At 37.1% G+C, this 249,592-nt stretch overlaps 9 protein-coding genes and 45 non-coding genes across 59 annotated transcripts; 7 read left to right on the top strand and 47 right to left on the bottom strand.

The window, feature by feature from the left end:
- Window positions 1–64,072: 64,072 nt before the first annotated feature.
- gdf10b (growth differentiation factor 10b) lies at window positions 64,073–70,947 on the top strand. The gene is made up of 3 exons (XM_028476284.1): window positions 64,073–64,504; window positions 66,040–66,932; window positions 70,071–70,947. The coding sequence occupies exons 1-3, from the start codon at window positions 64,252–64,254 to the stop codon at window positions 70,260–70,262; spliced, it is 1,338 nt and encodes a 445-aa protein (XP_028332085.1). The 5' UTR covers window positions 64,073–64,251; the 3' UTR covers window positions 70,263–70,947.
- A 2,724-nt stretch (window positions 70,948–73,671) lies between these two features.
- On the top strand, window positions 73,672–76,735 carry gdf2 (growth differentiation factor 2). The gene is made up of 2 exons (XM_028476894.1): window positions 73,672–74,020; window positions 75,828–76,735. Exons 1-2 carry the CDS (start codon window positions 73,672–73,674, stop codon window positions 76,733–76,735), a joined length of 1,257 nt encoding a protein of 418 aa, XP_028332695.1.
- Window positions 76,736–80,887: 4,152 nt separating this feature from the next.
- Window positions 80,888–85,072, top strand: rbp3 (retinol binding protein 3). The gene is made up of 4 exons (XM_028476479.1): window positions 80,888–82,167; window positions 82,288–82,478; window positions 82,755–82,897; window positions 84,444–85,072. The coding sequence occupies exons 1-4, from the start codon at window positions 80,974–80,976 to the stop codon at window positions 84,767–84,769; spliced, it is 1,854 nt and encodes a 617-aa protein (XP_028332280.1). The 5' UTR covers window positions 80,888–80,973; the 3' UTR covers window positions 84,770–85,072.
- A 1,984-nt stretch (window positions 85,073–87,056) lies between these two features.
- antxr1c (ANTXR cell adhesion molecule 1c) lies at window positions 87,057–135,748 on the top strand. The gene is made up of 18 exons (XM_028476009.1): window positions 87,057–87,549; window positions 108,478–108,549; window positions 110,474–110,545; window positions 111,491–111,572; window positions 112,116–112,146; window positions 112,263–112,336; window positions 113,124–113,192; window positions 114,385–114,465; window positions 115,898–115,958; window positions 116,190–116,288; window positions 117,740–117,809; window positions 122,636–122,714; window positions 125,600–125,695; window positions 125,819–125,857; window positions 126,664–126,762; window positions 126,849–127,016; window positions 127,314–127,394; window positions 134,134–135,748. Exons 1-18 carry the CDS (start codon window positions 87,395–87,397, stop codon window positions 134,362–134,364), a joined length of 1,659 nt encoding a protein of 552 aa, XP_028331810.1. The 5' UTR covers window positions 87,057–87,394; the 3' UTR covers window positions 134,365–135,748.
- A 9,558-nt stretch (window positions 135,749–145,306) lies between these two features.
- trnar-ucg (transfer RNA arginine (anticodon UCG)) lies at window positions 145,307–145,379 on the bottom strand. Its single transcript has one exon. It is a non-coding gene; the product is annotated as a tRNA-Arg (tRNA).
- Window positions 145,380–146,088: 709 nt separating this feature from the next.
- trnar-ucg (transfer RNA arginine (anticodon UCG)) lies at window positions 146,089–146,161 on the bottom strand. Its single transcript has one exon. It is a non-coding gene; the product is annotated as a tRNA-Arg (tRNA).
- Window positions 146,162–147,519: 1,358 nt separating this feature from the next.
- trnar-ucg (transfer RNA arginine (anticodon UCG)) lies at window positions 147,520–147,592 on the bottom strand. The gene has a single exon. It is a non-coding gene; the product is annotated as a tRNA-Arg (tRNA).
- A 408-nt stretch (window positions 147,593–148,000) lies between these two features.
- Window positions 148,001–148,073, bottom strand: trnaq-uug (transfer RNA glutamine (anticodon UUG)). The gene has a single exon. It is a non-coding gene; the product is annotated as a tRNA-Gln (tRNA).
- A 155-nt stretch (window positions 148,074–148,228) lies between these two features.
- On the bottom strand, window positions 148,229–148,301 carry trnar-ucg (transfer RNA arginine (anticodon UCG)). The gene has a single exon. It is a non-coding gene; the product is annotated as a tRNA-Arg (tRNA).
- Window positions 148,302–148,561: 260 nt separating this feature from the next.
- Window positions 148,562–148,634, bottom strand: trnar-ucg (transfer RNA arginine (anticodon UCG)). The gene has a single exon. It is a non-coding gene; the product is annotated as a tRNA-Arg (tRNA).
- Window positions 148,635–148,901: 267 nt separating this feature from the next.
- Window positions 148,902–148,974, bottom strand: trnar-ucg (transfer RNA arginine (anticodon UCG)). The gene has a single exon. It is a non-coding gene; the product is annotated as a tRNA-Arg (tRNA).
- Window positions 148,975–149,129: 155 nt separating this feature from the next.
- On the bottom strand, window positions 149,130–149,202 carry trnar-ucg (transfer RNA arginine (anticodon UCG)). Its single transcript has one exon. It is a non-coding gene; the product is annotated as a tRNA-Arg (tRNA).
- A 221-nt stretch (window positions 149,203–149,423) lies between these two features.
- trnar-ucg (transfer RNA arginine (anticodon UCG)) lies at window positions 149,424–149,496 on the bottom strand. The gene has a single exon. It is a non-coding gene; the product is annotated as a tRNA-Arg (tRNA).
- Window positions 149,497–149,757: 261 nt separating this feature from the next.
- Window positions 149,758–149,830, bottom strand: trnar-ucg (transfer RNA arginine (anticodon UCG)). The gene has a single exon. It is a non-coding gene; the product is annotated as a tRNA-Arg (tRNA).
- Window positions 149,831–150,099: 269 nt separating this feature from the next.
- trnar-ucg (transfer RNA arginine (anticodon UCG)) lies at window positions 150,100–150,172 on the bottom strand. The gene has a single exon. It is a non-coding gene; the product is annotated as a tRNA-Arg (tRNA).
- Window positions 150,173–150,327: 155 nt separating this feature from the next.
- trnar-ucg (transfer RNA arginine (anticodon UCG)) lies at window positions 150,328–150,400 on the bottom strand. The gene has a single exon. It is a non-coding gene; the product is annotated as a tRNA-Arg (tRNA).
- Window positions 150,401–150,661: 261 nt separating this feature from the next.
- trnaq-uug (transfer RNA glutamine (anticodon UUG)) lies at window positions 150,662–150,734 on the bottom strand. Its single transcript has one exon. It is a non-coding gene; the product is annotated as a tRNA-Gln (tRNA).
- A 193-nt stretch (window positions 150,735–150,927) lies between these two features.
- trnastop-uca (transfer RNA opal suppressor (anticodon UCA)) lies at window positions 150,928–151,000 on the bottom strand. The gene has a single exon. It is a non-coding gene; the product is annotated as a tRNA-Sec (tRNA).
- A 556-nt stretch (window positions 151,001–151,556) lies between these two features.
- trnar-ucg (transfer RNA arginine (anticodon UCG)) lies at window positions 151,557–151,629 on the bottom strand. Its single transcript has one exon. It is a non-coding gene; the product is annotated as a tRNA-Arg (tRNA).
- Window positions 151,630–152,124: 495 nt separating this feature from the next.
- trnar-ucg (transfer RNA arginine (anticodon UCG)) lies at window positions 152,125–152,197 on the bottom strand. The gene has a single exon. It is a non-coding gene; the product is annotated as a tRNA-Arg (tRNA).
- A 261-nt stretch (window positions 152,198–152,458) lies between these two features.
- On the bottom strand, window positions 152,459–152,531 carry trnar-ucg (transfer RNA arginine (anticodon UCG)). Its single transcript has one exon. It is a non-coding gene; the product is annotated as a tRNA-Arg (tRNA).
- Window positions 152,532–152,724: 193 nt separating this feature from the next.
- trnastop-uca (transfer RNA opal suppressor (anticodon UCA)) lies at window positions 152,725–152,797 on the bottom strand. The gene has a single exon. It is a non-coding gene; the product is annotated as a tRNA-Sec (tRNA).
- Window positions 152,798–153,065: 268 nt separating this feature from the next.
- Window positions 153,066–153,138, bottom strand: trnar-ucg (transfer RNA arginine (anticodon UCG)). The gene has a single exon. It is a non-coding gene; the product is annotated as a tRNA-Arg (tRNA).
- A 226-nt stretch (window positions 153,139–153,364) lies between these two features.
- trnaq-uug (transfer RNA glutamine (anticodon UUG)) lies at window positions 153,365–153,437 on the bottom strand. Its single transcript has one exon. It is a non-coding gene; the product is annotated as a tRNA-Gln (tRNA).
- A 261-nt stretch (window positions 153,438–153,698) lies between these two features.
- On the bottom strand, window positions 153,699–153,771 carry trnar-ucg (transfer RNA arginine (anticodon UCG)). The gene has a single exon. It is a non-coding gene; the product is annotated as a tRNA-Arg (tRNA).
- Window positions 153,772–154,038: 267 nt separating this feature from the next.
- Window positions 154,039–154,111, bottom strand: trnar-ucg (transfer RNA arginine (anticodon UCG)). The gene has a single exon. It is a non-coding gene; the product is annotated as a tRNA-Arg (tRNA).
- A 155-nt stretch (window positions 154,112–154,266) lies between these two features.
- trnar-ucg (transfer RNA arginine (anticodon UCG)) lies at window positions 154,267–154,339 on the bottom strand. The gene has a single exon. It is a non-coding gene; the product is annotated as a tRNA-Arg (tRNA).
- Window positions 154,340–154,600: 261 nt separating this feature from the next.
- trnar-ucg (transfer RNA arginine (anticodon UCG)) lies at window positions 154,601–154,673 on the bottom strand. The gene has a single exon. It is a non-coding gene; the product is annotated as a tRNA-Arg (tRNA).
- Window positions 154,674–154,866: 193 nt separating this feature from the next.
- trnastop-uca (transfer RNA opal suppressor (anticodon UCA)) lies at window positions 154,867–154,939 on the bottom strand. The gene has a single exon. It is a non-coding gene; the product is annotated as a tRNA-Sec (tRNA).
- A 267-nt stretch (window positions 154,940–155,206) lies between these two features.
- trnar-ucg (transfer RNA arginine (anticodon UCG)) lies at window positions 155,207–155,279 on the bottom strand. The gene has a single exon. It is a non-coding gene; the product is annotated as a tRNA-Arg (tRNA).
- A 226-nt stretch (window positions 155,280–155,505) lies between these two features.
- trnaq-uug (transfer RNA glutamine (anticodon UUG)) lies at window positions 155,506–155,578 on the bottom strand. Its single transcript has one exon. It is a non-coding gene; the product is annotated as a tRNA-Gln (tRNA).
- A 193-nt stretch (window positions 155,579–155,771) lies between these two features.
- trnar-ucg (transfer RNA arginine (anticodon UCG)) lies at window positions 155,772–155,844 on the bottom strand. The gene has a single exon. It is a non-coding gene; the product is annotated as a tRNA-Arg (tRNA).
- Window positions 155,845–156,065: 221 nt separating this feature from the next.
- On the bottom strand, window positions 156,066–156,138 carry trnar-ucg (transfer RNA arginine (anticodon UCG)). Its single transcript has one exon. It is a non-coding gene; the product is annotated as a tRNA-Arg (tRNA).
- A 260-nt stretch (window positions 156,139–156,398) lies between these two features.
- trnar-ucg (transfer RNA arginine (anticodon UCG)) lies at window positions 156,399–156,471 on the bottom strand. Its single transcript has one exon. It is a non-coding gene; the product is annotated as a tRNA-Arg (tRNA).
- Window positions 156,472–156,738: 267 nt separating this feature from the next.
- trnar-ucg (transfer RNA arginine (anticodon UCG)) lies at window positions 156,739–156,811 on the bottom strand. Its single transcript has one exon. It is a non-coding gene; the product is annotated as a tRNA-Arg (tRNA).
- Window positions 156,812–156,965: 154 nt separating this feature from the next.
- Window positions 156,966–157,038, bottom strand: trnar-ucg (transfer RNA arginine (anticodon UCG)). The gene has a single exon. It is a non-coding gene; the product is annotated as a tRNA-Arg (tRNA).
- A 256-nt stretch (window positions 157,039–157,294) lies between these two features.
- On the bottom strand, window positions 157,295–157,367 carry trnaq-uug (transfer RNA glutamine (anticodon UUG)). Its single transcript has one exon. It is a non-coding gene; the product is annotated as a tRNA-Gln (tRNA).
- A 193-nt stretch (window positions 157,368–157,560) lies between these two features.
- Window positions 157,561–157,633, bottom strand: trnastop-uca (transfer RNA opal suppressor (anticodon UCA)). The gene has a single exon. It is a non-coding gene; the product is annotated as a tRNA-Sec (tRNA).
- A 555-nt stretch (window positions 157,634–158,188) lies between these two features.
- Window positions 158,189–158,261, bottom strand: trnar-ucg (transfer RNA arginine (anticodon UCG)). Its single transcript has one exon. It is a non-coding gene; the product is annotated as a tRNA-Arg (tRNA).
- A 267-nt stretch (window positions 158,262–158,528) lies between these two features.
- Window positions 158,529–158,601, bottom strand: trnar-ucg (transfer RNA arginine (anticodon UCG)). The gene has a single exon. It is a non-coding gene; the product is annotated as a tRNA-Arg (tRNA).
- Window positions 158,602–158,756: 155 nt separating this feature from the next.
- On the bottom strand, window positions 158,757–158,829 carry trnar-ucg (transfer RNA arginine (anticodon UCG)). Its single transcript has one exon. It is a non-coding gene; the product is annotated as a tRNA-Arg (tRNA).
- A 261-nt stretch (window positions 158,830–159,090) lies between these two features.
- trnaq-uug (transfer RNA glutamine (anticodon UUG)) lies at window positions 159,091–159,163 on the bottom strand. The gene has a single exon. It is a non-coding gene; the product is annotated as a tRNA-Gln (tRNA).
- A 198-nt stretch (window positions 159,164–159,361) lies between these two features.
- Window positions 159,362–159,434, bottom strand: trnastop-uca (transfer RNA opal suppressor (anticodon UCA)). Its single transcript has one exon. It is a non-coding gene; the product is annotated as a tRNA-Sec (tRNA).
- A 561-nt stretch (window positions 159,435–159,995) lies between these two features.
- trnar-ucg (transfer RNA arginine (anticodon UCG)) lies at window positions 159,996–160,068 on the bottom strand. Its single transcript has one exon. It is a non-coding gene; the product is annotated as a tRNA-Arg (tRNA).
- Window positions 160,069–160,555: 487 nt separating this feature from the next.
- trnar-ucg (transfer RNA arginine (anticodon UCG)) lies at window positions 160,556–160,628 on the bottom strand. Its single transcript has one exon. It is a non-coding gene; the product is annotated as a tRNA-Arg (tRNA).
- Window positions 160,629–160,889: 261 nt separating this feature from the next.
- Window positions 160,890–160,962, bottom strand: trnar-ucg (transfer RNA arginine (anticodon UCG)). Its single transcript has one exon. It is a non-coding gene; the product is annotated as a tRNA-Arg (tRNA).
- A 193-nt stretch (window positions 160,963–161,155) lies between these two features.
- trnastop-uca (transfer RNA opal suppressor (anticodon UCA)) lies at window positions 161,156–161,228 on the bottom strand. The gene has a single exon. It is a non-coding gene; the product is annotated as a tRNA-Sec (tRNA).
- Window positions 161,229–161,496: 268 nt separating this feature from the next.
- trnar-ucg (transfer RNA arginine (anticodon UCG)) lies at window positions 161,497–161,569 on the bottom strand. Its single transcript has one exon. It is a non-coding gene; the product is annotated as a tRNA-Arg (tRNA).
- Window positions 161,570–162,128: 559 nt separating this feature from the next.
- Window positions 162,129–162,201, bottom strand: trnaq-uug (transfer RNA glutamine (anticodon UUG)). Its single transcript has one exon. It is a non-coding gene; the product is annotated as a tRNA-Gln (tRNA).
- A 7,936-nt stretch (window positions 162,202–170,137) lies between these two features.
- Window positions 170,138–181,138, bottom strand: ubtd1b (ubiquitin domain containing 1b). The gene is made up of 4 exons (XM_028477092.1): window positions 180,520–181,138; window positions 174,584–174,811; window positions 174,359–174,516; window positions 170,138–172,782 (listed from the first exon to the last, which is right to left on the bottom strand). Exons 1-4 carry the CDS (start codon window positions 180,599–180,601, stop codon window positions 172,525–172,527), a joined length of 726 nt encoding a protein of 241 aa, XP_028332893.1. The 5' UTR covers window positions 180,602–181,138; the 3' UTR covers window positions 170,138–172,524.
- A 1,340-nt stretch (window positions 181,139–182,478) lies between these two features.
- On the top strand, window positions 182,479–205,906 carry mms19 (MMS19 homolog, cytosolic iron-sulfur assembly component). Its single transcript, XM_028476959.1, has 31 exons — window positions 182,479–182,587; window positions 183,036–183,084; window positions 185,216–185,316; window positions 187,192–187,277; window positions 187,468–187,542; window positions 188,551–188,620; window positions 188,802–188,930; window positions 189,044–189,105; window positions 190,963–191,049; window positions 191,662–191,736; window positions 191,856–191,933; window positions 192,824–192,962; window positions 194,438–194,592; window positions 194,670–194,748; window positions 195,644–195,769; window positions 195,844–195,925; window positions 196,027–196,124; window positions 196,263–196,418; window positions 197,471–197,626; window positions 198,178–198,259; window positions 198,417–198,519; window positions 199,357–199,440; window positions 199,519–199,645; window positions 199,739–199,845; window positions 201,132–201,188; window positions 202,235–202,421; window positions 203,696–203,778; window positions 203,855–204,019; window positions 204,108–204,167; window positions 205,350–205,450; window positions 205,527–205,906. Exons 1-31 carry the CDS (start codon window positions 182,500–182,502, stop codon window positions 205,555–205,557), a joined length of 3,078 nt encoding a protein of 1,025 aa, XP_028332760.1. The 5' UTR covers window positions 182,479–182,499; the 3' UTR covers window positions 205,558–205,906.
- An 895-nt stretch (window positions 205,907–206,801) lies between these two features.
- Window positions 206,802–218,193, bottom strand: zdhhc16b (zDHHC palmitoyltransferase 16b). Of its 4 annotated transcripts, none has more exons than XM_028476025.1 (11): window positions 217,961–218,193; window positions 217,827–217,893; window positions 214,687–214,942; window positions 213,639–213,833; window positions 211,988–212,076; window positions 211,881–211,909; window positions 211,660–211,793; window positions 210,528–210,613; window positions 210,319–210,442; window positions 209,048–209,118; window positions 206,802–207,603 (listed from the first exon to the last, which is right to left on the bottom strand). In XM_028476025.1, exons 2-11 carry the CDS (start codon window positions 217,865–217,867, stop codon window positions 207,501–207,503), a joined length of 1,128 nt encoding a protein of 375 aa, XP_028331826.1. In that variant the 5' UTR covers window positions 217,868–217,893; window positions 217,961–218,193; the 3' UTR covers window positions 206,802–207,500. The 4 variants fall into 4 exon arrangements, with proteins under 4 accessions (XP_028331826.1, XP_028331827.1, XP_028331829.1 ...); XM_028476026.1 differs by having other exon boundaries at window positions 217,982–218,193; XM_028476028.1 differs by lacking the exon at window positions 217,827–217,893 and having other exon boundaries at window positions 217,982–218,191.
- A 253-nt stretch (window positions 218,194–218,446) lies between these two features.
- Window positions 218,447–235,995, top strand: vps35l (VPS35 endosomal protein sorting factor like). 3 transcript variants are annotated; one of them, XM_028476493.1, is made up of 30 exons: window positions 218,448–218,592; window positions 219,041–219,140; window positions 220,382–220,561; window positions 220,654–220,773; window positions 220,886–220,910; window positions 220,983–221,062; window positions 221,148–221,276; window positions 221,886–221,970; window positions 222,866–222,922; window positions 223,011–223,107; window positions 224,026–224,073; window positions 224,164–224,254; window positions 224,347–224,547; window positions 224,655–224,701; window positions 225,745–225,856; window positions 225,943–226,059; window positions 226,136–226,189; window positions 226,487–226,567; window positions 226,648–226,710; window positions 226,815–226,900; window positions 227,640–227,720; window positions 230,244–230,307; window positions 230,597–230,695; window positions 230,769–230,846; window positions 230,921–231,035; window positions 232,675–232,814; window positions 232,909–233,074; window positions 234,487–234,605; window positions 234,754–234,903; window positions 235,643–235,995. In XM_028476493.1, exons 1-30 carry the CDS (start codon window positions 218,576–218,578, stop codon window positions 235,739–235,741), a joined length of 2,901 nt encoding a protein of 966 aa, XP_028332294.1. In that variant the 5' UTR covers window positions 218,448–218,575; the 3' UTR covers window positions 235,742–235,995. The 3 variants fall into 3 exon arrangements, with proteins under 3 accessions (XP_028332295.1, XP_028332294.1, XP_028332293.1); XM_028476492.1 differs by having other exon boundaries at window positions 218,449–218,592; window positions 224,161–224,254; XM_028476494.1 differs by lacking the exon at window positions 235,643–235,995 and having other exon boundaries at window positions 218,447–218,592; window positions 224,161–224,254; window positions 232,909–232,998; window positions 234,754–234,894.
- A 597-nt stretch (window positions 235,996–236,592) lies between these two features.
- get4 (guided entry of tail-anchored proteins factor 4) lies at window positions 236,593–248,476 on the top strand. The gene is made up of 9 exons (XM_028477202.1): window positions 236,593–236,789; window positions 238,225–238,303; window positions 240,087–240,168; window positions 243,224–243,373; window positions 243,525–243,663; window positions 243,867–244,007; window positions 244,128–244,203; window positions 245,954–246,026; window positions 246,293–248,476. Exons 1-9 carry the CDS (start codon window positions 236,650–236,652, stop codon window positions 246,382–246,384), a joined length of 972 nt encoding a protein of 323 aa, XP_028333003.1. The 5' UTR covers window positions 236,593–236,649; the 3' UTR covers window positions 246,385–248,476.
- Window positions 248,477–249,592: the final 1,116 nt, after the last annotated feature.

The raw sequence follows: 249,592 nt of genomic DNA, 5'->3' as shown, positions 1-249,592 counted from the left end.
TTTAGGGTACCGAGGGATTTCCTCCACAAAGTACTCGGAGCACACATCACTTTAAGGATTTCACACGCTCTAATGGGATGTGAGCTAAAGATATGATCTCATATACTCCTAAATACATTCCTAAAATAGAAAAGTTTACAAAGAAGTGTTGCCTATGTGATAACTGAAACAAACATGTTTAAAAAACATTTTTATGTTACGTTTGGCCAGATTTACAGCAATATTTGTGAAATTTGTGTTGTTTTTTTTCTTGTAAAAATATAGTGTCAAAGTAAATTGTAAATAATAAATCTAAATGTTAAATGTAAATGTTATTTTGATTTAGATTTAACATTTCGATTTAACATTTGAGTTAACGTTTAGATTTAACATTTGAGTTAACGTTTAGATTTAACATTTTGATTTAGATTTAACATTTTGATTAAACATTTCAGTTAACGTTTAGATTTAACATTTTGATTTAACATTTCAGTTAATGTTTAGATTTAACATTTTGATTTAGATTTAACATTTCGATTTAAGATTTGATTTAACGTTTAGATTTAACATTTTGATTTAGATTTAACATTTCGATTTAACATTTTGGTTTAGATTGAACATTTTGATTTAGATTCATCATTTAAGATTTACATTTAACATTTCGATTTACATGTATTATTCAACATTTAGATTTAGAAATGAACAAAAAATCACATACGTTTTTTAAATGTGGTTTGTTGCTAAATGTTGCAAAAAGTTGCTGTTTATTTCAGCATGCGCAACTTTCCAATCGTCGCCCCATATACGTTTAATTCAGTCCAAGTGGGCAGACAATACTGTCCTCTGTGTGCTAAAGCTGCAGTGCAAATTTTATAGTTTGAACTTACACAGGCCTTTTACCCCCCACAGAGAAACATGACCTCATACATGAGAGCAAAGACACAGAGAATGCAAAACAGAGCACACGGTCCGTGCACATGCAAGCGCTATTCCCAAAGTTATGTGTGAGGAGATGAATTCCTTGGCTAGTGATAGTTTGACATTGGCAAAAAAAAAAAAAAAAAAACAATTGCATCTGCCAACAGATGTTTTAAAGCCCAGTAAACTAAAGATCCATGACTTTGAATCGGGATGTTCGGTATCAGCTTTCCTAATTTCAGATCACATTATATATCTGGAAAAAAACAGGTTAAGCTACTTTAAATGTGATACCCCACTGGATATTGTCAATAAATAAACATCACCGGTGAATAATAAGAAAACTTCATCACCTTTAGTTATGAAAAATGACCATATTTGTTTGTATTATGTTGTCTCAAACAACAGCACATGGTTTTTCAATATTGTTGGAAAAAACTATACCAATGTCAATTGATATCACATTTCATCGCAAATATCGACCAATAATAAGGTTCACCACAGGCCACTTGTGTCACTTTTAGTTGTAAATCTTAATTTATGTTGGCATTGCCCCAAACACCCATCATTAGAAAAAATATTCTTAATATAATGTATGTAATATACAGATATTTAGGTAGCATAAAACACAGAAGCACAGTGACTGAACAAAATATATATAAATTAATTTGTTGTTGTTTTTTGATGCTCGAGTCATGTGACCATTGTCTTTCCTTCAAGGCTACAGTGAAACTATGTTGAATTGTTTTTGAGAAATATTATTTTTAAAATATAAAATAGTTTTCTGCTGCTTTGATTCTAACATACTAGTTTCATGTCACAGATGTTAGTTCTACCTCAGGGTGTGCGTACTATAAGTTTTCAGTGAAATGGTCCCAAACTTTTGAGACTTTAGGTTGGTTCTTCCACTAACTAAGCCTAATTTTACCCACTGGAGGAAGAGGCTTACACTTTTTTGCCAGTTCAGTCAGACGGGTTTTATTTATGAAAAAACTTGATATTTTTCAATAGCCCAATCTGTTGTAAGTACGTTGTTTTGCCCTTTGGTTGTTTCGCCTTTTAACTTTGTCTATAATCTGTATTAATGTGAAAAGGTGCCTTTTTGTTTCTATCTATACTTTAGATATAAGGATGGTTCTTCTTCTGTTGGGCAATTCTTCTTCATAATGTAAATGGTGAGGTGACACTGCCTCCAGCAGTTCATGTATGGTACTGCAGCAAAAATGAAGCAGGAAGCGGCCGCCGGCCTGATTTTATCATTAATTTACAACATTAATAATTATTGTCAACATAATCCATTATGATACTGATCATTTTTGTATTATTGTATATGTTACACACATTGCAGTTGGTGCGAATCTTAAGATGGTCTGAATATTTAATTCGATTTTTTTTATTTTTGCCCCCCCCAGCAAGAATCTCAAACTCCGCCTATGCAGTTAAGTCCTCGTGGGAGACCCTGGAAAAACTTGTGTTTACCTCACACTTGATCTTTAACACATAAATCTATAAATATCTGTTTCTCTTGAGGAGTCAGACCCTCAAGACACAAAAACACCCCCCAGATAAAAAGTTAGATGCAGTTTGTTAGTCCTGAAGGAGCTTTTTTTCCACATAACGGCGCTGTTTGCTATGTTCACTCTTTCCATCACAGCCATTGTTTAGCACAGCTTGGTCCAGGCCCCAGTGGATGCTGGAGGAGTGCATGCGTTGGGCCCTTTGCTTGGCGCATGATGTCACCTCTTGCTCAGCTATTTCCTCAATTAGAATTGATTGTGATAATGCGCAGGCCGCCACGATTAAAGGTATGATGTGTTGTTCTTGAAAAGGGCCCCTAATTGATCGCCATGGGCTGCAGTGACGACGAGCACTTAGCGACACAAACTGTGAGTTCAGAATAACAACCGTGAAAGCACCACATGAAAGTAGACCCTGAAAAGTGGAGAAGGATATCCTGGTTATGAATTGATCCAAAATGAAATGGGTCAAACATTTTTAACAAAATGAAAACAATGATGATTGCACATTTAAATAGAGCAGATGGCCTAAAAGTCCCACTATGAGTCTAAGGGAGTCAAAAGTGCAGCTAAGATGACAAAACCAATAGAGGGAATGAAAAGAAAAGACAGCATTTAAAAGAGAAAGAGGTCAATGCACGAAATAGATCAGAGATGGCATAATATATCAACATTTATTTGAGCATTTAAGAATAAAATCCAATCTGAAGCGAAGGGTTTTAAATTCATTTTGTCTATTTTCTCTTATATTTTACATTTTTGTTGCCTTTTCGTGTCATCATGTGTGTTTTTGTTATATTTTTTGTGTCATTGTTGTTATTTTGTGTATTTTTCTGTTCATTTTGTGCCATTTCATTGGCCTTTTGTACGTCTCTGAAGTCCTTCTGTGTACGTTTTTGTTTGTTTTCTTTGTTCCTGGAGTTTTGTTTGTTATATTGGGCATCAGGCAGGGGTGGACTGGGTCAAAAATTCAGCCCTGGCATTTTCTGTCCAGACCAGCCACTTCATTATCTGAAAACACCACTTTAGAAGCCGCTATTAAGCAGTAATGCTTAATAATGTTCCCTGTCCTTTTTTTTTTGTTTGTTTCAAAAACAAACTTTTGTTCAATAAATAACACTTGTTTCCTTTTTCCCTACATTTTGCCTCTTTATCACTATTGTTTGCAACATTTTGCCCATTAAAGCTACTCTTTTTCATTACATATCACCTGGTTCCTCATTAGTTGTCCATTTTTTGGCCACCCTTGACTGCTTTTGGACCGTTTTAGTCACTTTACACTCTTTTCTTACCACATTTTTGCCACTTTTGGACAGTTTATGGCCACCTGTTACCATGTTTGCCTCCACTCGCTCGTCAGAAAAACAACAAAAAAACAATGAACTTTATATTTTGTTAAGCGCATTGAGATGACTTTGTTGTAATTTGTGCTATATAAATAAAGTTGAATTGCAATGAATTGAACGTAGCGTACCGAATCGGCCCACTTCGGATCAACGGCCCACTGGGAAGATGCGTGGTATGCCAGATGGCCAGTCCACCCCTGGCTTCATGTAACTTTCAAACTCATTAATTACAATTTTGTTTTGGGGGCCTGCACAAAACTAGCCTGAGGGCCGCATGTGGCCCCCATGCCGCCAGCTGCCTATGTCTGAAGTAGATGAATAGTAGTTGGTGAGAGAATAAGTATGTGTTCTCAGATGTGCTCACGCATGTGCATGTGCGCAGAATCAAAGGAAATATGAGGGCTGCTCAGCTAGTGCACGGAACGTCTCCATTGAGTGAGGAAGAGTTCCTGAGGGGAACGCCGCCCAACACACCAGGGAGAAATCCAACAGCTCTTTCAACGGAAATCCTCATCATACGTCTGTGCTGCTTTAGGAAATCAAAACAACCCGAGTTGAGGGCCGAGCTGCGGTTGCTGCTGCCAACGAGGCGGAAAAGGTCGTGAAAGATTTACTTATTTTAACACTGAGAAGCTGATATTTTACACGTTGAAATTGGGGGGGGGGGGAGAAGAAATACACTCTACAAACAATATAAAAGTGTTAGTTTGTCATGTGATTATTATCCCCAGGTGTAGAATCACTACTTCCTGCTGCCACCTGATAAGGGATGTGACTGAGAGCTGTGGAGGAACAATCACTGAGATTTAGAGCACTTTGATTTTTCTTTCCCACCTTGTGAAAAGAGGGATTAACACCATGAATGGTTACACCCATTCACACCAGTGCTAGAGTTAAAGTGAATGTGACTGTATCTTGTTATCTCGCAAAGGACTTGTGCTGTGCACACTTAACGCTCCTAGAATAGTGTTTATTGAACACCAAATTAAGTTTAAGTGAGATTTTCAGTCAACAGATGATAAAGCTCAGTCAAGCAAAGCAAAACGTGTGTAGTAGCCTCAGCATTTACTTAGTGGTAGTTTTCTGACTGTTTACACATAATATATGCACTTACTTTTGTTTTTCCAATGTCCCCACAGTACATTATCTTATAAATACACATAATAAAAGTAAATACGTTATAATAACAGCTTTTTTTTGTGAAAGGAAAGAAAGTAGTTCTTAACATTATTGTGTATATCATAATTTTCACTTACCACATGTGCCAGATAGATAATATGAAAGCAAAAATCAAACAAAGGGCTGTATTTGATGCTATTTAATTGACGCTATGCTAATTTTCCCAAAGGCCTTGACTTTGGTAGGTGTGCGTTTAGAGTGTGAAAAACATCAGGTTTTCTTTCACAAGCTCTTATTTTGAAAAAGTTGCTTGCCTCCTGATTATAAACACAAATAGTAGGTACCTTATTTCTTTTTGTTATATTTGGAATTATCTCGTGTCAATTTATTTTTTATTTTTTGAACAGCCGGACATTTGTTAAAGGGGCAGTATTGTGAAAAAATCACATTATAATGGTTTTGCTACAGTGATATACATCCCTTTAGCCTCATTCAAAGGGCCAATGTTGAAAAAGTTCTGTTTCCTAGATCCCATGTTATTCCATATTTTGTAAAAAGTCAGCTTGAAATTAGAAAGTCTGATGTCAGCGAGCAGAAGCAGTTCCATTTTTACTACCCGTTATATCGCCTTGTATTGCCTTTGACTTGATCTGACGTGTTTGTGACCCAATGTGACGCAGCGGTTGGACAAAACAAACAGTTATCACCTTAAATTGATTATTCCTGTGGTTAGGAGAGGAGAGGAGGAGAAAAAAGCAACGTAGCAGCTCTGGTGAGTGATTCTGAAAACAGCTGATACCTCCATTGCTGCTGCTGCTGCCGCATACACACAATGAAAGTGTTTGTCTGACTCACAATCACAATAGCCGCTTAAATAGCCATGTGTTTTACTGTAATGTGCAGTTTTTTTGGCTGAAAACAATAACAACAGTGTGTGGATAGCAAAAGAATAATAACTTTGGTGATTACTGATCTCCCTCACAGGAACAAGGCATGAACTAAGCGTCTACAGACACGCCTACTCGTGAATATGCATAAGTAGGCCCCAAAACAGCCCGTTTTTAGAACTGCTCAGAAAGTGACGTTTCAGAGGGCTAAAATGCTGGAAAACAGGCAAGCTTGGGAAAATAAACCTCAAATACTATGTTGTTGGGGTTCTTAGAACAAATGGAGATGGATGAAAAATAGCACGATACCGCACCTTAACAAATCGGCAATTGAATAAATATGAAACGATTTCAACCAAAGAGAATGCTCGTAGCATTTCACTATTGTTTTCAGCATATATGGAAGGTGTTTAACAAAAGATCAGGAGTCTTCAGTGTTAGAAATAGACAAAAGTGTAAAAAAATTTTTAGACAAGATGGTAAATAAAGTGGTTAATTATCTGCTATATCCAAAATTTACCAAACCCTTAAAGATTCAGAGACTCATTTTTACAAATAATGTCTAAATTGATTTTAACAATTGAAAGAAAATAGTTTTGCTGCTTCTGCAAACCACATTTGAAAATTCAAATCACTTAAAAAGCCCTGCACTCATTTTTTATGCGGTTTATTTCAGGTCAGGCGTAATATGGCTTGGATGTAATCAGAGCCGTTTGCTATAATGCTGTTAGCTGCTCTTGGAAGGACCAAATGAACGGTGGATATTCCTGGGCTCGTTGGATGCCGTAAACCAGGCTCCTCAGCTCTCACTCAGCACCTTCACCCAGAGGAAAACCATCTGTGCAAAGGATCAAACAGCCAAAAAATGAAAGAAGCTTGGTATCATTTACTGCAAAAGGCTGGGCCTGGGTCTGATGTTCTGCATACTTGGAGGCCAGAAATTCTCCTTATGAACCCTAGAAGGAGGGAGGAACGACTCCCATGGAGGAGGTGAAGTGATGGGACTCTACTTGAACCTCTTTACTGTGATGATAAGATCAGAAGGAAGAAGTATCGTGTTACAAATTAACTCACTTTTCCAGAAACCTTAATGAAGCTCAATAACATGGGAAGGAAATAAAAACTTGCCAAACAACCAAATCATCTGTGAAGTGGCGACTTTTTTAAATAATGGTGGAAGGAAATAAACACAGCAATTTATGATAAAGTAGTAAAAGTCTAGCCACTTTTTTTTTTATACCAACAGATTCCAATTTTCTTTATGTCAAGCCCATTGACACTTGTAATCTCTTTTCCAGAGCAAGGTTGTGTTTGACTGGTTGAAATATTCCAGACAAAACCATAAATAATTCCCCAGTTGCTAAACACAGGCTATACGGCTAAAGATCAAACAATGCTAAAGAGCAAAGTCAGAAATTAAAGTCATTTAGGTTAGACCATTAGAACAACACATGATCTGATCTGTCAACGTATGGGGAATGAAAAAAGGCAGAACCAGCTTTAGGATGTGTGAATGTCTTGCCTGTAACGTGCTGTTAAATATGGCACACTTCACTGCGTCGTTGTGGTTGAATGGTTCAGGAAATGAGTCTGGGGAATAAATAAGCACAAGCACTGTTGGTGTATGCTAGACATGTAGGTTTAAATCACTCTCAAACATCCTTTTACAGTATTTCTTGAAACTTTGTGTCAGGTAAGATAAATGGAGATGTCATGACTCAGGGATAACTATAACTTTAATTCAACAGCATTCAGCACCGCTTTTGCAATCAGTACGAGCATACTCGTAGATAAACTCAATGACTGCCAAAAACGTCTAAAGACGTCTTTTGATTTAGTAACGTTGACTGCCAAAGACAATTGTGTTTTTTGGCTGGGGTTGCTAGGAGACAGCGTGACTAAGCTCTCCTGTGAATGTCGAACTTGTATCATGATGTAGTGACCAACTGGTGCCATGTAGGTGGCAGCAGCGCACCTTTGGATGAGAGATCACCTGTGATGGGCAGAGCTCAGAGGAAGAGGAAAGGAGGTTGCAAGACAGAAAATGGCGCCAAGAGAGTTGATGCTGAAGTTCCCAGCAGCTCACAGCAGCGCACACTTGACCACAGCATGAGTGGAACTAAGAAGACTATTGAGATTGTGGCGATGGTGAGAGAAAACAATAAAAAAAACGGGGCAAGCGGTGACGCTTGGCATGTCTGGGAGGAGGAGGAAGTTGCGTGTGTAGAGAATGACGGGGGGAGAGACTTGGAGGATGGCTAAAATAGAGTAAGCAAAATAATAACAATGTTGCCATGAAAAGCCCGGTCTCAGTGTTGTTTTTGTAGTTTTATAAAAGGAAATTAATGTTGAGGTGTCCCTAAAGCAAAAAAAAAATTGCTTCAAAGTTACTAATAGATTTTTTCAGAAAAAGCCATTTTTCTCAGCTTTTTGTCACACACTGGCGATTTGTGTGAAACTTGCCTCTATTCAACTGCTGATTACAGAAGAACGAAACAAGCTAGAAACAAAATATTTTTTTCTGATGAAAATAGAGAGTCTAGTCTTTCAGAATCTTCATATTTTAGATTGTCATAGTACAAAATATTCTGTGGGTTTTAAAAAATCAGTGAAAATCATCTAAAATGCCTGGCAATATGTGGTTGGCTGCTCTGAAAATGGCTGGCAGTGAATGAATATCCAACCTTTTAAAGGTGTTTAACCACATAACTAACACATTTTAATGTCACTGAATGTCATTCAAAAGTTGTTAGCATGGTTACACCAGTGTTGGGCGGTAACTTTTGTCCATGTGCAGTGTTAATAATATCAAGCCTAACATTACAGAACAAAATGAACATATAATGAAGTAAAACCAGGTGTGTTGGACTTGTGTTTGAACAAAAAAAAAAAAAAAAAAACTCTTATTGTGAAGGAGCTGTTGCTTCCTAACAGTCACATCCATCTGCAGTCAGATCCTGGATCATCCACAACAATCCCCCTCCTTTCAGGCCCCCTACTACCTTCCTGTCCAGGAAAAACACACCGAGCCTGGGACCCTCCACCTCGCCTCAGCAGTTAACGTCAGTCTCCATGAAACAGTGAGACCGCACCAACCCCAGACAACTTTTACAAGGCCTTCGCTCTCAACCCTGGCCTCCATCAGCACCACCCTTCAACCCCCCCTAAAGGCTCTGTATCCTTGTTGGGTCACTCCCACAGGCCCTATTAGCATTCACAGCTTGAGGTTTTACTCAAAGATGAATTCCTCTTCACTGAGCAGAAACGCTCTCAGTGGGCAGTAGCCAACGACTGGCAATGTTTTGAATTTACTAAGGTTAAGCTGTAGAAGGAACTTTGGTCTGTTGGTGACCACATCATAAATTTGAGGTGCCTGGTTTTGATTTAGCACTCCCAGAGCATTAAAGCTGGAGAAAAAAACCCTTTCTGGAAAGATGCTGTGGAAATGCACTAAAATATAATGTGGTTGTACAACGGAGTGGTGTAGAAAGCAGAATTCATCAGAAAATGAGACACCGCAGAGCATCTTTAACAAAGGGTGGAATAATCCAGTCCAACTTTCACAAAAAAAGAACATCGAAGTTCATTTTTTATGTTTCCACAAGAGCGAATAAAAACCAACACAGAACTGCTCAGAGTTTGGATGCTCACTCAGTCCCTCTGCTCTCATTATTAAAGCACTTTAGACAAATAAATCTTTCCTCTTGTTTTGGAAGATTAGAGTGATTGACGGCAATGCGTCAATCACTCTAACCTTCTAAACAAAGACAATAATGATTACGAAGCAAGTGGGCAATAGAAAACCGGATTCATTATTACTGTGCATCTTCAGAATAACTGGCATGTGCAAGCAAAATACACAGATTAACGCAAAATTTACATATTTGATATGATTGCAGTTTTTGGATGTATTTCAGAATGAAGACAATGAAATGTAGAGACTGAAAAAAGAAAACAAGATTGGTTCGGTTGTTCGGTCAAGCAACAAAAAGCATTTAGGGCTCTGCTCTCCCATGCGCGTAAGTCCAAAAAGTCGTGCAGTGACACAGTTTTTGGCTGCGCGCTATTTTCTCCCTGTACTTAAGTCAGTCGTTGCGCGCCTTCATCCCAGTTACGCACTGTGGGTGGAGCAGCACTGAAATGTGGGTGTTCTCATTGAAATCTGGCTTTACGCGCATTCTCCGGTGTGCGTAAGTCCTTTTCCTCTTACGCGCTTCTAACCCTGGAATAAGTGCAGCGCCCCGATAAGGTGAAACATTACATTGCACTAGAAAGATGGAGTTAGTTATATTTGAAGCCACAAGGACTCGTGCGTCGATTAATTAAAACTCTGACAGACGCAGACTTCTGTCCACGTTGGTCACAGTGATTCAACTATTTTCATACTATGTCCAACGTAAAGTCACAGTTTGATCCACTACAGAGTGAAACAAGCTGTCATATGCAGATGAGGATGGATCAGAAACTGTTCCCACATATTTTATTTTAAAACTGCGTATTATGGAAGCCAATAGTTCTGTTTCACTGCAAACATCCCTCTGTATTAAAGCAGGACGCTCTGCGGCCGAGTTAATTCCTCATAAGGTTTTTTTTTGTCATTCACCATTTTAAAAAATCTATATATTCTTTACTTTTCATTCAACATAAAGCCATGTAAGAGTTAAAGTAAAAAACACAAAAAAAACATTGCGATCAAGTCGTTGGATCCATGCCCAATACATTCACCTTAAAAAAGACTTCACTTTTCAGAAAAGCTTTTGGTTAATGGATTTTTTATTTTTGTAATCCATTTTATGTTGATGCTCCTGTTGTTTTAAATCACCTATGTTTTGTACAGCACTTTGTGATTGTTATCTGTGAAAAGCGCTTTAGAAATAAAAACGTACTCACTTACTTACTTACCTTCTCTAAGAGGTGTTTCACTATCTACCACCAAAATAACTGTTGTCATCACCCAAAAGAGCATCGGTCAAGAACGGAATTAAACAAGGAAAAGCCATCTATCTGAAGCTCTTCTTATGTCTCTAGCAGGTCATCAAGACCTCAACTTGCCTTAACATCAACAGCGAACTATTGACTATTGACCACTCTGACAAAGATCGGTGCCAGAAGCTCCAAAGAAGGCTTCTTTATGAACTGGATTTAAAAAATAAGTATGGATTCCAAACATTCAACAAAGAGCCAAATAATGGTAAGAGATGATGGAATAGAGGACTTGGCAGAATGTGCCGACCTTGGACAAGAAGTGAATATACATTAAGACATGGAAGTGGAGATCACATAGAGAAACTCTATCAAATATGTACTCAAAATAAATCACTATAGGACCATGTGCTCCAAACTCTTGGCATGGTCTTGCTTTCAAATGTATACATGTGTAAAACCTAGGTAGGAGAGAGTAGCAGAGGCTGGTAACTGCATAAAGAGCTATGGAAAGCTCAATGGTGGGAGGGTTATGGAGAAAGGTGAGCAAAGTCTGGCGTGGGAGACTTTATCATCAAATACAGAAAGGCAGAAGTTTCGATGGATTCACACGTTGCCTGGTTCAATGACAATCAATAGAGTTGTGCAGTTATTGAGAGGTATTTGTGTGAGATGGGTCAAAAAGGCTCCAAGACGGTGGATTGACGAAATCCGACGAGTGTTTAGAGAAACGTGTAATGGGTGAGAAAACCACGTTTGTTGGCCAAGGTCTTCGAGGTCATATACAACCAATGTTCTGTCACACAGAAATGACTAAGCACAAGTTCTACAAACACCAACAAATACACGTCCAGTCCTCCTGCTCTTTCGTTCCCTTATTTTTTTGCTTCTTTTTTGCTCATATTCTCCAGTTTAAGCCACATTTTCACAAATTTCAATAAACTTCTCCCTGAGAATGTAAACTATAGAAACTAAATATTTAGTTTAAAACCCTATAGATCACCTTTAGTTACAAGATTTTGAATACGAATTATCCAGATGTTGCTGAAACCTATTGTGTCACCAAAGCAATAAAATACCCATATAGTCCACTCTGCTTGTTGGATAATGAGACAGTTAAATGTAATGCTGGTATAAAACATTTAAATACATGTATAGTGTTTTTTATGTAATAATAGATGATCACATTAATATCGTACGGGAAAGATCTCATCCAGATATGTAGACATTCTTCCAATCACATAAAGGTTAAATTGTTTTTCTATTCACCTTTCGCCTCTTTTTTTACTCACGCTCTCTCTTTTTCCTCATGGATCCTGCTATATGAGCAAACCCACACCAGAGCAATCAAACTCAGGCCACTATGTGTCCATCACTTTTATTAAAAGTCTCATTCATCACAGTAAAAAAAAAAAAAAAAAAAGCTTACTTCTAAAGCAAAGGTAGTGGCAACGTTTCTGCCACTGAATCTGAAAACAATCTCGTACAGTATGTTTCGTGTCCATCTTGTTTAAATCTTTCCTGTGTAATGATGATTAGGCAGCAGGATGAACAGATTGTTTCAATGTGACCCAAACTAGAGGATGGACGTGCATGTAGATGCATGGCAGAAGACGTCAAATCAATAATGCATCTGGACCTTTGGGGCTAATATTTTCTCCACCCAGTCCTGTTTTTAGACCCTCGCACAACATTTGGAGATGAGGTCCAAATTAGAGCTACAAATAGTGACTTTAAATAACATGAAATCCAGAAGGTGGCAGCGAAGAGCCTTAGCCGCTGCAGAGATCCTGGAGTTTGGAGCCAATGTGGTAATTAAGAATAAGTGATCTGCTCCACTGCCCTTTAGTCAGACTATGTCTGCATTTGCATCAATATTACTCGAGCTGACAGGGCATCAGATTGCATAAATAGACTATTAATGTCTATGTTTGTTTTTGTCTGAATGTCGGCTTATAGATGTATGTAATTGCTCTACATTCCTTTGCTATGCTATTAATTATGCAGATATTAGACTCCTGTGTCCTCTGATAACCCTTGTAAGACATTAATAACATGTCCTGCACTCTGAATCCTTGCATTTTTGGCCATAGCGGCCCACCACCATACAACATGCGAAAGCACACAACATACGAGAGGACATATCTGCACATTGTATTGTTTCAAATTTTTAAATAAGGTGTAGCAGCCTACATGGAAGAGAGAAACCAGTTAAAAGGTAAATATGTTCGTTCAATAAGATGCGTATTTGTACACTTTAGCCTAAAATTTCCCAAAATATTAATAAGGGAAGATGTGTCTCTAATAATCTTTAATAATAATGCAATTGTATTCATTCAAACAGTTTACTAACTTTTTGTTTATGTTTTCTGTTTTAATGCATCATTATTATTACTATTATTGTTATTATTATTATTAGTATTACAAACATCCCAAGTCATTTTTCTGGGGTCACCTGGATTTCAAATGGGGTCCCCTGAAATGTCTAATAATTTAGATGTTTTTCAAATGTTTAATGTATTATTATTTTTCAAATTATGACATCACATACACAAAACAAAACCATCTTAAACAACTGTATTCTATACTTTCACTTTTTCAAACGCAAATAAATAATAACATGCAGTATATGGAAATATCTGAGCTGGCACTTCTCGTCACTTTGTGCTCTAATCCTGGCAACAACAAAAATGATCAAAAGCTAATTCTCGAAAGAAAAATGTGATATTAAAATGGGGTCACGACAAACCACGAATGTAATGTCATGTGCAATGTAGCTCTACAGTGAAATTTGTCTCTGAATTTTACAATATATAATATTAATACAAAAATATATATAATAATCTGTAACCATGGTTAGTCTTACATTAGCTAATGTGCATTATTGTATATTTTAGTTATTATGGTAATAAATTGTTGTTCGAAAAAAATAAATAATGTGTAATGTGTGGCTTTCCATGAAGGTTGATCGTTTTATTTTCTAGTTTCCAATTTTTTCAATTTATTTATGTACCCCCATGACAATTTGCGTACCCCACTTTGGGAACCAAGGCTCTAGACAGTCTACACAGCTAAACTGATCTCAACACTATGGCAGTAACTCCAATTGTTGTTCCACTGAGTAACTGGATGTTAACCACTGTGTCCAAATTTCACATACACGTCAAAAACCATTCCCTGGCAGACTTGAAAATGTGGGAAACAGAAGAAGTGTGTTGGCTGAGGGTCTTCGCCCACAAAGACTTGGGCACAGCCAATGAAATTAGTCTGAGATCAGCTTTAAGCCTTTATTTCACAAACACAAATCAAGCCACTAGTGACGACAGGCATTGTAGGACAAAGCCTGGATTTGTCACGTGCATGAGTACAGATGTATGAGTATGAGTACATGTGTTTGTGAGGGAGAAGCATTGCAGTGAGTGCTCAATATGCCATTACGTCACTGTCATTTTAACAACAATATTCTCATAAACTGTGTGTGTCTGTATGTGACTGGTGAAGGCCAACATTTTACTCAAGCGTTGGGCTTATGCTGATTCTTTTTTGGGAATTTTTCTTAATTCTGCATGATGTCAGGAAACTGACATACAACTGAAAAAAACATTCATTTATTGTTTAAAATTATTCAATTTAAACATAAAATCAATTTAATCCAATGCACCAACAAACACTCCTTAAATAGTGACTGAAAGCAATTGGGAGATGAGGCACACCTGAGTGGAAACTAAACACTCTCTCAGCACATAAGCACAATGACAAAACCGGGTGTGTGAAAACAAACAGGAATCCACTACTCATATTAACTAATCAAACTATAATTAAAATAAATGTAAAGATGTTTGTCGTGCCAAAAAAGCTTTTTTGAATAAAATTGAAAATTGAGACACAGACAGAGTGGATCACCATAATAATCGCACTCCCACTCATCGATGACACTTAGACCTGTGGTCAGACGCTTGAAGAAACCCACCATAGACACAAGACCTTAACCAACTGAGCTGAGGAGAAAGAGACAGAAAGAGACACTTTCCCCCTTTCTTCTTCTGCTTTTTGTGATAATGATTACCACAATTTCTTCTGGTTTACTTTTTTCTCTCACGCCACTCCTCCCCTGAAGAATTCTGGCACCCCCGTAGCAGAGGCACAACCCACACTTTGAAAACCCCTGTTCTAGAGCATAAATACATGGTATGAAACACAATCATTTTTACCGGCACCACACAGGCCTTTGAACGCGGCCAGTTGGAAGGAGTCACCTCATGCCTCGATGGGCGCGGCAAGTGCGAGGGCCTGATATTACTGCTTGGGGATTTAATTCATTATTATTATTTAGTTTTTTTTATTATATAATTAACATTTTAGCCACTAATATATACTTTAAATATCAGTATGCTCTGTGTTAATTTTGCATTCTGTGTATTTTATTTATCTACTTTTAATTTATTTTGTAAATTTATTTTATTCATATGTGTATACTTATATATAGGCTATCTATGGGTTTGTGGGTGTCTATATACTCTATATTTATATATATGCATACTTTCTAACTTTGTGAGACCTTTTCTTTTACCTTCCTTTTAATGTCATGGATATCCCCAATATCTATTGCTCTATTTGACTATTTGTTTAACACTATTGTTGCTATTCTTCCTACTATTACTTTCATTTCTACTGTTATTGACTTTTTTGGTTTATTCTTAATCCTGTTGTTTTTTGTTTTCTTTTCAATACACGTAATCACTATACCAAATATGGAAATTTATATATATATATATATATATATATATATATATATATATATATATATATATATATATATATTTTTTTTTTTTTTTTTTTTTTTTAAATAATTGGAAGAAAATACTTTAACACAATATATTCAAATAGAAGTATCACCTTCGTAGTTAAGTAAGGTAATCAGAAACTAAACAAGCTAATTGTGATATATTGTAGTAAGAGAGTGTAAAGCTTGGTTAGAACCATGGAAATGAATGTGTTAGGATGGGTGTGATTTACCTTATATTTTTCACTTGCACTGCGGGATCTCTATAACATCTGAGCCAGCACATGAATTCAAAAGACCTGATAGCATTAGCAGGCCTGTTATGAAGAACCTGAGGAAGCGTGATGTTCCATAAAATTCATAAAGTTATATGGTTTCGAAGGATTTGTTTCCTGCAGAGCTTCTGTTGTCCTCATTGGTTCCGCGAGTGATTGACAGCTAATAGCCATCGCGTTGTCATGCATTACAGACAACGAAAACACGACTCAGCAAAGTTTAGGCATACTGTATTTATGCTGGCTGCGATGGATCACCATGTGGTTATGTTATGGCTTTAATGAAAATGTCGTGACTCCTACATGAATGCAACAATTATCAATGAATGTAGTGGTTCTCAATTTTTTTTTCAGCCCGCGACCCCCAAAATAAATGTGCCAGAGACCGGGGACCCCCAACTGGAAGTGGTTGAACACAGACATGAACATGGAAGAACAATCATGTGGAGGCAAGGCTTATTTGGGGCCTATCGTTAAAGTCAGCAAAATGATGGTCCATTGTTCTATGAATCTGTGATAACCACATTTATTTATTTATTTATTTATTTATTTATTTATCTATTTTTTATTTATCTATTTATTTATTTATTTATTTATTTATCTATTTATTTATTTATTTATTTATTTATTTATTTTTTATTTATCTATTTATCTATTTATCTATTTATCTATTTATCTATTTATTTATTTATTTATCTACTTATTTATCTATTTATTTATTCATTTATTCATTTATTCATTTATTCATTTATTTATTTATTTATTTATTTATTTATTTATTTATTTATATCACTGTTATCCAGGACGTTTATTATTATTTGGGCTATAGTATATAGTAATCTTCAAGATGGAAATCCTTGTTTTAATCAGAAATAAAAAAAGAGTTAAAAGTGACCAAAACTGTTGGAAAAGGTGGTGAAATGGGATTTTAAAAACCACAGAAATTGGTTAAAAGTCGCAAATCAGAGTGGTCAAAAATGGACAGAAAAAGTATTTTAAAAAAGTGTCAATATTGGCTTAAAAGTAGTAACAATTAGTTTAAACTGGCAAATAATGGGCGTGACAAACCGTTAATGTGTTTAAATTGGCAAAAAAATAAGCATGAAATATGATGAAAAGAGGATAAAAGTGACTATGATGGGTCAACATATGCAATATTGGGTGAGAAAAAATGGTGGAAACGGTTTATAAGTGCAGAAAATGTATTGAAATTTGATGGAGAAGTGGAAAAAATGGGAGTAATGTAGCAAAAATCCATTAAAAGGAGAAAAAATATGGCAAGAAACAGTGTTAAAAAAATAGGTTCAAATAAGCAAAAATAGTCTCAAGTTGTTCAAAAAATATTTTTAGCTTCTTAAAGGCATCTGGCGACACCCCAAATGGGGTCTCACAAATTTGAGAACCCCTGGATTAATGAAATATTTGATTAAATAATAACTGCTTGCGTATTATTGCTGCATAACAACTTTGCAATATCAATAACCAACGTTACTGTTCTGCAGGCTGAGCTGTGGTTTCTGATTCATGCATGTTCATGCACGGAGTATTCACAATCCCAGAGAGATCGCTCCGGTCCAGATGGCATTCCCCTTAAACCATTTGAACGATGGGCTAGAACAGAACAAATTTCCGCGCAATATCCCCTCCACTGGGCCTGCTTCCCGAAAAACCTGACCTGCTCCAGTTTTGAAAAAGTTCAAGTCATCCCTCGGACCAATCCGGGTCTTATCAGGGCGTAAAAAAACATCTACCAGCGTTAGAGTTCAAGGCTTGGTCAACACAAAGCCTCTCTGTGGATCAAACCAGGCTTTATTCACATCTACGCCACGTTTTTTACATTTAATTCTGTTTATATGTTCGCCGCGGATTTGATTGGAATGCATATTTTCTCTAAGTCTCTGAGGCTAGAACTGAGGTAGCTGTTCAAGTTTTCGTAGTAACTGGAGTTTATTTATTTCTACAGCCCGTCACACAGTCCTGTCTGGAATTAAGTTAATCAGCATTCACTTATGGAACACCAGTGCAGCTTGATGAGAGGATAAAGTCAGAACAAGCTCCACTTTAAAGGAAAGTCCACCTGGCACGGCATTTATTTATCCTGCATCTTTTATGTGCATAAACCCAATGCTGTTAGCTCGATAGATTCCGCCTCTGCCTTGTCACTGTTTGCTGATTTTGGGTTGGTTTTTTTATTCCAATGCAAAACTAACTTGTGTATTTGTTCAGTTCTACAAATGCAAATGTGGCTTGCAAAGAAAATCTCAGTTCAGAAACACTCACTTCTCTTTAAAATTGCAATGTCTTTATAATTCCCTGGATATTACAACTGGATACACAGATTGCATTTGGTTGGAGTGCTTGTAAAATATGACTTATTTGAATTTTCTTCGTAAAACGTTTTACTCAACATGTGACGCGCCAAGGTTTGAGGCCTGGAGGAAACAAGACCACAACTTTGGCAAAAATGCAGATTTGCAGCATTGTGTTTGGTTTAATGGTTACACAAGATATATATATATATATATATATATATATATATATACATTCCAAACTTTTAGATTTAAAGAAACAATAGTTGATTGATTTATGTCTTTATTTTTAACACGTCAAATGATAACAGAACAGTAGTTTAAAAAAATAAATAAATAAAAAGAATGAATTACAACAGTAGATATAAACCATTGATTTGACCTTGAATCGCTTAGACCTCTTAACTTGTGCTAAAAGGAGTAGGAGGAAGTGTAAATCTATTTAATCCTACCCTTTTATTTACTACCGATGTTTCTTTTTTTAATAAAACTAACAATACAAATAATGAACCTAGTATCAGCATATAAACAATCTACATATTCACAAATAAACCATAGCTAATCAGTATTACTCAAAACAGAAGAAAAAACAACAACAAAAACCAACAACTGGTGATTAGTAATTATTTATATTGATTATTCTGTAAAGTTCTAACTACATGTAACGTCAAAACTAACACAATAAAAGTAGCAGTAGCGCTAAATATTGATGAGAAAAAATATTACAAATTTTAAATGTTTTTTTCTTCTTTTTTTAAAAAAAAATGAAATAAATAAATAAAAAGATAAAAGATTGAAAAATAATGGCTAATGGAATTAATGAATTGGCTAAATAGACAATAAACAACAACAAAAAAAATAAGGTAAGATTTATCGCATACGTATACAAACAAAAACAAATAAATAATTGAATAAATATTATTCATCCTGCACAAAGTGCTTTTATTGTGAAAGGCAGTGGTGCAACACCTAACAATTCTATTTAACCTAACTATGAACTAAAGTTTGAGGTTTTAGTAGATGATTTTTAAACATAAATCTATATATTTTCATGTGCAACATGCATTTCACAGCATGCCTGTCAAAAAAAAGTTTCTTTCAAAATAAAAGACAAGTCCAACATGAGAGACATTACGTGTTTATTTATTTTTGACCAGATGTCCGTGACCCACCCAGTACTGGTCCTCGACCCACCAGTTGTGAATCACTGATATAATATATATATACATTGTTTTGTTTGTTCTTGATGCTTTTATTATGTACAACTGCATTTTTTTTTTCATGTACTGTATGAAAAGTGCCGTATAAATAACGTTTTTAGTCGACTGATTGATTTAACTGTGCATATGGCACTCAGTATACAAATTATTGGCTAGTTAACAGAGTTTTTCAACGTGGATTTGTTTATGATTTCAATTAAAATTTGAGTAAGAAATTTTTTTTTTAAAAAAAGGCAAGCAATTGGTATTGGTAAGGGTCATGTACAAGCACAATGAGGGTTTTCTTTCTCTGAAAATGTTTCTAATCCTAGTCAAGTTTTCTACTCATTCATTGTAAGTAACATTTTGCTGGGCTTTAGACTGAACTGTCTAAACAGTGTAGATACATGAATGCAGACCGTTGCACAATAGCAGCTACTGTGTGTTTGTATTTCCAAAGCAGACCCATTAAATGGCTACTAACTCAGAAACTCAGCAGGGCTCTGATGGGTTTTGTCTCGCTGTTAATTCAAGCTGTGACTCCGAGAATCCACCATCATCATGGGTGGCCACGTAAATGTACTACGGTACATGCTAATGAGCCAAAATACACTTTAATGAGGAAAATGTTGGTTGATATTGTGCAAATATTTTCATAGCAAATACAACAACATGAGTTCTCCCTCACACGCACATTGTTTGACGTTGGGTGAGCATGCCAATGTGAGTGCAATATGTAAAATGAGCACACACACACAAGCATACACCCATAAGAACTTCAAACTCCAACCCCGCCCCCACTGGGCGGTGAAAAATATGGCACATGTCTTCCGATTAAACACCCCACATTCCAGGAAACTGTGTTCATCCTGCCCAGCAACACATGACATATTGACGGTCGGACATCTTTTATGAAGGAAGCTTTAAGGCTTCTGCCAGTTCCATATAAATGACTCTAAGTCCAATGTTAACTAGAATGAGAGCCTTTACACTGCCTGATTTGATGCCAGTTTCCTGGGAGCTCCTTAGAGTCAAAAAAGATGAACAACAGCAAAAGTGGCAGTGATTAAAGGAGAAATAGGGTCAGAACATTACAAAAAGTTGCGTTAAGTTGATGTTGCTCAACGCAAAGTGTCATCTGAACACATTTCTGAAACAAGCCTGCGTGTAAATCACAATCAACCAGTAGGGGTCGATAAAGAGGCTTTGGCTGCTTCCCTCCTATCTCCTTTCCTATCCACTGTTCCTTCCACCGGAAGTGTTTAAGTGGGGGCCTTGAATAAAGAGTGTCCGAGTTCTCTTTAAGATCAGGAAAAGAGGCTCAATGTTTCCTTTATAACTGACGCATCCTTTACCAAAGGAGGCGAGAAAACGCTGACCCACAATTCCTTGCGGCGACAACATTTAAAGGGGAACGCTCACGGAAACTCACGATGACCGTACCAATGAAATAATATGCCTTGAACAAATTTAGATAAATAATCTAAAGCCCATATCTTACTATTTGTAAGGTATTATCAGATTATAACTGACATAAAAGAGACATTGTGGTTCAAACATTATGTTTTATTCAACATAATTCATATTAGTGAGTGGAAGGTGAGTGGGAGCAACCATTCTCAATGTGACGTCGTAGCCTGGTAGCCTCACTTCCTTTGATTTACATTCAAACCGTGTGATATTTGAGATTATATCATAGGAAAGTGTTATAATTGAGCTTTTAGTCCATTTTCGGAAATTTGTAGTTTTTTCACCACGGCAGACGTCGCTAACCTTCGTGGCCGTCTGATGGCCGTTTCCTAACTCCTCTCCTAACATCTTTCCTTAACCCTGTAACGTCACCCAGGGGATTACGGAAAAGTAGCTAGGAGGGACTAGTTGACGTAGCATGGATACTGTCACATGTGCCCACAGGTGTGTGCCATTAGCACGCCTCTTAAACATCAAAGTGTTACAAATAGCTCACATTAGCACTGCCAATGAGATGAAACTGACATCCAGCCATATAATTATACTTGATATGTAACTGGAAATGTAACCACATTGTTTCAACATGAATGGCCATCATTTCTAAAGCCGTATTCACAGCTGTGGAAAAATGATGTTGACAAGTGACTCCTCTTCAAAGACTTCAAACATGACGGGAGAAGTCATTCAAGCTCTAAATAAAAGTTACACTAAAACGCGATTGAAATTTGATCCCTCGCTTGTGCTCTGACTTGAAGTTCATTGTTGTCTATCCGGCACAGACGGAGTCGTAAACTTGTAGATGGAGACACATTCAGGCAGTGAGTGCAGATATAGTTACAGCAACTTGTGCTTACTGGGAGGTCAGACGCTGTAATGTACAGACTGAAAAGCTTTCATATCCTCCAGTGGCACATTCTATCTATCGGAGGATGCAGACAGGATGCTTTCTGTCCATGTCTGAGACGGAGGCTGAGGAAAGCAAAACAGCCTGGTCAATGTCAGGATAAAGCCTAGGGCCTCTGCTACGAAGCTGGATTTCCTCTTATCGCGCTAACGTCTGGGATTTAATTGGTGTGTCCTGTGGAGGATGACAGTGGATAAATTCTTACCGGGCTAAATCAGCATGGTAACTTAGGCTGAACACCTAACCTGGTCAGGACCAGGTTATGAAGTGGATAAGATCTGAGCGAGAACAAAAGCCCAGCCTGCTGACCAATCAGTTCTCATAGAAAACGACCTCCCCAATAAAAGGTGGATCATTGTGTGAATGTGTCACTGCGTGGATCTGATGTGACGCTGACAGGAGAGGGAGAATATTTAGATATCAATGCAATCCTTTCATTTACCCAACGACATTCTATAGGAAACATGTTGATTTGTATCTGATGGACTGAACTACATTAGTCGCTGATGAAGCCTGCATGCATTGGGCGCTTTCAGACTGTTAAATTAATTAATTAATTCATTCATTCAGGTTTTCTGTGGTGACGTAGAGAACCTCAGTCCTGTAAGATGATATAGGCTGTATAAAACAGATATTGTCCACCAAGCCCGCTATTGGAGATAAAGCCAGGATATAATTATCAAGCTTTGTAGTACAAGCCCCAAAGGTCTATGAGAAGAGAAAAACTACGAAGGGGACTTGATTTTTAATTTGATATTAGTAGTTTTTAGTTTTCTTTAGGTCTCTTGTTAACTCATTCACTGCTAGCCATTTTCAGAGCAGCCAATCGATGATTTTCACTGACTTTTAAAGACCCACAAAATATTTTGTACTATGACAATCAGAAATCTCAAACCATTCTGAAAGACTAGACTCTCTACTTTCATCAGAAAGTGTTTTTTTGTTTATAGCTTGTTTAGTTGTTCCGTAATCAGCAGTTGAACAGAGGCAAGTTTCACACAAATAGCCAGTTTATGAGCAAAAAGCTGAGAAAAAAGCCTTTTTTTGAAAAATTCTGTCAGTGACATTGAAGCAATTTTTGTATTGCTTTAGGGACACCTCAATTCTGACCCAGATTTTGTTTTCTGGGTCAGAATTGAATGGTTTGTTTACTGTATTTTGGCCGTCCTCCAACTCTCTCCCCCATCATTCTCCCCACACGCAACTCCATGCCGAGTATCACAGCTTGCCCCGTTTTTTGGTCATTTTCTCTCACCATCGTGACACTCAATAGTCCACTTAGTGCTACACATGCTCTGTGTGCTGCTGTGCACTTCTGGGAACTTCAGCATCAATCTCTCCTCCAAAGGTGCACTGCTGCCACCTATATGTCACCAGTTGGTCACTACATCATAGTACAAGCCTGATATTCATGGGAGAGCTTTGTCACACTGTCTCCAAGCAACCCCAGCCGAAAAACACAACTGATGTCTTTAGACGTCTTTGGCAGACAACCTTACTAAACCAATGACGTCTAGACGTCTTAGACGTCATTGGCAGTCAATGAGTTAACATCCATTATACGCAGCAAGAATATGAAGAAGAGCAATCATCTTGGAAGGTGTGGTCATTTCAAATGGTCCTTAGCATTATGAGTGCTGCTGTTTCACCTCTGAGTTTGAATCCTAGCCAGTTAGAATTGATCCCGGATATTTTAAGTCTTGCTCTGTTTTGTGCTTCACACCATTGGCCCTGTCGTCCACATCAGTGCCGTTGGTCTTGATCATTAAGGTGCAGTCTGCAATCTTGGAGAGTTTAGCAAGATTCGAAAGTTGTGCCTCCTCTAAGCTCCACCCCCTTCTCGTCTTTCCATCCGTGCTCCGTTCAAAGCCACGCCCCAATGCTTGAAGGCATCCAACAGAAAGACACCAACCTCTGCATCACTTCCAGGCCCTTCAGATGCCTCAAGGCAGGACAAGACAAATTGGACCGAATGGCAGGTATTGGTCAGAGTTGTTACATGATTGCACTTCAATTCAATGACTCTGAATTTGATTTCGCCCTTTCCTACATTTTCCACGTTGAACACTTTACACGTGAAAATGCTCCTTTAAAGAATTTCAGTAAGTAAGGAAATAACACCTCCAAAGTATTTAAGTATGCACGCAATCAATTTTAGAACCTTTATCTGAGATATTTTTATATCAGCCCTTAAATGTTAATGTTTACATTTCGCACAACAACCTAAACCCATGGACTATAGGCACAGCAGGGAAGGAATAAACACACATTGCCTTTGCAATACAAAAACCTGATTTATTACAAAGAATGAGGTCTTCTATAAATCAGCCTATAATGTTTTGTAATCCCTGTTGGTCAATTACACCAACAAAAAAAAACAGTTTAAAAATCTAAGAAAGTCTATGGTTAGGTACTCTTTCCATGGGATACACAGCAGACGGCAATAACAGTGATTTATAGCTTAAAACATTCTAACAGAAAAAGCAGGGATAAACATGTTTTGACCGTAAATCAAGACAAATGAGATTTGAATTTTAAAAGCAACTAATAGCCCAAAGTCCAAAGCTTTCATCTTAAAACCAGCTAGTTTGTACCTTTATTGTTAATTGTGGTTGCAGAAGCTGTGGTAAGTCACTAATTCCAACAACAAAAAGCTTCTCAAATCTTAGACTTTATATTCAACCATGCAAATGTGAGCTATACAAAGGGACAAATAGACTGAGGTTAACAAGGCAGACAGCATCTGCTAAAAGTAAATCTTTACAAGGTCCAGACACACAGAGTGGGGAAAGAAAGACGTGTTATATATAGATAGGAAGAGGATGGCTTTATGGGACAGCTGTGTAACCCAAAAGTGCAGATGGAAGTGCTAAAAGATGCTACTCAGGCGTGTTGACTTCCACCATCTTTCTTCTATTTATGTTGCGGTTTAAAGGACGTGCAATCAGTCACTCTTTCTGATTTTATCCAAGATTTTCTGGATAACTTTTGCAGCAAAGAAAACCAACAAAAAAAAAACCTTACAGATGTGAGTATGTTTGTGAAGTAGATGGCCAGATGAGGCTATTGGTAGTTTTCTAAAGGAAACTAGTGCTTAATACAAGCCCATGATTTGAAGTAAGTGCTTCCCACTCTCTGTGCAGCTTGTAAAAATATCACTGCTGCAGAGCTAAACAGCCGTTAAAGCTGTGTGTTTCTGTCAGGGTTTGTGTAATTTGTGTAAAGACTCACATAGCATCAGCACAGATTTATAAAATATAGCAGGTCTACAGGATACAGAGCCTCTAACCACAACGACGCCTGTACGGTTCCACGATTGAGTTTTTAAACACAGCACACATGGAAGAAATGCAGTTATTCCTAACGTAGTCCTCTAAGCCTTTAACGCAGACGTTCCCAATATTCCCGAGTCAAAGCCTTAATCACAGGAAAGCAGATCCTTATAAAATCTGTGCTGTGTTATCCTAACACCTAATCTAGTGCATCAACAGTTGCTGATTGGTTTGATTTGACAATTCTTGCACTGCCTCAGATGATTGAACCAGAGTTTGGTTTGTTTTTTGGTTAGGCAGTTTTGCAACTTGTCCCTGAACACACCACCATCCCCCACAAGTCTTTATCACATACACAGAGTTTGTGGGGGGCAGGGGGACCTAGTTTGTTAAAAGTTCCTTTTTTAGTTTATACATGAGATGTTTACTGTATGCAAGAGAACCACGGTAAGACTTAATTCCAGCAAGTTTGTTTTGTCTTCTTTTTTTAAACAATATATTAAGGTTTCATTTATTCAGACAACTTTTTTCAGGAAATTTACTTTGAAATTTAGCTTGACCTCCTGTCATATTTCGACTGCCAACTATCAGTCTTCCTCAGAGGCATCTGATTGCTTTGATTACGCGTTTGTGGCAAGATGTACTACCAAAAATGAACTTCGGGGGGTGAAACTTTTACTTTGAGAACTATTTAATTGAGCTACTTCTTACTTGTACTTGAGTATTTTATGGAGTATTAACTTTTAATTGTACTCGAGTACAATTTCAATCAAGTAACAGTAACAGTAGGATATCAGTTCCCTTTACACCTCTGTCTTACTTACTGTTTACTTTGAAAGTATTTTATGCTTTTTAATATGACTGCTTGTATCATAACGATTACAGGATTTTTTTTTGTTCAGTAATAAGATCATTCAGTCAAAGTCTCTTTTATTTAACACTGTAATTTTCCTGAACGCTATATGACCTTTGGAGCATTTCTTTTGGGCTTTTTCTTACAATAAAGTTCCTTTGTGTTCAGTGCTGTCATGTCTTTAGTTAAATACTGGTGAAAAGTTTGCACGTCTGCAGCTGTTTTCTCACCTGGACTGTAGTAGACGATACGGCACGGAATAACTATCCCAGATCTAAGCCATGCATCAAGATTTTTTAAAGCAGCCTATACGATACGTCGCCCAAATGGCAGCGGATTCATGGGCTTTATGACTTGAGATCTTAATAAGGTGTCTGAAAGATTTTCCAGAGATTTCATTTTAGCATGAGTGTCTGTAGTTGAGGAGTCTTGAAGAGCTTTGCAGGTTTCTGCCTCAACAACTCGGATTTTTCCAGTATAATTCCTCCCTGTCAATCTCCTCATCCTGTGGCTTAGTACGTGGGACTCCGACCAGCATTCAAAGCTGTTAGTATGGACTGTGCCCACATTCTGAGGGGCAAAAGATTCATTTAAATAGTAAGTTAGTAAGTAAATGCTAAAATTCACAAAGTGCTGAACAAACATTTCAGTTCCATCCCGTCCAAAGAAATATGAGAAGACAATCACATATAACATGGGAGGACAAGAACGGGGGAACAGTGGGTCGCCATGGGCAACAACAAGGGAGAGGTGAGGGGGGAAAAGCAGGTTTTAAACTGACTTTCCTATTGGGGAGGAAAGTATGAAACTAAGAAAATCGTCCTCGGCATACGTGCACCAAAAGCAGAACACAGTTCCAAAACTCAAGAACAGCACATGGGCTGAACTTGAGCAGCTGTTACGTTATGTCACGAAAAAGGAATGTTTCGATTTTCGTGTGTGACAACACCATTTTTTTCGTGCTGCAAGACACGACTTGTGTGTTTCGAGTGGAAGTACTTTTGTGCAATCACAAGTAACGTATGAGAACATTTCATTCATGGTTTGGGTTATGGTTAAGTTGATAAATCCCATTGACAAACACCAGTTTCCAATTCATTCCCACCAGCTCCATACAAATTTGTGCCAAGCGGCACAAATAAAGTTGTTACCTGCAGCACGAATAATCGTGACAGTGACACAAACTCCGTGAAACTGGGCCAAAACAACACAACCTAATCACATGGATCATCAACGGGGTAATACTCTCACCAGCGTTTATTTGTTTCTTTGACTGTTAGTAGGATTTTGACATTTACCCATAGACTAGGGCTGCAAGGTTTATCGATATCGAATCGCAATCGAGGCTTTGACGACTGCAAAAACGTAACATCAAGAGGCTGAGGTTTATTCTTCTGTCTCTGGTGTTTGAGTGATGTTCACCAATCAGAATGGTGGAGCCTTGTGGTCTGAGTTTCCATAAAGCAGATCCTAAAGTGTTTAGACAGACTCTGTGGTTCCTCCAGAAGAGGGCGCTGTCCGAATAAAATCAAATTATTTTTTTTAAAATAGAATAATGTGTTTTGTTCTAATGTGGAGCAAGAATATGTTGTTTGACAATCTACAAGTAGCATGACTATGCAAATCGAATCGCAATCGCAATATTGGTCAAAAAAATCTCAATTAGGTTTTTAGTCAAAATCGTGCAGCCCTACCATAGACCTTACACAACTGAAGATTCCACTATATTTTGGTGGGGATACAGATCAATATACTGATTCTGGATCAGTTTTAAAAATTAAAACATCCCTATCTCTCATTATTGGGGAAATTTCAAAAATTAATATCTCAATTTGTAATTGTCTGATCTTTAAGAAATTTGACACAGTTATGTTGCGTTGGTTCCTCCACTATCACAACCAAGTTTCTACCGGATTGGATTCGGATTTTGCATTTTATCGTGATTTTTTGGAAAAATGTAGGTGTCCATACATTTGGACTTACTGTACTGTGTTGTTACATTTCCTCTAAGCCAGGGGTGTCAAACTCATGTTAGTTCAGAGGCCACACACGAACCAGTTTGATCTCAAGTGGGACACAGATTTTAGCAGGAAAAAGAGTCATTTCAACAATAAAGGTGCAGTCTGCAATTCTTATAAAAGTGACTTTTTGTCATATTTGCTAAAGCTGTCACTATGTAAGAACAGCTTTACATCAAACTAGTAGTTTGCGTGAAAAAAAACAGGCTCATTGAGTCCCCCCTGCTGCTCCTGCAGCCTTTGGTAGATTTCCAGAATGCAAAGCGACCGAGCAAAAAGAACCAATCAGAGCTAGGATTGTGTTTGATGGACTGTCTGACAGCTGTTGCTCACAGTCCCCGCCCTTTTCCCAAGGCTGGAGCGCCGTCTTTTTTACAGTGTATGGTCTGGAGGAGTAGAAGATGGAATTAGCTACTTTTCTGCTCGAAAGGTAATTACTGCTGCTTGATTTACAATGTGTTTGATTTGTAATTGTTACACTAGAACTCTGTGGTGCACGTGTTGTTCATGTGCGCGCAGCAGCCTCCATGTGGGTGCTGTAAGTGACACTGTGTTGTTGCTGCTGCTGAGGTGTGTGCACATTGAGAGAGAGAAGCGCTGCAGTAATATGCTTTTAACAGAGCTTATTATATTACTGTGATGTTGCTGTCAGACTAACATTAGCTTGTTAGCTCCTCTGAGGGATGGACTTTGGAAAGTTTGGAGGCAGGGCAAGAGAGCAGCGGGGAGGGAGGGATCTGAAAGTCTCAGATTGCACCTTTAATGTGCCTAGTTTGTACTTCCAAGTATATGAGACCGACAATATCTAAGCATTAAGTGACCTTAAACTTAAATTCACTTACATTTTGTTGATTTTAGAAACAATTTTTATTTAATTTAGTAGAATAATTTGAGGACATTTGCAGGATTTTGTTTGAGTTTAAAAAACGACTGCCATCATGTGATATAAGTATGGGAAATGTGTGCATTTGTATCCATGTCTATTTAGAGGGGCTGAGATATCTACAACTGAATTTATTTTGTAATTTACACACTGATACACGCTTTTTCTGTCATTTTTACTTTCTCCTGCAGGCCAGATAAGATGCTCAAAAGGGCCAGATTTGGCCACCGGGCCTTGAGTTTGATAAGTGTTCTAAGCTGCATTAATTGTTGTTTATTTTTGGCAATTTATGTGTTATGTAATGTATCTGCTAAACAAGTTGCCTTTCAAAAAGAGACATTGTGGCGTGAATAAAGATTATGAATAAGTACTTTTATTAATGTTTATGTCAGCTTTAGCTGGTGTTTGTTTCCTCTCTGTGAGACTGATTTATTGTATGTATAAAGCACACGTGGCTAAGTTTTGACTTGCTAATCAGTTTTTACAAGGATGATGCTTTGCCATGTTGAAACATTCACACATTTTTCTTATAATTGCTCCACTTAGAGATTATAAGCTCTTGAAGCGCCAAAGAAAATTTTTTGGACCAATAAAACTGAACACAGCTCTGTGGTTTCCAACAGGAGCAAAATAAAGACATTATATCTGGTTGGACCAGATTTTATGATTTACTTGATGGGAAAAATGCAGTAAAAAAAATAAAAGAAAGAAAGAAAAACAGTTTGAAAAAATGAATGTGAGACAGGTTTGAATTTTCATTCCACAGTTAATGAGTGAAATAGCTTTACTTTCTGCAGTGGGCAAACCAGAAAAATCCAAGGATTTGTTCAGTAAGAAATTTGGATTAAAACAAGTGTATATTATAATATTATTTTAACAGTTTTGTGGCATAATCTGAATTATTTTGTTTGCAAATGACTATAATTAGGAACTTGCAATAGTTCATGTATTCCCTGCACTATTCAGTTCAACCTACATCGTCCCTAGGATTCTTTCATCGGCCGAATTTGGCACACAGGCCTTAGGTTTGACACCATAATGAAAGTGGGTTGATTTGAGATCTGCAGTTAGTTTCTTTTCTAAATGTTTGAATTCAGGGCCATCAAATGAATGAAAAACTTTTTCATAATTTTGTATAGCCACAAGAGTAAACGCACAAGATGACTCCTAAAATACACAAAATGACTCATAAAATGCAAAGAATTACTCCTAAAACACACAAAATTACTCCTAAAACACACAAAATTACTCCGAAAATGCACAAAATTACTCCGAAAATGCACAAAATTACTCCTAAAATGCACAAAATTACTCCGAAAATGCACAAAATTACTCCTAAAACACACAAAATTACTCCTAAAATGCACAAAATTACTCCGAAAATGCACAAAATTACTCCTAAAACGCACAAAATTACTCCTAAAACACACAAAATTACTCCTAAAATGCACAAAATTACTCCTAAAACGCACAAAATTACTCCTAAAACACACAAAATTACTCCTAAAACACACAAAGTTACTCCTAAAACACACAAAATTACACCTAAAATGCACAAAATTACTCCGAAAATTCACAAAATTACTCCTAATACACACAAAGTTACTCCTAAAACACACAAAATTACTCCTAAAATGCACAAAATTACTCCTAAAACGCACAAAATTATTCCTAAAACGCACAAAATTACTCCTAAAACACACAAGATGTCTCGTAAAACGCACAAAATTACTCCTAAAACACACCAAATGATGTGAAAAAAAAACACAAAAACACACATCAATATAAAAATAATAGAAAAAATATACAAAAGAGCAAAATAAATACACAATATCATGACGGAAACACACAAAAATTACTAATAACACAATAAACACCAACCAAAATACACATAATGGCCGAAGAATATACAAAACAAAAAACGCACAAAAACACTCCTAAAATATACTCACATTTTCGTGGCCCCTGCCGTGATAACAGTCATTGATTTCTGGCCTTTTACAGTGATCCTCAGATACATTTATCTGCTTAGTGGATCATATTTACTTATATTGTCTTTACAAACTCCAGAAATGGCAAATAAATGGAGCTGATGTCTGCTCTGTACATTAAGGTGGGCAGTAAGATGACAATAAATGCAATATACATTTACAGAAATAACTTGTGTGTTTATTTTCTCACTGTCAAGAGACAAAGTTTTTATAGTGCACCAAAAACCTTTGATGTTTTTGTCTTTTATAGACGATCCCAGTCCTGATTTATGATAACCCCAAAGCTCTCATAAAACAAACCACGTTATGTAAATTACAGAGCAGACATTCCTGCTTGTTGACAGACTTCGATCTAAATCTGCTGCAGTATTTAGAGTCAGTTGAATGTATAATTATGCCCTGGTATTTGTCCTTTGAAACGCTGACACCACAAGTTACTGCGTTAAATATAAACGCCAAAAATACTAATTAAAGCAAACAAACAATACAACAAAAATGGCTGAAATCCACAGTTTGATGCAGCTTTTTTCTTTGAATTTTCTTCTAATGCCAAAAGCAGATTTTTCAGATGAGCACATGACATTTGTTAGATATTTTAATAGTACACATTTGAATATGTGACGGTTTTGTGATGTTTTTAATAGTTAATAAAAAAAACACGCTGCACGCATGCATTGAAGGAATCTGAAAGGATCTGGTCCGTAAAAGGATTGGGCACTGACAGCTAGGTTAGTGCTAATGCTAGGCTAATGCTATTGCTAGGTTAGTGTTATTGCTAGGCTGATGCTATTGCTAGGTTAATGCTAGGTTAGTTTTAATGGTAGGCTAATGTTAATGTTACGCTAATACTATTGTTAGGCTAATGCAAACATTAGGCTAATGCTATTGCTAGGTTAGTGCTATTGCTAGGCTAATGCTATTGATAGGTTAATACTAGGTTAGTGTTAATGGTAGGCTAATGTTAATGTTACGCTAATACTATTTTTAGGCTAATGCAAACTCTAGGCTAATGCTATTGCTAGGTTAGTGTTATTGCTAGGCTGATGCTATTGCTAGGTTAATACTAGGTTAGTGTTAATGGGAGGCTAATGTTAATGTTACGCTAATACTATTTTTAGGCTAATGCAAACATTAGGCTGATGCTATTGCTAGGTTAGTGCTAATGCTAGGCTAATGCTAGTGCTAGGTTAGTGTTATTGCTAGGCTGATGCTATTGCTAGGTTAATACTAGGTTAGTGTTAATGGTAGGCTAATGTTAATGTTACACTAATACTATTGTTAGGCTAATGCAAACATTAGGCTAATGCTATTGCTAGGTTAGTGTTAATGGTAGGCTAATGTTAATGTTACGCTAATACTATTGTTAGGCTAATGCAAACATTAGGCTAATGCTATTGCTAGGTTAGTGTTATTGCTAGGCTAATGCTATTGCTAGGTTAATGTTAATGTTAGGCTAATATTAATCTTAGGTTAATGCTAACGTTAGGCTAACGCTAAAGCTATGTTAATGCTAAAGCTAGGTTAATGCTATATTAATGCTAGTGGATGCTAGGTTAGCGCTAATGCTAGAATACTGCTAGCAAAGGCTAATGTTAATGTCAATGCTAGCTAATGTTACCTAATGTTAATGCTAACTTGTGCTAATGCTATGTTATGCTAATGCTAGCTAATGCAGTGCGACGCAGGCCAGAACCAGCATCCTCACTTGCTTTTTCTTCAGGAAATGCAAATATTGTCATTTTATTTGGTTATGATTATTTTTCCCAGTTTAGTTTACTTGGAATAAATTGTTACCATTGTGTCCCTGTGCTGAAGGTGATCAATGGATTAAGTGCGATAAGCAACAAGCCATGTTTACACGATTCCTGGGAAACCGTGAGTGGCGCAAGCAGCTTAGTTAAGTGTTTAATTCACACGTTTAAACAGCCCACGCTGTTCACCAACCCACAAACACATGCCTTCACTCTCCAACCATTCTCTGGCACCCATTGAAGCACGGTGTGAGAGACACCCCTCATTAACTTTGTGTGTGTGTGCATGTGTGAACTCTGACAGGCCTGTCTCAGTGCTTATTAAGCTTTCATAGGAGATCTACAGTTCTGAAGTGTGAGTTCACTCAGATTGTGTGTGTGTGTGTGTTTGCGGGTGTGTGTGTGTGTGTTTCTACACGGCTTGTGTTACAGTGACTGCAAAAGGCGAACATTTCTGTGTAAACAAAGAACTACTGTTCAAAAACATATTACAAAAAGGCAGTTGTATTTTTATTCTCAATTTAGTCCATAATCGTGGGTGGAGTTTGATTTTCTTGCCGGGGGGGGCAAAAGAAAAAACAGAATTAAATATATAGAGACCATCTTGAGAACATATACTATAATGCAAAAATGATTAGTAACATAACGTTAATGTTGACTTCAAAAATTTGCTTTCATGCATCCTTTAATGTTGTAAATTAATGATAAAAATTTGCTCTCTGCTTCATTTTTGCTGCAGTACCATAAATGAACTGCTGGGTGCAGTGTGGCATCACCATTTACATTGTGAAGAAAATTTGCGCAACAGAAGAACCAACCTAAAGTCTGAAATATTTTGGGACAATTTAAGTGAAGAACAACAAATGGATTTATATATATTTTGTACAGTCACTGTGTTTTATGGCACTTAAAGTATTTGTATATTATGCTACATGATATTGAGAATTGTATTTTTTCGAATAAATTTGGGAAAACTGTAATGAAAACTTTTGACCAATAGGGGGGAAATGCTGCTACAAGTCACCCCCCCAAACTCTGTATATTAGCATAATGTATCTTTTGCCAATGCACAAAAAAAAATTCTATTATTCTATTTTATTAAATACCTTTAAAGCTTTAAATGAGCTTTAATCTCATTATTTGGGCGAGTTTATGCATTTTTAATGCATTAAAATAATCTTGCAAGAAAGCAAACATATTGGTCCATCATAAGTTTCTGCCATGCTCTTTGGTGTTACTTCTTCTCTCTTTACCAGCTTTCCAAGTACCAGTATCTTGTTTATTTATTCTGTCTGGTGCAGTTTTAAACAGTAAAGGTTTGATTTAGTTTGCTTTATGTTTGTTTATATTTGACATTACCATCTTCTCTGACTGGCCGAGGCAACTTGGTCCTCCCACACACCATCACCACATCTCTGGCTCTGATGTGGTTCATGCTATTTCTCTGTACCGGGGGGTTGTGGGATACCATTCAGGACAGGAAATACGACTGATTACAATAGCACATTGGGTGGTTTTGATTGAGGTTCAGTCATATTTCATGTACAGTTTTAACTTATATCTTAATATCTTCACGTCGGCAAGTCAGACGTGGAGATTTACAGCTTTAACAGTTTTTGTTTTACTTATCATTTAATAATAATGCATTGGACTTTATGTAGACACTCAAAGCACTTTACATTGACGTGCATTATTCTTTTACTCCACACACAGTGGTGGTAAGCTACTATTGGAGCCACAGCTGCCCTGAGGCAGACTGACAAAAGCGAGGCAGCCATAGTGAACCATCGGTCCCTCCGAGCAACACCACCACCACCACCACCACTCACTCACACACGACTCCAACCCCTCGGTTATTGGATGACCCATTCTACCACTGAGCCATGGTCACCCATGGGTGCTCAGGTAAGAAACAATGTACAAAGTACAAGTAGTTTTTAAATTTCCATTTTTTCCATCCGTTTACCACAATCACGGAAAATCAACTGAAATACACAAAATTACTCTCTAAAATATACACAAAATGAACATAGAAGACAACTATATATACAGTAAAAGTACAACAAAATGTAATAACGCTTGCCCTGAGGACCCTGAAAAAGTTGAGTTGTATGGTTTTTTGTTTTTATTATTAATTTAAAACCAGAAACAGGAAAACAGAAAAACCAAAAACCCGTTTTTCTCTTTTTAAATTAAATGTGGTTCTGTGTGTGTGATATTTGGATATTTAAGGGAAGCTAGGACGAGAGCTTCACGTTTTAATCTCACACAGAACGACCGACAGAAGGACTTTTTTGATAAAAAAATGATCTTGTATCATGTTGTCAGAGGCAGAGGTGTAATTTGTGTGTCGATGACGTTTCGTTAAAGAGTTATTGATGCTGGAAGTCCAAATCTGTGAATATTTGCTAACTTTACCAAACAGTGTTACAGTCCAAATAGTATCCAGATAAACTGGTGACTGGGCGGACTTTTGCTCCTGGTCCAGACATAAAAAGAGGCAACGCATATGTCACATTACTGGTGAATTGAAACGTTATTAATACATAAATAAATCAAAACCAAAAAATGGATGTTACGTAAAACATGCACATGACGTGAAACCAGAGGTGGTGTAATGAATCTACTGGTGCTACTCGTTTCTTGTGATCAACATACGTGTGTGTTGACGGCTGCCGTTAGCGGTCTTTCAGTCACCAGTTTATTTGGATACTATTTGGACCGTAACACCGCGAAACGAAACATAAACTTGAGCAGCTTTTTACGAGCTAAAACATCCACAGTCTGCATGAAAACAGGACCAAAAAACTGCTGAAATAAATCCTAAACAGTCCTATTGTGTGTGGGGGCCTGGTTTAGGACCTGGGGAGGGAGGTGCAGCGGACTTCAGTTCTCGCTCTAATTTCCCCGTAAATATTCAACTATCACGCAAACGGAACAAGTTAAAAAAAAACAAAACAAAAATAAAAACACAAAAAACAGAAAAATGCTGCTTATCTGGTTTTTGGTTTTTTCTGTACCACACATTTGAGTTTAAAACGGAATAACCAAAGAACGAAAGGGTACACGGATTAAGTTAAATGTATGGATCAAGTTAGAAATGGAATACATTAGGTCATGTCATTTTTCTACGTTATAAGATCTTCTCTCCATCACTCCTAAACGGTGACTATTCCAGTCATTCAAAGTGTTGAGAAACGCCTGGCTGGCAATGTGCCGCTTACCTGTGAATTTATTCATTAGTCTAACAACATAGTGGAACAAAAGTTGACATGGCTGAAGTGTTTCCCAGCAGCGTCATAGAGGTTGGATCTCTTAAATCTTTTCTCCAGGGAGTTAATCTTCTATTCCAACACTTTGTGCCAAAAAATCATTTTATTCCATGAAGTTATTCAGCTCTCACAACGCCTGCCCCCTCGCTCGCCTTACCTGGCCGACTCCTCGCACAGAACTACTTGTAAAATCAACTCCTTGCTTTTTATAATCAACCTCAGATTTGTTTTATTCATTGAGTGCAGCTCGTTTAATGAAAAGCAGGTTGGAAGAAAAAAAAACCCTCTGATTTATGATGATGGCGCTGAAATGCAGCAGTTAGAATTCTAGTGTTGGGTTACGGTGACGAGGTCGTTCAATCCCAGGCAACGCTTGATGCTCCAACTATGTTAAATGTTTGAATGCCGAGTCAGCGTTAATGCAACTGAAGTCCACTCTCTGAATTTCTGATCCTGATTTAAACAGTTTCAAAAATTTTGAATTTGGCATTTGATATGTGTTAAAGTGTTAAAGCATGTTTTTCCTTTGTTAATAAATAATCATCAGGGTTTTTTTTTTTTTTTTTTTTTTTTTTGTTTGGGCAATTTCTTAAATGTTTTTGATATTTGTGTGATATTTTACTTTATTTCAAACTCATAATGAAAAGAAGCAAGAGAACAATATGTCTGTTTTTTTTTTATTTTTTTATTTTTATTTTTTAAGCATCACAGAATAAAAAACGTTGAAATTAAAATGACATCTGAAAACCAAATGTATTGGGAGTTATTTTACAATTACAGTTACTATTTTAAAGCGCCAAATGTTATATTAACCTACAAAAGAATTAATTATTACTAAAATATATGAAAAATATATTGATACAAATTACGTTTTGAAAATTAGATTTATTTAAATGAAATGAAATAATTTCATACACAAGACAAATACAAAATATGTAATGGGTTAAAAAAAAAAACATTAAAATCAGCCTTAAAAACATTTAAAATCAGCAACAATATGATTCAAAATCTCGAAAAATAAAGTTTCTATTTTGGTGTGTGCGAACACGATTTTTGTGCCGCTGAACACGACTTTTAAAGTTATTTCCTGCAATTATTTACATCTTATGAGAACATTATTTCATTTGGGTTTTGTGTTATGATGAAGATGATGTTCAGTCTTTGTGACACATGTGTGAAACTTAGTAAATCACCACAGAGTTCATTTCCAGATAGCGTAAACTAATGGCTATACACTTTAGGTAGTTGTAATTAGGGCTGAACGATTTTGGAAAATCATCTAATTTTTCAATGAACACAAGCAATAAATCAATCTGTTTCATGATAAACAATTTCAGATTTATTTAAACTTTAAATACATATTAAATATACATTTTAAATCACATGTGGACTGCACTTCGTAACATTCTCTGAACTTAAACTATGAATTAAAATAAAAATTGCAGCCTTTGTGATAGAAAAATCACGCTTTATGATATCGTGATAATATTGCAAATACAATTAATCGTTCAGCCTTAGTTGTAGGTTATGTATTTAGATGAGTTTACTTGTGGAAGTGTTCATTTAAGGCATGTTAATGTTTGAATTGCACTTTTATTATTTTCCATTTAAAGAATTTCGGGGGGTTTTTTTCTGGTTCATTTTTCTTTTAACTAAATTGAATTGTACAACCCATTCTGTTACATTTTCAACATTCATGAAATATTGCATTCATAGAGATAGAACGATTTAAAAATATCATATTCTCGGGTTACTTTGAGAATTTCCACGGTAAAAAATGTGACATTTAATCCCATTTAAAGCTAGGTAAACACGCGTCTCCTTCCAATCGCTGTCCAAGTCTCTCGTCTACTTCTTCGTGTCTATAGATCTGTATCAAAGCATCTGGATCTGAACAGTTGTGTTCTGTATTTCCACAGGGTACAAACTGTGAGTCATATAAACACGATCAGTCGTCAAAGCCTGTAGTCTTTGTTTTCTCATAAAGACTAATTATTTCACAAAGGAAGGGTTGTTCATACACACAAGACTGATAAATCACTTAAATAATCAACACAAAATGGTTTGGAATATGAAAAAATAACTAAATATTGCAGTAGTAAAATATTGTGTGGATGAAAGATGAACACTAGCCATGTAGTGAGAGACATAAGCATTAACGGTTGTTGAAAACATTACAAACTGAAGCCATGGATGAACATTTATTGAAAGTGTGGCACTATTTAAGTTAAAAACTCTTTTTTTTTCTTCTTAATTTGTCCGACCCACATACAGTTTGTTATCAGTTCAGAGCAGGAAGAGGAGGTCAGCGAGGAGACGTGTCAGTCAGGGACGTTGTCACCCAAATGATGACAAATTGACTGTCCTTTCACTAGCCTCACAATCAAGTCCAGACCAGCTTTCAGGCGAGAGCACGCTTCCCGTAAATGGAGATCGATGGCACTCGGGTGAAGCTGGGTTAAGTCACGAGAAGTCGGTGCTCTGTCACTGCCACGTCGGCTTAATAGTTGCTTAGCGTCGGAAAATATCTGGGTTTCTCTCAAACGCGGAAAACTTTTCACCCTCTGAGTGCTTTTGACGTGAAAATTGTCATTTTCGACGATATTAAACACAATTACAGTTGGCGTCAATCGTCTTTTAATGGGGGGAAAGATGAAGGTCGTGAATCTGTGCATCGCCTGTTTCTGATCTCAGACGCTAACCCTGCCGCCTCTGCTTTGGGCCCGTTTCCAAAGACGTAACCCAACACTAGTAAGTCTTGCAATAACATTGTCTTTATTGTCAGAAATTGATGGAATTTTCTCATTTCTCCAAACTGAAAGAAAATGCAGGAATGCTTTCCCTTCTGTAAAATATGTTCTTCTTTCTCTCACTTTTCTGGGATAATATTGTCTATTTTTCATCATTTCTGAGGACTGTGTGCAAATGGGGCCCTTCACACGCAGTTCACATGTCATACTTGCATCATAAGCCCTCTTTGCACGTGAATAGTTTTACCTAGGGACCACATGTAGTAAATAAATGACCCCCCCAACGTCTGCTTTTTATGTGGCGCAACCGAAGCCTGAGATTTCGCTGAATTTTACCGACATCTGAAAACGTGAAACAGTGTGTGAGTTGATGATAAAACAACTTTGCAGGCTTTTGGCCACAGCTCAGTGCTGTGTTACTGCTAGCGCTACTCAGCTGTATTTAATAGAAGGCTACAAACAAAAACAAAAAAAAAAGATTCTTACCACACAGTACAAAGCAGGATGTGATCTACCATTTCTGATATTGCTCCTCCTCTTTTTGTCGCCGTACGTTACGGGCCGATAAGGTTTTTCTGGCCCGGGACCCAAACACACTCCAATGCAGCCTCCGTTCATCACCTAAAGTAAATAAACATGCGTCCTCGTACTGAGATCGATTATGAGCATATATGCGCATACCGGAAAATTAATTTGCGAAGAAAAAAAAAACCTGTTTTATTAGTTATTAGGATTAGGTTAAGGTTAAGGTTAGGGTTAGAGTTAGGACTGCATGCGCATATATGCTCATATTCGATCTCAGTATGAGGTAAACTCAGACCGTGACACCGGAAGCAAAACAACGCTTAATCATCATCAGATCCTGCCCATTTTTGTCTAAATCACAGAGTGGTATTTTTGATTTATTACTCTTATTCTGACAGTTCAAGTTGCAATAAAACCCTAACATTATTTGTGGTTGCGGCACAATTATTACATAAGTTAACAGTACATAATAACCTACCATATTTGTTTACCTCAATCATTTTAATCAGAAAAATTGTCCTAAGCTTTGATTCAAATTCTTCAATTCTTATAGGAGCTGATTTACCTCGATTTTTACTGTTCTTTTAACATTTTAACATTTATTTGATGTCTACAATGACAATGTAAATTAGATAGGCATAAAAGTAATTTAAATCTATGTTTAAAAAGTGCAAGTTAAAATAAGCAAAGATAATTCGCTTCAAACGAATGTTGCAAAAAGAAACAAATGAGTTGTAGAATCTGACACAAAATGAACAATTTTCTCTATATTATGTCTAATTGTAGATATTAAAACAATTTTTTTTTTTAATAGCCATTGTTGTGATTCTTAATCCAGTTGAGAAAGTTATTGAAAAAAGAATAGAATAGAATAGAAAAGAATACCCATTTTTTCAGCAAAATAATAATAAAAGAGCAGAAAAAAAATCTAGTCACAGAGAAAAGAAATACGTTAGAAAATGTAGTTTCAACGCTTTCATCGCCTCAGCTTTCTCTCTAAATCGTCTTTGTTATTTTAACTGCTGTGAAATCTTTGGGGAGCCTTAAAGCTTAATGTACTGTCACTTTACCAATGCTAACCTTTACTGTACGTCTTCACCTTAGACACATTAGAGCTTGAAGCGTAAATGTGCTGATTTATTCTGTTTGCTTGAGAGAACAAATGATCTGGAGGACAAATACAGGCAAATGTTTCTACAAAAGAAAAACAAATCCCTAATGAAGCAGTTCCTCTGATTTATTATCATAAATTTGCTCGTTTTCAATAGGTGAAAAAGTCAAGTGTGCGTGTGCGTGAGCGTGTGCGTGCGCGTGTACAATGCAGAGACCTCCATTGGCTAATGACTCATTGTATAACATTAGCTTCTCCAGGAGGGACGTCCGCCAAGTTCAATTTAATGTTGATCTAGAAACAACAGAAGCCCATTGTATTGCAGGGCTTTTTTATTTTATTATTATTTCTTTTAACCATGGAGTCACTTGGCTCAGGATATTATTATATTTCCATGCATAAAACTTTCATGGTCAAATAAAGCAGAGGGGGCACTATTGTGGCGACTTCATCAGCACTTGGCTGCCATTAGCCTTTCAGTCTAATGGGACATTAAGGTAGAATCCCATCAGACCTGGTGTTCGATGTGTCCGATTCCAATCTTTGCTTCCTGTAAAAACCCTTTTTCTTGTTTGGGTTTCCACCGTCCGCTTTATTGAAACTGTTTTTACTGGCAGTACAGCGAATAATTGATCATGCAGACACACACTCATGTGTTCACAGGTCACTCTAATGCTGGTATCTGGGGTTTCTCCTTGTCGCCTGATGAGAAAGTGAGTTTGGCTAATTTCCACACGGATGTTGTTTTTATTCTGCACATCGTCGCTTTTCTCGAAATATAAGATATTCAATATCTGTCATATCTGGTGTTTTTCTAAGTCCATTTGCCCTGTCGTCATTGAAAGGGATACATTAGACTTAATCGGGCTGAGGCAGACAGCAATGACACGATTGTTATTTGACAAAATATGGGTTTGTAATGGAAAATTATTTATTTTTACACAATATAGTGGGAAAACTGAAATTATGTCCCTATGGTAAATAAAGAAAATATCACTAAGTAACAAATCCAAGTATATATATATATATATATATATATATATATATATATATATATATATATATATATAAATATATTATTATTATTATATGATTATTTTATTTAGTTTTAGTGTTTTGACTAAAATGCAACTTAGTTTGAGTCCAAATTTAGTCATTAGTACTATTTCAGTTATAGTCTAGTTTTAGTCAACTAAATCTGTTATAGATGTAGTCAATGAAAATATAAAGCATAAAAGGATAACACGATATTTGAAGGCGTATACAGTACGTAAGGCTGACAATATACTGTACTGTCATCATTATGAATTATTTATCCATCAGACTGCTGTCTATTAAGACGAAAACCTTCATATTCCAGGAAAACACTGCGTGATTTTTTCAATCGTTGTACTCAGCTCCAGCTCAAACTGTGCGAGTCAAGTGCAAAGCCCGAATGCATATTCTCACACTATACGGTCCGACACTCTGACACGTCCATACGCGACACGTCAGGGTCTTGTTTCAGTAAATGCAACGTACAAATTAGAAGAAGAAGAAGAAGAAGTCTGAAGCGTTGTCGTTAAAACAGACAAAAAAGTGGAGAGACACTCGCAAATCTCAGCAAAAAGAGGTTTAAAAAAGAAAAAACGGCGATGCGATGAACCAGGCGCTAGCTGGACAGACGTGGGCAGTACAGTCCGTCAATTTTGTTTGTGCATGCGCAGTGTGAGAGTTTAAGGTAAGCCGTTCCGTGGCACTGCTTCAACAGTGTGATACCCTCACGAGGAGCAACTGGATTTCAAACATGTTTGATTGACTTACGACCATACGGTTGCTGATTGCTAGCTGGTCGTCAAGTGTTATCCGCTTCTCGTGACCCCATGTATACTGCACGACACACGATCTAGCAGAGACTGTATGCCTGCCTTTACCTCCTGATTCAATTGATTATTTCAATTTTTTTTATTAACTCAATCTCATCATTATGTTTTTGTAATGCTGCGTTTGATTGCCACAACTTCCTAAAGTTTTACACAAGTTTGGAAACAAGTGTGTAACTGTAATATGTCGGTCAAATTGATTCCAGTCATTATTAGTCTTATGTTTGACCACTAGGTGTTGCAATTTGGCCTGAAATAAAGCATGTAAAAGTTGTCACATGACACATGGCTAAAAATACAACACATTTTCATGCATTTGTCATGAACAAGAACACGAACAACACTGACTACCGGTACAAAACAGCAGCCTATGTCCTGATGTTTCTGATCAGAGCCCCTTGGCAGTACATTCACATCTAGGTATAGACTTTCATCTTCACATCTGCACAGTGTGGTCCAATAAATCATGTGGTATTTCCTTTTTTTAAAGATTGAAAAGTTTTCCTGCTTGCTGAATAATATATAGTTGCCTGCTGGGCACCACTTCTGAATGGAAGAATGGTAATATTGTAAGAATCTGCACCGGAAAGCCGAAAATATTTCCTGTGCAAAAATGCTAACATCTATAAAGCAGAACAGAAATAGAAGAACAGGGTCGGGTTAGCTAATTGAGACCTTGGCCTTTCCGAAAGGAGTTTACTACTTCTTCTCGGGCATTTTGTGGATTATTTTCTACTACTCTGGTTTCCTCAACAATTCCAGGATTGTGTCTGATGGTTTTTGCTCTTTAGAAGGACTGTAGGGGAGAATATGTGTTAGCTCTGTTTGCGCTGTAATGTGCAAGAATAGTGACTAGTTTATAGTTTAAAAAGGTTTAATGCTGTACCACACTATCAAAGACAAATACTTGCTTAAACCAGAATGCACCGAGACCAAAAGAAGACTTTTGGAAGTCGAGACCGAGTCAAGGCCAAGACTGAGACAAGCCAACACCAAGAACATAATAAATCATAATCATAATACATTTTAAAAAGAAATAGCTAAAATTCTTTCTCGCTTTAATTTTATTTTTAAATACATTTGACAGGCAAAAACAAGGTCTCTCCAACTCCTTCAAAGCACAACATGAAAAAACGAAATTCTTGCATGAAATAAAACAACGTTTGTTTGTCAGGTGAACGAGGCCTAGAGTAAGTGTTCAAGGATGTTTCTGACAAAAAAATAAAGTTCAACTAAAGTCCAAGGTAAGAAACTCGAAAACACTCCAAGTAGGCAGAACAATCAGTGAGCTAACGCTTACGGTTTTTAGCCAAATTACAACATGAATAACTCAGGAACAGTTCCAAGTGCTTCTTCTTGTTATCACATAAATTAATCTGAATAATAGCAAATCATTACTGGTCTAAATTGGTCTTGACAGAAAGTCCTGAGTCCAGCCAGTACAAGACAAGACTGAGTAAAAATTATCTGTAAACCAAGACGAGACCAAGACCACCAAAGTTTGGTCTCCAGACCAAGACGAGTCTTGAGCGCTACATCAATAAAACATTACGGTATACAGGCAGAAAACTATAGAAGAGTTTCTAATGTAATTGCTTTGAAATCATTTATTTCTGAAATGTGGGGTTACTTAACATAAACTTTTACCAGTAACAGTCATTAAACATTAAATCAAAACCCAACAATGTTGAGTAACCATTCAGTCATACTTTTATAGTGACTGACAATAGCTATTTGTTTGATTGTGCTTTGTTTGGCACTATGCATGTTTTTTGTTAATATGAATGATTCAGTTGTGTCTGATGTTCATGTTGTATTAAATCGAAATGGACCATTTCAATCCAATCCAAACAAGCTACAGCATTTTAGCCATTAATTGATATGATGTCATTTCCTCACTCGTCAACCCCATACACCATGTAATGAGTCAGTAGGCCGAAGCTACATGTGGCTTCCACAATGATATAAAGTAGCAATATAAAATGTCAACGTTTGTGGCGTTTGGCGAAAAAACAACGTCTGAGCTCACTTCTAAACGCACATAAGACACAGAAACAGATCGACTGACAGGAAGTGTGAAAGGAGTCGGAGAGAGAGAGACAGAGAGAGAGAGACAGGTTTAGAGGCGGAGGAAGTTCTCTGTCAGGGCCCCATCTCGCTGATTTTTCTGTATCTGATGTCCAACGTTCAATGCGAGGTCATGTGATCAACGATGGCAACCTGAGCGAGTGTGCAGCAGAAGTCTGTGATTATGGAAGCAGATCAACCAGAACCAGAGACACGTATATATAAGAGATATAACTCATCTAGATCCAGACAAGAGAATGTGTGTTCCTGCTCTTTCATAATCCATGTGATTTGCTGTAATATACTTATTAACCTGTTTTTATTAAAAACAACTCATGATTAGGGTTTTACATTAGGGTCAAAAGTACATTGATTATCCAGAAGATTGAGACCACCAGTTGAATAATGTTCAGGTCCTTGTTTGGCACTGAGTTCGACCTGGGAATGTGTGCCGACTGCTGAACCGCCAACATTTTTTGTTTGCGATTTTGTACGTGCTGTAATACGGGTCCTCATAATTTGTTTTCTCCAGAACATCCCACAGATGCCTGAACAGAAAGTGTTCCAGACGGCCAAGCCAAAAAATTAGATGTTCCTAAAACCATTCAGTCTCGGACCGTATGAAAAAATACAGCCTTCTTCCGACCTGGCACTCACTATGATCACAAAAGAGAAACGGTACACTAAATCAGGGGTGTCAAACTCATATTGCAGATTGTAGGTGGAGGAAAAAATAGCGATTTTAACATTATTGTGCTTTAGGTTTCAATACCAGTCCCCGCCGCAGGATCTTCACTTAAAACAATATTGATTTTATAACCTTTTTTTGTGGAATTTTGTAAAATTATTTGTGAGAAATTGCAAGAATTGTTGAAAAAATTAAGATTTAGTTAAAAAATGACTCCATCTGTGTGATATAAACATGGGAGCCCATCAAAATACTGTCGAGTTTCATTGAATTTGTAAAGTTGAGATTTCTACCACTGGATTATTTGGTCATTTACAGAATAATTCATGTTTTCTCTATCATTTCTTAATGTCTTCTGCTGGCTGAATTGGATGCTCCAAAGGGCCATATTTGGCCCCCGGGCCCTGACTTTGACACGTGTGATTCATCTACGCCAGACATGGCCAACCAGTGGGGGCCACAAAATGACTCAAATCACACACAAGACAAAAGTACTCCATAAACACAAAAAATACACAAATTGATTCCTATAAACATACAAAATGACAACTAAAACACCAATTTGCAACAAAAAACACCCAAAACAACAAAAAAATAAATCAAGAAATAACTGGAAACCCCAAAACAATTGACCATATCTATTTTTCTAACCTGTATTAATGCTCAGTTAGGTTTTTATTCTAAATGCTGACATGAATGTTGATAATGTGGCCCTCGGATTAGACATTTTTGGGGCCCCCACTGTGATAAAAGTTGCCCATTTTTTATCTAGATGCAAAAAGGAAACCCTAGCTTACAATAATCTGAAAACAATACAGTGAATATGTCATATTGATGACAAGAACCAACATCTAAAGCAGGGGTTTCAAACTCATTTTAGTTTAGGGGCCCAAATACGAAGTAGTTTGATCTTAAGTGGGTCACAGATTTTAGGCATTAATGTTTGCACTTTGACGTATAAATGATACATGAAGTATGTAAGGCACCCACAATATCAGTGACAAATATCAGTTTCCGCAGTGGTTTCTCTTTTAAATTTTATCAACTTTGTGAGCAATTTTTTTTTTTTTAATTTGGGGATTGTTGCATTTGTGTATTTAGAAGGACTTGGAGATCTACAACTGAATAATTTGGTAATATACACAATAATTCATGTTTTTTCTCTCTTTTTTTACTTTTTTCTGTGGGCCGAATAGGATGGTGTTAAGGGCAGGATTTGGCCCCCGGGCCTTGAGTTTGACACAAGTGATCTAAAGATTAAAAAATAAAAAATAAATAAATGCCACTAAAAACCATAAACTTGGAAATACTTATCACTACATTTTTGTAATTATCTACCTGTAAATTTAGGGGAATAAAATCATGCTATTGGAACCAACAAAACAAGAGAAACTGCTAAAGACGTGAACTTGAGGGCTTAGTTTGTGTAAAGATAACAGCGGTAAGGAAATGTATTCTTGCGTGTGTGTGTGATGGAAAGGAAGAGTAACATAATATCACCTCTGACTTTTGGGGCCAAACGAACGAGAAGCTGCAGAAAACCACAAAAACCACCACATCTCCAAAAGATGGTCAACTTACCATTAAAAGACCAAAATGTTGTTGATGTTTGGATGAAGGGTTTCAGTTCCATGAGAGCGGACGTTTTCACTTGGAGCCGCCCCAGCAGGAATCTGACCGTAAAACAGATTAGGTTAAGTTTCCCCGGAGGAACGGCAGCAACCGACAGTGAAAGGCCCACGTTTGAGGCAGTGTCCCAAGAAAGAAGAAAAAGCATCACTCAGAGATATAAACATTAATGTGTAGGGTTACATAATCCTAAACTTACTGAAATACCTTGTAACAATACACTTGTATAGTCGACTATTTTTTCCTTTTCAAGTGTAGTTAGACTAAACTAGAGCTAGAGTCATAGAATGGTTGGTCTCTCCTGTATCTGACAGAGGTGAAAGTAATAGATTACAAGTAGTCACGTTACTGTAATTGAGTAGCTTTTATACTTTTTTGAGTATATTTCTAAATCAGTAATTAGGACCCGAGCACAAGCCCCTCTTGTTCCTGTAAAAAAATTTCTTATTATTATTATTATTATTATTATTTTGGCCCAAGCATCAGAAGTGGTGAGACACCGTATTCATGCTAATGACAGTTGTCATGATATAATCATGACAGCGTATTGTCAGCCTTTATGTATGAAACTTAAAGTAAAGTGTTACCCAATATAGAAAATGACAAGAAATACACAAGGGATAGAAAAATACACTAAATGATACCAGGAGCACACAACATAAACACACAATAAGAGAGAAAAACAAACAAAATGACAGTAAAAACCACACAATCTACAATAATGTCAATGTTGAGCTTGGTTCTAAATACTGATGTGAATTCTCATGTGTTCCACAGATCAGACGATCATATTTTTGTTGCCCCCGCTGCGATTAAAGTTGCCCATCTCTGGTTTAAGCGCTGGAGGAGAAAGACCATCACACGACAATAGATCCAGAACAATGACTTACCTAATGAAACCTAGTACTATACCCAATATTTTGATCAATTTTACACTGAGTGTGAAGTACTGAAGAGTACTGATACATTCTACTCAAGTAGAAATACTGTTATTTGACTGAAATTGTACTCAAGTACAAGTAAGTCATATATAAAATACTCAAGTACAAGTAAAAAGTAGCTCATTTCAATAGTACTCAAAGTAAAAGTTACTAGTTACTTTCACCCCAATGTTTATTTTTGGTAATAAATCTTGCCAGGGTTCCCTTGCATACAGTAAACATCTCATGTATAAACTTAAAAAGTAAGAGACCAAATCTTGCACAATTGGAAGTTAATTTATTTTTCACAAAGGTATCTGAATAAAATAAAAGGTTTGTCAAAATGTATGATTATTTTTTTAAATATTGTATAGTTTTGGCGCTGTGCGTTACGTTTTAATCTCGTTGGGTGGCTATGATGTGATGCATTTGATTGTTGTCTGGCCATTTCATTTTGTGTAGTTTCACAAAGTCCGTTGATCATTTAAAAACAAAAAATAATAATTTATTCAATAACGGTTAGGTGTAGAATTGTAATGAATTACTTTACTTCTTTTAAAACGTACTTAAGTACAAGTAAAATTACTGATTTAGAAATAGGCTCAAAACAGTACGAGTACCCATAAAAACAACTCAATTACAGTAACGTGAGCACTGCATCATAACCTGGTTTGGAAACTGTACAGTCTCAGACCAGAAGTTCCTGCAGAGATTGTAAGGACAGCTGAAAAGGTCATAGGTGTCATCTGCTTTCCATCATTGACATCCACACAACACGCTGTCTTCAGAGTGCCACCAACATCACAGCTGACCCCACCCACCATCTTTTTGCACTGCTACCATCTGGGAAGAGGTTTGGAAGCATCTGGGTCGGATCTGCTAGACTGTGCAACAGTTTCTTCCCCCAAGCAATCAGGGCCACTGGACACTATTTTGCTATTTTCCCTCTCAATGGACAATCAAACACTGGGCACTTTAAATAAAGGCAGTTGCTATCCGTACGGTTGCCATATCAATACACCGACATTCTATCCGTACGCAGCGCCCCTATTTGACCAGTTTAGGTTACGTGATACGTCAGTCATTGGTCAGTTTAAGACTAAACCTTACCCTAACCCTAACCGTAACCCTAAAAATTGTTGCGATATTGGGTTATAACCTAACCCTAAACCTAAGACGCTACATACTTGTACTTCGGTAACCGTACCAATAACACAGGGGGTTGTGTCCGTACAAACAGACACTTTCTTAAATAAAACACAGGCACTTTACTGCTTATGTTGGCTCACTATTTTATGATTTTATAATGTTACGATTTATTATACTGATGTATTTATTATCAGCTGTCATGTACACAAACATGATCTGGTTGATACAGGTTTTTAACGTTGTCTGTCTGTACACTGTACAATAATGTGCCAGGTCACACCCGGTGTCATGTACGGAGTTCACATCGTACTCAGATTGTATATGCGCACGCGCGCACATGCGCACGCGCGCACTACCGGAAAATTCATTTTTGCTAAAAAATAATTCGTTTTTGTTGATTTTTGTTTTCAAAGTGAACGGACACGTGTTTTATTTGTTTATTGGATTAGGTTATGGTTAGGGTTATAATCTCAGTACGGAGGTAAACTCAGTACGTGACACCTGACCTAATGGCTGGGAGGAACACTGTTTCACTTTTTTGTATGGAAATACACTGAAATGACAAATAAAGAACCTTAACTTAAGTTGTAATCCATTACTTTCACCTCTGATTTTTACAATTAAAGTAAAAATAATAAATTAATAATAAATTAATTAATAATAATAATAAATAATAAATTAATTAATAATAATAATAAATAATAAATTAATAATAAATTAAGGTGCCCTTTAACCAACAGAATGTCCGTACGGACCCAAAGTCTTTACTCTTACTTGAATTTTTGTATAATTTATGTAATTTGTGTTTTATTCTCTTCATTTTCTTTTCATGTAGTCTTCATGTATTCCTTTTTGAATATGGAAGTCAACTCTCAGTATAATCTCAAAAGTCTCCAATAGTCATCCAAAACAATCATTTGGCAAATAAATCCTAATCATCCCATCATAAATAGAGACAGATTGTAGATTGAGTCGGTCTTTATACGTTCCTGAAAAGAAAAGCCACACTTTTGGATCTGGAGAAACCACAGAGGACAAAAATGATGAATGTCAGGAGAATGTTTTAATACTTATTAAATGGAAACCTTAACAGTTGGTGTATCTGTGTCAAAGTCAACAATCAGGGGATGATTTAAACAGACCACATAGTTTAAACCCTTGTAAGCTTCAAAATATGGAGTTTTTTTAAAGAAAATTAAAACAGATTAAAATGACTGTACAATAGTTCAGGCACTTCCTTTGGTTATTGATAGATGTGACAAAGAGCGTATTGGAGTAGAAATGAAAACATGTATAAAAAGAAGGGCAAGCCGGCCACTTCATCAGTGGAGATATGGTAACAATGGGAACAATGGACCTTTCTCTTATATGATGATTTGACTATGAAAAATGAAGGAAAATGAACACTGAAGTGCTTCAGGCAATATGAGCTGCTTAGAATATTTGGGTTGACAATGATGATGTGCCATAGGAAGTTAAAAAATAAATAATTATCTATTACTGGTCCTTGAGAGCCACTGTCCTGCACTTTCTATATGTTTACCTACTCAGAAAACAACTGTATGGACATTCTGAACTTTATTCACTTTATCTTAGTTTTAGTCATTTAAAACTGAATGTGGACATTTAAAAATAAATAAATAAAGCTCAAACTTGGTACCTTTGAATCAAAAGCAGTTTTGTTGAATGTTTTTTCATATTCATTTAAAAAAATAAATAAATAAACACATACTTATTTAAAGCATGTAGTTCAATATCAAGCCGTCTCTCAATGTTTAATTTTTTTTATTTTTAATTACAACTTACATACAAATACGCATGAGTACATCTTGACATGGTCTCAATGTTTGCTCTCATGGTAAGAAAACAAACACGCTCGATGGAGATAGATAATATAAATTAAAAAAATTACCTCAATGTAAAATGAAAATCCTCTCAGGAGTGCATCATATACATCTTCTAAGATTCTTTATTTCATCATTTTCGTCAGGAGTGAACAAAAGTTTGAGCTTCTGTCTATTGGTTCTCAGTCTTTTTCACTCCCAGATCCTCCAGACAGGCTTGAGATTAACACGTGTTCTAACTTACAGTTTGCCATATTTACTGTATCAATTGTTGAAATTTTCTTATTATGATTAACGGTGATATTCTTAATAAGCAAAGAGCTGCAAATAATTCACCTGGCAAGAGCCAGATTGATGTGTAGCCCCTCCCTCTAACTCGAGTTCTCCACGTCGATCTGGGTCTGTGTCTGGTGAATCCTTTTGGAAACAGGGAGGGACATGAGCAGAATACTTGAAGCTGATTGGGCGAAGTGCCTATACACCATGATTTGTTTTAGCCAATCACACGGTAACAAATGATGATGTCATCATCGGCATACACCACAGAGACGCTGCTACAACAACAACAAGGCTCCTCTGGTGAAAACTTTCTTTTGGGATAGTAATGCTGCGGTCATTATGTCGTTGAGTGACTTTTGGCGTTTTCGCAACACGAATACTGTATGCGAGCTAAGGGCACGTTAACCATCCTCCTGCGTCGACATCTTTCTATTTTGATTCGGAGCTATGCTAATAGCGGTAGCCCAGCTTGTTCCTCTCCCCGCAACTGCACCACGCGGCAGTTTTGCTTCGACGCTTCTGCCTTCGTCACACTTGGATATCCTGCCCTAAACTACAACACTGCCTCATGATTGGTTCGAACCGTTTCGGTTCGGATTCAAAAGGCAAAGGCAGGAACAGCACAAGATGGATTCTGGTGTTTGTGAACACCAAGAGAATTCATCTTGCAGGCAAGGTTAGCAAATGATATTCAAATTCCAAACTTACTGAGGTAAATTTGCACACGAAGATGCACAGAAACGGTAAAACTTGCTACAAATGCTTACAATGAGGCAATTCCATTATGTGGGCCATACTATAATGAAAACTGTTCGTCCCTGCTCTACAGGTTTAAAGCTACAAAAAGAACATTTATATATAAGTCAGACAAAGGGTAAAATAATTTGAGAAAATGCTCGACTGCACCTAGAACATGAAATATCCTCCAAATGAAATGAATGTTTTTAGCGTGAAACTTGTCTGGCTCGTATCTGTGCTGCTCTCTTTCTCTCATCAGCTCTCAGAGAAAGGAAACTATTCACTAACCCTCTCCTCACGACTCCAGTCGTTGCCGTCTCCAGCCCTTTGGCAAGCCTTTTCTGATAAATACCATGACAACTCGTACGCTGCCAGCCTGCCATAGCACATTAGCCTGAATATGATGGAGTGTGCGAATGCAGTGCACAAATCTCAGGCCCCTGACAGAGTTTAGCGCGGTATCCTCCTGAATGCCTTCAAAAAGCAGAGACACTCCCTCAGGTATTCAGGAAAAAAGGCCTAATTCAACAGACTTTTACTGCCTCGGCCAAAGAAAACAATGTGCCTGGCCAGAAAGCCTAAGTGTGCAATGCACCAACTCCATTCCATTCCCTCGCATGACAGGAGAATTAAATGTTTGGAGGGGTGCTTGAAAAGAGCGGCACTGACATACAAAGAGCACAAAGCCTCGGGTACATCACTGTGATATGACAAGTGATTTATGGATGAGAGTCGGCGCGACCGAAGCAGGCTGGGAAAGACTAACGTACATACAGAGATAACGGAGTAAAAGGAGGGAGCTGCAGTGTGCTTGGTGCCAGTCGTCAGTCCATTTGGTCCATTAATGTGGAGAGGAACAGCCTCACTGACTGAGGGATGATGGGGAAATGGCCCCTTGCTGTAGGGCAGCTCTTGAAGTGATGTATACTATCGAGGACAGAGCTAAACGCTCCATCTTCCTCAGCTCATCACATGCATAAACAACTGAGCGCCTTTCTGCAATTTTCTAATGCACAGCCAAAGCAAACATGAGGGAAGATCAGCATCGTTTCAGCCTAACGCATGAATTTTTAGTTTCCATGGAAACGTCTTCATCTGAGCGCGCTTGGTTCAATAATTGTGCATTTTTGATAAATAATGAAATATTTTGCATCCTTTTGTGGAATAAAGTTGTTGCACAAATCAGCTTCACTTACTGTGTGCAGACGATGTAAATAAGATGAAAAGACATGGTTTTTGCCAAAAGTTCTTTAAGAGAAACTTAGGAAAAGGTGTGTTGCAGCAAACCAATCTATTGTTAAGCTTAAAGCTGATATCTGGAGTTTCTGAGAAACGTCTCGATGTCCCGCCCTAAACAGCTCCACTTCCTCCCACTGCCTCTGCCAATCTACCAGAAGCCACGCCTCTATTTTTCTGCACGCGCATTGCGGAACATAACAAGGTCGCATTGGGTCGCATTGATGTAGGTCCATGGGTCAGGTAAGAGCCAAAATCATATTTATCTGTTCACGGCCTTGTTTCTGTGCACAGTTCTGCATTCACTTTGATTGACAGTCTCAAAAACAGGAAGTCGAAGCCTATTGGCTGGGAAGACTCGGCGATCGTTTCCATTTGTATTGGAGTCTATAGGACGAAGGAGGGATTTATAGCTAATTTCTTTCAGAAATGCTTGATTGTTTTACCGGCAGGAAATAAAAATAAATACATAAATAAATATATATATATATATATATATATATTTTTTTTTTTTTTTTTTTTTTTTTTTAAAGCTTAAACCTTTAGTAAATGTTTCAAATCAAAAGCCCCAGCCTCTGTTATTAAAATAATAAAGTAATTCATCAGGCTTACAGTGATAGCTCTCAAATTCCTGGATTTTTTCCCCACTGAAAATGTCTTGCTGTCTTTTATAAAGAAGTTATTTTAGAACAGAGTCAGCCATTCCTGTCTGGAGTTGACTTGTTCTCCTTTAATGTGATGGGGAGTTTCTGTGGGAACCCTGGGGCTATATACGCACTTCAAACACACATTAAGCTAAAGGAACTCTGCACTTCTGAATGTCTTTTTCTGTGTGTAACGTTTTTATCTGAACTTTATAAACATAGAGGTGTGTTTTACAGGAAGCGTGTAAACGTGGTGTAGATGTGCTTAACAAGCTGAGGTCAACGAGGGAATGAACTCCACTGGTGGCGTGAAGAGCTCTCACTGTGTAATCAACGCTTGCCTGTAAAACACAGCTGATCTGGAAGCCTGGGATGTAAATAATGGCTGCAATTTCAGCTTGTTGTCAATTTTTCAAACAACTGACAAACACTCCATGAATGATGGCTCTCAGGTGGCGAGACTTACCAACACGACTCTGCTTGGAGAAAAATACAGGCATGACATTTGAAGAGATTCACACAGTCAGACTGACAGTGGGCTGAGTTTGTAAAGGTTTGGGCTTTAGTGGGAAAGACTCCTGGAGAGCTTATGATTAGTGGGAACCCAGGGAATCCCTCAAAGAACTTGGTGGAAATGTTCTGTTGGAGACAACAGCGGAGCAGTTAGTCAAAAGGGTTTGTTGAACTTTCTGCAAATATTCCAACTCATTTTCCTGAGTCTGACTTTGGTTTTCAGGTACAGAGTCCAGGGATTCCCTTGATTGGTTTTATCTAAACACAATGAAGCTACATTTCTTTAAAGTCAATCCATCTTGTGGCCTCTAGTGCAATGTGTCGAGCAGAAGATGACACAGTCACACACAAGAACTCAAGTTTGGAAAAGAACAAAACAGCCGACAAAGTCTTTTCCTAATTGGCCCTCTGGAGGAAAAGCTGTCACGGTTGAAATCCATCACACTGATTGCTGGCCTTGTCTCAGTGCAGCCACTTGGGGGCGGAACCATGTGGAGTTTGTTGGGGTTCCTGCGGTTTTGGATCGTGCGCACATGCAAGATGGATCTCCTGAGGGAAGTCCTCGTGCAGCACAGAGGAGCTCATTACCTCCGTTAGTCACAGAACCCATTGTCTACAGCAGGATGATGAACGAGCAGGTCCTCATGTGTGGCTCTGACAGCCCAAAGGGTCAAGCCAACATACACTATATCTATATATAAGGTTGTAGGATGACACAACTAAACTTCAGAGAACTTAAGAAAGCTTTCTGAGAAGTTAAACATACCCTCAGAGTCAGGCTTGGTCACTTTCTGTGACTCGTATCCATTTGGGAATAAATTATCAAGCTAAGAGTTAATTATTCAGGATCAAGATGAGGTTTTGGTTGAATCCACAGCTGCTGTGACCAATACTTTTAACTTCTTCTCAATACCAATATGTAGGGATATGTGATGTCACCAGTAATGCATCACTTCTAAAAAACATATAGGCTACGATTTCCATTTCCAAATTGCTTTTCAGAGTCTAGTCCACATGCGTCGAGGCCAGGGGGACAAATCAGGCCCTTCAGAACATCCGATTTGGCCCGCAGGATAAAGTGAAAATACCAGAGAAAACATGAATCATTGTGTAAAAATACCAAATAATTCAGTTCTGTAATGAATTTTCTCAATTTTTCCTACAGTTTTTTTTTTGTGATCAAAACTTTTATTGAATTATTGGGGATGGGGGGAGGGGGGGTACAGACATATCCAGAAAAGTACATATTGACAGGATTCCGTTGGCACAAAACATAAAGCAGGCAGGTAAATGAATCAGATAAAGTTCAGTGATAGCCTTATCATTGTCTCTGGTCCAAGAGATGAACTTGGATGAAAAAGAGTTCCATGCTTGAACAGTCGCTGGTCGAGCCTTGTTAAGACGTGCAGTCGTATGTTCGAGGTTGATGATATTGATCAGGCTTTTAAAGCACATACCTGGAGTAAACCAATGTTTTAATATAGTTTTTTTTTTTTTTTTTATTACAGTTTAAGGACAAAAATATCAGGCGTTACACTGTAAATTGCAGTCTAATCAATTACCATTTTACTTAATAAATTAGACCATATTTTCAGTCTTTGCTCTATGAATTCGGGCGGCAGAGAGCTTTCTCTCTTTTTAAAAGTTATCTGTTAAACTGTTGAGATTTTTTGAGGCCTCTGACAGTGGTGGACACGCCCCTTCAGTTTGGCACCACTGCAGCGACTTACATTAGGCTTGGGAAAACCGGATATCTCCCAGAAAGCGACCCTGAGGGCAGTTTGTCCGTGTGTGCCGACCTGTCATTTTGTTTGGCTGAAGCTGATGGGAGCTGAAGTGGCACGACTGTGGCTCTCTACGAGGGAGGTATGGCAAGGACTTCAGCCTGGTTGTGTGTGTTTGGTCGGCTTTGGATGGCATGGGAGACACGAGGGGGGGGGGGGGTCTTTAAACACAAACATTCATATCCAACATCCACGAGCATGAATGGCTATTTAGCAGCAGCCAGCAGTTTGAAGACAAGTGAAAAGAAGGAAAATACAGAGGAAGGCTGATGGATGGAGTCTAAGGCCAAAGGAAACACTGTGGGCTCGTCTGTTCTCCTTCTGTCCTCATGGCACGGCAGGCAAACGTCTGAACAAGGAGGGCACATTTAGGGGGCTGCACTTTTAATTTCTCCAAGTTGTAAAAATGTGGGAAACATAACGAGAATCTCTACTAACAATAGAATAATACATTTGGCTAGCTGGTACGTCTGGTAGCTCTCTTCTACCACAATCTAAGGCTTACGTTACCAAAACACAAGTTTACACTTACGTCTTATTTTAGCACCAAAAAAACAAACAGTGAGTCCTCTTTGTATGCTGTGAGCAACCCAAACACCATTGTTCACGTTAGCACGTCCTTCTAGCAAGAACGTTATTGGTTCAACTGCTATTGGAGAAGAGACGTTTCCATGTGGAGTTTGCACGTTTCCTCTTTTTTTTCCCCAGTCAGTCCTAAAAAAAAGTGATTCTCTAAAGCTGCTAGATACAAAAAACATTTGAGCAGATAAAGACAAGTTGTAGGCCTCTTAGATCAATAAATCAAAAATCATTTGATGAGAAAAAAACGGTTGAAATTGCCGCTCGAAAGTTTGTTCAGATCGCCCCTGTAAAATGTCTCTTATTGGTATTTTGTCGGAAAAGTTTCACGCATTGCACTGTGGGATGTGGAGTCCTGTAGACGGATGCCTAAAAGTGTTTTTACTCCATTCATATTTGGATTTCTTGTGTTTCTTCACCAGACAAAGAGGACAGTGATTGGCATGACTCCCATTTTTGTTCGTGTTTGTTCCTGGTATTCCGCGTGAATTCACATCACTCCACGAGACATTTTAATTTCGGCCGGATTCGGATTGTTCCATCTAAGCCACAAAATAAACATCTGCCATTGTTTTGCCACAATTTTCAGTCAATGAAAACACCAGAACTGTGTTGGGAAGTCATTCTGGCAGAGTTTTTGGGTGCAAACACAATAAATCACAGTAAAAATGAAGTAAAAACACTTACGCATCCAAGATTCCACAACCTACAAGGCAATGCGCAGAACTTCTCTGACAATGTCAATACATTGCAGTGGAGATCAAAACAAACTCACGAGTGGAAATTTCAACCTTTCACATGTTTTTTTTTTTGAGTAAATCATCTTTGATTGATCTGAAGAAGAAAAATATTAATCTCTTGCAGCTTTATAACGCTTCAGTGATGAATGGGCGTACAGATGTGATAACCTACCACTGTGTATGATAGACTATTGACAAGTGGGAATAGAAAATGAATGATTGCACTAAACTCACATAAAAGTCACATAGATATAACAGACTCAACAGGAACATGGCATTAGTGATGTGGGTTATGATATATAAAGGAAAATATCAACGGTTCCCTGACTACAATATATGCAATAAAACATTGATCACATCGTGCATATTTTCGGTTCGACTTTGTCATTATTCAATATTTAACCCATTTTATCCACCTTCCTGGAGGTGTCTATCAATGCTGTCCCAATACAACTTTTTCACTTCCAATACGATGCCAACATTGCCGTTTTAAGTATTAATCAATATCAGGACGAATCATACATACATTAAGTACTTATTTTGGATGTGTGTTTTACAAAAGGCTTGAACAAGTGATATTACTCAGAGAACAATAGTCAATCACAGTAGGAATTAAAAAAACTGACCCATTTATTACTAACCAATGGGTTACAGACATTGTAATCTCAAAACTGAATTTTTTTTTTTTACAATTGAGTAAAATAAATAAATAAATAATGTGGAAGAACCTGAATAAAAACCTCTTTCAAAACAATGCATATTATTATTATTATTATTATTATTATTATTATTATTATTATTATTATTATTATTATTATTATTATTATTCTTTAGAAATGCAAAAAAACTACCTAACTAGTCTTTTATTATGGTCTACTGTCGGTGCTCATTCATATACTTGAATCCCTCCTTCGTCCTACAGACCCCTATACAAATGGAACCGATCACAGAGTGCGCCCAGCCAATAGGCTTTGACTTCCTGTTTTTGAGACTGTCAATCAAAGTGAATGTGGAACTGTGCACGGAAACAAGGCCACGTGTCACAACAGCAAACAGGTAAATATGATTTTGACTCTTACCTGACCCATAGACATATCAATGTGACCTTGTTATGTTCCGCGAGCAGAAAAATAGAGGCGTGGCTTCTGGTAAATTGCAGAGGCAGTGGGAGGAAGTGAGGCTGTTTAGGGCGGGACATTGACACGTTTCTCAGAAACTCCCGATATCAGCTTTAATATCTATGTGAACCAAATTCTGTCTGATAAGAAGACATCAGGGTTGGTAATGACTTACATCGTAACACAGGCAGTTCTTTTCTCAAACAACTCATTCATTGGTCACCATTGTATTTTATAACAAACGAGTTATTTTTATATACATTTCTGCATCCGGGAACTCTATTCGTTTGTTTTGTCTCTCGTGATTTTCTAATAAAAGCTCCTATTCATAAACTTGAGTAAAAAGGGAGTCATTGGTATCACCCTTTACCCATGGGTAAAAAAAAAAAAAACTTTTTACCTAATCTTAACCCCAATCGAACAGCTAATGATGCTGCTTCTGTCTACATAACCCACTTTATTCAGTAGTGAGCAGGTTGATGTGAAGGTGAGGTATACATAAATTAAAAGTAAGTACATTTTAGGCAAATGATCTTATAACCCCAAATGTAATCAAATGTTTGTTGTAAAGTATGTGGATCAAATATACAGGGTTTGATTTGAATATTTTCCAAGTCCGACAGGAATCCTTGAAACGAATGGAAGTCGTAGGGATACATCAAAGCAATCACTAGATGCCTCTGAGGAAGACTGGCAGTTGGCAGTTGAAACATGTCAGGAGATCTAATTTTCAGGAAAGAAATTGTCTGAATAAATGAAACCTTACATATTATTTCAAAAAAGAAGACAAAATGAACTTCTCCTGACTCCTCTCTTGTGAAACCATCTCAGGAAACCAAAAGCCAAAAGTTTTAAGGTGAGCAAAGACATTTCTTCCAGGTGACCCTGAACTATGTCTATTGTTGCTCTGCTTTAGGTTTAGGCAGCTGGTGGTGCAGGGAAACTCTCACACGGCACCTTCCTGCAGGTAGCTCTGGTTTCAGAGGTTTCGGAAAGGTCCTGACCTTAGGTTTCTGGTCCTAGCAGCTGCACAAGTGTTAATTATTGTTGATCTTTACACATTTCCTTTAGTAGCTGCTAATCCCAAGTGTGTGAAACAGGTGGCTGCCACCTCGGAGTCTGAATGTTTGTCCTGGTAGAAGGATTCCAGACCATCACACAATTCATCAAGAAATGTCTTTGGATATGGTGTTTCAATATGTAGTGGGCCTTACCTCACAATACAATGAGGGGAAATGCTGAATTAAATTATGTTGTAATGTACCTTTGTCGGTTTGTCATTGCAAGACAACAGATTTTTCTTGTTAAAAACATGTCATTTGACATAATTAAACAAGTACTTTCTGATCTTTCACCAGGTTCCGTTCCCTTTAACCATCCGAGTCCGTTTTGTCCAATTGAGTAATAGATGGTGGTTGTTAATAAAAGGGATTGATGAAAGGGATTAGTAGTGCCCTCTGTGCCCCCCATTCATCATCCCTGACCTCTTCCCTCTGAAGCTTTGTGCCACTATAACAACATCAAGCTTCTTTCAAGGCTCCAAATCCCACAGGGCCGATTGATAATCCAGTCCCAGATACTTTTTACTCCAGAGAAAGACGAGACTTTGTTCACCCAGTCACAAAACGTTACTTGTTAGCGCAACGTTGGCTGATTAAGGTGTTTGATCAAAGAATCAATGGTTTAGTTTTTCTTCCAGGTCGCACAGAAACACAACACAAGTTAAAAGACAACTCACGAGTGTCACATTAGTTTTTCCAAACCCCATTAAAACCAATTAGACAACCCCCCGCTGAGTGATAACAGCTCCTGATTACTCCCTAGGAGGAGACTGATGCTATCTGCCTCTTGCGCTGAAGCAGGACGACCTTTTTAAACACATCAGTGTGTTACTCAAGATGATCCCAGTCCCATCAGGCTGCTTTATCTCTGATGTAGGACACAGTGGTGTCAAAGAGCGCCTTGTGATTCCTCTGAGGACTCGCAGGAGGTATTTTAATGGTCGTCTGACCCGTGGTGGCAAAAGCCCTCTGCTATGTCCCCTCACAGGGCCACCATTGTGCTTTAAATCAAAGGCAGTCACTTCTTTTTCTCATGTGGGATGTTAAGGGTAATCCAAAATAGACTCCAGAATGGGTGATACCATAGTTTCCTTCCCAATGCTTTGGCAGGAACTGATCCAGTTCAAATAACTCGTTTTTAAGTTGTGTTATTCCAACATGTTTGAATATTTGAGATATCTTAAGGCTTAACAACTTTTACACATTCTTTCTAAGGTCTCTATGAAACCACGTCATTGTTTCTTCAAGCATCCTGTCAGGATATTGCAAAACTTCGAAGGAGGGATAAAGTCCGAAATGAAGGAGATCAAAACTACAAACAAGTGATTGGGAAACACCAAGTCTGAGTACTTCGATAGAGATGATCAACTCTGGGATGATAGTGAGGAATCTCATCAAGCACCTCAGTGTGATTTGTGTAAAATAAGCAGGAGGCATTCATGTTGCAGAATATTTTCATTTTTGTCTCAGCTACGTGTTAGTATTTATTCTACAAAATCTTGAAGAAAAGTCTTGACGCAAGCCGTTTGACTTGAACTATTGAAGGAGGGGAGGTTGTTTTAGGCATAAGTTTTTATACCCTTTACTTTAACATTACCAGTAATAATTTCACGAATGTTTATTTATGTGTTCGTTGGTCTGTAAGAAGGATTATGTCAAAGGTACCTGGTGGATTTTGACAAAATCTTAACCAAAGCTACCACCTTACGCCATGGAAGATTCCATTACATTTTGAGGATATCAGGACTAATGTACTGATGTTGGATAGGTTTCAAAAAGCGAAAATCCCTATCTCTCCTTATTGGCTTAATTTGAAAAATATACTATCTTTGTTCATAATTGGGGCACACGGTGGCTTAGTGGTTAGCACTCACACAGCCTCACAGCAAGAAGGTCCTGGTTTCAAGCCCTGGGGTGGACACTTGGGTCCTATATGTGTGGAGTTTGCATGTTCTCCCCGTGCTGCGTGGGTTTAAACTGGGTACTTCGGCTTCCTCCCACAATCCAAAAACATGACCGATAGGTTGATTGGAGTCTCTAAATTGCCACTATGAGTGCACGAGAACGTGAGTGGTTGTCTGTTGCCCTGCAAAAGACTGGCACCCTGCCCAGGGTGTATCCCCACCCTGCGCCCAGTGTGAGCCGGAGATAGGCATCCGTGCGGTAGTATGGATGGATGGATGGATGTTCATAATTAAAAGATCTTTATGAAACTTGACTCAGTTATGTCAATTACTCCACAGAGTTTCATCTGCAAATATCCGATAAAGAGGATATCTAGAACTTCATTTAGGATGTATTTTCCTTTTGTTTTTTTATTCAATGATCTGATTTAGTTTCACAATCAATCATCAATTTTGACAGACACTATGTTTTTAAAATCAAGGAATTATGCCTCTGTTTCACAGCCGAATTACTTCCATGGAGAAGTTCAGGAATCGAGGAACAGTAATGGAGTGGGTCACTTTTCAAGCCAGAGGTTAGTGGTTAGATTCCTGTCCATCTATGAAAACCCTCGATTCTTCATTCTCTTGGCAGCCTGGGTATTTAGCTGAGCACTTATTATTAATAATTCTCTACGGCTTTTATTTTATATGATTCCTTAGTGAAACAGGAAAAAAAGGTTACAGATCCAAGATTTTGCTCTTGTGGAGTAATTCTATTCATCATAGATTTTGTCACATGGCAAAAACATGTCTTGTAAAAAATCAATTGCTTGATAAAACATTTTTTAAAGACTAAGATTATTTAGAAGTACATTTATTCAAACAGTGGCTAATTTTTTTGTTGAGGCAACTTTGAGTGAGGGGGCGGGACATGATGTTAAATGAGCTAATCGGAAGTCTTCTCTCTGGAGGAAAGTAAAACCTAACCTTCTTAGACATTGAAAACACTTTATACTGTTATCACAGTGGGAGCCACACAAATGTAACTGTCCGATTCAAGGGCCATATATATTATCAATATTGTCAGCATTTAGGATAACTAGTACAGTGCCCGTCGGAAGTATGTATTCATTAGTGGTGTAACGATACACAAAAATCACGGTTCGGTTTCGAGGTCACGGTTCGGTACAGTATGGAACAAAATGCTAAACATACATTTGCTTGTTGTTTATTCAAAACTTTAGTTAACCAACAATGTATTTAACATTATACAGAATATGAAAATAAAGTTTAAAAAAACACAATACTTGTAAAGTGCTGCCTGGTTATTATAATCTCAAACAAAAAATACATTAAATATTATAGAAATAAGCTCACAGCTTGTTAACAGCTGAACGATGTCGGCACACTGCCCTAGTTGTTTCTCCGTTGCAGTATTTTACCCGGAAGTCGAAGTGTTCCCAAGCAGGAGACTTTAGCAACAGGGGAGGGTCGTCCAGCTCTGGTTTCTCACTAGCGTTAGCCATGACGTACACGGGATAGAACATGCAGCTACAGGTGGAAGTAAACACACGCAACTTCCTCACCCGTGCACAACCCTGTACCCGAACCGAACGTCCTGTACCGAAACGGTTCAATACAAATACATGACCCTAACCCTAACTTTATTGTTACACCCTTAGTATTCATATAGTGGGAGCTTAAGTAGAGTTGTCAGTTACGACCAAATAAGTATGTATTTGAAGGTTGGATGTACAAAGAGGTGTACATATTTGCAGGTCAATTCTATGGGACATGCGCATGATAAATGTGTTTTTTTACTCATTTTTATTTCTTTATTTATTTTTCGTTCGGTGTATTTTTCTGTAATGTATGTTTTTTGGAGTCATTGTGTATTTTTTTATCTTTCTGTTGTCTTTTTGTGCATTTTTTTTTTTTTTTTTTGGTATAATTATAGATTTTGTTGCAATTGCAATGTGATTCTGGAGTCATTTTGTGCATTTTTGTATCTTTTTTAGTGTCGTTTCATGCATCTTTTAAAAAAGGGTCGATTAGACACGGCGTCAGACGGTCCTGTTAGATAGATAATAATAAACGAAAGAACAAAGGTTTTTATGTTTTTTGTACTTATGTATATTTTTCTCTCATTCTGTAAGTATTTCTAGTCATCTTCTATGTTTATGGAGTCATTTTGTTTATTTTTGTTTTCCTTTTTTATATCACTGGCCTTTTGTGCAATTCCTTGTCATTTTGTATATTTTTTAGTCATTTTGTATATTTTTGTGTACTTAAATGTATGTGTATTTGGGGTCATTTTGTGTGTTTTATTTGGGAGCTGCATAAAAGTAGCCTGAGGTAATGTGATATCTCATTATCCTTACATGCATCTTAATATACCTAAACTGAATGACAAACATCACTTTGAATTTAGTTCATTAAAATACAATAAAACTGAAAATACATTAATGACGACTGGAAGACTAAAATATTTTTTAGCAATATTTACAATCGGGCACCGATTGTAAACAGCAACTGTTTGCAACAAGTTGCTTTTGACCAGATTTACAGCAATATTTGAGAAATTTGTGATATTTATATTTCACGTAAAAACAAAATGTCAATGTCAAATGTAAATGTTAAACCTAAATGCTAAATGTTAAATCTAAATCTAAGTGTTAAATGTTGAATTTAAATTTAAATGTTAAATCGAATTATTAAATGATGAATCTAAATGTCCTGGATGAAACTAAATATTTAGCTAATATTAGCTATATTAGCTACATGTTTTGTTTCACTTAGATTTAACATTTAGATTTAGCATTATATTTTTAGGAGAAAAAATACCTCAAATTTCACAAATGGTGCTGTTAATCTGTTCAAAAATATGGAAGCTCATTCCCGCCAGTAAAAAAAAAACACCTTGAAAGTATAAAAAAAAAAACTTTTTTAAAAAATAACTATGAAAAGTAAAATAATAATAATGAAAAAAATCTTGAACGTTTGTTTGTTTTGGTTTTGGGTTTTTTTTTTACTGGTGTGAATGGGCTTCCATACATAAAAAAAATAACATACGTTTTCTAAATGTGGTTTGTTGCTAAATGTTGCAAAAAGTTGCTGTTTATTTCAGCATGCGCCCCATGCCATAAAAATAATGAATTTACCACTGACCCAAACAGGGTCCTCAATCCCACTTTGAGACCCGCTTATGGAAGTGATTGTAAAGTCGCCCACACAGAGCGGATTGTGTGTTTTCATCATATGTGCTTGTTTCACAAATCCCTGAACAGTGCGTGGATCTCGTTGGCTGTGCGCACTGAGGCGTCACCATGTGTCGGATCTCCTCCCATTGAACAAACAGCTGTGGAGCGTGAAGTGCGCGTCTGACAAGGATTACCTGGATACCGGCGTGGAAAAGAGCCTTTGTTTGACACAGTACCCACCGAAGTGGGTGACCACTGAATGGATTTATTATCCAGATCACCCTCCACCATGAGCCAGGCTGTTTCCATCCTGTGTTTGTGGGTGATTTTGGAGAGCAGCTGGGCTCATCTTGGAGCGGTTGGTCACGGAGAGGAACCGCGCGTCTTTACGCAGGACAGCTCCAGCCTGGACATGGTCTCCATCAGTATGTTCAAAGTGTACGACAAGTACAGCAAAGACCGGCAAAGCCATCAGGAAGGAAACACCGTGAGGAGCTTCAAAGCAGTGCCGAGTAAGTGACCAACTAAACCAGTAAATCCATGGTTAAAGTCGCCTCATGGTTTGGTTTTTCTCTAACTTTAAATCAGTCATTTTATAACGGAATATATACTTTGGATGTCTTTAAATGACAGCAAGAATTTGCAAATATATTTATCTTCTTTAGAAAAACTTTTGATTATGTTTTTAATAAATAAAAAAGGCAAAAATCATTTTTGCATCTATTTTAATTATCTCTGCTATTTAATTTAATGCTATATTTTTATTTAATTTTTGTTGTTTTTTTTTTTTTTTTTTTGCAAACGCTAAAATGGACTCTTGACTGTGATTACTAGAGCAAAGTTTGTTTGAGGACATGAGTTTGGTCAACAGTGCTGACAGCATTATCACATTTGTGTGGAAAAAACATAATTTGTGACTAAACGTACACTGATAAATATATATTGTATTGTAGCCTACTAAATAAATAAAAACGACAGTGAAATAATAGACTCAACATCTCGTATTGGGCATGGGATTATTGGTTCACAAACTGGAGTCTGTGTGCTTTACAGGTTTATAGGGTCAGCAAAATTATTTCTTAAATGGTATATAGAAGTGGAGGTTTATTGTAAAGAACTAACAGAACAAAACAACTACATGTTTGAATAAAATAAACAAAGTCAGAAGCAGCATGTTTACTAGACTTAGTCTTTAAAAATTCTGACATAAATAGTAGTTGCATAAATCTTTGAGAAATGGCGTGTGTTCTACAAAGTAACTGGAGATTATTACATTGTGTAATGAAAATTGCAATTTTAAACTTAAATTGTATCAATTGTATTAAAAAGCTTCACTTTTTTTAACAACATAATCAAAAATTATATACATGTCTTTTAAAGCGATGTTAATGATTTGATAATTTTGAACTTCCTGAGGTGCAGGTGTCTCGTCAATAACTCAGCGACGCCCCCTGTTCCCCTTTAAGCTTAATGTCTTCACCTCCCTGCTCCAGCAGTGTTATGATTTACTGAACCGAGCGACTGGAAGTCTCAAACGCGGCTCGATCTCCAGTAGCTAAAACAGCCAAGGTGTTAGACAAGAGCCTATTATCACAACCAGACACGGCTGCACCACCAAAAACCCTCAAAGGAGCTCTCCCTTCTTTAAGCGTTTCCATATGCTCCACGACAAACCAACTGGACCGACCCCGTGTTTGTCTTTCAGGCTGTGGTGGAAGTGCAGGAGACGAGGGTGAACTTCAAGAGTATAGCTCTTGAGGATGCGGGTTTTTGGTCATGCAGGACGCAGGCACTTAACCGTGCCACAATTAATATTTTCCATGCTGCAGCAGCTTGAGTTGGTCAGATGTGTTGGAGCACTTCACACAATGCCTCAGATGTTTATCATTTCAGTTAAATATGGCACAGTGAGATGGTGTTAAAGGGGGAGACATTAATTATCATGGTTTTGTTGCCATTGCATCGGAAGTGCTTCTTCGATCACTTTTCTTAGACAGTTTTTCTTGATCTCTTCCTTATCTTCTGGTTTCTTTCTTTATTTCCCCAGGGGTCTCAAATGGCAAAGATGTGTTCCAGTTCAACCTGTCTTCTATCCAGACATCCGAAGGCATCCTTTTTGCCTCTTTTAACTTCCTCTATAAGCGACCACGTCATCACTACAGGCCGTGGCGTTTCCGAAAACCTCGACACCCCGAGAGCGGCCCCCAGCATCCCTATCCTCCCTCCTCTCATCTCCTCTTCCGTGGATCGTCCCAAAACTCGACTTTTGCTTGGCCCTTGGGAAACATAACTCTGACTCCATTCAAGAAAGGTTCTTGGCAAACTAGGGATATAACTGCGGTGGTGAAACAGGCCAGGGATGCCAAAGAGTTTGTGGTCACGGTAGAGTTTGATATGGCGTCTCTTGGGCCACACTGGAGCCATCAAGTCCAGGAGCAGCTTTCTGCAGCCAACCTGCCGTACATCCTGGTGTACGCTGACGACAGAGCCATTGATGAGCCCAACAGCGTGGCCATGTCACTTCAGAGATACGGCCCTTTTCCCGTAGGGGAAGACAAATCTCCCTCAACCGCAAGAATCCGGAGAGAACTCAATCTCCAGATTCAAACCAATGACATACCAGAGGTTCAGTACAACACCTTGAAGAATCATGAACTCTGGCAGAACACGTATTTCCCAGGAAAAACCAAAGCGTCTGTGAAATCGGGGAGGAAACAAGGCTCGACCAGCAGTGAAGCCGTGGGGAAGCCCCAGGTTCTGAGCTTTGATGAGCGGACGATGAAGAAGGCGAGGAGGCGACAGTGGAGTGAGCCTCGGGTCTGTTCCAGGCGATACCTCAGAGTGGACTTTGCTGACATCGGGTGGAGCGAGTGGGTTCTGGCACCCAAGTCTTTTGATGCCTACTACTGTGCCGGGACCTGCGGATTCCCCATACCTAAAGTAAGCTGGACGGAAACTTTATGTTACCAGAGGTTTTTCAGATTCACCTTCCACCAGATTAGACGGTTAAAAACTCTCTGTATCCTTAGAATGAATAGAAACAAGAGATTTATTGCAGGGTTTCAATGGCGCCCTCTGCAGGTTGTAAAATGTAAAAGTGCCTCATTGTTGTCATTGCAAAACCATTGAAACCACAAATTTGCAGTTTAGAGCAGGGATTCTCAACTGGTTTCACCCTGCGTCCCACATTTTGTCGTGGTCATTAAATCGCGACCCACTTTTTTTTTTAGAATTCAACCAACCAAATTGAGTTTTTCAAAAATAGCTGTTGAAAACACACACATATACTCTTTTTTAAAAACATAAATCTACATATTTTCCTCACAGTAAATAAAAGACAAGCATGAGAGACATTAAGTATTTATTTATTTTTGACCAGCTGTCCACGACCCACCCACTACAGGTCCGTGACCCACTTTTGAGTCCTGACCCACCAGTTGAGAATCGCTGGCTTGGAGTGACAGTTGCAATTGTACGCAGTGCAGTCTACCCTATACGCCCTGAGCCATCTGGGATAGGCTCTGTAAAATATTACAATATTATTACCATTAATATTAATAAATTAATATGACAAAATTATTTTCTTTCCTTTTTTCAAAGGGGGATAACCAAACCCTCACAGAGTTTGCAGGTAAAACTCTGGCACTCAAGTAAAAAATGTAGACCCTTGATTTACTGGAACATGAGATTCAATTCATATTTGCACATGCACATTAATGGACGTAACAATACATTACTATGTCATATTTAGCACTATTTTCCATCTGTATTCCCCACAGAGTTCAAACATAAGAAACCATGAAATCAAGTCAACACATTGTAACTTGGACACTACCAAGTTACGATAAAAACAAAAACAGTCAATAATATATAGAGAAATCTGCACACAGCAGTACTTGTGTACATACAGCCTACAATATGAAGCGCTTAAAAATTAGCAGTGTGAGTAAAGCAGCAGCAAACAGAGTAAAATACTTACAACCATGTCACACATTGGCATTAAATGTAAAGTGCATTATTGAGTGGCTGCAGACAACTACACGTATACGTTTATATTTCATGGCGTTTAGGTTTCTCTGGCCTAAAAATTGTTGTCTTCTCACTGACATTTTCCAGCTTTAACAACAGCACGGTATAAACCAGTGTTTCTCAAATGAGGGTATGTGTACCTCTAGGGGTACGTGATGGCACTACAGGGGGTACTAGAGAGAGAGAGAGAGAGAGAGGAAAATGTCAGTCTTGGTTCCATACCAGGCGTGAGACGACAGGAAATGATAAAAACTATAGAAAAAAAATCTACTCGGGAGCCACTATATCAGTGTTTTTCAACCTTGGGGTTGAGATCTCATGTGGTGTCGCCTGGAGTTTAAATGGGGTCACTTGAAATTTCATAAAAATGAAAACAGATTTTAGAATTTTTTTAATTCAGATATTTTTTTTATTAAAACAACACAATCTTAAACAACTGTATTTCTATACTTTGTTACTTTTAGAAAGTTACTTTCTATAACTTTGTGAATCTAGTTGAACTAAAATGCAATAAATATATATACATTTTTTGAACTTGGATATATATATATATATATATATATATATATACATATATCCGAGTTCAAAAAATGTCTTTGCGGTGGCCTGAAACTCTTGATATCAAAAAGGTTGGAAACCACTGCACTAAATAGTGTTTCTTTCCACTTCTTTACAAAATGTGATTCTTTAAAATGTGTTATCTTTCATTCCATCATTATGCTCTATAGTTGTTTTTAAATAGTAGTAATTCAGAAATAAGGGGAGCAAAACAGTTGAAGAACCACTGGTATATACAAGCCCTACATTTGTTGTGGTTTACTTGTCAATGATATTTAAATGAAATTATTGACTTTGTCAAACGTTCCTCACCACTAAATGTAAACCCTTGCTTTTTTTTGTAAACACTTTTTTCAGCAAAGGTCTGGTAACATCAATCATATCTAAAATGAGTTCAACTAATAACTAGAATATTTGCATTTCCTGAAGAAAATGCAAGTGAGGATGCAGTTGCTGGCACGCGTCACACTGCAATAGCTTAGCATTAGCACCAGCTGGTACTAGCATATAATTATCATTAACATAGCATTAGCTAGCATTAGCATCAACCTAACATCAGCATAGCATTAGCTAGTAATAGCATATAATTATCATTAACATAGCATAACACAGCATTAGCGAGCATCAGCATTAACCTAACATTAGCATAGCATTAGCTAGGACTACCATATAATTATTAACTTAGCATTAACCTAACATTAGTATAGCATTAGCTTGTACTAGCATATAATTATCATTAACATAGCATTAGCATAGCATGACATAGCATTAGCTTGTATTAGTATTAACCTAATATGAGCATAGCATTAGTTAGTACTAGCATATAATTATCATTAACATAGCATCAACCTAACATTAGCATAGCATTAGCTAGTACTAGCATTAACATAACATTAGCATAGCATTAACTAGTACTACCATATAATTATTAACTTAGCATTAACCTAATATTAGTATAGCATTAGCTAGTACTACCATATACTTACCATTAGCATAGCATAACATAGCATGCATTAGTCTTAACCTAATATTAGCATAGCATTAGCTAGTACTCGCATATAAGTATCATTAGCATAGCATAGCATTAGCTAGTACTAGCATATAATTATCATTAGCATAGCATAGCACAGCATTAACACTAACTTAGCATTAGCTTAGCATATTTGCCTAGAAATAGCATTTACCTAGTACTATCATTAGCACTAACCTAGCATTAGCACAAACTTAGCATTAACCAAGCAATAGCTTAACATTAGCAAAAAGGTTGAAAAGTTTGAAACAGGGTGAATGTATTAGCTGAACATGTTAAAGGTTAAATGGTTTGTAATTTGTTTGCAAAGATTTGAAGGTACAAGCCTTAATCTTTCTGAACGTTTTAATAGCTTATTTGTCCAAATCGGACAAACGGTGTAGGAGGAGTTACAGTAACTACTGACGGAAGAAAAAAAAACATAACAAGTCATTAAGTTTCTCTACTTCTATGTTCCTCAGGTGGCTCGTCCCTCCAATCACGCCACCATCCAGAGCATCGTGAGGGCCGTGGGAATCATCCCTGGTATCCCTGAGCCGTGCTGCGTCCCAGACAAGATGAGCCCCCTCACTGTTCTTTTCCTGGACCCCGACAGGAACATAGTGCTGAAGGTTTACCCCGGAATGTCAGTGGATACCTGCTCCTGTCGGTAGGAACGGAATCACATCAGGAGCTGGAGAAGTGATGGACAGCGAGGACGATGTGAGGGTTTTTCGGGAAGGCAAGGGCAGCCAATCAGGACACAGGACAGGAGACAGGACCTCTTAGGCTCACATGGACCTTACTTTGAAATTCAGTGCTAAGATCACTGGATGCTGAGAGGTTTTGGTAATTTTTTTCTACATGTAAATCATTCTGGTAGGTTGAACTTTATTGGACACCTACTGTCCTCCTTCTTCTTCTCCTGTTTTTACAATGGAAAGAGCTTCTGTTGGACCTAATCTTCTCTGGATCTACATGGACCTCACTGGGATTGTGGCTTTATGCTTGAAAATTATGACAATATTTGTTTGTTTCTTCAAAAATGAAGTTAAATCAGGTTTATTTGCAGGGTATATCTTAAAAAAAAAAAATCTCAATTAGTGGAAATAACCTCATCTGAAAGCTACAAACTGTTAATCATGCATGAAATGTCATATTGTCCCTCACAGTTACTTGTTCATGCTAAGTGTAATATTGATTGTATTTTTAATGATTCAGAGCAGTTGGGCTGGGCGATACGGATATCAATATTTTTTCTCATATACGATATAAGTCTTACCAGAAAAACAATTCAAGGTTCAATTTGCTGATACAAAATGCCACACAGGCACATTTATTAACAAACAGCTGCACAATATGTGCCAATTTTGGCTTTTTCTCCTCTAAAGGACAGCACGTGCGAGTGAGTTCTGTAGTGTGGCTTGTTTAGGGGAAGGTCTGGGTTAGGATGCACGCGATATATGAAAAATGAAATATATATCTTGAATCTGAATATATCGCCCAGGCTCTACAGAGCAGTAATATAGATGGACGTTGATGCATCACAGGGGGGGGAGAAACAGTGCAGTGCTGCCCCCTGGTGGTCATTCTTTCTAAAGGTTGGAGAAACTCATCAGTCAACAGCTTTGGATAGTCACTAATTTCTTTCACTAAAGATATACACAATTCATCTCTGAAATCAAACAGGCGGATTGTAATATGTACAGAAATAATTAGATATTTACACTGTAACTACATCTAATATCTGTCATTGTATCTGTGTAATTAAAATATAAAATGTATGATTGCTTTGGAAATAAATATAATTGTAAATAGAGACAATTGTGATTGTTTTATTCCAATAATATTAATGGGTAACTTGATACAGGTGACGTGTTCTCTTCAGTGTAACACTAGTTAAGATAGCAAAAAGAAAAATGTGTTATTTGATGTTTAGTTTAACTAAAGCTGGTTCTAACAGAGAGTTTAAACACAACACAGACCAGACACTGGTGACTTTTATCACCGTGGGGGGGGGACAAAAATGTGATGTGTCTGATCTGAGGCAATTTGTGTGTATTTTCTGTTGTCGTTATGTGTTTTCCTGTAAATGTGTATATTTTTGGGGTAATTTTGTATATTTTTCTGTATCATTGTTGTGCTTGTGCATATTTTTGTTGTCCTTTTGAGTATTTTTGTTGTCTCTTGTATTTTTGTTGTCCATTTGTGTATTTTTGTTGTACATTCGGGTATTTTTGTGTATTTTGTTGTCCTTTCAAGTATTTTTGTTGTACATTTGGGTATTTTTGTTGTACATTCGGGTATTTTTGTGTATTTTGTTGTCCTTTCGAGTATTTTTGTTGTCCTTTCAAGTATTTTTGTTGTACATTTGGGTATTTTTGTGTATTTTGTTGTCCTTTTGTGTATTTTTGTTGTCCTTTCGAGTATTTTTTGTTGTCCTTTTGTGTATTTTTGTTGTACATTTGGGTATTTTTGTTGTACATTCGGGTATTTTTGTTGTCCATTTGTGTATCTTTGTTGTCCTTTTGTGTATTTTTGTTGTCCTTTTGTGTATTTTTGTTGTCCTTTTGAGTATTTTTGTTGTCCTTTTGTGTATCTTTGTTGTCCTTTTGTGTATCTTTGTTGTCCTTTTGAGTATTTTTGTTGTTCTTTTGTGTATTTTTGTTGTACTTTTGTGTATTTTTTGTTGTCCTTTCGAGTATTTTTTTTGAACATAATTTTATATGATTTTGTAGTCGCTTTTTGTATATTTTTGCTGTTGTTTTGTGTATCTTTATTCTTCATTTGTGTATTTACCTTGGGAGCCGTACATGTGGCCCCCGTGCTGCCATAGTTCAATGTTAACATCAAAGTCATATTTTTAAGCATTATTAAGCAATAAATAACAGTTTAGTAATATGTGATTAATCATTATAATGTTTTACCTAAAATAAATTAACATATCAGTTATAATAAGGGTCCAAAAAGCAATTACTCGGACGTGTTAGCCACTAAGCCAACGTGCATAATGCATACATAAGCATGTTGTTAATAATTGTTCATGTTTTAATTATTAATAATGCTTATTAATGCATTAACTGATACAATTTGTTAATTTATGTTACATAAAACACTATTTAGTGGGATGAGGGGTTTTCAGAATGACAATATTAATTATTATTAATATTACATATCCAGAATTGAGTTATAGTGTCCTGGATCACTTAAAGAGTTATTAATACCTTGACATTCTGGGTGTGAATTCTTGTCAAACTGTAAACTCTTCAATAGCAAGCAATATACATGAACCAGAGACAAGTAGTTCAGTTTGAACATGTATTAATCAAACAAGTTAAATCTATTGCTTATTAATGCATTAACTGGTATGTTAATTCATGTTAGGTGATTAATAATATTTTACTAAACTGTTCATTAATGCTTAATAACACATTCATGTTTCAACATAATCTTTTTCATTACTTTTTCCAAATAAAAATCTAAATGTGGATAATACTGAGCACAGTGACGATTTCCAATCAACATTTCTCAAATGTTTTGAATTTTTCTTTGGTGATAAACATTTTTAAAAAAAAAATGCACACAAACTGTAAAACCCAGAGCAATATTTTAGGCTAACTATTTTTGCTGTGTTGTATTGATATTAATCAGAGGTTAATATTGGTACACTATAGGAAGTCAACCTCTGCAGCTTCCCTAACGCTGCTAAACAATCAACCATGTGGAGAATTTAATTTGAGATGTTTTACTCTATATAGCTGAGGAAATGGTCCGTCTGCCTGTCAGTAACCTCACATTTTCCAGCGCCCCCCTCATTATCAACACCGAGTGTTTACAGTATCTTCATTAGCAGCCAGCCTCCTAATGATAGCAGGACTTTAAAGAAAGCAGCAATGACAGTGATAAGCATGGTAAAGCTTGTATTTTGGTTGACACAAGTCCCACTGTTTGTTTACTCTGGGAGCATGGGAGCGGCCATCGGGACTGCATCGGGGTACTTTACTACCACAAAGTCCAATTCCAAGAGCAGAAGAGGCTAATGTTTGTGTCCGTCCTGTAGCTTACATAAAACCCAGTGCGAAAATGCACATTCACACAAACTTTCTGTGGCAGACATTTTGGGCTCTAGTGTTTTTTACCTTCTCTTTCCATGGTAAACCTTTACCGAACAACAATGAAAGCCAGGACTGGGCGCGACTTGTTTCTCAGGTGACAGACGACCTGATGGAAGAGGAGAACTCAAAGATGAGGATGGAGAACCTGCTCGGAACCATGAAGGAAAGTTTTCTAAGGCAACTCAACCTGTCAGATGTGCCTGAGGAACACAGCAAGATCTCTCCACCTCAGTTCATGATGGAGCTTTACCAGAAGTACGCCTCAGACAACTCTGCAGTCCCTCAGTCTGATGTCATACGAAGCTTCACCATTCAAGGTACGAGAACGGGTGTTTGACCAGAGAACAGGACATGGTAGATATTATGTCTCTAACTTGAAGACGTTTTCCAATGTAATACCAACAGACGAGAAAAGATCACTTTTGAAAGTTCTTAGATCTCCCAACCAACTGTATTCCAACGCAAATGTCCTATAACCTTGTATAAAGTTCAGATTGTTGAGCTAAAGCTCCCCATCATTGGGTTCTAGATTAGATTCTTATTATAAAAATAATGCTGTAATGATTTAAACGATTTCCGTTCTTCGTAAAGACAATCATTTAGATTGACAGTTTTTTATTGGATAACGCTTTAAGTCAGGGGTGTCAAACGCCTTTTAGTTCAGGGGCAAAATACGTATGGGGGTGCATGCTTGCGGTTGATGTGCGTGAGTGTGTGTGAGAGAGATGCGTGTGGGTACCTATGGGTAAAGTTCCACAGGCGACCGGGACAGGTAGCGAGCTTATGTTTATAGTGCAGCCAGATAATAAAGTGTATCTCTAGAACAACAACAAAATGGCCTGTTCTTCCAATGCGTTACCGCATCTTTAACAAGTAAGAAGTATATACTGTAAGGCACCAACAATATCTAAGTAACAGGTGACAGGTAGTGACAATATTTATTCAATTTAGGGGAATCGAGTCCAATAATTTGAGGATTTAGCAGGATTTTGGAAAAACTAGATTTTTGAGATTATAAATGACTTCCACTGTATTATATAAGCATTAAGAAACCCCTGAAAACATTGTAGAGTTTAATTGAATTTGTGACAAATTCGACTGTAAAGTGGATATGATACAGTGATTTAACATTTTTTTCTAATATTGCCAAAATTTCTGAGCTTAAGTTCCCGTGGTAATTTGCCAGATATTTTACGCCCCTTCACAACCCTACTGAGATATGCACAACTACATTATTTGGTCATTTACACAATGATTCCTGTTTTCTCAGTCATTTTTACTTTCCCCTGCAGGCCGGTTTGGAAAAAAACCCTCCCTCCCCACTGCTCTCTTGCCCTGCCTCCAAACTTTCCAAAGTCCCTCCCTCAGAGGAGCTAACAAGCTAATGTTAGCCCACCAGCAACATCACAGTAATATAACATGCTCTGTTAAAAGTATATTACTGCAGCGCTTCTCTCTCTCTCTCTCTCAATGTGCACACACCTCAGCAGCAGCAGCAACAACACAGTGTCACTTACAGCAGCCCACACGGAGGCTGCTGCGCACACATGAACAAACACATGCACCACAGAGTTCTAGTGTAACAATTACAAATCAAACATAATGTAAATCAAGCGTCAGTAATTACCTTTCAAGCAGAAAAGTCACCATTTTCTACTCCTCCAGACCATACACTGTAAAAAAGATGGCGCTCTAGCTCTGGGAAAGGGGCGGGGACTGTGAACAACAGCTGTCAGACAGTCCATCAAACACAATCCTAGCTCTGGTTCTTTTTGCTCGGTCGCGGTGCATTCTGGCAATCTGCCAAATGCTTTAGGAGCAGCAGGGAGGACTCAATGAGTCTGTTTTTCTACTACTAAAGCTCTCCTTACATAGTGACAGCTTTAGCAAATATGTCAAAAAGTTACTTTTATAAGAGCTGCAAACTGCACCTTTAAAAGGGCCGGATTGGGCCCCGGGGCCTTGAGTTTGACACATGTTTTACAAACCCATTAAAAATCACCAAAAGTATAAAAAGTTTGCATTGTACTAACAACAGATTATCAATAAGTATTCTATATTACAAATTATAACTCTGTGGACCTCTCATTTAAAATATCTAATCTTTGCTCTTTATTCCAACAGATATCACTCCCTTAATATCAAAAGGCACAATATTAAAGTTTAGGCTACAGTTCAACATCAGCATCCCCAAACATGAAAGGATCACCTCAGCTCAGCTTCAGCTTTTCTTCTTCCAAGCTTTTACCACTAAGGCCACTTCTTGTAGCTGTAAAACTATGGTCAAAGTCTATGAGGTTTACGTCAACGGCGTCACGTCCCAGACGCGGCTACTGAAAAGCAACGAGGTGAAAGGCGAGCAGAGTTCATGGGAGACGATTGATGTGACCACCGCCGTGCAGCGTTGGATCCAATCAAAACGTGGGACGACTGTCTTTGATGTGGCCGTGGATAATGGGAACTGTGGGGCTGCTGGTTATCAACACGGGAGCATTCGCTTTTTAAACATGAGCACATCCATTGGAGATAACGCGTCGGCCGCTTTGATTGTCTTCTCCGATGACATTGGCAGCAGGAAATGGGAAGCAAAGAAGGAGCTAAGAGAAATGATGCTACACGAAGAGGAAATTACGATGCAGACTGAAGGCGACTGGAGCCAACACACCCAGCAACTACCCAATGGGCATGCGCCAAGGAAGAAAAGAAAAGCAGAGCGGGAATACTGCCGGCGAACCTCGCTCAAGGTCAACTTCAAAGACATCGGGTGGGACAGCTGGATTGTGGCTCCTCTAGAATACGATGCCTTTGAATGTCGAGGCCTGTGTTACCACCCACTGACAGATGAATCAACACCATCGAAACATGCTCTCATTCAGACACTGATTAACATCAGGGACCCCAAGAAGGCCAACATGGCGTGTTGTGTTCCCATCAAACTGGACCCCATAACTGTCATGTATCAGGAGAATGGGCGCCTCACTATTAGATATCTGTATGAGGAAATGAAGGTGGCAGAATGTGGCTGTAGGTAGGATTTGGATTCATCGTTTGGCTATGACTAAGACTTTATAAGCTCAATCAAACAGGTGCTTTACTACTCTTTTGTATCTGCTAAAAAGGATTATTTTTGTATTTGTATCTATAGACTATTGGACATTTTACCACATTACAAATGAATGTCCAGTATGTGCAGATCATAGTGTTTCGCTCAGTGATCTTGAGAAGCTAACAAACAAGCTCGCACCAACTCATCAAACCAACTTTGAATGTGATTCATTTTAAACTACGGAATATTTTGTCTATTTATTATTATTTTTATTGTTATTATTACACTAACAGTTTACTTTATATACTGTATTTCATTTAATGCTACATAATTGCTGATGTGTGTGGTCTTTGCTGTACATCTTAGGGTGAAAATTAACACATTTTTAACAATTTTTATAGAAATAAAGTAGTTTTATTGAGCATACCTTTAAACACCAGCAAAGAAAAATTACAGTTTAACGCCTTTGCCTGAAAATTACAAAACATTATTTATAAGTATGATATGTATTTAATTTAACAGCAGCAAAAAATATTTAAAATAAAATACTTTAAATATGACTTACATTTTTTTTTATGTACAAGTTATTCACATTTATTGGGTGTTCACTAGATTGTAATGACAACATTAATTGGTTTATGTACATTTAGTTTAACCAGTTTTTTTCTATCATAATAACAACTATATTGTATCAGAGTCAGGGGCCCTAAAGTAGGGGACCACGGTCAGCGTTAGACAAAACTTGGCACTCAGCATTATCAGGGAATGAACTATTTGGAAGGTCATGTTTGTCCAAACACTTGTATTTCCTGCATGGATGATCTATAGCTGCTTCTTCAAATAGCACATTAGAAAGTTCATCCTTTAAGAAAATAATTGCCTCCATTAACTGTCAGTTTTTCCATTTATCCCCTCATTAAGAGCATGTAAACAGCCGTATTTTACGCTTAGTTTATAAACCTCATTTTGGACCTCACTCAGAAATTGGGTTCCTGCTGTTTATCACTTCCACTTATTCAATCATACTTTAAATAAAATCAAAGCAGCTTTTTGTTATATATTTACCATTGTTATAGTCTACAAGATGCAAACTAATACTGGAAGTAAAATGTTGAAATTCATGCATTTTGACCAGGGTTTGATGTCAATTACATTTTTCAGTTACAATTACGTTTTCAACAACCCATGTTCAATTACAATTAAATTACAATTACAGTGACCAGCATTTTTTCCAATTACAATTAAATTACAAATATTTTTTATCCCCAGAAAGTGAATTGCATTTACGTTCTCAATTACTGAACCTGAAATAAATAACGTAATAAAAGTTAACCTTCCTCTTGTGTTAGCTTTCTGTTAGCATCTCTTATAATAACAGGTCATAAATCAGCTGTAAAATACACTAAAAACAAATATCTATCATCTAATTTCTTTACTATCTATTGGTTACCTTGTTAGGCTTTATATTTGTAGCACTGTACATAGAACTGTAACATGTTTCCCCAGTTTTGTGTTTTTTATAGAATTTTCATGGCAATTACAATTACAAATTCAATTATCTAAACTCAATTACAATTGAATTACAATTATGACAGCAACAGATTTTTGAAACTATTGTTACAATTATAATCACACCATAATTGTAATTAATTATCAATTACATGATTAGAATTATAATTCACACCAACCCTGTATTTGACACCCCAGCTTTTGGTCACTGTATATGATTGATATAAGAAAATAACTTGTTAGTTTCCTCATTATTCATGTATTCTATTCTGAGTTTCTGCAAAGTCAACAAATCTCATTTGTCACATATCAGAGTAAAGAATGAAAGGAATTAGAAAATGTGGTTGAGTGTAATTTGCTCCTCTTATAATAAATCCGTGTACATTCAGGGTTGGATTCACTAATATCTGAAATGAAGGGTGGTAAACCAGTTGCTTCCCTAAATCCTTTGGTGATGCAGTTTCCTCACCTGCTGCGAGGAATTCACTAAGATTGCAGCAATGATTAGTGCACGTGCAGAAGTGGTGCAGACCACCCTATCTAAATGACCGTTTTGTATGTGTTATGTTGAACAAGCGTGAAGGAGAGCTGAGTGTACGGCAGCGAAAAAATTTATTTTAAGTAGCAGAATTAGGTGTTAGTGGAGGAAGCTAATAAAAAAAATGAATGAATCAGCAAAAATATAGATAGATAGATAGATAGATAGATAGATAGATAGATAGATAGATAGATAGATAGATAGATAGATAGATAGATAGATAGATAGATAGATAGATAGATAGATAGATAGATAGATAGATAGATAGATAGATAGACAGACAGACAGACAGACAGACAGACAGACAGACAGACAGACAGACAGACAGACAGACAGACAGACAGACAGACAGACAGACAGACAGACAGACAGACAGACAGACAGACAGACAGACAGACAGACAGACAGAGTGCAGCTAAACAACAACAAAACGGCCTGTGCTTCCTACGCGGTGCCATCTTTAACAAGCGTACGGGAGTGATCCCCGGAGGAGAAGCAGCCTTCGGCCATGGAGAGTGCGGATCTCCGCTGTGTCCCCCCAGCCACGGTGGGGAGACGAAACAGGAAAGGTTAAAACACATTCTTAAAATTGTGAATTCATTCATCCCAAATCTATTCACTCAAGATCTGAAAATGCCATCCCTCGGTCGTCTTTCATCACCCCTGCCCCGTCTCCTCACAAATACTGTATCGCTGCTGCCATTACTGCACAAAAAGCTTTAACAGTTACCACCTGGTTGTGGGCCGTGCTAAATATATACAGAAAAACAGAGGCATGAGGTTTTATGAATTGCATTGCGTCCCATGCATTAATTTATTTGCATGTCCTACACCCATTTTTTTGCTCGCCTTGTGAGCTCCGCCTACTACACATATTAATCAGAGGGAAACGCACTAAATGGATTGAGCGCGCATTGCGACGTGCAGCAGCAACGCACTCCTGATTCCCTAAGGTTTGTATGGCTTATTAGCGTGTGGAGTGACGTTTGCACACGTTTTAATACCCATTAACCTTTAGAGAATCCGGCCCTCAGTGTACAGTTTAAGGCACTGAAAAACTACAGCATGCTCTGTAATCTTCTATAAAGCCATAGAGTGTTATATTATCGTCCATCTGCTGCCCGAGGGATTTATTGAACCTATTCCCAGTTAACTGTGCTCCCCATATCTGCAGTATATTTGGAGTATTTCTAAATATGATGAAGATCTGAGACGTGAATTAAGTAAAATAGATGATAAAAGTGAACAGCAATAAGGACAACACAATCACCTGAGGTCAACCTGTAGGATGTAATGTCTGTTTTTGCCTTTATATAATTTCTGTGCATAAAATATACATGTTCAGGTTTGATGTACATATCTTTAATGTTCATATTATAACCCCTGCTGTAAATCGAACTGACTCCTCATTGTGTTTCTTGTTTGTTTTTTTTTGTGCTCTAGCTGTGTGGACTGTTTGAAATGTTGTAACTCACTTGTTTTGGCCTCAATGTTTTTTTTTCTTCTTGCTTGTGGTACAGCCTGCTGTAAAGTCAAGCCGTTGTAATCCTACAGTTCACAATTCACCAGCAGATGGAGGAAGCACCCAGCAAATGTAAAATCACTCTGTTCCTTTACAGGTGGACTGTTGTGGTTTACTGCTAATAAATGAGTTCCAAACACATTATGAGGATTGTGTTTCTTAAACCTAATGTGGTATTCTCCTTTAACAAATGTGATGTTTTTAGCTTTTTTTTTTCTCTGTAGCTTTAGCATGCTTAGTCATACCAGAAATGTTTCTTAGTTTTTCTCTCTCATTAGCATACTAGAATTGCACACATATAAGGGCTATCTAAGTTATTGAAATACACCCTAATTACGACCTATTTGTTAGTTAAAAAACAGTTCCTAAAGTCGGCAGCTTTAAAAATACCCTGGATAAATGTAAAGGCCATCTACTTGCTAGTTTCTTCAGAACCGATTTGGCATAGTTGTTATTGCTCTCCAGAGGCACTCTGGATAATAGGATTAAAGGTTTCTTCACGACTAAATCCTCTTATGAAAACACTAACAGAATCCTTGCCATCAAAACAGTGCCATTTGATCAAGAACCTCTCCTGAGAAGGAGGCTTGGCTCAGCAATCTCCACTTTCATTTTTCTGTTGTTTTTTTTTTTTTTCGCTGTTTACCAGAGAAAAATGGCCTGGTCTTTTCTTTTGGTGGCATCGCTTTTTATTTTGGGGGATATCGGTGTGAGCCACGCCTCATTCCCTCCAACCATCATTGTAGACATGGCAAAGATCATCATGGACAATTACTGCTCACCAGAAAAGCTGACTGGGATGAAGGAAGCAATTTCTGCGGCAAGCAGCAACACAGACGTTCTCAAGATCCCAGACGCAGAATCCTTGGCTAACGTCCTCAGTGCTGGAGTACAGAACACAGTCAGCGACCCGCGCCTAAAGGTCTCATTTGAGCCCAACTATGTTCCTGAGGTTGCCCCGCAGATGCCTCCCTTACCCCCTGAGCAACTTGTTGCTGTTCTGCAGACCTCCATTAAACTAGACATTTTGGAGGGAAACATTGGCTACCTAAGGATCGATCACATTCTTGGGGAGGAGGCTGCAGACAAGGTTGGCCCATTGCTTCTAGAGTTGGTCTGGAACAAAATCCTGCCCACTTCTGCTCTGATTTTTGACTTGCGCTACACTGGCAGCGGCGATGCCACGGGCATCCCTTACATTGTGTCATACTTTACCCAAGCTGAGCCTCCAATTCACATTGACAGCATTTATGACCGCCCCTCAAATACCACCACAAAGTTGTTTTCAATGTCTAAACTGCTTGGAGAAAGATATGGTGTCACAAAACCTCTGATTATCCTCACAAGCAGAAACACAAAGGGGATTGCAGAGGACATCGCCTACTGTCTGAAGAACATGAGAAGAGCTACCATTGTTGGTGAGAAGACTGCCGGAGGTTCGGTAAAAATTAATAAATTCAAAGTGAGTGATACAGACTTCTATATTACTGTGCCAACTGCGAAATGCCGCAGCCCCATCACCGGCTCCACCTGGGAAGTCACAGGTGTCACTCCAAATGTGGAGGTTGTTGCCGAAGATGCGCTTGCTACTGCCATCAAGATTCTGAAGATCCGTGCTCAAATTCCAGCCATCATCGAGGGAACAGCAACACTGATCGCTGACAATTATGCCTTTGAGAATATCGGGGCGGATGTTGCCACCAAATTAAAAGTGCTCCAGGCAAATGGTGTGTACAACATGATTGTCTCCAAGAGTGATCTGGAGGAGAAGCTGTCTTCAGATCTGCAAAACCTTTCTGGTGACAAGAGCCTGAAGACCACTAGCAACGCACAATCTCCACCACCAATGGTATGAACTTTGTAGCTTATATGAAACTTTTTTCAATTTAAATAATAGTTTTCCTCGATGTCAGATTTCTTTTGGTCATGATGTTGAATATGTGAGTAAATATCGGTTCCTTTTCTGCAGGAGTATCCACCTGAGGTGTACATTGATTTGATCAAAGTCTCCTTTACTACTGAGGTTTTTGAGAACAACATTGGCTACCTGCGTTTTGACATGTTCGGCGACTTCGAAGAAGTCAAAGCCATCGCCCAGATAATTGTCGAGCATGTTTGGAACAAGGTGGTCAACACTGATGCAATGATCGTTGACCTCAGGTTGGTAAATCCGTCTCACAGTTAAAGTGGACGCTTCTATTCAAAACTCTGTCTATTTTGGAAACCAACCGCCAATGCTGCTAAAGCCCATTAGTCTCGTTCTAAATGCAGAAAGCTTAGACACTAGAAGTGTCACATTGATTTGATGAGGATAAACCTAGAGATCTTACTTCAGTGTGTCAAACAAAGTATGAACAATTGTGTCTGGATTGCCTCCTTAAATGCTTTTAAAATCAATTAAACAACTCTGACTGTTTCTTAACATTGGATGTGCAGGAACAACATTGGTGGCCCAACAACAGCCATTGCAGGATTCTGTTCTTACTTCTTTGATGAGGACAAGGAGATTGTGCTGGACAAGCTTTATGACAGATCATCCGGTACAACCACAGAGCTACGAACACTGCCTGAGCTCACTGGTATGGAAAATGAATCATGTATTCAAGTCAATTTATTGCTTTGCACGTTTCAAAAGAAAGAAAGAAAAATTGACAATTTTTAAACACTGAAACTAGGGATATTGGCTTTTTTGGCCGATATCCGATATTTTAAAACTCGTCTGACGGATACCTGATTCTTATATTTGATTACCCCACACTTAATTGCAGAGATTATATAGTTTCTTTAGTAGAATTAACATAAAGACTTATTCTGCATACTCTTTATCATGTTGGCAAGACAATGCTGAAAATGATATATCAGCAATAACAGTTCTTTATGCAAAATAAGAAAAATGCTTCAACTTGCCTCATATAAAACATGTCATATTGATTCATGACAATTGTTTTTAAAGAAAATAAGATACATGTAGCCTATCCTATTCTTAAAACAGTTACTTTACTGCCTACTTAGCTATTTCTCCAGCTTTGGGGACAAATGTCGCCCTCCTTCTCTGTAAGACCCAGAGAAGAAGGGCGACATTTGTTCCCAAAGCTGTTGTCCTCCTGAACACTAAATGATTTACTATAATCACTCTTTTTACCACTACTCAGACTATCTGACTGCTGGTCTGCCACTGTCCTAAAATAAAAATCAATTTACGCACCTATATATACTTTCATTTATTTTTATTCATTATTATCATTTTTATTTTTTATAAGAATTTAGCACCTTATCATTCATTTTCACCTTGTTATTGATTTTATTATTATTATTAGGGCTGTTTTCATTTATATTATTATTAATATTAATATTATTATTATTATTATTGTTTGTTTAATTTTCTTTATATGTCGCTCTTTGCCTTTCTAATTACCCAACTGGGATATACTGTATTAAGTTTTTCTGATTCTGATTTTGATTACCTATTTCAATTATGTGGGTTAGGGTTAGTGATAAAAACAACCTTTTTTCAAGATCCAGGCTTTCTGTCTTGTAGCTACTGGTATATATGATGTAAAAAATCAAACTGTTTGGAAATGGGTTAATTTCTGTAAATAATTCTATATTGAGATTGTTGAGTTCCTCTTACTTCTGTTGATTTACAAGCACTCCTGCAGACGCACAAGATGGCGGCACTTAGCCACGCCTTTTTACAGGAGATGATGCGCATATGTATATGATGTCTATGGACTGATCTAAGAAGGAAAGCCTGGTATTTGATCATTTAATTGCATGTGTGGAATTTAAAACCAATGTTGGCCAATACCAATAACATGTTGATAATATCGTACATCACTACTTGAAACCAGTGAAGAGAACTGCAGATTTATTGTTAAATAGGTGTCATCAGTGTAGTAGTAAAAACAATGGTAGAATAATTTCAGAAGCTTCTAGCGTAGGGGGAGTAAGTGGATTATGATTACAAGAGGACCCAACACAAACCCCTGTGGAACGCCAACACTGATTCACAGCACTTCAAGAGACTTGTGTGTAAAACTGAGAACTGAACCAAATGCCATCTTCTTTCTCTCATCAAACTTGACCAAGTATTTCCCTGCCTTCCTTATCTGACCTCTTCTTCAGGCGCGAGGTACGGCTCCAAGAAAAGCCTCATCATTCTGACCAGCGGAGCCACCGCCGGTGCTGCGGAGGAGTTTGTTTACATCATGAAGAAGGTTGGTCGGGCTATGATCGTCGGTGCTACAACTAATGGGTCCTCCCACCCACCCAAGACCTTCCGTGTTGGTGAAACTGACATTTTCATTGACATCCCCACTATTCATTCTGATACTATTGCCGGACCAGCCTGGGAGGGAGCTGGCGTCGCACCTCACATTCCAGTCCGGGCTGAGGATGCCCTGGAGGCCGCAAAGGGTATTTTCAACAAGCACTTTGGAGGTCAGAAGTAAACAAAACCAGTAATAAAGGGGGATTTCAACAGTTGATTTTGGTCACAAGAATATAGAATTCTGTGAGAATTTAACAACGTAGGCGAAGACCGTAATGTTTTGGGTAATTTTTCCTCCTTATATCCAAGATGTCTTTGTTTTTTTGGGCAGAGTGAATGTTGAACTTTATTTTCTGTAGTTTATTTTTGCATTAAATTCTACTGTGACTGACAAGGGTAATAATGATTATCAATACTAAATTTTGTCAATAATATTTTTGTTGAGAATTTCCTTGTGTGTTTGGGAACAGAAAGCAAATCAAGCCTAAACCGATGGGATATCTGCAGATATTTGTCATTGTGACACAGAAATCATCAAACTAAGACAATATCAGTAATCAGAGGTGCTTCATCAATTTGTCTCATTGATAAAAAAAAAAAAAAAAAAGACGATGTAACCATAACAGAATGGAATGTTCTAGCATGACTCAGGATCTTTCAGTTTTACCAGAGGTGAGACACAATAAATGAAATCCAACTATCTGAGTGTTAGAGTGGTGTTTTTTGTTCTTGTTTTATTGTGAAGGGAGGGGTACACTGAAGGAAATAGTACAGGGGTGTAAAACCCATTTTAGTGCGGGGGACGAATAAGGAGCAGTTTGAGAAATTTCAACAATTTGTGCCCATAGTTTTCACTTTCACGCATAAATAATATGTGTATGTAAGGCAATGACAATATCCAAGCAATAAGAAACAGACATCAGTCCCTGTAGGATCTTCACTTAAATTTCATTGATTTAGTAACAAATTTTCATTTCGTTTGGGAAGATTTTGTGGATTAATTTAAGGAAAAATGCAGGATTTTGAAAAATTAAGAGTTCTTTTAACAGTTTTAGATTAAAAATGACTGCATTGTGTGATATAAGCACAAGGAAACTGCTAATGTGAAGATTCATTGAATTTGTGTATTGGGAGGGGCTGAGATATTATAACTGAATTAGTTGGTAACAAAATGAATTACTCAGAGCACTCCACTTTTTGTTAAATATATCACATGACTTCAAGATTCTTGGATCAGTTTGTGCTTTTAATCAAAGACTTTAGAGCTGAAACTCATTATAAACTAAATTTCACTATATTTCATAAGGTGCAGGCAGAGGTGTAAAGAGTGCTGATATATCCTACTCATGTAGAACAAGTACTGTGACTTGATTGAAAAATTGCATTCAAGTACAAGTACAAGTAAGTCATACATAAAATACTCAAGTACAAGTAAAAAGTACTGAGAAAAAAAGAAAAGCAAAAAAACAATAGTACTAAAAGAGAAAAAAATGTTAATAGTTACTTTGCCCACACATTTATTTTTGGTATTAGATTTTGCCATGGTTCATGTGGATACAGTAAACGTGTCATGTATAAACAACGGAAGAGACCAAATATTGCACGACTGGAACTTCATTTATTTTCAACAAAGGCATCTGTATAAAATAAAAGGTTTTTCAAAATGTACATTTCTTTTTTAAATAAAACAACACCAATTAATTCAATTCAAAATTTAAAAAAATATCACGCTCCAAGTATAGCTACATTTATTAACTTTAAAACTGAGAAAATAACCAGCATTCAATGTTATGATGTGATGCATTTCATTGTTGTCTGGTTATTTATTTATTTATTTATTTGTTTTTTTTTTTTTTTTTGTAATTTCACAATGTCCATTGATTATGATACAAAAAATAATAATTTACACAGTGACGATTGGGGGTAAAAATAAAACTAATTACTTTACTTATTTTAAAATGTACTTGTAATTACAAATAAAATTACTGAAATATAACTATAAAGGCTAGTCAGTTACAGTAACGCGAATACTTGTAATCCTTTACTTTCACCTCTGGGTGTATGGTATACTGTATATATTAGCCTATTTACTTTTACTGTATAGTTTTATATTTATTTTGCATATTTAAGTCGCTGTTCATGATGTTCTGACTTCAGAACATCATAATTGTGGTAGAATATGAAAAGACAGCAGCTAAAGGGAAAATACCAGCAGCATAAAAATGCATAAAATCCAAGCTGAATTTTGGCAAAATGACAAAATGTAAAAATAAAAATAATAAAATAAAATGAAAGTCAATGAAAGAGCCAAAAGTGGTGATGATGGATCCATCCTGTCACTTTTTCACACAGTCTGCCACGGGAGGGAGGCGCCAAACGGGATCTTGACCCATTTTCTGCTCTTTTCCTCTCCTTCTCTCTCTGCATGAAACATGAAACCTGGTCCATTTCTACAGTCTGTCCCCTGGGTTCCCAGTCCAGTCCCTCCAGCTCCAAACACATAACCAGGGCATCCTCTATAACCATCAAACTAAAGCCGGGCTGGACTTGGTTTGGTTTTTTTTTTTGGTTTTTGTTGATAATAATCTTAGATAAAAGTCAGAATTTAATTCAAATGAACATTTTAGGGTAAAGCGCTCTGGCTGTTTTTTGGGGACCCTGATCATAGCTCATATAAATACACGTGGATCATCGGCTGCATCCAGTCTTTGTCTCTGGGATGTAAAAACCCACCCGGACACTTTTAAGCACAAACTTCAGGATTAAGTTGTTGTTTTTTTTTTTTTTTTTTTCTACAGGGATAAACATGTCCAAACTTTTGCTACACACGCGTCTTCTTCTGGTTTCGTTGGGATTATTTTTCCTTTTTACTTCATTAAGAAGCGAGCCGGAGTTACAGGATGAAGAGGATGAAGAAAGCTCCTGTCAGGGCGCATTTGACCTGTACTTTGTCCTGGACAAGTAAGTCAAACACACCATAATGTTGTATTTTCACAGCTCAAAGGTTACTTTTTTATTTATTATTATTAATTGTGCGAGGAACTGCGCTTCTTGTGTTACTTTATCGCGACGTTTTGATGCTAATCACTAGATAACACAAGCACCAAACGGATGATGACGTAGCTCTTTACTGTAAACATGGTTTGATGTTGTGGGAAAAGTTGTGCCCCCGGTATTTTGTTACCTACATTTAGCACTAGCTAGCTTCCCGCGACCTTATACGTAATTATTCTTCTTCTTATTATTATTATTAAAATTGGGTTGTTGTTGTTTTTTTTCTTCTTTTGTTTACTAATAATACCGTTGTGCTGCATATGTTAATGAAAAATACTATTAATACATTGAAAAATAAAATTATGTACAAAATTATTTCAATGCTAACAGTTACACGACTGGCTAATTATGTAAAAATTTGGTCAAACACATTTATTTTAATATTTTTAAAAAAACAACAAAAAAAACCATCTGCTTATTATCCTTAAACATATTAGGCTTCCTAATCAATGAAAAATATTGGTATTAATATTTTTGGTGTGGGCATCTGTAATTGACAATTGCAATTGTAATTGACAGGTTTTTTTTTTATAAAATGGAATTCACGCCAATTACAATAGAAAAGTGAACAATCTGAACTCAATTACAATTCAACCTGGATTACAACAGCAACAGATTTTTTCAATTACCATCAGAATTGTAATTAATTATCAATTACGCAATTACAATTAGAATTGACGCCGACCCTGTCCTTAGCCAACAGCTCTGTTTATGTTTTTTCCTGCTGATTTTAGATGTTTTTCCTGCTCATTTTAATGTTCTTATTGATTTTTAAGCTGTTGAATGTTTTCTGTTGCACTTTTTGATCATGTAAAAATGAAATTTGCTATACAAATAAACATGCCTTGCCTTTTAATTAGTCAAAAAAGCTCAAAGTAAACCCGCAGGGGTGTGTGATGACGTCATCAGAGATGCTGACAGGGCAGTTTGCTGAATAAGCAAAAGTCTCAGAAAGTCAGGATGTATTTTTCTTTGTCTTCAGTTCAAACAACTCTGTAGTTTAATTCGTGAAATAAATGATTTCTCATTACCTACTCCATTATTATTTATTTGCTTATTAGTAATGCTCCAATAGTGTGTTTATATTCTGCCTTTAATCTCTTTTTTTTTTTTTTTTTTGTATAAACTGTAAAATCTCAGAATCAAAATTCAGATTCCACATATTGACTTGTTTAATCTCAATAAGACCAAAAAAAAAAAAAAAAAATTAAAGCATTTTTTATTAAAAAAAAAAAAAAAGTGGAATTTTAACCATTTTACTCCCTGATTTTAACACACCTTGTTTAAAAGACTTTACATTACTTTACGTTACTCATTTTCTAAGGTATAAAACATTCAGTTGTACGAAATAATTATATTTCTCTTGCAATTTTCTCTTGTGGGCCAAACTGACCTTGAGTTTGACACCACTGCTGTAATAACTCTAAATCAGACATAGGCAACTGGCGGCCCGGGGGCCTAATGTGGCCCTCAGTGAATTTATTTAGGCCCCTAAAGCAAACCCAAAAAAAATTGTAATTCAAGAAGGAATATGAAGCCCGACATAATCCACAAACTAACTCCTAAAACACACAAATCGGCAGCAAATTGCACAAAGTACATAAGAAATGCAAAAAATACACAAAATGACAACAAAGACAAACATAACAACTACCTAAACAAACAAAATGACTACAAAAACACACAAAACAACAACACGTGACAGAATAGCTCCTGAGACACACAAACTGTAAACAAAATTGCACAAAATGACAGGAAAATACAGAAAGTGACCCCAAAAACGCACAAATCGACAACAAAAATGCAGAAAATTAAAACAAGAACACAAAAAAAAAAAAAAAAAAACAGACATAAAACCACAGACAAAGACAAAATTATGTTTGTGTTAATGCTCTGACTGATCATTATTCTAAATGCTGACATAAATGTTGATAATGTGGCCCTCGGATCAAATACAGTCATATTTTTGTGATAGAGTTGCTCATCCTTGTTCTAAATTATAGCTGCAAAATATGTCTTGTTGGAATTGCAAAAAATAACAAGAAAACATGTTTTGGTTTTCTCAGTAGATTACATTCTTTTAGCACATTTAATATTGATCTTTTTCTACTGGTTGTAGTTCGATACAGACAGATGTTTGATCTTTTTTTGGTGTTGTTGTTCTGATAATATTTTGAGAGGATTGTTGCACCTGGTTTTGTACAGTAAAATGCTGCCTCAGCTCCCTTCTTCCCTCTTGCACTAATGGATGAGTGCCAGAAGGAGGGAGGGAGAACAGGGGAGGACAGGAAGCAGCAAACTTTATGGAAAATGTGGTTGTAATTTGCTGGACTAAATGTTGCACGCAGCACATTTTACAGGCCCGTTTCTTTTTTTTTTTTTTTTTTTTTTCAAGGTCATGTTTTATGCCTGTTAACATGAACAACGGTTTGTCAACAGTTCATATATTAATCTAATTATATTTTTGACACTATCTAGTCACCTCGGGTGGCACAAACGTAGGACTCAGAAGTGAGGTAAACACAAACACATGCTGGTGTTTTTTTTTTTAAATCCTTCCCTCCGATGCTAACATTAGCATGCTTTGATGCCCACTCAGAGTGAGGCTAACAGGACATCATTTGTGAACTTCAAACAGGGGGAAGCTTGTTAAAAGCTTGTCTCGGCCCTCCCACCGTCGTCCTTCTTCATCTTTTCGGACCTTGCTGGTTTAATAAGTCTTTGTCTAAACTTTGTGCCCCAGTTTCCCCGTGTAGGAGGATCACTGTGTGGCAGCTATTAAAGGACGCAGGTCAACGAACTTTGTAATTCAGGTCTTTAATTAGGATTACGACGAAGATTTGCACAATCTAAGATCACAAACATCCTAAATCCTAGTTTCATGCTTGGGTAAACAGCTAATTGGGTTGTATTAAGTCCTATGTGTGATAGTGATTACTGCCGACACCAAAGCTGGTTCATTTCTGTCTGATGCTATGGGTAAAGCTGCGCATGCTAAAATAAACAGCAACGTTTTGCAACATTTAGCAACAAACCACGTTTAAAAAAACGTACGTGAATTTTTTAATGTTTCTTTTGACCAGATTTACAGCAATACTTGTGAAAGTTGTGATAATTTTTTTCTCGTAAAAATATAATGTCAATGTTAAATCTAAATGTTACATGTAAATCTTAAATGTTAAATCTAAATATTTTAAATGTCATGGGTGAAATTAAATATTTAGCTAATATCTCAATTCACCGGAATGAGCTTTTATTTTGGTACTTCCGGGGAATTTGCATATTTGCTAAATATTTAGTTTCCCCCTTGACATTTAGATTCAAAATTTAGATTTACATTTAACATTTAGATTTAGATTCACCATTTAGATTTAATATTTATATTCGATATTTAACATGATGAGCTTTTATTTTGGTACTTCCAGTGAATTTGCATATTTGCTAAATATTTAGTTTCCCCCTTGACATTTAGATTCAAAATTTAGATTTACATTTAACATTTAGATTTAGATTCACCATTTAGATTTAGATTTAATATTTATATTCGATATTTAACATGATGAGCTTTTATTTTGGTACTTCCGGTGAATTTGCATATTAGCCAAATATTTAGTTTCACCCGTGACATTTTGATTGAAAATTTAGATTTAAATTTAACATTTAGACTTAGATTCACCATTTAGATTTAGATTCACCATTTAGATTTAACATTTAGATTCGCCATTTAGATTTAGACTCACCATTTGATTAGATAAATACACAAAAATATGAATTAAATATCAAAAAAAGAAGAAAAAAAATTGATTTAAAATCAGCTCCCAAAAAAATCGCGATATATCGTGAAATCGATTTTTCACACCCCTAGTGCTAAATCTGTACCAGTTGCTAGATTTGGTAGCACGGTCAGCCAAGTCTAATTTTGTGAAAATGTTTTTTTGTCCTATACATTTTTGTATTGTTTCAGTGTTTTTACAATGGGCAACACTACTCATATTTAATGGAACTGATAAAACATACTCAAACCTTAATTGGCTACTTTTCTGTACGATGTCTTGTTCATAACTTTGGGTGATAAACTGTCAGTTTTCATTAAACAAATGTATGAGTCTTAATTCACTGTACGACACCATAATTAGAAATTTTATAAGATGTGAACGTTTTCTCTCCGAAGAAAAACAAAACAAACTAGACAAATTTGCATTGCAAGCGACAATGCAATTAGAAATGCGAAAAAAGGATTGCCAACTCCTTTGGCTGTACGTGTTCATTGTTTATGATGAACACACTTTTGTACACATCACCAAGATTGTAGCAACATTTTAAGCTATACATTGTGGCTGGAGCTGCAGGATTAAAGCTTTAACAGCAGTTTTCCTCAAAGTTCATGAGAAACAGCTGTCACACTCTAGCAGACCTAATCAAGCACTCTAAGGCTTGCAAAAGCAGCCTAATTTGCATAAAACCTTAAATTACATTAAAAGTAAAACGGTGTCAGCGTTTTACAAATGAGATATTATCATTGTCACTAAGAAGCAGAACATTTTGATCTTTGAATGGTGTGAATCGGTTAAGATTTACATGCAGCATGACAAGCATGGTCAATTAAAAAAATTAAATAAATGTATTTTGTCAAAGTGCCACTTCTACAACGTACATAGAATTGTAGAGTATAACGTGGACAACATTTTGATGCTACAATTGTGTCTCTGCGTTGAAAACGGACCGAGCTATAGCAGTTTACACTGAAAGCAAGCGTTAGCGTGTTACAAATTGTATAGCAGCTTTGCATTCTCACAACTACCGTCCAATTCCAACTAACTAACAAACTAGTGGTACCAAGCTGCTGAATCTATAATACAGTAAAAAAAAAAAAAACAATATGATGTGTTCAAACATTTTTGACATTAAGTGAAAACAGGCAGAATAATGGAGAAATGAGAAAGGTGTGTTTATGGGAAAGAACAGTTACCAAATGTTTGCATCGGGGGAAGATCCTGCTCTGGCTCTTAAAGTAAAGCATTTATTTTAGACATGGGATGGATGATGTCACGCTATGTCTCAAACATGCTGTACGGTGCTGGCTCAAACATACAAGTGTAAAATCGGTGGCTAATGGCTGTACAGTTGCCAGTTTGAACATCTGGATTCAGGTTTGGAAAATGTAGGCTTAGCATGACACGTTAAATTAAATGGCCTTGAGCCCTTGAGAACCATATATGATAAATGTAGAGACTGTTTTAAATTCACACTTTCACGCAAAGGTGGGGGGGGGATATCTTATATGTTACAGATGTCAGAGTAAATAAAACGACCGATCGATCCTTGATATAGTCAAAATAATGATACAACCTACGCACTTACTGTGAGATGAAAAATTAAAAAGGTGTTTTGAGTAAATCTTGGAAAAGAACACAATTCCAAGTGAAATTTTGGGGTCATTTAGGCTAAAACCACACCCTGCCACACACAGTTAAGAGCATGACATCATAATTCTTTGTTGTGGAATGTGGTGTATGGCTCTGAATCACAGATTTAACTAAGTGAACTCATTCCTCTGCTATTGTAATTATAAATAAGCCTTAAATAAGTATAACTAAGTGCATACAGCCATACCAGTAGAGTCATAGTCCAAAACACACAATAATACAAGAATGTTGGAAAAGATTGCGCAGATCTTAGTAGAAAAAGCCTTTATTTTGAAAATGGGCAATGGTTGATACAAAGAGTAGGAGTATTCGTTACCAAATTCGGTACTTTTGTAGGTACCTAATCTATCATAAGAAGAGGACATAGATCAGGGTTTTAATATGTGCATTAGCAAAAATTAAAATAAAAACAGTGCGCAATTGTCGTCAATTTGTGAAACAACTGCGATGTTACAATACAAACAGTTGGAAGTTCTTTTGATATATTTGCTTATGTTTATATTGAGAAATGCATTTGTTGAATTAAAATTATTTGAGGTTTTCTTATTAAGTATTGATAATTGGTACCGTTAAGGACCGATACCGATTCCCAGGTACTGGATATCGGTTCAAATGTAAAAGGTACTCATCCTTAGTAGTCGTTCTCGTTATGGTTTCCATCTTGGAAACAGTTTTTTAAGAGATTATAACGTCAATAGTGACTGTAGAGCGTTGCAGTAGGCTTCTTTTCACTTTACAGAAATGCCGTTTCCAACTATAGCAAGTAGCTAAGCTTAGTAGCATGAACTGTAGAATTATGGAGCAATTTAACGTCTTAGTCATAAAACTGTTGAAGCTTGAATGGTTATTTTATTGAATAACAACTATGTCAACCTGCTGTTTACGGAATACACAAGTTATTGATATGTAAAGAGTCTTGGTTTATAATTTTGGTGCTTTGGTTAAAGGTTCGAGGCTTGGTCATAGGTCCTCATAAATCTCAGGTTATAGCGGTTTCTCCTTCTTCACTTTATTGTCCTTACGACGTATATATATATATATCCTGCATATTGGTATATGCTGTATCGTCATTGCTGATTCAGAAAGGGTGCGACACGTCTTGCTGTTTTATGTAGAGGGATGGTTTCTGTTGTGCTTGTGTGGCAGATGAGGGAATGTATTCACATGGGCTAAATGCTAATGAAAGATGAGTGGTTTCTTTTGAAGATCAGGAGATTTTGCAGCACTTATCTGGCGATGAGGAGTGTTTTGGCAGAATATTTATATTTAGCCGTAGTTTTAGTCTTCTGGTGAAAGTGAGACTTAAGGTATTTGAATGTGAGAGGTGTTGATACATTTCTGATCTGGCCTATTTGTGAGTGGTTACGTGTGTGGTAAATTTGACAGCCCTGTCAATCATCTCTGGCCTTGAGCATGGATGATGTTTCTAATCTGCCAGTATAACGGTTGGGCATTGGGTCCCACCTCCAGATTCTAGAAACGTCATTAAAAAAAACACCATGGCAGGCACACCATGCCAACGGTCTTTCACGAATAGCTACAAAAACCACAGGGTGATGAGTTTAAAGCATGACTTTAAAGTTTTTGACACACTTTTCAAATACCATCACCTCTTTATCCAACACATTTTTTCCAAGCAGCTTCCCTTGGATTTGGAAGCTTTAGAGCAGGAATCAGTTAGGACTATGACTTGTGCGATGGCTGTGTAAAGTAGGTTAGTGGTTTTAAACAAACAAATCCTTGTGCCCACTCAGTTAAATTGCAGCGCCGTCATTGGTTGATGGTTGGGGTGGTTTGCTGGGACCAGCTGGGATGGTAGACGACGCTTCACTTTTTGAGTTTGTCTTTTTCAACACTTTGAGCCGTGAGAGCAAAGTCAACAAGCTAAGCTGTTGTCAGTCTTTTGTTTTTGGTCTTGATTAGTAGGAGGTATTACTTTGCTGTAATACTTGTTAAAGCGCTGCTGGTGATTATTCCTCCATCCGTGCGTAGCTCCGTAATAGACTGGCGTCCTTACAAAGGGTGTACCCTGCTTCATGCTTGACGTCAGCTGTCTAGACCCCTTGCCCCAACGACACTGTACAGCTAATTTTAGTTCAGGGGCCAAATACAAAGTAGTTTGATTTTAAGTGGGCCGCAGATTTTAGGCAGAAAAATGAGCAATTTCAACATTAATGTCCCCAAGTTTGCACTTTGACGTATAAGTGATACATAAAGTATGTAAGGCGCTGACAATATCCAAGCAATAAGTGATAGATATCAGTCTGCAGTATTTTCTCTTTTAAATTTGGAAATGTGGAAAATTGAGTTCTTTGAACAATTTGAGATTAAAAATGACTGCTGTCATGGGATAAAAGAATGGGAAAATCCTCCAAATATTGTGGAATTTCATTGAATTTGTGCATTTAGAAGGGCTGAGATATCTACAACTGAATTATTTGGTCATTTACACAATTTGTTTTTTACTTTCTGCTGCGGGCCGAAATGAATTGGGATTCGTCCCCCAGGCCATTGCTCTACAGCATTGGTGTCGAACTCACCTCAGGTGTCATTGTTCAGGTAAAAAAAAAAAATAATCAAATATCTGAATTTGTTCTACGAATCGTTCAAAATAATGAATCCTGCAGTTTTTATGAGAGAGATTCATGTTTAGAGCCAGATTTGTCCCGCAGTTTGACAATAAATGATGTCAGGAATGGCTGAGCGATGAGGTAGGTGGATGAAGTGAGGTGTGGCAGGTGAGACATCTGGACACAAATGCAGACAAGATGACTCAGCAGTTTGATTGATTTGAAATCAACATTAATACTTTTAGGTTTAGGTGACTTGCTCAAAGTCCCACAGCTAATTCATACCTGTGACACTCTGGTTACAAGCCCACTTCCTTAACCATTAGAAGTTTATTTATTTAAAAAGGCAGTGCATATTTTTATTTATTTTTATTTATTTTTTTTAATGAAAATATGCAAATATTTTAGCATGAAATTTTCATCTTTAGTCCCTGGCCAGCACTGCCCCAAACAACATGCTTGCCTTCTGTATTTTTTATGTCTTCGTATGTACTGTATATATATTTTAAAATTGTATTTTGTTCAAATAAAAACTAGATTTTGGCAATGGATGGCTGGAAGTGGGCCGCGAGCTTCGGTTTGAAACTGTTCTACAAGTTTATTGCTCTACCTTTGATACACAAAACTGCAGATCATGAACATACAATCTCAGAAACAGTAAAGTCATGGTTTCCAACAATTCATCTGGCCTTTAGTAGGGACTCCAATTTTGTGGTTGAAAATCGCAACACGCATTTTCACGTCAGTTTACCCTTTTCCATTTCGCCATCTTTTTTTTTTTTTTTTTTTTTAAATCATTCCAAACTTGCTATATATGGTTAGAAAGGTCAATTGCTGGTATTATTTGTTATTCATATGCTTCAGATGACTTACGAAAGCCGCGAGGCTAGCTGAAATCATGTGAGATTACGTCACAAGAATGTCCCTTAGCTACACTGCTAAAAATGTCTCGACCTGATCTACGGGGAAAAATGTAATGGAAATGTGTGACACGGTCCCAAAAAATTCAAGGCAAGGTTCAGTCCATGTCATATAACTATTTTAATTTGCATGAAATCTCGGGCAGCCGTGCAGCTGTGTGATTATTAAGTCGCACAAGACATTAAACAAGATTATGAGTGAAATTGAATGCACCCATTTTCCAGGAAACAATAACTTGTAAATGTGTGATATGGTCCAAAAACATGCAGACGAGGTATTTCCGCTTCATTTTGTGGCTTGATTGAAAAAATAAATACATAAATAAATCTGATACATTTTTGCATTTCAAAAACAGTAACTCCAGGTTTTCTGACAATGGAAAATCATCCATATTCCAGCATTTAGCCCTCATTTAATGTTCATGGACATAATATTTTCATTTAAATGTTCACCTGCACTACTGCACTATTATCTTATTATTATTATTGTATTTTTATTTTATTTTGTTATTATTATTATTATTACTATTATTATTATTATTATCTTGTTATTTTATTTAGTTTGCACATATTAGTCTAACTACTCTTATATTTATGTTAATACTTCTTTTTTCATTTATTTTTCTTTATTCTAGTTGATTGTTATTATTTAATGTTACACTATCTGAGAGAGCACAGGTCACCAAGACAAATTCCTCGTGTGTATTCATACACTCTTGGTCAATAAAGTTGATTTATTTTTTTTTTTTTACTTGTCTGCACATGCTGTCAAAGGTCAACACCACAGGAAGTGCAATCATTATGAGACAGCGATGCATATTTTGTTATTGCAATAAAATACATTGATTTATTTTATTGCTTAATTGTGACCATCACCAGCCCTCCCTAAGGAAGGGTAAGAAAACTTTTATTAGAGGGAGGATATAAAAAGGGAGAGCAGTGTTACACCTAAAAAAAATAAAAAAAATAAAGTTGATTCTGATTCTGATTCTGATGAATACATGACCTTTTTATCTGCTTCTCCCATACCAAATGTGACTACACTGTAATGGCAAAGTGATAATCAAATACATTCCCTTTATTTCTCAGTGGTTCTAATGTTATGGGAGAATGGGGGGTCTCTCAGTTCAAAGCAAGCATCTTTTGCTAATTAGGAGCTAACACTTCAGCGCTAATTAAACCGCAACTAACTAAAGTTGTTTTTTCTTGTTTTTTTTTTTTAAAGTAAAACTGCAACCTAAAATGAAATAGTCAGTGAGGTGATGTAAACTGCAGAGCCGGGCGTTAACGGTGGGATTTATGAGGACAAGCGCGCACACCCTTTTTTCTCACATAATCTTTTTAAAAGGTTCGACTGTAACAGTTTGGCGTTTATAGCCAATTTGACAAAATAGCTTTGTTTAGCAAGTCGGAATTTAGTGCCAAGCTCGGAACTTATAACCTTTTCACTTGTTAATCCAGTTTTCTCACTCGCGGTAAAATGCTATGCTAGCAAACTGTGTTTTATAGCTAGCGAAGTGGATTTTCTACTTTGTCATTCTTAGTATCTTACAATATACAGTATTTTCATAAAGAATTTAAAGGCATCGATAATGTGTTAGCAATTGTCGATTTGCATTAATGTCTTTGCTAGCATAGCTTACACATGTTTTTGTTTTAAGATGTAAATTGATTTCCTCTAGCAATAAAATGTACTGTTAACTGCAGCATAAAAGACAACTTCATAAAACCCAAAAATTATATGTATTTTTTAAAAGAAAAACACTAGTGGGGGTGATGGCAACATAAGTTTATTGGCAGTTTTATTGAATTCATCCTACAGCTGCTGTGTTGTAGGATAATGAGTGTTTTTCATGAACATTGTGGTTTAAAAATTAGACGTGTAAAATGTTTTCCTGTTGCATTTACTTTCCTCACGTAGAAAAAATGCGTAAGAATAAAACAAAGGATAACAGATTAAATTGTAAGGCTTTTTCCATTGACTTTTACCAGAAGTAGTGATAAAGCAATATACTGTACACTGGGTGCCGAAATCATATTCAACACTACCTAAAGTTTCAAATGTATTTGACGATATTATAGCATGAAAGTGTAACTAGACTTTACTAGACTTTTAATATGTGAAATCTTAGTTAAAATCCTTTGGGTATCATTGTGCCGTCTTTCTATAGATGTGTAAGGTATTTGTTTTTATAACCAACTACAAGTAATAAATATTATTATTATTGTATGAAGCATTAATATTAATTTATGCAATAGTAATGCTTTAATTTTAGTGAGGTTAGTAGCATTCATAGTAGGCTTTACACTAGGGATGTAACGATTCACCCAACTCCCGATACGATTCGATTCACGATACTGGGTTCACGATACGATTCTCTTATTTTACAAAATGGGACTGTATATAAATGACTGAAAAATATTGCTTTTTTTTTTTTGGGAAAATACTGTACAATTTTTCATTGTCAAAAGAATCCCTTGATAAACTAATCAAAACAATGCAATTTAACTAAAAATAAATCTTGAATGAAATAAATAAAGGAATAATACAAATGAAGAAGAAGCTTATTTTTTAAATTCTGGTTCTATAGTAAACAATACAAAACTGCATAATAGTTCTTTTTCTTTTTAAAAGTGCAACTGAAAATGTATTTTGTGCCTTAACAATTGGACTTACAAAAAATTTTACTGTATTTACGTCAGATATTTGTTTGAACCAGCAGAGGGCGCTGGTAACCCAGTGGTCGGTTGGCATGTAGTTATTCTGGCAGTGAAGAAGAGATGCTATGCTAGCAGACAGAGCTAATAGAAAAGCGTGACTATTACAGATATTCACGTAATATTACAGATATTCGTTCGGTGCTAAAGGGGTAAGTAATCATTTATGAATATGTTTAAGAGTAGAAGGCAGCCAGAAAGAAAGTATTAGCAGATTTCGCCCGCCGCCAACACTCGCTCTCTGCTGGTTAAAATAAGTACTGCGATTCATTTTTCACAGCATCGATGTGAACCTTGATACCTATGAATCGATTTTTAACTGCCTTACGATTAATCGTTACATCCCTACTTTACACCGATCTCATCGGCTATATCGGATTGGCCGATATATAGCATTTTATGCAATTAATGTGATCGGCTGTATTGTCTTAATTTGCCGATCCGATCAATGACATCACAGTCGTGATTAAACTTTTTGTAGATGCTTTCATTGCATTGTTTTATCATCTCATTTACACCGAAGAGTTGTTAGCTTTACGTGACACGGCTTTATTTCACTCACATTTGTGCACAAAGGTGAAAACCCATTTCATTGGTGGGTCAGAAATCGTGGCCGCGTTACGTGACGGAGCCATCATTAGCATAATCCTGACCCTGCTGCTGAAGCGTAATAACACATTCAGGTATCTAACCAGCCAACCAGCCAATCAACCAGTCAGCTAACCAGTCAAAATAGTAAAACTCTGGCACTTTTGGCGGACCAATCACAGCGCTTATGTTCCACGTCGCCTCGACACGCAGTCAGGATTTTTGATGGCTCAAACAGGTAGGGCTGGGTCCATCCAATGACGCTGCTAACGCTAGCTATCATTGTTACCGTTATGCCCACGCGCGGGAAGGGCGTGTGAGCGTGGTTCCAGTACCTCTAACTGACACGCCCCCAGCGTTTCAGAGCAGAGAGAAAAAGTGCTTGTTTTTTCATGATTTTGAGACCTTATTTTATATACTTGGTGATTTTTTTCATCTTTCAAATTTGGCTCGGTAGTGAATGACACATGGATTGACAAACACACACACACTGACACTCAACCCCATTTTTTTTTCCAGAGTTTGCCTTGTTAACTCAACCGGTTAACAGTATATATATATATATATATATATATATATATTTTTTTTTTTAATTATTATTATTAATATTTTTGAGTAATTTTGTTTCCTTTAGGTCTTCTCATGACGTACAGTCACAGCAATCGTTGCTCCTCCGCATGCTGTCTGGTTACCATCACTGAACATCAATAGGACATTTTTCCTTCTCTGGTGTTTTTGACTGTTTGGAAACAAATGGTCACAGCTCTACTCTAACATATTACTGATGTTGCAGAGGAATTTTTATTTCCATACCGTCTTCAGAGTGTTCTAAACCGATTTTAGAAAATGGACTCAGACAGTGTTAGAAGACTTAAATAGAATAGACCTTTATTGATCCCCAGAGGGGGGGGGGGTGGTGGTAAGTACTGTATATTAACCAAGTTTCACATCTACAAACAAACAAATGTCAAAAATATATACATACATCACATTTAAGCTGCTGTTAGTTATCAAATTAACCTTATCCTAGCACAATCTTTTTTTGTCTCCAAGACAGTGAAACAGTTTTTCTCTTTCTTAAAACCTTAAAAAAAAGAGGTTTTTCAAAGTAACATTTAAGAAATCCAAATGTTCAATGAGTTTGCAAGTTACTTATAGCATAAATACGGATACTTGTGACTTTAAACTAAAGAAGTCTTCATGGCATCCAGGTTATTTTGTTAAAAATGTATATCAACAATTACAACTTTTCACCGTTACAAGTACAAAATCGTATGAGATACTATTTATTTCATTAACTGTAATTCATGTACAAATATAAAAAACAAGTGGTATGTTTGTCAAACTGTCAAATTATTATTATTATTATTATTTTTTAATAGTGGAACATTTTGAAAGCTTCTGATTCTGTTAAATTCTTAATTCCTGTTAAAAAATGTAACTACACATCTATAAAAGTGCCCAGTATGTTTTATGAAAATATGTGCAAGTGTGAGGTAGTTTAATAAGGTCTGATGTGGTTCACTGACACCTAGTGACCGGGCATTCATGTGATATGCATATGTTAGCGCAATTAAATGTTTTTTTTTTTTGTTAAAAAACAGGATTTTAAAAAATTTATTTGGACATTTTTTAGGATCCATACGATAAACGTGCGGTGAAATATTGGATACATCACCAAATCGTTTTTTTTTTTCTTAAACCCTTAATATGAGGTAGGGATATAAGCTAGTCAGCCTCACCCACAAATTCCAATTGTATTCCTATAAATAGCAAGCTTCACTAGTCTCAGGACAACAACCTTTACTCATGTTTTATGTGGAAACACTTCCTCGGTAATAGCTCGAGATCTAGATATTTAGTTGTGCTAGAACAGGGAGACATGTATAACACTCAGAAAGAAACAGCATTGCCCTCCAATGCTTTCCGGCCATTAAAACTCTTCATTTTCTTGGCTCTGAAACAGTGGAAAAGTTGCCATTGAGTAATACTAACGTAATCACACTGTTTTTGAAGCTGCTGTTTTTTTTTTTTTTTTTTTTTTGTTGTCATCTGGCCATGTTCAAGTGTTTGTCTAATCTTTGGCATTTTTGTCTGTCAGGCAATTTTTCCTCCCGAACCAACAGATTTTTCACATTACCTCTGTTTGTTTCCCTGCTAAAGCTCTTTGAATTGTCTTAGTTCGTCTCTGTTTTGTATTTTTTTCCCCCTCCCTGTTCTCCAATAGCTCACGACCTGAGCCGACACGTGGTTTTCATCTTGTTCCACGGTTAAAAACATCTTAGCTGAACCTTTGATACGTTCAATGTGACATAACTTTGCTGATTATGATTTTTTGAGGCCTACCTTGAATCAATTTAGGTCAAATTATTCAGAGGAAACAAGGTACCACATAAAAAGGTCTCAGGAGGGAAAACGAGCCACTTCCTCTGACCGTCGCTGTTTGGACAGGTGAGTGAAAATGCAAGCTGGTCCTCGATCCCACGACTCCAGCCACCACAGAGAACCCAACCAATCCAAGGCAAACAAGAGCTATTGCTGTACAGAGACAAAGATAGGCAGAAAAGAAAGCATCCTCGGTTTCACCCCTAAGTTAAATAAATACTTAAAAAAAAAAGACCCTCACACGTCAGCATGAGTCTTAGCTGCCAGTTTGGGATTAGATAATCTTTCTCCATTTCCCTTTTACAACAAAAACACAATCCTGTTGCTTCTTTAGGGCACAACAATATATTAACACTCTTTAAAACTATATTTTTCTTACCTCAGGATCCATTTTTTTCTTGTTTAGCTTGTTTTTTTTTTCTTCTCTCCTTTCGCTAAAAGGATTTCTGAAGATTTTCCGTATCAAATAGTTTGTAAGGTCGTGAATTGAAATTCAGTTGGGGTTTTTATATGTTTCTGTTAGTCGTGGTTTAGGAATTTGATAGGTTGTGTGTTCTGTTAGTTCTCAGCGCTTAGTTCGGTCCTTGTCTGTGAGTAAGGCCTTCCTGTTTGTTTCTACGAGCCCTGGGTGCGTCTGAATGGTCCCTCATATCTCCTTTCCTATGCACTTTTCCTTAACCCCTGGAAGTGTTTAAGTGGCGGCCATGATAAGGAATGTTGTAATTCTCTAACAGCTGAGGAAAGGAGACTCAATGGTTCCTTTATAACCTCCTTTAGCCTAGGAAACACTGATGCATCCTTTACAAAAGGAGACCAAATAATGCTGCCCCACAATTCCTTGCGGCGACAACATTTAAAGGGACCCGCTAATCCGAGCGTTCACAGAAACTCACAATGACTGAAAACAGAGCACTCTTGTTCACCTAGGAATGCTTTGTGCGGTTGTACATTTGTCAGCCTACAGCATTATATTGGCCAACATCTTGCATAAATGTAACAATTTCATACGTCATTATACTTGTTTTGAATTAATGTTGATTTTTGAGTGGAAGGTGAGCGTGAGCAACCATTCTCAATGTAACGTTCTTTTAGTTTCACTTTCGTTCCTTGTAGCCTTAAGGAAAAGTGGATAGGAGGGACTATTTGGTCACAGCCCCTGTCTTTGTCAGTGTGTTTGTGAGTGGGTAGACTCCTCCCTCCTTTCACCACACATGCATCCCTCATCTCCTGATTATCTTCCCAGTACTATTTAAGGTGTGTTTGTCTGGTCTGATGCCCTTCCCTCCCAGTCAGTCAGTTTCCCTTTGAGTCTAGTTGGTTAGATTTGCACTTTATAGATTATTGAAATATATATGGAGCTTTTAATAAAGCGCTGAACATGGCCGCTGTCTCCCTCTCCAGCAATTTAATCCAAACCTAAAGCCTCCATCCTGACACTTTGATGTGGCAGATCAAAGTGTCTGCCACCTTTGAACCTGTTTCCGCTGGAGATTTCTTCCTATAAAAAAAAGAGGGAGTTTTTTCTTCCCACTGTCGCTAAATGCTTGTTCATGTGGATCTTGTTGGGTTCTTTCTTTCTTTCTCACTACAAACTCTGACTTTGTTGTAATTTGCGCTGTATATAAATAAAGTTGAATTGAAAATGCCTTCATAAGCTTTTGCATCATTTGTAAATTATGTTCTTGTGAGCGAACTAATAGAGTTGTAAGCAGCGACAGGTGCTTTGATTTATTTTTACTACTGCATGCGTGCAAAATGATTGATGTCATGGTTATGATGAGTCTCAGACCTGATCATCTAACACTTATCAGATGTTCTGTTATTTTTTAAGGGATCACATTTTTCAGCACTTTTAGTCTTCTGAAAATGGTTTAAAGAAACAACAAAGCAACATATCTGAGATAAAACAGAATAGCACAGTAGGGCAAATTAAAGGGAGAATATTTAATGGCAACAACCCAGTGTCTACCATTGTTGATTCCAAGATACACAACATAGCCTACTGTATGCAACAATTTAGTAACCTCAGCATTTAAAAACCACAGGTTTTTTTTTTTTTAATTCAGTTGCATAAATTCAACACAGTTACATATTTTCTTACAGCAATTGGTTCTAGTTGTTGTTTATCTTAAGTAACATCTTTTAGGCTGCACTCTGTCTCTCTCTTCCTGGGTATTATTGGACCATTAACAAAGGGGGGAAAACATGCTGTCATGTGTTTAGTCTAGTTTTAAGTATTTCCCTCACGTTGACTCAAGCTTGTGTTTCAAAGACAAAACACGTTGCATTGTTAAGTCTCGTGATAGTATCCACAATGGCGTCCTTTAAACCAAAATAATCTGTTAAATTAGAAAAATCCTAATTGTACATGATAAAACTACATCAGACCAAACCTGCGAAACACATCTAATGTGACTCCTGCATTTGAAATAACACCGAGTCGTTATTTTAAGTAAGCGTTAACAATTACAGCCAGTATTTAACTTATTTCCCCAGTTTCACTTCTATGGCTTGTTCATTAGCTAATAGATGACTGGTCAGATCAGGACTGATGCTCTGCATGCGTGTGCTTGACTAAATCACCACAAATGCAGTGAGGGAACTGTTTTACAACAGGCCAGGTTTAATGAGCGTCCCATTGGGAGAGCAAAAGATGTTTCCTAGAACTCCAGAGAAATTTGGCTTACGGGAAGGGGCTAAATTATCGTGTCAACCTCAGGCCTGAGTCACTTTTTTATTCAGCACAATCAAAAAAACGCGCACATCCCTTTTTGAGGCAGTGTGCTGGATCGAAAAAGTCCAAAAGATGCAATGAAAAAAAAAGGTCTGCACAACTGCGTGGTGAGCTCCAAATTTTAAACTTACACCAAAAAACGCCCTTCATCAGACATGAGTTGCAGCATTAGGCACACCTGTTTTTATAGTGTGCTTGATTGAACAAGGTGGTCACATTTATATTGCATGCATTTACATTTTCGCTATGTATACTAAGTTAATACACTATATCTACATATACAAAAATATACACTATATTTATTTTTATTTATTTATTTATTCAGTTTATTTCCGACATGGTTACATTCACTTTTTTTTTTTACATTTTTTTTTTTTGTACATGTTGAAAAAGGAGACGAGAGAAACAGTTTGCTTATCTGGGTCCCGTCCCCTGTTTTACCATCGCAAATTTACATGGGTTTACATGTCTCTCTGGTCAAACATTCTTGAGTTGTTCTGAACAGTCCTTTTTTGTGTATTCTCATCTGTAGTCAGTGTTGTCTTGTTGTTTTTTTTTTTTTTTTATTTACAAATATAACATTCTTAGGATAAAAATGTTTTTATATTCATGACCGTATCAGGGTACCCGTCATATAGTATGGAAATGTTACCAATAAATTTAGGTACCTATATTTCCTAAACAGGAAATAAGGTCCTTAAATACTTACCATTTTACAGATCAACAAAAGCTTTTAAGTAAAATAACTGAAAATTAGGGCTAAAGCTAACAACTGCACACATCCATATTTGATCAACACACTTATGCTAGCAGCACGGACATGTATAAAGCATTTTACTCTATTAAGCATTGGCTTAATAGAGTAAAAGTACTGTGGAATGGAAATAATAACTTTTAAAGTAAGACTGTAAACAGATGTATATAAAAGAACATGGAAATTATTCAATAGTCCAAAAAGAGATCATTTAAAGCAGTGAATCACAACTGGTTGGTTGGTACCCAAAAGTGGGTCGCAGACCTGTACTGGGTGGGTCGAGTACAGCTGGTTAAAAAATAAATGTATCAATACTCAATGTCTGTCATGCTGGACTTTTATTTTGAAAGAAACTTTTCTTTTGACAGACATGCTGTGAAATGCATGTTGCACAGGGAAATATATAGATTTATGCTTTTTAAAAAAGATTATATACAGTGGCAAAATGTGGGTCTCAGGGTGAGACCAGTTGAGAACCCCTAATTTAAAGCAAACTTTCATTATCATAAGCAATAGTAAAGGTGCCACATCACTAGTTCCTACAGAGCGAGGGAGTCATTATGAACAGGAAACACAGAAGCCAGCTGCAGCAGGAGGCACTAATTACATGTGTGCTCAATTAGCTAACGCCATTCCTATACCAGCAACAAAACAAATACATTCAAGATGTTGCTTATCATGTGACCACCTTAAAGGTGCAGTCCGTAACTTTCAGATCCCTCCCTCCCCCTCCGCTGCTCTCTTGCCCTGCCTCCAAAGTCCCTCCCTCCGAGGAGCTAACAAGCTAACATTAGCACAACAGCAACAGTATTAGAACATGCACTATTAAAAGCCTATTACTGCAGCTCTTCTCTCTCTCAATGTGCACACACCAATCTATCAGCAGCAGCAGCCCACATGGAGGCTGCAGTTATGGCAGCATGCACACAAACAAACAACACATGCACTACAGAGTGTAACAATTACAAATCAAACATAATGTAAATCAAGCAGCAACAATTACCTTTCAAGCAGAAAAGTCGCCATTTCCATCTTCTACTCCTCTAGACCATAAACTGTAAAAAAAAAAATACAGCGCTCCAGGCACTACCTTGCTATGATGAGCATTGCTGTGTTTTGGCCACGACGGAAGGGGGCGGGGGCTGTGAGTAACAGCTGTCAGACAGTCCATCAAACACAATCTTGGCTCTGATTGGTTCTTTTTGCTCGGTCCCGGTGCATTCTGGCAATCTGCTAAAGGCTGCAGGAGCAGCAGGGGGGACTCAATGAGTCTGTTTTTTTCACACAAACTACTAGTTTCATGTAAGGCTGTCCTTACACAGTGACAGCTTGAGCAAATATGACAAAAAGTCACTTTTTGTCATATTTTTCAAGAATTACGGACTGCACCTTTAAAGAATTACCTATGGCTGCATCCCAATACCCACACTACGCCCTACGCACTTGGTTTAAGTGCAGTAAAGTGTGTAAGGGAACAAGTGCTGAATGGGTAGAATCGGGACAGTTTGCGGTTACATCATCCACCCGAGTCAGGACGTCATCATTTTCTGCCCTCAAACTGAATACAATTAAATGTAATTTTGTCTGTTCCTGTGAAAGATTAGAAACTGAATCAGCCATTTCATGTATGTCTTATATTTTCACTATTAAAAGGTATTTGGGGAAATGTACGGAACATAACTACATGTACCAAAGCCCTTGTAATACAAAATGTATTTTAATATAATACATATTACAGAAATGAAATAATTGATACCTTACCAGCACTTGAAAATACATTTTTTTTTTGCCATTTTTGCTGCATTTTTGTGAGTTTTATTGTATTTGATTTATTTATTTATTTTTATTATTGGAACATCACACGACAAAAGGAGTTATGGGTAATTCCCTTATCAAAGTCCGCTTGCATGCACGCTTCGCACAGGTGTGCATGAAGGGTACATAGTGGGCGGAGCTAAAACAAACTGTACGATTGGGACACCCTACGCACCCGCACCCTTCAGCGGGAGTGCGCGAGTGTGGATATTGGGATGCAGCCAATACCCCACAGAGCACCAAACAAAGTTATATATTAATCAAATGTTTTAATATTAGAATGCAAAGAATATTGTGAAAAGAAAAGCTCTTAAAAATGCAATGCTACTTTCTAGAACTTGATTGCTGAAACATGTAGCAAAATACCTGGTTTGGTTACAAATATTGGGTAAAGTTATTTAAATATATTTAGCTTTTATGGATTGTTTTATATATATCATGCAAACTATAGTAACAATCAAAGCAGCTTTTTAAAAATGGATGTTAGTAATAAAGTGTCGAAATTCATAGAAATGTTGCAGATTTTTGCTTTTTATCATCTTTAGCAGGAAAAAACAAAACTTAAGTAACAAAAAGGGAATCTTGTTGTAGCTATATTTAAAAAGTAACAGCACTGTGACTTTTTGTACGAGGAAAAGTTGTTTCCCACAGACCAACAGTCTGTTCTCTGTATCTGAGAGCTGTTTAGTGACCCCCTGTAGTTCTTGGCAAGTAAAGCTGTATTTTCTTAGCTAAACTTTTCACCATATGGACTCCAGTGAGTGTTAAATGCCTGACCGTCTCATGCGGCTGACAAAAACACAGAAATTCTGTTAGGTAACGTACAACTTTTTGATCTTGTGTTTTAAAATGTAATTTCTCTGTTGCGCTGAATTTAAAAAGGTTTTGTGTTCTCTTATGAGTTGTTGTTTTGTTGCTCACTCAGATCCGGCAGCGTGATGGATCACTGGAATGAAATCTACTACTTTGTGGAGAATTTAGCAGAGAAGTTCAAAAGGTAAGTGACAATTTCCAATATTTAAATAGTACATGCACTATTGATATTGATGTAATGAGCGGGGCCAGCTGTCTGAGGTAAGATGGCCGCCACGTTGCGACAGTATGTTGCTCCCCATTGTCTAACAGCATGAGTAAGTCATCTATGGTGGTTTGCCTCCAGGCTAAGCCCCGCCCAACAAAGTACGTCACAGTGTTTACTAGGGATGTAACGATTAATCGTAAGGCAGTTAAAAATCGATTCATAGGTATAACGATTCACATCGATGCTGTGAAAATTGAATCGCAGTACTTTTTTTAACCAGCAGAGGGCGCGACCCAGAAGTGTTGGCGGCGAGCAAAATCTGCTAATACTTTCTTTCTGGCCGCCTTCTACTCTTAAACATATTCATAAATGATTCATTACCCCTTTAGCACCGAAAGAATATCTGTAATACTACGTGAATATCTGTAAAAGTCACGTTTTTCTATTAGCTCTGTCTGCTAGCATAGCATCTCTTCTTCACTGCAAAATATCTGCATGCTAACCGACCACTGGGTTACCAGCGCCCTCTGCTGGTTCAAACAAATATCTGACCTAAATACAGTAAAATGACTGGGTTTTTTTTGTTTTGTTTTGTTTTGTTTTTTTAGTCCAATTGTTAAGGCACAAAATACATTTTCAGTTGCACTTTTAAAAAGAAAAAGAACTATTATGCAGTTTTGTATTGTTTACTATAGAACCAGAATTTAAATAATAAGCTTCTTCTTCATTTGTATTATTCCTTTATTTATTTCATTCAAGATTTATTTTTAGTTAAATTGCATTGTTTTGAATAGTTTATCAAGGGATTCTTTTGACAATGAAAAATAGTATAGTATTTTCCCCAAAAAAATAAAGGAATATTTTTCAGTCATTTATATACAGTCCCATTTTGTAAAATAAATCGTGAGAGAATCGTTTCGTGAACCCAGTATCGTGAATCGAATCGTATCGGGAGTTGAGTGAATCGTTACATCCCTAGTGTTTACAAACAGTCAAAGGGTCTATCGCTGTTGGTCATATAATGAGTCAGTCTCTGCGTCGGCTGGGCAGATATTTATTCATGCTGGTATTTTACCAGCAAGCCACAACCATTTCATGATTGAAATGTGAAATTATCCCTTTAATTAAACAAAAATAAATAAAAACTCCTTTTGAGATTTCATATATCTTTTGCAAGAGATTCCTGGCCAATGCAATGCTGGTGACCTTGCAAATACAAAGTTTCAAAATCAAACAAACACAAAGACAAGTAATATTTGGTCAGAACAAACAAAATCAACTTTGATTTGACAAAACGACAATTCCTCAAAAACATAGACAGGTTAAATACCGTTTTAAAACTGCAATGTGAAAAGCGAGCAACATTGTTCATATTGGGGTTTTGGTGACAATTTAGTTTCATAAATGGAATTCACAAAGCTCTACTGTTGGCAGAGGCTCCAGCTGCCAATATTTCTGCAGGTGCAGAAAAGAAAAACAAAGATCAACACTCATTGAGTCGTCTTGTCCTTGACTTCCAGGTTCTACGTTTAGGTTCCTCTCACTAGCCACAACAACACCTGGAGCTGAGCAATGCAGCCAAAATAAACACTTCTGGTTTGGATACACTGGAAGCTGAAATCTAATGTATCCACAGAATGTCAGGGATCAGATAGTGTTGGCTTGAAGCTTAAAATAATATCCAAAAAAAAATGGCAACTTCAGTGTCGTACTCAAACTCCTGGGAAGTCAAAAAAATAAGGGTTTTTCTGGGGAAATAATCCTGAATGTGGCTGATGTTTGATAGGCTTAACATATGATTCAAAGCATGCTGTGGTTGAACTTTAACCAACTGGTCGTTCTGCGTAAATAATGAGTTTCCTGCTGTCATTTTTTTTCCTTTGTTTTAAACTTGCTTTAGCCCCATGCTGAGGATGTCCTTCATCACGTTCTCCTCCAAATCGTCCACCATCATGAAACTGACAGACAACAGGTGAACCAAGCACATCAGAACCAAAAACAACATTAAAACCTCATTTGAAAAACAAACCTGTTATTTTTTTCCAACCTTTTCTTTTAGAATATCACCTTGTATTTGGAGGTGTCACTGTAGATACACTAAGCAACTAGCGAGTTTAATTAGCAATGGCTAAATTATGTTTTATACCGTAAGTTTGTGGTTTCACTTGTACGGAACCCCTAAAGGGACACAGGTAATTTTTTTTTTTTTTTTTAATTTATTGCGTGCTCACGTAAAAGTTACACGCGAACACGTGATAATGGTATTGTGTAAGCGAGCACATAAAGGTAATTGTTAACCCAAACCCTAACGCTGAAATAAAGCTTTACTAGACCCTCTAACATGATCAACTCCTTACGAGCAGCGCATGCAGCATGACGACTGACGTTTATAAGCGCGCAACGTAAAACCTTTTTACGTACGCGCTTAAAACTATCACATGTTCCTTCGAACTTTTACGCGCTCACGTATTAGTTTTGCACGCTCACATAAAGGTTCTACGTGTTCGTGTGGAACCTTTACGTGATCGCGCAATGAAAAAATATATATTTGTGTCCCTTTAGGGGCTTGTTTTTATTGTATTTTATTAATTATTTTTAAATAATAATTGTAAGCTTATTTTTGTATCGTTAAATAGTAAAAGATTGATTAGCCATTATTAGGCTATTAGCCTTTATTGTATGTGATGCAATTGAATATGTATTTATGTTTTGTCATTTTGTTCAAACAAACAAAGCCTATTTGTGGATAATCTACTTATAACACAGGATTTTTCATCCATGATTTGAAAGTAGAAACACCAGATTTAAGTGTTCCATTTTAGAATTGATTTCAAATCCCTTGCACATATTTCAAAAATAAAGTTTTTAGCTACAAATGTGCGTGATGATTTATTGGTTGTTTTTGTCCTTTGTGCAGAGTAAACATCAAAAAAGGTTTAAACACTCTCAAAAGAGAGATTCCTGGCGGCGACACGTTCATGCACCTTGGGTTACAGAGTGTAAGTATTCTGCTATTGTAAACTGTTTCGTTTTTTTTGTGACGCTGTATTAGGGCCGCATTAAAATGAAATCTAATCTAGGTACTACGAGATTAAAGTCGTAATATTTCCAGAATAAAGTTGTAATTTTATAAGAATAAAGTCGTATCTTAATAAAATCGTAATTTTGTTAGATTAAAGTCATAATATTTCAAGATTAACAGTCGACTCTTCCCCACCCCTTCCATTTTCCTACCCGGACTCCCTCTTCCCTGTTCCCTTCCCCCTCACTTAGGTGTACCACTGCCCTCTCTTTTTATATTCTCCCTTTAATAAAGTGTTTCGAGCGCTATACCATTATGATTTTTTTAAGATATGGCTTTATTCTCATAAAATTACGACTCTTTTACTCAAAATATTTCAACTTTCATCTCGTAGTGCTCAGATTTCTTTTTTTTTTTCATGTGGCCCTAATACGCCGTTGTAGTTTTACACTTAATTTGAGGATTTTCTTTGAAGATCAAAGGATGAAAATGTAAAAAAAAAAAATGTTTTTCTTTAAAGGCAAACGAGCAAATCCGCAAAGAGAACTTTGGTAAGATCAGAATTGGATTTTCATCAAGCTTAGTTTGACCTTAAAGCTAAAGGTCAGATGTGTGCGTGTGTGTGTGCGTGTGTGTGTGTGTGTGTGTGTGTGTGTGTGTTTATCAGGCAAAGCCAGTGTCATTATCGCTCTGACAGACGGAGAGCTACAGGAACACCAGCTCATCGACGCACAAAAACAGGTAACAGAGCCACAATAACATGTAACCGAGCCACAATAACATGTAACAGAGCCACAATAACATGTAACAAAGCAACAAAAACATGTAACAGAGCCACAATAACATATAACAGAGCCACAATAACAGGTAACAGAGCCACAATAACATGTAACAGAGCCACAATAACAGGTAACAGAGCCACAATAACATGTAACCGAGCCACAATAACATGTAACAGAGCCACAATAACATGTAACCGAGCCACAATAACATGTAACAGAGCCACAAAAAACATGTAACAGAGCCACAATAACAGGTAACAGAGCCACAATAACAGGTAACAGAGCCACAATAACATGTAACAGAGCCACAAAAACATGTAACAAAGCAACAAAAACATGTAACAGAGCCACAATAACATGTAACAGAGCCACAATAACAGGTAACAGAGCCACAATAACAGGTAACAGAGCCACAATAACAGGTAACAGAGCCATAATAACAGGTAACAGAGCCACAATAACATGTAACAGAGCCACAATAACATGTAACAGAGCCACAATAACAGGTAACAGAGCCACAAAAACATGTAACAGCCACAATAACATGTAACAGAGCCACAATAACATGTAACAGAGCCACAAAAACAGGTAACAGAGCCACAATAACATGTAACAGAGCCACAATAACATGTAACAGAGCCACAAAAACGTCTCAACGCTCACATGATGTTTGACTGTAATCAAACAAATGAGGGACGGATTGTTTCCTGGACTTCAATCAACCTCTCGTTCTTGATTTTCATCAGGCCGAGGAAGCCAGATCACTTGGAGCCATTGTGTACTGTGTTGGTGTCAAAGACTTTAATGAAACACAGGTATGTTGGTTTTTTTTCGAGACATTCAATACATGTTTGACCTAAAAACCACTGCAAACATCTGTATAAATAATGTATCTTTGCACTTATAAACTATACCGCATACTTTCAGTCATTACACTCTGTAGCTGTAGGAGGCATCCTCACTAATTCACTTTTTAACAAATTAACGTTTTTTCTTTTCCATTCATTTCTATTGGAAATTTCAAGCCCTTCATCCCCAGCCATTCTTCAACTGATTTTGATCATTTAACATGTTTAGCTACTACCTTCAACCATTTCAATTTATTTCAACTTTTTCAACTTTTTCAACCTTTTCAACCCATTTAAACCTTTTTTAACCTTATTGCTAATTTTCATCTAACGCTAGGTTAGTGCTAATGCTAGGTTAATGCCAATGCTAGTCTAATGCTAATGCTAGGCTAATGCTAACACTAGGTTAATGCTAACACGAGGCTAATGCAACGTTAGTGTTAATGCTAGGTTAATGCTATTGCTAGGCTAATGCTAAGGTTAGGCTGATGCTAATGCTAGGCTAATGTTAATGCTAGGCTAATGCCAATGCTTGGGAAATGCTATTGCTAGGCTAAAGCTAAGGTTAGGCTGATACAAATGCTAGGTTAGTGTTAATGCTAAGTTAATGCTATTACTAATGACATGTTAATGCTAATAAATGCTAATACTAGCTAATGCTAATGCTAATACAAATGTATGCTAATGCTAACTAATGTTAATGCTATTACTAGATAATACTAATGCTACTACAAATGTATGCTAATGCTAAGCTAATGCTAGTGTTTTTTAGGGTTATTTCTTTCAGACTCAGTAATTGTGATTGATTGTAATTGACATTTAGTAAGTGAGGACGTAATTGTAATTGACTTTCAGGGTAAAAATAATAATTGTAATTTTGATTATAATTGGAAAAGATGCCAGTCATCATAATGATAATTAAGTTGTAATTGATAATTGAAGACGTAATTGTAATTGTAAAATGTAATTGACCTCAACCCTGGTTCACAAACTAGTGCATTAAGGCCTTTTTAGCTTTATTCTGAAAACTAATACCATCCACTCTGGAAAATTGAATTCCCCACTTTTTGAATGTTTACTTTGTCACTACAGATTATTTTAGGAATGACTTTTAACATGTGTTTTCCTGTGCTCCACGCACACGTCTTTCCTGGCAAAGCTGGCCACCATCGCAGACACCATCGAGCACGTGTTTCCTGTGCTGGGAGGATTCCACGCCCTCCGAGGAGTCATTGATTCGGTAAAATAAACTCTCCTGACTACCTGAAAACTAGCAAAGAATGCATCAACACTACATGATTCATCTCAGGGCTTGTATGTGAGCAAAGTAGGGTCATTACAGTGTTACAGTGATGATACAGCCCATGTGTTCAGCTCAGTGTGTGCTCACTTAGCGCCATGCTGCAGACAGAACTGTAACTCTTTGTGTGCGCGGCCTTCATGAATATTTAGATTACAGTTCACACAGTTTGGACTTCTCTTCGACTCACGCTGTCTTGCACAGCTAACAAAGCCAACACAGTTCACAGCAACTCCACTGCAACAAGGAGGAAGAAATTAAATGTATGAATTCCAAAATTCCTGTTGAGAATACATGGTTTGTTTTTCATCAGTCAGAGGGAATTCTTTATTTTTTCACTGTGTTTTTAACAGAAGTGAAAGTAACAGATTACTCACGTCACTATAATTGAGTTACTTTCATAGGTACTTGTACTTTTTTGAGTATATTGATAAATCAGTAATTGTACTTGTACTAAAGTACATTTTAAAATAAGTCAAGTAATTAGTTACATTTCTACACCCAACCGTTAGAGTCATTTTTGTATTTGGTTTTTTTTTTGTTTTAAAATTATCAACTGACATTGTGAAACTACAGAAAAATGAAATGACCAGACAACAATCAAATGCATCGCATCATAGCCGACCAATCAGATTAAACGTAATGCATGGCGCCAAAACAGCATTGAATGCTGGTTATTTTCACAGTTTTAGAATTCATAAATTCATAATTTTTGAAAAAATTTAATTCAATTAATTGGTGTTGTTTCATTTAAAAAAGAATTGTACATGTTGACAAACCTTTTATTTTATACAGATGTTCTAATTAGGTTCCAATTGTGCAAGATTTGGTCTTTTTTATCTTTTTAAGTTTATACGAAAGTAACTAGTAACTTTTATTTTGACTACTATTTAATTGAGCTACTTTTTACTTGTACTTGAGTATTTTATGTATGACTTACTTGTACTTGAGTATCATATACAGTATCAGTTTCATCATCTTTCCGTGTCCAGATGACTTTACTGGACATTAGACTATACCAAATATGCTAAATAGGGTTTATAAAGTAAACTACTGTTCATTTCATATTTTATATGCTTCAGATGATTTATTGGTATAATTGTTTGATAATAAATGTGTCAGTTTTTCTCATACCTACAGTTGCTGACTATTGTTCTCTGTTTGAGTAACATCACTTGATCAACTACAAAATAATAATAAAAGTATGTGCAATTTGTGCTAATATCGCATCGGATCGATATCGGTATCGGACAATATTCCAGGTTGCAATATCGGTATTGTATAAGTGAAGAAGGTTGTATCGGGACATCCCTAGCTGTGTCTGCCTAATGAGGATAATAAAATAAAATATAAACTTTTGTTCTTCTTGCAGATTATCAAGAAATCCTGTATTGAAATTTTGGCAGCAGAGCCTTCCAGTGTGTGTGCGGGAGGTGGGGAGTGACACACACACACACACACACACACAGATGGAGCCTTAGGATAAATCTAAAACCTCATTATTCTTTAAGATTCTCTCAGATTGCTGTTTATGTAGATTTATTGTTGAATCATGAACCAATAAACTGGGCCCTGCACACCCACCCTGCAGTTAAACAGAAACATAAAGTTCACGTACATTAAAGGATCCCCTAAAAGTGTCAGCTCTGTGTTGTTTTTACCAGAGTCGTTCCAAGTGGTGGTGAGAGGGAACGGGTTCCTCCATGCGAGAAACATCGACCAGGTTCTCTGCAGCTTCAAAATCAATGACACTGTTACCGTCAGTAAGTAGAATCATGTCACATGTCTTTCTAATCATTTGCTTCTCTTTGTCTGATTCATTTACACCTACTGAGTACATTTGCATCTAACTACACATAATAATGTTAAATATGGATTTTTTTTTAATTTAATTTAATTTATTTTTTTATGAAAAGGGGTTTGGGCAGATTGGGCTCAATTACATTTTTCAGTTCAATTACCCATTTTCTATTACAATTCAATTATAAATACAGTGACCAGCACTTTTTCCAATTACAATTAAATTACACTTGTTTTTTTTATCCTCAGAAAGTCAATTACATTTACTTTCTCACTTACTAAAGTTCAATTACAAACAATTAATCACAATTACTGAGCCTGAAATAAAAAACTTAATAAAAGTTAACCTTCCTCCTGTGTTAGCTTATTATGATAGTCTGTAAATATATATATATATATATATATATATATATATATATATATATATATCCTTGCCCCCCACCTTTTAATATGTATATATCTGTATCCTTTATTCTTTTTAGATATTTTTTTCTATTTCTATATTTATGTTTGTGTTTAGCTTCTATTATTGTTTCGTTTATTTCATTTTACCTTCATTGCACTATTTTTCAGGTATTTTTTGGGTTTTTTCTGTGTGTTGTTGCCTTCTTTTGTCTTTTTTATTGAGCTGTCACGTCATTACATTTCCCTACTGCAGGATGAATAAAGAATCCCTACTATACTGTAAATCAGCTATAAAATACAATAAAAACATATCTATAATCTAATTTCTTTCCTATCTATTGGTTACCTTGTTAGGCTTCCTAATCAATGAAAACATAGGTTTTAATATGTTTGGTGTGGGTGTATGAGCCTTTTTTGTGTCAGTATACCTCTATATTTATTTTTATTTTAATTGGTAAAATGTGGAAAAGCTTGATATGAAACATATTTGAATAATGAATATGTAGAACTGTACATAGAACTGTAACACGGTTCCCCAGTTTAGCGTCAAATTATAATTGACAATTTTTATAGAATTTTCATGGCAATTACAATTACAAAGTCAATTTATCTGAACTCAATTACAATTTTATCATGATTACGACAGCAACAGATTAAAAAAATTACTATTACACATTTAATAATGCCATATTTGTAATTAAATATCAATTATGCAATTACAATTATAATTAAAATATATATTACATCAAATATATAAAAAACGTGAACTTTTTTGAGAGTTTCGGCTTGTTTTAAAGGAGTTTATGTGCAAATATGTTTTTTTTTTCATTTGATGTTTTTGCTTTTGCTCATTATAATTACATTTGAAATTACACAGAATAAATGATTTTCTGATTAACTTCCATTAAATCAAACGACTGTACCTGTCTTTATCCTTGATGTGGTTTACAGAAACAATTCTGTGAAGTTGATGCCATGAATATTAATTCTGAACGTCTGATCTGCTTAGATCAAAAACCAGCTGGTGTGGAAAACACATTCCTGCTGTGTCCTGCTCCCGTTATCGATGAAGTTGGAAAGTAAGTTCCTTCAGGACAGTTTTTGCTGTGACACAACTTAGGAATCTTCGCCTCTGTCACACTTGAAACCACACATCTGCTCCCTCTGTTCACTCTAATCTTGAAATAATCTGAGCATTTGGATGTTTCACCTAAATACTTTCTCTACAAATGCATAGCCACTACACTCACAACATGGCGACACACAAAATTGAAGAAAAATCCGCAAATTGACTCCAAAAAACACAAAACAACAAAAACAATACATTATATGGCAGAAACATACACAAAATGACAGCAAACAAAAACACACAACCTTTTTATTTTGTTTTATTTATTTCAAACAAAATTAATAAGATGGAAAAACAAGGGGAAGAAGTATAAACTCCCACCCCCTTATCAGCCGCACTGTAATAGTGATGGTGTTATTATACAAATGACTCCATAAACACACAACATAGATAAAGAAAATGACTTCAAAAACGAGACACAATCACCAAAATTACAAGAAAAACGCACAAAACTTCTCTGAAAACACACAAAATGACAACAAAAAAAACTAAATCAAATAACTGAAAATGCACAGAATGATTTAATAAACACAAAAAACAACAAAATGAGAACACAAATACATAAAATTACTCTGAAAACACAGAAAATGACAACAAAAAAAACCTAAATCAAATAACTGAAAATGCACAGAATGATTTAATAAACACAAAAAACAACAAAATGAGAACACAAATACATAAAATTACTCTGAAAATGCAGAAAATGACAACAAAAAAAACCTAAATCAAATAACTGAAAATGCACAGAATGATTTAATAAACACAAAAAACAACAAAATGAGAACACAAATATATAAAATTACTCTGAAAACACACCAAATGACAAAAAAAAACTAACTTAAATGACTGAAAATTCACAGAATGACTTAATAAACACAAGAAACAACAAAATGAGAACGCAACTATGTAAAATTACTCTGAAAACACACAAAATGATAACAAAAACGAGCAAAAAATATTTGTTCTTTCCTGTATTAATGCTCTGATTGATCATAATTCTGTTCTGTGGCCCTCGGATTGCACAATTGCATGTTTGTGGCCTCTCGCTCATTCTTCTTTGTGCTTTCTTTTGCCGTTTTATTTTCCCGTTGCATTTTTCCCCCTCATAAAATTCTCACCCTTCCTCAGTGAGGGCTAGTGACGCTTACAATTATGTAACACAATAAATGGATTCAATTATTTCTTGCATGAAAAACATGGATAGTTGTCGCAAAAAGACTGCACTACATTTAATGTCAACCTATAACGACAAAGACAGACATGGTTAAAAAAAACAAATATATTTGTTATGGCCTTTATCTTTAACACTTCTCTGTCAAAGACCAAGTACTTATATTTCACACAAAGCTCTTACGTGGATCCCAGATCATGGTCTTTGCCTCAAACACAAAGGAACGCATGGTTATGCTCACTCAGCATACTGTGTGTGCACAGACAGTAAGAAGCCTGCCATACATTAGCGCTCTTTATGATCCCTAACTGAGGCCACATTCTTCTTTTTCTAGATCCTAGTATAGCTGAGGAAAATATAAGAGGCTTTAAGCAGTTGCCAGCAAATGCAGTGGTAAACCCTTCAAACATTTGTCCTACTTTTCAAAGGAGAAGAAAGCAGAGGAAACGACAACGGAGATTTCTATTGAAGTCAAACAGAACTTAAAAACTGCCTGAATTAAAGTTCTTAGCTGAAAGTAGAGCTAGATACAAGGTTATCAGATGGGTTTGAGTATGGTATATAAGAGATATGATGATAATAATAGAAATATAGACACAAATTGACATTACCATTTGACTCAAAGGGTCAGGTACCATTTGGAAAGGCTGAGAAAGCTCAGGCTCGTCTCCTTCAACTCTGATCTCACAGGTTTTCAGTTTTTAACACTTTCACAAGCCTGTCTTACGACGTTCCAACACCAACAACCCACTAACCACCCTAACCTAATTCGTAATGGGAAGAAAAGTGCATGGGGCCTCAGAGGGTGTTGGTAAGGACATGTAACATATAGGAAATTAACCTGTCATACACGTTTACAGTTGTTTTCTTGACCCTTTAAAAGGTCCTTGTCTTTCTCTAATTTTCATAAAACTGCCTACCTTACACGGAGGACCCACAGCTCCCATTTGCAGCTGTTTTTTGTGCTGCCAGGCGTGTGGAAAGGAAGGAATGTGATTCCTACAGTAGTGTGGAAAGATTGGAATCATTTGGGCCAATAGCGTTGGACCCTTTGATCGATACTGTGGTCGATAGAAAGAAGAGGAAGGAGACGACAAAAATCCGTCGAGTCATGATTTCTATGAAGACAAATCTGTGTTAGATAAATATAACAACACTGGTGACCTGGTGACAGATGGAAAATCACAGAGCGCAGCTGTTTCGTTGTGGGTTCGTTTTAGATTTTGTTTGATTCAAAGCAAAAGTGTGACAGTTTCTCTAGAATCTTGGTCGTTGGCTTTCTGAGCTGAGTTTGCTCTGGTAAAAACGTGGCAAGAAAAGAGTGAAAAATGGGCAAATAAAAAGGAACCCGGTGGTGTGTAATGGCAAAGGGTAGCTTTAATGGGCAAAATGTGGAAAACGATAGTGAAAAAGGGCAAAAATGTGGAATAAAAAGAGACAAAATGTTGGCGGGAAAAGGAAACAAGTGATATTTATTGGGCAAAAGTTTGCTTATTTGGATGAAAAGTGGCCAAAAATGCTCCAAAAGTGGCAAAAACGCGGCAAGTAAAGAGTGAAAAGTGACTATAATGGGTCACAAGTAGTCAAGAGTGGCCTAAAAAAATGGGCAAAATGTGGCAAACAAAAGTTAAAAAGGAAAAATGTTGGGGAAAAGAAAACAAGTGGTACCTTTTGGGCAACAGTTAGCTTATTTGGATGAAAAATTAGATAAAAGTGTCAAAAAGATCTTGCAAAAATGGGCAAAAAATAGGGAAAAAAAACACTTTTTGAAAAGGGTCAAAAATGAGACAAAGGAAGTTCCAAAAAGGCCAAAGGAAATAGGTAAAAAGGGGTTCAAGGTTTCCCCCTTTTAAGGTTTTCTGGGGGAATAATAATTCAAATTAAGTCATAAAAAGCCACGTCTATCATCACTGACTTAATAACAGCTTCCACGTGGTATCGCTGATAATGTAGTGGGCTGGTCTGGACAGAAAATGCCTAATTACATCTGCATCAGGACTAGAGTCTGGACTGTAATAATTATGCATCTGTTACTGTGTGTTACAGTAATTCTGTACTATTGGAGCTGCAAGCTCAAATATTTTGAACATGATGCTCATGTGCACGTGTTCTATATCACTTCTAGCTCTGCAGACACAAAACAAAGAAGAAAGAAAGTCCCATTAGTTTCAATTTAAACGGACCTGTTGCCATGCGAAACATCCAAACCAAACAATCAACTTCTGTTATCAGCCTTTTCACAATAAGAGCCCGAGATACAAGCGACATGACATTTTCACTAGAAGGGGGGGCGTGAGTAGAGACCATGTGATAGCTGCAGCCAGATTCATTTTGTCTTCTTTTTGAACAGTATGTTAAGTTGAGGTTTTGTTTCGTCAAGTGAAACCTTCAAAGGCGAGTAGCAGAACTCCTCTGACGAAGATTGGCAGTCGAAACATGCCAGGAGACAAAAAGAATCCTGAAAAACCTTGTTTGAACAAACAAAACCTCAACGTAACAAGCTAAACATCACCTTCCCATCACGTCAGGGTTGCTCCTCCTCACGCACGTCTTTTTTCGTGACTCGCTCTAAAACTGCTTTGAGTTTGAAATCCCTCCGAGGTCCAGATGTTTGTCGTCAGGAATTGCACGTGAATCTATTGATGATGGACGTCATCGACGACGAGGCCATGTTTCTCCCTCTCTCTCTGCACGTCTTTCCTAGAGTTCCACAGGTCTAAGAGTCAGTAAAGACAGGTTTATCGGTCAGAAGTTTAGTTCTCCATCTGCCAGACCACGTTAAGAACCAAGTATGCCTTTGATCCACTGTTTAAAGGAATGCACTTTGCTTTACACAGGTCACCCTAGGGTTGGTGGGATTCTCTGAATAGTTTGGAAGTGGGAAGAAGAAAGGAAAGGCACAACAAGTGGGTTCAGGGCTTGAACTGCAGCTGTTTGGAGACAAGTTTAGCTTACATTCAACTTCCTGTTACAGAAGGGTTTCGGGGCCAGAGAAGGACTTTAGTAGCACAGTTTAATCAGATAAAATATACTATACTGCCTGGAGTTATAAAGAAACATCCTGACATGTGGAGTGGAGCTTTTTATTTCCTTGTGTTTGGGTTCATCTGTCCTACGGTGACCCTCTGCCTGCTGTGTCTGGGTCACATCATCCCACCTACAGCATGTTGGTTTTACCTCTGTGTTCTCATTGAGGGAACGTTCATGTTTGGGTCATTTAGGTTCAGGCTCCTCAGTTACAAGTCAAACAAGTCCTGTAAACAATAGTAACGACTATATGAGCCAGGTTAGAGTTTTTTTGGCAGCTATAAAGACAGAAAATGACTTGACTTCAACTTTTCAACTCAAAGCATTCGTTTTGCTCCGCTGAGTTCTCCCACTTTTAAGGAGTGAGTTTAGTGGTTGTTTTTTTGTTGGTTTACATTTCAAAAACCCCAAAGAGACACACACAAACACCCCCCCCCCATCCCCTCTTCTCTTTGACCTTTTAGTCAAAGCAGAGAGTCATTCTTTTCAGAACAACATTCAGCTCAAGCTGTTCCCCGTAAACTGTGTGAACTCCCAACGTTGCAAACAAACCTACGCATTTTCCTGTTTTGCTTCAGGGAGATTTACCTTCAAGTGAGCATGAACGACGGCCTGTCCTTCATCAGCAGCAACGTTCACATCAACACCACAGAGTGTGTAAGTATCCCAAATCACACACAACAATTAACACGAGCACTAACTACATTATTTCTGTTTGTGTGTCACTTTTGATTCATGTGAGGGTTGGAGTAACATTGTTTCTAAGGCTTTGATTATCCAGTTGTATCTCTGGCCACATAATGGATCAATTTCAACAAAAAAGTGCTCGTGATCCAAAACCCTCCACTAAATCTCCTCTACATAAACGGGAAGAAATCGAAACAACTTAATGATTTAAATAGCACTATTATGACCAAAAATGCTTTACAGTTTGAGCTCATTCACACACCAATGGGACAGCGCTGCCATGCAAGGCTCTAGTCGACTATTGGGAGCCATTTAGGGTTCAAACCCACAACCTTTCGATTAGAAAACGAACCATCTTCCACCTGAGCCACAGTTGCCCGTTTATTCCAAAATCATGAAGGTGAGGAACTATTAAAAGCATCCATATATTCCTGTTAGATTCCACATATAATGACGACCAAATTCTGAATTTAAATCACTGTTTTTAAAAGATATAGACACAGTTTAGGCCTCAGATCAATAAATCAACAGATCATTTACTCACAAATGTAAAGTCGTTAAATTGCTGCTCAAATGTTTGTTTTGAACTCTTCTGTAGACACTTGGTTTATTGACATTGTTGGAAAGGTTTTGCGCGTTGCATTGTGGGATGTGGAGTCACGTAGGCGGATGCATAGAAGTGTTTTTACTTCATTCTTTAAAGCAAAACAAAACAAGGAGCAGCTGAGCTGATGGGACTTCAACACTACATTCAAACACAGCATCCTATCACACTGAATCACACGCGACTGAAGCGACTGCAGTCACTTCAGTCGCCCGTGATGAGTCGCCTGAACATTTTTTATTATATTTATTTATTCAGTTTATTTCCGACATGGTTACATTCACTTTTTTTTTTTTTTTTTTTTTTTTTTTGTACATGCCGAAAAAGAAGACGAGAGAAGCAGTTTGCTTATCTAAGTCCCGCCCCCTAGATATATCGTATAGTGACATGCAAATCTTATCGTATTGTCAGATTCATGGCAATGCATTAACTGATGTACCTTGTACAATGGAAATTTCTGCTCCTCAGTGCATGTGATTGGGTTTAATTAGTCATTTTATAGCAGAATAACTCAGTCATCTATTAGAAAAAGATTCATTAGAACATCTGAAGAAGATTTCTATAGGACATCAGAATATTGGGATGTTTGAACCCTTTAAAGAGCCCTGAAGGAGGATTCTGTGGTATCTGAGCTACAGAGCTAACGGAGACACGCTAACACAGGCTACATCACAAACCCCAAAGACCTCCAGCATACATTAAGGTGGAGCTCATACTCTAATAAGCTACGGATACACGTCATATGTGCTAAAAGAGAACACATGGGAGGGATTTCAAAACATTCAGAATAGATTGTTTCAAGCTTGTGTGATCCACATTTCTGGGAATTTAATTTGTTTAAAAAAAAAAAAAAAAAAAAACGTCTTCAATAAGCCCCCACTGCTGAGTTCAGATCAATCCTCACCAACATCGTCACCACAAAACAGATAGAGGAAAGTCTTGACCACATGTGATCCTCATCTGTGGTTTATAATGGGAAACAGGTTTGACTTGCAGACGCCAGCCCAGTTTGAAGCCAGTCTTTAAACAGATGGATTTGTTCGAGGATTGCACCATTTACAAAACAACACCGTCATCGAGGAAAAATCCTGAATATCACAAGACATTTCAAAACTATGGTCATCTTTTAAATCAATCAAACCACAACTATGATTAAACTTTAATTGTTATGCATATAATCTATTATTAGCCTAAAGCACGACTTCCTATAACTCATAAAGACAGTTTTCTACCTTTCAGTCAATCAAACAAACTTTAAGTAACACTTTACTTAAAGCTTTATACATAAGGCTGACATTACACTGTCATTATTATGACATGACACCTGTCATTAGCATCAATAAGGTGTCGTGAAGGCTGCCATTAAGTGTCCTTTGTTACCATAACCCTAACACTACTGGGCTCTGGACATATTACACACACTCCGACACTGATACACCTTCACAAACGGGTAACGTGCGAGTAACATGCATCGGCCCCAAACTGGATCGGTCTAGAACCATTCAGGGGGTTTCATCGAGAAAAAATAATCAATAATCGACTGAACCTAACCCCACTAGATCCCTCCACCTAACCCAAAAAATGCCAACATACTGTAGCTCCAAAGGTGTCATAATTTAGCAAGCAACACAGCCTTCATGACACCTTATTCATGCTAATGACAGATAATGTCAGCCTTATGTGGAAAACATCAAGTGTTCCCAAACTTTATTCATATATATAGTAATTTCATATCAAATATAAAAACAAAGGCAATAACCAAACAAGGTCCTTCACCATTTTGCCCCATTAACCCCCTCCCACCATCTGTGCAGATACCCACACACCCGCACTTACGCAAAAAATCCTCTGAATTGATAAAGATAATAATAAACGAATAGAAATAATCTATGAATAAAGAATAAAAATGAGTATATGGCTGATTGCTGACATAGAGTCATTAAAAGGCACACATGGCACACTTTGCTTTTAAACAGAAACGACACAGAAGTTTGTGATAAAGTATGAACCATGTGTGTGTTTTTGATCAAACTGAATTGTTTACAATGTCTGGTTCAAGTCACCAACATCAAATACAGGCATTTATCCACTGTTACAGCAGCCAGGAATCCATTCATCCACTTTATATTTATTCTTGTCAAAAAAAAAAAACACATAGTTTCAGTTTTCAAACTGAATTGTAACTCAAGTTTGTATTTATTGGTTATCTTTATATTACTAAGTACTGTAATGTTATTGTTCTTCTCTCCAGTTTGATGGTACAATCCTCCTGATCACCTTGCTGGTGCTGTTCCTCCTTCTTGCCATGCTTCTAATGTGGTGGTTCTGGCCCCTTTGTTGCACTGTGGTAAGGAGAAAACTCAAGAAGTGACACAGAAGTAGCAACATTTCTCTCTTTCTACGTTTTTGTAGTGAAAGCAAGAAAAGATGACATTTTGAAATTCTGCCACGTTGCTTATTTTGTTCAAAGGTGATCAAAGAGCCTCCTCCACCACCTCCTCCAGAGCCTGTGAGTCAGACACACACACACCATGTGAATCTAATAAAACTGAATGACTGCTGGATAAAGACTGCCATGAGGGATAGAAAATTCATATACACTCACAAAAAGATGAAGCATTGTCACGTTTTAACTCTCGTACACAATCACTTGCTGTAAATATTCAGACCAGTGATAGGCAACTTTTATCACGACAGAGGGCACAAAAATGTAATTGTCTGATTTATGTCAGCATTTAGAATATTTTTTTTTTTTTTTTTTTTTTTATCATTTTGTATGTTTTTCTCTTGTTTTGTACCTGTTTTTAAAGTCGTTTTTTTTTTTGCATTGATGTTTTCATTCTATGTGTTTTTATTGTCATTTTTGGGTTTAGTTTTATTTTTATGCATGTTTTTTGCCATTTTTGATGTAATTTTGTTTTGTTTTTTACTCTCATTATGTATATTTTTGCTGTTATTTCTCCTTTTGTATCTTTTTATGTCACTATGTGAATTTTTGTTGTATTTTTGTATGTTTTTGTTGTCATTTCGTGTTTTTGGAGTCATTTATTTGTGTTTCTGGAGTCATTTTTTCTTATTTTCTATGTCATGTATATTTTTGTTGTCATTTTGTTTCCTTTTTTCATAGATTTTGTGCGTTTTTTGTAATTTTGTGTTCACGAAGTCATTTTTGTTGTCATTCATTATATTTTACTTTATTTTGAGTGTTTTTGGAGTCATTTTGTGCATTTTTTTGAGTCATTTTGTGCATTTTTGTAGTAATTTTGTGCATATTATGTAGAGAGAGAAATCAAACACAAAGTTTTGTTGGTTCAGGAGTCGGATGATGAGGATGGGCTGCCGAAGAAGAAGTGGCCCACTGTGGATGCTTCATATTATGGAGGAAGAGGAATTGGAGGGATCAAAAGGATGGAGGTGACCAGATAAAGCCTGCACGGAGAAAAACTGCAACCCTACCATCAACCTAACCACTCATTTGGGTTGTTTCATTTTTTTTTTAGGTGCGCTGGGGAGGAAAAGGCTCCACAGAGGAGGGGGCTAAGCTGGAGAAGCCAAAAAACGCTGTGGTGAAAATGCCAGAGCAGGAGTATGAACCCTTTGAGCCCAAACCAAAGAAAGCTCACAATAAGAAACAGCCTCAGAACCGGAAGTGGTACACGCCCATCCGGGTAAACACAGCCACACGTCAACTTTATTATTACATAATTTACATAAAAAAGTGAGGGATTAGTAAACTATTGGATTGTGTTCGTCGAAATGGGAGGAAAGCTAAGTAAAACTACAGGAACAGACCAGTAGAGTCACCTGCTGCAGTTTAAATGGCATAAACACTTGTATGAACACCAGGAAGCCTGAATAACAGAGAATAATGTGGCTCTTTTTTATGAAATAGTGAATGTTTGTGGTGGAAGACGTTTTAGTCCAGATGTGTTGCAGTGCTGAGCTCGTCTCTTGATCCTCCGCAGGGTAAAATGGACGCTATCTGGGCTCTGTTCCGCCGCGGCTATGACCAGGTGTCTCTGATGAGACCTCAGCCCGGAGATCACGTAAGTGTCTGAGCAGTGTCGGATTTCATCAAAACATTTTCACCCACGCACTCCGACTTTTTCCATCCCCCTGGGCTTTGTACTTACTGTATGTTGACCCCGGGCTGTCTCACTCTCCTCTTTCTTTTTACCCCAAACATCAGCATTGTTTAGGATCATTTAAAAAGAGCGTTTTTGTTTATTCTTCACCAGATCTGGGATTTATAATCTTTTTTATTATTTTTTTTTCTTCTAGAATGTTGTTTACATGACGTCTTAAATCCAAACATCCTTTTTAATGGAAACATTATGACGTCAAAGTACTGTATGTAATACCTACAAAACCACCTCATACTCACTAAACACATGACAAAAAAGAGCCATGTGTATAGTACACAATGTAGGATATAATAAACACACTAATATACTGTTTTTAAAATCACACGCCTTAAAGTTTGGGGATCTGATAATGTATAAAGCAAAAAATAAGCTGCTAGCGATAAACATAGATAAACTGTTCACAGACAGGGGGTTATAACTTTAGAGGGAAACTAAACTCGTAGGCTCAGACTAATTTAAAAAGCATGTGTATTTCCATTTGTGGGGTATTTTAGTGGAACGATCTTGATGAAATGATTAAATCAAGTATAAATATAATGCTGTTCAAAAAAATGTACAAAAGATACAGTATATCTTTGCAAAGTACAGAAATGAAGAAGTAGAATGTAAATCTCACAGATGTTGATGGCGTGTGTTCATTTAGTTTGAGTTTTTTTTGTTCTGTTTTTCTTAATAGCTCAATTTGGAGTATTTTTTTTTTTTTGGTATTGTATTTAGTTTATTTCATTAGATTTTGCATTTGTGGTGAAGAATGGGGCTAAGACTTTATAAGCCTAGGCTTCTTCCTATCTGTTGTGGAATAGAATAGAATAGAATAGAATAGAATAGAATAGAAAAGAATAGAATAGAATAGAATAGAATAGAATAGAATAGAATAGAGTTTATTGCCATATATACAAGATAAAAAGAACAGGTACAATGGAATTGTTGTGCATGTCCCAGAGTTTAAAAAAAGATTACAAACAACAATTACAAAGGCAGTTGCTATCCGTACGGTTGCCGTATCAATATACCGACATTCTATCCGTACGCAGCGACTCTCATTGGCCAATTTAGGTCACGTGACTAAGACTAAACCTAACCAAAAACCTAACGCAAACCCTGACCCTAAAAAATGTTTTGCGATATAGGGTTATAACCTAACCGTAACCCTAAGATGCTACATACGTGTACTTTGGTAAACGCAACAATTGCACCGGGGGTTGTCCGTACGGCAAACGTACAAACACACTTTCAATTACAAACAACAACAAAACAGCCAAGACAGTATAAGTAGAGGTGCAAAGCAAGGAAAGAACAGAAGTATACTCTACAAAATGATAAATAAACAAATATAACGAACAAATGAACTGCGTATTATATTGAAATCCATATATTTTTTGTATTCATTTGAAATAAATAGATAAATAATACGCTTTAAACCTTTAACTACAATCACACAAATATCTCTGAATTGTGCTGATTCACTGTCTGCTTTGAAAAGCGACACTATTCCCCAAAACGACTCCTTTCTATGAGTTTGTGGAAGGGTTTTTTTGTTCCTCATCTCCTCCCTCTTTCTCTTCCTCCATCCGTTTGTCCGACTCATTCACTCACCAACACCTCAGTCAGCCCATTCCACTACATTAAACCAGCCCTAAAGTAAACACCTGTTTCACATCAGACGCTATAAATCAGATGAAAAACCCTACTGGAGCTCACATCCATGTATTTAATAGAAAAGGGATTAAGCCATGTGCTTTTAATTGGTTTTAGGTTTTTATGTAGAGGCTTTCTGTTAAAATAGAACCAGGTAGGAGTTTGGGTTGAATGTATGAGGTCAGTGAGTTCAGCTAAACACACGTAACATCAACAGTTTTAGTGGTTGTATCTTTTTCTGATATAACCCTAAAAAAACTTGTTTTATTTGACAAGTCGTAACTTAGCGATGCAAGGAAAGGTCAGTGTTGATATACAATGTCTAGATGATACTATGTCCTTGGCCAAAAATGAGTAATCTGCAGCGATATCTGAAACAAAGCTGGATCAAAAAAGCTTTTAAATATTTGTTCCATAAATGAATGTCTCTTTGCTGCAGTTAGAGTCTCTACAGGTTCTCGAGGATGCTTGGTTTTTGTTTTCTGAAGGTTTTCTTTTTCTACTCTAATGACTTCAAGCTGTTTTTGGTTTGTAACAAAGCAGACCATCTGATTTCATTATAGTCTAATGTTTTATTTAAAAACCTGAGAGAACGATTTTGCTTTTTGCAGTTCAATAATTACCTAAAAGTGGAGATGGGCAATTTTCATCACAGTGAGGGCCACAAAAATATCGTGTTTTTGTTTATTTTTTTTCATATTTTTGTCATCATTTTGTGTGTTTTTGTTGTTTTATTTGTTTTTGAAGTCGTGCTGTGTTTTTTTGGGGGGTTGTTTTGTGTATTTTTGATGTTGTGCTGTATGATTTTGGAGTCATTTTTATGCATTTTTGTTGACGTTTTGTAAATGAAGTTATTCTACGTATATTTGCTGTCATTTTCTGTAATTTTGTTGCTGATTTGTATATTTCTCTTTTATTTTTGTGTAAACCTGTTGTTATTTTGTGTATATTTGTTGTCACTTTGTGCCGTTTTTTATAATTTTTGTGTACAATTGTTGTCATTTTGTGCACTTTTGTTGTCTTTTTGTGCATTATTTGTAATTTTGCATTTTTTTATTTTCATACCTGTTAAATATAAGCTTGTTATATACTACACCAAGTATATTAAAATGAGAGTATTCTTAAAACGTTGATCAATGAATCAAATAAAAGTTACTCCAAAAAGAAAATTGCCGCTCTAAAGTTAAACGTAAACACTTCGCTTGTTGAAATTTTCATGCATTGCATTGTGGGATGTGGAGTTCTGTAAATGAAGTGTTTTTACTTCATTCTTACCATGATTTCTTGTGTTTTTTTGCCAAACAAGGAGGATAGGGAGTCACTTGACACCATTTTTGTAGTAAAAGCGCTTAGATTTTATTTGTTTCAATTTGAAGCCAATGAATAAAAAATTAGCATGTTGAAGAATATTTAATGTTCTCTTATTTTAAGGTTATGGACGCCAAACGAGCAAAAAAGTCAAAGTTTACTACAAATACACTTTGTTCATTGATGAACTTCTTGGTTTTAAGTAGATTTTAATCAAAAACAGACTCACTACACAATCAATCATCCACAAGCGCTAATTACCTTAGCTAGCAAGAACATAGAGCTAAGTGTAACGTGAGAAGTCCTAAGAAAGTTCGGTTTTATACTTTTTTTTATCACACACACACACCAATAATGAACCCATTTACTTCTTAGCCTGTAAAGTGCGGGAAAACATGAATCAATGTGTAAATGAAACGCAACAATATTTGCAAGGGCTCACAGTTTTTGCATGATTGCAGTCATTTTTAATGTTAAACTGTCAAAAATATTACTAAATCCTTCAATTTTCCTCACAATATGACATATTTCCCTTAATTAAACTAGGACATTTAAAGTAAAGACCCTGTTGGGACTGACATCTGTCACTTACTGCTTGGATAATGTCGGTTTCTTACATGTTTTGTATTTTACGTATACGTAGAAGTGTAAACCAGAGCATAATAATGTTGAAATTACTCATTTTCCTGCATAAAATCTGTGGCCCACTTGAGAACATACTTATCCATATTTGGCCCCTGAACTAAAATAAGTTTGACACCCCTGTGTTAGAGTGTGAGCAGTTTGTTTTCTGTTTTTTGCAAGGACAAAGCAACTCATATTAAACTATATATCCTAATGAATTGTTTAGTGTACAGTGAAATTATCGAATTAGAACCTCCACAGTGACTTTCTCTCACAATTAGTTCCTGTTTGTTTCATACACAGTGGGACCTATTGCTTTATTATTGGTATTTCCCACCACAAAGTGTGACGGGAGATACAGTATACTGTATGTCTGAGCTCCGTCCGTGCGTCCATCTGTGCATCTGTCCAAGTTAAAGGGGACAGCTTTTCCCAGAAAGCGACAACAACCAAATTTAATGTGTGGCTTCAGGGTATCACTAAATTGATGGAGTTCGAAAATGAGAAGCGCACATTTATCATTTCCGGAGTTATTGCCCTTTTTCCATTTTTTTTTACTCTGTCCAAGGTATCTTCAAACGGGACAGCTTTTCTCAGAAACTGTTTAAGAGACAATAACCAAATTTGGTGTGTGGCTTCAGGGTATCAATCCCTTGATGGAGTTCGAAAATGAGAAGCGCACATTTATCATTTCCGGAGTTATTGCCCTTTTCCCGTTTTTTTTACTCTGTTCGAGGTACAGTATCTTCAAAGGGGACAGCTTTTCTCAGAAACCGTTTAAGCGACAACAACCAAATTTAATGTGGCTTCAGGGTATCACTAAATTGATGGAGTTCAAAAATGAGAAGCACGCAATTATCATTTTCGGAGTTATTGCCCTTTTTCCAATTTTTTTTACTCTGTCCAAGGTATCTTTAAACGGGACAGCTTTTCTCAGAAACTGCTTAAGATACTATAACCAAATTTGGTGTGTTGCTTCAGGGTAATAATCCCTTGATGGAGTTTGAAAATGAGAAGCGCGGTTGTTGCCCTTTTTGATTTTTCTCTGTTCGAAGTATCTTCAAAGAGGACAGCTTTTAGGACATTTAGGAAAAGGTTGTGAGTTATAATGACAACCAATCTGGCGGGGGATGTTGATGACTATTTCTTTTTGTTGGTATTCCCCCAACCTCAGCTTTGCTTGACTTCCTGTGACCAATTCTCTTGTTTGATTTCACAATAAACATTTTAATGCCATAATATTTTCATAAATCACTTTTTATTGAACTGAATTTCATGAGTAACACTAATTGGCTGTAAGAAAGTTTAGAAAACATAAAATAGGTCACTTTCAGAAACAAATCTTGCCAGGGTGCAGCCAGAGTGCAGTTTCCATGAGGCAGGAAAACATTTCTGTGGAATTTAAAGACACATTCTGACCAACGTCGAGGAATGGACGCCTGTAAAAGCAGCAGCAGACCAGAAAGTAGTGGTTGCTGCTGGAATCTGCTGTTTGTACTGAAATACTGCCAACAGGCACCTCTGAAGGACTCACTTCATACATATGTATGTTTGACAGAGAAAGCTTGCTCACTTTCTTATATAGCGTTGTGTCAGTGTGCTTCTGATTAGTTGGAGCAACAACATGTTTTCGACAGACTTTAAACCCTCACAAATCACTAATTCTGATTGTCAGCGGATTTACGTCACTCTGCAGGTTCAAAACTCCAAAGCTCACGCAACAGCGCAATGCACAGAAACACTTTGGCAACGTCGAACTCAGTGAACTTATAGACGTTATGAATTTTAATGAGCAGCTCAGGAATAAATGTGGTTATTGTCTGAATAATTCCATGTGTTTTACACTTTAATTGGTCAGCATAGCAACATAATCTTCGGACCTAAGTCGAGTTATTTCTTAACCACTTCCCCACACACGCACACACACAGATTTATTCCTCACAGCCTCAGCATTGTTTCTCAACGATGAAATGGATTTTCTAGCAAAACAAAACCGATCTATTTTTATTATTGATGCACCAAAATGGAGTTTTGTTCATAAAAATGTATCTTTTTATGCCAAATTTTGACTTTTGAAAATGGTTGTTTTCACAAAACCTTAGAAAGACTTTAGTAATCTACTCTTTATTTTTTAATTTCCAACAAAACATTATTAAAAAAGAAATGAGTAAATTAACTGTCACATGTAGCATGAAGACTCAAAGTTAGGCCTTATATATTATAATATTTTATATTGATCTTTTTCTGTTGGCCCCACCCCTTTTATAAAAACTAGCACCTATGAGCTTCACAATCTGTGGTGATTTGGTTGAATTGAGCGAAATAACAATAGAGAGGTATATTGAGTAGGCCTATTGATTAGCTCGTTAGCATAGCATAGCATAGCATAGATTGTTCTTTGGAGATTTTATAGTATAGACTGGGCGTGTCTTAACTGGTCCAGAAGCCCCACCCATAATCAAGGCTTTTTTTTTAAATTTATTTCCAGCCTATACCCACGTCAGCCCAAACCTGAGGGTTTAGTTACTCTTCTAGGAACATTCGACATTCCACTGTTTATCTTTAAAGTTGAGAACTGCAATGAATTCTGAAGTTGAAAAATATCTCCTCCGTTTCATTTTCTCTTGTCTCAGAATCTTTGCATTACAGAGAGTAAATGTCCCGACTCTCCTTGAACACTTTGAAGGACCTCAACAATAAATCCCACATGTTCTGAAACCCGATTTTGTGACCAATTTCTATTTAATTAAGGGAAATAGTATGTCATAATTTGAGGAAAATTGAAAGATTGTCTAAGTATTTTGATTATTTTTTCACATTTTGACATTGAAAAACTGCATTCATACAATATAAGCACCAGGAAACTGTGAGCGCCTGCAAATATTGTTGAGTTTCATTGACACAATAATTCATGTTTTCTCTGTCATTTTTACTTTCTCCTGTTGCCTGAATTGGATGCTCCAAGGGGCCGGATTTGTATTATTAGAGACTTAAAAGACTTAAAATGCCATTATCTGATGATATTTTTACAGTAATCCGTCTTAACGTCATGTCTTTGTTTGTCTCTCAGGGTCGATGCATCAACTTCACAAGAGTGAAAGATGAGTCTCTGGCTTCCAAGGCTCCGCCTCCCAACCACACCCCTTCACCACCACCACCAGACTACCGCCCCCTGACTCGCACCCCGTCTTCTTCTCCCGCCTCAGGCCAGCTGCTGCCTGGCCCGCCCCCGTCACGCACCCCCCCAGGGCTCCCCTGTCCCCCACCGTCACGTCCTCCACCGAGTCTCCGTCTTGAATAACACGATTATAGAAACTTAACAAACACCCCCCCACTTAGATATCACATTGATATTACCCCACCACCGACCCCGCCTTTCAGTCTTTGTGTGGTGTTCATTACCAAAGATATTCCTGCTATACGCCACAAAGCCAAAAATCAGCAGTTTGTTTGTTTGATAGTTGACTATCAATGCAGATAGGTTTCTTCTCTTTAAACACACTTTTAATTGAATGTAACTGCTTAGGCTAGAATTTATTTTCTACCAGACAAATATGGTACTTCCCAAATATATGAAAATATGGTTTTGACCTGTAGTGTGACTACATTTTGTGTGAAACAGGCAAAGTGAGTGGTTTGTTTTGTACTCAGTGTTGGAGGCCAGGGGAATTGTTGCTGGACAGCAAAGTTTGTACAATCAGGTAATGTAAAGGTCACTGCAGGCAAATGATTGGTTATCGTTGACATCAACCACTGAGGCTGGCCTGTTCTTTATGGGATGATAGTGATAATATGTTGGATATAGAAGTTGGAACGATTTGGACAATTTAGGGACTCTGATTTTCTATGATTGCGGAAAACGAACGGAAAACATGGAATTCAATGTCCTTGTCACGCATGTCCTTGGTGGTTTATGGTTTAGCAGTGTAGTTAAAGGACATTCTCGTGACTTAATCTTGTGTGATTTCAGCTAGGCTTTACGATCAGGATTTTTTTGGCTGATCACCGATCAGTGTGTAAAAAAAACGATGACGGATCCAATCATGAGGAGGAATGGGTACCGAATTTGGTCCTTTTTTTAACTACCTGGTACCGATTTACGTAAAGTCAAACGGTACGATGTTTTGGTACCTATAGATAGAAGTAAACAAGGCCCAGCACTCCGCTCCGACCAACAGATGTGAGTGAAATACAATAAAACCATGTCACGTAGAGAAAACATGTCGGTTTTCTCTACGTGAGAAATTGCATTGACAAATAAATCAATGCAATGGGAGCATCTACAAAAAGTTTAATCATGACAATGACATCATTGATTGGATCGGCGAATTAAGACATTACAGACGATCACAATAGTTGCATAAAATGCTAAATATTGGCCGATCCGATTTAGCCGATCAAATCCGTGTAAAGCCTAATTTCAGCATCCCTAAGTTAACATTAGTTGAGTTGATAAACACTTTTTAGCATGCTTGGTACAATTTAGGCAGTGAAGTCATCTAAATAGGGAAAGCGGATGAAACGGAAACAAAACAGAGAAGGGTAAACTGACGCTCAAATGAATATACAGTAGTCCCTCGCTATAACGCGGTTCACCTTTCGCGGCCTCTGTGTTTCGCGGATTTTTTTACAGTGCAATTTTGCATGCATTTTTTTATGGTGTATGAATGCGCATTGTGTTCTGCGTCCTGATTGGCTGCTGCATTCACACCAGTGTGACCACCTGGAGCTGTATGACACGGCATTTATAATCGGGACCGGACCAGGAAGGATTTGGCTTGGAGGAGAATCAGCGAGGAGGTGGTAGTAGCAGGTAAAAGTTCTCTGAGCTAGGATAGCATTAGCCGCTAATCACACCGGCTTTTTTCACTGGTGGTTTATGTTTGTGAGAGGAGAAAAAGGAGCGCAGCTGCACGCTTCATTAGGTAATGAAACTCACCGAGTTGGACGTGTCGCTGGTGGGCGGGGCTTCGCTTCAAACTCGCATATGACGCGAATGGGGGCATTTTTTGATCCTGCGCACTCTGAAGTTCTGTATGTTCGCAAGTTTTCTCCCCGAAAAAACCCACAACGTCGACGTCTGTCTAAAGAAAAGTGTATAGAGTGTGTGGTGAGGGGTTTTACAGCCTTAAAACATGTATAATAATTGTAAAAATGAAGCTGACTACTTCGTGGATTATTGCCTATTGTGGGTTATTTTTAGAACGTAACCCCCGTGACAAACGAGGGACTACTGTACTCTCAAACAGAATATGGGAAATTTTGAAAAGGAAAATCTGAGTCCCTACTTGTTTTTTTTCCATCTTGAGGGGGCACAGTAAAGTTAGGCCAAATGTAGTTTGAGAGCAACTTTTGGAATTACCCTACATTGCAATTGATTAAAAGAGAAGAAGGTACCTTTTGCCAAATGTTATTTCAAATTCCAACCACTTTTTACAAACCAGCAGTTACATGGAATTTGCTGTAGAAATACATACATTGGGAATGTGTACAGAATGTTTAAACAATGTGTTTTACAGTGTGTAAAATGAGTGTGACTTTGATGTTGGTTATATTTTTTATCCTTTGGGTTGTCTTTAATTTACTTTTCACGTAGCTCATTTTAACGCAGGATAATGTATTTCTATTGTGTTTTTCTTGGTATCTGCGCACAAGACTGTTGGACTCAAAACTTAGGATAAAAATCAGATTCAGGTCTCCTCACTTTGTCAGATGCAATATTGAGACTGTACAATAATAGCATTTTGTGTGTTTGTTTTCCTTTTGTTTTCAGTTTTTCCACCGGTCACATTGCAACTGCAGGGCAGTTCAAAGGGCATGTAATTTATTGTACTCTCAAGAGAAACTGAAGAGAGCACTTGAATATCGACAAGGTGTCTAACCGCTAACAAGGACACTGTGTGCAGAATTTAGCAACACAATAGCTAGCAAGCTTAAAGTCATGCAACGTTTACCAGAACTCCTCAACACCTCAGCTTCAGTAATTCTCTTGACATTCAGTCACATTTCGTTTGAATCTTGCTGACAGTGAGTGAGAAATCTGGAATGTTAGCAAATGCTACAGCTAAAGACAGTAAGTTGTGAGGCGTTTCCCGCCTAAAAAAAGGAACTTCACGGATCATTGAGATTTGTGGTTTGGCTGTAGAAAAGTGGCTAAATTTGTTGGTATATCAACTTTTATTCTTCCTTTTTTATCCTTTAACTTCAATGTACGTCCTTCTGTTATGTCCCGTACGGTTGTCTTTTCACAAGCATGGAAATGTGTACTATTTGTGGCTGAAATAGCTAGTTATGTCAAGTCATTCCATTAATTCTGGCACTTTGGTAAAAACTCCTTAAACATACTTAAGACATACGTACTTTTTGCAAGAAGTCCCATCAACTGTATCACACAACAATTTATTATCAAAACTATTAATCATAATTACTTACCCTATGAAGTTTGGCCCCTGACATACAGTAAAGTTACATTTCATGTGACCAGAGATTAATTTTGCCTTCGAAAGGTTAACTTTCCAAAAGTTAACTATTAAAGGTGATGATGAGAGAGAATCTGTGCGTTAATAGAGCATGGGTAGGGTGAATGAGATACAGTATGTTAATCTGTGCTTATATACATGTATTAACAGCAGTACTGATACAAATACATGAAAGACGTATATTTTCTGTTCGACACAACTTTTTTCAACAATATCAATAAAGGTTGATTCCTATATTTGAGACCTCTGAAGTGTGTATTTTTTAAACGGAAAATTTTTATTTAGTTTTAGTCATAGTATTCACTAAAATGCAACAAATTTTAGTCAAAATCTATTTATCAGGACTATATCAGTTATAGTCTAGTGACTAGTCAACTAAATGACAAGAATCTGTTACAGATATAGTCAACTAAAATATGCAGCATAAGAAGAGTTTATGTTTTGTTTGAATTCAACAAGCATTTATCAACCTGATATGGGATGTTGTAAATGTTCGTAAATATACACAATTTTGATGTAATCGATACTAAGACCACATGAGCCGTTGTCTGTCCGCAAACACAACAGCTTAGTTCCTATTGGATCACTTACCGGTGTAGTGAAAAATAATCCTACGCGTGAAAGACTCCTACAGGTGCATACGCACTGATAGCGTAGTAAATATTTACATGTATACGTACAATATTTTGCTCCCTTAAATTGTCCTAATATGGGAAACCCTAATTCTAACCCAAACCCTAAAAATTAAAGGAAAGATTATTACTCTTTTTCAACATGACGGACACGCATGTGCAGTTTGCCAGGTGCGCATGCCCACTGTCTACCGTGGGAAACTTTCATGTTAGGTTTATTCTACACTACACCAGCTTGTCCCGCCTTCCACGCAACAAAAGTGGATACCTTCCAAAAAACAAAAACAAAAAACGTAATTCCGATTGGATGTCGTCCCATGTGAAAATCATAGTTTTGTTCTATTAGTGAATAAAAATAATATATTTCTAATGTACTTTTTTGTTCACAGGTATTTTTGTTATTCAGTCATAGTTTGTTTGCTTATTGTCACCTAAAAAAACGAGAACTAGACAAAATTATCACTGATTGCTAGCGTGCACCTTTTTTTTACGGTAATAATGTTGGTTAGACTGCCATTGTGAGGAAAATTGAAAATGTTTATAGCTGATCAGGTATTTAAGAATATACATTTTCTGGGTTTCTGAACTCTGAAAAAATCAAGCACCAAGAAAAACCTGTAGGCTACATGTAACAAGCTAAGCTAGGTAGCTAAGGCAAAAAAAAAGCAGATATTGAAGTTTCTTTTTTCTTCAAATACATATGAAATTAGTTTTCTGCTTTGCGCCCATTATTGAAACGTGCAGTAAGCAGCCACCTATTTGTGGATTTTAAATGTCTCTTTAATGCATTTGTCCGTGCATTAGCCTACGAACACCTCAACGTGACTCCTGATTATGTGTATCCTTCAAGCGCGTGATCCTGTCCATGAAACGTCCTCCTACGTCTAAAGAAAAGGTCAAAGATCACATGAAACATTAAACATCTCTCTATGTTGAATGATTTCAATCTAATGCAGCCAGAAAAGCCTCGGTGAGCAGTTCTTAGTGGATAATTACTGTGGAGTCTGCATTTTTCCTCTCTGCATGCGTAGGAGTGAAGGATGTGGGATGTTGAAAAGTTGAGGCTAGATTAAAAAAAAAAAAAAAAAAAAAAATCTGAGTCGGTCCTTCGAGCAGAGGGATGAGGTAGAGAGCTGATGAAAGCAAAAAAGCAAGAATAACAGCAGCTGGTTCTCACCATCCCATCATCTCCACCATGATGGCCAGAACACCAAAGGCTTTCAAGTGTAAGCGAGCACATAAAGGTAATTGTTAACCCTAGCGCTAAAATAAAGCGTCACTAGATTCTCTAACATGATTAACTCCTTATGAGCAGAGCATGCAGCCTGATGACTGACGTGTATAAGCGCGCTTGTAAAACATTTTAAGGGCGCGCTTAAAACTATTACGTAAAGGTTTCACGTGAGCACGCAATTAAAAAAAAAAGTCCTATCTTTAATGTTTGAATAACATAGTAAGGCGGCGTGGCAAAGGACGTTTATCGCCACTTGCAGCTATATTTCTGTTTGTTTTTCAGTCATTTCCTGTATGTTTTTGCTGTATTTTTGTGTATATTTGTCCCTCATTTTATGTGTTTTTGTAGTCATTTTGCATCCACAATTAGACCAAGGGCTACATGTGGCCCCCGGGCCACCAGTCGCCTATATCTGTTATAGGATAACGTTCAGTATTTTAAAATAGCAATTTTTTGTACGTCCTTGAGAAGTTGTCATTTCAATTTGTTTTCAGTCGTTTATTTTTGCTGTTTATATTCATTTTCAGTTTGAAGTAAAGTAAAATGTCGCCATATTCACGCATTCTTAATTATGTTGCTTCTGCATTGTAGGTTACGGAAAATATTCATTTTGAAAAGTGAGCACCAAGTGAAAAACTCTACGTGCTCCCATGAGCATCAGACCCAAAAGGTTATGTGCACCCCTGGCTATATCCATAGATATATATATATAGATATATATTTAAGATTGCTGCTGTATAGTAGATGCAAAAATCAAATTAATAAAATTCATGAACGTAAATGAAAATGTGTTGAAGATTTGTGTTTAATACAGTAACATAACATAGCTGTTACCACTATGGTATAAGTGTCAGGTGAGATGTTGAGGAGTTCGAGTGTGAAAAGATGCAATTGCAGCAACATAGGAGGTGGAATTCCTGTGTCATAACCAGGATTTAATGTGTCTCTGGAAGCAGTAAACCAAGTATATGAAATTGTTAAACCTATTGTACTGAAAACAAAACCAACCCATAGGATCATAGAATCTGTGTCACGATGTGAACCCAAACGCAGAAACAGATGGAGGGAGCGAGAATGTTGGTAATAGTAGCCCATCTTAATTCTTAAAGCAAACAAAAAAACCACAAGGAAACCACAGAACAAAACGCAGCAAGACACGAGAAGCGTTACATTGACGACGAACCATCATTTGTTCTGTGTCCAAGCACTCAGCTAAATAGCGCAGGAGGCCTGATTGGGAACGGGCCACACCTGGGTGCAAAACACGAGGCAGCTAATCACTCAGAACCCAAACACACTGACATCACTGGGAGGCGGAGCCACGAGCAGGAATACCTGGAAACACAAAGACAAGAGGCCAGACTCGAAAACAGAATAAAACAAACACTCTCAGACGACCACAGGGGCTACACACAAACAAAACTAAACAGAACCTGACAACCTGTTATTATCACGCTCGTCCACCTAAATCGAAGGCTTTGCACTCCATGACCTATGAAAGTCAAAATTATGAGAAAGAAAGTCAACATTATGAGATATAAAGTCATAATTGTGATTGAAAGTCAAAATTATGAGAAAGAAAGTCATAATTATGAGATAATCTACCAACACTGACTGTTACCATATTTAGTGATACTTTTAATAATAATATTCATTCAAAATGTTTTGGCTGTTTATTCAGTTCTTAAAATTCAACACATGGTACATAATGTAGAAAATAGTGGAAGTACATTCATTTCATCGCATTTTTGTATGTTTCTGTAATTATGACCTGCTATAGTGATTTTTAAAATTTTTTTTTAGTGGCAGAAATGGGCATATTCACTGAATAAGAGATTGGTGGCTACATGGATGGATAGCCTCAAGAACTCAAAGGTAAACAACAATAAGGTCAAATCCAATGACATCATCAACAACGACAAAAACCTGAGACAGCAGCAACTTATTGGCTGGTGGACGAACAAGTGTGGAGCTGTAGGGAACCAGAGGGAACGTGAAGGGACAAATTCAGCAGTGGTGAATCAAACTGGGTGTCCTGTAATTCTGCTAGCTGCTCACAATGTGAACGTACGGTGCAGTTTGAACGTCAAGCTTTCTGTCTGTCTTTCTTTTCCTGCAAGTGGAAGAAAACCAGAGGAATGTGCTGATGGCTAAACGTTTCATCTCTGTCTCACATTACTGCCCAGACTGAACCTCACTGACCCAACACGCACGCACACACACCACACACACACAGATGTTGCCATTTGTCATTGTGCCTGTATTTTGATGATGCCCCTGGTATCCATGGTAACTGTTACAAGGGCAAACAGCAGCATGGAGAGATGGAAATGTGTCTTGAATGCACTGCTGTGGTTTTGGAGGACAATTGTCACTTTTTCTGAGTTAGATCACACGCTGAAATAATGATGGTGCCCAAACGCAATTGTAAAGTTGTGCATGTTAAAATAAACAGCAACTTTTTGCAACAATTAGCAACAAACCACGTTTAAAATATGTATGTGCATATTTTTTCAATGTTATTTTTGACCAGATTTACAGCAATATTTGTGAAATTTGTGATATTTTTTTTCCTCTTAAAAATATATATTGACAATTGTAAATCTAAATGTTGACTCTAAATGGTAAATATTAAATCTGAATCTAAATGGTAAATATTAAATCTGAATCTAAAAGCTTTTATTTTGGTACTTCTGGTGAATTTGCATATTTGCTAAATATTTAGTTTTGCCTGTGACATTTAGATTTAACATTTAGATTTAGATATTATATTTTTTCTGGGATTTTTTTTTTTATTCACTAATATTGCTGTATATCTGGTCAAAAGTAATGTAAAAAAAAATTTGCATGCGCAACTTTACAATCGGTGTCCCATATTACCAAGAGGTTTTAAAACTTTGATACTTTGATAGTTTCGCACACCACTTTCAGCCTTACTTATTTCATTGTTATGATTAGCTAAGAGAGATAACTGTAATATTCTCATTGTCATTGTTTTCTGCAAACGATTCGTTCAGTGTTTGGATGATCCAGCTGACACAGAACGATCCAAATGCAAACCTGGTTGAAGGTCGTAGGTTATTGTTTTCCATCTGAGATGAAATGTCTCTATGTGCTGTCCCCTCACAGCTGACTGAAACTGCAACATGCAACAGATCAATATTGTTATAACTAGTAACTGGTTACGGTTACAGTTTTTCACATTAAGAACTGCAAAGTCATTTTTATCCACACAACTCTAAATCAAAACATTTCCTGCACTTTTTTTTTTTCCCCAACCCACATATGGTTGTGGATTTGGGGAAACCCCCTTAAAGTGCTGATTCACATCACTGTGAATTACTGCTGCACTCTTTAACCTTTTTCAGAGTTTATTATTTATTTGATGTAGGTTTTACTTTTTATTTTCTACAAGAATTGCATTTGTTGAAGTTTCCTCAGTGAAACATGCAACAATGCAATAGCATGTATGCAATGCAAGGAAAGGTTTATTCTTCATTTGTGTGTAATGGGTGTGCCTGACTTGTGAGTTTTGCAATGGACCTGCACTCTGACAAATGTGTGTTCTGTGTTTACTGTTTTGGCTTGTAATTTAATGACTCCCACTAATCATTATGGGAAGAAAAGTCACCACTAATGGACTGGAACTATAATCTTCTGAAAGAAAGTCAGCCGCCTTATCGATTAGGCGACGTGGTCACGTGGCACGCTCACGGAAAAATACATTAAGGATTTTTGTTGGGTAAGGAGAGACAAAAATCACATGTGTAGAAAATCTAAATTTTACTATTAGTTTTAAAAATTCAACTTCTGCTTTCGGAGGTGAGGAGAGAAGTCACATTAAGGTTTTTTTTTAGGTTTTTGTGAATTAATCTGTGACCCATTTTTGGGTCTCGGGCCGGATGTTGAGAAGTAAACTGTATGTATGTAAACTGTTATCCTTTGTAAGGTGTGACAACTTGGTTTATTTCTGCTTACAAACACGATACTGCGATTATCAATATATTGGTCAGAAATCAATCTACGATAATCTATGAGATAACAAGAAGATGAAAAAAGATTAAGTGAAAAAATACAATTTTCATGTTATATCTCTGAAAGACAATAAATTGATAAAGTACATTTAGTGAAAAAGCAGAAAAAGTTTTGAAAACAAAAAAAAAAAACATACTTAGCGCGAGCAAATCGATTATCGATATCGATATATCGTCGTATCGAGATGTCGTCACACTCCTACGTATCGATGGTAGAAATACACTGAGTTTTAATGACAAACTGTCTACAAGGCACAGCAGAAGGTTTTACATCCATAGGAACACAATGGCTGCTGTGTTTGGTGCGAAAAACTCATAAAGAAAGTGCTGTGAAAACATGAATAAAGCACTTCACACACATAGTATACAGTATGTCGTCAGAACAACTATTGGAACATTTTTTTAAAAAGTGAAGAGGCCTTTCTTTGGTAGCGCCGCTTTTCCTGTAAGGTCAAAAGGAATACAGAATTGGGATGCAAACGTGGCACCACGAGCTGCCATACAACAGTAACCCCCACCCTCAAACACACACACACACACACCTATGTGCTCCCTGCTGAACCAGCATGACCACTCAGGCTCCAGGGCCAACTTGTGTGGGCACAGACTTCCTTTTCCACCTCCTCCCTTCACTACTCATGTCTGCTGTCTTCAAAATATTTAAATGTTTTCGATAATTTAGAAATGAAACCGAAAACCAAGCTATCTGAGAAAAGTCCAGTACAGCCCAGTACAGCACAGTTCAGTATTATTATCATTTATTTTTGTAATTGTTTCTATATATAAGGAAAATGAGAATACCATTAGGAGCAATCTCTTACACATTGGTACAATTTTAAGGGTTTGAAATTATTTGCCATAAATGTTAACCTCCAGTGTTTCAATATTAATGCATACAACAGTACTATGTAGGGATGTAACGATTCACTCAACTCCCGATACGATTCGATTCACGATACTGGGTTCACGATACGATTCTCTCACGATTTTTTCATTTACAATATGGGACTGTAGACAAATTTTTTTTTTTTGGGAAAAAAACTAGAAAATACTGTATTATTTTCCTTTTATTTTTCATTGTCAAAAGAATTCCTTGATAAACTATTCAAAACAATGCAATTTAACTAAAAATAAATCTTGAATGAAATAAATAAAGGAATAATACAAATGAAAATGAAGCCTATTAATTTCAATTCTGGTTCTATAATAAACAATGCAAAACTGCATAATAGTTCGTTTTCTTTTAAAAGTGCAACTGAAAATGTATTTTGTGCCTTAACAATTGGACTTTTGTTTGGACCAGTAGAGGGCGGTGGTAGCCCAGTGGTCGGTTGACATGCAGCTATCTTGCAGTGAAGAAGAGATGCTATGCGCTAGCAGACAGAGCTTATAGAAAAACGTGACTTTTACAGATATTCAAGTAATATTAAAGATATTCTTTCGGTGCTAAAGGGGCAATGAATCATTTATTAACATATTTAAGAGTAGAAGGCGGCCAGAAAGAAAGTATTAGCAGGCTCCGCCCGCCGCCAACACTTCCGGATAGCGCCCTCTGCTGGTTAAAAAAAGTACTGCGATTCAATTGTCAGAAAATCGATATCAACCGTGATACCTATGAATCTATTTTTAACTGCCTTATGATTAATTGTTACATCCCTAGTACTATGCATACAAATGTTTGTAATTTTGGAATATTGTACTGCTCCTAATGTAAATATTCAGTGCAAAATCAATGAAAATACAAGTCCATAATTAGATGTTTTCATATGTCTTCTGAAACACATGTTTTTCTTCTCAATCTCTCATGGTTAGTTTAATACATCGTCTACTTTCTACTTGGTTATGAGCATGTCAAGTCAAAAACAGACCATGAAGGGACTCGAACCCTCAATCTTCTAATCCGAAGTCAGACGCCTTAGCCATTAGGCCACATGGTCGAGGCTGCACGTTTTATAGGCTGATTTTCACGAGTCATGCTCAGTAGAGAAATGTTGAAGACACAAAAACCCACTAAACCTGTCGAAAAACACAAATCAAGTCAATATTCAGATGTTTTTGTAAGTCGTCTGAATCACATGTTGTTTCCCAATAAGGATAGGCTACATTCACACCTCAAGCCTTAATGCTCAGTTCCAACTTTTTTGCTCTTTCAGATGATAGATTTGATTTGATATTTTACAGGCAGGTTCTCACAAGTCATGCTCAGTAGAGAAAGTTTGAACAATTCAAGGCAAGTCACAAAATGCCACCAAATCTGTTGAAGAAGAGAAATCAACTCATGATTAATTTGATAAAGCATTTTCATTTAACTTGATTCTGACAAAGCCAAGGCAATAACAGACCATGATGACTCGAACCCTTAATTTTCTGATCCGAAGTCAGACGCCTTAGCCGTTAGGCCACATGGTCATGTTCTCAGACTTTACAGGCAGATTTTCACAAACCCAAGGTAAAACCGAAGGTAAGTCACAAAAAGCCACTAAACATTTTGAAAACTACTACTCAGTATTCAAACATCTTAAGCATCATCTGTTATATGTTTGTCAAGGAATATAACTTTCCTTAAATCCTTCTTCTCAATCTGGGATGATTTATTTGATAAAGCATTATCATTTATATTGATTATGAGTACGACGAGACAACAACAGACCATGAAGGGACTCGAACCCTCAATCTTCTGATCCGAAGTCAGACACCTTATCCATTAGGCCACATGGTCATGGTTTGAACGAGTGAGCACCGTAAACCTAAGTAAGTCACAAAAAGTCACTAAATCTGTTGAAAAAGTGAAATCAACTCAATATTCAGATGTTATGAGTGTCATCTGAATTACGTATTTGTCAAAGATGATAGAACCGCTTATAAAATACAATACTTGTCAATAATAAAAAGTTTTTGTATGAATCACATGATTTCATGACAATTATGAGAATGACCAGTCAATAATAGACCACGAAGGGAATCAAACCCTCAGAACCCTCTATTTTCTGATCCGAAGTCAGGAACCTTATCCGTTAGGCCACATTGTCTTGCTTTGATATTTTACAGGCAGGTTTTCACAAGTCATGCTCAGTAGAGAACTATTGAACACTTCGTATATGAAGGTAAGTCACAAAAAGCCACTAAACATTTTGAAAGCTACAAATCAACTCATTATTCAGACACTTTCATCATCTGAATTATATATTTGTCAAGGAATATAACTTCCCTCACATCCTTCTTCTTAATCTGTGATGATTTATTTGATAAAGCATTATCATTTATATTGATTATGAGTATGACTAGTCAATAACAGACCATGAAGGGACTCGACCCCGCAATTTTCTGATTCAAAGTCAGACACCTTATCCGTTAGGCCACATGGTCTTGCTTTGAGTTTTTACAAGTTGTACTCAGTAAAGAAAGTTTGACCAATTCATATGCCAAGGTAAGTCACAAAAAGCCACTAAATCTGTTGAGAAGGAGAAAACAACTCAATATTCAGATGTTTTGAGTGTCATCTGAATTACATATTTGTTAAAGAAGTATTAATAGTAATCTTCACATTTTTCTTGTCAAACTGTCATGAATTATTTGATAAAGGATTTTCATTTGAAATTATTATGACAACATATAGGCAACATCAGACCATGAAGGGACTCGAACCCTCAATTTTCTGCTTCGAAGTCAGACACCTTATCCATTAGGACACATGGTCACATTCTCTGTTCTTACAGGCAGATTTTCACTAAACCTGTTATAAAATACATAACTTGTCAATAATCACGTTTTTGTATGAATCACATACAATTCAGAATCAGAATCAGAATCAGTGGGTGACTGGGGGTGTGTTCATGTGGATGGTGGCCAAGAGCTCTTCTCTGGAGTAAGAGCACCCAGTAGCGGATTTTACGACAAAAACAAGACAAAAAAGTGCGCACCAACACACCACAGCAGCCATCCGCGGCGCCATCTTGGTAAGTTCATACACCAAGTCACAAAATGCCACTAAATCTGTTGAAAAAGAGAAATCAACTCTTCATTTATTTAATAAAGGTTTTTTTTTTAAATTGATTATCACAATGTGAAGGCAATATCAGTCCATGAAGGGACTCGAACCCTCAATCTTCTGATCCGAAGTCAGACGCCTTATCCATTAGGCCACATGGTCTTGCTTCTATAGTTCTAGGCAGGTTTTCACAAGTCATGCTCAGGAGAGAAAGTTTGAACAATTCATACACCAAGTCACAAAATGCCACTAAATCTGTTGAAAAAGAGAAATCAACTCATGATTTATTTAATAAAGGATTTTTATTTAAATTGGTCATGACAATGTCAAGGCAATATCAGACCATGAAGGCACTCGAATCCTCAATTTTCTGATGCAAAGTCTGTCCTTACAGGCAGATTTTCAAAAACCCACTAAACCTGTTATAGAATACATTACTTGTCAATATCCACATGTTTTGTACAAATCACATGTTTTTCAGCAAGAACAGCTCTTCTTAAAATTGTTAATTAAATAGCCCTTTATAAACTTATGAGAATGACGAGTCGGTAAAGGATTTTTACCGACATCAGACCATGAAGGGACTCGAACCCTCAATCTTCTAATCCAAAGTCAGAAACCTTATCCATTAGGCTACACGGTCACATCTTCAGCTTTTACAGCCAGATTTTCACAAACCCACTGAACCTGTTATAAAATAACATCAAATGTTTTTCAGTTAGAACAGCTTTTCTAAACATTCTTATTTGGTTGGTAGAACAGTCTTATATATGATTATGAGAATGACGAGTCAATAACAGACCATGAAGGGACTCGAACCCTCAATTTTCTGATCCGAAGTCAGACGCCTTATCCATTAGGCCACATGATCACATTTGAAGGTTTACAGGGAGATTTTAACAAGTCTTGTTTAGGAAAGAAAGATTGACAACTTTGCATCTCAGAATAAGTCAAGTAAACCAAAAAAACTGATTTATAAAATACAATCCTTGTCAATAATTCAATGTTTTTGTATGTCACATGAATCACATGTTCTTAAGTAAAGACAGCTTTGCTTAAGTTTTCTTTCACTTACTGAACTGATTGGATGATAAGTATGTTATACTATTATGAGAATGACGAGTCAATAACAGACCATGAAGGGACTCGAATCCTCAATTTTCTGATCCGAAGTCAGACGCCTTAACCATTAGGCCACATGGTCTTGCTATTAATTCTTACAGGTAGGTTTTGACAAGTCGTGCTCAGTAAAGAAAGTTTGACCAATTCATATACCAAGGTAAGTCACAAAATGCCCCCAAATCTGTTGAAAAAGAGAAATCAACTCAATATTCAGATGTTTTGAGTGTCATCTGAAATACATATTTGTCAATGAATATAGTAATCTTTAAGTTTTCATTGTCAAACTGTCATGAATTACTTGATAAAGCATTTTCATTTGAATTTCTTATGACAGTATACAGGCAACATCAGACCATGAAGGGACTCGAACCCTCAATCTTCTGACCCGAAGTCAGACGCCTTAACCATTAGGCCAGACGGTCACGTCTTCAGATTTTACAGGCAGATTTTCACAAACCCACTAAACCTGTTATAAAATAACATTAAATATTTTTCAGTAAGAACAGCTTTTCTAAACACTCTTAAAATGTTGGTAGAACAGTCTTATATATGATTATGAGAATGACGAGTCAATAACAGACCATGAAGGGACTTGAACCCTCAAATTTCTGATTCGAAGTCAGACGCCTTATCCATTAGGCCACATGATCTTGCTCTCAGTTTTTACAGGCAGGTTTTCACAGTGCTCAGTAAAAAAGTTTGACCAATTCATATACCAAGGAAAGTCACAAAATGTGACTAAATCCTTTGAAAAAGAGAAATCAACTCAATATTCAGATGTTTTGAGTGTCATCTGAATTACATATTTGTCAATCAATAAAGTAACCTTTAAGTTTTTCTTCTCAAACTATGACAATATATAGGCAATATCAGACCATGAAGGGACTCGAACCCTCAATTTTCTGATCCGAAGTCAGACGCCTTATCCATTAGGCCACATGATCACATTTGATGGGTTTACAGGGAGATTTTAACAAGTCTTGTTTAGGAAAAAAAGATTGACAACTTTGCATCTCAGTATAAATCAAGTAAACCAAAAAAACCAATTTATAAAATACAATACTTGTCAATAATCAAATGTATTTGTATGTCACATGAATCACATGTTTTTAAGTAAAGACAGTTTTGCTTAAGTTTTCTTTCACTTACTTAACTGATTGGATGGTAAGTATGTTATATGATCATGAGAATGACGAGTCAATAACAGACCATGAAGGGACTCGAACCCTCAATTTTCTGATCCGAAGTCAGACGCCTTATCCATTAGGCCACATGGTCTTGCTATGACTTTTTACAGGCAGTTTTTGACAAGTCGTGCTCAGTAAAGAAAGTTTGACCATTTCATATACCAAGGTAAGTCACAAAATGCCACTAAATCTGTTGAAAAAGAGAAATAAACTCAATATTCAGATATTTTTTGAGTGTCTTCTGAATTACATATTTGTCAATCAATATAGTAATCATTAAGTTTTTATTCTCAAACTGTCACAATTATTTTGATTAAGCATTTTCATTTGAATTTATTATGACAATATATAGGCAACATCAGACCATGAAGGGACTCGAACCCTCAATCTTCTGATCCGAAGTCAGACGCCTTATCCATTAGGCCACACGGTCACATTTTCAGCTTTTACAGGCAGAATTTCACAAACCCACTAAACCTGTTATAAAATAACATCAGATGTTTTTCAGTAAGAACAGCTTTTCTAAACATTTTTAACTGATTGGATGGTAAGTATTTTATATGATCAAGAGTATGACAAGTCAACAACAGACCATGAAGGGACTCGAACCCTCAATCTTCTGATCCGAAGTCAGACACCTTATCCATTAGGCCACATTGTCTTGCTATGACTCTTTACAGGCAGGTTTTGACAAGTCGTGCTCAGTAAAGAAAGTTTGACCAATTCATATACCAAGGTAAGTCACAAAATGCCACTAAATCTGTTGAAAAAGAGCAATAAACTCAATATTGAGATATTTTGAGTGTCATATGAATCACATATTTGTCAAAGAATATAGTAATCTTTACATTTTTCTTGTCAAACTGTCATGAATTATTTGATAAAGCATTTTCATTTGAATTTATTATGACAATATAACATCCAACCATGAAGGGACTCGAACCCTCAATCTTCTGATCCAAAGTCAGACGCCTTATCCATTAGGCCACACGGTCACATTCTCTGAACTTACAGGCAGATTCTCACAAACCCACTAAACCTGTTATAAAATACTAGTCAATATCCACATGTTTTTGTATCAATCACATGTTTTTCAGCAAGAAAAGACCTTCTTAAGTTTTTCTTCACATTCTCAATTGGTTGGTTGAAAAGTCTTTTATACGATTATCAGAATGGCTAGTCAATAACAGACCATGAAGGGAATCAAACCCTCAGTCTTCTGATCTGAAGTCAGACACCTTATCCATTAGGCCACATGGTCTTGCTTTCATATTTTTTAGGCAGGTTTTCACAAGTCATTCTCAGCAGAGAAAGTTTGACCAATTCATACACCAAGTCACAAAATGCCACTAAATCGGTTGAAAAAGAGAAATCAACTCAATATTCAGATGTTTTGAGTGTCATCTGAATTACATATTTGTCAATCAATAAAGTAACCTTTAAGTTTTTCTTCTCAAACTATGACAATATATAGGCAATATCAGACCATGAAGGGACTCGAACCCTCAATTTTCTGATCCGAAGTCAGACGCCTTATCCATTAAGTCCACATGATCACATTTGATGGGTTTACAGGGAGATTTTAACAAGTCTTGTTTAGGAAAAAAAGATTGACAACTTTGCATCTCAGTATAAGTCAAGTAAACCAAAAAAACCGATTTATAAAATACAATACTTGTCAATAATCAAATGTATTTGTATGTCACATGAATCACATGTTTTTAAGTAAAGACAGTTTTGCTTAAGTTTTCTTTCACTTACTGAACTGATTGGATGGTAAGTATGTTATATGATTATGAGAATGACGAGTCAATAACAGACCATGAAGGGACTTGAACCCTCAATTTTCTGATCCGAAGTCAGACGCCTTATCCATTAGGCCACATGGTCTTGCTATGACTTTTTACAGGCAGTTTTTGACAAGTCGTGCTCAGTAAAGAAAGTTTGACCAATTCATATAGCAAGGTAAGTCCCAAAATGCCACCAAATCTGTTGAAAAAGAGAAATCAACTCAATATTCAGATGTTCTGAGTGTCATCTGAATTACATATTTGTCAATCAATATAGTAATCTTTAAGTTTTTATTCTCAAACTGTCACAATTTATTTGATAAAGCATTTTCATTTGAATTTATTATGACAATATATAGTCAATAACAGACCATGAAGGGACTCAAACCCGCAATCTTCTGATCCGAAGTCAGACGCCTTATCCATTAGGACACACGGTCACATTTTTAGCTTTTACAGGCAGAAATTCACAAACCCACTAAACCTGTTATAAAATAACATCAAATGTTTTTCAGTAAGAACAGCTTTTCTAAACATTCTTAACTGATTGGATGGTAAGTATTTTATATGATCAAGAGTATGACAAGTCAACAACAGACCATGAAGGGACTCGAACCCTCAATTTTCTGATCCGAAGTCAGACGCCTTATCCATTAGGCCACATGGTCTTGCTATGACTCTTTACAGGCAGGTTTTGACAAGTCGTGCTCAGTAAAGAAAGTTTGACCAATTCATATACCAAGGTAAGTCACAAAATGCCACTAAATCTGTTGAAAAAGAGCAATAAACTCAATATTGAGATATTTTGAGTGTCATATGAATCACATATTTGTCAAAGAATATAGTAATCTTTACATTTTTCTTGTCAAACTGTCATGAATTATTTGATAAAGCATTTTCATTTGAATTTATTATGACAATATAACATCCAACCATGAAGGGACTCGAACCCTCAATCTTCCGATCCGAAGTCAGACGCCTTATCCATTAGGCCACACGGTCACATTCTCTGATCTTACAGGCAGATTCTCACAAACCCACTAAACCTGTTATAAAATACTAGTCAATATCCACATGTTTTTGTATCAATCACATGTTTTTCAGCAAGAAAAGACCTTCTTAAGTTTTTCTTCACATTCTCAATTGGTTGGTTGAAAAGTCCTTTATACGATTATCAGAATGGCTAGTCAGTAACAGACCACGAAGGGAATCAAACCCTCAGTCTTCTGATCTGAAGTCAGACACCTTATCCATTAGGCCACATGGTCTTGCTTTCATATTTTTTAGGCAGGTTTTCACAAGTCATTCTCAGCAGAGAAAGTTTGACCAATTCATACACCAAGTCACAAAATGCCACTAAATCGGTTGAAAAAGAGAAATCAACTCATGATTTATTTAATAAAGGATTTTTATTTGAATTATGACCATTTTCACAAACCCACTAAATGTTTTTCAGTAAGAACAGCTTTACTAAACATTCTTAATTTGTTGATAGAACAGTCTTTTATACAATTATGAGAATGACGAGACAACAACAGACCATGAAGGGACTTGAACCCTCAATTTTCTGATCCGAAGCCAGACGCCTTATCCATTAGGCCACATGGTCTTGCTATTACTTCATACAGGCAGTTTTTGACAAGTCGTGCTCAGTAAAGAAAGTTTGACCATTTCATATACCAAGGTAAGTCACAAAATGCCACCAAATCTGTTGAAAAAGAGAAATCAACTCAATATTCAGATGTTTTGAGTGTCATCTGAATTACATATTTGTCAATCAATAAAGTAACCTTTAAGTTTTTCTTCTCAAACTATGACAATATATAGGCAACATCAGACCATGAAGGGACTCGAACCCTCAATTTTCTGATCCAAAGTCAGACGCCTTATCCATTAGGCCACATGATCACATTTGATGGGTTTACAGGGAGATTTTAACAAGTCTTGTTTAGGAAAAAAAGATTGACAACTTTGCATCTCAGTATAAGTCAAGTAAACCAAAAAAAACGATTTATAAAATACAATACTTGTCAATAATCAAATGTATTTGTATGTCACATGAATCACATGTTTTTAAGTAAAGACAGTTTTGCTTAAGTTTTCTTTCACTTACTGAACTGATTGGATGGTAAGTATGTTATATGATTATGAGAATGACGAGTCAATAACAGACCATGAAGGGACTTGAACCCTCAATTTTCTGATCCGAAGTCAGACGCCTTATCCATTAGGCCACATGGTCTTGCTATGACTTTTTACAGGCAGTTTTTGACAAGTCGTGCTCAGTAAAGAAAGTTTGACCAATTCATATAGCAAGGTAAGTCCCAAAATGCCACCAAATCTGTTGAAAAATAGAAATCAACTCAATATGCAGATGTTCTGAGTGTCATCTGAATTACATATTTGTCAATCAATATAGTAATCTTTAAGTTTTTATTCTCAAACTGTCACAATTTATTTGATAAAGCATTTTCATTTGATTTTATTATGACAATATATAGTCAATAACAGACCATGAAGGGACTCGAACTCGCAATCTTCTGATCCGAAGTCAGACGCCTTATCCATTAGGCCACACGGTCACATTTTCAGCTTTTACAGGCAGAATTTCACAAACCCACTAAACCTGTTATAAAATAACATCAAATGTTTTTCAGTAAGAACAGCTTTTCTAAACATTCTTAACTGATTGGATGGTAAGTATTTTATATGATCAAGAGTATGACAAGTCAACAACAGACCACGAAGGGACTCGAACCCTCAATTTTCTGATCCGAAGTCAGACGCCTTATCCATTAGGCCACATGGTCTTGCTATGACTCTTTACAGGCAGGTTTTGACAAGTCGTGCTCAGTAAAGAAAGTTTGACCAATTCATATACCAAGGTAAGTCACAAAATGCCACTAAATCTGTTGAAAAAGAGCAATAAACTCAATATTGAGATATTTTGAGTGTCATATGAATCACATATTTGTCAAAGAATATAGTAATCTTTACATTTTTCTTGTCAAACTGTCATGAATTATTTGATAAAGCATTTTCATTTGAATTTATTATGACAATATAACATCCAACCATGAAGGGACTCGAACCCTCAATCTTCTGATCCGAAGTCAGACGCCTTATCCATTAGGCCACACGGTCACATTCTCTGATCTTACAGGCAGATTCTCACAAACCCACTAAACCTGTTATAAAATACTAGTCAATATCCACATGTTTTTGTATCAATCACATGTTTTTCAGCAAGAAAAGACCTTCTTAAGTTTTTCTTCACATTCTCAATTGGTTGGTTGAAAAGTCCTTTATACGATTATCAGAATGGCTAGTCAGTAACAGACCACGAAGGGAATCAAACCCTCAGTCTTCTGATCTGAAGTCAGACACCTTATCCATTAGGCCACATGGTCTTGCTTTCATATTTTTAGGCAGGTTTTCACAAGTCATTCTCAGCAGAGAAAGTTTGACCAATTCATACACCAAGTCACAAAATGCCACTAAATCGGTTGAAAAAGAGAAATCAACTCATGATTTATTTAATAAAGGATTTTTATTTGAATTATGACCATTTTCACAAACCCACTAAATGTTTTTCAGTAAGAACAGCTTTACTAAACATTCTTAATTTGTTGATAGAACAGTCTTTTATACAATTATGAGAATGACGAGACAACAACAGACCATGAAGGGACTTGAACCCTCAATTTTCTGATCCGAAGCCAGACGCCTTATCCATTAGGCCACATGGTCTTGCTATTACTTCATACAGGCAGTTTTTGACAAGTCGTGCTCAGTAAAGAAAGTTTGACCATTTCATATACCAAGGTAAGTCACAAAATGCCACCAAATCTGTTGAAAAAGAGAAATCAACTCAATATTCAGATGTTTTGAGTGTCATCTGAATTACATATTTGTCAATCAATAAAGTAACCTTTAAGTTTTTCTTCTCAAACTATGACAATATATAGGCAACATCAGACCATGAAGGGACTCGAACCCTCAATTTTCTGATCCAAAGTCAGACGCCTTATCCATTAGGCCACACGGTCACATTTGTTGTTCTTACAGGCAGATTTTCACAAACCCACTAAACCTGTTATAAAATACTAGTCAATAACCACATGTTTTTGTATCAATCACATGTTTTTCAGCAAGAAACAATCTTCTTAAGTTTTTCTTCAGATTCTTAATTGGTTGGTTGAAAAGTCCTTTATACGATTATCAGAATGGCTAGTCAATAACAGACCATGAAGGGAATCAAACCCTCAGTCTTCTGATCCGAAGTCAGACACCTTATCCATTAGGCCACATGGTCTTGCTTTTATATTTTTTAGGCAGGTTTTCACAAGTCATTCTCAGTAGAGAAAGTTTGACCAATTCATACACCAAGTCACAAAATGCCACTAAATCGGTTGAAAACGAGAAATCAACTCAATATTCAGATGTTTTGAGTGTCATCTGAATTACATATTTGTCAATCAATAAAGTAACCTTTAAGTTTTTCTTCTCAAACTATGACAATATATAGGCAATATCAGACCATGAAGGGACTCGAACCCTCAATTTTCTGATCCGAAGTCAGACGCCTTATCCATTAGGCCACATGATCACATTTGATGGGTTTACAGGGAGATTTTAACAAGTCTTGTTTAGGAAAGAAAGCTTGACAACTTTGCATCTCAGGATAAGTCAAGTAAACCAAAAAAACCGGTTATAAAACACAATACTTGTCAATAATCAAATGTATTTGTATGTCACATGAATCACATGTTTTTAAGTAAAGACAGTTTTGCTTATGTTTTCTTTCACTTATTTAACTGATTGGATGGTGAGTATGTTATATGATTATGAGAATGACGAGTCAATAACAGACCATGAAGGGACTCGAACCCTCAATTTTCTGATCCGAAGTCAGACGCCTTATCCATTAGGCCACATGGTCTTGCTATGACTTTTTACAGGCAGTTTTTGACAAGTCGTGCTCAGTAAAGAAAGTTTGACCAATTCATATAGCAAGGTAAGTCACAAAATGCCACCAAATCTGTTGAAAAAGAGAAATCAACTCAATATTCAGATGTTCTGAGTGTCATCTGAATTACATATTTGTCAATCAATATAGTAATCTTTAAGTTTTTATTCTCAAACTGTCACAGTTTATTTTATAAATCATTTTCATTTGAATTTATTATGACAATATATAGTCAATAACAGACCATGAAGGGACTCGAACCCTCAATCTTCTGATCCGAAGTCAGACGCCTTATCCATTAGGCCACACGGTCACATTTTTAGCTTTTACAGGCAGATTTTCACAAACCCACTAAACCTGTTATAAAATAACATCAAATGTTTTTCAGTAAGAACAGCTTTTCTAAACATTCTTATTTGGTTTGTAGAACAGTCTTATATATGATTATGAGAATAACAGTCAATAACAGACCATGAAGGGACTCGAACCCTCAATTTTCTGATCCGAAGTCAGACCCCTTATCCATTAGGCCACATGGTCTTGCTTTTATATTTTTTAGGCAGGTTTTCACAAGTGATTCTCAGTAGAGAAAGTTTGACCAATTCATAAACCAAGTCACAAAATGCCACTAATTCTGTTGAAAAAGAGCAATAAACTCAATATTGAGATATTTTGAGTGTCATATGAATTACATATTTGTCAAAGAATATAGTAATCTTTACATTTTTCTTGTCAAACTGTCATGAATTATTTGATAAAGCATTTTCATTTGAATTTATTATGACAATATAACATCCAACCATGAAGGGACTCGAACCCTCAATCTTCTGATCCAAAGTCAGACGCCTTATCCATTAGACCACAAGGTCACATTCTCTGAACTTACAGGCAGATTCTCACAAACCCACTAAACCTGTTATAAAATACTAGTCAATATCCACATGTTTTTGTATCAATCACATGTTTTTCAGCAAGAAAAGACCTTCTTAAGTTTTTCTTCACATTCTTAATTGGTTGGTTGAAAAGTCTTTTATACGATTATCAGAATGGCTAGTCAATAACAGACCATGAAGGGAATCAAACCCTCAGTCTTCTGATCTGAAGTCAGACACCTTATCCATTAGGCCACATGGTCTTGCTTTCATATTTTTTAGGCAGGTTTTCACAAGTCATTCTCAGCAGAGAAAGTTTGACCAATTCATACACCAAGTCACAAAATGCCACCAAATCTGTTGAAAAAGAGAAATCAACTCAATATTCAGATGTTTTGAGTGTCATCTGAATTACATATTTGTCAATCAATAAAGTAACCTTTAAGTTTTTCTTCTCAAACTATGACAATATATAGGCAATATCAGACCATGAAGGGACTCAAACCCTCAATTTTCTGATCCGAAGTCAGACGCCTTATCCATTAGGCCACATGATCACATTTGATGGGTTTACAGGGAGATTTTAACAAGTCTTGTTTAGGAAAAAAAGATTGACAACTTTGCATCTCAGTATAAGTCAAGTAAACCAAAAAAAACGATTTATAAAATACAATACTTGTCAATAATCAAATGTATTTGTATGTCACATGAATCACATGTTTTTAAGTAAAGACAGTTTTGCTTAAGTTTTCTTTCACTTACTGAACTGATTGGATGGTAAGTATGTTATATGATTATGAGAATGACGAGTCAATAACAGACCATGAAGGGACTTGAACCCTCAATTTTCTGATCCGAAGTCAGACGCCTTATCCATTAGGCCACATGGTCTTGCTATGACTTTTTACAGGCAGTTTTTGACAAGTCGTGCTCAGTAAAGAAAGTTTGACCAATTCATATAGCAAGGTAAGTCCCAAAATGCCACCAAATCTGTTGAAAAATAGAAATCAACTCAATATGCAGATGTTCTGAGTGTCATCTGAATTACATATTTGTCAATCAATATAGTAATCTTTAAGTTTTTATTCTCAAACTGTCACAATTTATTTGATAAAGCATTTTCATTTGATTTTATTATGACAATATATAGTCAATAACAGACCATGAAGGGACTCGAACTCGCAATCTTCTGATCCGAAGTCAGACGCCTTATCCATTAGGCCACACGGTCACATTTTCAGCTTTTACAGGCAGAATTTCACAAACCCACTAAACCTGTTATAAAATAACATCAAATGTTTTTCAGTAAGAACAGCTTTTCTAAACATTCTTAACTGATTGGATGGTAAGTATTTTATATGATCAAGAGTATGACAAGTCAACAACAGACCATGAAGGGACTCGAACCCTCAATTTTCTGATCCGAAGTCAGACGCCTTATCCATTAGGCCACATGGTCTTGCTATGACTCTTTACAGGCAGGTTTTGACAAGTCGTGCTCAGTAAAGAAAGTTTGACCAATTCATATACCAAGGTAAGTCACAAAATGCCACTAAATCTGTTGAAAAAGAGCAATAAACTCAATATTGAGATATTTTGAGTGTCATATGAATCACATATTTGTCAAAGAATATAGTAATCTTTACATTTTTCTTGTCAAACTGTCATGAATTATTTGATAAAGCATTTTCATTTGAATTTATTATGACAATATAACATCCAACCATGAAGGGACTCGAACCCTCAATCTTCTGATCCAAAGTCAGACGCCTTATCCATTAGGCCACACGGTCACATTCTCTGATCTTACAGGCAGATTCTCACAAACCCACTAAACCTGTTATAAAATACTAGTCAATATCCACATCACATGTTTTTGTATCAATCACATGTTTTTCAGCAAGAAAAGACCTTCTTAAGTTTTTCTTCACATTCTCAATTGGTTGGTTGAAAAGTCCTTTATACGATTATCAGAATGGCTAGTCAATAACAGACCATGAAGGGAATCAAACCCTCAGTCTTCTGATCTGAAGTCAGACACCTTATCCATTAGGCCACATGGTCTTGCTATTACTTCATACAGGCAGTTTTTGACAAGTCGTGCTCAGTAAAGAAAGTTTGACCATTTCATATACCAAGGTAAGTCACAAAATGCCACTAAATCTGTTGAAAAAGAGAAATCAACTCAATATTCAGATGTTTTGAGTGTCATCTGAATTACATATTTGTCAATCAATAAAGTAACCTTTAAGTTTTTCTTCTCAAACTATGACAATATATAGGCAACATCAGACCATAAAGGGACTCGAACCCTCAATTTTCTGATCCGAAGTCAGACACCTTATCCATTAAGTCCACATGATCACATTTGATGGGTTTACAGGGAGATTTTAACAAGTCTTGTTTAGGAAAAAAAGATTGACAACTTTGCATCTCAGTATAAGTCAAGTAAACCAAAAAAACCGATTTATAAAATACAATACTTGTCAATAATCAAATGTATTTGTATGTCACATGAATCACATGTTTTTAAGTAAAGACAGTTTTGCTTAAGTTTTCTTTCACTTACTGAACTGATTGGATGGTAAGTATGTTATATGATTATGAGAATGACGAGTCAATAACAGACCATGAAGGGACTTGAACCCTCAATTTTCTGATCCGAAGTCAGACGCCTTATCCATTAGGCCACATGGTCTTGCTATGACTTTTTACAGGCAGTTTTTGACAAGTCGTGCTCAGTAAAGAAAGTTTGACCAATTCATATAGCAAGGTAAGTCCCAAAATGCCACCAAATCTGTTGAAAAAGAGAAATCAACTCAATATTCAGATGTTCTGAGTGTCATCTGAATTACATATTTGTCAATCAATATAGTAATCTTTAAGTTTTTATTCTCAAACTGTCACAATTTATTTGATAAAGCATTTTCATTTGAATTTATTATGACAATATATAGTCAATAACAGACCATGAAGGGACTCAAACCCGCAATCTTCTGATCCGAAGTCAGACGCCTTATCCATTAGGCCACATTTTTAGCTTTTACAGGCAGAAATTCACAAACCCACTAAACCTGTTATAAAATAACATCAAATGTTTTTCAGTAAGAACAGCTTTTCTAAACATTCTTAACTGATTGGATGGTAAGTATTTTATATGATCAAGAGTATGACAAGTCAACAACAGACCATGAAGGGACTCGAACCCTCAATTTTCTGATCCGAAGTCAGACGCCTTATCCATTAGGCCACATGGTCTTGCTATGACTCTTTACAGGCAGGTTTTGACAAGTCGTGCTCAGTAAAGAAAGTTTGACCAATTCATATACCAAGGTAAGTCACAAAATGCCACTAAATCTGTTGAAAAAGTGCAATAAACTCAATATTGAGATATTTTGAGTGTCATATGAATCACATATTTGTCAAAGAATATAGTAATCTTTACATTTTTCTTGTCAAACTGTCATGAATTATTTGATAAAGCATTTTCATTTGAATTTATTATGACAATATAACATCCAACCATGAAGGGACTCGAACCCTCAATCTTCTGATCCGAAGTCAGACGCCTTATCCATTAGGCCACACGGTCACATTCTCTGATCTTACAGGCAGATTCTCACAAACCCACTAAACCTGTTATAAAATACTAGTCAATATACACATGTTTTTGTGTCAATCACATGTTTTTCAGCAAGAAAAGATCTTCTTAAGTTTTTCTTCACATTCTCAATTGGTTGGTTGAAAAGTCCTTTATACGATTATCAGAATGGCTCGTCAATAACAGACCATGAAGGGAATCAAACCCTCAGTCTTCTGATCTGAAGTCAGACACCTTATCCATTAGGCCACATGGTCTTGCTTTCATATTTTTTATGCAGGTTTTCACAAGTCATTCTCAGCAGAGAAAGTTTGACCAATTCATACACCAAGTCACAAAATGCCACTAAATCGGTTGAAAAAGAGAAATCAACTCATGATTTATTTAATAAAGGATTTTTATTTGAATTATGACAATTTTCACAAACCCACTAAATGTTTTTCAGTAAGAACAGCTTTACTAAAGATTCTTAATTTGTTGATAGAACAGTCTTTTACACAATTATGAGAATGACGAGACAACAACAGACCATGAAGGGACTTGAACCCTCAATCTTCTGATCCGAAGTCAGACGCCTTATCCATTAGGCCACATGGTCTTGCTATTACTTCATCCAGGCAGTTTTTAACAAGTCGTGCTCAGTAAAGAAAGTTTGACCATTTCATATACCAAGGTAAGTCACAAAATGCCACCAAATCTGTTGAAAAAGAGAAATCAACCCAATATTCAGATGTTTTGAGTGTCATCTGAATTACATATTTGTCAATCAATAAAGTAACCTTTAAGTTTTTCTTCTCAAACTATGACAATATATAGGCAATATCAGACCATGAAGGGACTCGAACCCTCAATTTTCTGATCCGAAGTCAGACGCCTTATCCATTAGGCCACATGATGACATTTGATGGTTTTACAGGGAGATTTTAACAAGTCTTGTTTAGGAAAGAAAGATTGACAACTTTGCATGTCAGGATAAGTCAAGTAAACCAAAAAAAACGGTTATAAAATACAATACTTGTCAATAATCAAATGTTTCTGTATGTCACATGAATCACATGTTTTTAAGTAAAGACAGTTTTGCTTAAGTTTTCTTTCACTTTCATAACTGATTGGATGGTAAGTATTTTATATGGTTATGAGTATGACGAGTCAATAACAGACCATGAAGGGACTCGAACCCTCAATTTTCTGATCCAAAGTCAGACGCCTTATCCATTAGGCCACATGGTCATGCTATGACTTTTTTCAGGCAGGTTTTCACAAGTCGTGCTCAGTAGAGAAAGTTTGAAGAATTCATATAAGAAGGTAAGTCACCAAATCTGTTGAAAAAGAGAAATCAACTCAGTATTCAGATTTTTTGAGTGTCATTTGAATTAAGCATTCCTTAGGTTATTCTAATCAAATCGTCATAATTTATTTTATAAAGCATTTTCATATGAACTGAATGACTATGTCTCCCCATGATTAAGACCATGAAGGCACTCGAACCCTCAATCTTGTGATCCGAAGTCAGATGCCTCATCCATTAGGGCACAATTTTCACGAGTCATGCTTAGTAGAGAACTATTGAACACTTTGTATACGAAGGTAAGTCACAAAAAGCCACTAAACCTCTTGAAAAAGACAAATCAAGTCAATGATCAAATGATTTTGTATGTTGTCCGAATCACATGTCAATGGCATTCTGTAAGGTTTTTATTCTCAATCTTCCCTGGTCTCTTTCTGTACTGGTATGTTTGATAATTATTTGGTTATGAGTATGACTAGTCAATAACAGATCATGAAGGGACGTGAACTCTCAATTTTCTGATCCTAAGTCAGTCGTCTTTTCCTGAAGTACTGTTTTTATTTTTGATTGGTTATGAGCATGGATGTCACTTGCATCAGACTAAATTATCAACTACATCTGAATAATTAGCCTCAAAATGTTAATTAGGTACTAGGACACGTCCAAACCATGTCTGTTCCAGCATTTTTTGGCCTAACGAGCCTTTGAAACAAGCCAAATGGGTATGGAAATAAAAGCAACAATGCTCCTTTAAACCTTTGGTGACGGTGAAATGCCTTTACCAACCACAGCCCTAAATCCACCTTAGAGTTGCACAATGTTAGGACGTCATGACTGAAGCCATCATTTTTCCACTATCTTGCTGGGTCGTGGTTTGGAAAGAGAGCAAGAAAATAGGCCCTCAGCACTTACACTATATCGTGTGTGTTCATGTGTTTCCATTCTCACAACGATATAGCTAATTCTGAAGAAAATTACAAGGATTTGTTGTGATTACTTGTCTGTGTCACCCCACAAAAGTTATTTATAGGCTACAATTACATAAAGCCGCACATATGCAACAACAGAGTATGAAATAAACAAGTAATTTCAATAAACGTACAGTAAACCAGTGTCCCTTAGGCCAGTGGTTCCCAAACATTTTCTGTTGCACCCCTCTATGAAGAACACCTTTTTTCAGGTTCCCCTTAGTAACACATTTCTAGAAAATGGTAAAAATGAAAAATGTAAAAATAGTGACAATTGTTCTTCAAAGGTCGTCAAGCTTTAGTTACATCACTAAAGTCTGAACCGCCCCCTCCAGGGAGTGCCTGTTGCCAGTGTAAGTCGCAAATGCAAGTATATCCAACTGCAGCCAAGGGTACAGAACAAGGCAAGGCAAGGCAAGGCAAATTTATTTATATAGCGCATTTCATACTCAAGGCAACTCAATGTGCTTTACATGATAAAACATTCAATTGTTTAAAATCAATAAGAACATTTAAATCAATAAGAACATTTAAAATCATCAGTGAAATCAATTAAAATCATCAGTAAAATCATCATTACATCAACAACATGACAAAAAAATCTCTCTCTCAATCATATGCAGTAGAGAAAAAAAGTGCCTTTAACTTTGATTTAAAAATGTTCACATTGGATGCTGACTTCAGCTCTGCTGGCAGTTTGTTCCACTTCTTTGCAGCATAACAACTAAAAGCAGCATCACCATGTTTACTGTGATCTCTGGGCTCCACTATCTGACCTGTGTCCATAGATCTGAGAGACCTGCTGGGTTCATACCTGACTAACATGTCACTGATGTATTCTGGACCAAACCCATTCACAGATTTATACACCAGCAGCAGAACTTTAAAGTCTATTCTGAGGCTGACTGGGAGCCAGTGTAAAGACTTTAAAACTGGAGTAATGTGCTCTGACCTCTTTGTTCTGGTTAAGACCCGAGCTGCAGCGTTCTGAACCAGCTGTAGCTGTTTGATGCTCTTTTGGGGGATTCCTGTCAGAAGACCATTACAATAGTCCAGTCTGTTGGAGATAAAAGCATGGACCAGTTTCTCCTGATCTTTCTGAGCCATTAAACCTTTCACTCTGGAGATGTTCTTTAGGTGGTAGAAGGCTGTTTTTGTGATAGATTTGATCTGACTGCTGAATGTAAGATCAAAGCGTCGCTGGGTTTTTCTATCAGTTTTGTATAAATGTCTGGCCATTGAACATCGGGCCAGGAGCGCACATCGGATGACCACTCGTTTTTGAGAATGCTGCATGGGTCCCACAAGCGTTCACCTGTACTTAAAGTGAGTTTCCTTAAAGGTGCAGTCCGCGACTTTCAGATCCCTCTCTCCCCCTCCCTTCCCGCTGCTCTCTTGCCCTGCCTCCAAACTTTCCAAAGTCCCTCCCTCAGAAGAGCTAACAAGCTAACGTTAGTCCGACAGCAACATCACAGTAATATAATACTGTTAAAAGCATATTACAGGGGTGGTGTTTAGCTCAGTGGGTTGAGCGCCCGCCCCATGAACGGAGGCTGTAGCTCCCCACCTGCAGCCGGTCCAGGCCCGACTCCCGGCCTGGGACCCTTTGCTGCATGTCATTCCCTGCTCTCTCTGATCCCTTTCCTGTCAAGCAACTGTCATATAAAGACCACTACAGCCCAAAAAATCCTTTTAAAAAAAAAAAAAAGCATATTACTGCAGCGCTTCTCTCTCTCTCAATGTGCACACACCTCAGCAACAGCAACAACTCAGTGTCACTTACAGCAGTCCACGCGGAGGCTGCTGCACGCACATGAACACATGCACTACAGAGTTCTAGTGTAACAATTACAAATCAAATATAATGTAAATCAAGCAGCAATAATTACCTTTCAATCAGAAAAGTCACCAATTCCATTTTCTACTCCTCCAGACCATACACTGTAAATATGATAGCGCTCTAGCTCCGGGAAAGGGGCGGGGACTGTGAGCAACAGCAGTCAGACAGTCCATCAAACACAATCCTGGCTCTGATTGGTTCTTTTTCCTCGGTTGCGGTGCATTCTGGCAATCTGCCAAAGGCTATAGGAGCAGCAGGGGGGACTCAATGAGTCTGTTTTTTCACACAAACTACTCGTTTGATGTAAAGCTGTCCTTACATAGTGACAACTTTAGCAAATATGACAAAAAGTCACTTTTATAAGAGTTGCAGACTGCACCTTTAAATAAGCGACCGCGTCCTCAGGTGACAAGCTTTCTACATACTTAGAACTATTTTTGAGCCTTAACAGGGGTTCATTCATTGCCATTTTTCAAGCATCACATATGTAAACAACATGGTTTCTGCACCGAGTATGCACGCGCACACCAGTCACCTGTCGCATGTTTGTCCATAATGAAATGGGTCTATTGAGCCTGTACTTAATAGAGTTGAGGAGGAGACGAAAGTGACTTAGCAGACAGTGAGTGTTTGAAGCAGCTGAATTACTTTGCTGCTGCTGCTGCTGCTGTGATAAACACACAGCCTGAAGCCCTGAGACGGACTCACAATCACAATAGCCACTTAAATATCCATGTGTTTTACTGTAATGTGCAGTTTTTTGGCTGAAAACATCACCCCCATCTGGATAAAAGATGGTCCTTCCTGCCACACTAAGGCCTGGAAACCATTGGCTCTGCTCTGACTGGGTGTTGTGACGTGGTCTGTGTTGGTATGGGGTGACCAGGTTCACTGTAGTAGGTTACAGCACAAGTATTAGGTGACTCACACACACGCGCCACAGAATTAGACAGGTTTAAGTGTGGGTTAGGTGAGCATTAGGTAAGTAAATAAGAGTCCAGTGAGAGGGAGACATTACGGATTAGCTTTAGAAACGCTTGTCTGCGTGTATGCATGCACACGGCTCCTGAGTGAGAGGATTTGACTTCATTATGTATTCTGGTTAAAGTTTATTCTGTTCACTGAGTGATCTGCTATAGTTATCCAACACACACAGACACACAGACACACACATAAACACACCAATGACTCACTGATGACCTCCTGTCTCTGTAAATCAGAGTAGCAGATTATTGGAGGTTTACTAATTTGTGAAAACATGACAGTGGCATATATAAAATGTCCAGTTTTGACCTGTTTACTGCTGCTATGTAACCAAACCAATTTGGAAATTTCCACCAATGGAACCGCCCACAGCTAGTTCGTTCTCTCTTGGCTTTACATGAAAATCAAGTCATCAGTAGGGGAAAAACCTGAACATACAGGGATTCATTTCAAACATAACTGTAGGACACATATTTCTTCTCAAAGTTTTAGGCAAGTAAATGAATAATAAATAAAAGCTCAACTTGGATCTCACAGTACTATAAACAGCAGTAAGTTTTAAGTTTACAAAAGTACACTTCCATGTATACAACAAGAATCGAGGCTTTGGCCTTTATTTCTAATCATGTGTCATATGTTTTTATATTATCTATATACTTCTTAAAGTGAACTCATAGTGCACATACACTAGACTGCAATGAACGTGATCAAAAATGTCAAAGTCAAATGTTTCTCTGTTTTTGAGCATGTTTTTTTAAAACACATCAAGTTAATGCAGATGAGCACACAAACTATTTACTGTAAACCTTTAAAAACCAGCACTATATGATCTTGAACGTGCAAGTTTACCAACAATTTGCCTCATATGTGTTCTTTTAAAATGAGTGCTCAAACCAAACGGCAGAAACTGCTCAACTGAAAGATTATTTAAGCATTTTGAGTAGGAATGAGAGGCGAGTTAAGCTGCATATGCAACAACAAGCACTTTTTGTGTTTGACAAATGTAATCTAGTGATTACTCGACAAAGTGCTCCATTCATGTAACTTCAACTGGTTTTATGAGGTTAAAGGCATCTGATGGTTCCCAGATAGACTTACCCTGTTCCTACAGCTTTGGCTTGGTCAAATTAAATTCAAGACTTTCTAAGATTTTTTTTATTGGCATTTGAAATGAAATCTAAGACCAACTTCACAGTAAACATAATTGGGGGGGTAAACACACAAAAATACACAAAATGACAGTAAAATACACACAAAAACAGACTAAAAGTAATCAAAATCACACCAAAAACACAAGATGACTAGAAAAATAGCCAGAAAATGTATGGAGGAAAAAAAAAAACAAAAAACGAAATTCTGAAAAATCTTTGTTGGACCAACAATTTTCGTTAAATTTACATTTTGGACTAGATTTATATAGCGCTTCGTCCACTGAAGTCGTCTCAAAGCTCTTTACAATATCAGGTCGTTCAGCAGTTCACACTCACATTCACACAGCAATGGGACCACTGGGAGCTACTTAGGGTTCACTGTCTTGCCCAAGGACACTTTGACGCATAGACTGGGGTCAAAACCCCCAACCTCTCGATCAGAGGACTATACCTCTACCACCTACTAACTACAATCATACTTACTATGTGTTAAAATTCAAGACTTTTGAAACATTTATTTAAGACATTTTAATGACAATTAAGGCCTTATTTTTAATCTTTTAATTTAATGCCTTTTAAGTGTTTTTAAGGATTCACAGGAACCTTGTTTAAGGTGTTCCTTGTTCAACTGGAAGACACGCATCAACCTATAGTAAGATAGATAATAGTGGATTCCAAATGTTGCGCTTATAATTCCAAGTTCAATAAAGAGCCACCATAATATTTCCCTTGATGTAAACTGAATATATCTTTTCCCAGTGTATAATAGTGGTGGACTTTTTTGTCACTTTAATCAGGAAGAATAGTAATCTGGCAATTGCTTGAAGCATACAACAAATACATCAGGTCAAACGAAAATGGCAAATATTGTGATAATATTACAATTCCTTGGGCATTTCCATCCAAATCCCCAGAAAGTCCCTGTACGTCAGGGTCATTGTGGGTTTGATGGAGAACCAGGGTTTCGAATGAGGCTGTCAGGGCGACTGACCACAAACACAGCGCTCCCTGTGAAAGCCCCATCAATAGGGGCTTTTTTCCAGGCCTGGTGGACCACCAGGCCCCCAGAGACACTCTGTTAACTGTATCTACAGACCCAAAGCAAAGCCAGAAGCTGCAGTTTCTCATACGTGCCCCACAGGCATGGGAAACACTCATGTGTTCTGTTACTAACAATAATCACTACAGTTTATTGTGCAATAAAAAAACTAAACACAAATAGATATTTAACCATGTCTGCAGACTACAGCAGAGGCTAAAAGCTATTTGGAGTTGCTTTGTTCAGTCAGGCTGTGAACATAGGAACTGTGCGCCACCTTGTGGTCAACTGGAGGCTGCACGAGGTCAACAAGTATGCATTTAAATTTTGAAGTACCCCTGACTGCAATCTGCAGTCCGGGGCGGAGCTCAGCATCGCCATGCTATTGGCTTTCAGTCCACAGTTGGGGGCGTAGCTCAATGCGGCATGCTATTGTGCTGTGTGATTCTCATACAGTTCAAAATAATCAACCTCAAAATAAGTAAATCGTGCCATATACATAATTTGATGTTACATTATTCTGCAGACATATAAAATAAATGGTTAGGGTTAGAGGAAGTCTGAACGCGATTGGTTTGTTGAACGTTGAGCGCCGCCCCGAAAGTTGAGCGCCGCCCTGATCTGCAGGCTGCAGCCAGGGTCTTCGCTAAATTTGACCAAAATAAACACGCAAAAACAGTTTTTGTTTATACAAGTTCGATTTTATTCCACAATTTATAAACATTTAAATGAAATCAGCATATATAAATGAACTGGTGAGTCATCAATACACAGTAAATACACAGAATCTCTAAACATCCAGAAAAAGGTTTAGACTTCTTGAAGGACAACTTTGGATATGGCTGTTTTTGAGTGAAACGATCACCTATATCATTGCTTATATACTTGAAATCCTATGAGTTACAATATTTATATTATGCAAAGAGAAAGAAAAACATCCAGTCTGTCCAAACCAACAATAGCATCGTCATGTGACAAAATATTTAAGCATGTTTAAAAAAAAAAAAAAATCTTAAAAAATTTAAATTGATTAAAACATATGCAGAAATAAGCATTTATCATGGTGTTGGGATGTGTGTAATATGTATTTTTTTCCTTGCAGTTGATAAAAAAAATAGGGATGTCCCGATACGATACCGATCTTGCAGCCTTGCCGATATCAGTACGCATCATACCTACTTTTATTATTTATTTTGTAGTGTGGAATGTTAGAAAAGATTAAAAAAAACAAACCCATTTATTATAAACCAATGGATTACATATAATTAACCTTTTAGAATAAGATTATTGTATGATTGAATTAAAAAAAATGAAAAAATAAAATGGAAGATATTGAAAAAATAAATCCAAAAATGTTAGATTCAGTCCAATAAAATTCGATATTTGTTTTCTGGCTGATATCGGACCGATATCCGATACCGATATCAGGTCGGGACACCCCTAATAAAAGAAGCACAATAATTTGCAGAGACGAGTCTAGAATCTAAGGCTAAAACACTCAGGAGAACAACTTTTGTTTTGAAAACGATCAGATTCTCATGTAACATTCAACTCCAAATGCTTTAGCCCTTTCAGTTTCCATAAACACCGCTAGCTATCCTGATAACTAACTCTGACGGACAAATAAAAGCTTCAATCAAAGGATAACAACAAACAATCTTCTATGATAGAAGTGGAAAAGATAAACAAACATAGAAAAGGTGATTTTACTGCTGTGAGATTATAAAATGTGACAACAACAAAGAAAAGTCCCCTTTCCAAAGAATAACTGATATTAAAAGTGGTTTTGTGCTAGACATTTCATCTAAGACATTTATTGATCAATAAAAAGTGTTCACACTTGTAGGCATGACTAAGTGTTGCATTGTTTTTGCATTACTGCTTAGAAAAATGGACAAGTAGCTTTATGGGTTAACGTGTAGTCTTTACATCTCAACTGTGATGTAAACAGTGTTAGTTTAGACAGTTAATGTAGATTTAATGGTAGCGTTTTATAATTCTAGTTAAAAAAAATAACTTGTTTAAATTTTTATTCCATCATCAGAATTTTCTTGCCGTGTTATTTCAGATCGTATAGTTTAACATAATTGCTCGCCTCTTCACACTATAACTGAACATCAAATTTAATTTTCTTAAATGGGGAATTTGGTTCTAATGAATTATTTGGTCTTCAATAATTCAAGTTCTTTTTTTTAAATTTCATGTCAAGGTTTAATTTATTCAAGCAACTTTTTTCAGAAAATGTACTTAGAAATTAACTTTTGATCTCCTGTCATGTTTCGACTGCCAACCATCAGTCTTCCTCAGAGGCATCTACTGATCGCTTTCATGCGTCCTCATGAGTTCTCTTTGGGCGAAAGGAGAAGGAAACTCTCAAGTTGGCCACACCCAAAAACAACTCATAAAGAACATATGAAAGCAATCAGCAGATGCCTCTGCGGAAGACAGACGGTAGGCAGTCAAAACATGTCAGGAGATGAAATTTCACAGTTAATTTACTGAAAAAAGTAGTGTGAATGAATGAAACCTGAACACAACATTCTTAGCTTGCTTTTATTTTGTAATAAAAATTTCAGTTTAACGCATCCTGTCTTATTTAGTGTTTGTCTTGATCTCTTCTGGTAAAAAAAAATGGTTAAAAAAATGATTATTTGATGAAATAAACACATTTATAATAGTCATGCTTGTTGCTGACAATATTCGCCTGATTAATATGATCTCTAATTTATTGCACACACACACGCACAAATCCTTATCTAAGTTTGCATAGAACCGAAAAATCCCTTTCAGAACCACAATTCAGGACAAATACATGACTAGGTGTGATTGTAAGGACAAACTGTCCTAATGTGCTCTCATTTCACTTCTTATGCTCTAAGATAGTCAGACACTAGCGGCGAATAAAAACAAAGCTGTCGGATTGTTCGTGGGAGTGAAAACATCTCCTTTGATGATGTTAGTTTGTGTGAACTGAGCTTAATACACACGTAATGTTAACGTTTGTGACAAACCTGCTGGCATATTTACACTCAATCCTCTGCACCAAAAGCAACAGCCTTCAATTCACAGTTTGGTGAGAAAGTGACAAAAGATGAGTCAAATCTTACATTATTTTTTTTTTTTTTTGCAAAAACAGCCACATCAAAGCAACAATTAGCTCCCATGATGTCATCAGGCTTGTTTTCCTATTGATATGCAAGATTTTCATCATTAAATCTATTAAAAAAAAAGGCCTATGTTCATCAAGCACCACTGGACAATTTAACTAATTTACTCTTTAACGGGAACATCTATGACATTTTCAACCTGCAGTTTATGAACAATATCAGCTATATATCTAATAAAGCCATATATTTCTTAGGTTAGTGAATAAACCTTTCTACAAAAAAATTGATTCAGAAATTTCAGCAAACTGTGATTATGATTATCAGGTAATATTTATGTTGTGTCCAGCGTAAATGAGAACATTTACATGATGAAACTGGACAAATACAGCTGGTTAAACAACATCAATATCTGACTATTGTAGGTTTAGCTCCCTCACTGTGTCCCATTATGCAATGAGCTGATGAATAACCCAATGCGTCAGGGAACAAAAGGCAAAGTCAATACATTCATACCATGGTGAAATTATTGTTTACATCATTTTGCTGCTTCTTTCAGCCTGAGTGGTCAGCGATTCATGTTATACAAACACATTTTAAATCAATATTCTCTATGAACGCATGTGGGATTTACTGACATCTAGTGGTGGTGGTGCATACAGCACAAACGCTTCACTCCTGAAACGACAATCAGTGGCTGGAATACCTAACGCCATATTCCACGCTTCAATGGTCTGTCCATTGTGGACTACAGCCATTATTTGCACTAGCACAGCCCCTAAATACTGCATACGACAACCTTCCTGTTTTCTATTAGACAAGGCACACAATCTACCACTTAAGTCTAGTCCTCTTAAAATGTGCAAAAAAAGCTGGGTTGGTTTTTTCTTCTTCAGGAAAATAAAGAGAAAATGAGAAACTGAAGCGTTGTAGTGTTGTAGCAGTGTAAAGCTCCGCCTTTACTTGGTTGGCACTGGAAACGTGTGTAGTAGTGACGTCACTAACAAGGCTCAGTGACAGGATAGAAACAGCTCACAAGCCTGAAGGCAGTGAATTATAGAAAGCAGCACTTTTAGATTTTCTCCAAACTAAAGTGTTTTCCACTGATTTATTCTTGTGTCAGAAAAATAACTTATCCAGCATCAGGAGGAACCAGGTTGTGCTCCTTTTTCTCATTGGTTACTCAGACGGGGGTGGAGCCGTGATGGTGGGCTGTACTACGAGGGCCTGTGGGTTGACGATGACCTGGATGACAAAGTCCTTCTGGATCTTAGTTTCCTGCAGTCGTGTTTTGTCCGTGAGGAGCTTCCCGGAGAAGAACCAGCGCTGGTGGGAGGCCTCGATGTCCTCCTGGACCTGGAGCTGTTTCTTTAGCAGCCCGATGGTGTCGGCCATGCTGGCGCTGAGACGCAGGTCCTTTCCTGTGGACAGACGCACCTACGCAGAAAGATCACACAGAGTAATCAGTACGGCTGTAGTCAACCAAGGAAATGGTTGGTTGACCAAGACTATGGCACATGTAGCGATTAGTCGAGAAAAAAGAAGAAAAAAACGTGTGCCCTGCGGTGCCACAGACAGCAGTGGATCTATTTACAAAATCCACGTATTAAATATAAGGATAATCCATGTTCTTGTGCAGAAAAATGATTGATTCAGTAGTGGGTGCTTGTGCTTCAAGCCTGTCTTAATCTGTTCACTCTGATCAGATCTGCTCTGAGGACAAAGCACTTCACTGGCAGCTAAAGTACAACACTTTTTTGTTTTTTTGCAGCCAACACGCACTCACAGCTGTTGCTGAACATATAATCACGTTTAGGAATTAAATACATTAGATTTGATATTTAATCACCTATATAAGTGCATTGCATTTGCATTTTTTTTTTTATTGACAATGACACCATTGCTGGTCGACCAATGAAAATCTTGGTCGACCACGACGGCATCGACCAATTAGTCGACCAAATGACCAAAGTTGGCAGCCCTAGTAACCAGATATATGTGGTGCAATGACTGATAATCTAGGACTCTGTAACACAACTAACAATTAGGCCTCGGCAATATATTCAGATTCAAGATATATCAAGCTTTCTATTTTGGCGATATAGAAAATGACAATAACCATTACCATAATATTTTTTATTTTATAGCTTATTTTGTATTACAATACTTGTTTTAGGAGTCATCGCTTTTGCTACTTACTGAGTGTGTCCTAACCCAGACATTCCCCTAAACAAGCCACACACTGTGGCTCAGGTGGTAGTGGGTCGTCTTCTGATCGAGAGGTTGGGGGTTCGATCCCAGTACCTGACTATGTGTCGAAGTGTCCTTGGGCAAGACACTGAACCCTAAGTTGCTCCCAGTGGTCGACTAGCGCCTTGCATGGCAGTCCTGTCCCACTGGTGTGTGAATGCGAGAGTGAATGGGTGAATGCGCTGATACGTAAAGCGCTTTGAGACTGCTTCAGTGTGGTGATAAAGCGCTATATAAAATCAAGTCCATTTAACATTTACCATACTTATTACTCTTTTTTTTAATAAAAAACAATAATTACTTATTTTGTAGAGTAGAATGTTAGAAAAGGCTTGATCAAGTGATGTTATTCAAACCGAGAACAATAGTCAGCAACAGTATGTATGAGAAAAAACTGACCCATTTATTATTACACAATTGGTTACATAAATGTTAACCTTCAGCGTAATATCTACAGTATTCTACAATTGAATAAAATAAACAAAAAATTAATTGGAAAAAAAAAACAGGAAATTTGATTCCGATATTCGTTGTCAGGCTGATATCGGATCGGGACACCCATAAGTGTAAGCATTAGGTTACCCTGTCATCAGCCAATAATACATTTTCATTACATCATAAACAAAAATTAACAAATGGATTATGATACCATTGTTATAATAATTTGATTTCTAATGATCATAAATATATTTGAGTCTATTCTTATTCAGGTATACAATCGCTGCTCCTTGTCTTTGAACTGTGGCTGTCCATGTGACTGTACCTTGAGCTGGAACTCTTTCTTAGTTCCCATCGTGGGCTCTGGGCTGTCGCTGGGGTCCTCGTCACTGCGCTCTGAGATCAGGTTCACAGGTGGTGCCAAGCAGTACACAGGCAGCTGGTAACGGCTCCCCAGTTCATCATAACACTCCGTCAGCGTCCCTGTGGGACAACAGGGAAGAGTGACTAACTACTCTGATAATTCTGAATATAACGTTCTCTGTCCTACCATGAGGCAGTGTGATACTGGCTCCGTCCACTATGGCCTGGGCCAACTCATGGTCGTTGCACTCCAGGGCCACGGCAGCCGCTTTCAAGGCGTCCCAGATTTCTTTGCGGCCTTCGAAAGCTGGTGCCGTGTCCCAGAATTCATCGCGTTTGCTCCTCAGCTGGCCTTCTGTCATTGGGTAGTCACTCTTCCACTTTGGCCGTTCTTTTTTCAGGGGCTCATTACGTCCTTTGAAGGTGGAAAGTGAAAGAAAAATTATTATTGTGTAACGACTCTAGAAATACGCACAATTCTGCTAACCCTCGGGGAAAATGGGTAAAAATGCAGAAAATAATTTCACTATGATGAATAAAGGTTACATTATCATCATTATTATTATTAATTCAAATAAATTGATTGAGCTACTCTTCATTAAATCCAATGTATGTAAGCAGAGAGCATGGCTGGCTGTTACTGGAGACAGAAGACCTTACACTACACAACCTGTCATCCCAATCTAAAATTAAAGTTATTAATAGTTTTCATAATGCATGAAGCCTATATGCATCTGTGAAACCATACCTGTGTTTTCCACCATGCAATAGTAATAACAACAACAGAGGAAGTAGCTCAGTCCACCAAAAAAGTCACATTATCCTACACTGTGGTTTATTACTACCATCATAGAAGAGTGGTATTGTTGTCGGTGTAAAGCTCCTTACACGACAGGTAGGACCTCATATTTTTTGTGATTGTGGAAAACATGAAAATTATTCACCAGTTGGCAGTAATTAATGGTTTCACAAATAACGTTTTGAGACCATATTACGCATTTCCATGAGATTTTTCACGTCAAACGAGTAGCTGAGGGTCAGGCAATCTCGTGTGATTTCAGGGTAAACCATCCCGATTTTGTAAATCATCTGAAAAATGCATATAAAATGTAAAATAAATAACAATAGTAGTAGTTGACTCTATTAACCCTATATAGTGTGTTTGGCACAGTTTCTGCAAGTTTAATACCAAGTTAGATCATTTGAATAAGGAAAGAAGATGAAACAAACAGGAAACAGAAACGTGTAACATGCCTTCAGCTGTTTGACTGTGATGGATACGCTGAGCACCTCAGCTTAAAATCATCTAGTAACGCAAACGCAGACAAAAACCACCAGCTAAAAATGTTCAGGTTATAGGAAAACTGTGCAGACGCTACATCACTGTTTGAAGGCCGAGGCTGTAGAAATAAGATTCATCGGAATGACTGTGGTTTTCTGTTTAAAAAGCAGGGAGGAGCAAGAGAAGAGAGTAAAACTAAAATAAAAATGGTTGTTTTGCAACAAAACAAAGCCGTACAGACACAAAAAGAAAGATGTAGTGGTTTTCTCTCCACTGTGGTAGCAAATATCATAAACAATGATAAAAACCTAACAATTATAAGAAGTTCCTTAAATAAAAGGTACTTTAGTGGCACAAACTGAAAGCAGGGTGTTATAATGACAGTAAAATGTAGTCCAATAGAAAGTGTTACATGCACATGGGGTGATATGATTATATGTAAACTAGGCATGCTGGGTACCCGGAGGAGGAACAGCATGTTGCCAATTCATATCTTTTGTCTTTCTGAGCTTCCCACACACATGCTAAACATACATTATAATGTCACTTGAGCTGAGCCTTCCCTGTTAAAACTGTAACACATTAACTGCAGAGAAAGACAAAAGCTGCTTTCACACAGTTACAGAGCTGCTTGTTTTTGATGTACGATAACTTAGATCGGACAATATGTGGGGATGAGAATGAGATTTTCCAGCACTAGTGAAAGACAGAAACAACAACAGGGTGAAGGTCAGTTGACTGCTTCACTCACTTTTCCTCCGCCCGACGTACCTGCAGGCAGCGCTCAGGGAACACATGGCAGCATCGTCTGCCCTAAACAAGCAAAAACCTACCTATTCCTGCAAGTTTCTTCAAAAATCCACACACGCCTGCCCCATTCACTGCGTTCTGTCTGCACATGAGCCATTTTTGATGTTTTATGGAGTGTTTGTTTTAACTTTTCTTGCAGTCAGTCAGCTGGAGCCTGCTTTATACACTCGCGACTAGGTTTGAGTGTTCACACAGACCTTTAGGAGGCACATTTTCTAGGCAAACAAACCTCAAAGCGGGTAAAACTCTCCAGAAAAAGGGAACGAAAATCACCCAAACTTCAATGTGCCAAGTGTCTTCATTCACAAAACTGAGGCCTTGTCCCACAACATACATTTAATCATGAAAAGATGTCAGTCAATGAAGCAGTGGACATGAGGGGACTTGTTCTGTCTGACTAAAGCCTGATCTGGTGGGCACTAGGCAGTCTCTGTTTATATCAATGTGGTGTGAACAAATCTTTACCTGCTGTCAGAAAACATAATGAATCTCAGCTACATTAACTTTAATAGTCGAGTAGGAAAAAAAAGAAAGACTGAATTAACATAGTAATATTAGGACTGCCAACTTTAGTCGTTTAGTCAACTAATTGGTTGATGCCGTCGTGGTCGACCAAGCACCGGTATTAGTTTCAAAACCATTACAAAAAAAAAAATGCAATACACTTATATACTGTAGGTGATAAGGATTAAATATAAAATATAATTTATTTAATGCCTAAACATGATTCTATGCTCAGCTGTGAGTGAGTGCTGGCTGCAAAAAAAAAAAAAAAAAGTGTTGCACTGTCACTGACTGCTCTAATCAGGGCAGAGAGGAAACGAACTAAGACAGGCTTGAAGCACAAGCATCCACTATTGAATTAATCCTTTTTCTGCACAAGAACATGGATTATCCTTATATTTGATCCATGGATCCACTGCTGTCTCTAGCGCAGCAGCGCGCACCTGTGTTTGAGGTGCGTTTGTTTCCCCGTGTGCTGATCTGATGTTGACATTAACAGATAAATAAAAATAAAAGCAGACTTACCACTAAAACAAACATAAATCTGTCAATTGTATGAGGAAAAAATAGGTTTTAATTGTCGGTTTTAGGTCGGGCACGGACATAAAAACCTAATGTCTGTCGGACCTGTAGGTTTCACTTTTGCTTTGTCGGGTTCTGGTCAAAGCTTGAATAAGGTCATAAAATCGCTACGTGTGCCATAGTCTTGGTCGACCAACCATTTCCTTGGTTGACTACAGCCCTACATAGCAAGACATTAAAAGAAAGTCTTAAGAAGGTAATTTAGAGACACAGCTGTGTTTGATATCGGTTTAAAAACCTGAATCTACTCCCTCTGATGTAAAGTAGAGACAATCCCATGCTTAGAAAACTGAATAATTTTAAAATATTTTTAGAGGTAGAAGAATTCAAACCTGCATCAATATGAATTACAGACAACAATACAAAGTACTTGCTAAGCTAAAAAAGTTTGCATTGCAAACATATATGAAATTACCAGGTTTTACATACATTTCTGCAATAACTTTTGACTTTTGAAACTTGTCCCATTATAAAGAAGAAACATCTATTGCTGAGTAATAAATTGTTACACTGTATTAAAAGTGCCTGAGGACACCATGGAGACATTGCCTTCAGCAGGGTGTGTAACTACTGACATGTACTAACTCACTCCTTTATATAAAAGGCAAAATCAGGAATTACTTGCTCATCTACTTTTATGGGAATGGGATTCACCACACTTTTGTTTAGGAATGGAATTCGCAGGACTATCATATTCCCACACTCTATACAGTCTGACAGAATGACATTGTTCTGGGACTCAGAGTTTTGTTAGGTGAGATAATGTTTGGCCTTCATAAAAGATTCAATGTCTCCACCACGTTAAATATACATTCCAGATGACTAACAGGTTTCCCCTATTACTGAAGCAGGAATACGCTCCAGAGTTTAGTCGAACAAATATAAATTTACATTTGACACATTTGTCTCCATTGACGCTAGTTAAAAACATTGATTTATCGATTTTATCAATTTTCCTTTGAATGGTTCGATATCAGTTCATAAAATCCATCATTTAATATGCCTTTCATACCATGTGTATTGTATAGATGTAAAAAAAATTGTTTTGATCTCCAATGGCATTGACAGAAACGTTTTGCACATTGCATTGTGGGGTGCGTAGTTCCGTAAACCGATGCATTGAAGCAATTTTCCTTCATAGTGATTTCTTGTATTTTTTCACAGTGATTCATTCGACACTATTTTTGTTCTAGTTTGTCCCTGGTATTCCCCGTGATATCAGAATGAAGTAAAAGCACTTCTATACATTTGTTTCTACGACTCCACATCCCAAACTTTACCAACAGTCAATAAACAGTAAAGCTCAAAACAAACTTTTGCACGGTAATTTCTAGGCTTTACACAGATCTGATCTGCTATATCGGATCGGCCGATATTTTGCATTTTATGCAAATAATGTGAGGTCTGCTGTTAGTGTCTGTGTGTTTTTGTATGTGTGCGCGTTTGTTTTGTTTATTCAGCCTAAGCATGTTAAAAGTGAGAGTCCTAAAGCAGAGCAATGCCTCCCCTTTACTTTCACTTTCATAGCCAACACTTCTGTTCGTTTTAGATCAGTGGTAGACACAGAAGCGCGCGTGCGTGTGTGTATGCGCCCCACCTCTGCTGTGCACCTGTGAATATGGACTATAAGCAACAGCAGGTTTTGCGATGCCACAGTCAGTGAATATGTATTTGCTCCTAATGCTAATGGCTTCACGTAGTTCCAGTGTGGTCTGTCTCCACAGCTTCATCTACAACTCTTGTAGTTGCTTCACAGCAGTCATTGAGTATGACATGGGACTCTGGTTTAATGCAACAACTGCAACGTTTATTTTGCCAATCAGCTATTACATTTGATTGAAAAGACTGATTCCAAGACACGCTTTTCAAATTTAAATGAGGTATTATGTGGGAACTGCAGTAATATTGGAACACACACGCGCGTACTCTCACTCACACACATACATACACACACACACACTAGAGCTTTAATCGGGCTGAAAAAAGAAGATCCGGCCTGATAGAACAGAATGAAGCCGATGTCTCTTTAAGCCCGAACACGTTTCAACTCGACGGTGTTCACATCTGTGTGCGTACATGTAGAATGATCTGTTGCGAGTTATAAACATGACGAACAGCTTCACGTGCGCTGCGTCTGGTTGAGGCACTGTTTATATTGGATGGAGCACACCACACCGGCAGCATTGGGGGCAGCTAAAGGGCTGCAGGGGTCCTCAGGTGAAGAAGGGAGCATCTGAGCAGATCGCCTATTAAATAGACGATGCGGATAATGTATGCGGTTCTGGGTTATTCAGATAAAAAAGAAAGCTAAAACAACCCGTGCACATCTGGAAGTCCCTTTTTAGTCCAAGTGTGCAACAATAGTTAGGACGGTTAGTTAGCTCGTGCGCTCAACAGCGCTGGCGAGAACACTGTGTTAGCTATGCATTATTAATGCATTTACAAAAAAAATTATATTTTAGGGTATTTCCTGGGTTAGGGCTAAAATAAAAGGGTTAGCGGAGTAGCTAAAACTAAATATGAGCTAAAATAAAACGGAGCTTTAAGTCAAGTGGTGCACCTATCTATCACCTAAACCAGCCAATGAGGGGCGTTTCGTACGAATAGACAATTAGTCTATTCATACGTTTCCGTATGAATAGTCACGGCCTAACTTTTTTGCAGTGTGGATATTCTGTCTCTGTGCTGTGCTTTCTGCCACTTTTTAATTAGCAGAAATGATGACTAAACACAGGGAGAATTACACTAGTTCATGGTTTACATTTTAACTTTTATTTAATTATCCAAAATCTATTTTTTTACACTGTAAACCAAGTAACTGAGTCATAACATAACCTAACCACTAGAGCGGACATGGGCTCGTCTGTAAACGCTCGCATTTACTGGTTCAATAAATGGGAAAGATTCAAAGTCTGATGATAAAAAATCCACATTATAATCCTTACCTCCTCTCCCTCCGTTCCTGGATGATCCACGGCTCTGTGTGTCCTCCCAGCTCTCCCAGTATCTCCCAACACAACCTCCCATTACTCTGCTCGTTGGATCTCAGAGGCTGTTCAGGGGATCCATTGCAGGGGATGAGGATGATTAACTAAGTTCGCTTCGGTGCTCGGTTCATTTGTAACGCGTTGAGACCACAGTGTGGCATCCGCTTCCCCAACAGTGAGCTGAGAAAAGACTGTTTGAGCTTTAAAGTAACCAGTATAACTCCTAGTTAAAAACCAGTTTAGATGTAAAAGCACCAACACTGCCTGTGTGTAGCGTGGATGTTAAATTTAGGCGTGAATGTCCACGCAGCAGGCACCTTTCTGGCTAACAAGCTAACAGCCAGCTAGCTTCCACATCAGTAAACACAAACTTCCGCGCTCCTTAGATGGTTTTCCTCTCACAATGAGCCGCTGAAAACACAGCGAGTGCTACAACTTTCCTCCAGACCTCCATAAAAAGCCGTAAGACAACATGTCTGCCGCTGACTGCAGGTATTTACACCTCAAACCTCTCCGAGGTGTAACTTTCCTCTGTGCTGGAAAAAGGTGACTAGCTACGGGAGCTAACGCCACCGAACTTTTTACGCCTGTGCGTAAGCACGCATCCAGGTGTCGGTTTCTGTGACGTCACAACCAAAAACAAAGGGAACCCCACCCCCATCGCAGCATTTGATCCTTAAACCAAATGTTTTTTAAATGAATAAAATAAAGTATTTGTAAAAAGTTTGTACTTTTTTTGCATTATAAACTAACCAATTAATTTACGTTTTATAGCAGAGATGGGCAACGGGTGGCCCTCAGACTAATTTTGTGCGGCCCCCAGACTAAATGCACAAAATAACTCAGAAAACCCACATAATGACAAAAAAATATATGAAAGAAATGCAAAAATACACAGCGTGGTGGACAAATACACAAAATGACAAAAAAAAAAAAAAAAAAAAAAAATACAGAACACAATATCAGAAATGACTGAAAAATACACAAAAGGACAAGAAAAATACAAAAATTGACTCAAAACAACAACCAAAATGTACAAATTGGCTCTACATACATACAAAGTAAAAACAAAACAAAAAATACAAGATGATAACTTAACAGGCAAAATGACAACAAATACCCAAAATGACAGAAAAAAGTATACAAAATGACAACAAAAATACACAAATTGTCATAAAAATACACACAAAAAAAAACTTCAAAAACATACAAAACAACATAAATACACAATTCGACAGAAAACATAAAAATCCCTATGTTATTTCCTGTATTAATGTTCAGCTTGGTCATTATTGAACTAACCAACTAAATGCTGACATGAACATGGATTATGTGGCCCTCAGATCAGACACAATCACATTTTTGTGATACCAGCTGCCCATCTCTGTTTTATAGCATTTATTTTAGTATTTATTAAACATGTCTTTATTATTGTGTGCATTCCTCCTGGCATATCTCCAGTCTAAATGCTATCCTGGAATACTACTACCTAATACTACTACTATTTAATTTCGTTTTGTTTGATTTTATTTGATCATATTTTATTTTATTCATACACTAAGAACAAAGGGTTTGTGTAATTTTGCTGTAATTTTTTTTAAACTTTTTCCTGTTATTGCATTTTTTTGTCTGTGTGTTTGATTGAAGTCGTTTTGTGTGTTTTCGAACTAATTCTGTTTGTTGTTGTTGTCATTCTACACGTTTTTCTGTCTTTTGTATATTTCTTTGCTATACAAATGTGTTTAATTGTTGTTTTGTGGGTTTTTTATTGTGTGTTCGTGTGTTTTAGAAGTCATCTTGTGTATTGTGTTGTTATTCAACACGTTTTTTCTGTCATTTTTATAAATGTCTGTTGTCAATTTCTCAATTTCTGCGTGGTTTCGCCCCCTAAGCTTTCCGCGCATGCGCTGTCGGTGAGGGCTGAGTTGTGGAGGAGCGATGGCGGCGGACAGCGCGCTGTTGCTGTCTCTGGTGGAGGAGTTTGTGTCCGGGCAGCAGGACAGCAAGGCCAAAGATACAGCTAAAGGTAAAAGAAGATGTCTTTTATTCATTTAGTCTTATCGGACTCGTTTACACAGCGGGTCATTTGATAGAAAGCCCGCTGAAGGTGGAGAGGATGCGGTGTGATGGTTAACCAGCTAAGTTAGCTCCAACATCCTGTGCAACGTTACAAACACACGACACGACACACGTCTGCTCACTTTATCACGGCTAAAGCACAGCTCGGTTCTTCACACAGTGTTTTGCTGCACTGTCACTTGGTTTGAATCACGGACTACACGAACTTTATCCACATGCTTCTTGCTAGCTGCTGTTGCTGCTGCGCGTGAGGCAACGTGAAAGTGTGCTGCTGTCAGTGAACTCTGTAACCTCACCTTTGACTCCCCAGTACAGCTAGTTGACCTGTTGATAACTACTTAGTGTGTGTTGCAGTGTGTTATCCATTTAGGTCACTACACTGTTTTTCTCTACAGGTGTCAAAGATGGACAGTTTACTGTCCTGCAGCTGGTGGAGGCTCTGGGGTGAGTGTGACAATAACTTTTAAAGAACATTAATTTTAAGTTTTTTAATGCTAATGGATTAGGGCTGGGACAAACGATTGTTTTTTTTTAAATGTGTAATCTAGCGAGATATATATATATATATATATATATATATATATATATATATATATATATATATATATATATATATATATATATATATATATTTATTATTATTATTATTTTTTTTTTTTTTGATGCATCGATTAATCTGTCGATTCATTTTTACAGTACGATTCGACTATCCATTATCTCCCCATTAATTGACTAAAAGTAATATATACATGTTGATTTACAGATCTAAAATAAAAAAATAAATAAAAAATGAATTCCTTAACATTGCAGTATATGTTTATTGCTCTTCAACTAAAAATTCCCAAATAAAGTTCAAGTAAGTATATAAAAGTACAAAATAATGCATTCAGAGTAAGAGGTAGCACTCAATAAAAAAATAAAAATTGCAGTAGGAGCCGGCAACCTGTCATGGTATCCTTCCTCAAACAACAGAATCAGATTTTTTGTGCTAATGCTAATACAGAAAGTGCTTTTCCAACAACAACAAAAAACTTTCCTTTTACCTTAAGAGGTGTGTGTGCGTGCGCTGCTGCTGCTCCTGATGTCACGGCGGGTGTTTCCTCCTTGTACCGTCGACGTGCTGCCGTCTGTTTACACAGAGGACCAGGGTTACGGGGAACAGCTACTGTTTGGTTTCGAGGATGCATGCGCGGAGGTCTTGCAGTAAACGGTCACATGAATGGCCAGTAAATAAATAACCGTGTCACAGTTGGTGTAGGAATCGGGCCACATTTTTTCATCCCACCCGAACCCGACAGGCATTCAGATATTTATATCTGAGCCGGACCCGAAACTGAAAGTTAAAACCAAATTTTTCCCTCATACAAATTCTATATTTACGTTTGTTTTAGTGGTAAGCCCGCTTTTATTAACAAACAACTGTTAATATCAACATTAGAGCAGCGCACGGGGCAACAAGCAAACGTCAAACACTAACAGGGGCGCAGTGCGCGCAAGAGACCCAGTTGATCTATTTACATGATCCACGTATCAAAGCTAGGGATAATCCATGTACTTGTGAATAAAAAGGATGGGGGCTTCATAACTCTACTCCTCTGCTCCATGATCCTGCCCGCAGTGCTGCAGCTGTGCTAACTGCTACACTTGGTGCTGCAGGAAAGGAAAGAACGCTGCGCGCAAGGACACTATGTGACGGAACCAGACCACCAGTTCTAAATATCTGTTCGAACCCGATTACGTCGATTACCATCGGGCTTCGAACGGGTATCCATCCCCTAGTCACAGTATCAGCTGTACTGCTATGAAGAGTTCACGCTATTCTTACTATGCCAGCTTGGCTGATGACTGCAGTTACCCTGGTGGCTGTCGTGTCGCTATGGAGTCTTATTTTTTTATCCTACGCTTTGCTCCTTTAAGCACCAGCTATAGAAAAACATGGTAATAGAGGTGTCAAACTCATTTTAGTTCAGTGGCCAAATATGCACCAGTTTGATCTAAAGTGGGATTCAAAACTAGCAATTTCAACATTCATATACCCTAGTTTGCATTTCCACTTATACATGTATTTAAGGTTAAGGCAATATATCCAAGCAATAAGTGACATATGTCAGTAACTGTAGGATCGACCATGAAATTTCCATCATTTTAATTTTGTTTTTTACCATTTTTAATTTAATTTGGGGAAATTTTGTGGAATATTTCAAAGAAAATTTTTTACCAATTTGAGATTTAAACGGCTGCTATCATATAATATAAGCATGGGAAAACTGTGAGTCCTGCAAATAATGTGGAGTTTTGTTGAATTTGTGTGTTTGACCTGTGATATCTACAACAGCATTTATTCTGTATTCTACTTTATTATTGCTTGTCACAATATTGTAAATTAAAGCTGCAGTTTTCATATCTGCTCACACACGGTCATGTATCAGTGCTTAAATTAGGAATCCATCTTGGTCCTTTTTATCTTGCAAAAACTAGAATAATATCTTCTACTAGCCAACAGCTTTGTTAAAAATCTACCTCTTACTATGAAATTTAGTAACTGTTTGTATTTTGGTATTTTTTCCCTCTGTAGACCATGTCTGACCAACTCTCAGGCACATACTCGGGCCAGAGGAGTCCAGCTTCTGTCTGAAGTTTTACTAGAGTGCTACGAAGAGCTGACAGAGAGAGAAGGTGCGTCTCTACTATTACTATAGTCTAGTACACATTGATGGATATTAATCCTTGACGGCCTGAAACCATTCGTCTAATAAACCGACTAAATCGAATCAGAAAATGAGTCGAAGCGACTCATGTGAGTCGATGCATTGTTTGTCTAAAACCACAAGTAATTCAGTTTAATCCAATATAAAACTAAAGCTACCTTGAATAAAGACATAGAACCACCCATCCCGTACTTTCTTGCAGTTTTAAACATTTTTTATGTTGTTATATTAAAATCAATAAAAATGTAAACAGAAAAATTTAAACAAATTGCATAAATATATGGAAAACCACATACAGTAATGTTTTCTTTATTTAAAATAAGTGGTTTTAAACGAAATAAGTTTTTTGGTTTCATATTTAAGGAAGTTTTATATGTTGTAAAAATGAATTTGTTTAGTCTTACTTTGTAAGTTAAAAAATAGAATATAAAAATGTTATTGTTGTTGAACTTTGGAAGAAAACTTTTGTTTGACCTCAATTTGTGTATAAAAATGCACTGTTTAGTGAAACACTGTTTATTTAAGCAATCTCGCTTATTAGGTTTTTATTGAAGTAATGCCTATTGAAAAGATCATGAGTTTATTACTTTTGTATTTTTTGTGGAATAAGCGCAAGAAGCCTAAAGACGGCAAGAAGGAAGATTTCTCTTACATGATTAATTGATTAAAAATGTGATAAATAATCGATTGCTAAAACTATACAATGCCTTAAAATAGTGTATAAGTATCCTAAAAATTGTTAGTGACATTTACTGCCCTTATATGACCTCATATAACAAGTTGGCGTTTGTTTGATACTATCCAGTCAATATTTCTAAAGAGCACCCAAGAATATTTTGATTCTATTCACAAAAATGATTTTTAGGAAACACTAAAGTTGTTGTTTGGTCGTCGGCTTCAGCTGACTGTTTGTATAACCCAGAAACAGAATTTTTTTAATGCAACACATTCATTTTATTTGGATGAATACTGTAACACTGAAATAAAAAAAGATTACAAAACATTAAGAAGTAGGGATGTAACGATTCACTCAACTCCCAATACGATTCGATTCACGATTTATTTTACAAAATGGGACTGTAGACAAATGATGACTGAAAAATATTCCTTTATTTTTTTTTGGGAAAAAAAGAAAATACTGTACTATTTTCCTTTTATTTTTCAGTGTCAAAAGAATCCCTTGATAAACTATTCAAAACAATGCAATTTAACTAAAAATAAATCTTGAATGAAATAAATAAAAGAGTAATACAAATGAAGAAGAATCCTATTAATTTAAATTCTGGTTCAATAGTAAACAATGCAAAACTGAATAATAGTTCTTTTTCTTTTTAAAAGTGCAACTGAAAATGTATTTTGTGCCTTAACAATTGGACTTTAAAAGAAAAAAACAGTCATTGCACTGTATTTACGTCAGATATTTGTTTGAACCAGCAGAGGGTGCTGGTAACCCAGTGGTTGGTTGGCATGCACATATTCTTGCAGTGAAGAAGAGATGCTATGCTAGCAGACAGAGCTAATAGAAAAACGTGACTTTTACAGATATTCACGTAATATTACAGATATTCTTTCGGTGTCAAAGGGGTAAGGAATCATTTATGAACATGTTTAAGAGTAGAAGGCGACCAGAAAGAAAGTAGTAGCAGATTCCGCCCGCCGCCTACACTTCTGGACAAGAGAAGAACCGTGATACCTATGAATCGATTTTTAACTGCCTTACGATTAATCGTTACATCCCTATTAAGAAGCATCACAAACATGAACTTAAATGTTGTCCTACCTGATGCTGTGGGTGTTGCACCATTCAGCAGCTGTAATACGTTTCTCTGTCTTGTTTCTGTAGTGGAAGTGCTCATCGCCTTCTATGAGAATCGCCTTAAAGACCATTATGTCATCATACCGGCTGTGTTACAGGGGCTCAAAGCGCTGGTGAGTGATGTGAGGTTATCAATGATCTGCTTTGAGTTATGGGGTAAAACTCTCTCTATGATTGGCTATTGGAACACAGTGGATAACATTACATGATCAATTCTTCTTTGGCTTGTGTCGAGATACTTCCTGTGTAGCAGCAGAGACCAACACTGTGTGACTGTCTGCATTTCTGCTCATTATGTCCCAGACTAAGTGCACTGTGTTGCCTCCTGGCTCAGCCGTGTCCATGCTGCGCTCTTTGTTCCAGGATGTTCATGTACAGGTAAGACCCACACGTTACTATTTAGTGTTAAAGTAGCTCGTTGTTCTTCATCAAAGAACTGAACTTAAAGCTTTGGCATGGGAGAAGGAAACAAAATGTAAAGGACAGGACAGCAGACGAGATCTTGAAATTTCAAGTGACAAAAACATGAAAAAGTAACAACAGAAACATAATTAAAACCAAAAGAGGAAAAAAGAGACTGGAGAAACTAAGCAAAAACACGACCAAAAACTACTATGCCTTCATCAAAAACAAACATGAAAATATGAGGAACAGTAATTTCACAATCTCGAGTATTATATGTGATTTTTTGATAGATTGCATCTGAAATTCACTTCAGATAATCTTTAACAGGAAAGAAGCTGGAACATTTTTTTATTCTCAATCAGAAAAAAGTCTCTCATTTCTTGCTGACTTGGTGAAAAATCTTAAACTTTTATTGAGGAAGTGAATGTGGCGTAGTAACCATGGACCATAGACATTTCTCTGTTTCAACGCACCTGAATTATAAGGAACCACTCATCATTATGATCCTCTATTGAAGCAGGGAGGCATCAAATCTCGCAGATTAGCATAGCTGGACCTCCTTAACAAAAAAGTTTGCATCACGACTGCCTGTGCAATTAAAATTCATTATTATTAACTTGGTTTGAACAACCTCTCATTTTTTTGTAAGAATTTTGTATTATCAGATTTGTCTGTGTGTGCGCGCGCGTGCGTGTCTGTAACCCAGGGAGAATAGCTGCTACTCTGTTGGCAGCTACTGGGGATCCAAATATATAATAATAATACATATATACAGTATATATATATAGACATGTTTCACTACTGTCCATATATACACTATTTTCTTTCTCAGATTTTTAGTATTTTAGTAGTTTTTTTTAATTACGTGCATTGCTGGTTGAGTTTCAATTACATGCTATATTCCTCTTTATTTATGTTGTGTTTTCTCATGAATCTGTCTGCACTCAACTGAAATATTGTTGTCATTTTGTTTGTTTCCAGTCTCTAATGCTAGCAGAGCGAGCTTGTGTCTACAACATGCTAATCAACCTCATGGAGAGCAGAGAAGTCGGTAAGACACGACAAACAGCTGATTACCTGTATCGCTGAATATCTTCTAAAACAAGCGTGACTAATGTCTTTTCTGTAATTAAGCAGAATTTATATTATTATCAGATTTTTGTAAGTTTTGTTGCTGCATTTGTTTTAAAAGAAACTGTCGAGCATTTGTTTACCTTTTTTTTTCCTCACAGAGCTGAAAGGTTTGGGTGCAGACTTTGTCTTTGGTTTTGTCCAATCAATGGATGGAGAGAGGGATCCTCGTAATCTCCTCCTAGCCTTCCAGATTGCCAAGAACCTTATCCGCAGAGGATACAATCAGGGTGAGAGCGCGTGTGTTGCTTCATCTGCATTCCTTTGACCTTTTTGTTAATATTACAGCTCGGTAATGCAATTGTTGTTCTCCCATTCATTCATTTCTATCTCGCTGTCACAGGTAAATTCACAGAGGAGCTGTTTGAAGTGACTTCCTGTTATTTCCCCATCGACTTCAGCCCGGTGAGTGTGTTGTTTGCACAGCTGGTTTGGAACAAGAGAGGATGAAAAGTAGGAGCGATTAGCAGACATGGCATCACAGACCTCCTGTGACATCCTAAAAACATCTACAGGAAACTAAACCACCTGGACTCATTTATTCAGTCATTTAAAAAATGTATTTTCTAGATTCTTACGCTTAAGCATCAGCCATGAAGACACTTGGATAGTTTGTGGACATTTATTCTATGAATCACCTTAAAGATACAGAGAAAACTAAAAATGTTTGATCAGGTAAATACGGTGTAGTGTAGGCCTCATGGATCAATAAATAATAGATCATTTGCTTGTAAAAAAAAACATGTAAAAGGTTGAAATTGATGCTTGAATGTTTGTACTCTAAACACTGTAATTGACATTGTCAGGAAAGTTTTGCACATTGTATTTTTTTTCATGGACTGATAATTGCAACAAAACAATGACGGGTGTTTATTTTGGGGCTTTCATAGAATTATCTGAATCTGTCCAAATTTGAATGTCTCATGGAGTACGGTGATATCACGAGGAATACTGGGAACAAACTGGAAAAAAAACAATGTTCTCAAGGGATTCACTGTCCTCCTTGTCTGGTGGAGAAACACAAGTAGTCACTGTTAGAATGAAGTAAAAAACTTCTCTCCATCCTTCTATGCCAGTGGTTCCCAGTCTTTTTACATTTTTGTCAAATCATGTGTACCCCTTCTTCATATCATAAGTACCCTCTCCATAATTGCATATGCTTTTTCCTTTGTAGAACAATGGGTTCTCATAAACCCATAACTGTGGACCGAACATTGGTTCCCTTAGACTTAATTTACAAATTCAAAACAAAGAATAGAATTTATAGGGTGTCCGCATTTTTTTCACAATGATTTTTCAAAACTTTTCCTAAATATTTTATCAAATTTCCATGAATTAGTTTAGAACCACTAAGATCTATTCAAGACCATTAGAGCGCAAAAATGAGCAGGCCTTTCTAGTGTACTAGTGTAACAGAGGTCTGCGCATGTACAAATAGGCTATATTTCCAAAAGCGTTAAATTATTCCATGACTTTTCAAGACTGGAAAATTGGTTTTTCAAATTCCATAACTTTTCCAGGAATTTCATGAAGGTGTGGACCCTGAATTTCAAGTAGAATTTTTTTTTTTTGAATACCACGCAATTTTTATGTGATGATAATAATAATAATAATAATAATAATAATAATAATAATAATAGTAAGTAATAAGTAAATATGGTATCCTTTGTAAAATGTAGCTAATTATTGTCTCCTGTTGTCAGAAGTGTGATAAAATGGCCTTTATAGCATAAAATAATCCTGTTTTAATAAATTACAAGAAAATGTAGTATTTTATTGAGCAATAGTACTGTTCGTTTGTGGTGAATTTATTAAAAAAAATTGCGTAAAAAGGAACTACGAACAATTCACGATTATTTTTAAATTAATTGTTAAATCTTTTCGAGTACCCCATGCAATGTCCTCCTGTTCCCCCAGGGGCACACGTACCCCTGTTTGGGAACCACTGGTCTACGCGACTCCACATTATGCAATGCGCAAAACTGAGTGTTTACTGTGGAGACAAGACAAGTCAAGACAAACTTTCAAGCAGCAATTTCAACCGTTTACATCTTTTTTTTTTCCCCGAGCAAATGATATTGGAGATACTGATCTGAGGCCTACACTATGTATTTATCTAATTTAAAAATTATCATGCCTAACAGCTTTAAATGCAAAATTAACACACCAAAGTGTATACGTCAGTCAAATGAATTGTTTTGCTCTAGTGTCTCCCACCGAAATGTTGTCAGGTAACAGCTTCACTTGCTTCTTCTTTCACAGCCCCCCAACGACCCCCATGGCATCACCAAAGAAGAACTAATCCAAACTTTGAGGGACGTCCTCACCGGAACCCCAAAATTTGCAGAGGTTTGTTGTCTTTTTGTTTCCTTTCTTTGTGTTTGGAATAAAGTCCCGGCGCCTCATTTATGAAACGTTGCGTAGAATCCAAACTAAAAGTGAGCGTGGGCTGAAAATCTGAAAATGTGCTGCGCCAAAAAGAATTCCCATTTATAAAACTGGGGCGAGCTCACCGTCACGCACTTTTCCCTTTATACGTCACTGCCCAGCTAGACGGTTGCACAGGTGAATACACTTCATATCCAACACTCACATTCTGCCATAAATGTTCAATGCAGAGGAGCTCATGAATAGTTTTTACATCAAGACGAACTGCTGACCAATGGGATTCTAAGATCATTTATGGCAGAAGTGACAGGGAAAAGAACATGTGCTTGTGATTGATGGAGGTCAGAAAAAGAGTATTCATTTGGTTTCACAGTAGTGACATCACTTGGTAGATTATATGCACATTCAACAATTCACGTACATGCATTTATTTTCACTCAGAGCCTTAATATGAATATATTTGCATACATGGACCTCACTGTTCACATCTGTAACACTGCAGGCTTGGTTATTTTTTGATCACATGGATCATATGCTACGGTTATAAATGAGACTGTTACTGTTCTCTTACAGTATCTGTTACCTTTACTCATCGAGAAGTTGGACTCTGATGTTCAGAGTTCAAAGCTGGATTCACTGCAGACTCTGGTGAGAATGTCCTCTCTGTTAAAGTACTTATGTGTTAAACGGCACCTTGGATTGAAAATCTTAGTAGAGTTCACCCAATGTGGTTGATGATGACACTGTTATTATTTGTTTCCTCTCAGGCTTCGTGTGTGTCAGAGTATGAACACAAGGACTTGGCAGAATTCCTTGAGGGCCTGTGGACATCACTGCGCAGAGAGGTCTTTTATTTATTTAATTTATTTATTTGTGACTATTGACAATGAGCATTAATGGACAAATATGTAAATATGCCAGATTGTAGCCGCAGGCAGGTTGATGTTGTGTACGACAGAAATTACATTAAAAAAACAGACGGCTCCAAAATCAGACAGCATGGACAGTACAATAAAATACAAATACTCAACTATAACAACATTTAGTTTAGGACAGACCAGAAATAAAGTGACCATTGCAGCTAAAGTGAGTAAGGGAGACGATAAAGTGAAAACGTGCTAATATTTTGTCTTAAATAAGAAATTGCCCTTAGCCTGGTTGGTTACTGCTAAAAGCATTGCACACAACCCGTGGCCTTTAGTGTCCGTGTGCGCGTTTCCTTTTAATACGCGTCAGCCAAGTTCCTGAAAGATAATTATGAATGCAGCTTCATGGGAACCATCTTATTTAATTTATTGTGGTTTAATATGAGTTATTTGTGGTTTGTGTGAGTACCAGTCCACAAGCTGCTGGGCCTGTACTTGACCTTTCCAGTTCTGCCTTTGGTCACTGCTGGGCAGAACTGCAAGAGTTTTGGTGGTGGAGGAAAGTCTTACGCACTCTTCTTTATCCACTGACAACATGCAAGCAGGTGGTAGAACACAGCAGAAAAAGAATTTTCCATAGCTTTCCACTATGTGCAGCTTCAACTGCTTGTAAGTTTTCACCTGCTGGAGATGATATCTCTGATTATGTCAGCTTGCACTGACTAGTTTTTACATTAAAGCTTGTTGTTCAGCTAGAGTTTGAGTTGTTACTGTCACATACTGCCTTGCTTTTTAGCCTCATGTGTATTGTAAACTATAAGCTGGTGGGGTTGTGTAACCATCTGTCACTCTCTGTCTTTCCACTGCAGGTTTTTCAGACCTCCAGTGAGAAGATTGAGTCTGCAGCCCTCGCTGCTCTCACCGCACTCACTTCCTGTCTGTCGCGCTCAGTTCTCAACTCTGACTCTGAGGATTCCCTCAGCGCCTTCATGGACCTGGTTCTCAAAGGTGGAGTGCTGCCTTGCTGCATGGCAATGAGCTTAACATTAGGTTTTGATTAAATCCAAACTGACCTCTGAACAGAGCGAGCTTCTCATACACCAGAACCAGGGTTGGGGTCAATTACATTTTTCAATTACGTCTTCAATTACAACTCAATCATGAATACGGTGACCAACATTTTTAATTAAAATTACAACTATTATTTTTCCACGGGAGGTGGAATTATTAAAGTTCAAATCTAATTAATCACAATTACTTAGCCTGAAAAAATGACCTGATAAAGCGTGACCTTCCACTTGTGCTAGCTTTCTGCTAGCATCTGTTATGATAACGGGCCTGTTTGACCCATGTCTTAAATCAGCTGTAAAATACACTGAAAAATATTATTTATCATCTATCTCATCTCTTGGTTACCTTGTTAGGCTTTCTAATCCATCAAAAATAAAGGTATATATATTTTTTCTGTGGGCTTCTGAGCCTCTTTTCCGTCAGTGTACCCCTAGATTTAAATTTATTTAAAAGAAAAATATAAAATGATACTCAAGAGAACTGACAGGTAGTGGGAAAACTTGGTATTAAAGGTCCCATATTTTTCTGTTTTTCATCAGTTTCACACTGCTGTCAAAGGTCCAACAACACTGTATTCAATATGCATTACCCTAAACTCATCCGTGGTCCGGATTTTCAGCTGTCTAAAAGTCGCTCCGCTGAGCTCTCCTCAGAACAAGCTGTTTGCGTGCCTGCACCTTTAAATGCTATTAGCTGGGACAGAATATAGGCACTTATGTCGATTTGTAAAACCAACAACAGAGAAATTTGCGTGTCTAACTCTGAGCGACGACATTGTGAAAAACTACTGCTATCTCACCACTGGACACGCCTAACTTCACCTCGGGGATGAACCCCCCCTCTCGGATGTCTCCTATCACCGCTCAGAGGAGGTGGGCCTATGAAAATGGCTCCTTTGGTTGCGTAACGACAGGAGCAGAATCAGCGTGTAGGATCGCCGTTTTACCAGTGGGTGGGCTGCAGTCAATGCAGGAATTGCTTGTTTTCCTCATTCTGGGAGTTGGCAGGATCAGGGAGGACCAGTTCATAGATGTAGAGACCAGAAAAAACTTGTTTTTCATAATATGGGACCTTTAAATATATTTTAATGACTGTTAACTACGTATGTGTGTAAGCCATAGAACTGTAACATGGTTTCCCAGTTTTGTGTTTTAATTAAAATGTAAATGACAGTTTTTATAGAGTAAATATTTGAACTTGATTGCAATTCAATTATGAATATATCAGCAACAGATGTTTTCAACTACAGTTACATTTTATAATCACACCATAATTGTAATGAATTATCATTTACGCAATTACAATTAAAAGAACCTAGAACCCATAAACACTCTGTTTCCATCTGTCATAAAGTAGGACTTTTAGTGTGATGAATGGGTTTTATTTATGCTCATAGTGTGATGTTGTTCCAGACTGCAAACACCACCTGTGTGAGCCTGACCTAAAGCTGGTGTGGCCCAGTGCTAAGCTGCTCCAGGCCGCCTGCAGCGCCTCCAACAGGGCCAGCCACATGGTGACTGCAGCCGTCATGCCAGCACTCATCGAGCAGTACAACAGCAGAACACAGGTCTGACACACAGCAACACATGTTTAGTCGTCGTCAATGATGATTTCTAGTCATAATGACCCTCCATGTGTGAGCAGTGTGCGCACAGAAGAACCCTATTGGAAGTGGTCCAGCGATTCGTCCAATCAGTGAAAACGTGCCAGTCTTCAGACAGCGGTGGGTGTCGACTTCATTGATTCTCTCTTTTAAACCCATTTGCTCCTGTCTGACAGCTTCTGTTAAGTTCCATATGAAGGTAGATATGTTACAAAATGGGAGAGCTCGTAGAATGTGAGGTGAGAACTTTTCGAGTGTGATGTGAAACGCGTGAAATGAATGTCACGTCACAAATGACGGGAAAAATGTGAACCTGTAGAGTTAAAATTTAAACCCAAAGAAAATATTTGCACATGCGCGATCCGAGTGTGAGGTCACAGAAAAAATATTCACAAATGTTTAGACTGATATTTCCACGAATAAAATACAAATGCAATCCATATAAATAAAATACAAAATCCAACTTTTACTTTACTGGTGTTTTTTTTCTTTTTCTCGTGACCTTTATCCTTTCTACTGGTAAAAATCTGTTTAGCAACAGCTGCGAAACTCAAGCAGCGCAGATTCATGCAAGAAAAGTAGTTTGTAGGGGCAGATTTGAGAAGTTGTGGTTGTAAACGATAATTGGCATGAGTAATAAAAAAAACATGTAAGTAAATGTTGGATTTTGTATTTTATTTGTACAAATTGTATTTTGTTTTTGTAAATATCAGTCTAGGCATTTTTGAATGTTTTTTCTGTGACTTCACATTCAGACCATATTTGAAACGTGTCTTTGGGTTTAAATTTTAACTCTACAGGTTCACATTTGTGACATCCCATCATTTCATTCATGTGTGTGGATTTCTTATACATCTTATACACAAGCTCACATCACATTCTACGAGTTCTCACATTTTGCAGCATATCTACCTCCATAGTTCCAGCTCTATATTTGTTTTTATTCATGATAACTTCAACTATCTGGAGTTTTTCCCAACAATGTCATATTTTTTTCCCCTCGTTGTCCCTGAAGATGTCAACATGTTCTCAGACTTCAGAGAAGCTCTGTGCACCATTGCCTTTTCAGCAATCTCTGAGAGTAATTCAAACCTGCAGATTACTGCTGCCTCAGTCCTCACGTCATTAGCTCAGCAAAAAGGTGAGGTTGAATTTAGTCTGAACTTTTACAGCCACCATCACATGTGTCTGACGTGTTCCTGCTCTCTGACTCAGGCTTGCTGTCGGAGGCCGACATCCAACGAGCTGTCGATCACCTGTGCAGACTGTTGCTGATAGAGGATGACGACAGAGTCAGGTCAGCTCAGAATTTGTTTCCTCCATGTCAGTGGTGGTTTTTTGTTTTTTTTTTTAAATCAGAAACATACATCTGGGCTCTATTCTGTTTTTGTTCTGCAGTCTCGCTGTGGTGGAGTGTGCAGGAACGTTAGCAGAGCTGCACCCAGATGCCTTCATCACCACTCTCATCCCTAAACTGAAGGAGCACATGTTTTCTGGTTAGAAAGTCACAAGACATTTTTTTTGCAAGAAAAGAACATTTCTAATAGTGTAGGAAACCAAATGGCTGTGAAAAAAGTAAAAAAAAAAAAAAACTTAATTTACCTGGTAGTTGAGTTTGCTTCTCTTTCATTCAGAACCCATGGATCAAGACAGAGAAGCTTCTGAGCAGAATACCCATCATGCACTGCGTCAGCGCTGTTTATCCGCTCTGGCTGCTGTTTCCACTCAACCTTGTGTCGTCAAGGAGAGCACGCCTGTCATATTGCAGGTTCTCAGTTCTGCACATAAAGGTAATCAACGTGTGTATGTCCAAAATAAGGGCTGTAGTTTATGGATAATGAGGTTGTGAACAATAAACCGATACGGCCGTGTATCCGGTTTGACAAGTCAGAGGTACGGCTGCGTCAGTAGCCGTATCTAGTGACATGGACCAGGTATCGCGAGACTAGCAATCGGTTGACGAGTGCCTGTGTGAATGGATGTAAACACTGGTAGGAGCGCCAGCGAGTCAGGTTTTCAACACGCCAACCAAAGAGAAATCTAGCTTGGAACGTATTTGGCTTTTACAAGAAGGACTGAAAACTCAATAAAAGCCGTGCAATTTGTTATTTGTGTAGAGCTGCTCTGAAGTACACTGGTAGCACAACAAATCTTGACCGGCATACAACAAAAAAGCACAGCGACAAGTAGGGTGAATTTTTCAAACCCCATAACGCTAAGCAGAATCACGCTATTAATAACTTCTATAGATAGCTCCGCCCCAATTCTGCACGAGCTAATCACGGCATCAATAACCCATTTTATCACTAAGGGATTATTTCCGTATAATATAGTGGACTGAAAGCCAAGAGATGTTTTTTTTTTTTTTTTTTTTTTTTTAATGTATTGTTTTTTCTTCTCATTTTTAATATGATCTCAACCACAAAAAGAGAAAAAATGTTCACTTAGCCTTAGCACTTAGTCTTTTTTTTGGTGTCCATGTCTATCGGTAAATATAAATTAATTTGACATATGATTCTGTTTGTCTTTTGACTTGGATATTTGATATGTGATCTTTTACAAATTTGATACTATGCGATATATAATACTATGAGAATGTTAGTTTTTATAGAATTGGCTTCTTTATTTTAAAATGTCTTTATCGGCAAATGTTAACCAAAATTTTGGTTCTGTTAAGCAAATATATAGTTTTTTAATCAAATCGTAACCGGTGTATATATATCTAAATGCTTATTGAATCGTCTATCCCAAAGAGATGTACAACCCTAATGGATTAGCAGCTGTTTGCTGCCCATGTTTTGTCCTAATGTCTCCCATGCTCATGTTGTGTTTTGTCTTTCAGGCCATGGTGGTTTTACAGTAGAGGAGGTGGTGCAGGCGTGCTGCTGCCTCCAGAGGATATCAGAGAAGGTGAAGGACACAGAGGAGACAGGACGGTGCTTTCATGATGACATCATCCCACGCCTGGTGGCTCTGACGCTCCAGGCCACGCTGCAGGGTAGATTTCTTCTACTTCCAACCCTCCAACCTTATAATAATAATAAAATATATATTTATAGAGCACTTTTCAAACAATAGTACAAAGTGCTGTACATAAAATAAAATTCACAATTGATAATGAAATTTACAGGATGAGAGGAATGCTATCTTAGAATCTGTAGGTTTTACAAAGAGTCCTGGTTCTCTGGCAGAGAAAGGGCAGTATTTGGATTCGTAACAGCTGGTCTGGTTTACCACAGCTGTATTAATCTAGTATATATAATACTAAAATCTGGCTCTTCAACAGTTTGCTTTAATGCAGCAATGATTGGCTTCTACATCCTTGAGGAGAACACAGAACTGTGTCCTCATGTGTCAGCGAGAAAACAATAATGTAACTTTGATGGTTGCACATGCTACCTTAATGTATATATATTTTCTCTCCACAATTTCCTGTGCCCCACATTACGTATTCATCAGTGCGAAATGGATTGGCATTAACTAGATGTAATTGTTATGTTTTAAATTAATCATGTGTAGTATTTACCAGGAAACGTCTGTGTGTTGCAGGTGAGAGTCCTCTGGCACAGGAGGAGGTCCTGTGTGCACTGGTCCCAGTCATCAGCACGTCCTGCTCCAGACTCCAGCCCCAGTCAGTCTGCACTGCTTCTATTAACAGACATACTTTAACTTGTGTGACTACATTAAAACCAGTTGATCAGCTGTTTCTGCTTTGTTCAGACTCGAGTTTTATTTTTATTGTCACAAAGCAGTTGTGGTTTCCTTTTGTGTGTGTTTAACGCTGACAGGTTAGCAGCGCAGACCGCAGACAGACTTGTGTCACTCTTCCTGGATGGAGATGTGTCGTTTTTACCAGACAACTCCCTTCCTGCAAACATCTGTTTGCTCAAGGTGTGTGTGTGTGTGCGTGTGTTTACTAGCAGTAGTTATTTTTTCATTCCTGATTCATCGGTTTGTTTGTCTAATTTTCTATTGTGGAAAAAAAACTTGCTTTATTTACTGTTTATCACACTTTTTATACACACATTAATACAGTGCGCTTTAATACAATTACACAGCAACAAAAGAAACAAACAATTGAGAACATATAGCATTATTTTTTGTTGTTTTACATTATTTGTCATTTAAATACAGTTTTTTAGGCTTTTGTGATGTTTTATTGTAATTGTGTTTTGGGGATTTTATCTAATTTGATGCTTTATTATTCTTACACACAAAAATCTAAATGATCCAAAGCAAACTCCCAGAATGCACTGCTCCCTCACATCAGCTTGTAATCTTGCTGGATTTTTCTTTCCAAATTTGATCATGAAACCCTTGGTGCAAATCCCTTCCAAAACAATGAAAAGCTTTTGGTAATATTTCATTTTATCCTGTAAAAAATCCAGTAAAACTATTTGATTGCAAAGACAGTTTAAGGCAGTGTTTTTCAACCTTGGGGTCAAGACTTCATGTGGGGTCGCCTCGAGTTTAAATGGGGTCACCTGAAATTTCTTAAAAAGATTTTTGATTTTATAAATTAAAACACACAATCTTAAACAACTGTATTTCTGTACCTTCACTTTGTGAAATATAAATCTAGTTAAACTAAAATGCAGTAAAAATGTTTTAACTGAGCTCAGACTTGAACAAAAAGTCATTCTAGAAAAAAAAAATCTCTTTGGCGTCGCCACAAATTCAGATTGTCCATTGTTTATTAACCACAGTAACTTTTCTATGATCCTGTAGCCCCAGAAGCAGCATGATGATTCCTGTAGCCAGTCCCAGTTGGTGTGTCTGCTGATGGCGTGTGTGTGTTCCTTGCCAAAGACTGTAAGTTTATTTTGATAAAAACAGGAAATACCATCTCTGCTGCAGCGTGTGAAGCTCAAAGTGTGTTTTAATCTGTAGTTGGAGGTGCCGCAGTGTGATCGTCTGCTGTTGGAACTGGAGGGGCTGAGCTGCACCAGCCTCCACCCGCTCTCCTACACATCAGCAGCCAAATGCTTCGCTGGGCTGGTCAACAAAAGAGCACAAGGTGAGAGGGTTTTAGTCTCCACTGTGGAACTTTAGTGGAATTTTATTCTTTTTTTTTTCCCTAAGACCAGTTTAAGTATTGTTTCTTTTTCAGGCGACTCCCTTAGCCTGCTGATTGAGAGGACAATACAGAGAGTGTGCAGTGAGTTGGATTGTTCGTCGTCGTCTGTGCGCACACAGACCTTCACTCTCCTGATCTGGGTCAGTTCTCCTTTGTCCTACAGCCTGTACAGATCATTTCAACCACCAACGACTAACCCATGTTAGTGTTACTGATACAGACTTATTTCACTGTTCTGGCATGTGATTAGTACCAAACTCTCACAGTGAAATCTCACATTTTAAACATTATTTCCCCACATGTTATTTACAATGTAGATGAGTTTTTCCCCCCAGAGGAAACCATTTTAAATAAATGTCGCTGAACCAAAAGTATTTAGTCTTTATAATATAAACAGATTAGAATGGATGCAAAATAAGGTGCTTTAAGGCATATTGTAATTAACCCGATTGTTCTGATCCTAATAACAATTGTTTTTATTTAATCACAGCTGAAGTGTCAATCAAATGAGTATTGATAATGATAAAATATAACAAAAGGAGATGCATAGCACACACTTTGATCATAACCCAGAGTTCTACTTCCTTCCATTAATGACAAATGAAGTGATCCATGAGATATGTTAAAACAAAGTTTAAAAAAACATAGAAAGTTCCTGCAAATGGTACAAATGGAGTTAACTATGATGAAATGCTTACAGAGGTGTTGCTTTCTTGTTAAGTCTATATTTTGGGCAGATGTACTTTGAATGACGTACTGAGCGTGTGTGAGTGACATCCTTGGTAACACAGCCGAAAAATAGCTGCAATAAGATTACCGTAAAAGGTCATTTTAATTAGTTAAAATGCACAAATCTTTTTTTCAGTCTATCTTAAGAAATATAGGACAAAGTGCATCCTAAATGGGTTCAGTAAAGGATGCACAGTTTTATGTTCAGATATAAGACTGTATTTTAAAGTGTGGTTGGCAACCCAAGCGGCAAATCATGTGTGAATCTGTAGCGAAATGACCAACAGTGGCTTTCGAATTCTGCACCCACCGGCATTTTCAAAGTCTGAATTCTCGTTTCCTGGTCAGTGCAACATGAAAATCCCTCCTCCGAAAAGTTCCAGGCCATCTTATGAATCGCATCAAAATGTCGAAAGGAAATAGACGACGTGTAACTAAGCCTTAAAACGTCAGATTGAAATGGTGATACCCTCTTTTGAAGGGATATTACGTCTATTTGAAGACTAAACGTTGATATAAAAGACTCCAAAGGTGTTTCTGACACAAATTATTGACAAAGTGTTGTTATTTAGCTTTAGAGTGATTATCTAAAGTGGACTCATGTGATGGGTTGGTATTGTTTCAATGCATTTTTTAAAAAGTTGGTAAACTGTAGCTCTAAGACGCAGCAGTTGTTTGAATACCATCCTGTCTGCAGGTTTCTAAAGCTTTACTGCTGAGATACCATCCTTTGACTTCAGCTTTCACTGACAAGGTAACACACACACAGACACTCATACTGGTTAATGTTTCACATGGAAACTCTAGATGGGAAGATCATTGGCGACATGCTTTATTTACTAAGTGCTCTCTCTAATGTCGTGATGCGGTTCTACGAAGAGTTTGATGGTTTTCCTTTCCCGGTTCTAGAGCATTTCTTCCTCCACATGTCGTCCTCTATTGCAGGCACAGTACGGGAGGTGATGTAGTGCATTTGTTTCCTCTCCACAGCTTACACTTTGGCCTGCTCCCACAGTCTCATGGAAACATTAAAAAAATGGGGTGAACCATATGCTTCAGCCCATTTATGAGCATTAAATATCAAGTCACACTTAACAGTACACGGAGGTACCACAGGCTGTGGAGGCCTGGAGCTGCTACTGTTTCTTGTCGTCCTTCCACAGTAACGTGAACCTCAGTTTCTGGACCTTAGCCAGGGGTCGGCAACTATTGGCTCCCTTGCCCCTCCCCCGGACCAATCACTGTGCCCCACTGATTTTCAAGTTTGTCATCAGATTCACCCAATCCGTTGTCATTCAACGTAGGTGATGCACGATCACTGTGAATTCTCAGTACACGAAAGAGAAAACATCTGGGTGCCAAAAGATGTAGTGTTGATCTTACTCAGTATAAGATCTTTAGCATTGTTAGCGCTATAGTGAAGCTCTGATCAGACACTCCTCAGTCACATTAGCGCTCTGAAACCAGCCTGAGCGTTAACAGCTATATGCAGCAGTCATTAGCTGAAAAGGGCACCAGTTCCATCATAACACCAGTCAACCAGCTTTACAGCAAAATGTGCTCACAGTGCAAACTGGTTCCTGTTTTTAAATGGAAAAACATACAAACACATTGAAAGAGAGAGGACATACTTATTGATAGTGTGTTTTATTTATTTATTTATCTAGTAGTTAATTGATCTGTGTCCCTCAGCCTTTCGTTTGTTTGGTGGGCGTGGCCTAAGTCTCTGTAATGATGCTATAGGTTGTGATCCTCGCCCTGGAGAAAGTGCAAAGTACACATTTTTTTTCTCTCCTGCAGATCTTTTCTTTGCTTGATGATGCTGAGCTGGGTCCGATGGCAGCAGACAGCTTCTCTCTGCTCATGAGTGATTCTGCAGACGTCCTTAGCCGAGGTTGCCATGCCGACGTGCGCATCATGTACCGCCAGCGTTTCTTCAGCGAGAACTCCCACAAACTGGTGCAAGGCTTCAATGCTGCGCCTCAAGGTAGACCTGATGTTTGGTTTGAATTTAAGTCAAAAACTAGAAAATTTGTGAGTTAGGATGCAGGTGCTGGCTCACGTCATACTGCATTAGCTTAGCATTAGCTAGCTTGAGCATTAATCTAGCAATAACATTAGTCTAACATAAACACTAAACTAGCATTAGCCTAGCAATAGCATTAGCTTAACATTAGCACTAACCTAGCATTAGCCCAGCATTAGCATTGACCTAGAAAAAGCATTAGCCTAATAATAGCATTGACCTAGCATTAGTATTAGCCTAACAATAACATTAGCACTAATTTAACAATAGCATTAGCCTAGCATTCATATTAACTTAGCATTAGCAATAGCATTAGCCTAATATTAGCATTGACCTTGCAATAGCGTTACCTTAGCATTAACACTAACTTAGCATTAGCATTGACCTAGAAACAGCATTAGCCTAATAATAGCATTGACCTAGAATTAGTACTAATATAACATTAGCATTAGCCTAATAATAGCATTGACGTAGCTTTAGCATTAACCTAACAAGATAATTAACCTAGAATTAGCACTAATCTAACATTAGCTCTAACCTAGCATTAACAATATTATTAGTCCAATATTAGCATTTACTTAGCATTAGCCAAGCAATAGCATTTAACCTAGCAATAGCTTAACAGTAGCAATAAGGTTGAAATGTGTTGAACATATTATAGCTGAACATGTGCAACATCCTTGCAAATGTAATGTATTGTAATATGTATGATTTTGTGAGTGAGTAATGCCATTTTAATCAATTTTTTTTTGCCATTTTAATCAAATTTTGTATTTGTAAATGGTTTCTGTTGCATGTTTGCTATTTGAACCCCAGGAAGAGTAGCTGGTTGCCATGGCACTAGCTAATGGGGATCCCCTAATAAAGAAATAAACAAATGTTAAAGGTTGAATGGTTTGGAATTTGTCTACAAAGCTTTTAAAGGTAAAAACTGAAGCAGCTCCACTCTAACTTACTGAGCTGAAAAGGGGATCGGAGCTGAAAAGTCAATACAATTTCACATAAGAATTTATATTTCTGAAAATATTTTAACGTTTTGATAGCTTATTCATCAAAATCGGACAAACGGTGTGGGCGGAGTTAATGCAGACAGAAGAAAATAAACGGCGAACAATAGTGGGAATGCCTCCTGCATCATCACTAATGAGACGAGACGCACAAGATTTTAATCTGAAGGAGAATCAATGTCATTGTTTGTTTATTTATTTATTGTTGTGTGATGCTGTTTCTACCAGAGAAGAAGCCAAACTACCTGAAGGCCCTGTCCAACATCGTCAGTAAGCTGCCCCAGCAGGTTCAAGTCACAGAGCTGCCAGCGGTGAGGAGGAGAGCTCAGAATGACCCAGAGTGCTGAAGCTTTAGCGTGATATGATGTGATGATGTCTTCCGTCCAGCTGTTGTCTCTGCTGCTGGAGGCTCTGACGTGTCCTGATGGAGGCGTCCAGCTGTCGACGCTGTCCTGTCTGCAGCCCGTCCTCATCAACCCTCCACAGACCCTCATACAGCAGCTGGAGGCCCTGGTCAGCAGGCTGCTGGTCCTCATCAGCAGTGCACAGATGGTCCGTGAGAAATGGCCCCAACACGTTGTCCCATTCATCATGTGACTGTATCATTACAGTGCAAACGTGACCTCTTCTTTATTGACAGAATGTTCGGGTCGCCTCACTTCGATGCATCCACACACTTTCCTACTTCCCCGTCCATGAGGTAAAACCAGATGTATATTAGTGTTCTAAATTAGGCTTGGGCGGTAATACGGTAATACCATTTACCGCCGTGTGATGAAATAGCAAATGTATCAGTTTCAATACTGTTTTTTAAAAAAAAAAAATGCAATGCACTTATATAGGAGATAAAGATTATTTATCAAATATAATTTGTTTAATGCCTAAACATGATTCTATGTCCAGCAACAGGCTACAAAAAAAAAAAAAGCTTTAGCTGTCAGTGACTGAGAGGGACAGAATTAAGACAGGCTTGAAGCACAAGCATCCACTATTGAATCAATCCTTGGATAATCCGTATATAGACCGACTGCTGTCTCCGGCGCCGCGGGCGCACTGTGTACGTGTGTTTGACGTGCTCGTTTCCCCTTGCGCTGATCTGATGTTGACATTAACAGATGTCTGTTAGTAAAAGGAGGCTAAAACAAACGTAAATATGTCATTTGTATGAGGAGAAAATAGGTTTTAATTGTCGGTGTTTCACTTTTGCTTTGTCGGGTTTTGGTCAAAGCTTGAATAAGGTTCATATCATAAATGATCTATGTTTAAAAGCAAATCGGCACGACTAAAAGCCAAAACTAAATATGTCTCAATGCACATAAACCATTCACACTGGAGTCTAATACAGGTCTCATTTTAAATGGTAATGTGAACGGACAAACAAAAAATTGGATCTGTGTTTGGTGTTCGGTTACTGAACAGTGAAGGCACAAGTCAGAAGTTTTGGTGACGCAGTTTGAGCCTCACGTTATCATTTTTAATTAATGACGGTAAAATAAGGACAAGTTAAAGGGAACAGCTTTTCTCAGAAAACGTTTAAGATAGAATAACCAAATTTGGTGTGTGGTTTCAGGGCATCAATACCTTGATGGAGTTCGAAAATGAGAAGCGTGTGTGAGGTATCTTCAAAGGGGACAGCTTTTCTGAGAAAACGTTTAAGACATTTTCTTATGTATACGTCTAAGTTCTTTGATTTATGACATTTAGGAAAAGGTTGTGAGTTAATTCTCCTCAGTTTCAGTCACCACTAAGCAGGAATATTATATACTTAATTCTAAGTTTTCTGTTTTTGGGAAGCAGAATACCTGCAGTTCAGCTCAGAAACCGTCTGTCATTAGGTCAAAAATGTTTTCTCCATTCTGTGGTTTTTCTCTTGTTGATGCAGGTTCTACCATTCCGGGCTCGAGTACTGCGAGCGTTGGCCAAACCTCTGGATGATAAGAAACGTCTGGTGAGGAGCGAGGCCGTCATAGCCAGAGGAGAATGGTAAGGATTACTTAATTTATTCCTTCTTTCCAACATCACAAGTGCTTAATAGTGCATGTGTTCATCCCTCTCCCAGGTTCCTCTTAGGCAGTCCTGGTGGGAGATGATTTTGCAGCCTGAAGAGCAGAAAACTAAAGCTCTTCTTCATCCTTTAACCTGTTTTTAACCATTTGTATCATCAGAAATGCACAAAACATGTGGACACATGAACTGTCTGCCTGGAGCAGTCTTAAGATAAATGATTGTGAAGACTGGATGTTAAGATGCAGTGTCATTGTTTACTATTTGCTGAGAATAATAAAAAAAAAAACAAAAAAAAACTGACTTTTTTCTCAGAAAGAACCTCATTATTTAAATGGGATTTGCTCAGTCCATTAGATAATTTATCACGGCCTTGTTTTCTGTTTGTATCTCAACAAAGACATTTGTCTCATCACATTTTTATCTCATGCTAATATTTGCCAAGAAATTAGGCCAAAGTTTAAGCCTGAGTATCAATAAAACTTCACTTTTTTTTAATCTCTAAGCCTACAAATGTATGAATAAAAAACAATTCAACAATAAATTGTCAAATTTTATTGTTCTAAAAAGAGTAATCAAACTGGAGCACAGGTTTAATTGAAATGTTCTCATGGTAACAGTTTGTAAAAGCTCATTTGAGTAGTTTTTGAATGAGTCCATTAGACTTTGGGTTTTTCTGGCTCCTCTTTGGCAGCAGAATATCACCAACACCTCCTTATGTAAACAAACACTGTCTGATACATAAACCAATAACACACATGAACAAAGTGAACACCAATGTTGACAATGTGTCCCATATTTTAGCCAAAGACATGAGATTTGAAAATGGAACATTAAAGCTGTAAACAGACAAGAAGAAAACATAATTTACAGGTTAAAAAAAAAAGAAAACTAGAAACATGATCATAATTCCTCACTGTTTTTTTGCTGTTGTGCAAAATCAGTTTACAAAAGCCTTTTATTTATATATATAATCAATCCATGGCTGATGTAAATAAAAACAGAATCTTTAAAATGGATTTAAAAAATAAATTAATTAATTTAATTACAGATATTTCCATCCATATTATCCAGGGTTGGGGTCACTTACATTTTAAAGTTAAAATTAAAATTATCCATGTTCAATTACAATTACAGTGGCCGACATTTTCCCCCAAATACATTTATGTTATGGTTATTTTGTATCCCCTGAAAGTCAATTACACTTACATTCTCAATTACTTAAGTTCATTAACAATCACAATTACTGTCTGAACCCTCACCCTTATCACCTGTATGGGTGTGAAAACTTAATATAAACATATTTTAATAATTGTTAACTACATATGTGTAAATCATAGAACTGTAACATTGTTCCCCAGTTTTGTCTTTAATGAAATTATATATATATATATATATATATTTTTTTTTTTTAAATGTTGTTTCCATGTCAATTACTAATGACAATTACAGTCAATTATTTGAACTGAATTACGATTATAGAGGCAACATATTTTTTAAATTACAAATACAATATATAATTGTGCTATTATTGTAATTAATTAATAATTGTTATTGACCCTGGCCAATAGTCAAAACCCTTCCTGCTGGTGCTATTATCTGATAAACACAGACATGACTCAGCGCTACACCCACATTGTGACTGCACGTATGGTCCTTATCGGGGGCTGCAGGGGGTTGGGAATTTCAGTCCTTTTTTACATAATCTTATCTTTCTCCATTTAAACACAAACTTTATTTTCTATCATCTTAATCCCTCGCCTTGTATTTGCATCTCAGTTTATAGTAAAGAAATATGAATGAAAAAGTAATGACAGTGCAGCAATTGTGTGAAGATGACCTGTATGTTATCAGCCAATGTTTACGACGACGACAGCAGGTTTAGAAATGTGTGATATGGAGGCTGTGGTGCAGCAGTAGCACACACTGGGAGAAGGAACAGAACCATTATCCATAGAGATGCTGACCAGCAGCTCTCAGCAGAGGCCATGGATCCAACCAGGTTTAGGTGATCTATAAGGTGGGGTTCTCAGATGGCCATGGGGTCTCTCCTGGTGAAGGTGTAGTCCCACATGATGCCGTCTCCACTGGGAGGATGGGTGGAGGGCATGAGCACCCTCGTCACCCAATGACTGAGGAAGAAAAGCAGCGTTTTCAAACACTTTCTGCCTTTTTCATATAGAATTATTTATTCCTCCTGCTTTCTTAAGCTGTTACTATTCTCCTTAGTGTATGAAAGTGGTGGCCCAGGGGCCACACACAGCCCTCAGTCTAGTCTACTACGGCCCACCAAGCAAACACACAAAATGACTCCCAAATACACACGAAAGGACCACAGAAATTCACAAAAATGATGGAAAAAAACTGAAAAAATGTGTAGAATGACAACAAGAAAAACACAAAATGACTTCCAAAACACACATAACTACTTCAATAAGACACAAAAAAAAAAACATTAAAATAAGAGGTTTTTTTTTAATTTTATTTCATTTTTTACTTGTTTTTATACATCCCTGTTTTGGGGAAAAAAAAAAAAAAAAAGGAGTATTGAGATCTTTAAAATGGATCAATCCTCTTGTGATTGTTTTACAACTAAGATGTACAGCAACAAATATATATATGTAAAATGTATGCATGTATATATGCACTGTGATACTCTGAAAATATATTTTTTAAAAAAAAACAAAATGACAACAAAAAAAAACACAAACCCTTTGTTTTTAGTGTTAATTTTGACAAATTTTGAATGCGTTTTAGTCATAAACTTCTGACTAAACTTAGTTTTCATCTAAATGTTGTCATCAGGACTATTTCAGTTATAGACTAGTTTTAGTCAACGAAATGACGCTAAGATTTCAATCGACAAAATCTGCTCCCGATGTAGTCGACTGAAATATGAAGCATTTTTTAAAAGATTAAATTCCCATTGATCGATCTGCTATTAATGTGTAGAAATATGCACAGATGGATTTGATGTGATCAATACTAGAATCACATTATCATGAGTTCTGATTGGATTTCGTCCCATGTGACAAAATCGTAGTTTAATCTTTATTAGTTGACGAATATATAAATATATTTTGATAAAGATTTTGTTAACATGTATTTTTTTTTATTAGTCACTCTAGTTATTGTGACTTAAAAAATAGGACATTTTTAGCAAAAAAAAACATTTGTTCTTACCTGTATTATTGCACAGATTGGTCATTATTTTAAATAAACATGAATGTTAATAACGTACCCCCCGCTGTGATAAAATGTGTGTTCATTAGAAGCTTTTGTAAACATCGCAGGAGGCTTGGGCGGTAATACGTTATTACCATTAACCACAGTGTTTAAAAAAAAAAAAAATGCACTTATATAGGAGATAAAGATTTAATATCAAATATTGTTTATGTAATGCCTAAACATGATTCTATGTCCAGCAACAGCTGTGTGAGCAGAGACAGGCTTGAAGCACAAGCATCCACTATTGAATCCATCCCTTTTCCGCACAAGAACATGGATTATCCTTTATTTCATATTCACACTAATGTACAGTAGTTTATGGTTCCTTCACTGTGCGACGACGCTCACCTTGTTCTCTGCACCCCTAACAGCAGCCTCCAGTTGTTCATCCTGCCGTGATGGTGGGGATTTCTGAACACCTGCACACAACCGCGTCTTCTTTTCACTCATTCGTCCAGGGTTGAGCTCAATTACAAATATGTCTTCAATTATCCATGTTCAAGCAACTCAGTTATGATCACGGTACGTTGACTGTTGATTATTTTTCCCCGGAAAAATGTGAGCGTCTGTGCCTTTTTTTTCCTTTTTTTTTGTCTCATATACGACTCGATTTTATTGAATTTTCTTAAATGGTAAATGATCATCAAGAGAAGTGACAGGTAGTGAGTGACGTTGATATGAAACATATTTTATTCATTATGTGTAAGACATAGAACTGTCACATGGTTCCATTAGGTTTGTGTTAAATGAAATTGTAAATGACCATTTTTATTGAATTTTCCTGCCATTTACAATTAAAAAGTCAATCATCAAAACTCAAATACAATTAAAATAGGATTACACCAGCAACAGATTTTTACAGTTACAATTACATCATAATTGTAATTAAATATCAGTTACGTGATTATAATTGACCCCCACCAGAATTAAGGGTCAATTACATTTTTCAGCTACAAATTACATTTTCAATTATCCCTGTTCAATTACAATTACAGTGAGTAGCATTTTTTTCCAATTACAATTGTTTTTTTACCCTCAGAAAGTCAATTACAATTACTAAAGTTCAATTATAATGAATCACAATTGCTGAGCCTTTAATTCATAACCTAAGAAAAGTTAACCTTCCTCTTGTGTTAGCTTTCTGTTAGCATCTCTCATGATAACGGGTCATAAATCAGCTTTAAAATACATTAATAACAAATATCTATAATCTTATTTATCTATTGGTTACCTTGTTAGGCTTCCTAATCAATGAAAATATAAGTTTTAATATTTTTTTTGTGTCAGTATACATCTAGATTTTTTTATTTTATTTTATTTTTTCTTAAATGGGAAAATGTGGAAAAGCTTGATATGAAACATATTTTAATCAGGATTTCCATGGCAATTGCAATGTCAAAGTCAAGTCAATTATCCAAACTCAATTACAATTTCACAGATTTTTTAAATCTATAAATTATAATTATGCCATAATTGTAATTCCTTATTAATTACACAATGACCCCAACCGGGATTCATCATTTTCTGATGAAATCTAGACTGAACGCACCCGTGTGTGTGTGTGTGTGTGTGTGTGTGTGTGTGTGTGTGTGTGTGTGTGTGTGTGTGTGTGTGTGTACCTTGCCCTTCTCCTTTAACCGTTTGGCCTCTTTGCGGTTAATGTGACGCTCGACGCTAGTTTCCCCTCGGCTGATAAGCATGGCGTGCCACAGAGTGAGTCCTCCCAGAGCCACGGCCACTGAGCTGAGAGAGGAGAGAACACGTGATGACCCTCATCTACAGTAGCTACTGTATATACGAGACCATGTGACAGATGTTTGATCCTCACCTGGTCAGAACCCAGAGGAAGATGATGCTTTTATGAGCCGTGCTTTCTCTCGGGGTGAAGTCGGGGGGAGCCGTCTGATAATAACCCTAATGGAGAAAATAAAAGTTGTTTATGAGCCAAGTATAATTCTAAATAAATGCATTTGGCGACATATTCGATAAATAATTAAAAACAAGACAGAAATGTTCCAAGACTAAAGGTGCAACTTGGTGTAAAACGGTATGGACGGACATATTGTTAAAAAAAAATAATAATAATAATAATTGACAGCATTACATAACTGAGTAATTAATGCAAACGGAAAGAATTCATCAAGATCAAGTTTTTTTTTTATATATATATTTTCTTTGATTTACCCTCCTTAACATCGCTGTGTTAAAGTCATGTATTTTATGGCTGAAATATGCTCAGATCTGCTATTATTACTGTCTTTCAATCACAACAATTTTATATTTTACAAGTAAAAATTGAGCACTAAAAAAAAAAAAAAAAAAAAAAAAGGATTTTTTTAGCTGAATAAAGTATTTTGGAATGTAGAAGACTGCCAATAAAACAAAAAATTCTGAGGAATAATCTAAGACCAAAAGAGGATGAAATATAGTTTGTTTTAAACAACCAACAAACGGAATAACAGCATTTTTAAAGCTAACTGAACAACTTTTATTTTAGAATTAATAAATAAAAAATGCTACAATATGCATTTTGGGCTAAATTAACCACAATGGAGTTTGGATTTTAAACATTTCAAAACCTCATTGGATTCTTATGCTGCAGCACGGTGGAGGAACCATCATAATCTGTGGCTGCTCAGTATCGGGATCGCTCAACAACACTAAATATGACTATAAATAAATAAAAATAAACAGTTAAAATCTACAAGATAGTGGAATAATAACACAGAGTTCAGTCTTAAGTGGGCTGAACCAAAATAATACATAACACTGTATTATTCTGCCTTATTTTTAACACTTTTATGTACATTTTAGGATGATCTTAGCATGCAGACGTCTCTATTTGGATGTTTGTTTACCTGCTAGAACACATTCTAGATCCTTAACCAGAGGTGAAAGTGAGAGCAAAGGATTGTCTTAATGTCTAGAGATAAACTATCCCGATGGATGAAGACACAAACCTCTACAGAACTGTAGGCGTCCAGGAACAGGTCCCTGCTGCTGACGCTGCAGTAAACACAGCCCAGCGTCATGTAGACGCAGAAGGAGAAGAAGTAACGATGGTTGAAGTGGCCCACGCAGTTGTTCAGCCAGGCTGGGACTGGTTCAGATCAACAACTACAACAAGGAGAACAAGTGGAACACGACAGGACACACGTGGTTCACATGGTCAGAAGGATACGACAGTGATGGTCCATCTTCAGAACACACCTGTAGGAGAAACGAGCCGTTAGAAGGACTTCCTGTGATAAATACTTTCTATGCTGATGATGTGGTGATCTATCTTACACGCTGCACACGCTGCAGTGGTGCGTCCTGGGGGGTTTGGGACTGACGCATTTCTTACACACCGACACTGAGGGGAAGTTCACTTTATCCTGAGAAGGAAAAGAACAACAGACTAAATCACTTCAAGCTGCTCGGGACAATGAGAAGGAAGTGATGAAAAAGGTGCTGAAACGGCATTTTAAAAACCACAGAAATTGGTTAAAAGTTGATAAAAATAAAAAAAAAAGTGGTAAACAGGGTTCAAAGTAGAGCTGGGTATCATGGCTAATTTCCTGAATCGATTAGATTTCGATTAATAAGGTTTTGGATCAAATAATCACGTTTCGATTTCGATTCAGTATTGATTTTTCCAATTTTACTTGGATATTATTAAGATGGTTCCAAACTTCTGACTTAAGCAGAGCTTCGTCTGCCATGTTTGCACTGAATTGAACCTACTCTGGTGTTGAGCAGGCGCAGTAGACGACTTTGCTAATACCAGACGATAGACCCTTTGATTGTTTGTAAACATTGTGACGTATTTTGTTGGGCGGGGCTTAGCCTGGAGGCAAACCACTCGATGACTTACCTGCGCTGTTAGACAATGGGGAGCGACGTAGCAACGTGGCGGCCATCTTACCTCAGACAGCTGGCCCCGCTCATTACATCGATGTCAATGGTGCATTTACTTTTTAAATAACCCTAACTTTCTTAATTTTCAACCAATTTTCTAACGGCTAGCGGCAAATTAGCATGTACAAGCTTCCTATGTCATACCTGCGTATAATAAGGTTTGTAATAAGGCAAACCGTTAGTATATCCGTTCATATTTCATCAAGTTAAGGGTATTTTTGTTTAAGCTGATCACTCACCTTCCAACGGCTACCGTAGAGTGCGACAGGAAGTCAGAACGTCTGTTGTCTGAGGTAAGATGGCCGCCGTTGAGCTACGCTGGCAAATCTCGCGAATCATAGTGTTTATATATATCGATGCTTTAGCCAGCGGCGTTTCCCGTTTTTGCCTCCAGTTATGTCACTCGTGACATGGGCCGTTTCAGGGTCTAAAGTGTGAGATTACTGGGGTTAGAGTAAAAAAAAAATTTTTTTAAATAAATCGATTCCAGCACCTATGAATCGATTTTGGAAAATTTCAATAAAATCGATTCGAGATGAGTTAAATCGATATTTTTTTTTACTCAACTCGAGTTCAAAGTGTCAATATTGGCTTAAAAGTGGCACAAAGGGGGGAATGTAAAATAAAAAGTAAAAACACTTGGGCATGACGAATCATGAATATTATATTATAGTTATATTGGCAAAAATAAGCATGTGCAACATTAGGTGGGAAAAGTGTTGGAAAGGGTTTATAAGTGCAGAGAATGTCTTGAAAGTGGAAAAAATGTGGCAGAAATTGGAGTCATCGTAGCAAAAATGTATTTAAAGGAGCAAAAATATGGCAAGAAAAAGGGATGAAAATAGGTTAAAATATAATATTATTACTTTTACCCCAAGGTTGAGAACCCCTGGTCTACAGGACTCCACCTCCCACAATTCAATGCGTCAAACTTTTCCGACAATGTCAATAAGAGCATTTTTACAGTAGAGATCTCCACTAAACGATATCATCCAAAACAGCTTTAAATCTCTTAATAAAGAGAGAGACATTTCCGTACCTTGGGTGGGTGTCCTGCAGAGGTGGTGGTGGCCTTGTAGTAATGGAAGACCACCATGATGAGCAGCCAGTGGCCACAGCACAGGTGCCACAGGATCCAGTAGTACGGGTAGGTGCTGAGGATTGTGGGTAGCACAAACAAGTAGACGATGACCACTACAGAGGAGGTGAGGAGGGTGACCAGACACACGAAGACCTTAAAGCAAAACACGGTAAGCGTTTCATTAGCATAACAGGAGAAAAAAAAGATACAGGAGGGCAGAGTTTCTCAACTCATGGTTCAGGACCCAAATGAGGTCCAGAAAGTAGCTGATGCATGTTCATGTGGATTTGTTGGCTTTTTTCTTAAGAATTTTATACTGTAATTTGCGCCATAAAAATAAAGTTGAATTGAATGAATTCAGTTGATAGTTTGTACAGTTAAATCATTGTGGACAATGTTTACATAGAAAAAAAGATTGTTTTTGAGAAGTTGTCTTTTATCCTCATCATTATTGTGATTTATTGTCTGGCTTTCTGTTTATTTATTATATTTGCTACAAATATATGTCATGAATGCAAACCTAATGGGGAAGTTTAATAAATGAGAAACTTTAATTTACTCAGTTTTCCAATACGTCAAACTGAAATAACATCGTTGTCTCTCTGTAACCATGCAATTTAGCGTAACTCTGCATTACATATTCAAAAATAAACTAAAGAAAAGTCAAACACAAATGAATTATAGCCCATAAGTTTAATAAAGAGCATAGATGAGGAGTAGGGCTGGGCAATATGGACCAAAGTTCATATCTGGATATTTTTTCTCAAAATGGCGTTAAATAGAGTATAAATCTTGATATTTTTAGCTCAATAAAGTTTTAATGTAAAATTCCACACATGCACATTTATTAACAAACAGATGTACAACATGTGCCACTCTTTCCCCTCTAAGGGACAGCACGTGTGAGTGAGTTCTGTAGTGCGGCTTGTTTAAGAGGAGCATATCTTGACTCTGGATCTATTGCTCAGGCCTAATGAGGGGTGTATTGGGAAGAGGAGGAGCTTACCACTCCAAACCAGCGCGTGACGTTGTCCACAGTCCAGTACACGGGCTCAAAGGCACAGTCCAACAGTGTGTCAGAGTTGCTGAGGCTGTTGAAATAAAGTGACTTTAGCAGCACTTTGCTGTAAGTCCACAGCTCCCACAGCCTGTCGCTGGCTCCGCCTCCTCGCTGCCGGCGGCACCATCGCAGCACCAGTCGCATGGCCTGGGAGAGCTGCCACCGCCAGCTGCTGCTCACCCGCATGCCACCGCTGCACACTCTATACACACGCACAAACACAAACACACAGAGCAGCAGTTACACACACACACATTCATTAGTGAGGATGCAGGAGACACGTTTTAACTCACTCAGCGTTTGATGGATTTTGACAATTAAGATATCAAAACGTGTCAAAAATTCAGCACGGGGTGCTTGTACTTTCGTGATTTCTTAACTTTTATCAAATTCTTTAATTATGTTTTATTTATTTTTTTCAAATGAATGTCCCCATTAATTTCGATTGGGAATTTTAGCATTTTAAGATCTAAATGCTTCAACTAATGCCAGGTTAATGCTAATGCTAGGCTAGCAAATATTAATGTTTGCAAATGCTAATGCTAGGACAAATGCTAATGTTAGCTACTGCTAGTGAATGCTATTGTTGGACTAATGCTAAGTTTATGCTACGCTAATGCTAACCAATTCTACTGCTACCTAATGTTTATATTAATGTTAGGCTAATGCTAAGTTAATGCTAGCCAATTCTAATGCTACCTAATGTTTATATTAATGTTAGGCTAATGCTAAGTTAATGCTAGCCAATTCTATTGCTACCTAATGTTTATATTAATGTTAGGCTAATGCTAATGCTAAGCTAATACTAATTAATAATAATATTAGGTTAATGATAGTTAATTCTAATTGCTAGCTAATGCTAATTGCTAGGCAATGCTAATTGCTAACTAATACTTAGGTTCATGCTAATTCTAGTTAATGCGAAAGACAGATTATTGTTAGGTAAATGCTAATTAATGCTAATGCTTGATCAATGTTAGGCTAATGCTAGCTATTGTTATTGATAATGCTAGGCTAATGCTAGCTATTGTTATTGTTCATGCTAGGTTAATGCTAGCTAATTCTAAAGCAGGCTAATTTTAATGCTAATGTTAGCTAATGCTAATGCTAGGCTAAGGCAGGGTTCAATAACACGGGCCAGCACCTGCATTTTCTTCAGGAAATGTAAATATTCTGGTTAGTTATATTAATAATAATGATGAATTATCGGGGGGAGCTGAGAGCAGTGACCAAGCAAAGATTAGGGATTAGAAATGCAAAATCAACCTTTCCAGGCTCTCTAAAGATGTTTTTTCCTGATGATGAGTCATCCCTTCTTTCTAACACGTACTCTCTGTAACTTCACACTTCAGCAGCAAAGCGAGAACTCAACTCCATGAAAGGCGCTGTGCGGTTATTAGACGATCTGCGACTCAGCAAAAACTCATGTGTTTCACTTTTAAAAACTAATATTCAACATTTCACAGGTTTTCTCTGACAATATTTCACGTCAGATTCACAAAAGAAAATCTCAATCTTTCCGTGACCGTTTCCTGAAGACAATTTGGCAACTGAATGTGGAATAAAGTCATGCTTTAGTTTATCGTCAGAAAGATAACTGTCATACAGAGGTGGGAGTGTCTATTTACTACGGCCCTGCACAGTCCTGTGGTTGAACACATACTGTATACAGTAGACAGTCAAGTGTATCAACAAAGGCTCCCAGAACAAACACACAATGTGACTCCAAAAATACACAAATGACAACAGAAGATCAGAAAACCACACAAAAATGACATATACTGTACATCAGTGATTCTCAACTGGTGGGTCGGGACCCAAAAGTGGGTCGCGGACCTGTACTGGGTGGGTCGCGGACAGCTGGTCAAAAATAAATAAATATTTAAAGTCTCTCAGGTTGGGTTGGACTTGTCTTTTATTTTTAAATAAACTTTTCTTTTGACAGGCCTGTTGTGAAATACTTGTTGCACAGGCAAATATATAGATTTATGTTTTAAAAAAAAAAAGATTCTATGGATTAATAAGATTCAATTTGGTTGGTTGAATTGTCGTGATTTAAGGACGGTGGCAAAGTTGGGTCGCAGGGTGAGACCAGTTGAGAACCACTGCTGTACATAATATGCAATGGCTATTCAACGTATCTGCGGATAACCAATATATCGCAATATATGAAATAAGAACATTTATATACTCAGGACATATACTGTACATGAACACAAATTATCATAACAGCAAAATATGAGTCTAGAACAAGAAGTAAAACACTACTGAGGACTGTAAAGGGAGTAGTGGCATAGTGGTTAAAGAAGTGGGCTTTTAATTATTAATATAATTATTAATATTAATTGATTATTATTATTATTATTATTATTATTAAAGCCACTGATAAATAAGAATAAGCAAACTTGTGCAAACTTTATTTGCGGAATACAATGTAACAAATAAATAAGTTCAAAAATAAACTTAAGGTAAATAATTAAAAATAAAGATAAAGTCTGGTCAAAAATAAATAAACATTTAATGTCTCTCGTGTTGGACTTGTCTTTTATTTTGAAAGAAACTTTTCTTTTGACAGGCATGCTGTGAAATGCATGTTGCACAGGAAAATACATAAATTTATGTTTAAAAAAAAAAAAAGAGAGAGAGATTATGTATGTGTTTTCAACAATATTTTGAATCACGAACATGTTTATTCATGTGTTTTATTAAATTGCACTGTCCCCTATTGAAATAAACTAAACTAAAGCTAAATTTGGCTAATTGAATTCTAAACAGTGGTCAGTAAAAATAAACTCACAGCTGATATTGTCTTATTTTGTTCATGAAATAAAAACACACGTGACGTCATCGTTCATTGACAGGTGAAATGACTGACAGCTCAGTTATCCAATCATATTGTTTAAAATCAAATGATTGGATGATTTTACTACTGAGGGACAGTCACTAGTACTAATGTATGATAATAACATCATGTTTCCCTCCGTTAATGCAAACAACAACAAAAAAAAAAACATTATCTGCTAAATTAATGTTCAATTCAGCAGCCGTGTAACACTGATAATATAATTTGAAAATACAATTATTACCGATGTCCTTTAGAAGCTGTCAGGCTGTGTGTTTCACACATTAGCTGCTAGCATCTTTAGCATCCACCTGCAAACAGCGGGGTTTAGATGCTAGCCTCGGACACTGATGGAGGCATAAAGACATGGAGGATCACCTGTTGAGGAGGCGGACGAACCTGCAGCTCAGCGGTCGTGTCAGGTCATGGTCTATGATGGTCAAACTCAGGCTATAAGCTGCATCATCCCCGCTGTCTGTGTTGCCTGCTGCTGCTGCTGCTGCTGTTGAGGGACACCAGTCCACATACCTGCAAAGATCCTTTATTACAAAGATGTGCCACTTTAAGCTCTTACCCAAACTGTGGTGCACTTCTGTCACTGTCAACAACTAAAGCCATTTAACCTTTAAAGGTGATTAAAAATATCAAAATGAAGATAAAATATTATCATAATGAAACTTTTGACAATATTTTTGATTATTTAGTCTAGGGACTGGAAAAGGGGTACCGAAGTGAGGCCTCTTTCTCTTTGAGATAATGCGGAAGTTGCGTTATCAACGCAATGTGTTCTGGGAAATGTATGTTTATTTTGTCGTAACGTTTCCCATAACAAACCTTTATACGCGCAAAAGTCTGAATAACACATTTTAGAAGGTTATTGTTCTTAGTGTAGTTCTTACATTTTAATTGACTTTAAATAAATTGTTTATTTTTTTAAAAATTGAAAACGCCACTCGACCAGGAAGTGCTGCTGTGTCACATGATTTGGGAAAAATGGCTGCGGTGCAGTGGTGAGATGTTATTTTCTTCTTCTTAAAGCTGCTAACTATCAACAGTGAAGGTGTATTTTACATATAATTGTATTATATGACATTAGGAGTATACATACAATGTAAATACACGCACAGTGTGCTTCACTATTAGGTTATTTCAAGTCTCAAATTGTCTTGCACAGTGCAAACTGCACCATTACCAAATCAAACTGGTATTATATTATATTATATTATATTATATTATATTATATTATATTATATTATATTATATTACTAGTGGTGTGACGGATCTATTGTTTCCAAACTTTTTGTAAAATGGAGGGCCCTCAATCATTATAGACAGATGTTTATATCAATTTATTCCTGACCTATTTGCTGTAACATTAACTTTAGCTATATTTTTCTGAACAAAAATGAATGTTTCTAAGTAAAAATGTTTCTGATTGTGTCACATTTTTCTCTCCAGGCGTTCCCGGGGCCGTAACTATGATGCAGAGCTTCAGAGATGTCGTTCGGAGGCATTTCTGGTTGATTTTGGAGACTATCATCCCCTCAAACCCCTCATTGTATGACTTTTAAAATAACATAGCTAATAGAATAGCTAAAACACATCAGAGCATCAGTCCCATTATAGCAGAGATGGGCACAAAAATGTGATTGTCTGATCTGAGGACCACATTATTAACATTCATGTCAGGATTTTGAATAATGTCCCATTTGAGCTTTAATGCAGGAAAAAAAAACATTTTGTCTGTTATTGTTGCTGTTTTGTGTTTTTCTTTTCTTCTTTTCTTTTTTTTTTTTTGTTATTTGCTGCTTTTTGTTGTGATTTTGTGTTTTTGGTGTAGTTTTGTGTATTTTCTTAGTTTTACCAGTATAGTTTTCAGTTATTTTGTGTATATTTGTAGTTTTCTTGTGTGTTTTTAGAGTAAATCTGTGTATTTTTGTCATCTATTTTCAAATTTTTTGTGAGTCACTTTGTGTATTTTTTCCTAAATTTTGTGTGATATGATTCATATTGTGTGTTTATGGTGTCATTTGTGTATTTTTGTGTCGTTTTATATATTTTTCAGTTATTTTGTGTACATTTGTATTTGTGTTTTTAGATGAAATCTGCGTATTTCTGTTCTTTTGTGCATTGTTTTATTTTTCTGAGTAATTTTGCCTATTTTTGCTGTTGTTTTGTGTATTGTTCAGTTGTTTGTGTATATTTGTATTTGTCTTGTGTGTTTTTAGGTCAATTTTGTGTATTTTTGCAGTCATTTTGTGCATTATGATTCATTTTGTGTATTTTTAGTGTTGTTTTGTACATTTAAAAAAAATGTGTATTTTTTTTTCTTGTGTGTTTTAAGGTGAAATTTTTGTATTTTCGTCGTCCTTTAGTGCATTTTTCTGTGATTTTGTATCAATCAATCAATGTTTATTTATTTTATAATAAGCGCTTTTCATACAAGGAGTGCTTTTAATAATAATAATAATAATAGTATTTCATCAATTTTTAATAGCGCTTTTTTGGACACTCAAAGACGCTTTACAGAATCAAGGGATTATTCTTTCACTCCACACTTGGTGGTGGTAAGCTACTAGTGTAGCCACAGCTGAAGGAAGCAAGGCTGCCATAGTGCACCATGGGGGATGGGTGTATGGGTGTTTGTTCAAGTCATTTTGCCGATTTTTGCTGTTGTTTTGTGTATTTTTTCTGTCATTTTGTGTATTTTTTCTGTCATTTTGTAGTACCAGACCTAGCATGTGGCCATGTCTGCATTATAATGTTCTTCCTCTTGTCTTCCTGTCGTCTCTGCATCAGGTGACGGATACAAAGAGCCGTCGTGGGGCTCGTAAAGGAAGCACCTCTTCGTCTTCATCGTCCTCCTCCTCTGCCGCCCCGTCAGACCCCCTCAGCTCCATGATGGATGGGACCGACCCCTTATCCATGTTTGCAGCAGCCAATGAGACGCCAGCGATGGCACACAGCACTACCACAGGGGTCAGCTCATGTTACCAACACAATCATTTTAATAATAATAAGCACAACATTTAAACACAACTGAAGAGTGACACAAGATGTTTCACCTTCAGGACTTGCTGAGGAAGAGGAGGGAGAAGGAGGAAGAGGATGTGGGAGCAGACTTTGTGCCGTGGTCGTCGAAAAGAGGAGAAATCTTAGCCAGATTCACCACGACTGAGAAGCTCTCCATAGTGAGTTGACTCTTTAACACGTGAAGACTCATCAAGATCTTTATAATGACACATTAATGCAAACTGTGCTGATAAAAACGGACAAAAACCTTTATTTTTGTTGTTTTCACAGAATCTTTTCATGGGCTCTGACAGAGGTCAGTGGAACCAATTCTTTACATGTTGCTATTTTCACACATGTTCTAAAAGCTGCATTAAAATCGTTCCAGGGAAAGCTCTGAGCCCTGGATCTTCAGCTGTTTCTGACAAAGTCCGCACTCGCCTGGAGGAGCTCGATGATCTGGAGGAGGTTTTTGAAGCATCTCTACCATCGTTCTGGTAAAGATGATTTCTGATTAAAAGGTTTTATCTTCTGCTTCTTCGTGGGTGTCCAGGGCTCGCAGAAAGAGCTGCTGAACCTCTCTCAGCAGGATTACGCCAACCGCATTGAGGAGCTGAACCAGTCACTGAAGGAAGCCTGGGCTTCAGACCAGAAGGTGAAAGCTCTGAAGATTGTCATCCAGGTAAGCACGATCAAAAGCTCATGGTAAACATCTCCACGGTGACTGTACAACAGTCGACCTCAATCTACTGGTTTATCACGGTGGCATTGTGTGTCGATCGCGCTCGTGGGCCACAAGACCTGATAAATGAATGAGAACAGCATGGTCACGTTTACCAGAAATGAAACCTAACAGTTCAGGTTCTGACCACAATGTGAGGGAGTGCTAGCACACTACATTGTTCATTTAAATCTTCCACTAATAAGTAGAAGAAGACCCTCCTTCAGCCCAAAGCCACTCACAGGTGGTCACTGGCCCGAATGGATACAGCAGCATCTTCTTACAACCTACGTGTGTGGAAGCTATGGAAGTTCTTCTAAAGAACACAGTGAGCTACAAATACTGGAACACCCCTGCTGTACAACATGCATGCAGATTTTATGTTTGTCGTTTACTCCAAGGGAATAAAACTGGTCACAACCAAAGGGGCGTTAGTGCTTTTGTGCTTCAATAATCCTGGTTTTAGTTATCACTGGTGTTCGTGCACATCTGGTGGTTGCACAGTCTCCATGTTGCTGTGATTGACAGTTAAATGGTTCATATAGGACAGAATTGTCCTGTTTCCTCCAGTGCTCAAAGCTGCTGTCTGATACGTCCGTCATCCAGTTCTACCCCAGCAAGTTCGTCCTCATCACCGACATCCTGGACACATTTGGTAAGCCATCGCTTCTCGTGTCCCTGACTAGGTTGTTTTCATACTTCAGTGTAGGGATGTAACGATTAATCGTAAGACAGTTAAAAATCCATTCTTAGATATCACGGTTCATATCGATTTTCTGAAAATTGAATCGCAGTACTTTTTTTAAACAGCAGATATATATATTTATCCTCTGTTGTCCAAATGCTGAGTCGGCGGGCGGAATGTGCTACTACTTTCTTTCTGGCCGCCTTCTACTCTTAAACATGTTCATAAATGATTCCTTACCCCTTTAGCACCTAAAGAATATCTGTAATATTACGTCAATATCTGAAAAGGTCACATTATTCTATTAGCTCGGTCTGCTAGCACATAGCATCTCTTCTTCAATGCACAGAATAGCTGCATCCCAACCGACCACTGGGTTACCAGCGCCCTCTGCTGGTCCAAACAAATATTTGACGAAAATACAGCGCAGATTGTTTTTTTTTTTAAAGTCCAATTGTTAAGGCACAAAATACATTTTCAGTTGCACTTTTAAAAAGAAAAAGAACTATTATGCAGTTTTGCATTGTTTACTATAGAACCAGAATTTAAATTAATCGACTTCTTCATTTGTATTACTCCTTTATTTATTTCATTCAAGATTTATTTTTAGTTAAATTGCATTGTTTTGAGTAGTTTATCAAGGGATTCTTTTGACAATGAAAAATAAAAGGAAAATAGTACAGTATTTTCTAGCTTTTTTCCCAAAAAAAATAAAGGAATATTTGCCTACAGTCCCATTTTGTAAAATAAATCGTGAGAGAATCATATCGTGAGAGAATCGTATCGTGAAGCGAATCGTATCGGGAGTTGAGGGAATCGTTTCATCTCTACTTCAGTGTCTCTAATTGTTTTTGTACCTCTGTAGGACGGCTGGTTTATGACAGAATCTGGACCATGTGCTCAGACTCTCAAATCTTACCAGGTAATGATTTATCGTCCACCTCCAGTGGATTCTGCTGCTGCTGTTATTCTTTATTTTCTTTTTTTGTCTGACGTTTGTCCGAACACAGAAAACTTCACCAGTGAAGATGTGAATGACACAGCGAAGGAAACGTGCCTGAACTGGTTTTATAAGATCGCCTCCATCAGAGAGCTGCTGCCCAGACTGTATCCTTAAACAGCAACGAAAACCACTTCCATCTGCCTTTAGGATTACATGTTAGATAACATTTTATTTTATTTGTTTGTTTGTCTGTTAGCAGGATTATTTCAGAACTACTGAACGGATGTTGACAAAATTTTAACCAAAGATGGATCTTACCTCTTGGAAGATTCCATTACATTTTGGAGGGGATCTGGATTATTATACTGATTCTGGATCAGTTTGACGAATCAAAAATTCCCTATCTCGGCCCATTGGGGAGCGATCTTTATAAAGTTTGACTCGTTTCATCCGTATCAGCTTTAGATTGCGCTTTTCATTGGAATTCCTCTGAGAAAATGGGGGTGCCCAAACATTTAGACCTATTGTGTCGTTATTAAAGGGAATAGTAGCCTTTAAAGCAGCGTTTTTCAACCTTGGGGTCAGAACCCCATGTCTGGTCACCTGAAATTACTGATTAGAAATACATTTTTTAAATTCTTCTTCTTTTTCTAATTAAAACACCACACAATCTTAAACAACTGTTGAAAATTTGTCTTATTAACATGTACGTCTGCCAACATTAAAAGTCGAGCATGTTGCGCTGCATTGTATTGTATTAGATAACGTAGCCTTTTGAACACGTGTTTTTTGTGTGTTTTAATATTGTAACAGGTTTTTTGTGTGTTTTAATATTGTAACAGGTACTGTTATTGTTATTGACTTGTAAATGTATTGTCATGCTTGTATTTTAATGCCTTTTTACATCTTAGCCAGGGGACTAATCTAATCTATATTTTGACTTTGTCAAATATAAATCTAGTTAATAATATTAATAAAATATATATCTGAGCTGTGACAACTTGTCATTAGTCCTGGTTACTTGGTATTTGTCTGTACGCCTGTATATATTACACAAATACTTCTTTAACCTGATTGAACAGATACGTTGAAGTAGCTATTTTGAAATGTAACCGCTTCCTCAACAAGAGGTAGGAGAGCACCTACATACTGTATCAGTAGCTAGGACAAGTATAAACCAGTAACTGGAGGATGTTAATGGGTTTTTGCCTTTGCAGCAGCATTCAGGAGATTCTGCCTCGGTTGACAGCCATGATCAGAGGAATCGGGGATCCTTTGGTGGCTGCGTACGCCCGAGCGTACCTCTGCAGGGTAGGAACTAGTAAGGCTATTGGGATCAATCACTGCAACGTTTTCCTGTTTCCTTCACCTTTAGAGCTGAGTGTTGCTTTTCATACCAATAGGTGGGCATGGAGGTGGCCCCCCACCTTAAAGACAGCCTGAACCGCAACTTCTTCGACCTGCTCGGAACGTTCCGACAAATCAGCGGCGAGAGCGTCCAGAACCAGCTGGTGGTTCAGAGGGTGGAGACACCAGAGTATCTGACACTTTACTCTCCAGCCATCAACTGGATCCTGCAGTGTATCGCATACAGAGCACCAGAGGTACACACACACACACACACCTGCAGTTTGTAGCAGTGGCTTCACCTTGCTTCTACCGGTTTGAATAAACACCTAAACATGTCCAATGCTGCTTGTTTCCTCTTTAGCCGCTGCTAACGGAGATGATAGAGAGATGCAAAACATTGGGAAATAAGTAAGTAGAACATTTATTGATAATGGCTGTAGATGTAGAGCTGCTACCTTGTGGTGCAAAGTGTGTGTTTTATTTTGGGTTTTTTTGAGAAGAAAAAAATAGAACTTATAACAACTTGGTTTTACTTGCAACAAGAACAATTTCATCATTGTATTGTTTTAAATTTACAATATTCAAGCAATAAGTTACAGATAGCAGAGCTTCCTGGATTTTCTGACACAAAATAAATGATCAAAACGGCTATTACTCTATGTATGTAATTATTAGTGAAGAAAAACTGAGGGTATCCTCATATGTTGAGACGTTTCATTAAGTTTGTGAATTATAAGGGACTGAGATACCTGCAGCTGAATTTAATGGGTATTACTATTTATACAGTTTAATGATTCATGTTTTCTCTGTAACTTCTGCTATTACTAAAATTCTCCAACAGGCTAAATTGGCTAACTTCTCTTGCGTGGTGGATTTGACATGCCTGGTTTAGAGGTCCTTAGATTCTGAGTCTGTTGCCAAAAAAAACCCTTTTCTGTGGGTGGGGATTTTGCTTTCCTTTTGTGCTTTTATTTTGAAGGGGATTTATCAATGGAGCAGAAATGTAACTATGCACAATCATAAACGGGTAATTAGAATGTCTAACAAACAAACCATACACAATTATTAATAATCATATTAATACCAACCTTTCTATACTTCTTTTGTTATTTTTTTTAATAAATCATTTTTCTTTCTTTTTTTTTCTATTTATAAAAATAGCTGCCTACGTTGAGTTCCTAAAATGCAATTTTCACCTATTGATTTCAAGGAAGTTTACAAAGAGTTGTATCCTTAACTGTAAGACATTTGTGTCTTATATGAAATATTTATTTATTTATTAATGTTGCTTACAATGACAGTCTGATCAAACTGCTCCATTATTTCACATTGTAAGTATAAGAGTGTAAATCATTTCATTAGTTTGGGTCACAGCTCATTATTGAGGAAAGCCTTATAGGGTCCACGCACATTTTCACCATTTTGTTTCATTTTTTTCCATTTTCCCACAGTGCTTTGCTCCTCAACTCCGTCATGAGAGCCTTCAGGCCTGAGTTTGTTGCCGCACGAGCCACCGACTTCATTGCTATGATCAAGGACTGTGATGAGTCTGGCTTTCCAAAGGTTAGTGGACACACATTCATTCATTGAGATCCAGGTAAAGTGTGATTGATTATTTATTCAGGGGGGGTTTGTGGTTGTTTCTGTAGCATCTGCTGTTCGGGTCTCTGGGCTGCAGCCTGAGCTCAGCTGATCCTCCAGAATCGGAGAGGCTGACCATTCTGAATGAAGCCTGGAAGGTCATCACCAAAGTCCGCAGTCCTCAGGTCCTGCAGCTTTCACCCACAACATCTGTGCTGAAAATGAGGTCCTGATTGTGAATTTCATTCTGAATTTTAACAGGATTACATAAACGGGGCTGAAATCTGGGTAGAGTTCACCTGCCGACACTTTTCGGTGCGTAAACGCGGACGAAACTCTTTACTTTACATTACGCTGTCATTATTATGACATGACACCTGTCATTAGCATGAATAAGGTGTCATGAAGGCCGTCATTTTGTTTGTTACCCTGACCCTGACCCTACTTAACCCCACTAGATCCCTCAACCTAACCCAAAAACGCCAACATAGCTCCAAAGGTGTCATAATTTAGCGAACAACACTTAATGACAGCCTTCATGACACCTTATTCATGCTAATGTCAGCCTTATGTGTAAAACTTCATGTCAACTATTTCTCTCTCTTCTATTAGAAACGGGAAGTAAACACAGTTCTTGCTGACATCATCAAACACATGACGCCTGACCGCGCCTTTGAAGACGCCTATCCTCAGGTGGGCGGGGTCATTTCGGCCTTTGATTTTTTTTTTCATCTTACCTGCTCTGAAGAACTCGTTCTGCTCTCTGTTTGCAGCTTCAGTCGGTGATCCGAAAGATTCTTACTTACTTCCATGACTTCTCCATCCTCTTCTCCATGGTGAGCGACGCCTGCAGGAATCACTGAAAAGATCCTTCTTTATGTTGTTGTTGTTGTTGTCGTCGTTCTACGTTTGCACATTTGTCCTCCTATCTGTCACTCAGGAGCGTTTCCTCCCATTCCTGGACATGTTCCAGAAGGACAGCGTGAGGGTGGAGGTGTGCAAATCAATCCTGGAGGTCTTCATCAAGTAAGTAAACCTGACACATGAGACTCCTGAAAATTCTTTCCAACTGAATTTCATTTGGTTGAAAAAGGTTTAAATGCATAAAAATGTACTAAATATGTAGTAACTTAGTATATATGTGCTCACTTTGATTTTTTTTTTGATGTTACTAATATATTTCAGTAATTTATTCTGTTATTTGTGGTGCTGCCGTTTAAAAATGAAAAAAGTAAAATTACTCTAAATCTATTTAAATGTATTTTGTGCCCTATTTCACTTTTATTTTAGTCCTGTATAAGATTTCATACTATTCTTATTTCTGTTCCCATCATAATATTCATGCAAACCTTGCCCGATGAAGCCCATTTTATGAAATTTCATGCCTTATATGTCATTGACCCAGATACAGATATATATTATTCATGCTTTTCTAATGCTTTCATTCCTGTAGCGTGTGGGTTTAGTTTCAGGGGTGTAAAAATAATCTTAAATGCACCGTACGGCAAGATTTATTTTCAAGTTGACCACATCAGTAAAATCCTATCAACATACAGTTTCATTAACTTTACATTTTTCATATTCAATCACCAAATAAACATCTGTAACTCAAGTATAGGGTGTTTTGAATTATAATCAGTGGGGGAGGGAAAAATTCGATTTACGATATATTGGGATTTTTTTTGTCACAATAATAAAAATGTGTATTTCTCTCCAGATTTTGCCTCCATGCCTTGACTTTAATTGTTTTATTTGTTTCGTGCAGACACCAGGTGGAGCTCACCAGAGACCCTGTGATCCTCAACGCCATGCTGCACATTTGCAAAACCATGCACGACTCTGTCAAGTACGGTGTCACACACACACACACACACACACACACTCACACAAGGGTTTTCCAAATCTGTTACAAACCTTCCACATGAAGATGACAAATGTAACATTGATGGTTTTGATTGTACCGTGTGTGGTTGCGCTCCGAGAATCTCAACACAACACAGCGCACACGTCACGACTGTGTCCCACCGCTGATTTAGAATTGTTTATTCCGAAACAGAAATCTTGCGTGATTAAATGTAATTGAACAGAAATGAAGAAGAAATGTGGCAACAACAGGAAAACGCAACGTGGAAGTTTGATGTTTACAGTTTGTCAGCCCCGACCCGTTTCGGAGCCGATTATCGGGACAAATTCCCTCTTAACACAGGATAATTTTATAGGATAATCTGATGAGGACAAAAACAGCACAATTGTGTTAATGTGTGAACCCCACTCAATGGTTTACACTTCTTCCACACTCCTTTTGGTTCTCATTCCACTGATGACACCGCTATGGAAAACCATTTGAGCATAAATGTGATACCAGTTATATTAACCACAGTTAGGATCGACTGCAACTCAAATTTGGAGTATGTACTCTTACTTTGGTTTACTAGTATGTGAGTACACTTTACTAGTGAAGCAAAAAGTTTCACTAGCAGTGTTTGAAATAACGGCGTTAGGTAACGGCGTTTGTTTTTCAGTAACGGGGTAATCTAACTAATTACTTTTTACGCCGTTACAATGCCGTTATCGTTACTGAACGTTAAATGCGGTGCGTTACATTCATTGATTGAATAAACTTTTATCCGAAAGCGTCCCCGGCTTCTTACTCAGCTGTAGTAAGGAGGTGGGTTAAAAACAAGATGAGAGATTATGATTGGCTAAGGCGACGTGCCCACACACACACACACACACACACGACACAGTAACGCAAATAGTTACTTTCCTTGGTAATGAGTTACTTTTATTATAGAGTAATTTAGTTACTAACGCAGTTGCTTTTTGGAACAAGTAGTGAGTAACTATAACTAATTACTTTTTTAAAGTAACGTTCCCAACACTGTTCACTAGTACTACTTTTGAAGCGAAACATGTCACTAGTACTATAAGTAATCCTCATATGATAATAAGGAGGTGGAGTGAAGCCAATTCAGGTTTTCTATTTGTTTTGAAAAATATTACAACCGATCAGGGAGCTGGATTTCATTGTAATCCCTCCTACTTCATTTGCATAAGGTCTACTAGTACTACTAGTGAATCGTTTGACTTTACTAGTAGTACTAGTTGACTGAAAACAGTCTACTAGTACTACTAGTGTGTTGTGCAAGCAAAGGTTTTTGCCACACAAGTTGGCAAGTAGGCCTTATACTGTGTTCACACCGAATGCGTCACAAAATATTCGTACGTCCAGATTACATACAAAGTCAATGGATAGATGCGTCCCAGAGGCGAAATCTATCTTGTGCGGCAGTGCGGTCCGATCCGCGCATCAAGAGCGTTGCCCGGTGCGAGCGTGCTCCCGATTTATTTGTCATATTCCCACATTCGCTCGAGTTGAAAATATTGAACTCCCATGACTGTTTTGCATGACGAAAGCCAATCAGAGCCTTTGTTGATGATGACGTCAGGCTGTCAACACAGACACCGATCTATTCAACCATTCAACCATGGAGTAGAAACTGTGTGTGACCACCTGGAGCTGTATGACACGGCCTTTATAACCGGGACCGGACTAGGAAGGATTTGGCGTGGAGGAGAATCAGTGAGGAGGTGGTAGTAGCAGGTAAAAGTTCTCTCTATAGCACTGAGCTAGCATAGCATTAGCCACTGATCACACTGGCTTTTTCCACTGGTGGTTTATGTTCATGAGAGGAGAAAAAGGAGCGCAGCTCCTCGCTTCAGCAGGCAGTGAAACTCACCGAGTTGGATGTGTCGCTGGTGGGCGGTGCTTCACTTCAAACGCGTGAAGTGACTAGTAGGGATGGGAATCGAAAACCGGTTCTTTCTGAGAACTGGTTCCCAGTACTTCAATTCCTAGGAATCGTTTGTTTGCTTGTATTTCTTGCTTTGTGTGTCGTCCGGCAGACGCGTTCGGTGCCACAGAAGACGCATTCAGTCTTAACACAGCATACCTAGCGAAGTAAAAGCATCGACTAGTTGACAGTTTTAAGTCTAGTAAAGCTTTGAGTTTTTATTTTTAACGGATTTTACTGAATTAAGAAGACTTATTCAAAACTTGGGCGCAATCCAAAAACGTGACTAAGGTTGATTGGAGTCTCTAAATTGCCCATAGGAGTGAATGTGAGTGAGTGGTTGTCTGTCTGTGTTGCACTGGCACCCTGTCCAGGGTGTACCCCTGCCCAATGAGAGCCAGAGATTGGCACCGGCAGACCCCCATGACCCTGAACAGGAATAAGTGGGTCTGAAAATGAATGAATAAATGAATAGTCAAAACTTGTCGTCAACACAAACACTGGATAGATAAAGAATTAAAAAAAACTTGTATATTTAATTTGGATTTTAACACAATAATGTCTGTTTCCTGCAGCGCTCTCACTCTGGAAGATGAGAAAAGATCTTTGTCTCTGCTGATCATCGGCTTCATCCGCGTGGTGAGACTTTACAGATGCTGTTCACTGCTTGGGTTTTTAATTGTTCATCAGGGGCTGATTTCACGTCTTTAAATTTCAGAAAGAATGAAAGAAAAATGAGCTAAATGTGAAGAAAGTGAGCTAAATGTTCAAAATATGTCTGCTCTGAAAAAGTGACTGAGTTTTTACAAAACCAATGTTTACGTAACATCCAATGAATCAGAAATATGATGCTTAGAACAATAGGATCACAATGATAACTCAGATATATCAGATAGCTCCTTACGCGTGTCCTCTACTGTGTGTCCAGGTTTCGTTCGGTCGTGACTTTGAGCAGCAGCTGAGTTTCTGCGTGGAAGCTCGAGCCACCTTCTGTAACCTGGAGCCTGTGATGGTGCAGCTCATTCATGTCAGTCTGCTGTGATTGGTCACAAACACCGTCCCTGTGCGCTTTGTGTGTGACCTTTTCATGACGTTATTAGACGGTGAACCAGCTGGCCATGGAGACCAGGAGGGTGATGAGGGGGAACCACTCCAGGAAAACGGCCGCTTTTGTCAGAGTGAGTGGAAACGCTGATTAAAAGAAGGAAGTGTGACATTATTGATGGTTTGTGTGTGTGTGTCCTTCATCTAGGCATGTGCTGCCTACAGTTTCATCACTATCCCATCCCTCAGCAGCATCTTCAGCCGTCTCAGCCTCTATCTGCTGTCAGGTCAGGTAGCCTTGGCAAACCAATGCCTCTCCCAGGGTGAGGAACTTTCTTTGTTTATCATCTAGACCAGTGGTTCCCAAACTTCTTTGGCTCAAGTACCATATTTCTGGTATTTCTGAATCCAAGTACCCCCTTTGTCTGATTGCAGCATTTTACTCAGAATACTATGAAAAAGTAACTATAGAGGAAAGGGGTTTGAAAAAAAATTTGGCGATATATAGCGATATTACGTCAAAATGCATCCATATCGATTTTTCTTTATTTAAAAAAAAAATAAATGAACGCATTTATTTATTTATTTATTTTTGCCCAGCTGGTCAACATGCCTTGTGTTTTTGCAATAAAATTTAAAAAGAAAATACTAACTTTCTGCATTTATTTGTTGTTCTAGGCATATACCTCAGTTAAGTTGCACTAAAATCAAAGTTGGTTTAAAAGACACAGGCAGATTGTATGTTTTTTTTTTATTTTAAGTTGTTGGCACATGGCATGTTAAAGCCAATGTTTTGAGTGTAAAATATGCAGATAAAATATATTTCATACATAATGTTCTCATGAAGGTGTACACATTTACAGATTAGTTGTTTCTTAAGTCATATATGAAAAAAAAAATCGCAATAATCGCCTTATACTTTAATATCGGGACGTATCGTATTGTGACCTATGTATCGGGATGCAAATCGTATCGTCAGATGCTGGGCAATACACACCCCAAATAGAGCATAATTATAGAATGAGTGATAACACATTTTAAATAATCCCATTTTGTAAATAAGTGGAATGAAATAGTGTTTTTCAACCTTGTGGTCAGGACCCCATGTTGAGTCACCTTGGAGTTTAAACGGGGTCACCTGAAATGTCTAGTAATCATTAAAAATAGAAAAAATATTACAGATTTTTCAACTTCAAAATACACACAATCTGTATTCTATACATTCATTGTGTTAAATATGAATGTAGTTCTTAATTGTAATTAAAATGCAGTAAAACATATATATCTGAGCTGGTACAACTTGTCACTAATCCTGGCTACTCTGTGTTTGTAATACAGTATAAAAAACATCTTTAGGGTCGTCAGAAATTCTTGCTATCAAAATGGGGCCATGATCCCAAAAAGGTTGGGAACCACGGGTTCAGTGGCTCCTGAATCGATTTATTTTTTTATCAATTTTATATTTTGATAGGCGCTTTGAGATGACTTTGTTGTAATCTGCGCTATACAAATAAAGTTGAATTGAATTGAATCACTTCCGATCATCCAGAATTTGAGAGTCTGTCTTAAAAATGTCTTCACGCAAAGTCTTGTTCTCTTTTTTTTCATGTTTTGTCAAAGCTGAAAATCCATTTTCACACAAGTACTTGGTGGAAAAGAATCAAAGTATTTATAGCACGTGTGGCTAGCGTGTCATATTTGTGCTTTTTTTTTTTAATGAGATTGTTTCTCCGTCACCACTAGAGGGCAGTCTTACAGAGGCCAATGTGTCATTTGTGGCAATGCATGGAGGCTCCTGACTTCTGCTATATTTATATTCTATTTTCCAGTTTTTTTATGTTTATTCACGTACCTCCTATGACAATTTGCATACCCCTGGAGGTACTCGTACCCCACTTTGGGAACCTAGGGTCTAGATCTCATTTATTCCACTGTTAATCTTTTTTGCTCCTCCTCCTCCAGCGGACGCCTTCCTGAAAGCAGCCGTCAGTATTCTCCCAGAGGTTCCTCGCCTAATCAGCGTGGAGGGGAAACTCCGCTCTTCCGAGAGCTTCCTGCTGGACTTCATCAACAGCTTCATGGCGACGCTGCTGGTCGTCCCGGTAACGCTCCCCCTTCATCCCATCAGTGCAGACCAACGATCGACAGCGTAGTTAGGAATCTGGGCCGCTTTCAGCATCCCGTGTGTTTTCACAGGACCACCCTGAGCACGGCGTGCTCTACTTGGTCCGTGGTCTTCTCAACATGGTGCAGGATTACACCTGGGAGGACAACAGCGACGCTAAGGTGCGAGTTTACATCGGCGCACTGCCGCTGCTGGCCGCCATGAGCCAGGAAACCTTTCTCTACTCTGTCCCTAAAGGTACCTATACACACATTTTAGGGATTCAGAAATACTTGAATCATCTAAGGGAGAACATACGTTTGTTACAGAATCAGAATCAAACTAGTTTTATTGACCAAGTAGAGTTTAAAACAAATACAAGGAATGTTACTTGGTGGATGGTGCGAAAAAACAAAAACAAACCAGAAACACTATGATAATAATAAATATAAAGGATGGATATATATATATATATATATATATATATATATATATATATATATATATATATATACAGTATACATACTGTATATGCAAGTAGTGCAGGTAATATTGTATTTATTGTGGCTCCAAGTAGAAATTATAACAAGGTGAAAAGAAACACTAACAAAAGTAAATATAAACATGCATTGCCATAAATCTGATGATACGATTCCCGATTTGCATATCACAGTCTGATATATCTCGATCTACATTAAGATATATTCCGATGTCAATAAATAAAAACAAGTACGAAATGGTAAGAAATACAATTTGTTTCATTTTTATCAATATCAAAAACTTGCGCTAAGTTAATCAAACTGTCAAATTGCATTTTTAAAAAAAGTTTTAATGCAACAACTGATTGTGATTCTGTTAAGTTCTTAAATTCTTTAAAAAAATAAATAAAAAGTAACCACATACATCTATAAAAGTACCCAGTATGTTTTATGCTAAAATGCATTGAGGAGTGATAGTTTAACTGATGTGGTTCACTGACACCTAGTGACCCGGCGTTTACGTGCTATGCATATGTTAGCACAACTAAATGTTTTTTTTTTTTTTTTTTGTTAAAAAACATGGTTAAACAGATCGATTTGGACATTTTTGGATCGATACGATAAACGCGCTGTGAAATAGTGCGATACATTGCCGAATCATTTTTTCTTACATTCTTAATAAACATAGAGACCAAGACAATGATTATATTACAACAAGAATATATTGAATAAGGGTTAAATATGTATGCAAATATAATTGAAATATACAATAATATAGTGATCATTTGAAATTAGGATGAAACAATGTGGGTCATTGTCACAGGGATTGGGTTCGATTAACAAAAAAAAAAATCTATAAACTGAATGTATTGTGCTTTTATTTTGAAAAAGAAGACAGTTATTTTTGCTGCAGTATTCACTATTAGACACGTGTAACTTTTTACTATCTTTGGATAATGGTAAGAATAAGTTACTGTTCTATAGTTTTAGAGCAGATGAGAACCAATGATCCCCATCGTGCCTGGTAATTAGTTATCTGATAGAGTCGCAGTTTATTTTATTTAAACTTTATACAACCAGGAAGTCCTGTTGAGACTGACCAGGATCTGACCAAGAAAGGCAGCAGCAAGCACACAAACATGTCCAGATGTTTCTGTTAACATATTATTTTGTCTCCTTTCGTACACTCAGTGGATTCTAATGAGACGTTGTATGGAGGAGACCCCAAGTTTCTATCAGAGATCAATAAGCTGTGTGAGACGCTGATCGGGCAGATCCTGGATCACCTGAAGATACTCGGTCGGGAAGAGGTGAGACGAGACCAAAGCTCCTCGTGTTTGATACGTTTCTAAAGTTGAACACGTGATTTCTCTATCTGACAGCGTTTGATTCTCCTGTCGCTCATGGTCTGAATATTATATTATTATACTAATCGAACATCCATTGACTTTGCCGTAGCAAACCACACGTCGCCAAAGCACCCTGGCCTTCTCCCTGTTCAATGTCCTGCTGGCTCACGGTGACCTGAGGAACAACAAGCTGAACCAGCTCAGCGTCAACCTGTGGAACCTGAGCCACAAACACGGACACTGCGAGACTCGATTCTCCGTAAGTCCATGAATCTGGTATTTAGTGTCAGGTGTTCAGCATCTACTGATTAAAGTACACATAGACGCTAGTCTGCTACATAAATACATCCTCTTCAAAATAAAAGCACAGTTGGACCTGGCAAAAGCCTGTAAGCCTCAATATGTGGCTCTAGAACGACATTTTGGACATTTTTATTCCAAATTTGAGGGAATAATAATACTATAATTCATTATTTTTTTAAAGCACCTTTCAGACCACCAAAAGACTTTTTTTTTTTTGTAACTTTATTTTTATTTGTATTTTCAGACTAAAGTATAAGAAAAAACAAAACACAACGAAAGAAAGAGGAGGCTATGGAGGAGGTTGTTAACACAAAGACATTTTACAATAAAAATAGAATATAAATATATAGATATTAATATTATAACAGTGCAATACATTATAAAACAAAATAATACAAAAAAGAAAATAGTTTTAGGAGGGCCCTTTGTTATTTCAATATGACTGTGGCCCAGTGCACAAAGCCAGGACCATAAAGACACAGAGGCCCTGCCCTCAATCCCATCCAGCACCTTTAAGATCAACCAGAACTGAGGTTGCAGGCCATGGTCGTAAATAACCTTTGCACTCATTGAAGATGGCAAATATCTAGGAAATAACATGCACGATAGAGTGTTTCCTAAAGGCTGTAAGGAGATTATGTATCTTTTTTTGTGTCTGTGTGATGATGGGTCGTCTCCTTGCGTCTCTGCTGCAGGTTCGGACTCTGGAGCACATCAAGCATCAGGCCCAGCAGCTGGACATGGCTCACCTGTCAGATACCGTCCAGAGACTTGCACTACAGTCACGCACATAAACACCAGCCCTGACCGTGCTTTGTAGATACAACTTCAGTGTAATGATGTGTATATAAAAGACTATCTGTAAGCTAATAGTAGTTTAAAAAATGTGTTTCAAAGTTAATCGTATTATAACCACACCACTGCTGTTAAACTGAAATCAATGTGTTTATTTGCAAATAAATGAGAAAAAAAAGTGTCCTTTTAGTTTCAGACCCTCTAACAGCTTTCACTGTCATTCAAAAAATAAATAAACATCTTCACCAATAAATTGGAGTTTTTGTTTTTTTCTGGAAAATTACACTTTTAAATGTAAATCATTAAACACGTGACGTGATGTAAAACTGTCCTTTGTGCCAAAATCACTTCAATAAACGAAAAAAAAAACAAAACACTTCAATCAAAAATAAATATTTTCAATCAAAGAAAAAGGTGTTTTTTATTTAATTATTTGTGACCCAAATACATGCATTTGAACACTTTTTTTTTTTTAAAAGTACACTTTTTTAATTGAAAACGTTTTTTTGTTTTTTATTAAAGTGATCTTTTTTGTATTTGGGCCATATTATGGGTAGTGCATTTGTGTCTTTATTATTTTAAAAAATCAATAAACATTTTCAATCAAAGAAAAAAGTATTCAAGTGCAATTATTTTGGTCTCAATTTTTTTTTTTTTTTTTTTATAAGTGATTTTTTAATTTATTTATTTTTTAATAATAAAGACACAAATCTACCTCCATACTGAATATATAGATCCTGCAAACAATCGTGAAAAACAAAAATATATATACATTTCAGTGATTTCTGTAGTACATTCGATCAAACGCTGCACCAGTCTATGCGCAGCACTACGGTAGCCGTGCTGGGACTAAAAGCCTTAACGGGTTGGCCCGGCCGTGTGTTAACGGTCCCGCAGAGAAGCGACGATGTCTGAGCCGGAGTCTCTGAGGTGCTCCAGTGCCAGAAACCGCGGCGGAGTGCTGAGAGTCGAAGGAAAACTGCGAGCCAGCGTAGAAAAGGGCGATTATTATGAAGCTCATCAGATGTATAGGACATTATATTTTAGGTAAGTTCTTATATGAGGCAGCAGTAGCTTTTACTCGGCATCGAGGCCTACCTGTTCCAGATCATTCTGCTGTCAAACGTGCTTATGTACCTGCTTGTTTGTGATTGGCTACTTTTCAGCAAGGTCCCGCCTTGTAAGAGGGTATCGCGTATTTCATTTGACAATTGGCACGTCGATCAATTAAAAGTGCTAGCTGCAGCTCGTACGTAAGCTAGCCATTAGCACCTATGTTTAGCACTAATAGTAGCCAGATCCGAGTTGTTTGGTCCGCCAGGAAATTTTTCAGTGTTAATTAAAAAATAAAAGCAAAAAGTACCTACATAATTGGTCTAATAATATGAGAAAACTCAATTGATGATTGTGGCTGTGTTTTAGCGTTAGTTGTAGTCCGGTAGTAGCAATGTGCTTCAGTCTCGGCTCATTTTTATGTATGTGAAGTTGTTAATAAATGCAGCTTTAATTTTAATCAGATTTTTTATGATGTATTGGACGTATAAGTATGATGAATTGTGACGATGTTTACAATATTTCAGCAATCTGTACCTTATCAAAGAATAACAATCGTAGTAAAAGTGTGATTACCTTTTTTGGGTATAGATTGATTAGTTTACTTTCTGGTCTAAATCCTTAAAAAATGTCATATTTGTAAGCCTTCTGCTGTACGTGATTTTTTATTTATTTATTATTTTTTATTTTTTTCAGTTATTGCTATGTACTTACTGAAAGTGTCAATGCTGTGATAACATTATTTAACTTTAATTTTGTAGCGAAGCTGTCGATTTGGAATGTTTTACTTGTTATTCATTTCATTCATCAAGCAGGGACAAGAAAACAAATCTTTGTTTACAAGGAAACTCCAACAGAGAAAAACAATCAGATGTTCAAAATAATATAATAATATCCATGTACTCTTATAATTGCAATAGAGGGTTTTCACAGCACGTCATCAACCCGGAAGTCGCCATTTTGGAGATAAAGCAGCAGGTCTACAAACAGCACGCAGACAAGACAATCCCAAATTTGGAGATGAAATGGTGAACTATTGCTGTGTTTTTAGATACTGGTTTAGCTTTACTAGCCACAAGCTCCTCCTTTCCTCTGATAACTTGAGATTGTTCTTCCTGATTTGTTATGATCTTTGGCGATCTATAAAACTCCAAATGTGTCACACTGTTTGACAGATTGGTACAGCCAAAAACACAGCAATAGTTCACCATTTCGTCTCGAAATTCGGAATTTTCTTGGCTGCGTGCTGTTGATGCGGGTTGATGACGCGATGGATGACGTGCAGTAAAAACCCTCTATAATATGTATGAAGGTTTTAAATTTGCCAACCTGACCTGTACATTGTACCTCAAATGACTAATGCTCTGTCTGCGTTGATAAGCAATGTAACCGTCCCATGTGTAGTGTTGATAACATTATCTCCCATTAGGTACATGTCACAGGCAAAGCATGCTGAGGCCCAAGAGCTGATGTACAACGGTGCTCTACTCTTCTTCAGTTATAACCAGGTACATATATACACATAGGAAACTGGAAACTTTTTTATTGTTTATTGGTTATTCAGACAACACCAAAATATTGATAGAATGACAGGAAGTAAATTAAAGGGTGCATGACGCCATAATCCATGTTGACACTAAATGCAAGAACACATCCAGAAAAGTGCATTCAGTAAATATTTGACATTATGTCCATCTTAATGTTAAATTATGCATTTTACTGTTGCTTTTTGCGCATTTCCAGGTCTGCTTTTTAGAGGATGGGTACACCAACTACCCTCAAAGATAATTCCAGCAAGTTTATTTTTGTCTTCTTTTTTTGAATAATATTTTATGGTGTCATTTATTAAGACAACTTCTTTCATCAAATTTACTTTGATCTCCTGACATGTTTTGACTACCAACTGTCAGACTTCCGGCATCTACTGATCACTTTGATGTATCCCTGCGGGGTTATTTATCATCAAAGCATCTACTGATCGCTTTCATGTGTCCTCGTAGGGATGCGTCAAAGCAAACAGTTGAGAGTCGAAACATGTCAGGAGATCAAAGTGAACTTCCAAAAAAAAGTTGTCTGAATAAATAAAACCATAACATATTATTCTCAAAGATGCCTCCATACTGTGTAGCAGCACATGTTAGAAGACTTCTGTGAGTGACGTTTCCTTATTTATCTAAGGGGAATGATTGCGTGAGGCGCGCACACGCTGCACTCTGTCTGTAATATGTATTAGTCTGAATATGCAACAGACATCTGTCATCACTGCTGTGCATGTGCTTGTGTGTTGCCATGTTGAAAGGAATTAAGCATCCACGGAGCGCTCTGCCTTATTACAGAGGAGATGGGAGTCTGTGTCAAACTCAAGGCCAGAGGGCAAAATCTGGCCCTTCAGAGCATCAAATTTGGCCCGCTCGAAAAAGTAAAAGTGATAGAAAAAACATTGAACATTTTTGTGAATTACCAACTATCTCAGTCCCTTCAAATAAAAACTGCAATTAAAATCCACAATATTGGCAGAGCTCAGTTTTGCTGTTCCTATATAAAATGACGGCAGTCTTTTTTTTTTTTATCTCAAACTGTGGAAAATGTAAAAAAAAATCCCAAAATCTCGCAAATTATTCCACAAAATGTCCCCAAATTAGGGAAATGTAAGTGAAGATCCTGCAGGGACTGATATACTCATAATTTATCATTTATATATTGTTTACATGGAGACGTTCAAACAAGGGCAGATTAATGTTGAATTTGCTATTTTTCCCACTCTAAATCTGTGGCCCAGTTAAGCTCAAACTGCTTCTGCTCTAGTTCATATCGATAAGGCTGTATAAATCCTTTACGCTCTCAATGTCAATCTGCAACTCATGTTCAGAATAATCTGAGCATGAAGGGGAACCATTTTTTAAATGTATTCCCCCAAAAATCTGACTTTGGTGTGCTTCAGACGTATCGCTGGCTTGCTGAGGATTCCTGAGCTGGCGTCACAGTCGGAACGCTAGATTTCAGCGGCGACGATGTGAAACATATGATGTTAAATTAATGATTATGGACAAACTGAGCAACTTTTATAAACGGATATCAGCATGTGATGTCAAAACTGGTGTCATGTGCCCTTTAAACACAGCTTAGTGATTAATGCTGGACTCTGACCTACTACAGCAATTAGTTGTCTAATTGTCTTACTTGTTTTATTGATGCATTCATCCAGTATTTGCTTATTATTTGAAGTTTATTGTGCGATTTGAGATTTTGTCCATGTTTACATGTATGAAATGTATTTGTTGTGTTGTACAGCAAAACAGTGCAGCAGATTTGTCCATGCTGGTGCTGGAGGTGTTGGAGAAATCAGAGACCAAAGTGGAAGATGACATTTTAGGTACGTTATTGAAACTAATTCATCTGCAGTAGGGCTGGGCGATGTGAACTAAATAATAAAAATCAGGTCTCTATATTTGTTCTCAAAATGGCTTTACACACAATCAGTACGAGAATGTCATTCACATCAGTAAGTTCAGGGATATTTTGTCTGCTTAATCATTTGTGTGAATAAAATAGAAAACAGAAATATAATAGTTACAGTTCTTAGTACATAGATTGTAATATATTCACCTTTTAATTTCTTATAAAGAGAAAGTCTAGAATCGATTTGTTTTAGACTTTGAAATCAGGAAAAAAATGTATCAGTTTTGTAATTTAAAATTGATTGTGTTGTTGTTGGGAGGAAAAAGAATAAAAATCCTCATCAGCTCTAAACAACCCTCTGTCAGCAGCCAAGTTTCTTTATGTCATAAGATAAAATTGATTTTGATTTCTAATGATTAATACACCTGTGAACACATTGGGCCACTTTAAGCTGTCTTGTAAGGGACAGCATGTGTACGCCCATTCTGTAGCGTGGCTTGTTTCAGGGCGCAGTCAAGTGAGCGAGCTGCAAACTCTGCTGTTCTTGGTCAACATGTTGACACGTGCCTGAGTGCATGAAGGCTGGGCCTTTATGTTTATATTAGAGATGTCTGAGGATAATCCTAAAACTATTATCTTAAAGCAAAATACACTAAAGTAGAGCTGTGCATCTTCACTGGTCTCATTATTTCATTACAGTTCCACAATGCAGAACAATTTTTCATCCCGTGGGTACTTTTTCATAGTGCTTCAAAAATCAACAAGATAAATGTCCTTATGTTATATTGTAAATCAAAATAAATAAACTTTATAGGTGTAGCCTCCCTGTATCTGTGAGAAATGATTTTATTGTGAAAGGAAGGAGACTAAACACAGCAGATAACAAGAATACATCAATCCTTTCAGTATTTTATACATTGTTGTTCTTTTTTATAATATTCAAGATTCAAAGTGTTTATTATCATGTGCACAGTAAGGAAACATGTTTTCCTGTATAATGAAATTCTTACTTTGCTGAATGTCTACACTGAATGCCACAAAGATTTTAAAAAAAAAGAATTGAAGCAAAGAACAAAACAGAGAAAAGTATAATAATTTAAAAAGTAATAGATATATATAGGGCTGGGCGATATATCGAATATACTCGATATATCGCAGCTTGTAGTCTGTGCGGTGTTGAAAATGACCATACCGTTAAACTCGCGGACTTTTTTTTTTTTTTTTTTTTGAAATGTCATCTTAATGACAACATGCACAAAAGGGCACTATTTGTTTTAAAATATTGTAGTGGCATTATGTACAAAAAGTGCACTTTAATTTTGTGTTTTGAAATGCCATGTGAGTTGCATCCTGCACTAATGTCTTGTTTTGAAATGTCTCTGTGACAATTTTGCACAGAACGTGCACTTTCTGTTGACAATTTTATGTTTGAGCCACTCACTGTTTAATAAATACAGTTATGTCAACTTTGACTTAGTTGTGATATCCCCTTTTTTGCATGAAAGTTTAAAATTGGCATATATTAATGCAGTATGATCAAGAATGTTTTAATGTAGACATATAGAATCATCATACTGGTGTGATTTTGTGCATCAAAGTGTTAATTCAAGGGTAATGCAAAATATCGAGATATATATCGTGTATCGTGACATGGCCTAAAAATATCGCGGTATTTATAAAAGGCCATATCGCCCAGCCCTAGATATATATGTACAGAATAAAAGATACATGTACAAGGTAGAAAAGATAGAAAAATCAAATGTTCGTTCTCACAAAACTAATCATCAATTCTTCAACATAGCAGTGTGTGTTATAGCTGCTGAAGCGTGTATATATTATACTAAAAGTTTGCATGCTTTAAGATAAATCTCTGACTGATCATATGATACAGTCAGGTTCACAGGACGTGCTGTAAACAACGTCGGTCAATGTAATGTAGCGTCACTATTCAAAACAAGCGCGACGTGACAGAAGTCCATGATTAACAAGTAGAGTACGTTCAGCTCTGCTAGCTTGGCTCATTAAAGCTCTTACCTGAGCTTTGGCTTCATCACAGAGGACATGTTTGACCTTTACTGTGAAGTGACTACGTGAGGACGCTCACACTGAGGCTGCAGCGTCTAAACAGGAAGTGAAGCGCAGTGTGAAGCCGATCGCTCATAAAATCAAAAATGTGTCTAGATATCTGCTTTTAGCATACTTAGTACAATTTTAATAACCTTTTCTTCATTTTTGGCTCCCTTCATTATACTGTGCTGGACTATTTTTCTCATAATTCAACGGGATGTTGTTTTTTTAACTTTATTGTCCTGCCGTGAACACAAAATTAGGATGCCACGTTACAAGACTAATCGATTGTTCTACGTTCGTGCATTGCAATGCATCGTGAAAACAATTAGTTTCATCACCCCTATTTTAAAGCAGTGTTTTTCAAACTTGGACTCGTGCCCCCATGTGGGGACGCCTGGAATTGAAATAAGGTCTGCTGAAATGTCTAGGAAAATGTATTGTATTGATTAGAAATATATTTCATTTTTGGCTCTTTTTTTCACATGCAATAAATATCAAACAGCTGTATTCTATATTTAAAATTTCATCCTAGTTGAAATAAAATGCAGTATAAAAATATTTTGTTACTAATCCTGGCTACTCTGTAATTATAACACACTTAAATAAACATGATCAAAAAACAATTCTAGAAAGAAAAAATAATGTCCCTTGGGTCGCCAGAAATTTGTGATATCAAAATGGGGTCACGACCCCAAAAAGGTTGGGAACCAGTGCTTTAAAGGTTACCTGTAGTGGAAATGTATACATATATAATATTAGCATGTGATCAATTGTGACATGTTGAAAATCTTTAGTTGATTGTTGTTTCAATGCGACTGATCTGATTCATTATTAATCTAAATGCAAAAAATAAATGTAATTTAGAAAAATATTTGAAACCATGAACCTTTAATTTCAAAGTAACGTTGCAGGTAAATAGTTGTTCACATCATAAGTGTGTTTTTCTGTGTGCGGAGCAGAACACCTGGCGAAGCTGTTCAGCCTAATGGACCCAAACTCACCAGAAAGAGTGGCCTTTGTGTCCAGAGCTCTGAAATGGTCCACTGGAGGATCCAGCAAACTGGGCCACCCTAAGCTGCACCAGCTGCTGGCTGTCACTTTGTGGAAAGGTGAGTCATTACCTCATTTAAATCAATGTTACAGGCTACGTCTATATCAGGGGCGTCAAACTCATTTTACCTCAAGGCGGGTAAGAGTTGTATAACTTCTGATGCCATCGTTGATTTAAATGTGTGTGTGTGTGTGTGTGTGTTCATTTAGAACAAAACTACAGTGAGTCTCGGTACCACTTCCTTCATTCCTGTGATGGAGAGGGCTGTGCACAGATGCTCGTTGAGTACTCGACATCACGGGGCTTTCGGAGCGAGGTGGACATGTTTGTGGCGCAGGCCGTCCTACAGTGAGTTATCTGTCCCTTTTACAGTAAATCCACAGTCATGTGTTAATGCTGTGTTTAGAACGACTTTCATACTCCATCAGCCTGAGGACAAATTGAATCAGTCTACAGTGTGTTGTTAAACCCATCTCTGGATTGTTCTGTTTGTGTGTGTTCACTCCCCATATGGCTCGCTGTGATGTCATCTTGCTCTTTCTTCTTTTCAGGTTCCTCTGCCTAAAAAATAAAAACAGCGCTTCCGTGGTGTTCAGCACATACACAGATAAACACCCGTCCATAGAAAAGGGGCCTCCCTTTGTGCAGCCTCTACTAAACTTTATCTGGTTTCTGCTGCTGGCAGTGGAAGGGTGAGTGAGACAAATATGGAAACTCAGATTTGTTTGACTTTTGTAGTTTTCTGATTAATGGTTGTTTGCTTTATCCAAAAACTAACTTTGTTTGTAATGAGCTGCTCTTTTTGTTCTCAGGGGTAAATTAACAGTTTTCACAGTGTTATGTGAGCAATATCAACCTTCCCTTAAGAGAGACCCCATGTATAATGAGGTGAGTGAACTAGTGAATGATCTAAAAAAAAAACATGGTTTGTTATGTTGGGTTATCATTCCACTGTTTTAATGCCAAACTTGATTCACTACAACTTCTTTAAGGTCAAGTGTCAAATTGTTTTTGAGCAGGAAAAACTTTATATGAACTAACTTAGTCCAGCTTCTGTGTGATCATTTTAAGTACCGTATTTCCTAGACTATAAATCGCAAACGGAGTATAAGTCGCATTTACTCTGATTTAGAAATTCATTTGAAAAAATCTAATAACAGGAATAGATTTTTAATCTGGAAAGGCAAGTTATTTAACTACCAATAGCTCACAGGACACCAGGCTGAATAGGTGTGCTGTAGGTTTACGTAACACAAGGTGCAATCTGGAACTCTCAGATCCTTCTCTACCCTTCCCTCCTCGCTGCTCTCTTGCCCTGCCTCCAAACTTTCCAAAGTCCCTCCCTCAGAGGCGCTAACAAGCTAACGTTAGTCCGACAGCAACATCACAGTAATATAACATGCACTGTTAAAAGCATATTACTGCAGCGCTTCTCTTTCTCTATGTGCACACACCAGATTCTAGCAGCAGCAGCAACAACACAGTGTCACTTAAAGCACCCACATGGAGGCTGCTGCGCGCACACAAACAACACATGCACTACAGAGTTCTAGTGTAACAATTACAAATCATACATAATGTAAATCAAGCAGCAGAAAAGACACCAATTCTATCTTCTACTCCTTCAGATCATACACTGTAAAAAAGATGATGCTCCATCCCGGGAAAGGGGCGGGGCTTGTGAGCAACAGCTGTCACAGTCCATCGAACACAATCCTGGCTCTAATTGGTTCTTTTTGCTCGGTCGCAGTGCATTCTGGCAATCTGCCAATCTGCAGCAGGAGCAGCAGGAGGGACTCCATGAGCCTGTTTTTTTCACACAAACTACTAGTTTAATGTAAAGCTGTCCTTACATAGTGACAGTTTTAGCAAATATGACAAAAAGTCACTTTTATAAGAGTTGCAGACTGCACCTTTTACAGTTATTCAGCTTAAACCATAATTGAACACACCTGGGGGGCTGAATAGACTAAATAAAATGAGCAAAATACTGGTATGCATGTTCACCAAGCTCCCGATCTCATTCCATATCTCACACACACACACATATATATTTATATATACATACACACGCGTGTGTAAGTCACACCTGACTAAAAGTCGAAGGACCAGCCAAACAATTAAAAGTGCAACTTATAGTTCGAAAAATACAATATTATAGATTGAAAATAAATTTTTTTTTTTGTGTGTGTTCGATACCACCTCTGAATTTCTTTCTTTATGACACAATACCAAGTAACGTGTTGTCGTGGATTCTGATGTGATACTAATACTTAATTAACAGATATGTGTAACAAATCCTTTCACCTTTTCATTGCCATTACTTTATTCTTCTTGCACATATTTATTTGTGTTGGTATAGTTTATTTTTTCATTTCTAAAGCATTTTAATACCAATTCTGGCTGATGAAATACACGTTACACAGAAATAAAACCTCTATGTATTTAGATTTATGTATAATTAATAGACCGTGAACCTAAATGATTAGTGAGCTCTGTGCACAGAAGATGTAGTTTTTTTTTTTTTTTAACACCAGGAGCTTTAAAGGAGTTGCACAGAAATATAAGAATAGTTGGTAAAGTGTTGTAACACTGGTGACTGTCATTGGTTCTAAGTTTCTTTTCTTTTTTTCTTTAGTATCTTGACAGAATAGGACAACTTTTCTTTGGCGTTCCACCCAAACAGTCTCCATCATATGGTGGACTCTTAGGTAAGTTGGTATAAACATTAAATATATACAATGTATCAGTGATTCTTATTTATTTAACATTCAACTTGTTAGCATGCTTATGTAACACACAGATGGACACAACTTTATGCTAAGTATTTGTGTCCCATGAGGTACAGATTAGCACACAAAGTAGCATCCCCATTTTATAAAGAAATCCACTACATTTACCTGTTTGCATTTTGGTTGTGATGTGACTTTAAATTTGAAGGGATTTCAACACGATGCTTTTTTGATTCCTCTCGCAGGAAATCTGCTCAACAGTCTGATGGGTTCCGGTGAGGATGATGATGGTGCTGAGGAAGGCCATGAGGACAGCAGTCCGATAGAGCTCGACTGAGCCCCAAACCCTGGGAAGAGAACAACAAAAACACTGAATTCATAATAAAAAAAGGCAGAGCTCCTAGACCTCCTCCTTCACCTCCACCACGAGCAAGCGTGAGGTGACGAGTGGTTTGTTTTCCGAGGCGACCTGCTTTCGACAAATAAAACTCCTCCCACTTTCTAAAACTATCCACAGTCTGAACATAACAAAGACGCCAAAACAACCTGGACTCATCACGCCAAACTTGCTCCTCTGTTGGAGGCTTGTGAGGCTAAGATTTTATTTTAATAATCACAGTTTTGTTTTGTTTCTTTGTTAGATTGGGATGTTTGTTTTGTTTTTAGTGGTGTTGAGATTTATGATAAGTGCTAACGGACTGCCCCACTGCTCACTGGAGGTATGTACTGTCTGCCAATATCAAGACATCGTGTGACTCCTCCCACAGGGCTTCACCACAGCTGGATTTTCAGCAAATGTTCTCTGTTACAAGTTAAATACATACAACAGGGCTTTTCGTGTCTAGTTTATGAACATTACAATCCAACAGAGCTCCGTATGAGGTTGTTGTGTTGCTCTGAATGCAACGTGTACACGACTGAGTATTTTCATTTCAACTGGCTTCTTTGCAGTTGACCAGCTTTTTACGGAGCACTGGCATTACTGAAAATGTTTGGCGCGGTCATTTGTGAGTGCACAACAGAAAGCGCAGTTAATTAAGTAACTGTTGTTTATCATTGTGAAGGATTTGAGTGTCAGAGGTCACATGTTTTGTCCACTACATGCCTTTTATTTTTCTGCTTCTAGTTACTTAGACTAAAGACCAACTTGTTCCCTTAGAATCGCTGAAAGAAGATCCGTCAACTTCTTAATTCCAAATTCCCAATATATATATGTGTGTATATATATATATATATATATATATAAAGATCTCCCGTATTGAATATTACATGTAAAAATAAGCTTTGATATTCCCAAAATATAAACATAAGCTGTTCACCTGATTCCTGGGGGCTCTACTACAGTTCATTTCACTGATATGACTTCCAGCTGCTAATGATTGATGCTAATCGGTTATAATGTTGAATCAAGTAATTTTCATGTGTTTAAGTTGTATTAAGACCTAAAGTACGGCACGTGTTATGAAAGGTTAAAGCATTTTATTATGCATTGATGTGAAAGCAAATTGCATTAATTTAAAGGAAGTAGTAGCCTCGGGGGAAAAGGTGGATGGTTTACTCATATATATTGGACTAATCAAGTTTATCTGCGACTTTTTAAAATTAATTTTTATTTAGTGCATTATCCCAATGTCCTGCCCTGCTAGTTAATGGAATTATTATTTTTTTATTTTTAACAAGTCTTTAAGGTCCCCTGCACTACAAAACCAGTCCACACCTTCACCTGTTCACTAAAAAGTGTCCTGTATGTACTGTATCTTATGATGATAACATGTTATTTCCGTTTCTACATGCTCACAGATTTAATAATGGCTCTTAATGCACGATCACTTGGACACAGTGTAGCTGTCAACACGCAGACAAAACGTGTGTTTAATGTCCTCTAAATTTCAGTTGGATTATTTTCTGCTGTGAACCAAATTGCCCTGATACACTTTCCAATGAAGCCCTCAAAGAAAATGTAACGTGTGTGTGTGTGAAGCCTGTTTTTCAAACATCTCACACCTTTCTTCACATTAGAGATTAAACATTTAGAATGAAAAGGATTCAACTCCACTGAGAAATAACTAAATTAAGCTCTTTTCAGCAGTCACTCCCTGTAGTTTACAAGCCTTTATTGCCTGTGAAAACACAGTTGTTGTCATTTATTCAGCACACAATGGCTGCAAGGGTGAGGAATGTGAAAATCTCCATAAAACCTCTGCGCTGGTTACTCGTTAGAACGGAAGAGAAGTTACGGTCATTTTTCTCCTTTTGCTGGGGGTGAAATTTAGAAGCAGAAGAGAAAACATGCTTGTTATGTTATAATCAGTGGTTTTAAGGAGCCATCCTAGTATACAAAGGTGTTGGGAAAGTTGTAACTGAAAAGAAAGATCCATGCTGGTGCACGCCTTTGGAAAAACTAAATAAAAACACTCGTTTGATTTCAATACAGTTTGTGATTCTATAATATGCAGGGACATTTACTACTAAATAAAGACAACTGCTAATACTGCTTGGATTGCTAATAGTAATTGACTTAACTGTTACATTGTATTTAAATGTGCAGAAATTGATTATCAGATATCGCAGATGTCCTTAGAAACTCACTTAATAAAATTAACAGGTCTAGACAATTAATGATATTAATTATTAATCTGAGTTCAAATGGAAAGAACTGATGTTGAGGTAGTCATGGTGACTCGGGATAAATTGGGAACAGCTCAGTTTATAGGTAATCATGGCAACTCAAGAGATGATGGTGCTATGTTCAAGTAACTAGTGCAACGCCTGTAGTTCCACATTAAGACTTTGATGTCTACCCATGAGTTACCATGACTACCTGTCAACATCAGCTCTTTCCATTTTAACTCAGATTAATAATTAATATTAATTTTCCAGACCCGTTAATTTTATTAAGTGACCTCGAACCAAACAGAAACTAAGGACTATTTAGTAGACAACACAGGTTCATGTGAATTTCAGGCCAATACACGTCAAATTACTTGACATCTGCTTGACATCCACTTTGAAGATAAACTCAAATTACTTATTTTGATTGGCTTTTTTTCTTTCATTTTGCTGGGTGAAAAATAAAGCAAATTGCACAATTTTTCACCTATTCACTAATAGAAAAAGTTCAAGAATGAAGAAGAACTAATATGTTAAGGTTTCGTTTATACAGACAACTTTTTTTCAGGGAAATTGGATCTCCTGACATGTTTCAACTGCCAGCTGTCAGTCTTCCTCAGAGGTAATTACTTTGATGAATCGCTACGAGTTCTTTCACAAGACCTCATAGGGATACGAGTTATTTGATGCTTTCCTCATGAGGAAAGCATCAAAGCATCTACTGATCCCTTTCATGTGTGCGATCAGTAATTTATTTGATGCTTTCCTTATGAAGAACATCAAAGTAGTCGGCTCTGAGGAAGATGTAGTTGGCAGTTGAAACATGACAGGAGATAGAGTTTTCTGAAAAAAACAAAACCTTGACATGTTATTTCTAAAAAAAGACAAAATGAACTTGCTGGAAGGGTTTCATCTTTTTTGATTGTGTTAAATAT

Source organism: Gouania willdenowi, chromosome 19 (assembly GCF_900634775.1).
Source record: "Gouania willdenowi chromosome 19, fGouWil2.1, whole genome shotgun sequence".
NCBI classification, from domain to species: Eukaryota; Metazoa; Chordata; class Actinopteri; order Blenniiformes; family Gobiesocidae; genus Gouania; species Gouania willdenowi.
Note: the sequence above shows the minus strand (reverse complement) of the source record. Positions and strands in the feature narration are given on the sequence as shown.

Bases quoted from the DNA above. Each gene is read 5' to 3' on its own strand.
- gdf10b (XM_028476284.1), top strand. From the start codon at position 64,252: ATGGATTTATTATCCAGATCACCCTCCACCATGAGCCAGGCTGTTTCC. The intron at 64,505-66,039 runs GTAAGTGACCAA...TTATTTCCCCAG, and splicing joins GAGCTTCAAAGCAGTGCCGA to GGGTCTCAAATGGCAAAGAT. The intron at 66,933-70,070 runs GTAAGCTGGACG...TATGTTCCTCAG, and splicing joins GCGGATTCCCCATACCTAAA to GTGGCTCGTCCCTCCAATCA.
- gdf2 (XM_028476894.1), top strand. From the start codon at position 73,672: ATGCACATTCACACAAACTTTCTGTGGCAGACATTTTGGGCTCTAGTG. The intron at 74,021-75,827 runs GTACGAGAACGG...TTATTCCAACAG, and splicing joins ACGAAGCTTCACCATTCAAG to ATATCACTCCCTTAATATCA.
- rbp3 (XM_028476479.1), top strand. From the start codon at position 80,974: ATGGCCTGGTCTTTTCTTTTGGTGGCATCGCTTTTTATTTTGGGGGAT. The intron at 82,479-82,754 runs GTTGGTAAATCC...TTGGATGTGCAG, and splicing joins GCAATGATCGTTGACCTCAG to GAACAACATTGGTGGCCCAA. The intron at 82,898-84,443 runs GTATGGAAAATG...CCTCTTCTTCAG, and splicing joins AACACTGCCTGAGCTCACTG to GCGCGAGGTACGGCTCCAAG.
- antxr1c (XM_028476009.1), top strand. From the start codon at position 87,395: ATGTCCAAACTTTTGCTACACACGCGTCTTCTTCTGGTTTCGTTGGGA. The intron at 114,466-115,897 runs GTAAAATAAACT...TTCTTCTTGCAG, and splicing joins TCCGAGGAGTCATTGATTCG to ATTATCAAGAAATCCTGTAT. The intron at 125,696-125,818 runs GTAAGGAGAAAA...TTTTGTTCAAAG, and splicing joins GGCCCCTTTGTTGCACTGTG to GTGATCAAAGAGCCTCCTCC.
- ubtd1b (XM_028477092.1), bottom strand. From the start codon at position 180,601: ATGGGAGGTTGTGTTGGGAGATACTGGGAGAGCTGGGAGGACACACAG. The intron at 174,517-174,583 runs GTAGGACAGAGA...GTTGTCCCACAG, and splicing joins CAGTATCACACTGCCTCATG to GGACGCTGACGGAGTGTTAT. The intron at 172,783-174,358 runs GTACAGTCACAT...CTTTCTGCGTAG, and splicing joins AGAAAGAGTTCCAGCTCAAG to GTGCGTCTGTCCACAGGAAA.
- mms19 (XM_028476959.1), top strand. From the start codon at position 182,500: ATGGCGGCGGACAGCGCGCTGTTGCTGTCTCTGGTGGAGGAGTTTGTG. The intron at 204,168-205,349 runs GTAAAACCAGAT...TTGTTGATGCAG, and splicing joins CCTACTTCCCCGTCCATGAG to GTTCTACCATTCCGGGCTCG. The intron at 205,451-205,526 runs GTAAGGATTACT...TCCCTCTCCCAG, and splicing joins GTCATAGCCAGAGGAGAATG to GTTCCTCTTAGGCAGTCCTG.
- zdhhc16b (XM_028476025.1), bottom strand. From the start codon at position 217,867: ATGTGTGAAACACACAGCCTGACAGCTTCTAAAGGACATCG. The intron at 214,943-217,826 runs GTAATAATTGTA...GCGTGTGTATAG, and splicing joins ACAGCTTCTAAAGGACATCG to AGTGTGCAGCGGTGGCATGC. The intron at 212,077-213,638 runs GTACGGAAATGT...TTTCCTTCTCAG, and splicing joins CTGCAGGACACCCACCCAAG to GATAAAGTGAACTTCCCCTC.
- vps35l (XM_028476492.1), top strand. The intron at 224,548-224,654 runs GTACACACACAC...TTTCCTCTTTAG, and splicing joins TCGCATACAGAGCACCAGAG to CCGCTGCTAACGGAGATGAT. The intron at 226,060-226,135 runs GTCCTGCAGCTT...GAATTTTAACAG, and splicing joins CCAAAGTCCGCAGTCCTCAG to GATTACATAAACGGGGCTGA.
- get4 (XM_028477202.1), top strand. From the start codon at position 236,650: ATGTCTGAGCCGGAGTCTCTGAGGTGCTCCAGTGCCAGAAACCGCGGC. The intron at 236,790-238,224 runs GTAAGTTCTTAT...ATCTCCCATTAG, and splicing joins TATAGGACATTATATTTTAG to GTACATGTCACAGGCAAAGC. The intron at 244,204-245,953 runs GTGAGTGAACTA...TTTTTTCTTTAG, and splicing joins GAGACCCCATGTATAATGAG to TATCTTGACAGAATAGGACA.